Source organism: Nomascus leucogenys, chromosome X, assembly GCF_006542625.1.
Source record: "Nomascus leucogenys isolate Asia chromosome X, Asia_NLE_v1, whole genome shotgun sequence".
NCBI lineage: Eukaryota > Metazoa > Chordata > Mammalia > Primates > Hylobatidae > Nomascus > Nomascus leucogenys.
The window spans coordinates 57,235,805-57,524,162 of NC_044406.1; the positions used below are offsets into that span (position 1 = coordinate 57,235,805).

A 288,358-nucleotide genomic window follows, 5' to 3' on the forward strand; every position below is an offset into this window, starting at 1 on the left:
AAACATACTTCACCTATAAAGACACACGTAGACTGAAAATAAAAGAATGGAAAAGGATATTCTGTGACAGTAAAAAACAAAAAAAAGAAGGAGTCACTATACTTTTTTTTTTTGAGATGCAATCTCACTCTGTCACCCACGCTGGAGTGCAGTGGCAGGATCTCTGCTCACTGCAAGCTCTGCATCTGGGGTTCACACCATTCTCCTGCCTCAGCCTCCCAGGTAGCTGGGACTACAGGCACCTTCCACCACACCCAGCTAATTTTTGGTATTTTTAGTAGAGATGGGGATTCACTGTGTTAGCCAGGATGGACTCGATCTCCTGACCTTGTGATCTGCCCACCTCAGCCTCCCAAAGTGCTGGGATTACAGGCATGAGCCACCACACCTAGCCAGAGTCACTATACTTTTATCAGACAAAATAGATTTCTAGACAAAAACTATAAGAAGAGACAAAGAAAGTCTCTATATAATGATAAAGGGGTCAATTTAGAAAAAGTCTATAACAATTTTAAATATATATGCACCCAACATGGGAGCACCCAGATAAACAAAGCAAATATTATTAGAGGTAAAAAGAGAGATAGGCTTGAATATAATAATAACTGGAGACTTTGTTACCCCACTTTCAGCATAGAACAAATTTTCCAGAGGGAAAATCAACAAAGGGACAGCAGACTTAGTCTGCACTATAGAAAAAATGGATCTAGTAGATATTTGAAGAACATTTACACAACAGCTGCAGAATATATATTATTTTTCTTGCACATGAGCCATTCTGAAAGATTGACCTATGTTAGGTTACAAAGCAAGTATTATAACCTTCAAAAAAATTAAAATAATATCAAGCATCTTCTCTGACAACAATGGAATAAAACTATATATTAATAACAAGACAAATATAGAAAACTATACAAATATATGGAAATTAAACAATATGCCTCTGAATAACCAGTAAGGCAAAGAAGAAATTAAGAAGGAAATTGAAAATTTTCTAGAAACAACATACTAAAACATCAAATTAACAATCTAATGATGCATCTTAAAGAAATAAAAAAGCAAGAGCAAACCAAACCCAAAATTAGTAAAAAAAAAAAGTAAGTAATAAAGAGCAGAACATAAATAAATAAAATTAAAATTAAAATACAAAAAAAATCAATGAAACAGAAGTTTTTTTTTTTTGAAAAAGTAAACAAAATAGACAAGGTTTTATCTAGACTAACCAAGAAAGAGAGAAGACACAAATAAATAAAATCAGAAATGGAGAAGCAGGCATTATAACTGATATTCAGAAATTCAGAGAATCATTAGTGGCTACAATGAGCAACTACATGCCAATAAATTGGAAAATCTAGAAGAACTGAACAAATTCCTAGATACATACAACCCACCAAGATTGAACCTGGAAGAAACCTAAAACCTGAACCGACCAGTAACAAATACAGCAAAGCTATAATAAAAGGTATTTCAGTAACAAATAGCCAAGGAGCTGATGAGTTCACTGCTGAATTCTACTAAACCTTCAAGTAATAACTAATACCAATTCTACTCAAATGATTCCCAAAAATTGAGGAAAAGAGAATACTTCCAAATGCATTCTACAAGGCTAGTATTACCCTAATACCAAAAACAGACAAAGATACATCCAAAAACTAAAACAACAGATGAACATATCTGATGAATATTGATGCAAAAAATCCTCAACAAAATACTACCTAACAGAATTCAACAATACATTAGAAAGATCATTCATCATTACCAAGTGGGATTTATCCTTGGCATGCAAGGATGGTTCAACATACACAAATTAGTCAACACGATACATTATGTCCACCAAATGAAAGCTAAACACCGTATGATGATTTCAATAAATGCTGAAAAAGCATTTAATAAAATTCTACATCGCTTCATGATAAAAACCCTCAACAAACTGGGTAGAGAAGAAACATAACTCAACATAATAAAAACTATATAAGACAGATTACCAGCTAGTTTTATATTGAATGGGGAAAACTAAAAGCCTTTTTTCTTAGATATGGAACAAGACAAGGATGCCTACTCTCACCACTGTTAATCAATATAATACTGGAAGTCCTAGCTAGGGCAATCAGACAAGAGAAAGATATAAAGTGTATTCAAACTGGAAAGGAAGAAGGCAGACTATTTTTATTTGCATATGATATGATCTTATGTTTGGAAAAACCTAAAGATTCCACAAGAAAGCTACGAGAACTGATAAACAAATTCAGTAAAACTGTGGGATACAATATCAGCATACAAAAATCAGTAGCATTTCTATATGCCAATAGTGAACAATGTTAAAAAGAATTCTAAGAGAAATCCCATTTACAATAGCCACACATAAAATTAAATACCTAAATTAACCTAAACTAGTGAAAGATTTCTATAATGAAAACCATAAGACTCAGATGAAGCAAATTGAAGAGAACATCAAAAAGTGGAAAAGGGGAGGAGCCAAGATGGCCAAAGAGGAACAGCTCTGGTCTATAGCTCCCAGCGTGAGCGATGCAGAAGACAGGTGATTTCTGCATTTCCAACTGAGGTACTGGGTTCATCTCACTGGGGAGTGCCAGACAGTAGGTGCAGGACAGTGGGTGCAGCAAATTGTGTGGAGCCAAAGCAGGGCAAGGCATTGCCTCACCCAGGAAGCGCAAGGGGTCAGGGAATTTCCTTTCCTAGTCAAAGAAAGGGGTGACAGACAGCACCTGGAAAATCAGGTCACTCCCACCCTTATACTGTGCTTTTCCAGCTGGCTTAGAAAACAGCACACCAGGAGATTATATCCTGCACCTGGCTCAGAGGGTCCTATGCCCACGGAGTCTCCCTCATTGCTAGCACAGCAGTCCAAGATCAAACTGCAAGGCGGCAGCAAGGCTGGGGGAGGGGCACCCATCATTGCCGAGTTAGTTGTTTGATTAGGTAAACAAAGGGACCTGGAAGCTTGAACTGGGTGGAGCCCACCACAGCTCAAGGAGGCCTGCCTGCCTCTGTAGGTTCCACCTCTGGGGGCAGGGCACAGACAAACAAAAAGACAGCAGTAACCTCTGCAGACTTAAATGTCCCTCTCTGACAGCTTTGAATAGAGTAGTGATTCTCCCAGCATGCAGCTTGAGATCTGAGAACGGGCAGACTACCTCCTCAAGTGGGACCCTGACCCCCGAGTAGCCTAACTGGGAGGCACCCCCCAGTAGGGGCGAACTGACACCTCACACGGCCGGGTACTCCTATGTGACAAAACTTCCAGAGGAATGATCAGGCAGCAGCATTTGTGGTTCACCAAAATCCGCTGTTCTGCAGTCACCACTGCTGATACCCAGGCAAACGGGATCTGGAGTAGACCTCTAGCAAACTCCAACAGACCTGCAGTTGAGGGTCCTGTCTGTTAGAAGGAAAACTAACAAACACAAAGGACATCCACACCAAAACCCTATCTGTATGTCACCATCATCAAAGACCAAAGGTAGATAAAACCACAAAGATGGGAAAAAAACAGAGCAGAAAAACTGGAAACTCTAAAAATCAGAGCGCCTCTCCTCCTCCAAAGGAACGCAGCTCCTCACCAGCAATGGAACAAAGCTGGACGGAGAATGACCTTGATGAGTTGAGAGAAGAAGGCTTCAGATGATCAAACTACTCCAAGCTACAGGAGCAAATTCAAACCAATGGCAAAGAAGTTAAAAGCTTTGAAAAAAAATTAGACAAATGGCTAACTAGAATAACCAATGCAGAGAAGTCCTTAAAGGACCTGAAGGAGCTGAAAACCAAGGCACGAGACCTACATGATGAATGCAGAAGCCTCAGTAGCCATTGTGATCAACTGGAAGAAACGGTGTCAGCCATGGAAGACAAAATGAATGAAATGAAGTGAGAAGAAAAGTTTAGAGAAAAAAGAATAAAAAGAAATGAAAAAAGCCTCCAAGAAACATGGGACTATGTGAAAAGACCAAATCTATGTAAGATTGGTGTACCCGAAAGTGATGAGGAGAATGGAACCAAGTTGGAAAACACTCTGCAGGATATTATCCAGGATAACTTCCCCAATCTAGCAAGGCAGACCAACATTCAAATTCAGGAAATACAGAGAACGCCACAAAGATACTCTCGAGAAGAGCAACTCCAAGACACATGATTGTCAGATTCACCAAAGTTGAAATGAAGGAATGGGCAGGCTGAGAGAAAGGATGGGTTACTCACAAAGGGAAGCCCATTAGATTTACAGCTGATCTCTCAGCAGAAACTCTACAAGCCAGAAGAGAGTGGGGACCAATATTCAACATTCTTAAAGAAAAGAACTTTCAACCCAGAATTTCAAATCCAGCCAAACTAAGCTTCATAAGTGAAGCTTATGAAGCTTACAGACAAGCTTTACAGACATTTGCTTTACAGACAAGCAAATGCTGAGAGATTTTGTCACCACCAGGCCTGCCCTAAAAGAGCTCCTGAAGGAAGCACCAAACATAGAAAGGAACAACCGGTAACAGCCACTGCAAAATCATGCCAAATTGTAAAGACCATCGAGGCTAGGAAGAAACTGCATCAACTAACGAGCAAAATAACCAGCTAACATCATAATGACAGGATCAAATTCACACATAACTATATGAACTTTAAATGTAAAAGGGCTAAATGCTCCAATTAAAAGACACAGACTGGCAAATTGGATAAAGAGTCAAGACCCATCAGTGTGCTGTATTCAGGAAACCAACCTCACATGCAGGGACACACATAGGCTAAAAATAAAGGGATGGAGGAAGATCTACCAAGCAAATGGAAAACAAAAAGGCAGGGATTGCAATCCTAGTCTCTGATAAAACAGACTTTAACCCAACAAAGATCAAAAGAGACAAAGAAGGCCATTACATAATGGTAAAGGGATCAATTCAACAAGATGAGCTAACTATCCTAAATATATATGCACCCAATACAGGAACACCTAGATTCATAAAGCAAGTCCTTAGTGACCTACAAAGAGACTTAGACTCCCACACAATAATAATGGGAGACTTTAACACCCCACTGTCACCATTACACAAATCAACGAGACAGAAAGTTAACAAGCATACCCAGGAATTGAACTCAGCTCTGCACCAAGCAGACCTAATAGACATCTACAGAACTCTCCACCCCAAATCAACAGAATATACATTATTTTCAGCACAACACCACACCTGCTCCAAAACTGACCATATAGTTGGAAGTAAAGCACTCCTCAGTAAATGTAAAAGAACAGAAATTATAACAAACAGTCTCTCAGACCACAGTGCAATCAAACTAGAACTCAGGATTAAGAAACTCACTCAAAACCACTTAACTACCTGGAAACTGAAAAACCTGCTCCTGAATGACTACTGGGTACATAATGAACTGAAGGCAGAAATAAAGATGTTCTTAGAAAACAATGGTAACAAAGACACAACATACCAGAATCTCTGGGACACATTCAAAGCAGTGTGTAGAGGGAGATTTATAGCACTAAATGCCCACAAGAGAAAGCAGGAAAGATCTAAAATTGACACACTAACATCACATTTAAAAGGACTAGGAAAGCAAGAGCAAACACATTCAAAAGCTAGCAGAAGGCAAGAAATAACTAACATCGGAGCAGAAATGAAGGAAATGGAGACACAAAAAAACCTTCAAAAAATTAATGAATCCAGGAGCTGGGTTTTTGAAAAGATCAACAAAATTGATAGACCACTAGGAAGACTAATAAAGAAGAAAAGAGAGAAGAATCAAATAGATGCAATAAAAAATGATAAGGGGGATATCACCACTGATCCCACAGAAATACAAACTACCATCAGAGAACACTATAAACACCTCTACACAAATAAACTAGAAAATCTAGAAGAAATTGATAAATTCCTCGACACATACATCCTCCCAAGACTAAACCAGGGAGAAGTTGAATCTCTGAATGGATCAATAACAGGCTCTGAAATTGAGGCAAAAATCAATAGATCATCAACCAAAAAAAGTCCAGGACCAGATGGATTCACAGCCGAATTCTGCCAGATGTACGAAGAGGAGCTGGTACCATTCCTTCTGAAACTATTCCAATCAATAGAAAAAGAGGCAATCCTCCCTAACTCATTTTATGAGGCCAGCATCATCCTGATACCAAAGCCTGGCAGAGACACAACAAAAAAAAGATAATTTTGACCAATATCCCTGATGAACATTGATGCAAAAATCCTCAATAAAATACTGGCAAACAGAATCCAGCAGCACATCAAAAAGCTTATCCACCATGATCAAGTCGGATTCATCCCTGGGATGCAAGGCTGGTTCAACATACACAAATCAGTAAATGTAATCCAGCATATAAACAGAACCAAAGACAAAAACCACATGATTATCTGAATAGATGCAGAAAAAGGCTTTGACAAAATTCAACAACCCCTCATGCTAAAAACTCTCAATAAATTAGGTTTTGATGGGATGTATCTCAAAATAATAAGAGCTATCTGTGACAAACCCACAGCCAATATCATACTGAATGGGCCCAAACTGGAAGCATTCCCTTTGAAAACGGGCACAAGACAGGGATGCCATCTCTCACCACTCCTATTCAACACAGTGTTGGAAGTTCTGGCTAGGGCAATCAGGCAGGAGAATGAAATAAAGGATATTCAATTAGGAAAAGAGGAAGTCAAATTGTCCTGTTTGCAAATGACATGATTGTATATCTAGAAAACCCCATCGTCTCAGCCAAAAATCTCCTCAAGCTGATAAGCAACTTCAGCAAAGTCTCAGAATACAAAATCAGTGTGCAAAAATCACAAGCATTCTTATACACCAATAACAGACAAACAGAGAGCCAAATCATGAGTGAACTCCCATTCACAATTGCTTCAAAGAGAATAAAATATCTAGGAATCCAACTTACAAGGGATGTGAAGGACTTCTTCAAGGAGAACTACAAACCACTGCTCAATGAAATAAAAGAGGATACAAACAAATGGAAGAACATTCCATGCTCATGGGTAGGAAGAATCAATATTGTGAAAATGGCCATACTGCCCAAGGTAATTTACAGATTCAATGCCATCCCCATCAAGCTACCAATGACTTTCTTCACAGAATTGGAAAAAACTACTTTAAAGTTCATATGGAACCAAAAAAGAGCCCACTTCAAGTCAATCCTAAGGCAAAAGAACAAAGCTGGAGGCATCACACTACCTGACTTCAAACTATAGTGCAAGGCTACAGTAACCAAAACAGCATGGTACTGGTACCAAAACAGAGATATAGACCAATGGAACAGAACAGAGCCCTCAGTAATAATGCTGCATATCTACAACTATCTGATCTTTGACAAACCTGACAAAAACAAGAAATGAGGAAAGGATTCTCTATTTAATAAATGGTGCTGGGAAAACTGGCTAGCCATATGTAGAAAGCTGAAATTGGATCTCATCCTTACACCTTATACAAAAATTAATTCAAGATGGATTAAAGACTTAAATGTCTTTAATTTAATGACCTAAAACCATAAAAACCCTAGAAGACAACCTAGGCAATACCATTCAGGACATAGGCATGGGCAAGGACTTCATGTCTAAAACATCAAAAGCAATGGCAACAAAAGCCAAAATTGACAAATGGGATCTAATTAAACTAAAGAGATTCTGCACAGCAAAAGAAACCACCATCAGAGACACTTCTCAAAAGAAGACATTTATGCAGCCAAAAAACACATGCAAGAATGTTCATCATCACTGGCTATCAGAGAAATGCAAATCAAAACCACAATGAGATACCATCTCACACCAGTTAGAATGGCCATCATTAAAAAGTCAGGAAACAACAGGTGCTGGAGAGGATGTGGAGAAATAGGAACACTTTTACACTGTTGGTGGGACTGTAAACTAGTTCAACCATTGTGGAAATCAGTGTGGCGATTCCTCAGGGATCTTGAACTAGAAATACCATTTGACCCAGGCATCCCATTACTGGGTATATACCCAAAGGATTGTAAATCATGCTGCTATAAAGACACATGCACACGTATGTTTATTGCAACACTATTCACAATAGCAAAGACTTGGAACCAACCCAAATGTCCAACAATGATAGACTGGATTAAGAAAATGTGGCACATATATACCATGAAATACTATGCAGCCATAAAAGATGACGAGTTCATGTCTTTTGTAGGGACATGGATGAAGCTGGAAACCATCATTCTCAGCAAAGTATTTCAAGGACAAAAAACCAAACACTGTATATTCTCACTCATAGGTGGGAATTGAACAGTGAGAACACATGTACACAGGAAGGGGAATATCGCACACCGGGGCCTGTTGTGGGGTGGTGGAAGGGGTGAGGGATAGCATTAGGAGATATACCTAATGTTAAATGACGAGTTAATGGGTGCAGCACAGCAACATGGCACATGTATACATATGTAACAAATCTGCACGTTGTGCACATGTACCCTAAAACTTAAAGTATATAAAAAAAATTATTGGAGACAATTTGCTTTGGAGGTTGCCAAGGTGATCTAGGCAGCAGAGTCACCTGAAGAGTTTTAAAAATTCAGATTCCTGGGCTTCACCTTGGAGCTAATGAGTCAGGATCTCCTGGAGGCAGAGCCTGAGCATCTATATATTTTTAAAAATCCGGATTAATTTTTAATAAACATTTTCAAGCATATACACAAGTGGAAAAATAGTATGATAATTTTTTATGTTCCCATTACCCAGTTTCAACATTTGTCTGCACATGGCCACTGTATTCCCCCTTCACTAATTCACCTTTTCACTAGATTATTTTATAGCAAATCCCAAACATCATCTCATTTCATCCCCAAATATTTCAGTACGTATTTGTTAAAGAAAAGGATTTTTTTTCCCAACATTACCACAGTATTATCACAGATTAAAAAGTTAACAGTAATTTCTTAATATCATCAAATATCCACTTAGTATTCAAATTTCTCTGATTTTCTTATATTTACAGTTGGTTTGTTTGAATTGGGATACAATCCAAAATCCAGAGATAACATTTGGTTGATTTGTATGTTAACTCTCTTTTAACCTGTAAATTACCAGTGGTGGGCAGAGTAATGACCCTCTCTGCAAAGATTCCCACATTCTAATCTCTGAAAGCTGTGAATATGTCAGGTTACATGGCAAAGAGAAATTAAGGTTGTAGACAGAATTAAGGTTCCTAATCAGCTGTTATTAAGGAGATTACCCTGGATTATCTGAGTAGGCACAATGTCATCATAAGACCTCTGAAAACTGGAAAAAGGAAGCAGAAAAGAATGATATCCTGGAATGGTTACCCCAACACTGTCTCCTGCACCCTCTGGTTCAGAGTCCAGGATCATAGCTCTTATGAGAAAAGACACACACACACGTGCGTGCACACATACACACACACCCATATACACACATATAACTGATATAAATAGAATTCATTATAGTTTACAAAAGCACTTTACCATCCATTAAGCCATTCAATCCTCTCTGAAACCCTGGGATGTGTGATGAATAAAGACTATTATCCTCATTTTACATACGAACAACAGAGAGGCTCAGAGAGATAAATTCGCTTAACCCAAGTCACAAAGATGTCAGATCTGTCTGACCCCAGACATTTGCAGTTTGATTGTCCACTCATGTATTTCCTATGCCCCTCATGTGCCCACATACAGGCCCAAGCCCACCCAAGTTCCTGAGCCAATCCCCAATCAGGGCAGTAACTCAGTCAGCAGCTTTTACCCACCAAGAAATCAGACTTGAAATTAATATGTATTGCCAATCAGAGTGCTGCCCAGGGCACTATGGAATAACAGCCACCATTTATTGAGTGCCTACCAAACATTTTTTCTAAGAACTTAGATGGATTTCTTACAACACTACCTTTTATAGTTTACAGAAGGAAATGAGGTTTAAAAGATTATTGACTTGCCCATTGTCACACAGCCAATATGTGGAGGATCCAAGTTTCAAACTCAGATCAGCATAAATGCAAACTGTTCTTCACCTATATCTTCTATGCTGCCTTACCACATGTGATTCTAAGCACCTCATGGCCTCAAAGTGACAACTCTCAGTCCTCTTTACTGAGGGAGCAAGAGAAAAGGTAACTAGCAGCTAACTGGGAAATGCTAGAGGTCCAAATGGGTTTGGGGACCATGAATGCTAATGGGGCCAGGTAACATGGGGCTGGAAAGTGATTCCAGCAGCATTGACTGTCCAGGACAACAGCAGCAGTGATCCTTGACTTGGATTTCTCTGGGCAGCATAGAGGAAGGATGGGGACAAGGAGAGCTGATGGTATTGCCAAGTGAAATGTTGAAGCAATGGACCAGGGGGTCCAAGCTGTGGAAAAATGTCAGGATGGAATGGATGGACCAGGAGAGGGTCCCAGGCCTGAGGCCTCTGTGAGATCCAGGAGAAGGTGAGAAGGAGGGACTGTGGGAGAAAAGAGTAAGACTAGAAAATGTGACAGGGTTCTGTTGGGCAGAGAGGAGACATGAAATCATAAAATTTCAGAGGTAGAGCCCTTTTGGGTGTGGACATATCTGGGTATTAGGGATTGAAATGGAACAGAGATGAAAGTTTAACAGGCTTTTATTTGGAACGGAAGGAACCAATGCCTTCTCTTAAGAGATGGGTTTTGGCCAGTGAAGGCCATCCTGTCCCTGGGAGTGATTCAGTCTCAGGCTTCTTAGATGGCATATGGTGCTGAATCTCTCCCAAAACAGGGTTGACCTGTCCTATAGTGCTGAACTCCTTTATGCCAAACTCTCTACCACAGTTAATTGGCATGTGAGTCCCTTACATGGCATGGAATGCAGCAACAATGGCCAGAGGCTTTGATCATGTTGTGGACAGGGCCATTTCTGGATGTCCCCAGAAAAGTGAGGAGCCAGTAGGTAGATATCTGTCTGTTTAGATGAATCAGTACATAAGTAGCGTCAAAAACTTGGAATAACATGGAATTCAGGAGGAGACCTCAGTTCTAGCCCTGCCTTGGTAATAGACTGATTTGTTACCTTGTGCTAGTCCCTTCTCCTGTCTGGGTTCAATATTCCCATTCATATAAGGATGAGTTGGATGAAATGACTCTAAGTACGTTTCCAGCTCTAAATTCCTATTTTCTAACAGGGTCAGCTGTACAAGAAATGGGTTCTAATGTCCGGCAAGGTATTAAAGAGATTTGAATGGGATCACATAGGGATTATTGAATTTGTTTTTGAAGCTTTAGTGTTTGTTGTAGTTCACTCCTCTGGTTGACAGAGAATAGCTGCTGAGTTTCTTCATATATGTTGATCAAGCTGGTTGAATTACATATTGGAGGCTTCTAAGAACCCTAGGTTTGTTGAACACCCATTGTATTCTCAGGCTTCCAGGAGAAATTGAGACTAGTTTTCCTCCCTTCCTCCATCTTCCAACCCTGAACTTCAGCAAAAGAAAGATGAATGTGTCTAAGCTGGCATTTAGACACTTCATCAATCTTCCAGTAATTACCCTTCAGATAGAATTCCAGCATAGCCTTAGGTCCTCCTATCCCAGTCAATACCTCCCCCATGCTGTGACAGATCATGACTCATCCTGCATAATGCTTCTGGGGAAATTAAAAAAGGAGTTTAGAGGAACTCTAGAGCTGCCTACTGGTGTACAGGAGAAAAAATTATCAAAGGCAGGACCTGGAATTAAGCTGAATGTCTACCAGCTCCTGTCCCCCTGCCAATAACTACTAAAGCATAGAGTCAGAGAAGGGAAGGATTGAGAGACATAGAGATTTTCATCCAGAGCTGTACCACTATTTGGCTGTTGCAGTGATTGGCATGGTGTGGTTGGGAGGTAGGGTAGGGGAAGGAGAAAGGAACTGTCTGATTGCCCCTTCCTTATATGGTAGTGTCAGAGCAGGCCTGGCCAGTCTAGAAAGCCTAGTGACTGAGGTCAACGATGTAATCAGAGAGACTGCAATCAGAACACAAAGCACCAAGGCAGCATGGAAGGGTTAAACACGGGTCCTAGCACTGGCTCAATCACTCTAAACCTTAGGGTCCAAGGAGGACCAGTGGGAGAATGGAGATCAAGATTGCAAAGCCTATAATGTGCATCCCAAAAGGATATAATTTGAGAAAATATAAATCAGGAACAAGGATGGGAGTGCCTTGGGGACATGTCATAAACAGCCTTGAGATATTTTTGAGGCATCAGGTGCCTAGTGTGTGCATCTCTTATTTGGCTTAAATGGCCAGAGCAAAAATGGAGTACTTTCTATCACCAATGTATATATGCTTTTCTCTAGTAGTGAATGGCTCTGGACTTCTTTTGATTTGTTGGATTTCTTGAATCTAATTTGTCCTTGAGTGTTCTTGAGATGAAAGGTGGCATTTCACAAGCTTTCGTATGGCCCCTAATTTTTTATTGCACTAGACATTGGAGCTGTCTATGGTGCTAGTGGAAATCCAAAGTTCTTCCAGTCTGTTCTCCAATTCTCCATCTCAGTTAGCTGGAGCTAAACACAGGGCTAAAAGATGGTCATGCGCCCTAGGTAAACCAGGTAGTGCAGACATCAGTGGCAGGTAAGTTAATCTTCATAGACAATGACAGCTGAGAATGCCATGGGATTTGTTTCAAAAGCTGTTATTTGACTGTAATCTCAGCATTTGGGGAAGCCAAGGTGGGAGGATGACTTGAAGCCAGGAGTTTGGGATGAATCTGAGCACCACAGTAAGATCCCCCATGTTTACAAACAATAAAAAAAAAATTAGCTTGGCATGGTGGCTTGCCTGTAGTCCCCAGTACTCAGGAGGCTGAGGCAGGAAGATCATTTGAACCAGGAGATGAAGGCTGCAGTGAGCCATGATTGTGCTACTGCACTCTAGCCTGGGTGAGAGAGCAAGACCTTGCCTCTAAATAAATAAATAAATAGTCTTTATATTTTGTCTCTGGTCTGTCTTCACCACACCCTGCCCTAAGAGAGTGATACACTTATGTAATCCTAACTCTATGAATATATAGAACTACCATTGTGCCAGCAAGAGTTAACTTAGTCGTCTCTACTGTTATCCTTCAAATGAACTGCTCACAAGGTTGGCACTTGGCTGGCATCTGGGAAGATGAATTTTAGGACAGTTTCCACCATTCTATGGTAAGGATAGCTCATTGTGTCTAACTCCATGCAAATAATATGGTTTATGCTTCACATCGGCTTTCCTTTGGGGAGTGTGGAATTTTGGCACATGCTGGGCAGAGCCCTCAGTTAAAAAAAAGTCAGCACACTGAGTCTCCAGTGACCTTCCTGGTAGACAATATTTTACCGTGTTGTCACAGCTAATTGCTGGTGGAATTAAGTGCATCCTGTGTGATTCCACTAAGAAATGACTCTTGGAAGCCTATACCTGGTTTCCTCTGACTTTACCCCGTCTCCCTTTTATTTGGCTGCTCTTGCTTTGTATCCTTTAACTGTAATATATCATGAACATGGACTGGAATAAATCATGATGCTGAAACCTGTGAGTCCTCCTATAAAATCATCTAACATGGAAGTGGTCTTGAGAACTTCCATCAAAACCACCATCCCAGAAACTTTCCTCATTCCCCTTCCATATTAATCCTAACCCTCCATCCTTCAGAAACTTTGGTCTAATTTCTTTCCCTATAAATTCATTTTGCCTTTTCTAGAACTTCTTATAAATGGAATCATACAGGATTTACCCTTGTGTCTGACTTCTTTCAGCCAGCATAATGTTTTTTTAAGATCCATGTGTTGTCCAATATATCAAGAATTTCTTTACTTGCTAAATAGTATTCTATTATATAAATGTGTCATAATTTGTTTATCCATTTTTAAAATTTCAATAGTTTTTGGGGAACGTGATTTTGACTTTTGGTTACATGGATAAGTTCTTTAATGGTAATTTCTGATATTTTGGTATGCCCATCACCTGAGCAGTGTACACTGTACTCAGTGTAGTCTTTTATCCCTCACCCCACTCCCGCCCTTCCACCTGAGTCCCCAAAGTCCATTATATCATTCTTATGCCTTTGCATCCTCATAAGTTAACTCCCACTTATAAGTGAAAACGTAAGATATTTGGTTTTCCATTCCCGAGTTATGTTACTTAGAATAATGGTCTCCAACTGCATCCAGGTTGCTGTGAATGCCATTATTTTATTCCTTCTTATGACTGAGCAGCAGGAAAAAGAGGGTGTGCAGGGAAACTCCCCTTTATAAAACCATTAGATCTTGTTAGACTTACTATCACAAGAACAGCACGGAAAAGACCTACTCCCATGATTCAATTACCTACCACTGGGTCCCCCCACATGTGGGAATTATGGGAGATACAATTCAAAATGAGATTTGGGTGGGGACACAGACAAACTATATCATTCTGCCCCTGACTTCGAATCTCACGTTCTCACATTTCAAAACGAATCATGCCTTCCCAACAGTCCCCCAAAGTCTTAACTCATTTCAGCATTAACTCAAACATGCACAGTCTAAAGTCTTATCTGAGACAAGGCAAGTCCCTTCTGCCTATGAGCCTGTAAAATCAAAAGCAAGTTAGTTACTTCCCAGATACAATGGAGGCATTGAGTAAATATGCCCATTTCAAATGGGAGAAATTGGCCAAAATGAAGGGGCCACAGACCTCATGCAACTCTGAAATTCAGTGGGGTGGTCAAATCTTAAAGCTCCAAAATGACCTTTGAATCCAGGGCATCCAGGGCATGCTGATGCAAGAGGTGGGCTCCCATGGTCTTGGGCGACTACACCCCTGTGGCATTGCAGAGTACAATCCCCCATCCTGGCTGCTTTTACGAGCTGGCATTGCATGTCTGTGACTTTTCCAGGCACACGGTGCAGGCTGTCGGTGAATCTACCACTCTGGGGTATGAAGGACAGTGGCCCTCTTCTCACAGTTCCACTTCATACTGCCCCGGGGGGACCCTGTGTGGGGGCTCCCACCTCACATTTCCTTTCTGCACTGCCCTAGCAGAGGTTCTGCATGAGGGTTATGCCATTGCATCACACCTCTGCCTAGACATCCAGGCATTTCCACACATCCTCTGACATCTAGGCAGAGGTTCCCAAACCTCAATTTTTGACTTTTGTGCACCTGCAGGTCCAACACCACATGTAAGCTGCCAAGGCTTGAGGCTTGCACCCTCTGAGCAATAGCCTGAGCTCTACATTTGTCCCTATTAGCCACAGCTAGGACACAGAGCACCACATCCTGAGACTACATGAAACAGCAAGGCCCTGGTCCTGGCTCAGTAAACCATTTTTGCCTCTTAGGTCTCCAGGCCTTTGATGGGAGGGGTTGCTTTGAAGGTCTCTGACGTGCCCTGGAGACATTTTTCCCATTGTCTTGGTGATTAACTTTTGGCTCCTCCTTACTTATGCAAGTTTCTGCAGCTGGCTTTCATTCCTCCCCAGAAAAATGAAGCTTCCACTTCCATTGCATTGTCAGGCTGCAAATTTTCCAAACTTTTATGCTGTGCTTTCTCTTGAATGCTCTGCCACTTAGAAATTTGTTCTGCCAGATATCCTAAATCATCTCTCTATTTCAAAGTTCCACAGATCTCTAGGGCTGGGGCTAAGTGCTGTCAGCCTCCTTGCATAGAAGAGTGACCTTTATTCCTGTTCCCAACAAGTTCCTCATCTCCATCTGAAACCACATCAGCCTGGACTTTATTGTATATATCACTATCAGCATTGTGGTCAAAGCCATTCAACAAGTCTCTAGTAAGTTCCAAACTTTCCCACATCTTCCTATCTTCTTCTGAGCCCTTGAAACTGTTTCAATCTCTGCCTGTTACCTAGTTCCAAAGTTTCTTCTACATTTTCTGGTATCTTTACAGCAGCATCCCACTACCCAGTGCCAATTTACTGCATTTTTCTGTTCTCATGCTGCTAAGAAAGATGTACCCGAGACTGGTTAATTTATAAGGGAAAGAGGTTTAATTGACTCACAGTTCCACATGGCTGGGGAGGCCTCAAAATCATGGCAGAAGGTGAATGAGGAACAAAGATATGTCTTACATGGTGGTGGTAGGCATGAGAGAGGGTGTGCAGGGGAACTCCCCTTTATAAAACCATCAGATCTCATGAGACTTATTCACTATCATGAGAACAGCACAGGAAAGACCCACCCCCATGATTCAATTACCTCCCACCAAGTCCCTGTCATGACATGTGGGAATCATGGGAGCTACAATTCAAGACGAGATTTGGATGGGGACACAGCCAAACTGTATCAAATAGTGATGCTATTTTGATGGAAATTCCATTAACTCTGTAGATTGCTTTTGGGAGTATGGTCATTTTCATGATATTGATTCTACTTATCCATGAGCATGGGATGTGTTTCCACTTGTTTGTGGCATCTATGATTTCTTTCAGCAGTGTTTTGTAGTTTTTCTTGTGGAGATATTTCACCTCCTTGGTTAGGTATATTTCTAAGTATTTTATTTTTTGCAACTGTTGTAAAAGGGATTGACTTCTTGATTTGTTTATCAGCTTGGTCGCTGGGGCTGTATAGTAGTGCTGCTGATTTGTGTACATTGGTTTTGTATCCTGAAACTACTGAATTCATTTATCAGGTCTAGGAGCTTTTTAGATGAGTCTTTAGGGTTTTTTAGGTATATGATCATATTATCAGTGAACAGTGAGAATTTGACTTTCTCTTTGCTGATTTGGATGCCCTTCATTTCATTTCTTTTCTTTTTCTTTCTTTTCTTTTCTTTTCTTTTTTTTTTTTTTTTTGAGACAGAGTCTCACTCTGTCATGCAGGCTGGAGTGCAGTGGTGTGATCTTGGCTCACTGCAGCCTCCGTCTCCCAGGTTCAAGCTATTCTCCTACCTCGGCCTCCCAATTAGTTGGGATTACAGGCATGTGTCACCACACCCAGCTAAATTTTTTGTATTCTTAGCAAAGATGGAGTTTCTCCATGTTGGCCAGGCTGGTCTCAAGCTCCTGACCTCAAATGATCCACCTGTCTTGGCCTCCCAAGGTGCTGGGATTAGAGTCGTGAGCCACCATGCCTGACCTGGATGTCCTTTATTTCTTTCTCTTCAATTGCTTTGGCTAGGATCTCCAATACTAGGTGGTGAAAGTGGGGATTCTTGTCTTGTTCCAGTTCTCAGAGGGAATAATTTCAACTTTTCACCATTGAGTATAATGTTGGCTGTGAGTTTGTCATAGATGGCTTTTATTACATTGAGGTATGTCCTTTCTATGCAAATATTGTTGAGAGTTTTCATCATAATGGGATGCTGGATTTTGTCAAATGCTTTGTCTGCATCTATTGAAATAATCATATAATTTTTGTTGATAATTCTCTTTATGTGATGTATCACATTTATTGACTTGCATATGTTAAACCATCACTGCATCACTGGGATAAAACCCACTTGATTGTGATATATTATCTTTTTGATATGCTGTTGAATTTGGTTAGCTAGTATTTTGTTGAGGATTTTTAAATCTATGTTCATCAGGGATATAGCTGTGTAGTTTTCTTTTTTGGTTTAATTCTTTCCTAACTTTTTGATCTAGGCATTTAATACTATGAACTTTCCTCTAAGCATCATTTTTGCTGAATCCCTGAGGTTTTGATAGATTGTGTCACTGTTATTCTGCTCAAATAATTTTTAAATTTCCATTTTGATTTCATTGTACACTCAAAGCTCATTCAAGAGCAGATTGTTTAATTTCCCCCATGTATTTGTATAGTTTCGTGGGTTCCTTTTGTAGTTAATTTACCGTTTTATTTCACTGTGATCAAAGAGGATACTTGATACTTGATATAATTTTCTTAAGCTTATTGAGACTTGTTTTGTGACCTATCATATGGTCTACCTTGGGGAATCTTCCATGTGCTGAAGAAAATACTGTATACTCTGCAGTTGTTGGATAAAATGCTCTGTAAATATCTGTTAAGTCCATTTGTTCCAGGGTATAGTTTAAGTCCATTTTTTCTTTGTTGACTTTCTGTATTGATAATCTGTCTAGTGCTGTCAGTGGCGTGAAGTCCCCACCATTATTTTGTTGCCATCTATCTCATTTCTTGGTCTAATAGTAATTGTTTTATAAATTTGGATCTCCAGTGTCAGGTGCATATATATTTAAGATTGTGATATTTTCCTGTTGGACTAATACTTTTATCATTTATTGCCCTTTTTTTTTTTTTTTTTTTTTTTTTTACTGTTGTTGCATCAAAATCTCCTTTGTCTGATATAAGAATAGCTACTCCTGCTCAGTTTTGTTTTCCATTTGGGTAGAATATCTTTTTCTTCCCCTTTACCTTAAGTTTATGAGTCCTTATGTGTTACATGAGTCTCTTGAGGACAGCAGATACTTTGTTGGTGGATTTTTTTTCCATTCTGCCATTCTGTATCTTTCAAGTGGAGCATTTAGGCAATTTACATTCTATGTAACTATGGAGATGTGAGGGGCTGTTCTATTAATTATGCTAGTTGTTGCCTTAATACTTTGGTTTATTTTGCATTGTGATATTGTTTTGTAGGCCTTGTGAGATTTATGCTTTAAGGAGGTTCTATTTTGGTGTATATCAAGCTTATGTTTCAACATTTAGGACTCCTTCTAGCATTTCTTGTAGTATTGGCTTAGTAATGGTGACTCTCTCAGCCTTTCTTGGTCTGAAAAATACTTTATCTCTTCTTCATGTATGAAGCTCAATTTTGCTGAATACAAAACTTTTGGCTGGCAATTATTTTGTTTCAGGAGGCTAAAAATGGGACCCCAATCTCTTCTGGCTTACAAGGTTTATGCCAAGAAACCTGCTGTTAAACGGATAGGTTTTGCTTTATAGGTTATCTGATACTTTTGTCTGACAGCTCTTAAGATTCTTACCTTTGTCTTGAGTTCAGATAATCTGATGGCTATGCACCTAGGTGATGATCTTTTTGCAATTAATTTCCCAGGAGTTATTTCAATTTCTTGTATTTGATGTCTAGGTCTCTAGCAAGGCCAAATAAGTTTCCTCAGTTATTCCCTCAAATAAGTTTTCAAAATTTTTAGATTTCTCTTCTTCAGGAATATCAATTATTCTTAGGTTTGGCCACTTTACATAATCCCAAATTTCTTGGATACTTTATTCATTTTTTTACTTGTTTTTGTCTGTTTAGGTTAATTCAAAAGCCTCGTCTTTGAGCTCCGAGGGTCTTTCTTCTACTTGTTCTACTTCTTCTAGTCTATTGTTGAAACTTTCACTGCATTTTGTATTTCTCTATGTGTGTCTTTCATTTCCAGACACTCTGATTGTTTTTTCTTTATGATATATATTTATCTGGAAAATTTTTCATACAGATCCTGTTGTTTTTTTTTTAAATTTCTTTAATTTTGTTTTCACCTTTCTCTGGTATCTCCTTGAGTAGTTGAATAATCAACCTTCTGAATTCTTTATCTGGCAATTTAGAGACTTATTTTTGCTTTGGGTCCATTGCTGGGGAGCTTGTGTGATCATTTGGGAGTGTTATAGAACCCTGTTTTGTCATATTAAGAGAATTACTTTTCTGGGTTCCTTCTCATTTGGGTAGACTATTTCAGGGGAGAGGTCTGAAACTCAAGGTCATCGCAGATTCTCTTGTCCTATCGGGTGATCCCTTGATGTGGTGCTCTCCTCCTTCCCCTAGAGATGATCCTTCCTGAGAACCAGACTGCAGTGAACATTATTGCTCTTCTGGGTCTACACACCCAGTGGGGCTGCCAGGCTCCAGGCTGGTGCTGGGGAATGTCTGCAAAGAGTCCTGTGATGTTATCCATCTTCAGATCTCCCAGCCATGGATATCAGCACCTGCACTGGTAGAGCTGGCAGGGAATTGAAGTTAGACTCTGTAAGAGTCCTTGGTTGTAGATATGTTTTTTGTGCTGGCTATCTCCAATGCTGGTTATGCCAGCAGTACAGTTGTCCTCTGGACACACTCAGGACCTCTGGTTTGCCAGGATGTTGCAGGAAGTAGAATAAGGTATTATCTTATCATTCCTAGGATCAGGGTTATCCTGTCATGAGTTGCTGTAACGATCTGAGTTTGTTGGCTTCCAGCCAGGCAATGGCACTTTCAAGAGACCACCAGAGTTTCTTTCCCTTGTGTTTGGCTATCAGGGTGGGCCGAGAAATACCATCAAGTGGGGACAGGGTTAGGTGGGTTTGGGCTCAGACTCTCCTTGGGCAGGGCTTTCCATGGCCACTGTGGGGGATATGAGAGGTGGTTCTCAGGCCCAATGGGGTTATGTTCCAGAGGAGATCTTGGCTGCCTCTGCTGTTTCAAATAGTGTGCCAGGGAAGTGGGAAATAGTAGCAAGAGGCCTCATCCAGCTCCCATGCAGTTGGCAAGGCTGGTCTCACTCCCTCAGTGCCCCACTCAGACCTTGCCCCAGGCCGTAAACTTCCCTGCTGGGAAAGCAAGCCTGGCTTTTGTACCCACCCCCTCCATATCTCCCCCCTCTGTCAGCAGAGGCTCCTGTGCTCTTGCACTCATATCTGCATCAGGTCCCACTCATCTCCCAGACTTCACTCAAGAAAATTTGTGCCCAGTCAAAACCACAACCAATTTTAATTGGAAGCTTTCTTCAGCCCATGACCCTTCCCGAATTCTGCTGGCTGCCTGCCCCAAGGGACCTTGTGAGGTATAGTCAGGGATGGCTTCATTGAACTTGAGCTGGAGACTGGGAATGCCTGCAAGGCACTTCCCACTGCGACTTCTGCTTTCACATTTCATATGACTCTTTAAATGCATTTCAACTCCAGGTAAGGTTAAATCTTTCTCCTATGATCTGGATTTTCAGACTCCCTAGTGGGAATATGTGTTCAGAGGCAGATTTTCCCCCCTCACACTTTGGGAATTCACAATTTTGCAGAATTTGCAGTGCTGTGCTGCTTCTTTCAAAGGATCTTTGAATTATCTCTTTTCCTGGTATGTTGCTGTGGTGGTTATAGCAGCAAAAGATTGTGGTGTGAGTCCCCACATTCTGTTCTGTCCTTCCAAGGGGGAGCTGTACATTAGCCCTGTCTCCTATCTGCCATCTTGTCCCTGAGTGTCTTATCCATTCTTTTATGGATAGGCACCTAAGCTGTATTTAGATTGGAGCTGCTATGGCTAAAACTGCTGTGAACATTCATATATAAGATTTTAATGGACATTTTTAATTTCTCTTAAGTACATGTCTGGTAGTTATATGTACTACTGGGATATAGTGCTGGGTTATAGTGCTTGTGACTATTTCATTTTAAAGGAAACTTCCAGGCCTTTTCCAAAGTGACTGATTTTAAGATTTTACATTCTCTCAGGCAGTGTATGAGAGTATTGGTTGCTCCGCTTCCTCATCAACACTTGATGTCATCAGTCTTTGTGGTGTGAGTGCAGATGTTTTTCTGCATCTCAGCCTTTGGGTTTTGTGGCTCACTTAGCCTAGAAAACCTTTTCTTCTTTGCTTCCACCTGTCCAAATTTTCCCCAGCTTTCACAATGCTTTCTGCATGGATTTATCTTTAATTTCCCAGCCTTTCTTCAAAAGCTGAAAACAATATTGTATTCGCCATTCTAGTGGGTGTGTAGTGGTATGCATGGTCTTGTTTCATTACAGAAGTCAAACATACTTGTTAAAAATAAAACAATTCAGAAGTGTCATGTATAGTAAACATTTCCCAGCTATAATTCTTACTACCAACAACCAACCCCTATCTCACAGCCCATATGGGACCCCAAGGAAGTGTTGGGTTCTCATTCTTCAAAGCTTTTCTCAAAAGGGAAGTCCCTGTCCTAACATCAGGGGGCTACCAGAGTTGTGTAGGGAATAGCTCTCTCTCCATGCCTCAGCCAGGCCTGGATTTCCCTCCCCTATACTGGCCAATATAACCAACTTCTATTTGGGGTGATTTCTAGGGAGAAAAACCCTAGCTCCTAGCAACTGATTATATTGTGGAAGTCACAGTTCCCAATTAGCAAAGTACCTCTTCATAACTACTCATTTGACCCCAGGGAAAAAAAAATAACATCACTCAGGGGCTGGGATTCAGGTCTAGATTCCTGAAGCATTGACAAGCCTGCACTAAACCTCCTAGTCATTAATTTTATCTTCGTCCCTTGCTAAACATGAGGAGGAAGACTCTGGGCCTCAAGTTCTGAATTAAACCTTCTCCCTCAACGTGGCAATCGTTTTTTGTTCTCTTCATTCCCCCAGGAGCCCTTTTTCTCCCTTCTGAATTTTGGCTAAATCTCTTCCTCTCACAAATTCCCTAATGCATTGTCTTAGTTAAGACACTTTTGCCTTTACTATTGCAGTAGCCTCCTAGATGATCTCTCTGCCTTTGTCTCCCCCTCACGTCCACCTTCCATGTTGCTATGTAAAACTATTCTGAAGAAAAGGCCAAACTGTTTTGCCCAGCATGAGAACTGTATGTTTTTCTGCATCTCAGCCTTTGGGTTTTGTTGCTCCCTTAGCCTAGAAAACCTTTTCTTCTTTGGTTCCACCTGTCCAAATTTTCCCCAGCTTTCACAGTGCTTCCTGCATGGATTTATCTTTAATTTTCCAGCCTTTCTGCAAAAGCTGAAAACAAGCTCTCCATGTGAAGAATTCTGTACCATTCTCTTGGGAAATCATGGGGTTATTTCCTACCGAGTAGTAAAGTGGTTAACAACAAAAACTCTGAGGTTGAACAGATTCAAATTTAAATACGAATTCTACCACTTATTAGCTGTTGTATTAGGCAAATTAATTAAGCAATTGAGCCTCACTTTTCTTAATAATTAAAATGGGGAGGACAACAAAAAATTTCTGTCCCTATAAAGCTTTTGTGAAGATTCCATGAGAAAATGCACGTAAAATATTAGGCATGATTTTTGGCACATGGCAAGTGCTCAATAAATGCCCATTGTCATTATTCTCCTATTTGTCTAGAGCTCAGGTGGGAAATCTGCATACAGATATGCGGTTGATTATTATAGAGGGGCTGTTGAAATCAGGAGGTGGATGACATCTCTCAAAGAATTTGTTGTAACATGCAAAAAGAAGAGTGCTGAGGTTGACACCTCAAGGTAGATCAGCTTCCAGAAAGCAGTCAGAGGTACAAGAATCTACAAAGAAGAATACAAAAGAGCGGCCATGGTAGGAGAAAGAACCTGTACAGAGCACTACAAGAAGCCAGAGAGTGTCATCAGTGCAAGAGTTAATCACACAGTAGGCAAAGAAAGGTCAAGTAGGATCAACTCAAGTCCATTGACTTTCACAATGTGAAAGTGATTTGAGATTTCTGAGAGGTTCTTCATGGATTGGAAAACAGAGGTAAACTATAGTGATGGAGATGTGTATAAAGAAGTCGAGACAGTTGGCACAGACTATCTAGAAGTCTATGTAGAAGTTTGAATAAAATACAGAAGGAGAGAGGGTGGGATGTGAGAAACATAAAGTCTTAAGGGGGCGTCTCTTTTTCTTTCCTTTGATTATTTCTTTCTTTCCTTTTTTTCTAAAAGATGAGCACTAATTGAGCTTGTTCATAATCCAGGGTAAAGGTTGGGATTGGGGGAAAGAGGATGGATATGTCATGGAATTAGTAGGGCTTGAGTGAGCAGTAAAAGGTGGGTCCATACAAAGATGGAGGGATTGGCTTTGGCTGGTCCAGAGATGAGAGGGAAGAGTATGTATGGATACAGGAAAATGTGTCTCATATGTCTTTGACTCCCCAAAACTTAGCAATGCAGGGAGTGATATGCACTTGACATGCAGTAGTCCTCTAGGAAATGGCAGAGTGGCAAAGTACTAAGGAAAGCTGTAGAGAGACAAGCTTCCAGAATAGGAACTTTTATTTATCACAAGAATTTCCCAATGCACAGATGATAAAGCCTGATATTGGGGCTGAGGAATGAGGGACATGAGGGGGCAAAAAGCCAGAGGGTGAAGAGAGTTGTGTGTGTAGTATGCATGTGTGTACACGTATCAGAATTAGCAATGCATTGGAATGCCATTTACTATAACCTGGAAAACAGTAATTAAGTTGAATTAGGGTTAGTCCTGCTTTCCTTAAAGGCATCTCTTTCTTGTCATTGCTTAGTACCAAGGCGGCTGGAAGTAAGTCTGAGACTGGACAATTAATGGTGCCCCTTCCTACTGTCCCCTGTCTACTGTCCTCCACAATTGCAATCTAATTTAGGTGAAATCTGCCTGGCAGTGTCCTAGGGGAAGCAGTGGTTGCATGACCTGTGCCACTTCTCATTTTCCTATCTCCAGCTTCAATTAGAGACCCAAACTGAGTGACAGATGAGAAACTATTTTTTAGGAATAAAGGAGCTTGTCTGTAATATGCTCCTGAAAGGCTATGTTCTCAGTCTCAGTATCTCAGTACCTACTGGTAGAGGAGAGTGGTCTAGGCAGTTGGGGATACAGAATCTGTTCTCTGGGAGCTCAGGTTTAGTGGAGAATGAAGGCAGACAAGCAGGGGAATCACTAATATATGTGCCTGTCAAGAGGGCAAATGCTAGCTTGAACACTGGGTAGGGAGAATTAACCTCCAGTGGCTTCTTATTGTAGTGTGTGACTTTGTCTCATCAATTTCCCTCCTCTCCTCATTGACTCTGAGCCAAGACAAGATTCAAGCCTTCAAACTCCAAGTCTAGAGGAAAGGAATGAAATGTTATTGAGGACCTAATTGGTATCAGGTACTCTTCCAGGCACTTTTGGGATACAGTAGGATCAGACACACCCAAATGTAAAGACATTTGACCTCTCCGAATCTCAATATTTTTGTCTCTATGTTGATGACACTGAGTGTTGGTAGGAATATTTGATTTGTTTAGTTATTTATCAAACACTCGAATAATGCTTTTTATGTTCACTTTATAAATATTAACTCATTTGTTCTCCATAACAATCCAATAAAGTAGATTCTACTATTATCTCCATTTTACAGATTGGGGTACTGAGATTTCAGGAAGTTAGTGAGTTCACCAAAGGTCACATAGTTAGCAAATGGAATTTGCTGAGATTTGAATCCAGACTATCTGGCTTTAGTATCCATGCTCTTAGCGATTATACTACGCTGCACCCCATATGTAATTAAGTATGTGAAAGCACTTAGGACAAAATCCACCACATTATGGGTATCCAATGAATGATGATTCTCTCCATCACTCTTAAAAATTTCACTGCAACCCCAACAGCAGGTATTATCTAAATTTTACCAATGAGAAAAATGGGAGATCAGAGAAGTTTAATAACCTGCTCAAGAATGCACTGCTACTAAATAGAAGATGTGGGATTTGAACACAGAAACAATTGGCTCCTGAGTCAGTGTCATTTCCCTGTACTGTGCAATATGGAAATCACTGAAGTGCATGAGATCCTAGACTACTGATGGGGAGTAGTTGTTTAAGGATGGACTTCCCTTCCCAGCCACAAGCAGAACAGAATGTAGTAAAAAAGGGGAATTTTACTTAGTTTTCAGGAAGGGTCTGCATCGTTTACAACCATTACACAGGTTAAATTGATGGTGGCAGGTGAGCCTCAGAGTCTTCTCAATCTTCAGGAAAGGCACCATGACTCCTAGCTGTCTGCTTGCCCATTATGGGAGACCCTATACAAGGACAACCCCTCACCTATTGAACCCTCCAATTTTGCACATTTGGAATTCTGAGTAAGTCATCATCATCATCATCATCATCATCATCCTTGGCTTCTCAGGAAGCTAATCATCATTACTAACATCTTCCTCATAACTACCACTAATTGAATACTTTTCAGGTACTCTTCCAGGCGCTTAACAAGTATTAGCTCACTGAATCTTCATAACAATGCTATAAGAAAAGGACTATTTGAGGCCCAGAGAGGTTAAGTAACTAGCCTAACAGTACATGGAGTTGAGTTAATAGCCTTCCCCATGTTCAGCTTGGGAGATGTTGATCATTGTAAAGATACTGATAGTTGCTTTGGAAAAGCTGAGAGCATAATGATAACAGGAAACTGGACTTCAACAGCAGGATTGTTAAAATCACCTGACCTTTCCCTGTGGAATGAGGTCCTACCTTTAGTGTAAGAGTCAGCCAGCAAAGGCACTGTAGCCAGACTGCCTCTCTAAATTCCTCCTCTCTGGGCAAGGCATCTCTAGAAAAAAAGCAGCAGCCCCAGTCAGGGGCTTATAGATAAAACCCCCATCTCCCTGGGACAGAGCACCTGGGGGGAAGGGGCAGCTGTGTGCGCAGGCTTCAGCAGATTTAAAGGTTCCTGCCTGCTGGCTCTGAAGAAAGCAGCGGTTCTCCCAGCATAGCGCTTGAACTCTACTAAGGGACAGATTCCCTCCTCAAGTGCATCCCTGACTCCTGTGCCTCCTGACAGAGAGACACTTCCCAGCAGGGGTCAACAGACACCTTGTACAGGAGAGCTCCAGCTGGTATGTGGTGGGTGCGCCTCTGGGACAAAGCTTCCAGAAAAAGGAACAGACAGCAATCTTTCCTGTTCAGCAGTCTACGCTGGTGATACCCAGGCAAACAGGGTCTGGAGTGGACTTCCAGAAAACTCCAACGGACCTGAGCAGAAAGGCATGACTCTTTGAAGAAAAACTAACAAACAAACAACAAAAAAAGAGAATCAACATCAACAAAAAGGAGGTCCACGCAGAAACCCCATGGGAAGGTCACCAACATCAAAGTCCAAAGGTAGATAAATCCACGAAAATGGGGAAAACCCAGTGCAAAAAGCTGAAAATTTCAAAAACCAGAACACCTCTTCTCCTCCAAAGGATCACAACTCCTTGCAAACAAGGGAACAAAACTGGATAAAGAATGAGTTAATGAATTGACAGAAATAGGCTTCAGAAGGCGGGTAATAACAAAGTCCTCTGAGATAAAGGAGCATGTTCTAACCAATGCAAGGGAGCTAAGAACCTTGAAAAAAAATTAGAGGATTTGCTAACTAGAATAACCAGTTTAGAGAAGGACATAAATGACCTGATGGAGCTGAAAAACACAGCACAAGAACTTCGTGAAGCATACAGAAGTATCAACAGATGAATTGATCAAGTGGAAGAAAGGATATCAGAGAGTGAAGATCAGCTTAATGAAATAAAGCATGAAGACAAGATTAGTGAAAAAAGAATGAAGAGGAATGAACAAAGCCTCCAAGAATTATGGGACTATGGAAAAAGACCAAACCTACATGTGATCGGTGTACCTGAAAGTGATGGGAGAATGGAACCAGGTTGGAAAACACTCTTCAGGATATTATCCAGGAGAACTTTCCCATGCTAGCAAGACAGGCCAACATTCAAATTCAGGAAACACACAGAACAATTCAAAGATATTCCTCAAGAAGAGCAACCCCAAGACATATAATAGTCAAATTCACCAAGGTTGAAATGAAGAAAAAATGTTAAGGCAGCCAGAAAGAAAGGTTGGGTTAACCACAAAGGGAAACCCATCAGACTAACAGTGGACCTCTCTGCAGAAACCCTACAAGCCAGAAGAGAGTGGGGGCCAATATTCAACAACCTTAAAGAAAAGAATTTTCAACCCAGAATTTCATATCCAGCGAAACTAAGTTTCATAAGAAAAGGAAAAATACAATCCTTTACAGACAAGCAAATGCTGAGAGATTTTGCCACTATCAGGCCTGCCTTAAAAGAGATCCTGAAGGAGCACTAAACATGGAAAGGAACAACTAGTACCAGCCACTGCAAAAGGATACCAAATTGTAAAGACCATCAACACTATGAAGAAAGAGCATCACTAATGGGCAATACCAGCTAGCAACTTAATGACAGAATCAAATTCACACATAACAATATAAACCTTAAGTGTAAATGAGCTAAATGCCCCAATTAAAAGACACAGATGGGCAAATCTGATAAAGAGACAAGACCCATTGGTGTGCTGTATCACCAGACCCATCTCACATGCAAAGACAGACATAGGCCAAAATAAAGGGATGGACGAATATTTACCAACCAAAGGGAGAGAAAAAAAAAACAAAAAAGCAGGGGTTGAAATCCTCGTCTCTGTTAAAACAGACTTGAAACCAACAAAGATCAAAAGAGATAAAGAAGGGCATTACATAATGGTAAAGGGATCAATGCAACAAGAAGAGCTAACTATTCTAAATATATATGCACCCAATACAGGAGCACCAAGATTCATAAAGCAAGTTCTTAGAGACCTGCAATAAAACAGACTCCCACACAATAATAGTGGGAGACTTTAACACCCCACTGTCAATGAGACAGATCAACAAAACAGAGAATTAACAAGGATATTCAGGACTTGTACTCAGCTCTGGACAAAGCGAACCTAATAGACATCTACAGAACTCTCCACCCCAAATCAACAGAATATACATTCTTCTCAGCACCTCATGACACTTATTCTAAAATTGACTATATAGTTTGAAGTAGAACACTCCTCAGCAAATGCAAAAGAATGGAAATCATAAGAAACAGTATTTCAGACCACAGTGCAATCAAATTAGAACTCAGAATTAAGAAACTCACTCAAAACCGCACAACAACATGGAAACTGAACAACCTGCTCCTGAATGACTACTGGGTAAATAACTAAATTAAGGCAGAAGTAAATAATTTCTTTGAAACCAGTGAGAACAAACACACAAAGTACCAGAATCTCTGGGACACAGCTAAAGCATTGTTTAGAGGGAAATTTATAGCACTAAGTGCCCACAAGACAAAGGAGGAAAGATCTAAAATTGATACCCTAACATCACAAATAAAAGGAAACAAATTCAAAAGCTAGCAGAAGACAAGAGTTAACTAAGATCAGAGCAGAAATGAAGAAGATAGGGACACTCAAAAAAATCAAAGAAGTCAGGAGATAGTTTTTTGAAAACATCAACAAAATATATAGATGATGAGCCAGACTAATAAAGAAGAAAAGAGAGAAGAATCAAATAGACGCAATAGAAAATGATAAAGGGGATATCACCACTGATACCACAGAAATACAAACCATCATTGGAGAATACTATAAACACCTCTATGCAAATAAACTAGAAAATCTAGAAGAAATGGATAAATTCCTCAACACATACACCATCCCAACTCTAAACCAACAAGAAGTAGAATCCCTGAATACATCAAAAACAAGATCTGAAATTGAGGCAGTAATTAATAGCCTAGCAAGCAAAAAAAGTCCAGGACCAGAGGGATTCACAGCTGAATTCTACAAGAGGTACAAAGAGAAGTTGGTACCATTACTTCTGAAACTATTCCAAACAATAGAAGAAGAGGGACTCCTCCCTAACTCATTTTATGAGGCCAAAATCATCCTGATACCAAAACTTGGCAGAGACACACATAAAAAAGAAAATTTCAGCCCAATATCCCTGATGAACATCAATGCCAAAATCGTCAATAAAATACTGGCAAACCGAATCCAGCAGCACATCAAGAAGCTTATCCAACACCATCAAGTCAGCTTCATAACTGGGATCCAAGACTGGTTTAACATATCCAAATCAATAAACATAATCAATCACATAAACAGAACCAATGACAAAAACCACAGGATTATCTCAATAGATGCAGAAAAGGCATCTGATAAAATTCAACACCCCTTCATGCTAAAAACTCTCAGTAAACTAGGTATTGATGGAATGTATCTCAAAATAATAAGAGCAATTTATGACAAACCCACAGCCAATATCGTACTAAATGGGTAAAAACTGAAAGCATTCCTTTTGAAAACTGGCACAAGGCAAGGATGCCCTCTCTCACCAATCCTATTCAACATAATATTGGAAGTTCTGCCCAGGGCAATCAGGCAAGAGAAAGAAATAAAGGTATTCAAATAGGAAGAGAGGAATTCAAATTGTATTTGTTTGAAGATTACATGATTGTATATTTAGAAAACTGCATTGTCTCAGCGCAAAATCTCCTTAAGCTGATAAGAAACTTCAGCAAAGTCTCAGGATACAAAATCAATGTGCAAAAATCAGAAGCATCCCTATGCATCAACAATAGACACACAGAGAGCCAAATCATGAATGAACTCCCATTCACAATTGCTACAAAGAGAATAAAGTACCTAGGAATACAACTTACAAGGGATATGAAGAACCTCTTCAAGGAGTACTACAAACCACTGCTAAAGGAAATAAGAGAGGACACAAACAAACGGAAAAACATTCCATGCTCATGGATAGGAAGAATCAGTATCGTGAAAATGGCCATACTGCCCAAAGTAATTCATAGATTCAATGCTATCCCCATCAACTAACATTAACTTTGCTCACAGAATTAGAAAAGAACTACTTTAAATTTTGTATGGAACCAAAAAAGAGCCTGCATAGCCAAGACAATCCCAAAGAAAAAGAACAAAGCTGGAGGCATCATGCTACTTGACTTCAAACTATACTACAAGGCTACAGTAACCAAAACAGCATGGTACTGTTACTAAAACAGATATATAGACCAATGCAACAGAACAGAGGCCTCAGAAATAGCACCACACATCTACAACCATCTGATCTTTGAGAAACCTGATAAAAAGAAGCAATGGGGAATTTAATAAATGTTGTTGGAAAAACTGGCTAGCCATATGTAGAAAGCTGAAACTGGATCCCTTCCTTACACCTTATACAAAAATTAACTCGAGATGGATTAAAGACTTAAACGGAAGACCTAAACCCAAAAAAACTGTAGAAGAAAACCTAGGCAATACCATTCAGGACATAAGCATGGACAAAGACTGCATGACTAAAAGACCAAAAGCAATGGCAAAAAAATAATAATAATAAAATTGACAAATGGGATCTAATTAAACTAAAGAGCTTCTGCACACCAAAATAAACTATCATCGGAGTAAACAGTCAACCCACAGAATGGGAGAATATTTTTGCAATCTATCCATCTCACAAAGGGCTAATATCCAGGATTTACAAAGAAGTTAAATAAATTTACAAGAAAAAAACAACCCCATCAAAAAGTGGGCAAAGGATATGAACAGACACTTCTCAAAAGAAGACATTTATGCAGTCAACAAACATATGAAGAAAAGCTCATCATCACTGGTCATTAGAGAAATGCAAATCAAAACCACAATGAGATGCTATCTCATGCCAGTTAGAATGGTGATCATTAACAAAATCAGGAAACAACAGATGCTGGACAGGATGTGGAGAAACAGGAACGCTTTTACCCTGTTGGTAGTGTAAATTAGTTCAACCACTGTGGAAGACAATGTAGCGATTCTTCAAGGATCTACAACTAGAAATACCTTTTGACCCAGCAATCCCATGACTGGGTATATACCCAAAGGATTATAAATTATTCTACTATGAAGACACACGCACACATATGTTTATTGCAATACTGTTCACAATAGCAAGACTTGGAACCAACCCAAATGCCCATCAATGACAGACTGGATAAAGAAAATGTGGCATATATACACCATGGAATACTACGCAGCCATAAAAAAGGATGAGTTCATGTCCTTTGCAGGGACACGGATGAAGCTGGAAACCATCATTCTCAGCAAACTAAGAGAAGAACAGAAAACCAAACACCGCATGTTCTCACTCATAAGTGGGAGCTGAACAGTGAGAACACATGGACACAGAGAGGGAAACATCACAAACCAGGGCCTGTCAGGGGGTGGGGGGCTAGGGGAGCTATAGCATTAGGAGAAATACCTAATGTAGATGATGGGTTGATGGGTCTAGCAAGCCACCATGGCATGTGTATTCCTATGTAACAAACCTGCATGTTCTGCACATGTGCCCCAGAACTTAAAGTGTATATATATATATATATATACACATATATATATATACACATATATATATATATATACACATATATATATATACACATATATATATATATACACACATATATATATATACACATATATATATACACATACATATATATATGTATGTGTATATATATATAAAGGCAGCCACCTCTGGCACAAAACATGCACATAATTAATCTCTGCTGTGTGCGGCATATAGAGAATGCTACAGCCTAAGTGATTCCCAGATTGGAAGGCCTAAGTTCTAGTTACGGCTTTGCTCATAAGTTGCTATGTAATCCTTATTGGGCAAGTTGGTTCCCTTATCCTCATCTGTAAAATGTGTATGTTAATAATACATTCTTTACCAACAAAACAAGGTGAGCATGAAATGGAAATGTTGAAGAAAGTGCTTTCAATGTAAAGCAAATATAAAGGATACCTTGCCTTACTTCTGTTACTTTTCTTACTCACCCTCCTCTTCCTTCTTCTCGCTCTCTCTCCCAACCCCCTTGTCTTCTTTTTCACTATATTTTTTGTTCCTTTTCTTCCTTTCTTTATTCTCCATTAACCAGGTCTTGGGTTCACCTGCAGCACTGCACTTAAGCAAAGGAAACACAGATTTTTGAGGTTGACAGACTTGAGTCTGACCTGGCTTTGCCCCTTCCTACTTGTTTGTTAAGCAATAACTTTACCTTTTTTGAGCCACAGTTCTATCACCTGTAAAAAGGGATGCATATTACATTGGTATCAAAGTAAATGTGGTGTCTATCATTGAAAGTAGCAGCAAAAACCACAACTTTTGCATCAATCTAATAACACCTTCCTTAAAATACTGTTGCCAGAAAATATGGTAGATTGTAAATATGGCTGGCAACAATTCCTCCCATCTCTGACATGCATGCAGCTCCCCCCCTCAAGACATGGAGTATATTTCCCTTATCCTTTAAACCTGAGCTGGCCCTGTGACTCACTTTGACCAATAGAGTGCAGAGGCAGTATTGCTATATGACTTCTGGTTTTATGCCACAAAAGGCCTTGCTGTTTATATGTGTTATATGTGTCCATTTTTACAGATGATAAAACTGAGGCTCAAAAAGGGTAAAGTAATTGCCCAGCAAGTAGCAAGGGGCAAAGCCAGGTCAGACTCAAGTCTGTCTACCTCAAAAGTCTGTGTTTCTTTTGCCTAAGGGCAGTGTAGCAGGTGAACCCAAGACTTGCTTAAGGGAGAATAAAGAATTAAGAGAAGGAACAAAAATGTAATGAAAAAACTAACATAAGGGGGTTAGGAAAGACAGAGAAGAAGGAAGAGAAGGGTAAGTCAGTCTGCTTTGGTTTTCACCCTCTTGGATGCCAGTTGCCAGGTAAAAAAGTCTGATTATTGAAGTGCAATGCCAAATGGAGAGAGGCCCTGGAGGATAAAAGACTACAAAGGTTGGAGTTGACATCCAGCCCACTCCTGTTCCAGCCACCCCAGGTGAGGTGCCAGATTAGAGTGCAGCCATCTTGGATCTTACAGCCTTAGCCAAACCGTCTGAGGCAAGACCACATAGAACAGAAATTAGCCATTCCCAGCAAGTTCTGCTCAAACTGCAGAGTCATGAGCAAATAAATGATGGTTGTTTTAAGCCATTAAGTGTTTGTGTGGTTTGTTTCACGGCAATAGATAAATGAACCAGAAAGACTACATGAGATAGTAGTGCCCCACCAAGTGGCTGGCAGGTGTAGGTGCTCAACACATGATTATTCTCTTCCCCTTCAAAAGCATCCCTAGGAAATGGCTCGCCTGGCTGTTGGTGCTCAGAGTTCAAAACCTGTTACTGTCACTACAACATAATTGACAGACCTGACCTCCACTGTGTCAAGGATGCAGAGCTATGGCCATGCCTCCTGTACTTTACAGGGACTCACTAAGGCCTATACAGGTTAAGGTGTACTCCAAGTTGCACAGGTGAGTGTCCTCCCTTTGCCCACAGTGAGCCTGAGCCACTTCAAAAGCAGGCCTGTAGCTATACAAAACCCGGGGTGATATCAGGGAAGATGAGTAGTATAATTTTTGACTAGTGTTCCAATCTACCTAAACCCAGAGGCACAGTGGATAAAAGGATGTTAATACTTATGAGTGCTTACTATGTGCCTCACATTGTTCACAATCCCATGAAATAAGTGCTAATATTTTCCCCATTTTCCAGATGAGGACACTGAGGCACAGAGAGGTTTTATTTAGCTGTTGAATTCCCTGACAAGCACAGAGACAGATTAGTGTACAGGATATTACTTAGGGAGCCCTTGGGATTAACACCTGTGGAAGGGAAGGGGAGGTAAAGAAGCAGGATTAGACAGATGGAGATGCTTATCTGTGATGCAGTCTTAATGGCAAACTCAGCTTACTCTAAGGGAGCCCTGAAGCTGGGATATCCATTTAAAGTTGTTCCCTATTGTATCCCTATAGGCAACAAGGCCTTTATATCCCTGAATCAGTCATTTGACACCCAGTTCTTGATTTCAGTCCCAAAGTTATTTCAACCACTCTCATCATCAAGCCATTCCAAAAAGGAGAAAGGTTTTCTTAAAAATGATCATGGAGAAGAAGTAGAAAAAAATGAGCTCTGGAGTTGGACAAAGCTGGCTCCAAATCCTGCAATTTCCTCTTACTACCTGTTTAACTCTGAAAAAGCTTTTAAGTTTTTGGAGGTTCAGTATCCTTTTATTTTTTTAAATGGTGATAAGAATACTTAGCTTGTAAGGTATTTTGGAAGTCAAATACAATCATTTATATTAAGCAAATTGCATGGGGACCTGGCACAGTCTAGGTGCTAAATAAATGGAAATTATTGTGATAATTAGGTAAATTATTATCCTTGGTGCCTGGCTTTCTCATTTGTAAGGTGGAATGAATAAGAGCAAACAAGAGCTACCCAGAAAGGTAAATGACATTACATCTTTTGTATTATCCAATACACAGTAGATACTCAGAATTTACTCCAATGAATGCATGTTAAAAGGATTTGTACAGACACAACACTCTTACTTTCAAAGAGCAGAGGAACATTTTATATTGTGAACACATACACACTGTGGCAATGTAAAACTACTTAAGGAAGGAAAAATATCCCCCTCCCCAGCCAGGTACTGAGATCTGGGGCTAAAATTTTTTGTCAGTCAGCCCCCATCCCCATCCCTTATCTTCGAGTGACCTTACCAGGAAACCTGGCTTTGGTGGAAAGGAGAGCTGTGGGGCTTGGGGAGCCTGATGCCTTTTCTTTTGGGAGGAAAGGCCACCTGCACAATCCACAGGACAGGAGTGGCCAGCAGCTCTCCTGAACTGAGGCTACAGAAGAGTCCAGATCCAAGACAGCAAGGGATGAATGGAAGGAAAGTCCCACCCACCTTCATGTGTAAAGTGATTGGCATTTACTCAAATCTAAATCTTCTCCTCTCCTCCCTGCAATATACCATTGAGCATGTGCCAGAGTAATGGTTCTGAACAAAAGCCAACACAGATGTCAGCCTGGGGGCCCTCTCAGCCTAAGGAAGCCCCTACAGCCGAGCCCTCAGCCCTAATGACTTAGGCAGTAGGTTAGGCAGGAGATGTAGAGTTGGTCTGGCTCACTGATTTCACTGTGGAAATCTTCTACTAGAATTTGCAAAGACTAGATATTGGGGAAAGGTTCACTGATCTTAAGATCTCAAGACACACAGCCTAGTACCTAAGAATTTTAGTATATCTGGGAGACAGGAGTGGAGCAAGCTAAAGAATTACAGCCACGCCTCCCAAATGATTATGAAAAGGAGGGCTTGTCCAAGCTACCTCTGGGCCTTAAGGATGAGATGAGGGTAGGAGCAGGGGGATACATGCACCCAGCCTGTTGGAGAATCCAACGTGAAGACTATTGTCCCTTCAGAACCTAAGGCAAAAGTACAAGGAGGGGAAATACTGGGTCCTTTACCTGAAACAAGATATGGGCCTCCCCTGCCCCTCAGACCCTACAGCTCTTTAGGCTCCAGGCCTCAGGCACAAGAGATAGAGAATCATATCTGAGCGTTTTGCCCTTCCCTTAGCTCCAAACAAGGGCAGAGGGTGAAATGTGAGTGGGAGAGAAGGGATCATCAGACACACTGTTTAGCACCTGAACCACATCTCTTCCTAAACCAGAAATCCCAAGAGCAGAAAGAAATAGGAGCAAAGTGAGAGAGGGGTTGTGCTTCCATCACATTAAATAGGAGACTTCATGGGGTTGGGCAAGGGTTGTTTCACATCAGGACATAAATGACTCTGGTCAAGGTGAGGGGTTATAATTAGCAAAGCTTCATGTGCTCTCCCTTTCCTTATTCATCCTGCTTCCGTTTCGGCTTTTTGGGGTTCCGGGACCGACTCTTGGCCTTGCATAGAGGGCATATAGGTGCATTCCGGTGAATTTGCTGGTGACATGACAAGCAGGCCTGGTGAGGGACACAGGAAAAAGAAAGTTAGTGTTCAGATTCTTCCAGGCAACAGCTTAGACTTCTGATTCCCCAGGGGCCCAGAAAGCAAAGTGACTTCCCATCAGAAGGGAGCAATAATCAGTGAGTAGACTCAAGTATTCTTGGATGCCATAGAAGATGGGAGGGAAGGACATAACTCAGTTCAGAGAAGGGGGTTGAGAAAAAGTATACAAAACTAGAAGGTAAGGCAAAATGAGAACTACACATCTATTCATCATTATAATGAAACATTGTCTAACAGGCCCACTTAAAGACTATTTAATTTTCTAGAATAGTGGTCAACAAACATTTTCTGTAAAGGCTAAGATAGCAAATACTTTAGACTTTTTACATCATATGATCTTTGCTGCAACTACTCAATTCTGTTTTGCATGAAAGAAGTGATAGACAATAGCTTGCATGCATGTTGTTTGCAATAGCTTGCAAACACAGACATGCATGTAGGCCAATAAAACTTTAACAAAAACAGGGAACAGATTAGATTTGACCTGTAGGCTGCAGTTTGATGACCCCTGCTCTAGAAGAATGTCTGTTTGTTTGACTATTTACCAATTGATTAGGACCCAGGCTCTGTGATGTTACATTGATAAGCTGCAAATGGCTTTTGCCCAGTAGAGATGCAAATTACTTCTGTTTGGAAGAAAAAGTAACTATAAAGGTTACAGTTTTATTGTCCTGTGGGATGTAAACCAGTTTTGTATCTAACTTTGCAAATTTGTTTTAGCCTTCCTCTCCTTTCTTGACTATATAGATATTTGTTCCTCAAATGCTCCTGGAACCAGCTTTATAATCCTGTTGGTTCCCTCATTTATGATACATGCTCATTACATATTTGTGTAAGAGTCATTTCTAACTTTTAGAATTGCACTTTAGCAGGGCCTGAAAATCTCCCTGCATTCTAACACCTCTGGGAACATGGGGCAACAAAACCTGTGGGTCCAACACAGCACACCCATGTCACCCCTTCCACTGTGTCACAAGCAAAGGCTATTAAAAGAAGGCCCAGCATAAATAAGGCCAAAGACCCAGAACTAGCCTTCCACGGCCCTTCCATGGGAGGATACTTTGCTTCCTCCACAACCATTACCCAGCTCACTTACCTTCATAGGTGGGGGCTGCTGCCTGAAGGTGGCCGTCTGCCGAGTGTCCTGCTTCCTAGCCACTTGGAGCTGTTGGGCGGCAGCGGCTGCAGCGGCCAGGGACTCAGGGATAGGGGGCTCCTGAGGTTCCGTCTGCCATTCTGCTTTCTGCTTCTCAAAGTAACTTTGGAGATGAGAGACACTGGCTAGATCATTCTGAAAGCAACAAGAACCTCGCTCCTCTTAAAGACTCCATGCCATATAACCAAGGGTTGAGCTGTGGCTCATTCTATAAGGTCCCCACACCTTCCCAAGCACAAGGCTATTGTCCCTGGGTACTAGGCCCAATGTCTGATGAGAAGGATAATCCTCTTGGTCCTTAGCTCTGATAGGCCAAGAAGACCAAGAAATCTTAGGGCTAGCAAGGTCCTTAAAGGGTATTCAGTCCTATCTGCTATCTCATGCTCTTTTGAGTATTCCTATTAAGTGTCCTAAGGCCTCTGGTGATGTATCTCTAAGAATAGGAAGCTCACAAACTCCACAGACACCTTGCTCTACCTTTATGAAATGATTTCCTCTACCAGGTCAAATTCTGTCTCTCTGCAAGGCAAGCCTAGTTTTTAACTCTGAGCCAGGAGATGAAGTCCCAGGCTACTTCCTGAAGACCAGGAAAGCTCAGTCTTTTGTGTTTCTAGAGGTTTCTAGATATCCCCTTCTAGACCCTGACTTGGGAAATGATCTCTTAAGAGTTATAGACATAGTCTTGTATTGTCAATATCACACAAAGAATTTAAAAAGCCACCTAGTAGTTGTTCTAATTCATCTAGTAATTCATCCAGTTTAATAATCCTCCTTCTGTTTTAACAAGCTAGCACAGAGACTTGCCCAAGATCACACAATGAGTCAGCCACTGAAAGGCCTGGGACTAAAACTAGGCACTCTGACTTTCAGGCTAGGCTTTGTGTACGTATACATGCCCGTGTGTGTGTAGGTATGTAGGTATGTATGTGGGTCAGAGGGAGGGTATGTTGTAGGGACTGGGGGCAGGTAGCTTACTCCAAGGAAAGCTTCTCCTCTTCTTCACACAAGTCAGGGAGCCTCTGCAGGCCCAGAGTCATGCGCAGGGCATCCACATGTTCTTTCAGTGGCTTATACTCATCATGTAGCCTCCTTGTAGACTCTAGCAGCTTGTTTAGGTCATTCTCAGATTGTTTGATAGTGTTTTCCATCTGGAACACAGAGTGGAATAGGCACAGAGAAAAGATCCTAAGGTTCTCAGAGAGGCTCTACAGCTGAGTGAATAATAGCACAAGCTCCAGAACTTGTTCAGTCTATAGTCAAGTCCTCGATCTCCCATGCCCTCTCTATGTAACTCTGGTCAAGCCTCAGTTTCTTCATCTGTATAATGGTGATAATCTATTGCTTAACTCATGCAATCTTGGTGAATATGTAATGATAGAATTCATATAAAGCACTCAGTAAAGCGGCTAAATGAATATTTACTGCTAAATAAATGGTATTGTTTAAATATAGTATCTTAGAGCTGGAATGTCCTTCAGAGCTCATTTAGTCCACCTTACTCCCATTTTACAGAAAACTGAGGCTCAAAGAGAAAAAGGGACTTTCCTGGGGAAATACTTCTTAGCATCAAATCCTGCACAAAGACTTAGGGCTTCCGCCTCCCAGGCCAGCAGTCTTTTTCCTAGATTAGTGATTCTCAAAATGTGCCCAAGGGATCAGCAGCATCAGCATCACCTGGGAACTCAGAAATGCATATTCTTAGGCTCCACCTCAGACATACAAAGTCAGAAAATCGGGGGTGGAGTCTAACAATATGTGTCTTAGGCTCTCAAAGTGGCTTTGATGCATGCTCAAGTTTGAGATCCACTGGCTTATAAGCCCTTCTGGCAAATATCTTCCTCATTTAACTGGCCCTGTGTCATTGGTTAGCTGGCAGCCAAACTGTCAATACTTTACGAGATCTAGAATTCTGCGATCTCTAACACAGAAAATCCCAGTTGCTTACTGTCCAAACCTCATTCATATTTCCTTTATGATCCTAGGTCTGACATCATCAGAAAATGAGTATTGCCACAGAAATGAGTTTCCCAGAAATATAAACTTAGTTCCTTTGAAAGTAAATTTAAAAAATATATTCCTCATGGTTATCGGCGATAAGGGTTTGAAAAGACCTTACTGGTCAGGACTGCCAACCTCCTTTGTTGTGAAGGAATCATCAGTACAGCAGCTCATACAAGTGTCCATTAAGATGCTGCTTGAATAACTCCAAAAGAGGGGAGCTTACCACCTTAGCAGACAGTTCATATTCCATGTTCCAAGAGTTTCCAAAGGAGACACCAATGAGGAAGCCCCACTTTGGTAGCAGGCAGAAATGATTCGTTTGGTCTGACTGAAAGCTTGGAGCACTTTAAACTACATTCCAGAGGCAGCTGCCTGCTCTGCTTTTCCCCAAGACTAGCTCTCAACTCCCAGAATCCCAGAAAGACAGCACATCAAATCAGTACATTTAGAGGGTACTGAGTCCCTCTTACAGTGCAGAGAGGGAAAATGAGGCCCAGAGAGAAGGGACTTGTCCAGTGATATATGGTCAGTTAGTGACAGCCAGGGCTGGATCTCAGAACTAATTCTTCAACTCTACCACAGCCTGCACTGATGCCTGCTCCCCGAGCTTGGCCAAAGCCACATCTCAAGGAGAAGCCCTATCATTCACCACTACCTCTTTCTCCAGGGCTTTAGAGATAGGCTCCAGGCAGCCACGTACCACATTGATGTCAGCGTGGATCAGTCGGAGTTCCTCCACATGGGCCATCTTCTCCTGTAGCAGAAGGTCCATCTCCTGCTTGTATTCCTTCAGGTGCCTTTCCTCTGACTCAAGTGCCTCAAACTCAGCCTTCAAACGAGCCTTGATCTTCTCCATCTGCAGGGTCTTGTTCCTGCAATTTGCAAAAAGCAGGAAACAGGCCAGCAAAAGAAGGGAGAAAATAGAAATGGAGCCAGGACTCTTTTTCTAAGCCATCTTTACAAGCTTCCCCCTCGCCAGGCAGAGCCAACCTGAGGCCATCTCACAAAAGAAGGCCAGGTGCAGTGGCTCATGCCAGTAATCTCAGCAATTTGGGAGACAGAGGCAGGAGGAACACTTGAGCCCAGGAGTTTGAAACCAGCGTGGGCAACATAGTGAGACCTTATATCTACAAAAAAACAAAAAAAAAAAACAAAAAAAAAGAAAAAGAAAAAGAAAGAAAGAAAGAAAGAATTAGCCACGCATGGTGGTACATGCCAGTAGTCTCAACTACTCAGGAGGATAAGGCAGGAGGATTGCTTAAGCTATGATTGCACTACTGCACTCCAGCCTAGGTGACAGAGCAAGACCTTGTCTCAAGAAAAAGTTAGGAGATGTTTTTCTCTAAAAGCTCAGTGGGTCTCGAATGGAGTTAATTTTGTTCCCTCATGGGGCATTTGCAAATATGGAGTGTTTTGGCTGTTAGATTGACTCAAGGAAATGTGTTACTGGCATTTAGTGGACATGGGCCAGAGATGCTAAATAGCCTCTAAATGCCCAGGAAAGTCCTGAACACAAAGAACTCCCATGCAAGAAACCAAAAATGATCTCTTGAGAAACTCTAAGGAAGCAGTGTCCAATAAACTTACTACAGTGATGGAAATGTTTTGTATCTGTGCTGTCCAGTATAATAGCTACTATGCACATGTGGCTACTGAGCACTTGTAATGTGGCCAGTGCTACTGAGGAACTGAGTTTTGAATTTTATTTAATCAAACTTAAAATTTAAACAGCCGTGTGTGGCTAATGGTTGTCATATTAGACAGCACAACTCTAGAGGGTGTGTTTATCGGTTCCAGAAAAGGAAGGGGAAAGGATATTGTGGGTAATTTCTTTCTTAGAAGAACAAAAACCTGGTTTTGGTCATTAAATCCCAATTGTATACCCTGTGGCTCAGGAATCCTATACTTGGGAATATATTTTAAGGAGATAATTCAAGGAAGCAAAAAGTTAATATACAGAGATGTACTTTCTGGGCTTTCAGCAAAATTAGGATTTTTGACAGCCACTGAAGACTTGTGACATAGAAAATGTTGAAGATAAGATACTCGCTGAAAAAGTGTACACACTAAGATTACAATTTCAAAACATACATGCATGTGACTAAATAAGAAAAAGATTTGGAAGAAACACAGTTTCAAGGGCCTTTAATAAGATCATTTGAAGCCTGCCTCTGGGAAAGGGCTACAAAGTTTGAAAGGGGTCCCCTCTAAGGCATGTTGTTGTCTTCCCACTGGTTCCCTACCACGCTTCTCAGGATCTGCCTAGCCATTATCCCCTTACTCAGATTTGTAGTCTCCTTTCTTCTCCCTCAGTAGCTGATCTTCCCCTCTGCCCCAGTCTATCCTACGTGTGATCCAACTCCACACACTGGACTCTGGCTTCTGACATCAGCCTGCTTGTCTTCAGTCTCTCTTTTCTCAACATTGCCTGTGCCTCTTGCCTCAAGAGGTAGCCTTCAATGGCACAGAACTACAGAAAGAACTGTTAGGTGGGTAGGATGGTGGGAGAAGTTTCACTTTCTATACTAAGAAAACATCTTTTCATGTTATTGTATTTTTTTTAACCTTAGAAATGGGTTAAAAGCTGGGTGTTATCCCATTTGTAGAGAAGGGAATTGAGTGAGGTTCAGGGTGGTAACTTGCCCAGTACCACAGAGCTAGTAAATTGGATGTTGGGATTTGAACCCAGGGCTCTCTAACACCGAAGCCTACATACCATCCACTACTCTATATTGCCTTTGAACAGGGTTACCAGGCTGAAGGGCATAAAAACATCAAGGGTTCTTGTTATAGCTCATCAACTGTCTTGCAGAGGGAAGATACTGATTTGTATTGGTTAATTACTTATTTGCTTATATCCCCATCTATCTAGACTTCTATTTTCCTCCTTTTCTAGGTTACATGAAGATAAATCTGAACTTTGCCTACTCCCATAACCATTTTACCGATGGGAAAACTAAGATTCAGAGTAGTATAGTGTCTCACCCTAAGTGTCATACAACCAGTTAGGGCAGTGCTGGGCCAAGAACCTATTTCTGCAGACAAAGTCATATCATAAAAGAAGCATGCACTTTAGACTCAGACTTCGATTATAAATCCTGGTTCTGCCTCTGATTAACTATTTGCTTTTGGACAATACTAACAACTGTATTTTAACTATATTTATTGAGCACTTACTATGTATTAATTATAGAGGGTTTCAATATATATTCAGTCAATAATTATTTATTGAATACTTATCATGTGCCAGGCATTGTACTAGGTACTAGGGATAGAGCAGAGAACAAGACAGTATATAGACAACAAGTTTCATCTAATGAAGAAAATCGATCCTGAACACAAGCTTGTATGTAAAATCATAGTGGTAGGGAGGAGACGCAGAACGTGATAGAAGGATACAACGAAGGGACCTAACATAGTGTGAGGGACACTATAGGGTAAAGGGGACAGTCAGAGGAGGCTTCCCTGAGAACTGAGGATGTGAAATCTAAGCTGAGACCTGAAGAATGAATAGGAGTTCACTGGTGAGTGCAGGTGGGCACACAGGAGAACAGTCCAGACAAAAAGAATAGCATGAGTAATGGCCCCACAGAAGAAGAATATGGCACATTAAAGGAACTGAGTAAAGAGCAGTGTGGCTGGAGCACCTACTGCAAGAGGGAGAGGGGCCTAGATAAAACTAGGGAGGTTGACAGGGCCTAAAACACAGCTTGGAGACTGGGACAAGTTGGGACTTTTATCCTTAGTGGAAGGGGGAATTTTATAATTTTAAGCACCAGAAGAGTGACATTATCTGATCATCTCACCTCACTTCCCTCAGCCTTGGCTTCCTCATTAGTAACACAGGAATAATAATAGCATCTACTTTACACATTATGTGGTGAGGATTAAATGAGCTAAGACATGTAAAGTCACCAGAGTATGTGGCACATGGTGGGCAGTCAACAAATGATAGGGTCCTTCTTTCTCCACTCTGCCCAACTCTTCCACCATGGATATCTCCTTCACCATAGTGGTTTCCACTACAGCAAATAGGGTTTGTGTGTGTGCACATGCATGAGTGACCAGGTATATTGCTGGTTACTGAGATTAAAATAATAATCATTAGTGGGAGAATGGGAAGGGAATAAGGGTTGAAAAATTACCTATTGGGTACAATGTTCACTATTTGGGTGATGGGTACACTAGAAGCCCAAACCTCAATATTATGCAATATATTCATATAACAAATGTACACATGTAGCCCCTGAATCTAAAATTAAAAAATATATTAGCTAAAGCCACATAAAAATGTCAATATAAATAACAGCATTTTATGAAGCTGACCGAAGCCTTCCCAATTTGTAATTAATTCGATTAAGATGAAAGTAACTACCACTAACTGAAATCAGGGATAAGAGGGTCTCTCCCATTGCCATTTAATAGAAATCAGCATAGTGCAGCTAGCCTTGCTTGGATGAGTCCCTTTTATCTAATACTCCCTCCTCCCTCCATGCCTACTTCTATTTACAGAAACCCATGTTGTTGGGCAAGAGACATTAATGCCAAAATAAACCAAAGATTTTTCACCTCATGTGTCCAGGGTAACAGTTAAGTGCTGACTTGACATGGAAAATCAAAGGCACAAAGCCTTCCTCAAAGCACCAGTGGCATTTCCTCTCTCTGGGGTGGAGGGCTGCCACCAGCAAGATGGCAGCTTAATCCTTTGGGTTCAAGGTACATAGCCACAATGTCTGCCTCCATCCAAGGTGTTTGGCAGCCTTTGTCTATTGCACCCTGTGGCAAGAAATACCAAGGACCAAGACCCTGACTAAAGGGCAGAAGGGCCAAGACTCCTTGTTAGGAGAGGGAAATATGTTTGCGAAGATAGGTTTCAGAAAGAGCCTCTATTTACTATTTGTAAAGTCAGTTTCTCTGAGGGAAGCCTGGTCCTTGCTTTAGCGGAGGGACAGCAATGTCACTGCCGGCTTTGATGGTGCCACTAATATCTTTCAATAGTGGTGCATCAAGTGCAGGGCAGTAACAACAGTCTACCCTGGGGTGAAGACAATAAGGGGGTATGCTGTGTGTAAAAAATTAAAATATAAAAATAAAACCAACTAAAGTTGGTCTACTCTTTATTACCACCATGCAATGGCAATCTCAAACAATGTCTATTAAAGGACATCTAGACTGATTCTAATTTTTGGTAATTATGAATAAAGCCACTATGAATAGCCATGTACAAGTTTTAGGGTAACCATAAGTTTTCATCCAAGAGTACAATTGCTGGGTTATATGATAATTGCACATTTAGCTTTTCAATAAACTGCCCAACTGTTCCAGAGTGTATCATTTCACATGCCCACCAGCAAAACATGAGCGATCCAGTCCCTCCACCTGGCCAACTACTTTAACTATCATAATAAATATGTAGTGATACTTCAAAGTGATCTTAATTTGCATTTCCCTAATGCCCATTGATGTGGAACACCTTTCCACATACTTATTTGCCATCCATATATCCTTTTCTATGAAATGTCTGCTCATGTCTTTGGTTCATTTTCTAACTGGATTACCATTGACCCTTGAACAACATGGGTTTGAACTGCATAGATTCACTTGTACATGGATTTTTTTCAACAAAATATGGATCAAAAATACAGTATTCGCAGGATGTAATACTTGCATATATGGAGGGTTGACTTTTTGTATACTCAGGGCTGACTGTAAGATTGAGTATGGATATGTGCAAATTTTGGTATAGGTAGAGGCCTAGGACCAATCCTCTATATACACTGAGGGAAACCGTATTTGTTTTCTCACTGTTGAGTTTTAATACTTCTTTATATATTCTAGATTTGAGTACTTTGGCAGACATGTGGCTTGAAAATATTTTCTCCCACTCAGTGGCTTGCCTTTTTGTCACCTTGAAAGGGTCTTTGGAAGAGTATTTAAATTTTTTTTTAAAAGTCCAATTTATCAAATTTTTCTTTCTTTTTTTATTATTATACTTTAAGTTCTGGGATACATGTGCAGAACGTGCAGGTTTGTTACATAGGTATACACATGCCATGGTGGTTCACTGCACCCATCAACCCGTTATCTACATTAGGTATTTCTCCCAATGCTATCCCTACCATAGCCCCCCACCTCGACAGGCCCGTGTGTGATGTTCCCCTCCCTGTGTCCATGTGTTCTTATGAGTGAGAACATGTAATGTTTAGTTTTCTGTTCCTGTGTTAGTTTGCTGACAGTGGTGGTTTCCAGCTTCATCCATGTCCCTGCAAAGGACATAAACTCATCCATTTTAATGGCTGCATAGTATTCCATGGTGTATAAGTGCCACATTTTCTTTATCCAGTCTATCATTGATGGGCATTTGGGTTGGTTCCAAGTCTTTGCTATTGTGAACTGTGTTGCAGTAAACATATGTGTGCATGTGTCTTTATAGTACAATGATTTATAATCCTTTGGGTATATATCCAGTAATGGAATTGCTGGGTCAAACGGTATTTCTGGTTCTAGATCCTTGAGGAATCACCACACTGTCTTCCACAATGGTTGAACTAATTTACACTTCCACCAACAGTGTAAACACATTCCTATTTCTCCACATAATCAGCATCTGTTGTTTACAGACTTTTTAATGATCACCATTCTAACTGGTATGAGATAGTACCTCATTTTGGTTTTGATTTGCATTTCTGTAATGACCAGTGATGATGAGCTTTTTTCATATGTTTGATGGCCACTTAAGTGTCTTCTTTTGAGAAGTGTCTGTTCATATCTTTCACCCACTTTTTGATGGGGTTCTTTGTTTTATTCTTGTAAATTTGTTTAAGTTCCTTGTAGATTCTGGATAATAGACTTTTGTCAGATGGATAGATTGCAAAAATTTTTTCCCATTCTGTAGGTTGCCTGTTCACTATGATGATAGTTTTTTTCGCTCTGCAGAAGCTCTTTAGTTTAATTACATCCCATTTGTCAATTTTGGCTTTTGTTGCCATTTCTTTTGGTGTTTTACTCATGAAGTCTTTGCCCATGCCTATGTCCTGAATGGTATTGCCTAGGTTTTCTTCTAGGAATTTTACGGTTTTACGTCTTACATTTAAGTCTGTAATCCATCTTGAGTTAATTTTTGTATAAGGTGTAAGGAAGGTGTCCCGTTTAATTTTTCTGCATATGGCTAGCCAGTTTTCCCAACACCATTTATTAAATAGGGAATCCTTTCCACATCACTTGTTTTTGTCAGGTTTGTCAAAGATCAGATGGTTGTAGATGTGTGGCATTACATCTGAGGCCTCTGTTCTGTTCCATTGGTCTATATATCTGTTTTGGTACTAATACCATGCTGTTTTGGTTACTGCAGCCTTGTAGTGTAGTATAGTGATGTTAAGCAGGTTTTTCATATGATTATTAGCCATTTCTATATCTTCTTTTGAGAATTTCCTATTCATGTCCTTTGCCTGCTCCTCTTCTTCTTCTTCTTCTTTTTTTTTTTTTTTTTCTGAAGCAGAGTCTCACTCTGTCACCCAGGCTGAAGTACAGTGGCATGATCTCGGCTCACTGCAACCTCCACCTCTCAGGCTCAAGCAATTCTCATGCCTCAGCCTCCCAAATACCTGGGACCACAGGCATAAGCCACCGTGCCCAGCTAATTTTTGTGTTTTCTTTTTAGTAGAGACAGGGTTTTGCCATATTGGCCAGGCTAGTCTCAAAATCCTGGCCTCCAGTAATCTGCCTTCCTTGGACTCCCAAAGTTGTGGGACTACAGGCGTAGTTACCGTGCCTGCCCCTTTGCCCACTTTTTGATGGGATTTTTTTGTTTTGTTTTTGCTTATTTGTTTGAGTTCCTTGTAGATTCTGGGTATTAGTCCTTTGTCAGATGCATAGTTTGCAAATATTTTCCCCCACTCTATAGGCTGTCTGTTTACTCTGCTGATAATTTCACTGTACAGAAGATTTTTAGTTTAATTAGGTCCCATCTGTTTATTTTTGTTTTAGTTGCATTTGCTTTTGGAGTCTTAGTCATGAATTCTTTGCCTAAGCCAATGTCCAGAAAAGTTTCCCAATGCTATCTTCTGGTATTTTTATAGTTTCAGTTCTTAGATTTAAGTCTTTGATCCATTTTGAGTTAATTTTTGTATCAGGTGAGGGGTGAGGATCTAATTTCATTCTTCTACATGTAGCTTACCAGCTTTCCCAGCACCATTTATTGAATAGGGTGTCCTTTCCCCACTTTATGTTTTTTTATGCTTTGTCAATACTTACAGAAGGCTGTAAGTATTTGGCCTTATTTCTGGGTTTTCTATTCTCTTTCATTGGTCTTCATGCCTACTTTTATACCATTACCATGCTGTTTTGGTAGCTTATAGCTTTGTAGTATAATTTGATGTCGGGAAATGTGATGCCTCCAGATTTGTTCCTTTTTCTTAGTCTTGCTTTAGCCATGTGGGCTCTCTTTTGGTTCCATATGAATTTTAGATTGCTTTTTTTCTTGTTCTGTGAAGAATGATGATGGTATTTTGATTACAATTGCATTGAATCTGTGGATTACTTTGGGTAGTATGGTCATTTTCAAATTATTGATTCTACCCCTCCATAAGCATGGAATATGTTGCCATTTGCTTGTGTCATCTATGATCTTTTTTAGGAGTGTTTTGTAGTTTTCCTTGTAGATATCTTTCACCTCCTTGGTTAAGTATATTTCTAAATATTTTACTATTATTATTTTTGCAGCTGTTGTAAAATGGGTTGACTTCTTGATTTGATTCTCAGTTTAGTCATTGTTGGTATATAGCAGTGCTACTGATTTGTGTACATTGATGTTGTATCCTGAGACTTTACTGAATTCGTTTATCAGGTCAAGGAGCTTTTGGATTATTCTTTAGGGTATTCTAGGCATATGATCATATCATTGGCAAACAGTGACATTTTGACTTCCACTTTTCCAATTTGGAGGCTCTTTACTTCTTTCTCTTGTCTGATTACACTGGCTATGACTTCCAGTACTATGTTCAATAGAAGTGGTGAAAATGGGCATCCTTGTCTTGTTCCAGTTCTCAGGGGGAATGTTTTCAATTTTTCCCCATTCAGTATAATGTTGCCTGTGGGTATGTCATAGATGGCTTTTATTATCTTGAGGTATGTCTCTTCTATGCCAGGTTTTTTGAGTGTTTTTATAAAAAAAAAGGGATGCTCAATTTTATCAGATGTTTTTTCTGCATCTATTGAGATAATCATATGATTTTTTATTTTGATTCTGTTTATGTGATGTATCACATTTATTGACTTGTGTATGTTAAACTATACCTGCATCCCTATGATAAAACTGACTTGATCATGGTGTATTATCTTTTTAATATGCTGTTGGATTTGGGTAGCTAGTATTTTGCTGAGGATTTTTGAATCTATGTTCATCAGGGTATTGGTCTGTAGCTTTTTTGGTTGTGTTCTTTCTTGGTTTTGGTATTGGGGTGACACTGGCTTCATAGAATGATTTAATGAGGATTTCTTCTTTTTCTGTCTTTTGGAATGGTTTCAGTAGGATTGGTACCAATTCTTATTTGAATGCCTGATAGAATTCAGCTGTGAATCCATCTGGTTCTGAACTTACTTTGCTGGCAATTTTAAAATTACAGTTTCAATCTTGCTTTTTGTTATTGGTCTGTTCAGGGTTTCTATTTCTTCCTGATTTAATCTAGGAGGCTTGTATATTTCCAGGAACTTGTCCATATCCTCTATACATTCTAGTTTGTGTGTGAAAAGGTGTTCATAGTACACTTCAATAATTTTTCGTATTTCCGTGGTATCAGTTGTAATATCTCCAGTCTCATTTCTGATTGAGTTCATTTGGATCTTTTCTTGGTTAATCTCACTAACAGTCTATCAATTTTGTTTATCTTTTCAGAGAATCAGCTTTTTTGTTTCATTTATCTTTTGTATTGTTTTTGTTTGTTCCAGTTTCATTGAGTTTTGCTCTGATCTTTGTTATTTCTTTTCTTCTGCTGCGTTTGAGTTTAGTTTGTTCTTGTTTCCCTTGTTCCTTGAGGTGTGACATTGGGTTGTCCATTTGTGCTCTTTCAGACTTTTTGATTTAGGCATTTAACACCATGAACTTTTGTCTTAGCACCACTTTTGCTGTATCCCACAGGTTTTTGTAAGCTGCGTAACTATTATCATTCATTTCAAATAATTTTTAAATTTCTATCCTGATTTCATTGTTGACCCAAAGCTCATTCAAGAGCAGATTACTTACTTTCCATGTATTTCTATAGTTTTGAGGGTTCTTTTTGAAGTTGATTTCCAATTTTATTCCCCTGTGATCTGAGAAAATGCTTGATATAATTTTGATTTTCTTAAATTTATAGAAACTTGTTGTGTGACCTATGATATGGTCTATCTTGGAGAATGTTCCATACACTGGAAAAGAGAATGTATATTTTGTAGTTGTTGGAAAGAATGTTTTGTAAATATATGTTAAGTCTATTTGTTCTAGGCTATAGTTTAAGTCCACTGTTTCTTTGTTGACTTTCTGTCTTGATGATCTGTCTAGTGCTGTAAGTATAGTATTGAAGTCCTCCAATATTATCGTGTTGTTGTTTATCTCATTTCTTATGTCTAGTACCAATTGTTTTATAAATTTAGGTGCTCCAGTGTTAGGTGCATATAATTTAGGATGGTGATATTTTCCTGTTGGGCTAATCCTTTTATCATTATATAATGTCCTTGCTTGTCTTTTTTTTAAAACTGCTGTTGCTTTAAAGTCTATTTTGTCTGATATAAGAATAGCTACTCCTGCTTGCTTTTGGTTTCCACTTGTGTGGAATATTTTTTACCACCCCTTTACCTTAAGCTTACATGAGTCCTTATGCATTAGGTGAGTCTCTTGAAAACAACAGATACTTGGTTGGTGGGTTTATTTAATTCATTCTGCCATTATGTATCTTTTAAGTGTAGCACTGAGGCCTATTTACATTCTATGTTAGTATTGAAATGTGAGGTACTGTTGAGGTTATATTTTTGTGTATATCAAGGTTTTCTTTCAACATTTAGAACTCCTTTTAGCATTTATTGTAGTGCTTGTTTGGTGGTGGCAAATTCTGTCAGGATTTGTTTTTGAAGAAGACTTTATCTTCCTTTCATTTATGAAGCTTAGTTTTGCTAGATAGAAAATTTTAGGGTGACCATTATTTTGTTTCAGGAGGCAAAAGTTAAGACTCCAACCCCTTCTGGCTTGTAAAGTTTCTGCTGAGAAATCTGCTGTTAATCTGATAGGTTTTACTTTATAGGTTATCTTTTATCTCACAGCTCTTAAAATTATGTTTTTTTCATCTTGACTTTAGATAACCTGATGACTCTGTGCCTTAATGATGATTGTTTTGTAATGAATTTCCCAGGAGTTCTTTTGACTTCTTCAGTTTGGCTGTCTAGACCTCTAGCAAGGCCAGGGAAGTTTTCCTCAATTATTCCCTCAAATAAATTTTCCAAACTTTTAGATTTCTGTTCTTTCTTAGAATCACCACTTATTCTTAGGTTTGGTCATTTTACATAATCCCATATTCCTTGGAGACTTTGTTCATTTATTTTATTCATTTTTATTTGTATTTGTCTGTTTGGGTTATTTTGAAAGTCTTGTCTTCAAGCTCTGAAATTCTTTCTTCTACTTGTTCTAGCTTATTGTTAAAATTTTCCACTGTATTTTGTATTTCTCTAAGTGTGTCTTTCAATTCCAGTAGCTCTCATTGTTTTTTCCTTTATAATATCTATTCCTCTGAAAAATTTTTAATTATATCCTTATTTTTTAAAATTTAAGTTGTTTTTCACCTTTCTCTGTTGTCTTCTTGCATAGCTTAATAATCAACCTTATGAATTCTTTATCTGGCACTTCAGAGATTTCTTCTTGGTTTGGATCCAATGCTGGGGAGCTAGTAGGATGTTTTCAAGATGATTTAGAACCCTGTCTTGTCATATTACCAGATTTACTTTGCTGGTTCCTTCTCATTTGGGTAGACTAATCAAATTGTTCTTGAATTTATTTTTTATTGGACTGTGGTTTTTTTAAACTTTTTTTCTTTCTTAAGAATCATACTTTAATGTTTATTTTAGCCTAGTTTGATCCTTGGTGATTTTAGGATGAAAACTCTGTATGAGTTCCTTATTTATAGAGAATCTTTTCCAACTGGCTTCCCCAGATGATGGTTTTAGTAGTTAAGTTCTTGTTGTGTGGGCAAGTTCACTGTTTCTTATGGGGTTGGAATGGCAGTGATCTCTTAAAGCTTATTTCCTTCTCTCATGGTGTACACTTTATTTGTTTATTTAATTTTCCCCCATTTTTATATTTGCTGAGTTGATGATTCAGGCTTCAGGTCAAGAGGAAAGGTATCCCTGTATATGCACCAGTTGTAGCTAAGGCAGGTGGGTAGATGTCATACATAATGATAGGCTAAGACCCCCGACTTGATGAGGGTGCTGGAGGAGCTCTCAATTAGATGTGCTGAGGTTTTATAAGGGTGAAGAGTGGAAGCTACCTCAACTCCCCTGCCAGGCAAGCAGGAAAGCTATCCACCTCACAGCCTCACCCTTGTCCCAGTGTTTTGGCTATTTATATCAGATGGACACCTCTGTTCCTATCAGCAGAGAGACCTGGGAGAGAAGACGTGCTATTCAGATTCTTCTGTCCCACAGGGTGTTACCTTGTTGTAGTGCTCTCTCCCTTCCCCTAGGACTGTGGCTTCCTGAGAAACAGATTGCAGTGACTGGAAGATTCTCCTTAAACATTTGGAATATTCTCCAAAATTTTTAACGTTTTTACTCCATTGTAACATCTGGGCCTGAAGATTCAATTTTTGGAAACTGTTAAATTACAAATTCAATTTCCTAAATAGTGACATAGGATTATTCAAATTCTCTAATATATTGTAGGTGAACTGTGGTAGTGTTTGGATGAACTGGTCCATTTCATGCAATTTGTCCAATTTACACGTACACAGTTGTTCATGGCTGTTATTCTTTTGATGCCTATGGGGTCTGCAGCAATATCCTCTATTTCATTCTCGATATCAGAAAATTTGTGTCCTGATTGCTGGCAAGATGGCCAAATAGGAACAGCTCTGTCTGCAGCTCACAGTGAGATCAAAACAGAAGGTGGGTGATTTCTGCATTTCCAACTGAGGTACACAGTTCATCTCACTGGGACTGGTTGGACAGTGGGTGCAGACCAAGAAGGACGAGCCAAAGCAAGGTGGGGCATCGCCTCAACCGGGAAGTGCAAGGGGTCGGGGAACTCCATCTCCCAGCCAAGGGAAGCCATTAGGGACTGCATTGTGCACTATAACTCACATACTGTGCTTTTCCCACAGTCTTCACAACCCCCAGACCAGGAGATCCCCTTTGGTGCCTACACCACCAGGACCCTGGGTTTCCAACACAAAACTGGGCAGCCCTTCGGGCAGACACTGAACTAGCTGCAGGGTTTTCTTTTTTTTCCCCATACCCTAAACGCCAGCAAGAAAAAAACGTTCACTCCCCTGGAAAGCGGCTGAAGCCAGGGAGCCAAGTAGTCTTGCTCAGTGAGTTCCAACCCCACTGAGCCCAGCAAACTAAGATCCACTGGCTTGAAATTCTCTCTGCCAGCACAGCAGCAGTCTAATATCAACTGGGACACTCGAGCTTGGTGGGGGGAGGGGCGTCCACCATTTCTGAGGCTTGAGTAGGCGGTTTTCCCCTCACAGTATAAAAAAGCCTCAGGGAAGTTCGAACTGGGCGAAGCCCATGGCAGCTCAGCAAATTTGCTGTGGCCAGACTGCCAGATTTCTCCTCTCTGGGCGAGGCATCTCTGAAAAAAAAGGCAGGATCCCCAGTCAGGGACTTATAGATAAAACCCCTATCTCCCTGGGATAGAGCACCAGTGGGAAGGGGCGGTGGTGGGCACAGCTTCAGCAGACTTAAAAGTCCCTGTGTGACAGCTCTGAAGAGAGCAGTGGACCTCCCAGCACAGCGTTCAAGCTCTGCTAAAGGACCGACTGCCTCCTCAAGTGAGTCCCTGACCCCCATGTTTCCTGAGTGGGAGATACCTCTCAGTAGGGGCCGACATACAGGAGAGCTCTGGCTGGCATCTGGCAGGTGCCCCATGGGAGAAAATTTCCAGAGGAAAGAACAGGCAGCAATTGTTGCTGTTCTGCAGCCTCTGCTGGTGATACCTAGGCAAACAGGGTCTGGAGTGGACCTCCAACAAATTCCAGCAGACCTGCAGCAGAGGGGCCTGACTGTTAGAAGGAAAACTAACAAACATAGAGGAATAACACATCCACCCAGAGACCCCATTCTAAGGTCACTAACATAAAAACCAAAGGTAAATAAATCTACAAAGATGGGGAGGAACCAGCACAAAAAGGCTGAAAACCAGAATGCCTCTTCTCCTCTAAAGGATCACAACTCCTCATCAGCAAGGGAACAAAACCAGATGGAGAATGAGTTTGATGAACAGACAGAATTAGGCTTTGGAAGGTGGGTAATAACAAACTCTTCTGAGCTAAAGGAGCATGTTCTAACACAATGCAAGGAAGCTAAGGACATTGAAAAAGGTTAGAGGAATTGCTAACTAGAATAACCAGTTTAGAGAAGAACATAAATGACCTGATGGGGATGAAAACCATGGCACAAGAACTTCGTGAAGCATACACAAGAATCAATAGCCAAATTGACCAAGCAGAAGAAAGGATATCAGAGACTGAAGATCAAATTAATGAAATAAAGCATGAAGACAAGATTAGAGAAAAAAGAATAAAGAGGAACGAACAAAGCCTCCAAGAAATATGGGACTATGTGAAAATACCAAACCTACGTTTCATTGGTGTACCTGAAAGTGATGGGTAGAATGGAACCAACAGAGAAAACACTCTTCAGGATATTATCTAGGAGAACTTCACCAACCTAGCAAGACAGGCCAACATTCAAATTCAGGAAATACAGAGAACACCTCAAAGATACTCCTTGAGAAGAGCAACCCCAAGACACATAATCATCAGATTCACCAAGGTTGAAACAAAGGAAAAAATGTTAAGGGCAGCCAGAGAGAAAGGTCGGGTTACCCACAAAGGGAAGCCCATGAGACCAACAGCAGATCTCTCTGCAGAAACCCTAGAAGCCAGAAGAGAGTGGGGGCCAATATTCAATATTTTTAAAGAAAAGAATTTTAAACCCAGAATTTCATATCCACCCAAACTAAGCTTCATAAGTGAAGGAGAAAAAATATCCTTCACAGACAAGCAAATGCTGAGAGATTCTGTCACCACCAGGCCTGCCTTACAAGACCTCCTGAAGGAAGCACTAAACATAGAAAGAAACAACAGGCACAAGCCACTGCAAAAACAACAAATTGTAAAGACACTATGAAGAAACTGCAACAAACGGGCAAAATAACCAGCTAGCATCAAATTGACAGTATCATATTCACACGTAACAATATTAACCTTAAATGTAAATGAGCTAAATGCCCCAATTAAAAGACACAGACTGGCAAAATGGATAAAGAGTCAAGATCCATCAGTGTGCTGTATTCAGGGGATGCATCTCACATGCAAAGACACAAACAGGCTCAAAATAAAGGGACAGAGTAATATTTACCAAGCAAATGGAAAGAAAAAAAAAAGAAGCAAGGGTTGCAATACTAATCTTTGGTAAAGCAGACTTGAAACTAACCTGTTGGTTGTGTTTGTTGGTCAAAAGAGACAAAGAAGGGCATTACATAATGGTAAAGGGATCAATGCAACAAGAGGAGCTAACTATTCTAAATATATATGCACCCAATACAGGAACACCCAGATTCATAAAGCAAGTTGTTAGAGACCTGCAAAGAAACACAGACTCCCACAAAATAATAGTGGGAGACTTTAACACCCCATTGTCAATATTAGACAGATCAACGAAACAGCAAATTAACAAGAGTATTCAGGACTTGAACTCAGCTCTAGACCAAGCTGACCTAATAGATATCTACAGAACTCTCCACTCCAAACCAAAAGAATATATATTCTTCTCAGCACCTCATTGCACTTATTCTAAAATTTACCACATAATTAGAAGTAAAACACTCCTCAGCAAATGCAAAACAATGAAAATCATAGTCTCTCAGACCACAGTGCAATTAAATTAGAACTCAGAATTAAGAAATTCACTCAAAACCACACAACTACATGGAAACTGAACAATCTGCTCCTGAATGACTACTAGGTAAATAATGAAATGAAGGCAGAAATAAAGATGTTGTTTGAAACCAATGAGAAGAGAGACACAACGTACCAGAATCTCTGGGACACAATTAAAGCAGTGTGTAGAGGGGCATTTATAACACTAAATGCCCACAAGAGAAAGCAGAAAAGATCTAAAATCGGCACCCTCATATCACAATGAAAAGAACTAGAGAGGCAAGAGCAAACAAATTCAAAAGCTAGCAGAAGACAAGAATTAACTAAGATCAGAGCAGAACTGAAGGAGCTAGAGACATGAAAAAACCTTCAAAAAAAAATCAAAGAATTCAAGAGCTGGTTTTTGAAAAAAATCATCAAAATAGATAGTCTGCTAGCCAGACTAATAAAGAAGAAAAGACAGAAGAATCAAATAGACACAATAAAAAACGACATAGGGCATATCACTACTGATCCCACAGAAATACAAACTATCATCAGAGAATACTATGAACATCTCTAGGCAAATGAACTAGAAAATCTAGAATAAATGGATAAATTACTGGACAAATACCCCCCCCCAAGTCTAAACCAGGAAAAAGTCGAATCCCTGAATAGACCAATAACAAGTTCTGAAATTGAGGCAGTAATTAATAGACTACCAACCAAAAGAAGTCCAGGACCAGACGGATTCACAGCCGAATTCTACCAGAGGTACAAGGAGGAGCTGGTACCACTCCTTCTGAAACTATTCCAAACAACAGAAAAAGAGGGAATACTCTCTAACTCGTTTTATGAGGCCAGCATCATCTGGGTACCAAAACCTGGCAGAGACAAAACAAAAAAGGGAAATTTCAGGCCAATATCCCTGATGAGCAACGATGTGAAAATTCTCAATAAAGGCCGGGCACGGTGGCTCAAGTCTGTAATCCCAGCACTTTGGGAGGCCAAGGCGGGTGGATCACGAAGTCAGGAGATCGAGACCATCCTAGCTAACATGGTGAAACCCCGTCTCTACTAAAAATACAAAAAAATTAGCCGGGCATGGTGGTGGGCACCTGTAGTCCCAGCTACTCAGGAGGCTGAGGCAGGAGAATGGCGTGAACCTGGGAGGCAGAGCTTGCAGTGAGCCGAGATCACGCCACTGCACTCCAGCCTGGGCGACAGAGTGAGAGACTCTGTCTCAAAACAACAACAACAACAACAACAAAAAAAACGAAAATCCTCAATAAAATACTGGCAAACCGAATCCAGCAGCACATTAAAAAGCTTATCCACCACAATCGAATTGGCTTCATACCTGGGATGCAAAGTTAGTTCAACATATGCAAATCAATAAATGCAATCCATCACATAAACAGAACAAATGACAAAAATCACATGATTATCTCACTAGATGCAGAAAAGGCCTGTGACATAATTCAACACCCCTTTATGCTAAAAACTCTCAATAAACTAGGTATTAATGAAATGTATCTCAAAATAATAAGAGCTATTTATGACAAATCCACAGCAAATATCATACTTAATGGGCAACAGCTGGAAGCATTCGCTTTGAAAACCAGCACAAGACATGGATGCCCTCTCTCACCACTTCTATTCAACATAATATTGGAATTTCTGGCCAGGGCAATCAGGCAAATGAAAGAAATAAAGGGTATTCAAATAGGAAGAGAGGAAGTCAAATTGTCTCTGCTTGCAGATGACATGATCATATATTTAGAAAACCCCATTGTCTCATCTCAAAATCTCCTTAAGCTGATAAGCAATTTTAGCAAAGTCTCAGGATACAAAATCAGTGGGCAAAAATCACAAGCATTCCTATACACCAATAATAGACACACAGAGAGCCAAATCATGAGTGAACTCCCATTCACCATTGCTACTAAGAGAATAAAATACCTAGGAATACAACTTTCAAGGGATGTGAAGGATATCTTCAAGGAGAACTTCACTGCTCAAGGAAATAAGAGAGGACACAAACAAATGGAAAAACATTCCATGCTTATGGACAGGAAGAATCAGTATCGTAAAAATTGCCATACTGCCCAAAGTAATTTATAGATTCAATGCTATCCCCATCAAGCTACCATTGACTTTATTCACAGAATTGGAAAAAAACTACTTTTAACTTCATACGGAACCAAAAAAGAGCCCGCATAGCCAAGACACTCCTAAGCAAAAAGAACAAAGCTGGAGGCATTACACTACCTGGCCTCAAACTATATTACAAGGTTACAGGAACCGAAACAGCATGGTACTGGTACCAAAACAGATATATAGAACAGAACAGAGGCCTTAGAAATAACACCACACATCTACAACCATCTGATCTTTGACCAACCTGACACAAACAAGCAATGAGGAAAGGATTCCCTATTTAATAAATGGTGTTGGCAAAACTGGCTAGCCAGATGCAGAAAACTGAAACTGGGCCCCTTACTTACACCTTATACAAAGATTTACTCAAGATGGAAGAAAGACTTAAACATAACACCTAAAATCATAAAAATCCTAAAAGAAAGCCTAGGCAATACCATTCAGGACATAGTAATGGGCACAGACTTCATGTCCAAAACACCAAAAATAATGGCACCAAAAGCCAAAATTGACAAAAGGGATCTAACTAAACTAAAGAGCTTCTGCACAGGAAAAGAAACTATTATCAGTGGGAACAGGCAACCTAAAGAATGGGAGAAAATTTTTGCAATTATTATAAAAGCTTTCTTATTTCTCCACATTCTCTCCAGCTTCTATTGTTTCCTGACGTTTTAATGATCACCATTCTAACTGCCATGAGATACTATCTCATTTTGGTTTTGACTTGCATTCCTCTAATGACCAGTGATGACGAGCTTTTTTTCATATGTTTGTTGGCCACATAAATGTCTTCTTTTGAGAAGTGTCTGTTCATATCCTTTGCCCACTTTTTAATGGGGTTGGTTTTTTCTAGTAAACTTGTTTAAGATCCTTGTAGAATCTGGATATTAGACCTTTGTCAGATGGATAGATTGCAAAAATTTTCTCCCATTCTGTAGGTTGCCTGTTCACTCTGATGATAGTTTCTTTTGCTGTGCAGAAGCTCTTTAGTTTAATGAGATCCCGTTTGTCAATTTTGCTTTCGTTGCAATTGCTTTTGGTGTTCCAGTCATGAAGTCTTTGCCCATGCCTATATCCTGAATGGTACTGCCTGGGTTTTCTTTTAGGGTTTTCTTTTTGGGTTTTCTTTTTTATGATTTTAGGTCTTACATTTAAGTCTTTAACCCATCCTGAGTTAATTTTTGTATAAGGTGTAAGGAAGGGGTCCAGTTTCAGTTTTCTGCATATGGCTAGCCTGTTTTCCCAACACTATCTATTAAATGGGGAATCCTTTCCCCATTGCTTGTTTTCGTCAGATTGGTGAAAGATCAGATGGTTGTAGATGTGTGGTGTTATTTCTGAGGCCTCTGTTCTGTTCTGTTGGTCTATATATCTGTTTTGGTACCAGTACCATGGTGTTTTGGTTACCATAGCCTTGTAGTATAATTTGAAGTCAGGTAGCCTGATGTCCCCAGCTTTGTTCTTTTTGCTTAGGACTGTCTTGGCTATACGGGCTCTTTTTTGGTTCCACATGAAATTTAAAGTAGTTTTTCCTAATTCTGTGAATAAATTCAATGGTAGCTTGATGGGAATAGCATTGAATCTATGAATTACTTTTCTATCCATAAGCATGGAATGTTTTTACATTTGTTTGTGTCCTCTCTTATTTCCTTGAGCAGTGGTTTGTAGTTATCCTTGAAGCAGTCCTTCACATCCTTTGTAAGTTGTATTCCTAGGTATTTTATTCTCTTAATAGCAATTGTGAATGGGAGTTCACTCATGATTTGGCTCTCTGTGTGTCTATTATTGGTGTATAGGAATGCTTGTGATTTTTGCACATTGATTTTGTATCCTGAGACTTTGGTAAAGTTGCTTATGAGCTTAAGGAGCTTTGGGCTGAGACGATGGGGTTTTCTGAATATACCATAAGGTCATTTGCAAACAGAGACAATTTGACATCCTCTCTTCCTATTTGAATACCATTATTTCCTTCTCTTGCCTGATTGCCCTGGCCAGAACTTCCAATACTATGTTGACTAGGAGTGGTGAGAGAGGTCATTCTTGTCTTTTGCTGAATTTCAAAGGGAATGCTTCCAGCTTTTGCCCATTCAGTATGATATTGGCTATGGGTTTTTCATAAATAGCTCTTATTATTTTGAGATATATTCCATCAATACCTAGTTTATGGAATGTTTTTAGCATGAATTGGTGTTGAATTTTATTGAAGGTCTTTTCTGCATCTATTGAAATAAGCATGAGGTTTTTGTCATTGTTTCTGTTTATGTGATGGATTACGTTTATTGATTTGCATATGTTGAACTAGCCTTGCATCCCAGGGATGAAGCCAACCTGATCGTGGTGAATGAGCTTTTTGATGTGTTGCTGGCTTCGGTTTGCCAGTATTTCTCATTGATGTTAATCAGCAATATTGGCCTGAAATTTTCTTTGTTATTGTTGTTGCTGTTGTGTCTCTGCCAGGATTTGGTATCAGAATAATGCTGGCCTCATAAAATGAGTTAGGGAGGAGTCCCTCTTTTTCTACTGTTTGGAATAATTTCAGAAGAAATTGTACCATCTCCTCTTTTTACCTTTGATAGAATGTGGCTGTGAATCCACCTGGTCCTGGACTTTTTTTTGGTTGGTAGGCTATTAATTATTGCCTCATTTTCAGAAGTTGTTATTGGTGTAATTAGGGATTCAATTTCCTTCTAGTTTAGTCTTGGGAGTGTGTTTGTGTCCAGAAATTTACCCATTTCTTCTAGATTTTTCTAGTTTATTTGCCTAGAGGTGTTTTTAGTATTCTCTGATGGTAGTTTTTATTTCCGTGGGGTCAGTGTTGATATTCCCTTTATCACTATTTATTGTGTCTATTTGATTCTTCTCTTTTCTTGTTTATTAGTCTGGCTAGCCATCTATTTTGTTAATCTTTCCCAAAACCAGCTCCTGGATTCATTGATTTCTTTTATTATACTTTAATTTCTGGGATCCATGTGCAGAATGTGCAGGTTTGTGCCAAGGTGGTTTGCTGCACCCATCAACCTGTCATCTACATTACATATTTCTCCTAATGTTATCCCTCCCCTTGCCCCCCACCCCCCAACAGGTCCCGGTGTGTGATGTTTCCCTTCTTGTGCCCGTATGTTCTCATTGTTCCACTCCCACTTATGAGTGAGAATATGCGGTGTTTGGTTTTCTGTTCCTGTGTTAGTTTGCTGAGAATGATGGTTTTCAGCTTCATCAATGTCCATGCAAGGGACATGAACTCCTTCTTTTTTCTGGTTGCATAGTATTCCATGGTGTATAATGCCACATTTTCATTATCCAGTCTATCATTGATGGGCATTTGCATTGGTTCCAAGTTTTTGCTCTTGCGAATACTGCTGCAATAAGCAAACATGTGCATGTGTCTTTATAGTACAATGATTTAGAATCCTTTGGGTATATACCCAGTAATGGGATTGCTGGGTCAGACGGTATTTCTAGTTAGATCCTTGAAGGATCGCCACACTGTTTTTCACAAGGGTTGAACTAATTTACACTCCCACCAACAGTGTAAAAGCGTTCCTATTTCTCCACATCCTCTACTGCATCTTTTGTTTCCCGACTTTTTAATGATCACCATTCTAACTGGTGTGAGATGGTATCTCATTGTGGTTTTGATTTGCATTTCTCTAATGACCAGTGATGATGAGCTTTTTTTCATGTTTGTTGGCTGCATAAATGTCTTCTTTTGAAGTTGTATGGTTTTGAATGAGTTTTTAAATCCTGAGTTCTAATTTGATTGCACTGTGGTCAGAGAGATTGTTATTATGTCTGTTCTTCTGTATTTGCTGAGTGTTTTACTTGCTTTATGTGGTTGATTTTAGAAAAAGTGCTATGTGGTGCTAAGAAGAATGTATACTCTGTTGATCTGGAGTGGAGAGTTCTGTAGATGTCTATTAGGTCCACTTGGTCTAGAGCTGAGTTCAAGTCCTGAATATCCTTGTATTTTTTTCCATCTCATTGATCTGTCTAATATTGAGAGTGAGGTGTTAAAATTTCCCATTATTATTGTGTGGAAGTCTTAGTCTCTTTGTAGCTCTCTAAGAACTTGCTTTATGAAGCTTAGTGCTCCTGTATTGGGTGCATATATATTTAGGATAGGTAGCTCTTCTTGTTAGATTGATCCCTTTTCCATCATGTAATACCCTTCTTTGTCTTTCTTGATCTTTGTTGTTTAAGGTCTGTTTTATCAGAAACTAGGATTGCACCCCCTGCTTTTTTTTTTTTTTTTTTTTGCTTTCCATTTGCTTGGTAAATATTCATCCATCCCTTTATTTTGAGTGCATGTGTATCTTTGCACATGAGATGGGTCTCCTTAATACAGCATGGCAATGGGTCTTGAGTCTTTTTATCCAATTTACCAGTCTGTGTCTTTTAATTGGGGAATTTGGCCTGTTTACATTTAAGGTTAATATTGTTATGAGTGAATCTGATCCTGTAATCATGATGCTAGCTGGTTATTTTGCACAATAATTGATGCAGTTTCTTCCTAGTGTCATTGGTTTTTATATTTTGGTATGTTTTTGCAGTGGCTGGTACCAGTTTTTCCCTTCCATATTTAGTGCTTCCTTCAGGAGCTCTTGAATGGTAGGCCTGGTGGTGACAAAATCCCTCAGCATTTGCTTGTCTGTGAAGGATTTTATTTCTCCTTTGCTTGTGAAGCTTATTTTAGCTGGATATGAAATTCTGGGGTGAAAATTTTTTCTTTTTTCTTCTTTTTTTCTTTTGAGACAGAGTCTCACTCTGTTGCGCAGGCTGGAGTGCAGTGGCGTGATCTCAGCTCACTGCAAGCGCTGCCTCTCGGGTTCATGCCATTTTCCTGCCTCAGCCTCCCGAGTAGCTGGGACTACAGGCGCCCACCACCACGCCTGGCTAATTTTTTTGTATTTTTTTAGTAGAGACGGGGTTTCACCGTGTTAGCCAGGATGGTCTTGATCTCGAAAAATTTTTTCTTTAAGAATGTTGAATATTGACCCCCACTCTCTTCTTGCTTCTAGGGTTTCTGCAGAGAGATCCACTGTTAGTCTGATGGGCTTCTTTTGTTGGTAACCTGACCTTTTTTCTCTGTCTGCCCTTAACATTTTTTCCTTTGTTACAACCTTGGTAAATCTGACACTTACGTGTCTTAGGGTTGCTCTTCTCGAGGAGTATCTTAGTGGTGTTCTCTGTACTTTCTGAATTTGAATGTTGGCCTGTCTTGCTAAGTTGGGGAAGTTCTCCTGGATAATATCCTGAAGAGTGTTTTCCAACTTGGTTCCATTCTCCCCATCACTTTTAGGTACACCAGTCAATCATAGGTTTGGTCTATTCACATAGTCCCATATTTCTTGGAGGCTTTGTTTGTTCCTTTTCATTTTTTTTTCTCTAATCTTGTCTTCACACTTTATTTCTTTAAGTTGGTCTTCAATCTCTAATATCTTTTCTTCTGCTTGATTGATTTGGCTGATTCTTGTGCATGCTTCATGAAGTTCTCATGCTGTGTTTTCAGCTCCATCAGGTAATTTATGTTTTTCTCTAAACTGGTTATTCTAGTTAGCAGTTCTTGTCACCTTTTATAAAATTTCTTAGCTTCCTTGCATTGGGTTAGAACATGCTCCTTTAGCTCAGAGAAGTTTGTTATTACCCACCTTCTGAAGCCTACTTCTGTCAATTCATCAAACTCTTTCTCCATCCAGTTTCGTGCCCTTGCTGGTGAGGAGTTGTGATCCTTTGTAGGAGAGGTGGCATTGTAGCTTTTGGAATTTTCATCTTTTTTGCACTGGATTCTCCTCATCTTCATGGATTTATTTAACTTTGATCTTTGACTTTAATGACCTTTAAATGGGGTTTTTGCCTGGGCGTGCTGTATGTTGATGTTGATGTTATTGCTTTGTGTTTGTTAGTTTTCCTTCTAACAGTGAGTCCCCTCTTCTGCAGTCTGCTGGAGTTTGCTGGTGGTCCACTCCAGATCCTATTAGCCTGGGTATCACCAGTAGAGGCTGCAGAATGGCAAAGATTGCCACCTGCTCCTTCCTCTGGAAACCTCATCCCAGAGGGGCACCTGCCAGATGCCACCCTGACCTCTCCTGTATGAGGTGTCTGTCAACTCCTGCTGGGAGGTGTCTCCCAGTCAGGAGGCACAGGGGTCAGGGACCCACTTGACAAGGCAGTCCATCCCTTAGCATAGCTTTAGCACTCTGCTGGGAGATCCTCTGCTCTCTTCAGAGCTGGCAGGCAGGAACATTTAAGTCTGCTGAAGCTGCCCCCACAGCCGCCCCTTCTCCCAGGTGTTCTGTCCCAGGAATGGGAGTTTCATCTATGAGCCCCTGACTGGGGCTGCTGCCTTTCTTTCCGAGATGCCCTGCCCATGGAGGAGGAATCTAGAGAGGCAGTCTGACCACAGTTGCTTTGCTATGCTATGATGGTTTCTGCTAAGTCTGAACTTCCTGGTGGCTTTGTTTACACTGTGTGGGGAAAACCACTTACTCAGGTCTTAGTAATGGTGGAAGCCCCTCCCCCCACCAAGCTCGAGCATCCCAGGTCAACTTCAGACTGCTGTGCTGGCAGTGAGAATTTCAAGCTGGTGGATCTTAGCTTGCTGGGCTCTGTGGGGGTGGGACCTGCCAAGTGAGATCACTTGGCTTTCTGGCTTCCGCCTCCTTTCCAGAGGAGTGAACGGTTCTGTCTCACTTGGGTTCCAGGTGCCCCTGGGGTGCAAAAAAAAAAAAAAAACTCCTGCAGCTAGCTCAGTGTCTGCCCAAACAGGCACCCAGTTTTGTGCTTGAATCCCAGGGCCCTGGTGGTACAGGTCCATGAGGGAATCTCCTAGTCTGCAGATTACAAAAACCATAAGAAAAGCATAGTATCTGGGGCAGATACCACAGCCTCACAGCTTCCCTTGGCTACAACAGGGAGGTCCCTGGTCCTTTGCACTTCCTGGGTAAGGTGACACCCCACCCTGATTCTGCTTGCCCTCTGTGGGCTGCACCGTCTAACCAGTCCCAATGAGATGAACCGGGTACCTCAGTTGGAAATGCAGCAGTCACCCACCTCCTGCTTTGGTCTTGCTGGGAATGGCAGATCAGAGCTGTTCCTATTCAGCCATCTTGGAAAAACCCCTTGGTTGTTTTAAATGCATTCACACACACACATACACACACACACGTCTATTTAAATATAAATTTCACTCGGGATAAACCCTGGTTGTTTTATATATATTAAATATATGTTTGGATAGATAAATAGATAGATACATTCTTAAAACAACCAGGGATTCATCTCAGGAGCGGGATTTCACAGCACAGGTAATGTGCATGAAATATGTATATGTTGTTTTAAATATATAAATGTTTCATTCATTTCTTTGTTGTTTTCTAGTCTCAATTTCATTGATTTCTGTTCTTACCTTTATTAGTTTCTGTTTTTTGCTTGCCTTCATCTTATTTTTCTCTTCTTCCTCGAGTTTCTTGAAGTGGGAGCTTAGATTATTGTTTTAAGGCATCTCTTCTGTTATAATGTAAGCATTTAGTGCTGTTAATTTTTTTCATTACTGCTTTTACTGCATCTCACAATTTTTGATATTTTTCAGCTCACTCAGTTTAGTGTATTTTTATTTTTCTTGAGACTCTCTATGAAATACACATCATTCAGATATATGTTGTTTAGTGTCCAAGTGTGTGTAGATTTTTCTGGTATTTTTTTCTGGCTTACTAGTTTTTAGTTTGATTTTATTAATGTCAGACAACACATTTCTGTATTTCTGTTCTTTTAAATTTGTTGGGGATTATTTTATATCCCAGGAAATGGTCTATCTATTTTGGCATATGTTCCATGAGCAATTGCAAAGAATGTGTATCCTGCTGCTGGGTGAAGTGTTCTATAAATGTCAGTGAGATTCTGCTGGTTGATGGTGATGGTTCTATATCCTTGATGATTTCTGGCTTGTTTTATCAAATGTTGATAGAGGTATGTTGAAGACTCCAGCTATAGTTAGACTGTATACTTAGGCTAAACTAAATTTATCTTTAAAAATGTCTTTCTTCCATAATAAATTAAACTTAGGTTATTGTAATGCTTTTACTTTATAAACTTTAAGCTTTTTAAAAACATTTTTACTCTGTTAAAGCAAACTAAATATGGCTGAGAAAGACTCTGCACTTCCATATTTGAGTCCTTGTGGATGAACCATAACCTAATTTAATAGGTAGACAAGACTGAAAACCTAATTTAGGAGTATGTGTCTGTAACAATAGCTGAGCCTTGGCTAATCCCAGAAACCATACTTCAACCACTCATACACTGCTGAGTGTTCAAACTGTGAATAATGCAAACACCGAGCTGAGACCAATCCAGTTGTTTCTGTATCTCACTTCCAATTTGTGTATGTCACTTCTCTTTTTTTTTGTTTATAAATCTTCTTCCATGAAGTGGCTGTGCTGGCCTCCCTGAATCTGCTGTGATTCTGATGGCTGTCTGATTCATGAATTGTTCATTGCTCATTTAAACTCCCTTAAATTTAATTTGGCTGAATTTTTTCTTTTAACAGATGATGTCAGAAGTGGGATCTGAAGTAGAACTTCTAACGACCCCCAGGAGCACTGAGTGAACAAGCAAGGTACCTGCAAGGACCCATTTGTGTCATTTGATCTATCAGAGGAGCTAGAGATCTTGGTTAAGTTCTCTTTGGGGTTTCAGGGCTTCATGGATTTGTGTTTTGAGCTCTTTGAGTTTCTTTGGGTGAATTTCTCCTCCAAACTTGGTTTGTAAGTCACTATAGAAACTGGACTTGGTCCAGGATTGGATTCGTTCCAGTGATTAACTGGCTTGGATCCAGTTAGAGGACTCTTACACCTGACTGGGTCAGAAAAAAACTGGCAGTAAATGGCAATATTGTAGAAATTGAAAAAATTGGCTTCTGGATATTCATGAGGATTTTTACGTTCTACCCCTTTGTTTCACATTTTTTGTGCACACCTAGGTAGGAAAAATCATTGGCTAAGTTCATCAGGGGAACCTGAGAGCAAAGCCAATATTTTAGGTACAAATTGAACTTTTAATTTCTGAAGAACTGAGTTCCTCTGGCTTACACATGCATAAATGTTAATCTGGGAAGCAGCGAAGTCTAACAGAAATGATGAAAGAGTCACACCTTATATGCGCTTCTGTCTGATTTCCTAGGATACAAACCTACTACATAATTAAAATTACCTACTTGCGAGGTTTTTCACCAAAAATAAAAATTCTGGAGAGTTACTATTATAACATGTATTTGAGACTACTGAAAAAACAGTTTTATATGCAAGGCGTGTGAACACAATAAAAAGTATTTTTGGTAAAATATTATAAGAAGGCATGGGAATGCAAATGTTTGCCTAGATTAGAGGACTAAATGATTGTTTTAAATTAGATAAGATAAAGGTAAACGTTTGACCAAGTTGTAAAAGGTTCATAAAAATTAATATTGTAAAACAAATTTTGTGTGTAAACATATTGACTAAATTTGAAGAGGTATTACTATTTGTTTTTTCCATAAACTGAACATTGAAATAAAAGCACAACAGGGTTTTCTTAGAGCACTAATCTGCTCTTCAACAAAAATTTGTAAAGGGTAATAAAAGGTTTATGGGAATCTCACCTTATGGTCCAAATGATTAAGATTGAATCAATTTGTCTATAAGATTTCTTAAGAATTAGGGTTAACATTCGTGGTACACTAATGCCACGGTGAAATTTTGCTTTCTTTCTTGAACAAGATTTTCATGCAATAGTAAAGGATAATAAAAGATTTTTGTTTGCCTTTTGAATAAACTACGAAAAAAGAAGGGAAAGACAAGAGACAGATTGTTTGGAAAGCTAAGGTTTCTGCCTATCAATGAGTAACAGTTTTTGCCTTCTAAAATTTTTTGAATCATCATTTTGGCTAAATGAATGACTTACAGTACCTAGAATTCTATTTCATCATAAAAACTGTTTTAAACCTTTACCATATTTGGTAGCCTTCCCAAAATCAAATTACAGCCTCAAAATTATATTCTGTGACCTCTAACTTTGGAATGCTCCAGAGGGACCCTTAAGCACCCAAAGGAAAGGTAAACAGAATTATTTGACACAGTAAGTTACATGAGAAGCACTGTCAAATAAATTAACTTTCTTCAGGTTATATTTTAGTGAATGATATATATGTTCCTAGTATTCTCTGATGGTAGTTGGTATTTCTGTGGGATTGGTGGTGATATCCCCTTTATCATTTTTTACTGCATCTATTTGATTCTTCTCTCGTTTCTTCTTTATTAGTCTTGCTAGCGGTCTATCAATTTTGTTGATCTTTTCAAAAAACCAGATCCTGGATTCATTGATTTTTTGAAGGGTTTTTTGTGTCTCTATTTCCTTCAGTTCTGCTCTGATCTTAGTTATTTCTTGCCTTCTGCTAGCTTTTGAATGTGTTTGCTCTTGCTTCTCTAGTTCTTTCAATTGTGATGTTAGGGTGTCAATTTTAGATCTTTCCTGCTTTCCCTTGTGGGCATTTAGTGCTATAAATTTCCCTCTACACACTGCTTTAAATGTGTCCCAGAGGTTCTGGTATGTTGTGTCTTTGTTCTCGTTGGTTTCAAAGAACATCTTTATTTCTGCCTTCATTTCATTATGTACCCAGTAGTCATTCAGGAGCAGGTTGTTCAGTTTCCATGTAGTTGAGCGGTTTTGAGTGAGTTTCTTAATCCTGAGTTCCAGTTTCATTGCATTGTGGTCTGAGAGACAGTTTGTTATAATTTCTGTTCTTTTACATTTGCTGAGGAGAGCTTTACTTCCAACTATGTGGTCAATTTTGCAATAAATGTGGTGTGGTGCTGAAAAAATGTATATTCTGTTGATTTGGGGTGGAGAGTTCTGTAGATGTCTATTAGGTCTGCTTGGTGCAGAGCTGAGTTCAATTCTTGGATATCCTTGTTAACTTTCTGTCTCGTTGATCTGTCTAATGTTGACAGTGGGGTGTTAAAGTCTCCCATTATTATCCATTATTATTGTGTGGGAGTCTAAGTCTCTTTGTAGGTCTCTAAGGACTTGCTTTATGAATCTGGGTGCTCCTGTATTGGGTGCATATATATTTAGGATAGTTAGCTCTTCTGGTTGAATTGATCCCTTTACCATCATGTAATGGCCTTCTTTGTCTCTTTTGATCTTTGCTGGTTTAAAGTCTGTTTTATCAGAGACTAGGATTGCAACCCCTGCCTTTTTTTGTTTTCCATTTGCTTGGTAGATCTTCCTCTACCCCTTTATTTTGAGCCTATGTGTATCTCTGTACGTGAGATGGGTTTCCTGAATACAGCACACTGATGGGTCTTGCCTCTTTATCCAATTTGCCAGTCTGTGTCTTTTAATTGGAGCATTTAGCCCATTTACATTTAAGGTTAATATTGTTATGTGTGAATTTGATCATGTCATTATGATGTTAGCTGGTTATTTTGCTCATTAATTGATGCAGTTTCTTCCTAGCCTCGATGGTCTTTACAATTTGGCATGTTTTTGCAGTGGCTGGTACCGGATGTTCCTTTCCATGTTTAGTGCTTCCTTCAGGAGCTCTTTTAAGGCAGGCCTGGTGGTGACAAAATCTCTCAGCATTTGCTTCTCTGTAAAGTATTTTATTTCTCCTTCACTTATGAAGCTTAGCTTGGCTGGATATGAAATTCTGGGTTGAAAATTATTTTCTTTAAGAATGTTGAATATTGGCCACTCTCTTCTGGCTTGTAGAGTTTCTGCTGAGAGATCAGCTGTTAGTCTGATGGGCTTCCCTTTGTGGGTAACCAGACCTTTCTCTCTGGCTGCCCTTAACATTTTTTCCTTCAATTCAACTTTGGTGAATCTGACAATTATGTGTCTTGGAGTTGCTCTTCTTGAGGAGTATCCTTGTGGCTTTCTCTGTATTTCCTGAATTTGAATGTTGGCCTGCCTTGGTAGATTGGGGAAGTTCTCCTGGATAATGTCCTACAGAGTGGTTTTGCAACTTGGTTCCATTCTCCCCGTCACTTTCAGGTACAACAATCAGACGTAGATTTGGTCTTTTCACATAGTCCCATGTTTCTTGGAGGCTTTGTTCGTTTCTTTTTATTCATTTTTCTCTAAACTTCTCTTCTCATTTCATTTCATTCATTTGATCTTCCATCACTGATAACCTTTCTTCCAGTTGACTGAATCGGCTACTGAAGCTTGTGCATTCATCACGTGGTTCTTGTGCCATGGCTTTCAGCTCCATTAGGTCCTTTAAGGACTTCTCTGCATTGGTTATTCTAGTTAGCCATTCATCTAATCTTTGTTCAAGGTTTTTAACTTCTTTGCCAAGAGTTCGAACTTCCTTCTTCAGCTCAGAGAAGTTTGATCATCTGAAGCCTTCTTCTTTCCACTCGTCAGAGTCATTCTCTGTCCAGCTTTGTTCCATTGCTGGTGAGGAGCTGCATTCCTTTGAAGGAGGAGAGGTGCTCTGATGTTTAGAATTTTCAGTTTTTCTGCTCTGTTTTTTCCCCATCTTTGTGGTTTTATCTACCTTTGGTCTTTGATGATGGTGACACACAGATGGGGTTTTGGTGTGGATGTCCTTTCTGTTTGTTAGTTTTCCTTCTAATAGTCAGGACCCTCAGTTGCAGATCTGTTGGAGTTTGCCAGAGGTCAACTCCAGACGTTCTTTGCCTTGGTATCAGCAGCAGAGGCTGCAGAACAGTGAATATTGGTGAACAGCAAATGTTGCTGCCTGATCGTTCCTCTGGAAGTTTTGTCTCAGAGGAGTACCTGGCCATGTAAGGTGTCAGTCTGCGCTTACTGGGGGGTGCCTCCCAGTTAGGCTACTCGGGGGTCAGGGACCCACTTGAGGAGGCAGCCTGTCTGTTCTCAGATCTCAAGCTGTGTGGTGAGAGAACCACTACTGTCTTCCAAGCTGACAGACAGGGACATATAAGTCTGCAGAGGTTTCTGCTGCCTTTTGTTCGGCTATGCCCTGCCCCCAGAAGTGGAGTCTACAGAGGCCAGCAGGCCTCCTTCAGCTGCGGTGGGTGCCACCCAGTTCGAGCTTCCTGGCTGCTTTGTTTACCTACTCAAGCCTCAGCATTGGCGGGTGCCCCTCCCGCAGCCTCGTTGCTCCCTTGCAGTTTGATCTCAGACTGCTGTGTTAGCAATGAGTGAGGCTCCGTGGGCGTAGGATCCTCTAAGCCAGGCACAGGATATAATCTCCTGATGTGTCGTTTGCTAAGACCATTGGAGAAGTGCAGTATTAGGGTGGGAGTGACCCGATTTTCCAGGTGCCATCTGTCACCCCTTTCCTTGGCTAGGAAAGGGAATTCCCTGACCCCTTGCACTTCCTGGGTGAGGTGATGCCTCGCCCGGCTTCAGCTTACACTTGGTGCACTGCACCCACTGTCCTGCACCCACTGTCTGACAATCCCCAGTGACATGAACCCAGTACCTCAGTTGGAAATGCAGAAATCATTCATCTTCTGCATCGCTCACGCTGGGAGCTGTAGACTGGATCTGTTCCTATTCGGCCACCTTGGAAGTTCCTTGACACATACACCCTCTGAAGACTAAACCAGGAAGAAGTTGAATCTTTGAACAGGCCAATAACAGGCTCTGAAATTGAGGCAATAATTAATAGCTTGCCAACCAAAAAAAGTCCAGGACCAGACAGATTCACAGCCGAATTCTATCAGAGGTACAAGGAGAAGCTAGTACTGTTCCTTCTGAAACTATTCCAATCAATAGAAAAAGAGGGAATCCTCCCTAACTCATCTTATGAGGCCAGCATCATCCTGATACCAAAGCCTGGCAGAGACACAACAAAAAAAAGATAATTTTAGACCAATATCCCTGATGAACACCGATGCAAAAATCCTCAATAAAATACTGGCAAACCGAATCCAGCAGCACATCTAAAAGCTTATCCACCATGATCAAGTGGGCTTCATCCCTGGGATGCAAGGCTGGTTCAACATACGCAAAACAATAAACATAATCCAGCATATAAACAGAACAAATGACAAAAATCACATGATTACTCAACAGATTCAGAAAAGGCCTTTGACAAAATTCAACAACTATTCATGCTAAAAACTCTCAATAAATTAGGTATTGATGGGACGTATCTCAAAATACTAAGAGCTATCTATGACAAACCCACAGCCAATATCATACCGAATGGGCAAAAACTGGAAACTTTCCCTTTGAAAACTGGCACAAGACAGGGATTCCCTCTATCACCACTCCCATTCAACATAATGTTGGAAGTTCTGGCCAGGGCAATCAGACAGGAGAAGGAAATAAAGGGTATTCAATTAGGAAAAGAGGAAGTCAAATTGTCCTTATTTGCAGATGATATGATAGTATATCTAGAAAACCCCATCATGCCAGCCCAAAATCTCCTTAAGCTGATAAGCAACTTCAGCAAAGTCTCAGGATACAAAATCAATGTGCAAAAATCACAAGCATTCTTATACACCTATAACAGTCAGAGAGCCAAATCACGAGTGAGCTCTCATTCACAACTGCTTCAAAGAGAATAAAATACCTAGGAATCCAACTTACAAGGGATGTGAAGGACCTCTTCAAGGAGAACTACAAACCACTGCTCAATGAAATAAAAGAGGACACAAACAAATGGAAGACCATTCCATGCTCATGGATAGCAAGAATCAATATCGTGAAAATGGCCATACTGCCTAAGGTAATTTATAGATTCAATGTTATCCCCATCAATCTATCAATGACTTTCTTCACAGAATTGGAAAAAACTACTTTAAAGTTCATATGGTTCCAAAAAAGAGCCCTCATTGCCAAGTCAATCCTAAGCCAAAAGAACAAAGCTGGAGGCATCACGCTACCTGGCTTCAAACTATACTACAAGGCTACAGTAATCAAAACAGCATGGTAGTGGTACCAAAACAGAGATATAGACCAATGGAACAGAACAAAGCCCTCAGAAATAATGCCACATATCTACAACTATCTGATCTTTGACAAACCTGACAAAAACAAGAAATGGGGAAAGGATTCCCTATTTAATAAATGGTGCTGGGAAAACTGGCTAGCCATATGTAGAAAGCTGAAACTGGATCCCTTCCTTACACCTTATACAAAAATTAATTCAAGATAGATTAAGGACCTAAATGTTAGACCTAAAACCTTAAAAACCCTAGAAGAAAACCTAGGCAATACCATTCAGGACATAGGCATGGGCAAGGACGTCATGTCTAAAACACCAAAAGCAATGGCAACAAAAGCCAGAATTGACAAATGGGATCTCATTAACCTAAAGAGCTTCTGCACAGCAAAAGAAACTATCATCAGATTGAACAGGCAACCTACAGAATGGGAGAAAATGTTTGCAATCTTCTCATCTGACAAAGGGCTAATATCCAGAATCTACAAAGAACTCAAACAAATTTACAAGGAAAAAACAAGAACCCCTTCAACAAGTGGGCGAAGGATATGAATAGACACTTCTCAAAAGAAGACATTTATGCAGCCAACAGACACATGAAAAAATGCTCATCATCACTGGCCATCAGAGAAATGCAAATCAAAACCACAATGAGATACCATCTCACACCAGTTAGAATGGCCATCATTAAAAAGCCAGGGAACAACAGGTGCTGGAGAGGATGTGGAGAAATAGGAACACTTTTACACTGTTGGTGGGACTGTAAACCAGTTCAACCATTGTGGAAGTCAGTGTGGCGATTCCTCAGGGATCTAGAACTAGAAATACCATTTGACCCAGCCATCCCATTACTGGGTATATACACAAAGGACTATAAATCATGCTGCTATAAAGACACATGCACACGTATGTTTATTGTGGCACTATTCACAATAGCAAAGAGTTGGAACCAACCCAAATGTCCAACAACGATAGACTGGATTAAGAAAATGTGGCACATATACACCATGGAATACTATGCAGCCATAAAAAAGGATGAGTTCATATCCTTTGTAGGGACAGGGATGAAACTGGAAAATATCATTCTCAGTAAACTATCGCAAGGACAAAAAACCAAACACCGCATGTTCTCACTCATAGGTGGGAATTGAACAATGAGAACTCATGGACACAGGAAGGGGAACATCACACTCCAGGGACTGTTGTGGGGTTGGGGGAGGGGGGAGGGACAGCATTAGGAGATATACCTAATGCTAAATGACGAGTTAATGGGTGCAGGAAATCAACGTGGCACATGGATACATACGTAACAAACCTGCACATTGTGCACATGTACCCTAAAACCTAAAGTATAATAAAAAAAAATAAAAAAAAAGAAAATGTGGCATATATACACCATGGAATACTATGCAGCCATAAAAAATGATGAGGTCATGTCCTTTGTAGGGACATGGATGAAGCTGGAAACCATCATTCTCAGCAAACTATTGCAAGGAGAAAAAACCAAACACCACATATTCTCACTTATAGGTGGGAATTGAATAATGAGAACACATGGACACAGGAAGGGGAACATCACATACTGGGGCCTGTTATGGGGTTGGGGGGAGGGGGGAGGGATAGCATTAGGAGATATACCTAATGCTAAATGACGAGTTAATGGGTGCAGCACACCAACATGGCACATGTATACATATGTAACAAACCTGCACATTGTGCACATGTACCCTAAAACTTAAAGTATAATAAAATTAAAAAACAATATATATATATATATATATATATATGTTGCAAAATTGTATGGGATTTCAAAATTTCTAATATGTTTAAGTGTTTGCTATTAATCATTATTATGGTTATTAAATTATTGTAGACAACAGAAAGAATCAAATTTTCCTTTCAATTGTATTTTTAACTATAACCCTTTGAAGTCATTGCCACAGTTATTTGCTTAATGCTGATGCTGTTTCTGAAAAACTTCACAAGTATGCAAAATCCTAGAATATGGTGTCTTTTAGGAGGTTCATGAAAGGATTGAAAGGTCCCTGAAAATTACTCTTGAATACAGGTTTCTATAAAATCATATCATTTGAACTGGATAAGAATTCCTGAAACTTTAATGAAAAGATGGACTGTTTTATAAAACTACTAACCCAAGTAGAACAAAAAGTAATTGAATAACAAGAAAATACTCTGTGAGATTTGAATGTTGAATCAGCCAATACTGAAATTGTTTAGGTATACAATTTGAATAAACTCCATGGTCTAAGTCAATTTACCTATGATAACCCACCAGTTGTCATTGCTATGTACCTAATTTGGAGAAATAACTGGTATTCAAGAGGACATAAGTCTAATGTTAATTAAGCATGGACTCATGGAGAAGCAGGACAGCCACTTTGTCCTCCCTGAGTCCTTAAAGCTTTTCTTATTAAAGGTTCTGTATTCTATGACTCATCATGGAAAAGACAAAATGATCCAAATTAATTATATATTAATGTGGTGTCTTCTAAATTCCTAAAATAGTTTATGATCAATATTTGGTTTGTCACACCCATATTCCCGGGAAAACAATCAAAGCTTCAGGTGCATTTGGTTAGCTGATGGGCCATTTAAACATTTTATATAGGAATTTCATTCAATTGTCATTTTCAATGCATGTTTTCTGGTTGTATAAAAGTTTTCCCATGTAAGAGGGTTGCTGTTATAACAGTAGATTATTATGCTACAGGGCATTTTCACTAGGTAAAGAAAGTTTTTATGGATCACTGACTGAGGACAATCAACCCCTTCACAATCTAGAACCCAAAAATTGGATCTTCTGAAAACATCAGAGAAAGGCTGCATTTGTCATCCACACTACAGCAAAACTTCAGGACCTTGAATTTTAAGTTCATAATCTCACAACTGAGAAGGGTCCCTCCACATTCTTGGAACTGTACACCCAGTGAAGCCCTTAAAGTAAAGCTAACCTGGGAAGTTTCTCCCCAGAAGAAGATGGCATCCATGATGTGAATAGCTTTTCCAAGATCAAAGATCAAGACTTCTCTAGCATCATGAGATTCTTGTCTAACTATTTTTTTCCTTGCTTATGCCTCTATGAACAATAGAAGTGAAAAGAGGGTCTGTTGTGTGTACTTATGGGATATACCTTTATTTGTGAAGGATTTTGCAGCCAGCCTTATACATGGATAACCTTATACTTTGACAGATAAAAGATGAAGGCTCAAAGTAGATAAGAAGCTTTAACGGTACACACGTTGCCTCATAATCAGTCAGAAAGAGAACATTGGTTCACTCCTCTTAACCCACATCATGGGTTAAAGCGAACATTATGAGGAGGCCTTTACTCTTCTAGAGGACACCATTTGTTAGATCTTTTTTCCTTGTTTTGGAGTAAAAGAAGCAATGATTAAAAATGTATCCCTCATGATAGGCTCTATAGCAGATTTTACTGTAAAGGCTATGGCTACACAACAGACTCTAAATTCTCTTGTGAAAGTTTTATTAAATAATAGCATTGGCTCAATGGAAAAATATCTGTGCAGCTGCTGGCACTTGTCGCCTATGGAGAAATACATCAAATGTAGACTATAAAAATTCAGTTGTAGGGGATTAATGGAAAGCCTGCTTAGTTAAGCGAGTAGACTCTTTAGCCCATTCTTTAATCTATTTAATTTTAGGTGGTTTGATTTATGGGAACCCTGGGTAAGGTGTTATTCTCCCAATAGTCATAATAGTAGTCTCCCTTGTGCGCAGCATTCTCTCAAAAGTTTTAAATGTTTGCATGCAGCCATCTATAGAATATCAAATGGTCTCTCTTCAACTGGGATGACAAGAGCTGAAAAAAAAATGCAACCATGAAGACATGGTAACTTATGAATTACATGCTGAGACCAGAAACCCAAAATGATGGTAACTGAGAGTGGCACTAAGGCCCTAAGTTTTGGTCACACTCTCACCTAAGTGAGAACCTGACCCAAAAAGGAGAATTTTTAAACAAAATTATGGGAGGCCATTGTTTTGGACTGAGCTCTTGCATTAGGTCCTAACAGACCAAACCAAACAAACATGGTTTGTTTAGCTCATGCTAAATGTGACATAATCAAACTAAGACTTTAAGGAAACACATAGATCCTAGAACAGACCAGATTTTATTTTTCTCCTGCAAACAGGATGTTCCAGCATAAGGAGGTACCCTCTACTGTGTCCTTGTTCCCACCTTGTAAAACCCACTGTTCTGTTTTTCAGTGGGTTTCAAGACCAAATAAGTACATTTACAATGGTGATACGACATCAATGACTAAAGTTTTGGTCAACATCTCAAAATTGAGAAAGTAACCAAAAGGGAGGAATTCTTAAAGCAAACTAAACACAGCCTGAGAAGGACTCTACTTCTACATTTGAGTCCTTGAGGACAAAGCATAACCTAACTTAATAGGTAGACAAGATTGAAAACGTAACTTAGGAGTATCTGCCTGTAACAATAGCTGGGTCTTGGCCAGTCCTAGCAGCCATAGTTCAACCACTCATACACTGCTGAGGGTTCAAACTGTGTTCAAATAGTGCAAACACTGAGCTGTAACCAATCCAGTTGTTTCTGTACCTCACTTCCGATTTCTGTATGTCACTTCCCTTTTGTTTATAAATCTTCTTCCACCACATGGCTGTGATGGAGTCTGTCTGCATCTGCTGTAATTCTAAGGGCTGCCCAATTCATGAATCATTCATTGCTCAATTAACCTCCTTTAAATTTAATTTGGCTGAATTTTTTCTTTTAACAACTCTTTTGCAATAATACTTAACTTGACACAAAAATATACTGTACAGCTGTACAAAAATATTTTATTTCTTTATATCCTTATTTCATAAGTGTTTTTTCTATGTTTGTATTTATTTATTTATTTTTACTTTTTGGACTTTTTGGTTAAACATAAAGATACAGGCTGGGCACAGTGGTGAAAGTCTGTAGCCCCAGCATTTTGGGAGGCCAAGGCAGGAAGATCGCTTGAGGCCAGGAGTTTGAGACCAGCCTAGGCAACATAGGAAGACCCCGTCTCTATTAAAAAAAAAAAAATTATAAATTAGCCAGGTGTGGTGGTGCATGCCTGTGGTCCTAGCTACTTGGGAAGCTGAGGTGGAAGGGTTGTTTGAGCCTGGGATGTCAAGGCTTCAATGAGCCATGATCGTGCCCCTGCACTCCAGCCCGGCTGAGAGAGTGAGACCAGGTTTCAAAAATAAATAAAAATAAAAATAAAAACAAAAACACACATATTAGCTTAGGCCTACACAGGGTTAGGATTGTCAATATCACTGTCTCCCAACTCTACATCTTGTCCCACTGGAAAGTCTTCAAGGGCAGTAACAGGCATGGAGCTGTCATCCACTATGAAAACAATGCCTTCTTCTGGAATACCTCCTGAAAGTCCTGCCTGAACCTGTTTTACAGTTTTTTTTTTTTTTAATAAGTAAGAGGAGTACACTCTGAAATAATGATAAAAAGTATAGTATAGTAAATGTATAAACCAATAACATAGTCATTTGTTATCATTTTCAAGTATCATGTACTGTAGATAATTTTATATGCTAGACTTTTATATGACTGGCAGTGCAGTATTATCACAAATGTGAGTAATACATTGCACTATGATGTTACAGTGGGTACGTCACTAGGTGATAGGAGTTTTTCAGCTCCATTGTAATCTTCAGGGACCACACTATGGTATATGTGGTGTATTGTTCACTGAAACATCATTATATGGCACATGCCTGTATGTATGTGTGTGTGTGTGTGTGTGTATTTATGTGTGTGTGTATATATGTACATATATGTGTATATAATAATTGTTATATTGGCCAATTTCCAAAATATGGTTTTCACACAGCAATCTCAAGTTAATATCCAGAATTCCTTGCTTCTATATATGGCTATCAACCACATTTTATCTGTTGACTCTTCCAGGGACAGACTCCCACTTTGCCTCTATCTCCCCACCTCCAAAATAACATTTAAGTGAATAGCCTTGTACCTGTTTCAGTAATTTTTTCTGGTGGTGGTGGGGGGTGATTTATCCCAGGAGTTGGATTTCAGGGGCCCAGGTAATGTGCATTCTTATTTTGACTAAGCAGTGCCAATTTGCTCAGCAGGATGGCTATAACAGTTCACACTCTTACCAGCAGTACATAAGGGCTCTTGTATCTGTGTTTGCATTCAGAAAGCTGGAGAATTAAGAAGGTACTGGGGGTGGCACCCAATTGGAGACCTGTAGCAGAATATACCCTGAGCTGACCTCATTTCTCTCTTAAACAACACAATACTTCCTGTCTCCCCAAATTCATTCTCCCCTCTTTCTATAGTAATAGACCCTCTGATTTTCAGCTGAGCATGAAGATGTCTGAAATAAGGACTATATTACCCCATCCCTTTTGCAGCTATTTGTGACCATATGACAACTTTCTGGCCAATTTTATGGAAGCAGAAATGATGTCTACAACTTCTGGATTGTGACTATAAATGGAAGAACCATTCCCATTGCTATTTTCCTATTGGATAAAATGTGTACACAACAGTGGGCAATCTTGAATCATATAGATGAGGGCGACACCCTGTATACAGTGAAGCAACAATATAAAAATAGCCTAGGTCCCCAATATCAAGCACCACCACAAACCACAAATACCTTGTTCCCAGATCAATAATGTGAGGGAGAATTAAAACTGTCTTGTTTTAAACACTGTTATTTTAGGACTTTCTTAGATTAGCATTATTAACATCCTGGCTAATCAATTATTTTATTTAATTGGATCTAGGATGCCTTTGAATGTAAGGTACACATTATTTTGTACACTACTAAGAAAAAATGCTACCAATTACATTATAACAAATTGTTTTCTTATAATTCAAAATTTACATTTTATACAAATTGAAAGACCAAATGTAGACTTATTTAAGAGATTATTTTTATCAGACTTTTCTGGTCTGAGTTATTCTTCATACAAAATAGCTTTCTATTTTGATGGAGAATCATGGTGAAATCTTTTTGAGGACATTTTAAATGATAATTAACCTAAATACATGGTGGCAACCACGGACAGTACATGTTGGCAACCATGGACATAATTCAGTTTAAGAGAAGACAATATAAATAGTCATGGCAAAGTTCACATGTGCTCAGATATTGACACCAACACCACAACTGCATCCTGGCCAACAGCAGCCACATGTTTAAGCATGATTAAAACACCACTGGATTTTAAGACACACCCTGACTTTACATTTTTGAATGTAAAATATGTGCCTTAAATGATGAAATCTGATCTTTTGAAACCATATTTGAGAAATAACCTTGACTTTCACTTCTAGTCAAGATAGAGTAACAGGGACCAGATTTACCCTCCCAGGCATAACCAAAAACAGAAAAAAACCGACAAAATATATGAAAAAATAGCACTTAAGTCATTGGACTTCAGGCAAGTAACGTCAGTGATCTCTAAAAGATGGAAAGGCTTAGATGAGCCCTAAAATGGCTATATCTTCATGCCTAGATAAATATTCTAGGCTGCAGGGAAGGGAAACTCAGTCAGAGCCTGCTAGTCTCCTTCAATGGAAAAAAAATGGAGCCATGACTCTGGGGAACCCAAGGTATCAAAAATTTTCAGAAAAGAGTTTTGGAGAGTGCAGACCTATGTAGAAAGAGAACTCTATTGCAATAGCACTGTTTTTATTTTATTTTTTAATGAAAAAAAAGATGACTCTCTCAATTTTCAATTTTCAGAGGATCCACACCCACCAATTATTCAGTTAAATATTGATTAGCACATGTGTATAAGAAAACTACATAAGGCCAGGAAAATAACCACCCAAAGGGGACAGTGATCAGAGCCCACATGGACCTAGGAAGAGTGACTATTTCCAATAGCCAAGGTAGAAGAACTTCACAATTCATAAAGCATTAAAGTACAAAGAAGGGTTTTGCATTAGTACTGGGGAAATGACTTCTAGACAAAGCACTACTTTGGTTCTACTTAACTATGCTTAACAGCAAGACTTATAGGAATAAAACTGATACTAAGTACAGGAATACAAATACATGCAGCAACCAACAAGATAAAATTCACTATTTCTGGCATCCATTCACACTTTACTATTACCAGATGTACAAATAAGCAGGAAAAATATAACCCATAAGATGGGTATTTGTGAATTTTCCAGTTTTCCTTCTACTGTTGAATTTCACTGTGGTCAGAAAAGATACTTGGTAGCATTTTGATCTTCTTACATTTGTTAAGATGTGCTCATTGTCCTAATGTGTTCTATCCTGGAGAATGTTCTGTGTACAGTCAGGAAGAGCATCTATTCTGTTGCTCTTGGGTTTAATGTTTTATACGTCTGTAAGGTCCATTTGGACTGTAGTGTTTCTTAAGCCTGCTGTTTTTTATTGATTTTCTGTCTGACTGTTCCATCCATTATTAACAGTGGGGTATTGAAGTCTCTTACTATTATTGTCTTTATGTCTATTTTTACCATCAGTTTGTCAATGTTTCCTTATACATTTCAGTGTTCTGATATTGGGTGTATATATATATTTATAATTGTTACGTATTTCTGGTGAATTGACTGTTTTATCATTATATAATGTTCTTCTTTGTTTTTTAATGACAGTTACCTGTTTTTTTAGCCAAATGAAGTTGTCCCACAATTTGCTGATACTGTTTATTTTTAAAAATCTTTAATCCTATGTATTTTGTTTGGGATGATTTCTATTACTATTTCTGGAAGTTCACTAATCTTTTCTCCCACTTTTCTAAACTAAGAAATTTTTTGATCTTAGACGTAATAGTTTTCATCTATAGACTTTTTATTTGAATCTTTTTTATCTCTGCCATGCCTCTACTTGGTCAGTTTTTCCTCAAGCTTTTTGAACATATGAAATGGATTTATAATAGCTTTTAATGTCATTAGCTAATAATTCTCTTAACCATGTGATTTATTGGTCAGCTTTGAAGGAAATAATGAAGAGAGAGCAGAAATAAGCCAAATAAAGAATCAAATTTTTTAAAATTTTTTTAAATTCAACTAAATTTTTTAAAATTCAACTAAAATTTTGTTTATTGAAAAAATAAACAAAATTGACAAATATTTAGCTAGACTAAGAGAAAATAGAAAAGAATCAACTAATTGAAATCAGAGATGAAAGATGACACACTACAACTGATGCCAAAGAAGTAGAAAGGATCATAAGAGACTACTATGAAGAATCACATATCAACAAATTGGATAATATAAAAAATGGATAAATTCCTATAAGCATACAATCTGGCAAGACTGAGTCCTGTATAAATAGAAAATCTGAATAGACATGTAGTTAGTAAGGAGATTGAAACAGTAATTAAAAACTTCCCAACAAAGAAAAGGCCAGGACCAGCTGGCTTCACTGGTGACTTCTGACAGACACTTAAAGAAGAGTTAATGCCAATCCTTTTCAAGCTTTTCCAAAAAAGTGAAGAGGCGACACTTCCAAACTCATTTTATGAGCCTAGCACTACCCTAATAATAAAGCTAGATGAAGATTCCACAAGAAAAGAAAACTAAAGCACACTATCTCTGATGAATATACATGTAAAAATCCTCAACAAAAGACTAGCAAACTGATTTAACAGCACATTAAAAGTATCATACAACACGGCCAGTGGAATTTATCCCTGTGATGTGAGGATAGATCAGCATGCAAAAATCAATTAATGTACTATATCACATCAACAGAATGAAAGATAACAGTCACATGATCATCTCAATAAATGCAGAAAAGGTCTTTGACAAAATTCAACACTCTTTCCTAATAGAAACTCTCAACAACTAAAAATAGAAGGAAATTACCTCAACACAATAAAAGCCATATATGAAAAGCCCACAGCTAAGTCATACTTAATGGTAAAACACTGAAAGATCAGCAAAAAGACAAGGATGTCCACTCTTGCCATTTCTATTCGACATAGATCCTAGAGACCTAACCAGAGCAAATAGACAAGAAAATGAAATAAAGGCCAGGCGCGGTGGCTCACGCTTGTAATCCCAGCACTTTGGGAGGCCGAGGCGGGCGGATCACGAGGTCAGGAGATCGAGACCACGGTGAAACCCCGTCTCTACTAAAAATACAAAAAATTAGCCGGGCGTGGTGGCGGGCGCCTGTAGTCCCAGCTACTCAGAGAGGCTGAGGCAGGAGAATGGCGGGAACCGGGGAGGCGGAGCTTGCAGTGAGCCGAGATGGCGCCATTGCACTCCAGCCTGGGCGACAGAGCGAGACTCTGTCTCAAAACAAAAAAAAAACAAAAAAAAAAAACAAAAAAAAAGAAAATGAAATAAAAGTCACCAAAATTGAGAACGAAATGGTAAGATTATTGCTTTTTTCAGTTGACATAATCTTATTTGTACAAAACCCAAAAAATTCCAAAATGATTGTTAGAATTAACAAATGAATTCAGTAAAGTTACAAGATGCAAAATCAACATACAAAGTCAGTTGTGTTTCTGTACACTATCAACAAACTATCTGAAAAGGAAATTCAGACACAATCCCACTTATGATAGCACCAAAAAGAACAAAATACTTAGCAATAAATGAAACTATAATGTATTGATGAAATAAATTAAGGTAGACACAAACATATGGGAAGACATCCATGTTCATGGATTGGAAGACTTAACCATACTACTCAAGGCAATCTACAGATTCAATACAATCCTTATAAAAATCCCAATGGCATTTTTTTTACATTCATGTAAACTCCAAGTAGCCAGAACAATCTTATTCTGTGATTTTATAATATATTACAAAGCTGCAGTAATTAAAACAGTATACCGCCATAAAAACAGACATAGAGTCCATGGGAAAAAATAGAGAGCCCAGAAATGAATCCACCCACATACAGTCACTTGATCTTTGACAAAGTTTACAAGAATACACAATGCAAGAAATGATAGTCCTTTCAATAAATGCTATGGGAAAAACTATGTCCACATGCAAACGTATAAAATTGGACCCTTATCTTGTACCATACACAGAAATTAACTACAAATGTATTAAACACGAACATGACTTCTGAAACTACAAAACTCCTAAAAGAAGCCATAAGAGAAAAGCTTCAAGACTTTGCTTGTGGCAATGATTTAATGGATATGACACCAAAAGCACAGGCAACAAAAGCAAAAATGACCAAGCAGGATCACATCAAATTAAAATGTTTCTGCACAGCAAAGGAAACAATAAACAGAGTAAAATGGCAACCTGCATAAAAGATGAAATATTTGCAAATCATATATCTGATAATGGATTAATTTGTGTAAAATATAAGAAAATCCTACAAACCAATAGCACAAAAACTATCAACCTGATTGAACACTGGGCAAAGGAGTTCCATAAACATTATTCCAAAGAACATAAAAATGGCCAACAGGTATAAAAAGAGATGTTCAATGTTGCTTATCATCAGGGAAGTATAAATCAAAACTATAGTGAAATATCACCTTGCACTGGCTAGTATAGGTATTATTTTTTTAAAAAGTATGTTGCCAAAAATGACAAGAAATTGAAGCCTGTGTTCATTGTTGGTGGGAATGCAAAATAGTACAGCCACTATGGAAAATAGTATGAATGTTACTCAAAAAAATAAAATACAACTACTATATGATCCAGCACTCCTACTTCTAGGTATTTGTCCAAAAGAATTGAAATCAGGATCTCAAAGAAATATCTGCACTCCCGTGTTTATCACGGCATTATTTACAATAGCCAAGATATGAAAACAACCTAAATGAATGAATGAACAATGTAGTATATTTATGCAATGGAATATTATTAAGCATTAAAAAAGAAGGAAGTCCTACAATATGAGATAACATGGACATAATCCTAAGTGAAATAAGCCAATCACAGAAGGAGAAATACTGCATGATTCCACTTACATGAGGTATTTAAAATAGTCAAATTCTTAGAAGCAGAGAGTAGAATGGCAGTTGCCAGGAACTGAAGGAGGGGGAAACGTAGAGCTGCTATTCAATATGTATAAAGTTTCAGTTGTGCAAGATGATAACTGCAAGATATTTGCAGTACAACATTATGCTTCTAGTTAACAATACTGTATTGTAAATATAAAAATTTGTTGAGGGTAGGTCTCAAGTTCTGTGACCTTACCACAGTAAAACTAAATTAAATTAAATTAAATCAAAACAAATTAAATTAAAAATACAGGTAACTGAAGACCAAGAAGAAAGAGGAAGATAAAAATATTTGAAGAATAAATGGCCAAAAATCTTCAAATTTGATTAAAGCTATATGCCCACTGATCCAATAGATTCATCAAACTCCAAGCATAAAATCCATAAAGAACATCACACAAAGCTATATCATAATCAAATTGCTCAAAACCAGTAAAGGAGTCAGAAACAAAGGATATGTTACACAAAGAGTATCAAAGAATGTTGGAAGCAAGATGGCAGTGGTTTATCACTTTTAAAGTACTGACGAAATCCACGCCAATATAGAATTATTTAACCAGGGAAAACAACTTTGAAGACAAAGGTAAAATGAGAACTTTTCACACAAGGAAAGGCAAAATGCTATATCATCAGCAAACCTGCACTACCATAAATGTTAAAGGGAGTCCTTCAAGCAAAAGGAAAATGATAGCAGAGGGAAATGTATCAAAACAAAGGAATACAGAGCACTGAAAATGGTAACTACATAGAAAAATATCATGATTATTTTCTTCCTTAATTAGGTTACTTAAAAATATAATCAACAGTTTAAACCAAAAAGTACCAAAATGCAATAGCACAGAGGCCAGAAAGGGAGAAATATAGTGTTGTATGTTTCTTACATTATATGTACAGTATTATGCTCTCAATTGAAGGTAGGTTGTGATAAGTTAAGGATGTATATTATAAACTCTAAAGCAGCCACTGAAATAATAAAACAGCATTATAGCTAATAAGTCATAAAGTAAGTTAAATGGAATCATAAAAATGCAATGTAGTATCTTGGGTTAGATCCTAGAACAGAAATAGGACATTATTTCATTTCGCACTGGTGAAATCTAACAAACTAATCTATAGATCCAACAAAATCCTATTAAAATCCCAGTATGGTTTTTGGTAGAAACTGACAAGGGGAATCTAAAACTCATAGAAATTCAAAGTGCCTAAATAGCCAAAATTATTTCTGAGGAAGAATAATGAAGTTGGAAAACTTACACGACCTGGTTTCCATAATTATTAAAAAGATATAGTAATGAAATCAGCAAACTATTGGCATAAAGACACACAAATAAAGCAATGAAGCAGACAGGTCAGAAATAAACTCACAGATGTAAGGACGAGTCTTTCAAACAAATGATAGTGAAACAACTGAACATCCAAATGCAAAAGAAAATCCTTAACCCATACCTTGCAACATACAAAATATTAAGTGAAAATGGATCATAGACCTAAACGTGAAACCTAAAAATAAAATTTCTGGAAGAAAATATAGGAGAAAATCTTTGTGAATATGACTTAGGCAAAGATTTCTCCTAAATGGCACAATAATTCACAATCCATAAAAAATACTGATAAATTGGATTTCTTCATCAACATTAAAAATTTCTGGCTCAGTGCGGTGTCTCATACCTATAATCACAACGCTTTGGGAAGCCATGGCGGGAGGATCGCTTGAGCCCAGGAGTTCAAGACCAGCCTGGGTAACATAGTGAGACCCTGTCTCTACAAAATATTTAAGAAAAAATAGCGAGGCATGGTGGCACAAGCCTGTAGTCCAGTTATTGGGGAAGCTGAAGTGGGAGAACTTCTGGAGCCCAGGAAGTCAAGGCTTCAGTGAGCCGTGATGGCGCTGCTGAACTCCAGCCTGGGTGGTGGAGTGATATCCTGTTTCAAACAAACAAACCAGAAAAAAAAAAAAAAAAAAAAAGTCTGTAATTCAAAAGACACTGTTAAGACAATGAAAAGATAAGTCCCAGACTGGGAGAACATGCTTGCAAATCAAGTGTCTGGTAAAAATGTGTTTCCAGAAAATGTAAATAACACTCAAAACTCACAATCAGTAAATAAACAGCCCAGTTAAAAAATGAACCAAAGGTTTGAATAAACACTTCACAAAAGAGGATATATGGGTGGCAAATAAACTCATGAAGAGATACTCAGCAAGATTGGTCATTAGGAAAATGCAAGTTAAAACTACAGTGAGTTATCACATCACACCACTAGGATGGCTATAATGTCTTTTTGAGGCAGACACTAACAAGTATTGTTGAAGATGTAGAGAAACTGGGACCCTCATACACTCCCTCTTGGGATGGAAACTAGGACATCCACTTTCAAAAACACTTGTATCTTAAAAAGTTATACATATACTTACAATATGAAACAGAAATTTCATTCTTGAGAATCTAAGCAGTAGAAATGAAAACATTTTTCCACACAAAGACTTGTACACAAATGTGCAGAGCAGCATTATTCATAAGAGCCAAAAAGGTGGAAATAACTGAAATGCTCCTCAACTTGTGAGTGAACACCCAAAATGTGGGATATCCATGCAATGGGATATTATTTGTCAACAAAAAGGAATGAAATACTGTTACATGTTACAATGTGAATGAATCTCAAAAACAATAAGCTAAGTGACTGAAGGCAGACCCAAAAAGCCACATTTGTATAACTATTTACATACAGCATCAAGAAAAAGCCACTCTATTTGGACAGAAAATATATTACAGGTTTCCTGGGGCTGTGGATAAGAACAAAGATCAACTGAAACTGAACAAAGAGCTAATTTTGGAATGATGGAAATTTTCTAAAATATTATGGTGATGATTGTACAACTCTTTAAATTTATTAAAACATGCTGAGTTGTACACTTGAAATGGATGTTTCCTATGGTATATAAAATACAACTCAAATTATCCTGTAATGACTTCTTACTGCACCCAGAATTAAATCTAAACCTACAACTCCCACTAAACATAACTTCTAAGCATGCTCATGTTTTCCCAGAAAAATAAATGACTTGTCAAAAGGCTTACGTAGAGGGAATGGATTTTTTTAAAGTTTGCTGATTAAGGCAGCCAGGAGAAATGAGAAGGAGCTTAATGGCTTAATTAATTAATTAATAAGCCATTTTCACTCTCTCCTGTGGCCATCACTGTTTGGCTTAATTTGCCCATCCACAAGTCCCAGAGGTTCCAGTTGTCCTGTGCCTTGCTCTTGAGTAAGCACTGGTTCTGAGTCAATCCCCAAGCCAGGTAACAGAGGAGCCTACCAAGGCTGCCACACCAATGGCAGAAGGAAAGGAAGAAGGGAGGAAGAGAGGAAGGGAGGAAGGGAGGGAGGATGGGAGGGAGGGATAAATAAATAAATAAATAATTTGTTGCATTTGAGGTAGATTGCCTTTACTATGCTCTTCAGGATTTACATCTAATTCCCAGCCTTCCGTTCTCTGTCCAGCAATTGAGAAGTTTAAGCTAAGAGTAAATCTAAATAAAAGGCCCTTCCTATCTCTAATCTACACGGTGTCATGCCAGTCACTGCTTAGATGTACTCACAATACCAAATTCCCTCTTTACAAACTTCCATCAATCAAGCAGACTTAAAAATTGTATTAAGCAAGCACCATTTATCCAGAAGTGCACTGGTTCTTGTGGATGAATGATAAGATCCCTTCCTTCAAATAAAATAACTGATTGAGATCCAATATAGAAAATGGAACAAATCATAACCCTTATGGTTAAAGTGGAAGTGGGACCCCCAGAGTCATTAATCTGTCCTCAAATTCAACCATCACCTGACTCTATCACAGTGGCCCTTTATAACCCTCCCTAGAATTCCCTGGGCTCATCAGAACATTATTTCAAAGTCACCCATGATATCTATCCTCTTTATTTCAGAGGTGAATAAATAAAGGTCCAGGATGGGAAAGGGATTAGCACAAGGCACATAGTCATGGTCCTCTGGGTCCTCTAAAAAGTACAGATTTATGCATGAAGCAACTTGAAATCAGAGTAATTATATACACGAGAGCTTTCTAGACAGTGGCACTATACCATATTTCTCTCTTTAACCTCCACATCAGCTATCATTCTGCTTTGGCCATAAGCGGGGCTCAATCATTGCATTTGGAATGAAAAACTACTGAATGGTAGGTGATAAATCCAGGGGAGTGATTACAGCATCAGTAGCCTCAGAGAAGAAAAGACATTACCATGGGTGGCAAGGATTTCATTCATTTGGTTCATATTTATTAAGAATCTATCTAAGTGCCAGGAACTGAAAGCGACTGTCTGTTAAGAAAGGCTTTATTTAATAATAGCTTTATTTAATAACAATAGCTATTATATTTGTGGTGCCTACTACGTCCCAGCAACTGTATTAGGCACTTTTTATGCTATCAAAATTTAATCTTCATAAGAACCATACCGGGAGGTATGTTTCACTTCATTTTCACACATGAAGAATTTGAGGCTGAGAGAAGTAAAGTGACTTGCCCAAGAAGACAAATTCAGGAAGTGGAAAATCCAGTGTTGTAAATCTGATCACCTTTCCATCACACCAAGGAACTTTCATCATATGATGGATTTAAAGCCATAAAAACCAGGCCAGTAGGGTGAATTCTTGTCCCAGCTCAGTCATCAATTTTCAGGGTGAAATAGTGTACTTCATGGAATCTCTTGGCACCTTGGAAATTCTACCTGGAAAGTAAGACTCAGTGTAGCCTTGCATGGAATTGTTGGATGATTCAATGAGATGAAATCTGTGGAATGTTTGGCCCTACAAGTGAGGAAGCCATCCAGATCATTAAAGACGCAATTTTATATATAAAATTTCCTAATGAGATTTTTCCAAGAGGCTAAAGCACAGCTAGTATGACTCGTGAACCACAGGGAAACCACAGGGTTTTCAGGGTACTTTAGGGTTTCTACAGTCACCAGGATGACAATCTTAGATAACTTTTGGACCAGTATTCCTGAGCTCCTGTCCTAGTCTGTTTGTGCTTCTGTAACACAATACCACAGACTGGGTAATTTGTAAAGAATAGAAATTTATTTCTCACAGGTCTGAAGGCTAGGAAGTTTAAGATCAATGTGCCAACAGATTTGGTGTCTGGTGAGGGGCTTGCTCTCTCCTTCCAAGATGGAACCTTCTTGCTGCATTTTCAGGAGGGAATGAATGTTGTGTCTTCATATGGTGGAATCACAGAAGTACAAAAAAGGGTCTAAACTCGTTCCAAGTCATTTTCTAAGGCACTAATTCATTCATAATGGCAGAGGCTTCATGACTTAATTACTTCTCGAAAGGTCTCTCCTCTTAATACCATCAAAATAGTAGGATTATGTTTCAACACATGAAATTTGGGGTACATTCAAATCATAGCAGATTGCTAGGCCACAGGTTCTCCAGACAGACTCCTGAGCCAAGACTAAAACATTCAGCTGGATACCTTCTTTTCAATGATTTCTTTCTGGCAAATATGGAAGAGGACAAGTGCAAAGAAGGAGAAGTTCTAGGGCCATGGATCATCCATTGCTGGGACAAACTTGGCAGGCTCATCTGTCACCCAGCTTCAGAGGTGAGTCAGCCCCAATGCGCACTCAAAAAGCAGGGTAGGACAGCTGGGACCTGTAGGCCTTGAAGATGGGAAAATTAAGTGAAAAGATACTGTTTACCGGAGATTGATGGAAAAGTGCTGGTATTTGTTAATAAGTTGAGGGGATGATGAGAAGTGGACAATTCCAGATTATATTGTATAGGTATAACTGGCCAGGTCTTACTAATGCAGTTGTTCTCCACATGTAGTCCCTGCACCACCAGCAGCAGCATTGCCTGGGAACTTGTTAGAAATGTAAATTCTCAGGCCCCACTCCATATCTACTGAATCAGAGACCCTGGAAATAGGGCTCAGCAATCAATGATCTAACAGCCCTTTAGGTGGAGCCTCCTGCATGGTCAAGTATAATAACCACTATGCTAATGGTGTGGATGGAGAGGGTCACATAAAAAGAGGAATAAAGAATGGCTTCCAGATTTCAGCATAGTGAGGCATTTACTGAGATGAGGAAGACTGGGAAAGAAAAATGTTTAGGGGTGAGGCTGGAGTTGAGGGCCTGTTTGAGATGCCAGTGATACATGCAAGGGTGTAAGTTAAATGGGCAGTTAGATATGTGAGTCTGGAACTCAAGGGAGAGATCAGAGCTATTGACTTTGATTAGAAGATACTTCCGATGGGTCTAATTTATCCTAAGTGATTGGCCACCAAAGGATAGCCCAGCCCTGATTATGGCCCAGATTTATGCTCAGTAAATGTCACTGAATGAACACAAAGGAGCTAGCTTTTCCTGCTTACTCCAGTCTGGTGAGAATATTGCCTAAGTACTAAGCATTCTTCCATGTAATATTTATTTGCTCAACTGGAAACAAAGCTACTGTCAGCAAAGTAGGTTTCTTATAACAGTTCATTCTGAAAACTTTCTTACATATCAATACCAAATGCCAACACCTTTTCACTCTCTCCTGTGGCCAGCACTGTTTGGCTTAATTTGCCCATCCACAAGTCCCAGAAGTTCCAGTTGTCCTGTGCCTTGCTCTTGAGTAAGCACTGGTTCTGAGTCAATCCCCAAGCCAGGTAACAGAGGAGCCTACCAAGGCTGCCACACCAATGGCAGAAGGAAAGGAAGAAGGGAGGAAGAGAGGAAGGGAGGAAGGGAGGGAGGATGGGAGGGAGGGAGGGAGGGAGGAAGGGAGGAAGGGAGGGAGGGAGGGAGGAAGAAAGGAGGGAGGATATCAATTCAAAATTCCATCATTAGACGGGATAACTTGAGTGCTATAATAAATCTCCCTGTGGAGTCTGTGGTGGGGGTATTGTAATTCATTTTGACTGGGGAACTCGAGAAGGTTTTGGAGAAGACGAGGCATTTCATATGGGTCTTCCTTGAAAAATGAGTAGGATTTAGATGCTTGGAATGGGAGAGTGGCATTCTAGAACGAGGAATCTGCAGAGGCAAAGGTCTGGTGGAATGGAAATATATAAAACAGTAAGAACTTCTATATGGCTAAAGGATAGGATGAATAAAAAGCAGTAGTAGCAGATAAGGTCAGAATGGTGGGTATGGGACAGATTTCCAGGGAGGCAGCATGAATGCCATGGAAACACCAATAGGCAAACGTGTGTTCAACAGAGACACAGTAAGAAATGATGTTAAGTGAGAAATGAATTTCACTTCATGACACAATACACACATACACATATTTAAAACTAAATAAAACCTTCTCCAAAGTATACCTACTACTTCATATGCAATGTATGTTGATACTTTCCTTTTTATTTTAAAAAAGGTTTTTTAAAAATGCTACTAGTGACCAACTAAATTCTTTTTATGAGCTAATAATGGGACGCAGTCTGTATTTTTCAAAAAGATTGTCATACACAATGAAAAGTTAGTGAAGATGTTTGAGAAATAAAATAACAACCATGCTTTAGGAAGGTAGTTCTCATAGCAATGTGGATGACATTGCAGATAGAGGAGAGACTGTAGACAGGGAAGTAATTCTTCAGATGGAAATGGATACTGCATTACAAATATCCACGCCAGTCATAATGAAGGCCTGAAATGGAGCAGTGAACTGGGAGGTGGAGAGTGGGCCAGGTATTGAGTAAGATATTCAGGATAGAAATAGAATTTGCTAAGTGATTGCAGGTGAGTCATTAAAGAGAAAAGGGAGTCAACATTGACTTTCAGATTGCCATCTGAGGTAACTGTGCAGAGAATGGTGGTATTAAACCAAAGGTTTAAGGGGAGGAGCTTGATTGCTGTTTGAAGAGATGTAGATATAAAGCCGAGATTTATCAGTGAAACTTCCAGGCGGACAAGCCCAGTAGGGTGTCATATGTATGGGCTAAAGCACAAATGTGGGTGGGGTATAGAGGTTGGAGATTTGGAGGATAATATTTGAAGCCATGAAGTACAGGAATTTACTCAAAAGAGTGTGTAGAAAGAAAAAAAGAAAAGAAGGACCCAGTCGAGAAACATTCATTTAAGAGTATCTGCTTAACACAACATCTCCTTCCAAAATAGTTTTTCTTTTTTCAAGCGAGGAAAGCTCTTTGTGTATGGATATGTGTACATCAGGGTGTGAGTGTACGCAATACACATGAATGGATGGCATGTGCATTTTAAGGAAATATTGTTATGTACTTGGGGAGCTGGTGTAGGGCTCTGGTCCATTTAATGGTGCCTGTACTCATTGTCTCTGTTTTATTACTGTTATCCTCTCTTTCCCTGTTTTCTATCTCCCTTCTTCTGTTCCATTCTTGTCTCTCTTCTTCCACTTATCTACATGCTCCTTCATCACCATTTAAAAGTCCAAGGAAGGCCGGGCGCGGTGGCTCACGCTTGTAATCCCAGCACTTTGGGAGGCCGAGGTGGGCGGATCACGAGGTCAGGAGATCGAGACCACGGTGAAACCCCGTCTCTACTAAAAATACAAAAAATTAGCCGGGCGTGGTGGCGGGCGCCTGTAGTCCCAGCTACTCAGAGAGGCTGAGGCAGGAGAATGGCGTGAACCGGGGAGGTGGAGCTTGCAGTGAGCCGAGATTGCGCCACTGCACTCCAGCCTGGGCGACAGAGCGAGACTCCGTCTCAAAAAAAAAAAAAAAAAAAAAAAAGTCCAAGGAAAACATGGGCAAAATAGATTAGTGTAGGATTTGGAGGCTGAGGTTGGGAACATAATGTGGGAGTGTGATTGGGATTGAGAGGAAAGACAGGGGTGGGAGTGTGTTCAGAGTTAGAAGCAGAAAATGGTCTTTGGTGGGAGAATCCGCTTCTGATGTTTTTCCCACTGCAAATTCTGCCATTGGTTTGAGTGCTGAGTATGAATGTGTATATTTCTGGGCTCGTGTCTGGATGTGTGTAAGGCTCTTAGCTTGACTTCAATAGGTCATTAGATGATGCTGCCGTCATCATTCCTGCTTCTGTCCAGCAAACATTATTTCTTTAACAGAAATATGCTGCTATGCTTATACTTCAGGAGATTTAGGATTAGAGCAGTTGAAGAATTGTGAATAATGGTTAATCAGATAATCAGCATTTGTAAGGGCAGTTAATAACATTGAAATGCGCATGCCATGTGAATAGGAGGATATATTATTTTTTCTTTCCTAGCTGTGTAACCATGGGAAAGTTGCCTAATCTATCTGATCCTCAATGTCCTTATCCGTAAAATGGGTGTAATAATTCCGATCCCAGATTTCCTTTGGGAAGACTAAATAGTAAATGAGCCAGGAGCTTTTAAATCAAAAGGTGCTTAACAAATGTTAGTTCCTTTCTTCAGTTTCTTTGACCCTTTGCTCCTTCCTTCTTTCTACCTCTCATACATGTTTATCTGTCCGTATGTGAACATCAAGTATATATTTATAGTACTTTCTCCATTTTAAATTCTTAAACCAAGTGGCTTAACCTTTGTATATTACTGTAAAATTATCAAAAGCAGTTTAATTTAAGTCACTTTTGGAACACACACATTTGGAATTGTTATGTCTTCTTGGTAGATTGACTATTTTTCATTATGTAATATCCATCTCTGTCCCTAGGAATTTTCTTTGCTCTGAAGTCTGTTTTATTTGATATTAAGATGGCCATTCCTACTTTATTTTGATTAATGTTTGCAAGGTATTTAGACCATTTGTTGTGCACATAATTATTGATACATGAAGGTTAAGCCTGCCTTTTTATTTTTTGTTTTCTGTTCATTCTCTGTAATTTTAGTTTCTCCATTTTCTTTGCCCTGCCTTCCTGTGGGTGACTTGAGCATTTTTTAAAAATTCATATTGATTTATTTATAATGTTTTGAGTATATTTCTTTGTACAGCATTTTCAGTGTTTTCTCTCAGTAATATATTATATATACATAATTTATTTAATAGTCTTCTGACATCACCACTTTACATGCTTGAATGAAGTGTAGAAGCATGTCCTTCCCTTTACATCTCTTTACATTCCCCAGTTTACAATATAAATGTGTTAAATATTTCCTCTACATATGCTGAGACCACACTAGATAACATTATAAATTTAGCTTCAATTATCAAACATAAGAAATTTCAAGAGGAAAGAGAAAGTCTACTGTATTAACCATGTTTTTGCTTACTGTTTATTGTTTCTTTCTGTTTTCAGAGCTTACTATCATCTTTTTTTAGGGTATATCTAAATTTCCTTAGTATTTCTTCATTGGAGAATGTCTTGATTACCCATTCAATACTGAAGGATATTATTATTGGACATAGATTTATGGGTTGTCACTTCTTTTCCTTCAGCACTTAAAAAATGCTGGGGCATCATCAGTTTCTGATGATAAATCTGTCATTCTAATATTTTTTTTCCTTTGTTTCTCTTCAGCTGTTTTGAAGAAGTTTCCTTTTTCTTTCATTTTCAGAAGGTTGATTACAATGTGTCTTGGAGTGTGTTTCTTTGTGTTTGCTCCTCTTCTTGAATCTAAATGTTTACGTCTTTTGCACAGTTTGGGAAGTTTTTAGTCATTATTTTTCCCAATACTTTTCCAATCCTGCCCTCTTTCTCCTGGGAATTTGTTGGCATAAATGTTAAAGCTTTTGTTATAGTTCCACAGTGATTTCTATTGTTTTATATTTGTAAGCTATTTTTTCCCCTCTGTCTTCTCCACCTTACTGCTGAACCTATCCATTGAGTTTTTTGGGGTTTTTATGTTACTGTGTTTTTCAGTTCTAAAAATGTCACTTTGTTCTTCTTTATGTTTTATATTCTTTGTTGAGATTTTCTATTTATTTTTTGAGATTTTCTACATTATCATTTGTTTCAAGTGTATTGTAACTGCTCACTGAAATGTTTTTAGGACAGGTGCTTTAAGATCCTTATCAGATAATTCTAACATGGGTGTCATCTCAGTATTGGCATCTGTTTATTTTCTCTTCTCATTCAAGTGGATATCGTAGTATGGAAAGTGATTTTTGATTAAAAGTCGGATACTCTGGATCTTATTTAAATCTTTTGTTTTAGCAGTCCTCCACCATTCTCTTGGATGGAAGAGGGACAGTAGAAGTCCAGTTTCTCCACTGTCTCTTGACATCCAGATTGGGGAGAGGCTGTTTGTTACTGCTGTTTAGAGGTGAAAGTTTGGCCTTCTCTCTGGGCCTATGCTGATTCCATCCTAGCTGGTTGAGGTAGAAACTCCTAGTTACCACTGGTAAGGGTAGCAGTCATGGTTCTCCATATGGTCTTCCCTGGGAGAGGTCTATTTTCACTGGGGATTAAAGTCCTTGCTCACAACTGGTCCTTCTCTGGGCATGGGGTGGTGGTTCCTTTGAAGCTTGGTGAGAGTGGAAGTCTAGGCTCTCCATTTGTAAGCCTAAGCTTCTGACTAGCTGCATCGTTATTATGACAGCTGGCATTCTACTGTACTAAGGTGTCTCACTTTCTAGCTAGCTTCTGATGCTTTTGCAAAAAAAAAAAATGCAACATATTCCCTTCTCCTTTCCAGACTTTGCCTGGGACATAGTGGGAAAAGGAATACCTTTGCAGGCAGACCAACAAAATGTGGCAATTTCAAGCTGTGTGGCTGTGGGAAAATCACTCAAATTCTCTGGGCCTCTATTTCCCCAGCTGTAAAGGAGGAGTAGGAAGCTCACAGGACTCTTGCGGAATGAGCAAAAGTAGGTCAAAGGGCCTGGCACACGGGGGCGGGAAGGGGTTCAATAAATGATAGTTCCCTTCCTTTACCTCTCCTGTAGAAAGAGAGATGCAACCCCTCAAGAAGAAGAAGAAACCAAGGTGCTTTACCTACCACCACTAATCACCATGTGTAGGTCTCATCCAGCACTCTAAGGGTTAAATCTCATGATCAAAGTCTTATTTCTTAAAGAAACACACTTGACATCTTCCACCTTGGGTTCTCAGAAAACAGTCCAGGGAGAGAGCTTGACCCAGGCCACTCTCAGAGTGAGAGCAAAAGCCAAAGCATGGGCTTACGCTGACAAGGGGAGGTGAAGAAAGACCTTGTGCCAGCCCACACAGCCCGCCTGGCGCTATTGTGTTCTGAGCAAGGACAATATCATCGCTTTGCCAAAAGCTGCTCCAGGAGCAACCGGGTAGCGGACTCCACTTCGGCAACTCCCACTTTGCCAGCCCGCCTGTCACCTCCAGCTCCTCAGAGCAGCTGTCGCGATCCCACCATCAGCGCAGCGACCGCGTCCCCAGTCCCCATTGCTCCCATCCCCCTCCCAAGCGCGGGATAGGAAGGAAGAAAGTGGCGAGTGAAAGGAAAACGAGCGCGCGCCATTCTCCCAGCTCCGCCCGCTGAGATTCCTCTGCAACCCCCACTTGGCAGCCCCTGGCAGCAGCCACCAGCCCCGATGCGCTAGACTTAGCTCTCAAAAGCCTTTCCCGAACTCCAGGTTCTGAAGTTGAACAAGAGACTGGAAAAAAATCTCGACTCCTAAAGAGCAAGGAGCCAGACACCTTGGGGCACACAAGTACTTTTAAAAAACGTGTCCATGAATGCAGAGCCCTGACCTCCACCTCGAGAAGAATAAAACTGTCTTGGTACCAACCCCGTGTTTCTTCATCTTTGCTTTCTCAGCCACATCTGGCAAGAGGTATCTCTCTCTCAACTCTCCTCAGCGCCCCTCCCATCCTCACCTCTCCAGCAAGTCTGTGGTGAATGGGCCCCTTTCCAGCTCCTCTAGACAAACAGCCCAACAATAGATAATTAGCCCTCTCCCGCAACGAAGGGTTGGTTGGAGAGGGGCGGGGAAGGGGACAACGTGCCACTTACCTGATCTCTTTAATGCTTTCCAATTTGCACATGATTTCTTGCTCATCTGCCATACTTTTCACTGTCAATTTCACGTCCCGAGAGATGTACAAATACACCAGCCGAGGGATACAATAGACACAATGTAGCCACCTCCTCCGGGCTTGGGGCTATGAGCCTGTGCAGTAGGGGCTTGGAGAGGCCTGGGAGCTGTAGTCCGCAGCTTCAGGGCCAGTCAGGAAGCCCGGGGGCCTGTAGGACTACAACTCCCAGAAGGCCAAGCGAGACAAGCCTGTTTCCCTTCCTGCAGCCGCACTTTAAATCAATTTGTTATAGATAATTATGTCAAAGGTTGTGAAGAGTGCAAAGGAATGGGGATATTTGTCTGGCCCGTGTGTGGGAAAATGGGGAAAAAATTACTCCTGAAGGCAATTGGAGAGATGAGAGACGTACCCGTTCGCTCCCTTCAGGGGCCCTCGCACCTACCCACCCGCAAAAGATTAGCGGTAGTCGCTAATTACGCCTTGGGGTTGGAAAGAAACCCTGCAGGGAAAGTAGCTTTGGAGATGTTGAATGTGCTAGCTGCTGCCTGGGGACCAGTAACTTTGGCATTCAATTTAGGGTGGGGCGGGGGTGGGGAAGAGGAGGATGGAAGGAGGGAGATGCTGCAAAAGATGGGGGAAAGGAGAGTGGGAAGGAGAACCATGTTACTTCCAGCTACTTACCCATTCAACAAACAATTACTTAAGCTCGGACTTTGCCAGTCAATGGAAGAAGTACTTACTGTAGGAGTCACCGGGTGAGGCAGATAAATAAAAGCAAATCCTTGCCTTTGAGGAACAGAAGAGGCTGAAAATTTACCTATTAATTACAATACAGTGTGGTGTCAAAATATAGGAATAGATAAGGTGTAACCTGTGCAGAGAAGATGTAAATAGGTCTCAAGAATGACTAAGAATTTGTCAGACCATAGAGGAGAATGAGCTCTCCAGGTGAGGATACAATAGAGAGAGAAAGGAAAGGATGAGTGGTTCAGAGTGCCTGAAATATAGGGTTCTTATATGAGGTGTAGAGGTGGAAAAAAGAAATGGGAGTTGTAGTATTTAGAAAAGGCAGGTAGGAGCCAGACTATGAAATACGTTAAATATCAGACTAAAGGGTTTGGACTTAATCCTATAGGCAGACATTTATCTAATAAACTTTTAAATTAATTAATTTATTCATTTATGAGACAGTCTCACTCTGTCGCCCAAGCTGGAGTGTAGTGGCACAGATCTCGGCCCACTGCAACCTCCTTCTCCTGGGTTCAAGCAATTCTCCTGCCTCAGCCTCCCGAGTAACTGGGATTACAGGTGCCCACCCACCACGTCCCCCTAATTTTTGTATTTCTTAGTAGAGATGGAGTTTCATCATGTTGGCCAGACTGGTCTTGAACTCCTGAGCTCAAGCAATCCACCCGCCTCAGCCTCCCAAAAGTGCTGGGATTACAGGCATGAGCCACTGCGCCTGGCCCTAATAAACATTTTTAAGTGCTTATTCTGCACCAAGTAATGTTTAATTATTTTATGTTTCAAAGCACGGTAGTGATAAGGATGGAGGAATATTTTAGAGAGGGACTCTGGAAGCAAAGTGGAGAATGATTAGAGGACATGAGACCAGGTAAGAGGCAGTTACTCAGAGTGCACAAACAGGCCTAGAGAGCTGGACGTTGGACAAAAGGAAGATGGTGACTCACTCCCAACTAAAGGTGAGTCAGAACTCTCTCTGAGTTTGTCCTTTCTTTTATTGAGCTTCAGTTTCCTCATCTGAAAAATGTACCTAGTGAGCCCACCTCAAAGGCTTGTTGTGAGGCCTCTATGAGATCATTCCCATGATCACGCTGAATACAGGGCTTGGTATTTTGTAGGAGCTTGAGAAGTTTGTGGAACATGAATCTCATGTCATTCGGGATGTCCACAGTGATTTTAAACATTCTCCAGGGAAGAAATTAAAGCCCTTCTCTTCTTTGGATCCAAGATGTAATAACTTTCTTAACCATAAAATTCTCCCTGGTGTCTACATTTTCCTATCGTCTTGAAGGTTGCTATCTTGTACAGCCATTAGTTGGTATTTAAAGAACATTGAGTTGGTTAGTCACAAAGCCTGTGGATCCAGAGCCAAGAACTGGCCCCAGCTCAATCCCGTAAGGGGAAGAGGTAAGCAACAAGCCTGTGTTAAGTGCCTGGCATGTACTGGCTACTGTGCTGAGTCTGATATGTACAATCTATCATTTCATCCTCACAACCACTATGAAGGGGGCAAGTAGATTCATCCCCTTTTAGAAGGAAGAAAACTGACTCAGATAGGGAAAGTTGTTTTGCCAAGGCCACACAATAAGTTATAAAGCTAGAGCCTGTGACCAATTTGGACCAAGTTACTTGCAGATTAATGAAGAGAGTGTGTCTGGAAAAAAAATATATATATAGCAACCAAAACTACAATGGGGTCTCAAGTGTATGTATCTATGTCAAACATAAAGTGGTTTATAATGCGTTAATGCTGGCTTGGGGAGAAGTGGAGGGTTTGTATGGGATGTGTGGGAAGCAATTTATGAACAGCCTTTGAGATTTTAAACCTAATGTCTCTCTCTTTTTCCACTGTCCCCTTCACCCTAAGAATCCTTACCACTGACTATGTTCACACATCTGGTAAAAGTCTAGATGTGGGTATGTATCTGTTTCAATTAAATATGTTAATGGGTTTAGAGTCTGATTTGGTAATAATTTGGGAACTATCTTGTCTTTCTAGCCTCACTGAAATCCCAGTTTACAGATGAGGAAACTGAGACCAAGAGAGGCAAAGGACTTGTCCGACGTCACCTAACTTGGCTGAAACAGAACCAAGACTCCTGACTCAAGGGCCGGTGCTCTTCCTATGGCCCCATGTGGCCTGTATCAAGCTGCTGCTGCTACCATGGGGCCTGAATGTCTCTGTTACTTTTCAGCCAGAAGGTGCACTCCAATATAGGGTGTCTGCAGAGGGCCAAGCATGTCCCATGCTTCCAACTATGGATATTTAAGGGAGATAGCAGTTAATCTAAGAGAAGAGGCCGTGGGAAAACCTGGAGCTTGGAAGAAGGTTTGTGCTATTTGTAACAATTAAAATGTCCAAATATAGAAAGAGTAATATGCCTCTTAGCTTCTGTTGGTTTGCTTTTGGCTCCTTGACCTCCTTGAGAACAGATGTCTCACCTGTTCCTTGCTGAGTTTTAAGAATCCAGGCTAGCAGTGAGAGGAAGGAAAATGTTGTAGAGAAAGAGTGGGGAAGAGAAGGAAACCATAGCCTTCTGCCCCTTCTTCTGAAGCAGCACTTAAAACAGTATCTGCAAGCCAAGATGGTGGCTTTTCCATAGTAAGTGTTCAGTAGCTCTCAATTGATCAGAAGTTTGCAACGGCTGAAACAATATTTAAGATATGGGCCAGCAGTGAGTTCTAATGCATGATTTTATTAGAAGAACTGATTGATTTGAGGGGGTAGAAATAAAAAACATATTAGTTTTATCAGGGCCAACATTATTCTTATTGCTAAGAAACAGGTAAGTCAGGCAGGGTATGTTGGGGTTAATATCATTAAAATGCAAGAAATTAGCAAAAGGGAAGCCAGTCAGTCTCGATTATACTTTCAGGGAATAGATCAAGACTTTAAAAATGGAGGCCAGAATATTGAATTCACAGACATTTCTTTGTACTTCAACAGTGAACTAAACTAAGAGGAGGCAGAGATGCAACAACAGTCTTGGTTCCAAATTGCCTTTCAAAAAGTAGTGCAAATTACTTATTAAATTTCTCATTATATTTCTTAATCAGCATTTCTAAGAGAAAAATGAGCCAAAAGATTTCAGCCCAAAAATGTTTATTGTGCACCTATGATATGTCAGGAACCATTGAGGTTTTAGTGAAGATTTCATAGCAGATACAACAGACATGGGCCCTGCCCTTACCAAGCTTACCATTTAGTGAGAGAGACCAGCTATTACAAAGATCATGCATACATATATAGCTATACCTAGCAATCAGGGCTTCAAATAAGTCTAGGTTCTGTGAGCACACACATAAGTGGAGAACCAATTTAGTCCTGAGGAGTGAGCAAGGAGTCAGGGAAAAGCTTCCTGAACAAAGCTAGGCAGGATGAGAGAGGAAGGGAGGGAAACAGCAGGAGGCATCGAGGATTAATTCATGCAAACAGCCAACAGATATTTACTGAACACTTACTACATGCCAGGCACTCTCCTAGGTTCCAGGGATATATAGTGCTTTGCATGTATTAAGTTAGTTTAATCCTTGCAAAAACTTCACAGGAAGTATATATTATTATCATCTTTATTTTACAGAAGAGGAAGTTGAGGCACAGAGAAGTTAAGTAACTTGCCCAGAGTAACACAGCTAGTAAGTGGCAGAAGTGAGATTCAAATTTAGAGAGTCTGCCTCCAGAAGCCATGCTCTCATCTACTATATTCTATTAGTTACCCAAGATCCCAGTTCTTAGGAAGTTTACATTCTAGTAGGAGGAGCCAGAAAATAATGACAGAAAAGAAAAAAAAATAAACATAATAATATTAGGGGGAGATAAGCCCATAAGACACTAATTGAGGATAATAGGACAGAATGGTGGCAGGAGGGGGAATGTTTTAGTTAGGATGGTCAGGGAAGGCTGCTGTTCAGCGATGACATTGTAGTGGAGACATAAGGAGTTGGGCATACAATGATCTGGAGGAAGAGTGCTCCAGGCAGAACGAATAGCCAGTGGAATGGTCCTGAGTCAGAAAATGCTTAGCCTATGAAAAAAAAGTAGGTAGGGCTCTGGCTGATTAAGGGGAGCAGAAGTAGACTGAGGAGACAATTTATATCATTAAACTTTTATTCTAAAAACAGGGTCTTGTAAACCATGGTGATGAGTTTGGGTTTCATTCTAATTACAATAGGCAGACATTGAGGGTTTTAAGCAGGGGAGCAACATGATCTAGTTTTTAAACATCACTGACTGCTGTGAGAACAGATTTTATTGGGGCAAAAGTAGAAGTAGGAAAACCAGTGGGAAAACTATTATGGTTTTCCAGGAAAGAAATTATGGTGGCTTGAATTACAGTAGTAACAGTAGATATGAAGAAAAATGGGCTGATTGGAAATATATTATTGGGCACAGAACTGATATGATTAGCTCATGGATAGGATGGAGAGGTACGGAGGGAGAGATAAGGCATCTAAAATGACTCCTGGATTTTTGGCTTCAGTAATAAGGTCAGTGGCATTCACTGAGACAGGAAAGACTGGAAGAGAACCGTACGATGTTAGAGCTGGAAGGCACTCACCTATGGTATATGGAAAAACTGAAGAACAGAAATGGCAATTCACCTCCCTAGGTTAGGGAGTTAGGAGCTGAGATAGGTGATCTCATTCTTCACACTCTCTCAGAAAATTTTCATGTTCTCCATCGCTTCAGCCCTTCAGCTGGGGTGTTGAGGGGTGTGTTTCAAGCCTTAACTTTGAAGATTCCCCTAGGAGATGGGACTTGTGGGTGATTAGCTAGAATTTGTATCTGCTTACATAGACAGTGCTAGGTATTCTCAGGCAATGTTTCAGCTGAGATTCTTGCTGTTTTTGATGGCTTTATGTCATTGAACTTTCACTCCTCTATTCTTTCTCACCTACCCAATGTCACTGACCTAGATCCCCCAAATGCAAATTTCAGGGAACAAAGATCTAGCAGTGGAAGTAGGGGAGTCCCACTTTTCCCCTCTGCAAGTCTGAAAAACCCTAGTGTAAAAAATCCTATTATAAAAGCAGTCTAGTGTACATCTACTGCGTTTTCTTAGTAAACTTTCATCCACACCCTCCCCTCTTCTTCAATTCCCACCTCTTTGAAAGTGACCAAAACTGAATGTCTATCTCCAATGACCTTCCATTTCTAACCGCCTCCTTTATATCACCAGAACTAAGTATGGGATTGAGTTTCCAAAAGGGCTGAGTCTTACCAGGTTCCCTGCACATCTTTCCCAGGCTGGGGTACTTTAGAACTACTCATAGGGCCCTTGTCCCCCTCATAGAGCTGTTTAATGATTAAATGAAAAGAGATAAGGTGTGAGAAAGCACCTAGCACATTGGTTGAATTATAATAGGCATTCATTACAAATATCCCTCATCTTCTCACCACTTGCCCTAATTCTCAGAGTCATTTTGAGAACCCAAATTTGGGGATAATTCAGTGAATAGAAACAGGAGAGAAGCATGAAAAAACTATAAATAAGTTGTCTTGATTTAGGCTTGAGAAGACAATGACAGAGGCTTCATTTAGAAATCTCAAAATGGACAGGGCAGCATTTGATGTGAAGGTTGTAGCCATTATTTCCCCTAAGTCTGGGGCAAAAATGGCTTCAATTATAGTAGAAGCGTTAGAGGGATGATAACTTATAAAGCCACAATGACAGATAAGCAACCCCAAGGAAAAGATGGACAGATTCAACTGTATAAAAATGTACAATGAAAAATGACACTCATAAAATAAAAATGAAACAGACTGGGAAAGTAAAAATAACTCATAAATCTTAGTATTACCCCACCCAGGGGTTGGTTGCATTGTAAACAATAGACCAAACCTTATGCCTATGAATGAAACATCTGGTATCTGCAAGTAAATGGATTGGGAGAGGAGTGGGAAGGCAGATGTCCTCTCCTGGGCCTTCAAAATCCCCTTGCATATATCACATATAATTGCCCAGCTTGACTTCCCAGATACCCCTTCCGTTCCTAGCACAGGTGGCAGTATGCATAGTGGTGAGGCACCCAGACTCTTCAGTCAGGCTGCCTGAGTTCACCTCTGGTCTCTACTATTTTTACCTATCTGACTCAAGGGCAAATAACTTCCCCTCTATGGGTTTTGGTCTCTCATATGGAAAATGGAAATGATAGTCATTGTAAATAACTCTTAGGTTGTAATTAAATTAATAAATAGAACTGGCTAAAACAGCATAATAAATACTATAGAAGTATCTGCTATTATTATTAAGATGGATATTCTTCAATAAACTTTCTTGTTACCTCCTTGTTTTCCATCATTGGCAGCCTAGCTCCCCTACCAGACAGGTTCCTATTATCCTCTAAATCACAAGACTTGAAAAGGATTGTGCTTATCTACTTGGGAATGAAAATGCCAAATAAATGCATCACAGATATGGCCAATCTGTCATAAAATTGAGGATATAACAAATTTAAATATCTGACATTATTTAAAAATAGGAAAATCATGTTCCCAGTCCTATAAAATGACCATAAATTTACTATATACACTGATTACATGATCTACTCTTTCAATTAATAAGATAAGTCATATATAGTGTATGTTAGCACATAAAAATATATCTCAACTTATATCATAAACTAGATAAAAAATAACATGTAGGTCTACGGAATACTATTCAAACATTTAACTTAAAAAAGTTTTGCCTTCTAAAAATTTAGATAAGCTTTTTGGGGAATAATTTGAATGATTTTGGGTTTCTTGAGGGAAAAAGAGTAACTGAAGAAACAAAGGAATTCAAGAAATGTCTTCTTGACCCAACATTTCACTTCAACACGTTTATTAGTACCCTCCTTGTTTTCTTTGTTGAAATTTTAGATTCAGGGGGTACATGTGCTTGTTTGTTACATGGATATTATATGCATAATGGTGGGGGTTGAGCTTCTAGCATACCCATCACCAAAATATTGGACATTGTACCCAGCAGGTAGTTTTTCAACCTGCACCTCCCTCCCATCCTCCATGGTTTTTGAGTCTCCAGAGTCGACTTTCTCCACCTTTATGTCCATGTATACCCTTTGTTTAGCTTCCACTTATAAGTGAGAGCATGTGATACTCTATTTTCTGCTCCTGTGTTAATTCACTTAGGATAATGTAATCACCCAATGGGTTCATCTTGCTCACTGCCCAGAAAAGCCAATGCATTGAGAACGGAAGGTTTTCACAATAGAAAAAGAGTTCGATAAATGCAAAGCCAGCTAAACAAGAGGACAGGAGTTTATTATTACTCAAATCAGCCTCCATAAAAATTTAGAGGCTAGGGATTTTTAAGAACAGCTTGGTGGGCAGAGGGCTAGGGAATGGGGAATGCTGTTTTGTTGGACTGAGGATGAATTCATAGGGAGTCAAGGCTTGTTTTCTTGCACTGAGTCAGTTCCTGGGAGTTGGGGCACAAGACCAGATGAGCCAGTTTACTTGTCTGGGTGGCCCAGCTGGTCCATCAGAATGCAGGGTCTGAAAAATATCTCAGACACCAATCTTAGGTTTTACAACAGTGATGTTATCTATAGGAGCAACTGGGGAGGCTAGCAATCTTGTGACTATTGGCTGCATGAATCCCGAGCCATTATTTCTTATCTTGTGGCTACTTTGTTAGTTTTACAAAAGAGGCCTGATCCCCAAGCAAGAAGGGGATTTGTTTTGGGAAGGGGCTGTTAGCATCTTTGTTTGTTAAACTACAAACTAAATTCCTCCCATAGTTACCTTGGCATATGCACAGGCATGAGCAAGGGCAACTTGGAGGTTAGAAGCAAGATGGAGTTGGCAGTTAGGTCAGATTTCTTTCACTATTAGAGTTTTCATATGTCAGATTTTCCTCACTGTCACAATGTTCACAAAGCTGGTTTCAATAATGGCCTCCAACTCCATCCATGTTGCTGCAAAGAACATGATTTTGTTCTTTTATGGCTACATAGTATTCCATGGTGTATATATACCACATTTTCTTTATCCAATCAACTGTTGGTAGACACTTAGGTTGGTTCCATGACTTTGCTGTTGTAAATAGTGCTGCAATAAACATATGAGTACAGGGATCTTTTTTGTTATAATGACTTATTTTCCTTTGGATAGATACCCAATAGTGGGATTGCTGGGTTGAATGGTAGTTCTGTTTTTAGTTCTTTGAGATATATCCATACTGTTTTCCATAGAGGCTGAACTAATTTACATTCTCATCAACAGTGTATGACCGTTCCCTTTTTTCCAACATCTGTTTTTTGACTTTTTATTAAAAGCCATCTTGACTGGTGTAAGATAGTATCTCAGAGTAGTTTTAATTTGCATTTCTCTGATTATTTCTGATGTTGAAAATTTCTTCATATGCTTGTTTACTGTTTGTATGTCTTCTTTTGAGAAGACATGTCCTTTGCCTGCTGTCCTAGGGGCTGGAGATCCAGAGAAATAAGAACAGTTCCTGCTTTGGGTATGCTCATAGCTTATTTGGAGATGGGCCAGTAAATAAGCAATGACAATACAGTGTGCGCTGTGTTATAATGGAAGAGTGAATAGTAAACTCTGGGATAACATAAGAGGGATTAAGAAACTCTACCAGGGAGAATCTGAAAGGGTTTCCCAGACAGGTGTTTTCAGAACTAGATCTGTTGCAGGCACCGTTAGAAACCTTGAATCAATATTCCTATGGCAAGCAGAGGCATGCTGGTTGCTAGAGCCCACACTCCTCTAAGCCATCACATTTTGAGTAAAGGCTCACTGAACATTTCTTCTCTTGACCCTCTTACTTCCTCAGCTTATTTAACCCTATAAATGTTAGTGGGCATCAAAGCTGGAAAGGCTTCTCAGAAGACAGCTATATCCATGGTTTTCAAACTGGGTTTGGCAGAACTCTAAGATTTTAGAGTGAAGGGAAGCCACCCCTATTCCTTTCTTAACTAGAACTTAATTGGTATTATTTTCATATTTGGGGATTTTGTGGAAGATATTTTTCAATACAGTGATCTGTTGCTTAAAAAATATTTGAAAAACAGTGATTTATTCCAATTTGTCCTTATTTTAAAGACAGAAAAACAGGATCAAAGTAAGCAAGGCTTGGCCAAAGATCAAAGAAATGCAACAAGAAAAAAAGTGCTATTAAGACAAACATGCTTATCCTTTACTTGTCAAAGACAGCTTTTTGGTCTATTAGTCCTCCAGTCCCAAGCTAGATGCTCTGCCTTCCATGTTTCAAGATGTGGCCTGGTATAGCTTTATTAGCAGTGGCAAGCCAGGTCAAGCTGAAAGGGGCCAGAATCTAAGGCCAGGCATTCCCCCCATCTCCCTGCTACTACATGCTGACATTGGAGTTAGTGAGTGAGGAGGGAAGACTCAGGCTCCAGGTATAAAGCTGGACTACGGTATATTAAGTGGCAAGCCACAGTTCAGGGAGCCAGTGGAGTATGACGTAAATTAGTAGGGGCATCCCAAGAGGTAGGAGATGCAGAACAAGGAGGGCTGCAAGGCAGTCCATGTTTTGAAGGTCCCAGTGGGCAGTTGGCTACAAGATGGTGTGTCCATGGAAACAGGGGTTCCAGCTACCAGACTTCAGGTAGTCTCTAAGATGGAAGCAATGGAGGAAGGTAGAAAGATTGTCCAGTGAGAGAAAAGCAGGTCTTCATTTTAGAGGACCTGGTGACCTGGACAGCAAATTGGGGCATAAAGAACAAGGCAGGAGCCTAATGATAAAGACTGGGACAAAATGTCAGTTATCTCCAAGTTGACATACAGGTTTAATGGAAACTGATATCAAAATCCAGAAATATTTTCTGTAGACACAGACAAGATAGTTCTTTTTTTTTTTTTGAGATGGAGTCTCACTCTGTTGCCCAGGCTGCAGTGCAGTGGTGCGATCTAGGCAAACTGCAAGCTCTGCCTCCTGGGTTCACGCCATTCTCTTGCCTCAGCCTCCCGAGTAGCTGGGACTACAGGTGCCCGCCACCATGCCCGGCTAATTTTTTTGTATTTTTGGTAGAGACAGGGTTTCACTGTGTTGGCCAGGATGATCTCGATCTCCTGACCTAGCGACCCGCCCGTCTCGGCTTCCCAAAGTGCTGGGATTACAGGCGTGAGCCACCGTGCCTGGCCGACACAGACAAGATCATTCTAAAATTTATATAGAAAGGCAAGGGAACTGAAATAGCTAAGAACAATTTTGAAAGAGAATAAAGTGGAATAAATCATTCTACCTGATGTCAACATTTATTAGATAGCTACAGTAATCAAGGCTGTGTAGTATTGGTGGTGGAATAGACATATGGATCAATGGAACAGAATACAGGACCCAGACATAGACTCACACATATAAGCCAAACTGGTTTACTGTTTGTTTTTTTTTTCCACAAAGGTGAAAGGATGATCTTTTCAACAAATGATGGTGGAGAAAGTGAGTATCTGTTAGGAAAAAAAGTTTTACTCGAAAGACCTCATATCTTATGCAAAAATTAACTCAGAATGGATGATGGATTTAAATGTAAAATGTAAACCTATAAAACTTTTAGAAAAAAAAAAGGAGAAAACCTTTTGGATCTAGGACTAAGCAAAGGACTTTTTTTTTTGGACTCATCTCAAAATTATCACCTCTGAATTCTTTTTTATTATTATTATTATACTCTAAGTTTTAGGGTACATGTGCACAACATGCAGGTTTGTTGCATATGTGTACATGTGCCATGTTGGTGTGCTGCACCAACATTAACTCGTCATTTAACATTAGGTATGTCTCCTAATGCTATCCCTCCCCCCTCCCCCCACCCAACAACAGGCCCCGGTGTGTGATGTTCCCCTTCCTGTGTCCATGAGTTCTCATTGTTCAATTCCCACCTATGAGTGAGAACATGCAGTGTTTGGTTTTTTGTCTTTGTGATAGTTTGCTTAGAATGATGGTTTCCAGCTTCATCCATGCCCCTGCAAAGGACATGAACTCATCCTTTTTTATGGCTGCATAGTATTCAATGGTGTATATGTACCAAGTTTTCTTAATCCAGTCTATCATTGTTGGATATTTGGGTTGGTTCCAAGTCTTTGCTATTCTGAATAGTACCGCAATAAACATTTGTGTGCATGTGTCTTTATAGCAGCATGATTCATAATCCTTTGGGTATATACCCAGTAATGGGATGGCTGGGTCAAATCGTATTTCTAGTTCTAGATCCCTGAGGAATCACCACACTGACTTCCACAATGGTTGAACTAGTTTACAGTCCCACCAACAGTGTAAAAGTGTTCCTATTTCTCCACATCCTCTCCAGCACCTGTTGTTTCCTGACTTTTTAATGATGGCCATTCTAACTGGTGTGAGATGGTATCTCATTGTGGTTTTGATTTGCATTTCTCTGATGGCCAGTGATGATGAGCATTCTTTCATGTGTCTTTTGGCTGCATAAATGTCTTCTTTTGAGAAGTGTCTGTTCATATCCTTCTCCCACTTGTTGATGGGGTTGGTTGTTTTTTTCTTGTAAATTTGTTTGAGTTCATTGTAGATTCTGGATATTAGCCCTTTGTAAGATGAGTAGGTTGCGAAAATTTTTTCCCATTCTGTTGGTTGCCTGTTCACTCTGATGGTAGTTTCTTTTGCTGTGAAGAAGCTCTTTCGTTTAATGAGATCCCATTTGTCGATTTTGGCTTTTGTTGCCACTGCTTTTGGTGTTTTAGACTTGAAGTCCTTGCCCATGCCTATGTCCTATGGCATGGGCAAGGTTTTGCCTAGGTTTTCTTCTAGGGTTTTTATGGTTTTAGGTCTAACATGTAAGTCTTTAATCCATCTTGAATTAATTTTTGTATAAGGTGTAAGGAAGGGATCCAGTTTCAGCTTTCTACATATGGCTAGCCAGTTTTCCCAGCACCATTTATTAAACAGGGAATCCTTTCTTCGTTTCTTGTTTTTGTCAGGTTTGTCAAAGATCAGGTAGTTGTAGATATGTGGCATTATTTCTGAGGGCTCTGTTCTATTCCATTGGTCTATATCTCTGTTTTGGTACCAGTACCATGCTGTTTTGGTTACTGTAGCCTTGTAGTATAGTTTGAAGTCAGGTAGCGTGATGCCTCCAGCTTTGTTCTTTTGGCTTAGGATTGACTTGGCAATGCAGGCTCTTTTTTGGTTCCATATGAACTTTAAAGTAGTTTTTTCCAATTCTGTGAAGAAAGTCATTGGTAGCTTGATGAGGATGGCATTGAATCTATAAATTACCTTGGGCAGTATGGCCATTTTCACGATATTGATTCTTGCTATCCATGAGCATGGAATGTTCTTCCATTTGTTTGTATCCTCTTTTATTTCATTGAGCAGTGGTTTGTAGTTCTCTTTGAAGAGGTCCTTCACATCCCTTGTAAGTTGGATTCCTAGGCATTTTATTCTCTTTGAAGCAATTGTGAATGGGAGTTAATTTGACACCAAAAGCATAATCCATAAAAGGAAAAGCTGATAAAATGGACTTTATCAAAAGTGAAATTTTTTTCTATGTGAAAGAAGATGAAAAGACAAGGTATACACTAGGAGAAAATATTTGAAAACTACATATTCAACAAAAGACTAGTATCTAAAATATATTAAGAACCCTCAAAGTTCAACAGTAAAAACTCAATACAATTTAAACAATTGTCAAAAGATATGAAGAAACATTTCACTGAAGAGGTTATACAGATGGTAAGTACATGAAAATTCCTTCAACGTCATTAGCCATTTGGGAAATGCAAATTAAGACCACAATGAAATATCGCTATAACCTATCAGAAAGGCTAAAATAAAAATGGTGACAATACCAAATGCTGACAAAGATACAGAGAAACAGAGTCACTCATACATTGCAGGTGACCATGCACAATGGTACAACCATTATGGACAACGGTTTGTCAGTTTTGTATTTTTCAAAAAGAAACACGCAACTACCACATGACCTAGTAATTGCAATCCTGGGCATTTACCCCAGAAAAAAGTGAAAATTTATGTTTAAAACCAACCTATACATATTTACAGTAGTTTTATTTATAATAGCCCAAAACTGAAAACAACCCATATGTTCTTCAACAGGTGAATGTTTAAACAAATTGGTATATCCATACCATGGAATACTCCTCAACAATAAAGAAAACTATTGATACATCTGTGGGTGAATCTCCAGAGAATTATGCTGAGTAAAAAAAATCAATCCCTAAATGTTACATACAATATGATTCTATTCATGTAACATTCTGGGAATGACAAAATCATAGAAATGGGAAACAGATTTGTTACCAGAGGTTACAGAGGGAATGGCAGTGGGAGGGAAGTAGGTGTGGCTATAAAAGGGCAATATGAGGGTTCCTTGTGGTGGTGGAAATGTTCTGTATCTTGATTATATTAACGTCAATATCTTCTCTGTGGTATTGTACTATAGTTCTGCAAGGGGTTACTATTGGGGAAAACAGAGTGAAATTTACATGAGATCTATCTGTATCATTTTTCTGCAACTGCATGTGAATCTATAATAAAAATAACAAGTTAACTAAGAAAAAATATTGTTTATCTTGATTACTGGGATTTTCAACATTCCCTTAAAATTATGCTCAAGGAAACTACCTCCACTCACCTCACTCTAGCTTCAGCCCTGTTCCTTCTCTTTCTGTATCTCCAGGGCCTAGTGTAGACCCAGCCCTCAGTGAATTAATGCTGTACAGATGGGGAGTGAATGGCTTCCCCTCAGATCAATTATTCCCAGTCATACTATGCTCACAGAGAGAAACAATATGCCTTCTCTCCTCCTCCCCAATTTCTTTCTTTCCACTCTGGTCTTAATGATCAACTTTCAACATTTTTGAGGCTGTCTGATTTCAGTTTGGGAGCCCAAATATACCAGCAATCTTCTACCTTTTTCAGAGGCACATAGGGGCAAAGACTACACTGAAAGGATCCTAGACCAGGCATCTAGGAAAATCCTAGGATTCAATGTAGGCTTAACAACTCATTGGATGTGGGACCTTGGACAAGGCACTTTACTTCTTGGAGCCTCAGTTTCCCATCTGCAAAAATGGGAAAATAATAATGCCTTCCTGTGAAGAAAGTATCATTGCCTGGAAAATTCAGTGTAGCTGAAAGATCTGAATATTCATTTTAAATCTCCCTATCTCTGTGAGATGAAGATAAAAGAGGGAAGGTATGGGAAGATGTAATGGTGATTGTGTAAGAGGTTATTTAGGCGTTGTGGTGCTACATTGTCACAGTTATCTCCACTAGACCTTGAAGATCATCCCAGTGGTCAATACTGGTTAAGCATAGGACTTATCAGTGGTTGAGAGGCTCAAATTTATTTCTATTTTTTAAGAATCCTGACATATTACAAAGTGGAGGGGTGCAGTGGTGTGAGCCTGTAAATCCAACTACTCGGGAGGCTGAGGCAGGAGGAGTGCTTGAACCTAGAAGTTCAAGACCAGGCTGAGAAACATAGCGTGACCCTGTCTCAAAATGAAACAAACAAAACTATTCTCACAGCTTGCCAGGAGTGAAAGAAAAAAAGTAGAAACATTGGCAGTTCCTCAACAAGTTAAACATAGAATTACCCATATGACTCATTAATTCTACTCCTAGGTATATACCCAAGAGAAATAAAAACATATATCCACACAAAAACTTGTATGTGAATGTTCATAGCAGCATTAACCTTAAGAGCCTAAAAAGTAGAAATGAACCCAAATACCCATCAGTTGATGAGTGGATAAATAAGGTGTGGTCTGTCTTTACAATGAAACATTATTCATCCATAAAACAAATTGATCACATGCTAAAGCAAATGAACCTTGAAAATATGATGTTAAGTAAAAGTCAGACACAAAGGACTATATGTTTATGATTCCATTCATGTGAAATATACAGTATAGGCAAGTACATAGAGACAGAGAGTAAATTAATGGTTGCCAGGGGCTGTAGGGAGGAAAAAATGGGGAGTGACTTCTTAGTGGGTATGGGGCATGAAAATGTTCAAGAATTAGATAGTCATGATGGTTCCAAAACATTGAAAATGTACTAAATTATACACTTAAAACGTAACTGTATATTTTTATTGGTGAAATTTATGGTTATATCTTCATAAAAATGTCAAACCATGCCTTATTTCAGTGACAATATAAACTCTTCAGTCTCAACTTAAGACCTTTCATAAATGAGACATTCAGAGCAAATGGGCATTCTTGGCCACCTTGCCCTCCTGACTCCAGTCTCTGACAGGCTCAGATTGAACATCCCTCAATCTATGTCATCTACACATCTGCTAAGATTGTAGCTGAATCCACTAATGCCCACATCCAGGCTCAGATATGCTCCAGTTTATAAGCTCATCAGCAAGAGTTATAATAACCTCTGCCCACTGCCTTGTGGGGTTCAGAATTTATTCACATTCTCAAACTTGGGTTTGGGTGATCCTTCACAATAGCTGAATTCCCCAAGCTTCCTTTATCCCAAGCATACCCAGAATTCAGTTATCCCAGGGACCAGACCTAGTCATGTTGGTACGTCATTCCCTAACTCTGACTTGCCTGCTCTGCCTCATGGTGTGCCCAGTCTTCAGGGCTAGATTTCTGCTTTTTTCCCATCTTTTGTGCTGATGGTTTACTGTGGTTGATGCTGCCAAGTTCCATTCCCTCTTTTCCTCCCACACATACCAAGCACTGTCAAGGCTCATCGTTCTCCATCCTGCTTTCACTGTCTGCCAACACCCTTACGTAAGACAGATCTAATCCTTTCACCTCCTGGATGCAGACTGTGTCCTGCAGCAGAATCTTCCAAAATCCCAGGTCCTACTTCCTTGGTGATTCCTGAGTATTTCACAGGAATCTGGATCCTTGGCTACCTGACACACCGACTAGAAAGCTAAACTTGGTGATGTCACATCAGGTATTGGACCCTGGTCCTGGGCTACTTAACTGTGCTCTCATTAGTCAACTTCTGCAAGCAAGGCTGTTGCATCCTCCACCATAGAGTTGCAAGATTTAGCAAATATACAAGATGCTCAGTTAAATTTGAATTTCAGATAAACAACAAATACTTTTTTTGTACAAGTATGTGTCATGCAACATTTCAGACATATTAGGTTTTTTTGTTTATATAAAGTTCAAATTTAACAGGCATCTTGTATTTTATTTGACTACATTCCCCCAGTGGAGATGGCATCAGTTTAGCTACCTCTTCCCTTTAAGCTCCCTGTCTTGGTGTTATCACCCTGCCATTCATGTGTTGTCTGATTTATTGATTTTAGTTCTTAATCTCAGGTTTCCTAGTTGCTATGACCTGAGTCTTTGTATCCCTCTAAAAAAATTATGTTAAAATCCTAACACCCAAGATGATGGCATTAGTAGCTGGGTCCTTTCTGAGGTGATTAGGTCAGCGTTCTTATAAAAGAGGCCAGAGAGAGATTCATTCCCCCTCTGCCATGTAAAGTTACAGTGAGAAGACAGCCATCTATGAGGAAGCAGGCCCTCACTAGACATGGAATCTGCTAGTGCCTTGATCTTGGATTTCTCAGCCTCCAGAACCGCAATAAGCAATTTTCTGCTGTTAATGAGGCACCCAGCTTATGGTATTTTGTTATAACAGTGCAAATGGAGTAAGACTCTACTTATTGCTAAGGGTCTTCCTCTACTCTACTCCCCCAGAGCCTCCCCTCCTCTTCATTTTAAACCTGCCAACTCTTTATTTCAGAATAATAAGAAGAAATGTTTGAGCACTTATGTGCAAACACTCTGCTTGGTGCTTTACCTGCAGTCTTTCATTTCATCCTCAAGGCAGTTATTAGTTCAACTCTCGTTTTATAGATGAGGAAACTCAGATGCAAATAGGTGAAGTAAATTTGCCAAAACCACTTACTAAATGGCAGAATCAAGATCCTACTTAGATGTATTTTCATGTGTCTAAGATAATTATTTCCTATTAAAAAGGTCTATATCAGAATTTTAAAATGTTTGTGTCTCCACTTAAAAAAATGCCTCAAGTATTTTATTTTGCCAGTTATGGAAACACAACTTCACTTTTGCATGATGATTCATCATTAAATAACAAGTAACTTTCATTGAGTGATTAATATAGCCTAGGCACTGTTAACTCTTTACAGGTATTAATTAGTATGATTCTCACAACAACGCTATGAATTAGGCTCTACTATTATTCTCATTTTTAAAGCGGCAGAAACAGAGTCACAGAGAGGTAATGTAACTAGTCAAGGTCACCAAGTTCATAAGTGACACAGCAAGGGTCAAAGCCAGGCAATCTGACTACAGAGCTCATGTGTTGACCACTATGCAATACTTTATATAAACAAGTCAAATAAAACGTTATTATATTTATATTGTTCAAATTAGGATATTAGGGATCCATGAAAAGTTTTGCTTTATATTATTCAAGATTCAGGAACCCTGCACTCTTTTTTTACTTCCAGTTTTTTCCTGTTAACTTTACCATTTCCAGCCTATGAACTTCATGGTTGAAAGTCAGGTTCAGGAATTCATTTCACAATCATGAATTATTATCTGTGATATACATTTTGTGCTCTGCTTGGCTTTTTTATTTACTGAAGCAACATTGTGGTGTTAAAGCAACAGAATTTCAACAAATACTTATGGTAGATTCCTTAACAGTTTAAAGGTGGCACAGTAGTAGGTGAAAATATTAGAATCTTAATCCTAGTCCCTTATTTGTCTCTCACCTTCTTCCACAAAAAGAATTTCATGCAGTTTACAGAGATACACACATTGCAAAACAAACAAACAAACAAAAACAAAGAAAATGAAAGAGTAAAGAGGGACAAATGGGAAATAAAAGCATAAAGTAAGATACATACAGAGGTAGAACTAGAAAACAAAATCTTACATAACTGCTAGTGGTAGCCACAAATCTATCTCAGAGCTTCTTAACAGCCAAAGTCAGAAGGAAATTACAAAATCAGTCATGCTTTTCTAGGATTCATGGGGAAAAAAACAAATCAGTTTCACAGAATCCCCTTGTCATTAAAAAAAAAAAAAAAAGGATTTTCTAGGTAATATCAGGAAAATGGCAGAGTAAACAACTCCATTCCCATCCCTCTACAGGAATATTTAAAAAGAAGCAGAAACTGTCAGAATCAACTTTATCACGCTCTCAAAAAGAGTAGTTTATAGTAGCTGAGAACATGCCAAATCAAAAAAAAGGCAACTTTAAAATGGTAGGATATCTTGTGATGTTTTTACTTGCTTTTGCCCCACTGCCTCTCAAGCTTAGCAGTGGTCTTTTGTTTTGTTTTGTTTTGTTTTGTTGAGATGGGGTCTCACTCTGTCATTCAGGCTGGAGTGCAGTCTATGCCTCACTGCGTCCTATGCCTCCTGGGCTAAAGTGATCCTCCCACCTCAGCTTCCCCAGTAGCTGGGACCACAGGCATGTGTCACCACGCCTGGCTAATTTTTGTATTTTTGGTAGAGACAGGGTTTCGCCATATTGCCCAGGCTGGTCTTGAACTCCTGAGCTCAAGCCATCCACCTGCCTTGGCCTCCCAAAGTGCTGGGATTACAGGCATGAGCCACCACATCAGGCCTTAGGTACACTTAGCTACATCTTGAAGATGGCAGCTACACTCTCAGTGTGGAACACTGGACTCTGGTTCTGGAAGAAGCATAGCAGACCTCACATGCAAACTATTTTCTAACTGTCTGGGGGCTGCCTGAAGGAATGATGCAAAGTGCTCTTTTCTGTTTTACCTACCTTGGAATCCACTCAGGGCAGAAAACTTGTGAGTATTGTTTAAAAATATCGTAAAGCAAGGCAAATAAACAACATGAAGATGCTTGAGGCAAAAGATTAGCAATTAAATATCCAACAGGTCTGGGAGAAAAATCTGGGGAAGCTTGCTTGGGAAATCAGGGCATTCAAAGTATCTGTATATGAAATAATTTAGAGAGCCATACTTATGCCCAGGACAAGATGCATACTCAGAAAAAACCTGATAAGAGCACAGATTTCCACCATGGGCTGATCCCTAGGCTCAGTGTTCAAAGGCTAAGATCAGGCTAAGTGATGAAGGAGCGGCCTAGCATAAAGAAAATTTGTAAAGACAGAAATAGGTGAATTTTTTGTTTGTTTGTTTTAGCTCCTGGAATTCAAGGAAATATGTCAAAACCATAGGTGAACACAAGCTAAGAAACAGAAACTTCAGTAACCACAGACAAGAAATACAGTATCTGCAAAAATAGGAAAAGTAATGAAACAGGCTATTACAGTGTTAAAAAAAAAACCCACCCAACTCTGAGAAAGAGAAATAATCAGATTTCCAGAGTTACCACATTATAATATTCAAATGCCCAGTTTTCAACAAAAAAGCACAAGGCATAAAAAATAAACAGGAAAAGAAGGCTTATTCAAAAAGAAAATAAACAGACAGAAACCATCCCTGAGGAAGCAACAAAGACTTTAACACAACTGTCATAAATATGCTAAAAGAGCTAAAGGAAACCATGAGCAATGAACTAAAGGAAATCAGTAAACAATGTATGAACAAAATTAAAATATTCATATAGGAATATTAATTTTAAAAAGGAACCAAACAGATTTTTAAGCTGAAAAGTACAATAACCGAAATAAAAAAAATTCACTACAGAGGTTCAGTAGCAAATTTGAGCAGGCAGAAGTCAGAATCAGCAAACCTGAAGATAAGACAACTGGAAGTACCCAGTCCTAAGAACCACAAAGAGAAAATAATAGAGAAAACTGAACAGCGCCTAAGGGACCTGTGGTACACCATTAAGTGGACCAACATACAAATTTGGGAATCCCAGAATGAAAAAAGAGAGAGAGAAAAATGGTAGAAATAATATTTCAAGAAATAATGACTGAATACTTCCAAAATTTGATGAAAGTCATGATTCTAAACATCCCATAAGCTCAACAAATTCCAAATATGACAAATTCAAAGTGATACAAACTGACACATACTGTAATCAAATTGTTGAAAGCCAAAGAGATAATCTCAAAAGCAACAAGAGAAAAGCAACTCATTCTGTATATGGGAGCCTCAATAAAATTAACAGCTGATTCTCATCAGAAACCATGGAGGCCAAAAGGCAGTGGGAAAACATATTTAAAGTGCTAAAAGAAAAAATTGTTAATCAAGAATTTTATATTTGACAAAACTATACTTTAAGGATGATGGCACTATCAAGACACACCCAGATGAACAAAAGGTGAGGGAATTCATTAACACTGGACCACCCCTATGAGAAAACATATAGGAAGTCCTTCAGGTTGAAATAAAAGAAAACTAGGCAGTAACTCAAAACTATATGAAGAAATAAAGATTTCTGGTAAAGGTAACCAAACAGGCAAATCTAACAGCCAGTAATATAATATTTTTGGTTTCTAACACTTCTTTTTATTTTCTACATGATTTAAGAGACAAACTTGTAAAAAGAATTGCAAATCTCTTATTGGTCACACAATATACATAGAAGTAATTTGTGACAACATAAAGTGTGGGGCAAAGATATATAGTGGCATTTTTTTTTTTTGAGACAAGGTCTTGACCTATTGCCCAGGATGGAGTGCAGTGGCACAATCACAGCTCATTGCAGCCTCGATCACCTAGGTGCGGGTGTTCTTCCCACCTCAGCCTTCCGAGTAGCTGGGACTACAGGCATTGCAGGACCACACCACCATGCCTGGCTAATATATATATATATTATATAAGTAATATATATTATATATATAATATATTCTTTTTCGGCAGAGATAGGGGTTTCACCATATTGCTCAGGCTGGTCTCAAACTCCAGGGTTCAAGCAATCTGCCTGGCTCAGCCTTCCAAAATGCTGTGACTACAGGTGTGAGCAACCGTGCCTAGCCAAGTAGCATTTTTGTAGGCTATTAAAGTTAAATTAGTATCAGTTCAAACTAAATTGTTATAAATTTAGTTTGATAAATGTAATCTACATGGTAACCATAAAATATCTAAAAGTATAAAGAAGAGGGAATGAGAAGGCAATAGAAACAGTGCATGAAAAAAGTCAACTAAACGCACAGAAAAGGCAGTAATGGAGGAAATGAGGGACAAAAAAGATATGACATACAGAAAGCAAATAGCAAAATGGCAGAAGTAAACACAAAATATAAATAAATTAAACTCTCAATGAAAAGGCAGAGATTGGCAGAAAGTATTTACAAACATGATTCAATTATATGCTATCTACAAGAGAAGTCCTTTAGATCTAAACATGCAACCATACTGAAAACGAAAAGATGGAAAATATATTCCATCCAAGTAATATCCAAAAGAGAGCTGGTGTGGCCATACTAATGTCAGACAAAATAGACAAAAATACTTCTATTATAAAAGAAAAAGTAGGATATTATACATTGAGAAAAAGGTCAGAAATATATTCCAATTATAAACATATCCACACCAAACAATAGAACCTCAAAACATACGAAGCAAACACTGACAGACTGGCTAAATTTGTGGCCTAACATATCATCTATCCTCAAAAATATATGCACTTGAGAAAAATTTGTATGCTTTTGTTGTTGTATAGTGTTCTGCATATGTTAGATCTAGTTTATTGTGTTAAGTCCTCTATATCCTTACTTATCTTCTGTCTGGTTGTTCTATCAATTATTGAGAGTGGGATATTAAAGTCTCCAACTATTTTTATAGAATTATCTATTTTCTTCTTTCAATTTTATCAGTTTTTACTTCATATATTTTGATGATCCATCATTAAGTATATAAATTGTATAATTTTATAATGGCTATATTAAATGCTTTACTAATATATAATATTTTTCTTTGTCTCATAATCATTTTTTAAATTGATTTTGTCTGATATTAGCATAACCAATCCTGATCCCTTTGAGTTACTATTTGCATTTAATATGAATATATTCCATCCTTTCATTTTTTTTATTTGTGTCTTTGGATTGAAAGTGAGTCTCTTGTAGACAGCATACAGTTGGATTATGTGGTTTTCTTTTTTTTTTTTGTTTGTTTGTTTGTTTGTTTGTTTTTGTTTTGTTTTTGTTTTTTTTTTGTTTGTTTGTTTGTTTTTGTTTTGTTTTGTTTTTGTTTTTTTTTTTTTAATCTATTCTGCCAATCTTTGTCCTTCGATTAAAGAGTTGAATCTGTTTGCATTTAAAGTAATTACTGGGGTGGCTGGCAAGATGGCCGAACAGGAACATCTCTGGTCTGCAGATCCCAGTGAGATCAATGCAGAAGGCGGGTGATTTCTGCATTTCCAACTGAGGTACACAGCTCATCTCACTGGGACAGGTTAGACACTGTGTGCAGCCCACCACAGAGGGCAAGCCAAAGCAGGGTGGGGTATTGCCTCACCCAGGAAGCACAAAGGGTTGGGGAACTCACTCTCCTAGCCAAGGGAAGCCCCAAGGGACTGTGCCTTGAAGAACGGTGCATTCCAGCACAGGTACTATGCTTTGCCCATGATCTTCGCAACCTGCAGACCAGGAGATTCCCTCGGGTGCCTATGCCACCAGGGCCCTGGGTTTCAAACACAAAGCTGGGCGGCTGTTTGGGCAGACACTGAGCTAGCTGCAGGAGCTTTCTTTTCATACCCTAGTGGCTCCTGGAATGCCAGCGAGACAGAACCATTCATTCCCCTGGAAAGCGGGCTGAAGCCAGGAAGCCAAGTGGTCTAGCTCAGCAGATCCCACCCCCATGGAGTCCAGCAAGCTAAGATCCACTGGCTTGAAATTCTCACTACCAGCACAGCAGTCTGAAGTCGACCGGGGCTCTTGAGCTTGGTAGGGAGACAGGCATCCACCATTACCGAGGCTTGAGTAGGAAGTTACCCCCTCACAGTGTAAATAAATCCTCCAGCATGTTCAAACTGGGCAGAGCCCACCGCAGCTCGACAAAGCCTCCGTAGCAAGAACTGCCCCTCTAGATTCCTCCTCTCTGGGCTGGGCATTTCAGAAAGAAAGGCAGCAGCCCCAGTCAGGGGCTTATAGATAAAACCCCCATCTCCCTGGGACAGAGCACCTGGGGGAAGAGGTGGTTGTGGGCACAGCTTCAGCAGACTTAAACGTTCATGCCTGCCAGCTCTGAAGAGAGCAGCACATCTCCAAGCACAGCATGTGAGCTCTGCTTAAGGGATAGACTGCTTCCTAAAGTGGGTCCCTAACCTGCATGCCTCCTGATTGGGAGAAACCTCCCGGCAGGGGCCAACAGACACTTCATACAGGAGAGCTCCGGCTGGCATCTTGTGGGTGCCCCTCTAGGAAGAAGCTTCCAGAGGAAGGAAAATGCAGCAATCTTTGCTATTCCACAGCCTCTGCTGGTGACACCCAGGCAAACAGGGTCTGGGGTGGATCTCCAGCAAACTCCAGCAGAGGGGCCTGACTGTTAGAAGGAAAACTAACAAAAGGAAAGGAATAGCATCAACACCAACAAAAAAAGGATGTCCAGACAGAAACCCCATCAGAAGGTCACCAACATCAAAGACCAAAGGTAGATAAATCCATGAAGATGAGGAAACACCAGTGCAAAAAGGCTGAAAATCCCAAAACCCAGGATGACTCTTCTTCTCCAAAGAATCACAACTCCTCTCCAGCAAGGGAACCAAACCAAACAAGAATAAGTCTGATGAACTGAGAGAAGTAGGCTTCAGAAGGTGGGTAATAACAAACTCCTCCAAGCTAAAAGAGCATGTTCTAACCTAATACAAGAGAGCTAAAAACCTTGGAAAAAGGTTAGATGAATTGCTAACTAGAATAACCAGTTTAGAGAAGAACATAAATGACCTGATGGAGATGAAAAACACAGCACGAGAACTTCGTGAAACATACACAGGTATCAATAGCCAAATTGATCAGCAGAATAAAGTATATCAGAGACTGAAGATCAACTTAATGAAATAAAGCATGAAGACAAGATTAGAGAAAAAAGAATGAAAAGGAATAAATAAAGCCTCCAAGAAATATGGGGCTATGTGAAAAGACCAAACTTACATTTGATTGGTGTACCTGAAAGTGATGGGGAAAATGCAGCCAAATTGGTAAACACTCTTCAGGATATTATCTAGGAGAACTTCCCCAACCTAGCAAGACAGGCCAACATTCAACTTCCAGAAAAAAAGAGAACACCACTAAGATATTCCTTAAGAAGAGCAACCAGAAGACACATAATCATCAGATTAACCAAGGTTGAAACAAAGGAAAAAATGTGAAGGGCAGCCAGAGAGAAAGGTCAGGTTACCCACAAAGGGAAGCCCATCAGACTAACAGCAGATCTCTCTGCAGGAACCCTAGAAGCCAGAAGATTGTAGGGTTATTGGGGGCCAATATCCAACATTCTTAAAGAAAAGAATTTTCAACCCAGAATTTCATATCCAGCCAAACTAAGCTTCATAAGCAAAAGGGAGGTAAAATCCTTCACAGACAAGCAATGCTGAGAGATTTTGTCACCACTAGGCCTGCCTTACAAGAGATCCTGAAGGAAGCACTAAACATGGAAAGGAAAAACTGTACCAATCACTGCAAAAACATACCAAATTGTAAAGACCATCAACACTATGAAGAAACTGCATTAACTAATGGGCAAAATAACCAGCTAGCATCATAATGACAGGATCAAATTCACACATAACAATATTAACCTTAAATGTAAATGGGCTAAATGCCCCAATTAAAGGAAACAGAATGGCAAATTGGATAAAAAGTTAAGCTTATTGATGTGCTATATTCAGGAGACCCATCTTATGTGCAAAGACACACATAGGCTCAAAATAAAGGGATGGAGGAATATTTACCAAGCAAATTGAAAGCAAAAAAAAGCAGAGGTTGCAATCCTAGTCTCTGATAAAACAAACTTTAAAACAACAATTTTCAAAAAGACAAATAAGGGTGTTACATAATGGTAAAGTGATCAATAAAACAAGAAGAGCTAACTATCCTAAATATATATGCACCCAATACAGGAGCACCGAGTTTCATAAAGCAAGTTCTTAGAGACCTAAAAAGAGACTTAGACTCCCACACAATAATAGTGGGAGACTTTAACACCCCACTGTCAATATTAGACAGAGCAAAGAGCCAGATAATTAACAAGAATATCCAGGACTTGAACTCAGCTCTAGATCAAGTGGAACTAATAGACATCTATAGAACTCTCCACCCCAATTCAACAGAATATACATTCTTCTCAGCACCACACCACACTTATTCTAAAATTCACCACATAATTGGAAGTAAAACACTCCTGAGCAAATGCAAAAGAATGGAAATCATAACAAACAGTCCCTCAGACTGCAGTGCAATCAAATTAGAACTCAGGATTTAAAAACTCACTCAAAACTGCAAAATTACATGGAAAATGAACAACCTGCTTCTGAATGACTACTGGGTAAATAAGAAATTAAGGCAGAAATAAATAAGTTCTTTGAAACCAACGAGAACAAAGACAACGTACCAGATTCTCTGGGACAAAGCTAAAGCAGTGTTCAGAGGGAAATTTATAGCACTAAATATCCACATCAGACAGTGGGAAAGATCTAAAATCAGACACTAACAACACAATGAAAACAACTAGAAAAGCAAGAGCGAACAAATTCAAAAGCTAGCATAAAACAAGAAATAACTAAGATCAGAGCAGAACTGAAAGAGATAGAGACACGAAAAACCCTTCAAAAAATCAATGAATGAAGAAGCTGTTTTTTTGAAAAATTAACAAAATAGATAGACTGCTAGTGAGACTAATAAAGAAGAAAAAAGAGAAAAATGAAATAGACATGATAAAAATGATAAAGGGGGGCCAGGCGTGGTGGCTCATGCCTGTAATCCCAGCACTTTGGGAGGCCAAAATGGGCGAATTCCGAGGTCAGGAGATTGAGACCATCCTGGCTAACATGGTGAAACCCCATCTCTACTAAAAATACAAGAAATTAGCCGGGCAAGGTGGCGGGCACCAGTAGTCCCAGCTACTTGGGAGGCTGAGGCAGGAGAATGGCATGAACCCTGGAGGCAGAGCTTGCAGTAAGCCAAGATTGCACCACTGCACTCCAGCCTGGTTGACACAGTGAGATTCTGTCTCAAAAAAAAAAAAATTATAAACAGGATATCACCACCAATTCCACAGAAATACAAACTAACACCAGAGAATACTATAAACACCTCTACGCAAATAAATTAGAAAATCTAGAAGAAATGAATAAATTCCTGGACACATACACACTTCCAAGACTAAACAAGGAAGATGTTGAATCCCTGAATAGACCAATAGCAAGTTCTGAAACTGAGGCAGTAATTAATAGCCTACCAACCAAAAAAATCCCAGGATGGATTCACAGCCTAATTCTACCAGAAGTACAAAGAGGAGCTGGTACCATTCTTTCTGAACCTATTCCAAACAGTAGACATAGAGGGACTCCTCCATAACTCATTTTAAGAGGCCAACATCATCCTGATACCAAAACCTGGCACAGACACAAGAATAAAAGAAAACGTCGGGCCAATATCCCTGATGAATATCAATGCAGAAAACCTCAATAAAATACTGACAAACCGAATCCAGAAGCACATCAAAAAGCTTATCCACCACGATCAAGATAACTTCATCCCTGGGATGCAATGACGGTTCAACATACGCAAATCAATAAACGTAATCCATCACATAAACAGAACCAACGACAACAACCAGATAATTAACTCAATAGATGCAGAAAAGGCCTTTGATAAAATTCAACACAACTTCATGCTAAAAACTCCCAATAGTGTAGGTATTGATGGAATATATCTCAGAATAATAAGATCTATTTACGACAAACCCACAGCCAATATTGTACTATACGGGCAAAAGCTGGGAGAATTCCCTTTGAAACCTGGCACAAGACATGAATATCCTCTCTCACCACTCCTATTCAACACAGTATTGGAAGTTCTGGCCAGGGCAATCAGGCAAGAGAAAGAAATAGAGGGTGTTCAAATAGGAAGAGAGGAAGTCAAATTGTCTCTGTTTGCAGATGATATGATTGTATATTTAGAAAACCCCATCATCTCAGCCACAAATCTTCTTAAGCTGATAAGCAACTTCAGCAAAGACTCTGAATAAATAATTAGTGTGCAAAAATCACAAGCATTCCTATACAACAATAATAGACACACAGAGAGCCAAATCATGAGTGAACTCCCATTCACAATTGCTACAAAGAGATTAAAATACCTAGGAATACAACTTCAAAGGGATGTGAAGGACCTCTTCAAAGAGAACTACCAACCACTTCTCAGGGAAATAAGAGAGGATACAAACAAATGGAAAAACATTCTATGCTCATGGATAGGAAGAATCAATATCGTGAAAATGGCCATACTGCCCAAAGTTATTTATAGATTCAGTGCTACCCCCATCAAGCTACCATTGACTTTCTTCAAAGAATTGGAAAAAACTACTTTAAATTTCACATGGAACCAAAAAAGAGCCCTCATACCCAAGACAATCATGGGCAAAAAGAACAAAGCTGGAGGAATCACGCTACCTGACTTCAAACTATACTACAAGGCTACAGTAACCAAAACAGCATGATACTGGTACCAAAACAGATATATAGACCAATGGAACAGAACAGAGGCCTCAAAAATAATGTCACACATCTAGAACCATCTGATTGTTGAAAAACCTGACACAAGCAAGCAATGGGAAAAGGATTCCCTATTTAATAAATGATGTTGGGAAATCTGGCTAGCCATATGCAGAAAACTGAAATTGGACACCTTCCTTACACCTTATACAAAAATTAACTGAAGATGGATTAAAGACTTAAGCATAAGACCTAAAACCATAAAAACCCTAGAAGAAAACTTACACAATGCCATTCAGGACATAGGCACGGGCAAAGACTTCATGACTAAAACACCAAAAGCAATGGTAACAAAAGCCAAAATTGACAAATGGTGTCTAATTACACTAAAGAGCTTCTGAACAGCAAAGGAAACTATCATCAGAGTGAACAGGCAACCTACAGAATGGGAGAGTATTTCTGCAATCTGTCCATCTGACAAAGGGTTAATATACAGAATCTACAAGGAATGTAAACACATTTACAAAAAAAAAAGCAACCCTATTAAAAAGTGGGTGAAGGATATGAACAGAAACTTCTCAAGGGACGACATTCATGCAGCCAACAAACATATGAAAAAAAAGCTCATCATCACTGGTCTTCAGAGAAATGCAAATCAAAACCACAATGAGATACCATCTCATGCCAGTTAGAATGGCGATCATTAAAAAGTCAGGAAACAACAGGTGCTGGAGAGGATGTGGAGAAATAGGAATGCTTTTACAGTGTTGAGGTGAGTGTAAATTAGTTCAACCATTGTGGAAGTCAGTGTGGTGATTCCTCAAGGATCTAGAAGCAGAAATACTGTTTCACCCAGCAATTCCATTACTGGGTATATACCCAAAGCATTATAAATCACTCTACTATAAAGACACATGCACACGTATATTTATTGCAGCACTATTTACAATAGCATAGACTTGGAACCAACCCAAATGCCCATCTATGAAAGACTGGATTAAGAAAATGTGGCACATATACACCATGGAATACTATGCAGCCATAAAAAATGATGAGTTCATGTCCTTTGTAGAGACATGGATGAAGCTGGAAACCATCATTCTCAGCAAACTATTGCAAGGACAAAAAACCAAACACTACATGTTCTCACTCATAGGTGGGAATTGAACAATGAGAACACATGGACACAGGAAGGGGAACATCACACACCAGGGTGTGTCATGGGGTGGTGGGAGTGGGGAGCTATAGCATTAAGAGATATACCTAATGTAAATGACGAGTTAATGGGTGCAGCACACCAACATGGCACATGTATACATATGCAACAAACCTGCACGTTGTGCACATGTACCCTAGAACTTAAAGTATAATAATTAAAAAAAGAATTTTTCAACTTCGTTATAATCTTATGGGGCGACCTTTGCATGTGCAGTTGACCAAAACATCATTATGCAGCATATAATTGTATTTTAAACTGCTTTTCAATTTTAAACAGTAAAAGTAGACATTTTGTGAAAAATTAGTACCTACTAGCTTTGTCTCCTCTCTCCTTAACAATTTTCCAGTTACATGATATTTATTTTATCCAGATTTGAAATATTTGCCTTTTATTCTGTAATCATTATTTCCACAGTTGTTTAGTATTAGTGAAGTTACATATTTAAACCAGCTATACTTTACTAAAATGTAAGTTTCATGCAGGCATGATGAGTTATTTGCTTTGTTCACTGATGTATCTGAAGTGCCTCGAAGAATGTCTGGCACATAGTAGGCACTAATAAATACTTGTTGTTCAAAAAAAAAAAAAGACAACTGTTTTAAAGTCTTTGCCTGATATACCTGCCACCAGATCTTTCTGAGGGACAGTTTCTGTTTATTTATTCGTTTCCTTTAAAAGGGCCATACTTTCCTCTTTCTTTGTATGCCTTGTGATTTATCATTGAAAAGTGGACATTTGAATCTAGTAATGTTGGTAACTCTGAAAAGCAGATTGTCTCCCTTACCTAGGGTTTTCTAGTTTTTGTTACTGTTTTTATTTATTGCTTTGAAGTTTTTATTGTTGTAGACTGTATCTATGCCAAGTATCAGCCTGAAGTGTAAATCTAAAGTCTTCATGGGTAATTTCTGAGCCTTTCCCTGGGCAGGCACAGTCATTTTCTAATTTTCCCCATATATACAGTTGTTTTTGAATGTCCTAGTCTTTAATATCTGGCTCTGAAGAGGGGAAAAAGAGAAAAGTAATGGGAAAATAAAAAGGGTGCCAGCCCTTCAAACCTCTTGGAAGTCACTGCCGCCAGAGGAGAAGGGACTTGTAACAATTGGGGAGGTGCAACAATAATGCCTTCTGGCTTCTTTGTACCTCTGTGATCAGAAGAATCAATCACTCTTCAATAAATGCTGCTGGGAAAATGGGATATCCATATGCAGATGAATGAAACTAGACCCCTATCTCTCACCATATACAAGAATCAAAATCAAATTAAATGGGATTAAATATTCAAATGTAAGAACTGAAACTATGAAAGTATTAGAAGGAAACCCTGGATAAACACTCCAGAACATTGGTTTGGGCAAGCTTTTCTTGAGTAAGGCCCCAAAAGCTCAGGTGACCAAAACAAAAATGGACAAACAGGATCACATCAAGCTAAAAAGCTTCTGCACAGCAATGGAAACAATCAACAAAGTGAAGAGACAACACATAGAATGGGATAAAATATTTGCAAAGTACCTATCTGATAAGGGATTAATAACCAGAATACGTAAGGAGTTCAAAAAACTTAATAGGAAAACAACAACAACAAATAATCTGATTAAAAGATAGGCAAAGTAAGTGAAAACAAAATTTTCAGAAGACACGAACAGCCAACAGATACAAAAAAAATACTCAACATCACTATTTATCAGAGAAATGGAAATCAAAACTACAATGAGATTTTGTCTCACCCCAGTTAAAATGGCTTTTATCTAAAAGATAGGCAATAATGGATGCTGGTGAGGATGTGAAGAAAGGAGAACCCCTGTACACAGTTGGTAGAAATGAAAATTAGTACAGCCACTATGGAGAACAATATGCAAGTTCCTCAAACAACTAAAAATAGAACTACCATATGATTGGGCAATCCCAATGTTAAGTATACATCCAATACAAAGGAAATCCGTATATCAAAGAGATAGCTGCCCTCCCATGTTTACTGGAGCACTATTCACAATAGCCAAGCTATGGAATCAAACTAAGTGTCTATCAACAGATGAATGAAGAAAATGTAGTACATACACACAATGAAATATTATTCAACCATAAAAAAGAATGAAATCATGTTATTTGCAACAACCTGGATGGAACTGGTGGCCATTATGTTAAGTGAGATAAGTCAGGCACAGAATGATAAATATCACATTTTCTCACTAATAAGTGGGAGGTAAAAAAATTGAACTCATGGAGATAGAGTAGAATGATGGTTACCAGAGGCTTGGGACGGTAGTGAGGAGGTTGGGATAAAGATGGGATTGTTAATGAGTACAAAAATACAGTTAAACAGAAGGAATAAGATCTAGTGTTTGGTAGCACAATAGGGTGACTATTGTTAACAATAATTTATTGTATATCTCAATATAACTAAAAGAGTAGAATTAAAATGTTCCTAAAACAGAGAGATGATAAATGTTTGAGGTGATGGACACTGCAATTGCCCTGATTTGGCCATTACACATTTTACGAGAGTATTAAAACATCATATGTACTCCATAAATACGTACGAATATTATGTACCCATAATAATTTACAATATTTTATTTTTTTATAAAGTAATTGGCAATACAAGCAAAATTCTCCAATATTTGGAAGACAAGTCCTTTTTGTGCCCTGCAGACTCCCACAAGCTCTTTGCAAGCTACTTCAGGAACACAGGGCACAGCTGCCTGCCACACGGATGAGTGCAGGGAGAATGGGTAGCTGCTACTGTGCTAAGACCTGAAATTGATCCAAATTAACTGCACTTTACTGTCCAAGCCTTCTCTCAGAAGTTGCAAGCCTTCAATAGACTCCAGAGTTTGAAACTAGTTACTATCAGGCAGACTCTGCCAGTGCAACTTCTGTCTAGGTGGGGAGACAGATTCGTGATGCTTTCCACTCCACCATCGCCCCAGAATCCTCTATCCTGTGCCAACTATCTTTTCAAGGATATCTGTATAGCAAACAACCTTGGAAAACAGAGATAGTGTCTTCATTCAGAGCATAGAAGGTTTGCTTATTCTTCAGTATAATAAAGGTAATGTTTCCCTGCAAAGCAAAAGTCAGGCAGGTTTATTTGCTGTGTATTATGAAAGATTCAGGTTCCCTAAGTTCAGGGTTCTTCAGCATGGCACAAATCCACTGCATGTGCATCCATACACCTGGGCCCTTTTAAATTACTCCTGTGAGACTTGGGTGGCAAGGGTAACTAACATAAATGTGATGTTTATGGTACTTGCTGTGCTGTAAGTAATAAAGTCCTTTGTCTTTGATCCAGGAACGTAATGTCTTCAGTCAGTACCAATGAAACTGTCAGCCTAACTTGTTATCTTGCACATAGGGTAAAATCTCATGCTCTCCAGAGTTCCTGACACTACATAACCTAGGTAGGAATGCCTGGAGCAGTCACATTTAATGCCAGAATTTGTGAAGACAAAGGAACATATTGAGAATTATTGAACTCACATTCTTGAATAAAGACAATATGACTTTTTACTATTAGCCTAAACTAATGTATAATACAACCATAAAAAGGATGCATCAACTTCCAAGTGCCCATCACTCACAAATTAGGATAAACCTTTAGTTTCTCTTTTGGTCTTTTTAAAATTTCTCTTCACTCTGGTTCTGTTGGTCTCCACAATGGATTGTCTGTTTTCTTAATTGAAGACCCTTATTGTTTGTGTTTCTGCTCACATGTGTAATGGACATCTTATTTTCAATCTGCACGCTCAGATGTGCAAACATTGTAACTTTACTTACAGTCAAACTTAGTACTACCTCAAGTCTGCTTCCTGTCCAGTGACAGAAAACTTAGCCTAGTAAAGTCCAGATATATTAAGTCACATTAGGGCTTTTCTCAGTTATACTCAAATAATTCAGGACTTCAAATCTTTTTTTTTTTATTTGGGATTGACTTAAATTCCCATAAGGAATATTTCCAATCTTTCTTGGGATTCCACTCCTATTGAAGCTATCCCATAGCAGGGGAAAGGTGGGATTAGGGGATGAGGTACTTTGTAAAAGAGCCACAAATTAGTTTTTACTCCTCCCCAAATCTCTCCTCTTACTGGAGCTCAGACGAGCTTTATCATTTAGACTGAGTATGTCAGTAAGATTTTTTCCAAAATATTTCTTAAGCCACATAAAATAATTAGGGAAAAGACCACATGTTCCTTTATTGACATATTTTAGAATATGCATTTCTTTAAATATATTCAGTAAAACATAATTTAAAGCCAATATGATGAACTTTTTGTTGATAGGACATGGAGAGATTATTTAATATAAATACAGAATTTATTTTCATAGTTACTATTTTCAAACTGTTATTTCAATTATTGAAAGTAGTATTTGATTATACCTGCATAAACTCAGAGAAATTAAAAAATTTAGATAACCTCTTTGGTGAATTAGTTTTTTCAGCTTAATGCCGAGGCTTTCAGAATAAATGAGATTTCAGTTGGATCTTGAGTTGGTAGCCGAGAAACAGAATAAACAGTCTTTTTCTTCTAAGGTTTAGATAAAAATAAAATAAAATAATAAAAAAATAAATAAAATAAATAAAATAAAACTTCATCGTGCCAAGCGTAAGGCAAAGAGCTTTTCTACAAATGTTGATAGTTTTGTTCCTCACTATAATTCCGTGATAGGTATTATTATCCTTATATTACTGTTGAGGAAGCTGAGGCTCAAAAAGGTGAGTGACTTGTTTCAGGGTCACTTAGCTAAGTGACTGAGGCTAGATTTGAGTCTGTCTGACTCTAACGCCCATATTCTTTCCACTGTGTTACACCATGTTCCCCCTTTGCTCAATTCATTTTCCTGGCTCAATTCTTATGTGATTCTGGTCTGTGAGAGAATTAGCTGGCCCTGGGTGAGGGAGAGGTCTGGAACCCAATTTCAATATTTGTATAAGGTACGGTGGCAGCGAAGTTCTTCTCCCAGGATGCAATTTACAGTCCTTTTTGACAATCAGATTATGGTGGTAAACCAAGAAAATTACAACCCCATAGATCTGGGACACAAATTGAGATGAACATCAACGAATATTTTGTGGAAGTGAACGAGTTCCCTGTTGAGTCAATCTGCAGCGACTGGGGCCAATAATGGTCAGATGCAGGGGATAAAGTATGCCATCTTTTTTTTTTGTATTTTTTTTTGTTGTTGTTAGATGGAGTCTTGCTCTGTTGCCAGGCTGGAGTGCAGTGGTGCAATCTTGGCTCACTGCAACCTCTGCCTCCTGGGTTCAAGCGATTCTCCTGCCTCAGCCTCCTGAGTAGCTGGGACTACAGGCACGTGCCACCACACCCAGCTAATTTTTGTATTTTTAGTAGAGACAGGGTTTCACCACGTTGGCCAGGATGGTCTGGATCTCTTGACCTCGTGATCCGCCTGCCTCAGCCTCCCAAAGTGCTGGGATTACAGGCATGAAGGTATGCCATCTTTGAGTGGCCTACATTAATGTAGTTGTTTGGTAGACTTCAGTCTAGGTAGCTCTACAGCTATGAAGGCCATAAAGAAATCTAGTACATTAGCCTGTAATCCTAGCTACTTGGGAGGCTGAGGCAGGAGAATCGTTTTAACCTGGGAGGCAGAAGTTGCAGTGAGCCGAGATTGTGCCACTGCACTCCAGCCTGGGTGACAGAGGAAGACCCCGTCTCAAAAAAAAAAAAAAAAAAAAAAAAGAAAGAAAGAAAAGAGAAAAAAAGAAAGAAATCTAGTACATTAATTGCAATCTTTAAGTCACATGCTTTAAAAAAATAAGTCAAGTATTCATGCAAGGCATGTTTGGTTGCCAGTTACAGAAATTAGCTCAAGTAATTGAGGGTTATTGTAATGATACAGTAGAGAATCTTGTGTAACACACTTAGAAGAACCCAGTTATGTCTCAGAGAACTGGAAAACCTTTCCATCTCTTGCTCTCATTCACTCTCTCTTGTACTACATAATCTTACTTCTTCCTCTCTCAAAACATCTGCTCAACAATCATATTTTTAAATTTGTCCTCTGTTCACTATCTCAGTGTGCTTAGCTAATCATAGTTGTCCAAAAATGTAAGTCCCAGTTCTCTACATGACTACATCAGATAGGCATGGTTTCAGCAGCAATAAACAATTCCAACTACAGTGGCTTAAACAAGGGTTTTTCTCATTCAATAAGTATAGATGCAGGGGGTTATCAATGTTGATAGATTAGCTCAATGATAGAAGGACCAACATTTCAGTGACCTTCTCCATGTACTTGCAAGGTGGTTACTTCAATTCCGGCCATCATATCCACATTCGTGGCAGGAAAGATAAAGAAAGAGATAGAAATAAATTCTAGCTGTTTTGTCTCTTTTTATTGGGAAAGAAAAGCATTTTAAATGCCCGTCAAATGTTCCCTTACATTTCATTGGCTAGAACTAGTCTTATGGCCACCCCAAGCTGCATGCAAAGGGAGCAGGGGAAGTGAACTAGGCACATGGTGGACCTGAAAAAAATCTCAGGCATGCTAGCAATGAAGAATATGGAAATGGATACCATGTTGGCAGTTACAAGTCTCTGATACAAGGACCTGCCAGCTCAAATCCCTGCAGCAAGTGACATAGTCTCTGTGTGGTCTAACCCAAGTCAGTGTCTAACCTCCAACCCAGGGCAATCAGGAAACAGTGAGAAGGGTTGCCTTGTTGGGGCTTTGCCAGGGATAGCTATTCTAAGGAGTGTGGAAGTATTCATGTAATAGGTAAATTTCTAAAGTGGCCTCCAGTGATCCCTGCCTTCTAGTTTCAATTTCTCTGTGTAATCCCCTCCTATTAGGGGCGGGCTAGATTTAGTGACTTGCTTCTGATGAACAGAATATAGCAAAACTCATGGGATGTCATTTCCTAGATTAGGTTACAAAAGTTTGCAACTTCCCTCTTGCTAGCAGACTCCCTTTATGGATTTTTTTTTTAGCTTGCAGGCCTTGATAAAACATGCTGCCATGTTGAAGAGGCTCTTGTGACAAGGAACTAATGGCAGTCTCTCTTCAACAGCAAGCAAGGAACTGTGGCCCCTCAGTCCAACAATCCACAAATAACTGAATCCTGCCAACCACTATCTGAACTTGAAAGTAGATTATACCAAAGTTGAGTCTCGAGATGACTAGAGCCCAGCCAACACCTTGATAGTTACCTGTGAAAGACCCTGAAGCAGAGGACTCAATCAAGGTATGCTTGGATTCTTGACCCACAGAAACAGTGAGATAATAAATGTCAGCTGTTTTAAGCTGCTAGATTTTAGGGGTAATTTGTTATGCAGCAAAACCATTACAGGAAAGAAATGATGGACATCTCCAGAACATCCATTTAAACATTCTGCCATGGGCTAACAACTCATGATTCAGATATTTTCTCTTCTGCTCTCTCTTCTCACAGCTGTCTGCTTGTGTAGAAAAAAAAAGCTTTATAATAATCAGGTTAGAGCAGTCTAAAATTGGAACTAAATATTTCATAGGTGAATGAGTTCCCAATCTTTGAAGGAATTCAAGCAGAATCTATCTGTTAGAGATTTTTGTGGAAAGGATTCAGGCCTCATGAGTGGATGGACTAGATGGGTGCTTTCTAATTCCTTTTACATGATAGAAAATAATACTTGTATGTATAGCACACTGGAGGTAAACAACAGGGCTGCTTGTGGCTTGAGTGACTAGTTTCCCTAGGTCCTACACAACCATTTTGAGGGCAAAAGGGATTCCTCTGCACACTTATAATTCACACCAGCGTGCCTTGGTCCACTGATTTGGAAACCCAAGATGAGATGACTTAAGGCTTTTATATACTTAGATTCCCTGGAGCTATGGTTCCCATGGTGTCATTCCAAGAACAGCACGGTCAGAATAACCTGGGCACTTTTAGAATGCAAACGCTCAGCCTTTCCCTAAACCTACTAAGTCAGAAACTATGGGAGCAATTCATGGGAGGAACTGTGGGAGCCCAGCAATTCATATTTCACCAAGCTCTACAGAAAAAACTGGGTTTAAGTCTTCATATTTGCACTTTTTGGCTGTAATCTGTGGGAAAGTCACTTTGCCTCTCTGGAACTCAGTTATATAATCCATAAAATTGGGTGAATAAACTATCTCCAAAGATTAAATGATATATTTATAAAGTGTGTAGTGTAGTGCTCAACACATAATAGTTATTCAGTAAATGTTAGTTCTAGTCCCATCAACAAAACTGAACTGAATTTATTTTAAAGAGCATTTATGTACATATTCAGTAGGTTGAAATTGCACAAAATGATACAGAAAGCAAAAATCACCTATAATTTCATATAATTCTCAACATTATGTGTCTATAATTCCAGTCTTGTTTCTGTACCCAGTTATACTTAGAATAAATGAACTGCCTAAACAACTTCTAATTGTCAGTAATGGCTATACACTGCCAATTCTTGATTATCCATTTGGCTAATCATTGGTGGCAAATTAAAATCCCAAACTGGTTTCCCTCTGCCACACAGCATGTGTCTGTGTGGCCTTCCCCTGCCATCAATTAATATTTGCTTGAGAATAAAAATTCATTTTCATATCAGCCTAAGGGAAACAAAATGCCAAGAAATCAGGGCCAGTATTCCAGAGCATGCTAGAAATAGGACTCAGATTACCTGGAACATTATTTCTCTCCATAAAAGCAGGGCTTTGAAAATTGGCCCTTTAAGCACCTACTATGTTTTAGGCATCTCATTTAATAAAACACTGAATCAGACACACTCTTAATGGACAGTCTAATTGACTAAAGGAGTTAAAATAGGCATATTGAGAAATTCAATATAGGTCAGGTCTATTCAATTTAACTCAACAAGTATTTATAGATGATCTACTATGTTCCATGCAATGATGGTTATGATGGTACCTCACTCCTCAAGGGGATCACCACTTGGTAAGGACAAGAAACACATAAAATCCAAATGTTGGCTGGGTTAGCCTTACTCCTCAAAGATCTTGGAATAATTGGTTTAGGCCTCTCTCATTCCATGATATGTGAACTCCTGACTTTCCTCATGATTCTATGATAATCCCTGGGGCTTATACACTCTTTTCTCAGGTTCTTTTCTCTGCCTCCTGCATCTGCACTTCCTATACATATTTCACTTTAATACAATATACATATGGACCTCAACCCTTCACTGGTTTATACAAGAAATCTATTCACAATAATACTTTCATGAGTTCTAGACTTTGTTAAAGATTTGGAGGTAAAGAGAAAGCTCAGAGCAGGAACCATGTGTCTTTACATCATCTTCTTTCTCCTCTTCCCATCTCTTCTCTTAGTCTTCTCCCGCCAGGATTGCTCCCATAGTTTCAAACACATTCCCCTCTATTATGCAGAACACTTTTGTCCTCCCCAATTCCTTCCTACTAGCTTGCTTACCCCAATCCATAAAGATATATAGCCAAAAAAGTTCATTTTTAAAATGAATTACTCTCCTTGCAAGGCAGCTAGGTTTATATTTAGCAAATTTATTTTTGCATTATATCTATAAATAAATACATTAATGTGGCCGACCCTGTTAATTGCCTTCCTAATACCCATTCCCTTTTTATTCTTTGCCAAAAGAGACTTAAATTGGATCTGGGCATCAGTGTGGCCAGCTTCAGGTGAGATACTAACTTTTCCAGCTTCCTTCAAGTCAGGGTGGCCATGCACCCAGTTTTGACCAATGATCTTAAGTGGGAATCACCTGGGGAAGCTTATGGAAAAGCTCTTGCTTTTCTGATAAAAGAGACAGATGCAGCTGATGCTGCTTCTTTACCCTAGGGAAAGTACTGATTGGCCTGCCTGAAATAATGTACTTATCCCCTGGTCCAATCAACTATGTTTAGGGAGTATGATCATGTTGTAATAATATAACAACTCTTGTTGCAACCATGTAGGTTGTAGGATGCACAAAAAAGATGAGAGCAGACTTTTTGGAGAGAGTTTTGGAGTAGATAATCCCATAAGTACCTGCTAGAATAAAGTTAGATGATGAATAGTATTGGGAATGTGAACAGATTTTGTTGGTTTTGGCTAGAATAACCAAGAATGCTCAGATTCTGCCTTACTCTTAATTCTCAATTGTTCCCTGAGAACAGAATAATTAAAAAACTGGGAACAGAGCATCATGTTATTATTAGTTGGACCAGGGCCCAATATGTCTAATACAGAGTTCTGGGAAACCTGATTTGAAGTACATGGCTAGAGTTCTAAGAGAGTCTAGTATTTCCCTAACTAAGGATCAATAAAAATATTACCTTTCTATCAGCTGCATATAGCTAAAAAGAAAGAACTTTGATGATCTCAGCAAAATGGAAGGAGGAGCAGCTGAGACCAAGGCTTTGCCCAGCTGCCTGGTCTGTAGTCCAGTGTTCCCATTCTTTGGCCTACAAGTAAATGTGATCCAGGCATGTCTCACATTCCGATCTGTTGGTTTGATGTTCCCTTCCATTTAGAAAGAGGGAAGAAAATAGTAGGAAAATATGTGGAAACCATCTGCTAGAGTTATTTCTGATGTGAAAAGAGGCATCGGGACTCCTCTCCCCTTAGATTATTCTGCATTTTTTCTCTCACCTCTTTGGACTTAATAGTCAAGACGATGGTCAGCTGTAACCATCCCCCTTGTGAGGGAAGACCCATGGACTATCAGAGTTCTACCCCTCCTTTTCTAACACCATCTCCCTGACACTCATCAATTATTTTGTTTATCCTCCCAGAACCAAAGCTGCACAGCAGTTCAAACATTTACTTGCTATTTTATTTCGCATACGAAATTATGCATATCTACAATTGTCCAACCTGGTTCAATGAGTACTGCATGGTAGCATAGTCTAAATAATGCAACATCAGCACAGCAATATCAGAATATCTACATTTGAACAATATGAAACCACTCTAAGTATTAAGTTTCAGGAAAGTTAAAGTTTCATGCTGAAATCTATGTACTATGTAGAAACTTAATTCCCAAAGAAATTAAAGCCAAAAATAACTTTCTCCCCAATTTATTATTTTGCTGTATCTCAGCCAGAGGAGGTTTCACCCAGATTCCTAGGTGGAGTCTGTTTTCCTTCAGCAGCTGCATGCTTGGCTATATTTCACTAGGGTTGTAACTCCTCCAGCACTTCTGAAGTTGCAATGATACAAATTCAAGTCTCCCTTGGATACCACTTTTCTCAAGTTCCAGTTCCATACTCATAAAATGTAGGATCAAATGCTTACGACAATCTCAAGCAAAAATAACATTATCATATTGCTGTTACCAAGCCTATTGTTCAGATAACAAGGATAGAAGGTGAAACAGAAAAAAATTGGGGTTTTAACTTCATCTGTATGCCTGTCAATTTGTGCTAATTGTGCAGTGTCTATAACCCATTAAATAAAATTCAACTGAGAATTCTACCACTGAACCACCAATGCCAGTACCTAAAGAGCTTCTGCATAGCAAAAGAAAACATCAATAAACACAACTCACAGAATGGGATAAAATATTCACAAACTATGCATCTGACAAGGGTCTAATATCCAGAATCTATAAGGAAGGAACTTAAATCAACAAGCTTTACAACTCCATTAAAAAGTGGGCAAAAGACATGAACAGACACTTCTCAAAAGACAACATACAAGCTGCCAACAAACATGAAAAAATGTTCATTTGTTGCCAGGAAGATGGCTGAATAGGAACAGCTCCGGTCTGCAGCTCCCAGCAAGATTGACACAGAAGGTGGGTGATTTCTGCATTTCTAACTGAGGCACCTGGTTCATCTCATTGTGACTGGTTGGACAGTGGGTGCAGCCCATGGAGGGCAGGACAAAGCAGAGTGGGGCATTGCCTCACCTGGGAAGCACAAAGGGTTGGGGGATTTCCTTCCCCTAGCCAAGGGAAACCGTGAGAGACTGTACTTTGAGGAAAGGTGCACTCTTGCCCAGATACTGTGCTTTTCCCACAGTCTTCACAACCAGCAGACCAAGAGATTCCCTCTGGTGCTTACGTCACCAAGGCCCTGGGTTTCAAGCACAAAACTGGGTGGCCATTTGGGCAGACACTGGGCTAGCTGCAGGAGCTTTTTTTTTTTTTCATGCCCCAGTGGCACCTGGAATGCCAGTGAGAACCATTCACTCCCCTGGAAAGGGGGCTGAAGCCAGGGAGCCAAGTAGTCTGGCTCGGGGGGTCCCATCCCCATGAAGCTGAGCAAGCTAAGATCCACTGGCTTGAAATTCTCACTGCCAGCACAGCAGTCTAAGGTCGACCTGGGACACTCAAGCTTGGTGGGGGGAGGGGCGTCTGCCATTGCTGAGGCTTGAGTAGGCAGTTTTCCCCTCAGAGTATAAACGAAGCTGCCAGGAAGTTTGAACTGGATGGAGCCCACCTCAGCTCAGCAAGGCCACTGCGGCCAGAAGGCCTCTCTAGATTCCTCCTTTCTGGGCAGGGCATCTCTGAAAAAAAGGCAGCAGCCCCAGTCAGGGGCTTACAGATAAAACTCCCATCTCACTGGGACAGAGGACCCAGGTGAGGAGCGGCTGTGGGCACAGCTTCAGCAGACTTAAATGTCCCTGCCTGACAGCTCTGAAGAGAGAAGCAGATCACCCAGGACAGCGTTCAAGGTCTAATAAGGGACAGACTGCCTCCTCAAGTGGGTCCCTGACCCCATGTATCCTGACTGGGAGACACCTCCCAGCAGGGGCCGAAAGACACCTCATACAGGAGAGCTCTGGCTGGCGTCTATCAAGCACCCCTCTGGAACGAAGCTTCGAGAGGAAGGAACAGGCGGCAATCTTTGCTATTCTGCAGCCTCTGCTGGTGATACCCAGGAAAACAAGGTCTGGAGTGGACCTCCAGTAAACTCCAGCAGACCTGCAGCAGAGCGGCCTGACTGTTAGAAGGAAAACTAACAAACCGAAAGGAATAGTATCAACATCAACAAAAAGGATGTCCACTCAGAGACCCAATCCAAAGGTCACCAACATCAAAGACCAAAGGCAGATAAATCCACGAAGGTGGGGAGACCAGTGCAAAAAGGCTAAAAATTCCAAAAATCAGAACACCTCTTCTCCTCCAAAGGAACACAACTCCTCGCCAGCAAGGGAACAAAATTGGACAGACAATGAATTTCACAAATTGACAGAAGCAGGCTTCAGAAGGTGGGTAATAACAATCTCCTCTGAGCTAAAGGAGCATGTTCTAACCCAATGCAAGGAAGCTAAGATCCTTGAAAAAAGGTTAGTTGAATGGCTAACTAGAATAACCAGTTTAGAGAAGAACATAAATGATCCGACGGAGATGAAAAACACAGCACAAGAACTTCGTGAAGCATACACAAGTATCAATAGCTGAATCGATTAAGCGGAAGAAAGGATATCAGAGATCGAGGACCAACTCAATGAAATAAAGCATGAAGACAAGATTAGAGAAAAAAGAGTGAAAAGAAACAAACAAAGCCTCCAAGAAATATGGGACTCTGTGAAAAGACCAAATCTACGTCTGATTGGTGTACCTGAAAGTGACAGGGAGAATGGAACAAAGTTGGAAAACACTCTGCAGGATATTATCCAGGAGAACTTCCCCAACCTAGCAAGGCAGGCCAACATTCAAATTCGGGAAATACAGAGAACACCACAAAGATACTCCTTGAGAAGAGGAACAACAAGATACATAATTGTCAGATTCACCAAGGTTGAAATGAAGGAAAAAATGTTAAGGGCAGCCAGAGAGAGAGGTCGGGTTACCCACAAAGGGAAGCCCATCAGACTACAGCAGATCTCTCGGTGGAAACCCTAGAAGCCAGAATACAGTGGGGGCCAATATTCAGCATTATTAAAGAAAAGAATTTTCTTTTTTTTTAAAATTTATTTTATTTTTTATTTTTTTAATTTTATTATTATACTTTAGGTTTTAGGGTACATGTGCACAATGTGCAGGTTTGTTACATATGTACCCATGTGCCATGTTGGTTTGCTGCACCCATTAACTCGTCATTTAGCATTAGATATATCTCCGAATGCTGTCCCTCCCCCCTCCCCCCACCCCACAACAGTCCCCAGAGTGTGATGTTCCCCTTCCTGTGTCCATGAGTTCTCATTGTTCAGTTCCTACCTATGAGTGAGAACATGTGGTGTTTGGTTTTTTGTCCTTGCGATAGTTTACTGAGAATGATGTTTTCCAGTTTCATCCATGTCCCTACAAAGGACATGAACTCATCATTTTTTATGGCTGCATAGTATTCCATGGTGTATATATGCCACATTTTCTTAATCCAGTCTATCGTTGTTGGACATTTGGGTTGGTTCCAAGTCTTTGCTATTGTGAATAGTGCCGCAATAAACATACGTGTGCATGTATCTTTATAGCAGCATGATTTATAGTCCTTTGGGTATATACCCAGTAATGGGATGGCTGGGTCAAATGGTATTTCTAGTTCTACATCCCTGAGGAATCACCACACTGACTTCCACAATGGTGGAACTAGTTTACAGTCCCACCAACAGTGTAAAAGTGTTCCTATTTCTCCACATCCTCTCCAGCACCTGTTGTTTCCTGACTTTTTAATGATGGCCATTCTAACTGGTGTGAGATGGTATCTCATTGTGGTTTTGATTTGCATTTCTCTGATGGCCAGTGATGATGAGCATTTTTTCATGTGTTTTTTGGCTGCATAAATGTGTTCTTTTGAGAAGTGTCTGTTCATGTCCTTCGCCCACTTTTTGATGGGGTTGTTTGTTTTTTTCTTGTAAATTTGTTTGAGTTCATTGTAGATTCTGGATATTAGCCCTTTGTCAGATGAGTAGGTTGCAAAAATTTTCTCCCATTCTGTAGGTTGCCTGTTCACTCTGATGGTGGTTTCTTTTGCTGTGCAGAAGCTCTTTAGTTTAATGAGATCCCATTTGTCAATTTTAGCTTTTGTTGCCATTGCTTTTGGTGTTTTAGACATGAAGTCCTTGCCCATGCCTATGTCCTGAATGGTATTGCCTAGGTTTTCTTCTAGGGTTTTTATGGTTTTAGGTCTAACATGTAAGTCTTTAATCCATCTTGAATTAATTTTTGTATAAGGTGTATGGAAGGGATCCAGTTTCAGCTTTCTACATATGGCTAGCCAGTTTTCCCAGCACCATTTATTAAATAGGGAATCCTTCCAGAATTTCATATCCAGTCAAACTAAGCTTCATAAGCAAAGGAGAAATAAAATCCTTTACAGACAAGCAAACGCTGAGACATTTTGTCACCACTAGGCCTGCCTAACAAAGGCTCCTGAAGAAAGCAATAAACGTGGAAAGGAACAACCAAAACCAGCCACTGCAAAAACATGCCAAATTGTAAAGACCATTGACGCCCTGAAGAAACTGCATCAACTAATGGGAAAAATAACCAGCTACCATCATAATGACAGGATCAAATTCAAAGATAACAGTATTAACCTTAAAAGTAAACGAGCTAAATGCCCCAATTAAAACACACAGACTGGCAAACTGGATAAAGAGTCAAGTCCCATCGAAGTGCTGTACTCAGGAGCCCCATCTTACATGCAAAGACATACATAGGCTCAAAATAAAGGAATGGAGGAATATTTACCAAGCAAATGGAAAGCAAAAATAAAGCAGGGGTTGCAATCCTAGACTCTAAGAGACTTTAATCCAACAAAGCTCAAAAGAGAAAAGAAGGGCATTACATAATGGTAAGGAATCAATGCAACAAGAAGAGCTAACTATCCTAAATATATATACACCCTATACAGGAGCACCCAGATTCATAAAGCAAGTTCTCAGAGACCTACAAAGAGACTTAGATTCACACACAATAATAGTGGGAGATTTTAACACCCCACTGTCAATATTAGACAGATCAATAAGACAGAAAATTAACAAGGATATCCAGGATTGAAATCAGCTCTGGACCAAGTGGACCTAATAGACATCTACAGAACTCTCCACCCAAAATTGACAGAATATACATTCTTCTTAGCACCACATCGCACTTATTCTAAAACTGACCACTTAATTGGAAGTAAAACATTCCTCAGAAAATGCAAAAGAATGGAAATAATAACAGTTTCCCAATCCACAGTACAATCAAATTAGAACTCAGGATTAAGAAACTCACTCAAAGCCTCACAACTATGTGGAAACTGAACGACCTGCTCCTGAATGACTATTGGGTAAATAACGAAATTAAGGCAGAAATAAAGATGTTCTTTGAAAACAATGAGAACAAAGACACAACATACCAGAATCTCTGGGACACATTTAAAGCAGTGTGTAGAAATTTATAGCACTAATTAAATGCCCACAAGGGAAAGCAGGAAAGATCTAAAATTGACACCCTAACATCACAATGAAAAGAAGTTGAGAAGTGCAAAGAAATTCAAAAGCTAGCAGAAGACAGGAAATAACTAAGATCAGAGCAGAACTGAAGGAGACAGAGACATGAAAAACCCTTAAAAAAATCAATGAATCCAGGAGCTGGTTTTTTGAAAAGATTAACAAAATAGATAGACCACAAGCCAGACTAATAAAGAAGAAAAGAGAGAAGAATCAAATAGCTGCAATAAAAAATGATAAAGGGGATATCACCACCGATCCCACAGAAATACAAACTACCATCAGAGAATACTATAAACACCTCTACGCAAATAAACTAGAAAATCTAGAAGAAATGGATAAATTCCTGGACACATACAGCCTCCCAAGACTAAACCAGGGAGAAGTCGAATCCCTGAATATACTAATAACAAGTCCTGAAATTGAGGCAGGAATTAATAGCCTAGCAACCAAAAAAAGTCCAGGTCCAGACAGATTCACAGCCGAATTCTACCACAGGTACAAAGAGCAGCTGATACCATTCCTTCTGAAACTATTGCAAACAATAGAAAAAGAGGGAATCCTCCCTAATTCATTTTGTGAGGCCAGCATCATCCTGATACCAAAACCTGGCAGAGACACAACAAAAAAAGAAAATTTCAGGCCAATATCCCTGATGAACATCAATGCGAAAATCCTCAATAAAATACTGGCAAACCAAATCCAGGAGCACATCAAAAAGCTTATCCACCACGATCAAGTTGGCTTCATCCCTGGGATGCAAGGCTGGTTGACCATATGCAAATCAATAAATGCAACCCATCATATAAACCGAACCAATGACAAAAACCACATGATTATCTCAGTAGATGCAGAAAAGGCCTTTGACAAAATTCAACACCCCTTCATGCTAAGAACTCTCAATAAACTAGGCATTGATGGAATGCATCTCAAAATAATAAGAATTATTTATGACAAACCCACAGCCAATATCATACTAAATGGGTAAAAACTGAAAGCAAAGTCTTAGGATACAAAATCATTGTGCAAAAATCACAAGCCTTCCTATACACCAATAACAGACAAACAGAAAGCCAAATCATGAGTGAACTCCCATTCACAATTGCTACAAAGAGATTAAAATACCTAGGAATACAACTTAAAAGGGATGTGAAGGACGTCTTCAAGGAGAACTACAAACCACTGCTCAAGGAAATAAGAGAAGACACAAACAAATGGAAAAACATTCTATGCTCATGGATAGGAAGAATCAATATCATGAAAATGGCCAAACTGCCCAAGGTAATTTATAGATTCAATGCCATCCCCATCAAACTACCAATGACTTTCTTCATTGCTTCTTTTTATCAGGTTTATCAAAGACCACATGGTTGTAGATGTGTGGTGCTATTTCTGAGGCTTCTGTTCTGTTCCACTGGTCTATATATCTGTCTTGGTACCAGTACCATCCTGTTTTGGTTACTGTAGCCTTGCAGTATAGTTTGAAGTCAGGTAGCATAATGCCTCCAGCTTTGTTATTTTTGCTTAGGATTGTCTTGGCTATGAGGGCTCTTTTTTGGTTCCATATGAAATTTAAAGTAGTTTTTTCCAATTCTGTGAAGAAAGTCAATGGTAGTCCTGAGACTTTGCTGAAATTGCTTATCACCTTAAGAAGATTTGGGCTGAGATGATGGGGTTTTCTAAATATACAATTATGACATCTGCAAAGAGAGACAATTTGACTTCCTCTTTTCCTAATTGAATATGCTTTATTTCTTTCTACTGCCTGATTGTCCTGGCCAGAACTTCCAATACTATGTTAAATAGGAGTGGTGAGCGAGGGCATCCTTGTCTTGTGCCAGCTTTCAAAGGGAATGCTTTCAGTTTTTCTCAAAAGAAGACATTTATGCAGCCAACAAACATATGAAAGAAAGCTCATCATCACTGGTCTTCAGAGAAATGCAAATCAAAACCACAATGAGGTACCATCTCATGCCAGTTTGAATGGCGATGATTAAAAAGTCATGAAACAAGAGATGCTGGTGAGGATGATGAGAAATAGGAATGCTTTACACTGCTGGTGGTAGTGTAAATTAATTCAACTATTGTGGAAGACAGTATGGTGATTCCTCAAGGATCTAGAACTAGAAATACCATTTGACCCAGTAATCCCATTACTGGGTATATACCCAAAGGATTATAAATCATTCTACTATAAAGACACATGCATACGTATGTTTATTGTGGCACTGTTCACAATAGCAAAGACTTGGAACCAACCCAAATGCCCATCAATGATAGACTGGATAAAGAAAATATGGCACATATACACCATGGAATACTATGCAGCCATAAAAAAGGATGAGTTCCTGTCCTCTGCAGGGACACGGATGAATTTGTAAACCATCATTCTCAGCAAACTAACACAACAACAGGAAACCAAACACCACCTGTTCTTATTCATAAGTGGGAGTTGAACAATGAGAATACATGGACACAGCGAGGGAAACAGTACACACCGGGGCCTATCGGTGGGTGGGGGGGCGCTAGGGGAGGGATCCAATTAGGAGAAATACCTAATGTAGATGACAGGTTGATGGGGGCAGCAAACCACCAGGGCATGTGTATACCTATGTAACAAACCTGCACGTTCTGCACATGTACCCCATAACTTAAAGTATAATAAAAAAAATGTTTATCACCACTAGTCATCAGACAAATGCAAGCCAAAACCACCATGAGATACCATCTCACACCATTCAGAATGGCTATTATTAAAAAGTCAAAAAACAACAGATGCTGTTGAGGCTGCAGAGAAAAGGGAACACTTATACACTGTTGGTTGGAATGTAAATTTGTAAATTATTAATAGTTCAGCCCCTGTGGAAAACAGCTTAAAGATGTTTGAAAGAACTTAAAGCAGAGCTACCATTTGACACAACAATCACATTCCTGGGTATATACCTAAAAGAATATAGATCATTATACAAAAAAAAAAACAAAAAACAAACCACATGCACTTGTATGTTAATCGCCACACTATTCACAATACCGAAGACATGGAATCAACCCAGGTGCTCATTAATGGTAGATAGGATCAATTAAATGTGGTATATATACACCATGGAATACTACACAGCTATGAAAAATGACACCATGTCTTTTGCAGCAACATGGATGGAGCTGGAGGCCATAATCCTAAGTGAATTAATGCAGAAACAGAAAACCAAATACCACATATTCTTACTTGTAAGTTGCCGCTAAACGTTGAGTAGACATGAACATAATTATGAGAATAATATACACGGTGACCTGCTAGAAAGGGGAGAAAACGAGAGGGGCTTGGGTTGAAGAACCACCTATTGAGTATTATGCTCATTACTTCGGCCTAATATATCCATATAACAATCCTACACATGTACTCCCCGTATCTAAAATAAAAGCTGAAAATAAAATAAAATAAAATTCAACTGAAAGAAATTGCCTGTGGAGAGAGCGGTTGAGCTGCCATATTTATTTTCTAAAAGCTTCATGAAATTCCAAATCCATGGTTTTTTTGTTGGTTTGTTTTTTGCTTTTTTTTTTTTTTTTTTGAGTCACGGTCTCGCTCTGTCAAACAAGCTGTAGTGCAGTAGCACAATTACAGCTCACGGCAGCCTCCACCTCCTAGGCGCAAGCCATCCTCCCACCACAGCCTCCCAAGTAGCTGGGACCACAGGCGATCACCATGTCTGGTTAGTTTTTTTAAATATTTGGTAGAGACTAGGTCTCAATATGGTGCCCAGGCTGCAAATCTTTACTAGCTCTATGCTGCTACTATTGGCACTCATCAAACATCCATAATCATATTGCTTTCCTTCAGATTTTGAATTCTCCAGACTTTGGTTATCTAAATGGTAATATAAACATTTCTCCTACCATTTAAATTCCTGCCACAACAAGATGTGATCCCTCTGGAGAAATATACCACTCCTCAGCTCCGAGTGAGAGAGTGGGATTGGGGAAAGCAAGATGCCATCCCTCCAACCAATGCCCCAAAATATGCAAACCAAAATCATTTTTTATCCATAGAGGCCATAACGAGAATTTTGATTTCTCCATGTGGAACTCTGCCTTCTAATCTAGCTTAAGTGTAGCTCTCCTCTTCAGTCTACATCCCCCAAGGATCTCTTACTTCAGGAGAGAATCTCTTTCCCTCTAAATACCAGCTGCAACTCTGATTACTAAACATAGGATGCTGCACAAAATATTTTCTGTGTAGAGCTATGGGAAAATGTGATTAAAAAGTGGCTCACTTGAAGCCTTAATGAGGTTCCCTAATGGCATTCCTGTCCCCAAGCTCAAATCTAAATGTTACTGTCCTCTGACCCAGCCACATAACACATAAATCTGAATTGATGCCAGTCTTCTTAGGTACAGAGAGAGAGAGCACTGCTGAAACTGCCTCAAGGTAGGCCCTGGCCCTCTTACAGTATCCACCCACAGGGATAGAGGAGGAATAGGAATGGAAGGACCACGAATGGGCATGAGACCGATTTGCAAATATCAACCCCACCCTTTATTAAATCTGACCTAATCAGTGTCATGCCATCTGACCTATAATATAAATATTTCCCTTTGGGGAGGAAGGAATGAAGGGCAGAGTAGAAATATAGGTACCTTCTGGATACAGGAAAAGGGCCATTACAAATACAAATTATTCAGGCAAAACGGTTGTGGAAAGAACTACTGTTTTTCAGGCAAAGGGAAAAGAATAAGCAAAGATACAGAAGAGCTAAGCAGTTTAACATGAGAGAGCAGAATGTTTGTACAGCTATTCAATTCAAACTAGCTTGAGCAACAAAAGGAATTTAGCGGCCGGGGGCAGTGGCTCACGCCTGTAATCCCAGCACTTTGGGAGGCCGAGACAGGTGGATCATGAGGTCAGGAGATGGAGACCACTCTGGCTAACACGGTGAAACCCCGTCTCTACTAAAAATACAAAAAATTAGCCAGGCGTGGTGGTGGGTGCCTGTAGTCCCAGCTACTCGGGAGGCTGAGGCAGGAGAATGGTGTGAACCTGGGAGGTGGAATTTGCAGTGAGCCGAGATCGATTGCACCACTGCACTCCAGCCTGGGCAACAGAGCGAGACTCTGTCTCAAAAAAAAAAAAAAAAAAAAAAAAAAAAACGGAATTTAGCACAAGGATAGAGAAGTGTCTTATGGAACCCAAAACAAGAAGGCAGGTGGGCTTCAAGGAATAAGCTGCAGCTAGGAAGTCAACTACTCAACTGCTATCTGGACTCTCTCCCTCTTTCATTGCTGCATCTCTCTCTGTTTCTGCCTCATCTTTTATAGCAGACCAGCATTTTCTTTTCCCCCAAACCATATGGTAGAAAAGTTGCTGCTGCTGCCAACAGCTATGAAGTTTATACTGCTCAGCATAAGCAAGCAACCAGACCAGGATGAAATATCTTAATCTAGACTCCAGACTCCCAAGGAAGGACTATAATAGTTCCAGATTGGTTAACTGTGGCCAACGGGTCACATAACATTAAAAACTTCTACAGTAACATTAGGATGGAAGCAATGGAAAGAGAAGCTCCAAGAAGAGCGATGCCCAGCACAGAATTGCAAGTAGTATTAGATTCCTGAGCATGAAGTAGAATGTAGAGAATGGTAGGGGATATGGCTGGAAAAGAGACAGATTATGAAAAGTAATATGGAGCTTGAAGTGTAATCGATAAGGAATGGGGAATAGATTTGAAACGTTTTTAAGCAGGGAGAGAATTTGGTAAGGTTTGCATTTTTAGATAACTTATTCAAGAGGCAGTGCAGAAGATGGTTTGGAAGAGAGGTAAGAATGAAGGTAAGGAGCCTGATTAGGAAGTTGCTGAAATACTCCTGAAAAAAATTAGGAGGAAATAAATAAATTAAGGGAAAATTGGTGGTGGTGCACGTGTAAAGGAATGATGAATGAATATGAGAGATATTTAGGAGATAGAATCAGCAAGGCTTATTAACTTAATTAGATGTAGGAGGTTAGAAGAGAGAGTCTGAGGTGACCTTTATGTTTTTGGTTTGGGAGACAAGGTAAAATACACCTACCCAGAGAGGGACAATAGGACTGTTGGGGGCTTGCCAAACTTGGAAGTGCATCCACTCTTGGGATTAGATCATACTTTGCTTTGTTTGGTCTCAGTGAGACAGAAATTTCAGCACACCAAGAGACAGAGCTCAGGCAAAGGGTTTCATGTGTCCTTTATTCACTATTGAATATAATGCCAAATGAGGTCCAGATCAACCTTCTGTTTGAAGTGGGCATCTTCAGTTGTCTGAATTGTCTTGATTCCAGAAGATGACATTCCTCATGAGGGAATTGAAGGCATACTACAAAGGAGATTTTCCTAAAGCAGAGATCTGAGCACCTGGAAGAGCTGAAGAACTACCAAATGGCTATTCCAAGAGGCAGATAAAGTGTTTTTATTCCTCTCTGCCTCCTTTTTCTTTACTTTCAATAGGCAGAAATCTGGGTGAAGTGCAGTTATAATTTCCTTTTGTCCTATTTCAGACACAAAAAGATATATACCTCCCTAATCTATGTATATATATTGATATCTATCTATATCTGTCTAGCCAGCTATCTATCTAGCTAGCTGCTACGATCTAGTGGAATTCCCAAAGGGCCTTTAAGAAGAGGATATACAAATTCATCCATTCATTTATTCAACAAAGATTTATTGAGAGCCTACTATGTGGCAGGTACTATTCTAAGCATTAGAGATACAGCAGTGAACCAAGTAGGCAAGAATCCCTGTCTTCATGAAGTTTCAATTCTAGTGATTCAACTTATTCTTCCTTGGTCCATATAGGCAGCTTATTTTTCAGGAAAAGTACAGAAGTCTTGGCTTGACTCACATAAAATGATCATAATCCAGTCATTTCATCTGTTTCTGTGAGAAGGTGAAATCATTATGTGACAATACCAGGGTCTTCCTTTGGGGATTTTTTTTTTTTGAGACAGTCTTGCTCTGTCACCCGGGCTGGAGTGCAGTAGTGCCATCCCGGGTCACTGCAACCTCTGCCTCCTGGGTTCAAGTGATTCTCATGCCTCAGCCTCCTGAATAGTTGGGACCACAGATGTGAGCCACTATGCCTGGCTAATTTTTGTATTTTTAGTAGAGACAGGGTTTCACCATGTTGGTCAGGCTGGTCTCAAACTCTGATCCACCTGCCTTGGCCTCCCAAAGTGCTGAGATTACAGGCATGAGCCACTGTGCCGGGCCTCTCTTTGGGGCAATTTTTTGGGGAATCTACCCCAACAAAGACAAATAACCCATTAGCATGGGAAAGTACATTCAAGCATGGACAGGTTGAATTTGAACTGCTTGGGTGGCATCCAAGTCAGGATGTTGAGTGGACAGTTGGACCTATTTATCTAGATCTCAGGACGGTGGTCTGAGCTAGTAATATGTATTTTAAAGTCATCCATGTGCAGGTAATAGAGCATGGAGAGTAGAACAAAAGAAATAGGCCAAGAGCAGAACTATGGGAGGGGGAAAACTAACGTTTTAGGGGTAGTTTGAAGGAGAAGAGTCCATGAAAGTTACATAAATAAAAAACATAAAGAGGAAGGAAAAGAACAGAGAATGTATATCTGGAATCGAGTGGAGCAGAAACTTTCAAGCAGACCCAAATGATCAATACTATCATACGTAGCAGTGAGGTCCAATAACAAACGTACGGAAAAGTAAGCATCCATTGCATAGGGAAATCTGTCAGTAACTGGTGTTCTTAACAAAATCGGTTTTAGTGGAGAGGTAGAGGTTAAATCCCTATTACAGTGGTTGGAAGGTGAATGGGAAGGGAAGAAATAGAGGCAGTGAATGTAAGATAACCACTTTTGAGACCTCTGGGTGAGAAGGAAACATGATAGGGTAACAGGAGACACTTCTAGGAAACTGAAGGAGGCTTCAGGATCACAGGAGAGTATGCCTTTTAATCACTGAGGATGAAACTGACTTTTGTCTTTTAGAGAAAAAAACTGTACTGCTTGTTCAAGAGGGTTGTGATTAAAATCTTTAAGCATTTGCTCCTGCCAAGGTAGTTTTCTTGCATTTTGCTCTCCATTCAGCATGTGTGTGGGTGTGGATGTTTATAAACAAGACTAAGTCTGACTTCATAAGGGCTTTCTAAAACCATTTCTGTCCAAGAGAAAATGACTTTTTGCTTTGATATTAAAAATTCAATGAGTAAAACAAAAGCTAGTCAAATGTGTTAGCAGCATGCAAAACAAAAACTTTAAACTTTTTCTCTCACTATACAGTATATTGATTGTCATGTGGAAGTGTGGAATGGAAGAAATGTCGATCCTGTTGTAACTGATTGTGAACACTTTTATGAGCTTTAAAATAAAGTTCATCTTATGGTGTCAAAAAAAAAAGAATGAAGAGTCTTGAGTACTTGAGTATGTTTACAGGCTGAGGAGAATAATATAGTTGAGAGGGAGAGTTGTAAGGTACGTGAGATAGAAAAATTGGGTAAGACCTCTGAGGTGCTAGATGAGACAAAGATCAGGAGCTCTAACAGGAGATTTAGTCTGTGTGAGACTGGAGGAATAAGGGTATAATATGGGAGCAGATGCAGATTGTAGGTGAGAAAAATACCTGTTACCTGCAATTTTTTTAAGGAACATAGGTAATCAAGTCACCAGTTGGGTGGCAGATTTGCTGAGTGAAGGATGAGGTCATCTGTCATAGTGGAGAATGGTTAAAGTTTGGAGAAATAGCTGAGGGGAACTGGAGAAGGACTGACCAAGAAAAAGGATTGCCAAGTAGTTCGGAGATGAGAAACTAAATCTGTGGCAACATCAATTTGCATTAAAAGGTCATAGTGATTTTCTTCAGAGGAGCTTGAATGGAAACAGTGAACAAAAGATGAAGATCTATAGCATACAGACACAAAGGGTTCAAGTGTTTGAAATTCTAGGAATTACTTCAATTCTGGAGACTCCTTATTTTTTTATTTTTCTTTTTTATTTTTTGAGACAGGGTCTGGCTCTCTTGCCCAGGATGGAGTGCAGTAGAGCAACTGCAGTTCACTGCAACCTCTGTCTCCTGGGCTTAAGTCATCCTCCCATCTCAGCCTCCCGAGAGCTGGGACTACAGGCACATGCCACCACACCCAGCTAATTTTTGTATTTTTTTCGTATACACAGGGTTTTGCTACATTGCCCAGGCTGGTCTCAAGCTCAAGCAATCCACTGGCCTTGACCTCCTAAAGTGCTGGGATTACAGGAGTGAGCCACTGTGTCTAGCTGACCCTTTATATTATATGTCAGGATGAACTCATCCAAGAAGCTTTCTCAGAAACTTTACTCAAAGTCTATTTCCAATCTTATACCCTCCCCCAGAAATACATCTGTCAATTTATGATTTCATTTATGTAAATTATTTATTAACTTGTCTTCTTGCATCATTAGATTATAAGCTCTTTGGGGCTGGAGCACTAATATTTGTGCTAGACACCTAAATAAGTAATAGTACCTTGCCTTTGACAAAGACTCTCTCCTTGACCAAATTTGAGTCAGGCCCTTGTGAGCCTTCTTCTCAACTAAGCTTGGCTTGCTTAGTTCAGTTTTAGCAAGAATCCTGCTGAGTCAGTTTAGTGGAAATCCCCTACCCTTGGTATCTGATCATTCTGGATATCTGATTAAATATCTCATCTCCCACCCCTGATATCTTATTACCCTGGTCTGCCTTTAGCAAGATTTCCATCATGTTGGTTTAGCAAGAATTCCCCTAGACTTAATGTTTCCTCTTAGTAATTTGCCAATAATTGATGCCTCCACTGTGCTCTTTGTTTATAAATTCCCACTTATAAATGTTACTCCCTCCCTTGTTGGACTCTGAGTTGAGCCTCATCTCTCTCCCCTACTGTAAAACTCCATAACAATAATCCTCCTTGAATTAAGTCTTTCTTACCATCTTTAACAAGTATCATGAAAAAATTTTCTTTAACACCGTATTTAGCCATCAGATACAGACCTTTTCCAAACTTTGGCATGGCATAAAAGGCATTTCATAATCTTTGCTCAACCTACTTCTCTATATTCAACTCCATTACAACTACACATTTCCCAGCCCATAAATACAGATAAAATATGCATAAGTCACACTTTTCTACTTTTGCTGAACACATCATGCACTTTCAAATTTTCTGGGCTTTTGAATATACTTTATCCTTTGCATGGGATATTTTTATCCCCTTTTGGCAAATTCTCACTCATCTGTTGACAACTTCTTCTATGACTTTATTTATTCAAGGAAGACCTACTCTTGATTTACTAGGTGCATCTACTGTGCCAGCACAGAGTTCTGTTTTTGAAGAACTCACTGATTTGTAATTGTAAAGGTAAATGAAGGTGAATAAGGAAAAAAAAGAAATGAAAAGAAGGTGAATAAAGAGAAATATATTATTTTCTCTCCCTTAGCTTCTTAATGTATCTCCTTGGGGGACAGAGTGAAACTTTATCCTTTCTCTAACTTTTGGAATGTAGATAAATCTCTCCAGAGACTACAGAGTCTCAGTCTCCAGTTTTATAATGCACACATATTTCCAAGGTCAAGGTCACATTTCTCTTTGAAATGTAAAGACATGTCTTCAAAGTTAATGTAGGAGCCCATCTCAAGGTGTAACCATTTGTCTTTCAGGAAGACTAGAGGTATCTTTGGGGAGGTAAAAAAAGTTTTATTATTCTGTTGGAAGAATTCAATTAACTAAACAAATAGCTGCCTCAATTCTCAAGTGGACTGTTGCAATATATAAGTTGTGTAGAATTTTATTTTGAATTTGCAGTCTCTTGAAGGCTACTTATATGCATGTACTCTGTTGTGCTTACTCAATAATAAATCAGCTTTCTTTTTTTTCCATATTGATATAGAGAGGTCTGTTTGTTGTAGGAGTTTTTACCTGTCTATCGTAGTAAAGGCAGATGCAGTGATGTGGGCAAAGGAGCTCAGATTTTATCTTCAAACCCCAGGAAAGATACTGAAGGAGTTTAAGTACAGCAGTGACACAGTTCTCTATCTAGAAAGGAACACAGAATAATTAAAGATGACTAGCAGCATTTTATATATGTATTTCTCTATTCACTGTTAAAAAGATATGTGTGATAGAATGTGATTAGTTCAGTAAGTGAACAGAGAATATAGGTTTTACGTGGTAAAATACAGGTTTTAGAAGATATAAGCAAATTTTGTAAAAAGTCTGTCCCTGTGACTTACTGATGGTCATTAGAAAAGGCTGAACACTAGGGAATTGTTTTCCTTTGAACCTGAAAGGCAAGTCTGTTCCATACAGAAGGAAAGGTATGAGCTGTGTGAGAACTCTATCCAAGCTCATTTCCACAGTCATAATTGTAATATATATTCCCTGTGTTATGGTCTTCCACATTGGTTACAGCTTGTTGATGATCTCCAATCTGATACTTCTATTTAATTAGTTCTAGAGTGATTCACTGTTTTTCGCCCTTCCAATTTTTCTTCTCTTTCTTCAGTACTTTTTGGCTGGTCTGTATAAAGTTTCATTTTAGTTTGACAGTCCATTTGAGCTCCCCTCTAATGTTTCTTCTCTCTTTCTTTCTTTCTTTCTTTTTCTCTTTCTTTCTTTCTTGCTCTCTCTCTCTTTCTTTCTTTCTTTCTCTCTCTCTCTTTCTTTCTTTCTTTCTTCTTTCTGTCTGTCTTTCTTGTCTTTCTTTTCTTTCTTTCTTTTTTTTGGGGGATGGAGTCTTGTTGTGTCACCCAGATGGAGTGCAATGGTGCCATCTCGGCTCACTGCAACCTCCACCTCCCAGGTTCAAGTGATTCTACTGCCTCCACCTCCCAAGTAGCTGGGATTACAGGCAAGTGACACCACGCCTGGCTAATGTTTGTATTTTTAGTAGAGGAGGGATTTCGCCATGTTGGCCAGGCTAGTCTTGAACTCCTGACATCAGGTGATCTGCCCACCTCGGCCTCCCAAAGTGTTGGGATTAAGGCGTGAGCCACCATGCCTGGCCCTCCACTAATGTTTCACTGGCACTTATTATAGGGCTTCTTAAAGTTCTTACACATGGCATAGCTATTTTTACACTTTCTAAAATGTTTAAATATTTTATTAAATAAACATCCAGCAGGGCACATTTTGTAAATATGTTTATACATTGCATTAAGTTTAATACAGAACCTCTAAACCTAATTTCAAAAAGATCAAGTAAATAAGCCCCTAGAATATCACACAAGTTTGTACATAGCCATTGCCTACATGTCAATTCTCAGTGTCAATATTTTAAAATTAAAAAGTGTAGTTTTGGAAGAATCACTGGATATTTACATGTTAATTTACTGGAGGGTTTATGCAGATTTCTTACCCAGGTGAACCTTTGGGAAATATGTCTAAGCACTTTATAGATCTAGATGTGTCTCAGAAAAGGTAAAAACTGGTCTGTGGCTGGGTGCCTAAGGGGGCGTGGAAGGAGCTAGGGCTAGAAAAATAGAGGCAAGATCTTAGAGGACTTTGAATGTTAAGCTAGGGAATCTGTATTTTCTCCTTTATTATAGATAATGAATCTATTGAAAAATAACTCCAATTTTTACTAAGTGCTTACTCTGAGCCACAGTCAGTTATGTATGTTAAGTGCTTTACATGCACTTTTCCATTTAATCCTCATAACTACTCTATAGGTATTATAATTATCCCCATTTTACTGATAAGGAAACAGATTTAGACAGGTTAAGAATCTTAGCTCAGGCCAGGCGCGGTGGCTCACGCCTGTAATCCCAGCTCTTTGGGAGGCAGAGGTGGGCGGATCACTTGAGGTCAGGAGTTCAAGACCGGCCTGGCCAACATGGTGAAACCCCGTCTCTACCAAAAATACAAAAATTAGCCAGGCATGGTGGCTTGCACCTGTAGTCCCAGCTACTTGGGAGGCTGAAGCAGGAGAATTGCTTGAACCCAGGAGGAAGAGGTTGCAGTTAGCTGAGATGGCGCCACTGCACTCCAGCCTGGACGACAGAGTGAGACTCTGTCAAAAAAAAAAAAAAAAAAAAAGGTCCTAGCTGAAGGAAACAGAGCTACTTGGTGGTGGAGCAGAAATTCAAATTTGGCTGTAATTTCAAAGCCCATTCTCTAAGCCAGAAGGAAGTGAGATTAGGTTTTCATTTGATCACTGTTAGAAGTATGAGAACAAATTGAAGAAAGACAAGTCTAAAGGCAAAGAAACCAGAGAGTATGCTGTTGCAGTAGTCAAGAATTGTTAGGCCCTATTAAGAGCATAACCACCTGAGTTATGCAGATGAGTGACATAGTCAGAGAAGTTATTTAGAAAATTACCCTGGCAGCCCTTGTGAAGGATGAATTGGAGGAGCCAAGACAAATAAGTAGGCAAATAAAATAACAACAAATAAAAGACAAAAGGCAGTGAGACAAGTAGTGAGATTGTTGGGACTGTCACTCTAAACCGCAGAGGTGCCTGTCGAGGGGCTGGGAGACGGTCGTATCCCAAGTCCTCGGGCCTCTGGAATTGCAGAGCATCCTGGACCTCTCCTCACCCACCCTTACCTTCACGTCGCTCCTTCTAGGCCTTAGGAAGTGGGGTTTTGAGCACTTTCTAGGTCGCAGGCCTGCTGGTCTCAGCTCCGACAGCGGCGCCAGCGGTGGCAGCAGTCGCCGACAGGGGTGGGGCGCATGCGCACAGTTGCTAGGCAACGGCGGTCGGGCGCCGCGGCGATAACCGCGCCGGGCTGTGTGTGTAGGCAGCGGCGCCAGAGGAGGAGAAGCAGGAGGATGCAGCTGCGACCGCGGCCCCAAGAGGGAGCCGCCGCTGCTCTGTGGCCAGGGGGGCCCAGGGACTGGAATCTGGCCTGGGGGTCGCGTCGCTGAGGGGACTGGTAACGGCAGTCCCTCCAGAGGCTCAGGCCTAGTACCCCAGGAGGGTCTGGGCCGCTGGGCGAGCGCCTTCCCCCCATCGCCTCCCCTCGTCCCTCCACGTCGATGGTGGTGAAGTTGGCGGCGCCACGGAGCGCAAGGCACCAAGCTGTCTCCCTTGCACCCAGCTCCTCTCTGGCCCCGGCTGTTGGACACCTGCGCCGCCGCCTTCTCTCGCCCGCCGAGCCCACCCCCGGCGGCGGGCGGGGGAGGGGCTCCCCGCTGCAGGGGCTGCGTCGAGCAGGGCGACGACGGGGACCATAGGAGAGTAGGGGTGAGTAGTGGCACCGCACTCGCTCGGTTCTAGGGCGCCTTTCCGGCCTCCGGGGCCCCGGGAGGGAGCGAATCGCTGCTTTCTCCTGCAGAAGCTTCTGACGCCTCTCCCGCATCTGCTTGCGGCTCTCTGTTCCCTTCGAGGTAGTTTTCCTTCTCGTAGCAACCACTTTTTGGTCTCAACCCTGGCGTCCAGGAATGCGGGGTGGGTACTTAAGGCCTGGCTTTGCTTCTTAGATGCCATAGATGCTGATAATTCTACGTACAGTCACGCAGCCTGGTTCCTGATTCGTGGACAGACTCTCCCAGTACCGTGCTCGCCCCTTTCCCCTCGCTGTGGCTCTGGCTCTCGCTCTCGCTCTCAGGAGGCTCAGCCTGACCGCGGGCTTCTCAGGAGCCCATTCCCCGGGCTGCTGTCGCTCCATGCCTCAAGGCTTGAACACATAGCTGGAGTGGCCCCTTACTTTTCAGTGTTGTTGCTACTCGTGTGCTGAGAGCTCCCGAAAGCCTTGTGCCTGGTTTCTGACTCCTGACATGTACGTTAGGAAGATAGTACTTATATTAAATAATAAAAATAATAAAACAAACACACACTCCACTTGACTTCTAAAGTGCCATCAAACTTGAGAAGTAGGCAGAATGGCTGATTGATAATAGGGGAAACTGGTTTTACAAACTACTTTTCATCCAGAATGGCATACCTCTTTTTTATTATAAATACGATGATGAAACCTAAAATATCCCCAATAAAAGCAAGGGTGGGTTGTGATATATCTGTTCTTTCTGAGGTAGCCTGCAGTTGAAGATAGTCGGTTCCAGAAAACATTGGCATGAGGCACCGGAAGTGATATTCTGGACAAGGTGATTAGATGAGGTTCTAAAGTTGTGAGGTGCTTTTTTGAAAATTAGCAACATTATCTTTGATGAATGAGGTTGTTTTCTTAAAAGTAAATGGTTGAAAAAACTTAGTTCACAGATGACACCTATCAAAGGCATACTGAATTTAGATTAGCAATTTTGATTGTAAGATAGTTCTGTGAGCAGACAATAAAAGATGGGTTCTTTTCCCTCCCTATTGGTTTTTAAGCCATTTCAGGTTTCTTTTATCTGATAAGACGTGGCGAGAGAGAAGCATAATAATGGAAAAGCTAAATTTTCTTTTTTTTATAAATGCTTTTGAGCTAAAGATTTTTTAAAAGGATATATAGATGCCATTTATGATTAAATTTATTGGGTGAATCTGTCAAGACAGCAAACTTTGTTAGTTTGGAGTAAAATGCTTTGCTTTGGGAGCTTTCATGTTGCTTGAGGTTCTTTGGGGGTATAGTTTAAATTAAAGCACGATATAATTCTAGTACCACTGCAAAATAATCTCGGACCTCAGAGAGTATTGTTTGTTTTGTGCGTTAGCAAGCTGACATGCTTCTAGCAAGCTGACATGCTTCTAGTTGCTAGATTCCAAAGGTAATTTTTTTTGTTGTTTTGGAAAAGCTTTTGATGAATTTAAGTCTGAATTATTTGAAATAATAGTGTATCATATGAATACTTGCTCTTCACCTTCACATACTTAGAGAACCTTGCAGTAGTTTGAATCCAATCTAGTATTCCATTGAAATGAGTATGACTATGAAGATGCCGCATACTCTAAGAGCATTTACCTAGGGTGTCATAATCACATTATAAAATAAAATTGATGGCTTATTTTGCAAATGCTATCAAAGCACTTGATCAGTGAACTCCGGAATGAAGTTTTTTTTTTTTTTTTAAAGTGACTTTCAACAAGTTTTTGTTTTCTAGCTTCTAATGAATGCCTACTACTATACCAGGTATTGTGGAGAATAGAACAGAAACAGCAATTTACCAGTTGGGTAAATTGCTTACCCAATGGTAAACTACCGATGGGTAAATTGTTTAACCATTGAAAAAAGGAAAATACATATATGAGACATCATGGTCAACAATTGGAACAGTCATATTGAATAAGGACTAAAAGAGTTAAGAGTAAAGGGATATTAATGTAGGCTGGATTTTTCTGAGAAAGCTTTGTAGAGAAAGTCATACTTGATTTGGCTCTTAATAGAAGTATAAGCTGTCTTAGAAGGTGGAAGAGTTCAGCATAGCATGAGCTAAGGCACTTGATTTTCTAATCCTTTTGCATATTTTCTCCTAGATAAACCTAAAGGAGAAGCGGACTGTCAGTGGCAATTAACTTCTTTGCAGTGGGCATAATTTTCTATGATAAACTACATATTAAATTAACAAATTAAATATAATTTCACAGATATACATGCTATAGAAATCAGGCTTTAAAATAATCATCCTATTTCCTGAGGCAAGTGAGAATGTTTTCTAAGCAGATACGGGTAGAGTGTTAAGTTCACGTTTTTGTAACCTGTAAATTTTTTTTACTGTCTACTAAGAGACAGTTATATTCTAAGTGTTTCATACAACACTGGTCTGATAGTACATTAGATTATTAATATGCTCCAAAGACTATTTCTTGATAAAATAAATTAGGGAAATTTTATAAGCAACATTCATTTTGATTCATTAGTATATGATAACTTAATTTTTAGTACTACATTTAGTACTGCTATTGCTACCATTTTCTGAAAACAAAGGGAGGGGTATGTCAGAGTCCCACAAATTCATATCTGTCAAAGTTCTAATATCATGTTATTAATGTATGTATTAATAATTGACAACTAGCATCAGTGTTTAAACTGCAGTTACAAACCTCTGCAAAGCTTATTTTGGTACATTTCTAACAACCTTCTGCTATATTGAAAATTAGTCAGATGACTAATTGTCTCCTAGGTTTTAGTTAGCCATTGTAAGTTGACATTTACACAGAAAAATAACAAGGTATGGAGTTATTCCATTCATAGAGAGGTATGTCTCCTAACAGAAATTCACATATTAGAATTCCAAATATAAAGAATTCACAGATTTACTCTGAGGAACAATATACTCAAACTTGAAATTTTTGAGGCTTTATACACCTTCTGTACCTTTTTTTTTGGTATCTTTTGCTGCCAGAAGTAGTCTTCTTTGATTAAATTTAACTTTAATTCACAGTAGCTAATAGTTTATAGGCTCAACAAATATAATTGTTATTTTGAACATCCTCTGCTTAGCACATCAGCTATTAAATAAACAAGTTATTAGAGAACAGAATGCCCTATCTGGACACAGTCAGCAAATAGCTATGATTATTGTTGGAAATTAACCAGTTAACAGATAACAAAATATATGCAGAAGGCATTGGAGTAAATCATTTTTGCTAATTAAGTATTGTACATTTCTGGTCTTATGACAGTATCAAAGGGATGATCTTTGGAAAGAGGAGGCAAACTGCCAAGAAAATTAAAATTACCTCGTATGTCAAATTGTAAGTACTGTGGCGATTTAAGGCAGGTACCTATGTTAGTTAGATTGCTAAACCTAAGTGGTGGCAGCATGTAAAATACGGTAAAGAACTGTCAGTTTCTGTTAAGTAACATAGGGTCGTTCTCAATATTTTTACCTAATGACTGAGTCTGGAGGTAGGACAATATTACATTGAGTACCACTGATGCATCTATAAGTTATAATTTTCCTTAAATACGTAGTTTTAAAAGAATTATCATATTCTAAAGTATGATCTTTATTATATCATTGGACTAAAATTTTTTCCCAGCTGAGCACAGATCTCTCAATTGTATTATGGAAGTTTATGAGATAAATGTCTTTTTCCCAGCGATTCTTTTTAAGAGCAAGTTTTCCTGGAACATAACATTTTTTACTAAGTGAAAGATACCTATAGCCAATTCAATGTGGGAAAAAAAAAAGTGGAGACTAGCATTCCTTCTTAAAGTGTGGTATCCACAAAGAAAATAAAACAAACACCTTCATATATAAGTTATAAACTAATATCCACAGAAGCTGTCTCATACACAGTTATCATTCTCTCAATATCATATCTTATGAATTGTTAATCCCTTTTAGACTCTTGGTATCCAAAAGTTCCCTTGTAGTCTGACTCATTCATATTTTCCTATTGACAAGTGCACCACTGGGATTTGACAGGGAGATTAACTTTGTTACTGATAGTATTCTACTGTAATAAGTTTTTTGTAACAATTTTTAAAATGCAGTAAATATTAACTGAAACCTGAAATTGAATTTTGACATGATTAATAATGTGAAAATGGATATATTTCTAAAATAATATTCACTTAAAGCCATTGTACAGTTTTATTATCACTGTAACCTTTCACAGCCTTGAATTACATAGCTCCTCATTATGCTCACTTTCTGTACCTCACTTCTACTTTTCCTAACTACTGTGTATATTGATTTGTTCTCACTGTCACTCTTCAGCTGTTTCTTTGGCCTTTAGTTTCACAAAAGATATCTTTTTATAAAGTTATTTAGGAAAGATTTTCTGTGATTGTCTAAAAAGCCAAACCCATACTGGATAAACTGCATTTAAAACTGGGTGATTTGACTGGAAGTGGTATTGAGAGGAAGAATTGTCCAGGTTCTTTTAAAATACTGTGACTAAATCAGGCAATTTTTGAGTCACTAGGTTTTTATTTCAAAAATAATTTATTTTCTTTACCCTAGGAAGTAAAAAGTCAGAAGGGGTTGAGTCCTTCTGGAATAACAGTAGGGATCCTTTCATTTGGATTGTTTCAGATTTCCTCATTGCGTTTTTACCATCTAAACTTTATGTAGTTATACTTAGGAACTTTTTCATTTTAGAATTAAGAGGAATATCTTCTCTGTTCTTCCAGGCTGTCTTATTACTACTGCTTTGTATTTATATAGCATCTTTCATCGGATGAACTCAAATAGTTATTTTTATATTATGTGACATTTCTTACCATCTTTTTGGAATTAATTTAATTTTTCTTTCAAATTGAATACTAGTTGACATATGGGGGTGTGACATAAGTAATAAGTTTGATTCCACAGGTCATATATAAGCCAGTCTCATTACTTTTAAGTTGCTCCTTGCCCTTTTCAGGGCTGGGTATATATTATATACTAATATATGTAATGGTTCTTGCTGAGTTTAATCTCTAAATGTGCACATAGATCCTTATATTCTGTTTCTCTTCCTGCATACTTTTAGGACTATCATTATTAACTGTTTTTTTTTTTGCTTATTATCAATAGATTTAATCTTGGATTACATAGTTGTTGCTGCCAAATTGGTTCAGATACCTGTGAGTCTGTAGAAACAAGGAAAAAAAATAGGGGTATGAGAAAAATGAGTCTTAGATTTTATATGTTTCAAATTTTTCTTAATTTGCAATAATTTAGGAAAAAGAAGTCTAAAATGGGTGAAGTTTTGAATTTTAGAATTTTTTATGAACTGCAGTTTTTACGGTTTTCTTGTACATATATTAACCAGGATTAGGACAAGATCCCTTAGGGATCTTGATTTAATAAATATATGAGAATGATTTATCGTTAGTGTGTCAATGGATTATATGTAAAGAGATATTTCTAAAGTACTTAAAGTTGCTTGGAAGCATTGTTTAATTTTTTTGTTTTGTTTTGGGAAGGGGGAGTTGAGACAGTGTGTCACTCTGTTCCCCAGGCTAGAGTGCAGTGCCATGATCTCGGCTCACTGCAACTTCCACCTCCCTGGCTCAAGTGATCCTCCCACCTCAGCCTCCTGAGCAGCTGGAACTACAGGTGTGAGCCACCACGCCCAGCTACTTTTTCTGTTTTCAGGTAGAGACTGGGTTTCACCATTTTGCCTAGGCCGGTTTTGAACTCCTGAGCTCAAGTGATCCACCCACCTCGGCCTCCAAAAGTGCTGGGATTACAGGCGTGAGCCATCGTGCCCAGCCACATTTGTTCTTTTAAGTAGTTTTAATATCCTTTCTACTATCTTTTTTTAAATTTGTTCAGCAAACTCTTTATTCAAAAATAACCCTAAAGTCACTTTAATTTCAGCTTCTTTCTGAATTATTACAAATTCTGAATCAGTGGGGTCCAAATTACAGTACAACAAATTTCATTAATTCAGGCCCCACTAACCAAGAACTTGTTATAGGCTAGATATGTATAGTAGTTGTGCTAAAAATGAATTACACTCTACAGGAGAAGCAGCCAGAGTCCTATCAGAGGTTAGGCAGTATTGGAGCTTCTTTACTGGGTATCTGCATATGATACTGAATTAAAATAAGTTATAAGAAGGGAGGAACATCTAGGTTTTGTGTATTTAAAAAATCTTCTAAGTGCTCTATTACTAATCAGAGCCATTAATTGTGTTGGGCTGTTTACAAGAAAAGGGATTTGAACATCACTTAGTGTAAGCAAAATTGAGGCAGGTTATGGTAAACTGCTTTCAGATGTTTTAAAAACTGTAGTAGCAATGTTATCTGCATGTAAATTCTGTGGACTTACAAACTCTTCCTATCAATTAATCAGAGTAAGAAAGTAAAGTGTGCATTAAAAGTTACACTTAGTAGTCTTTGTATGTTGATGGTGTTGCTGCAGCTCTAAAAGTAGTAAAACTTCAGGACTTTCTTCTTCCCCAGTTCTGAAATAATAATCATATAATGAGTGCATGCATATTGGTACTGATTTGTTCTATTTTTGTTATGATGCAAGAAGCACTAAAATCCAGCATTTCTGATGTTCTGTGATGAAATTCTTCTGACAATAAGCTGGAACTTCCGGTCTGGCTAACTTGTTAAAGTTACAAGGTTAACTTGTTAAAGACTTGAACTAGGGTGAAGCTGTCCATAGAGCACAACTACACCTAATACTAGAGTTGCTAGAGGCATGTTATTTACTACTTATGCTCTTTTAAGAGGGGAAAAAAAGCTAGTTCTTTGCTTCATGCCTTTCGCAGTAATGATAATTTGCCTCTATTGTGTAACTCATTGCTCTTTACTTACAGATTTTAGATCTTAAAAGTAAGAGCAAGGGAAGGAATAGTACACAGGTTATTGGATTGACTAGAATAAAAACTTAGCTGTTTGGAAAACTAATTATAATTTTCTCCGTCTCCCATTCCCTTTTCCATTCCTATGACGTGTGAAAAAACTTGGCACTTTGTGTATTTATGGATGAGAGGAAGAGAGACTGAGTATTCATTTAACAGTTTTCTCACAGCTGAACACCTGAACATTGAATGCAGAATAGGAATTAGTGAAATCTATTTGATTCTTAGTAATCTGTGCTAACAGGGGAGTATAAGCTTAGAAAAAAAATAAAAACTTTTGATTTTGAAAGATAATTTTATATTTACATTTGAATACAAATGTTTCTAATCTAGATAGCCATGAAACTCAGTTAACTAAAGGCTATGGAATACAATAACTTGGCTCATGAATTTTCTAATTACTAAGGATTAATTTAAGTATGTAATGAAACTGAGGCAGAAATGCTTTACGTAAGATGTCCAAAATTTTAGGTTGTACTTTACACATAATTTGTTTGTGAACCACTTACCCAGTTGTGTCTTGATTAAGGATTTTTGGTTGTACATAATCAAGGTGTACTTCAAACTAGCTTAAAGAAGAAAAGAGTTTAAGTATAAGAGGAAAAAGAAAGTGCAGAAAGTGTAGTCTAGGTGCATGAGAAACTTCAACTAGGTTGACAAGCTGTCCATAGCTAAGGGAATTTTCCTCCCTCTTTCTCTTCTCCTTCACCACCCCTGGGGCTATAGGGTCTTCTGTTTATCTTTGTTTCTTTCAGTGTATCTACTTCATTATTCTCACTTCCTCAGCACACAGCCAAACCTGGTTTATTCAAGAGATCCCAAGTGTACATATTCTAAATTCAGGCAATCAGAAGAGACTCAGTATCTATGAATTCCAGTTCCCAATTCTGATTGACATAGGTTGGGCTATATGTCCAGCCAGGATCTGATTATCCATGGCTAGAGGGGCAAGATCATGTCATATAAATATAGTTATTAGGCCCCAACCCTAAGTGAGGGGACATACAATTCCCAGAGAAGGGAAGATTGTGGGCTAAACAGAATCTCAAGTAGTGTCTACCATGAAGTATAAACTGTGGTGCATGGAATAAACTATATGAAGACACATGTATGTTTCTTAAAAAAAAAGCAAAATAGAGCACATTTGCCATATGTTTATCTTCATTCATAGAACAATAATGAACATTAGAGATCATATTATCTACCCTCCTCATTTTAAGGAGAAGCAAATTGAGGCCCAGAGATAATTAATAAAAATATGAAAACTTATCTAAGGTTTTTATATATAAATTTCATATATAATTATATAAATTAATACAAAATATTAATAGAAAAGCTGTGACTGTAATCTGAACCTTGTGGTTTCTAGTTTTTCCTAGATACTAGCATCCCATTAACCAGAGTATCTGATAAAATGTTAACACACTTTAAAAGAAGTCTTATAAAACATGCAGCAATGTTTGATAGATATTTTTGTCTAAGCAAAGTAAATAAAGAGGTAAAGCAAAACAATTTCCCCATGTCAATACAGTGAAACCAAAATAATATCAGAAGCCCATAGGTAATATCTCATTTTTTCAAAAATAAAATCTTAAAAGATATAAAAAAACAAAAGATTTGAAGAACAAATAATTAATTTGATTATATAATATAAAGTTGCTACACTTAAAGAAGCAATTATATAAATATGATATCTTGGCTACTGGGAAACCTTGATTGTAATCAAATTAGTTTTTTCCTTTTGATCTATACATTCATTCAACACTTATTGAGCGTTGCTACATGCACAGCCCTGTTTTAGGCACTAGGGATACAGTGGTAAACAGAACAAAGACCCTACACTCATGAAGTTTGCAATCTAGAGGATGATACAGACAGTGAATAAACAAATAATACATAATATATAACATCAGATAATGATAAGAGCTATAAGGCTGATAAAACAAGATAAGGGTATAAGGAGCAATAGATGATACTATTCTAGATACAGTGGTCAAGAAAGGGTATCTGATGGGGTGACATTAAGCAAAGACCTGAATGAAGCAAGGGCGTAGGACATGTGAATATCTGGAGGAAGAACATTTCAGGCAGAAAGAATAGAATATGCAAAGGCCCTGAGGTGGGAGCCTGCTTGGTATGTTCAATGAATAGCAAGGAGGTTAATGTATCCAGAATGTAGAGAGTGACTGAGACAGTGGGAGAAAATAAGGCCAGAGATGTATTCAGAGGCCAAAACATATAGAGTTCTGTAGGACAAAATAGGAATTTGGGATTTTATTCTATATGATGGGAAGGCATTGAAACATTGAGAGAGGGTGATTTGATTTGATTTATATGTAAAGAGAGAATATTAACTTGATTTGATTTATATGTAAAGAGAATATTCTGACTTCCACACAGAAAGAGCAAGAGGATAAGCAGGGAGACCAGTTAAAGCGGATGTTACAGTAACCCAGGTGAGAGAAAATGATTGGATTAGGGTAGTAGTACTGGGGAAAGTGAAAATTAGTCAGATTATGAGGATATAGACACACACACACACACACACACACACACACATACAAATACATATGTACAGTCACACCTCAGATATTGCAGGTTCAGTTTCAGATGACCACAATAAAGTGAATATCACAATAAAGCGAGTCATACACATTTTCGGTTTCCTAGTACATATAAAAGTTATATTTATGGCCAGGAGTGGTGGCTCACACCTGTAATTCCAGCACTTTGGGAAGCTGAGGTGGGAGGATTGCTTGAGCTCAGGAGTTTGATACCAGGGTGGGCAACATAGCAAGACCTCATCCCTACTTTAAAAAAAAAAGTTATGTTTATACTATACATCAGTTTCTGAAGTGTGCAACAGCTCTATGTCTAAAAAATCTTAATTCTTTTAATTAAGAAATACTTTATTACTAAATAAAATGCCAAGAATCACTTCAGCTGACAGTGAGTTGTAATCCTTTTGCTGGTGGAGGATTTTTCCTTGATGTAGATAGCTGCTGACTGATCAGGGTGGTGGTTCTTGAAGGTGGGAGTGGCTACATCATTTTCTTAAAATAAGACAAAAAAAGGAAGTTTGTTGCATCAATAGACTTTTTCTTTCACAAGAAGTTTATCTGTAGCATGTGATGCTGCTTGACAACATTTTACCCACTGTAGAACTTCTTTCAAAATTAGAGTCAGTCCTATCAAATCCTGCTGCTACTTTATCAGCCAAGTTTATGTAATATTCTTAATTTTTTGTAGTTGCTTCCATAGTGTTCCTAGCATTTTCTCCAGCAGTAGATTCCATCTCAAGGAACCACTTTTTTTCCTCATTCATAAGAAGCAACTCCTCATCCATTATCGTTTTATCATGAGATTGAAGCAATTCAATTACACCTTCTGTCTCCCCTTCTGATTCTAGTTCTTTTGCTATTTCTACCAACTCTAGTTACTTATTCTGGTGTAGTCTTGGACCTGTCAGAATAATCCATGGGGACGGGAATCCACTTCTTTCAAATTCCTGTTAATGTTGATATTTTGAACTCCTTCCATGAAGCAAAATGTTCTTAATGGCATCTAGAATGATGTATTTTTTCCAGGTTTTCAAGATCCAGCAGAGGAATCACTGTCTCTGGCAGCCATAGATTTATGAAATGTATTTCTTAAATAGTAAAACTTGAAAATCCAAATTACTCCTTCATTCATGGACTTCAGAAGGGATGTTATGTTATCAAGCATGAAAACAACATTAATCTCTTTGTACACATCCATCAGAGCTCTTGGGCGACTAGGCGTATTTTCAATGAGCAGTAATATGTTGAGAGGAATATTTTCTTGGGAGCAGTAGGTCTCAACAGTGGGCTTAAAATATTCAGTAAACCATGCTATAAACAGATGTGCTGTCCTCCAGGCTTTATTATTCCATTTATAAAGCACAGGCAGAGTAGATTTAACATAATTATTATGGGCCCTAGGATTTTTGGAATGGCAAATGAGCATTAGCTTCAATTTAAAATCACCATCTACATTAGCCCATAACAGGAGATTCAGCCTGTCCTTTGAAGCTTTGAAGCCAGACATTGACTTCTCTCTAACTGTGAAAGTCCTAGATGGCATCTTCTTCCGATAGAAGGCTGTTTTATCTACATTGTAAGTCTATTGTTTAATGTAGCTACTTTCATCCATTATCTTAAGTAGATCTTCTGGATAACTTGCTGCAGCTTCTTCAGCACCACTTGATGCCTCACCTTGCACTTTTATGTTATGGTTGCAGCTTCTTGCCTCAAACCTCATGAATCAATTTCTGCTAGCTTCCAACTTTTTTTCTGCAGCTTCTTCACCTCCCTCAGCCTTCACAGAATTAAAGAGAGTTAGGGCCTTCCTCTGTATTAAGCTTTGGTTCAAGGAAATGTGGATGGTTTGGTTTTTCATCTAGACCACTAAAACTGTCTTCTTAACAGCCATAGGCTGTTTTGCTTTTTTATTGTTCATGTGTTCAGCGAGTAGCACTTTAATTTCCTTTAAGAACTTTTACTTTACATTCACAGTTTGGCTAGCTGTTTGGCACAAGATACCTAGTTTTTGGCCTATCTTGGCTTTTGATATGCCTTCTTCACTAAGCGTAATCATTTCTGGCCTTTGATTTAAAGTGAGGGATGTGCTACTCTTCCTTTCACCTGAACACTTAAAAGGCCATTGTAGGGTTATTAATTATCGTGATTTCAATATTGTTATGTCTCACAGAATAGGGATGCCCGAGGGGAGGGAGAAAGATGGGGGAATGGCCAATCAGTTTAGCAGTCAGAACATGTACATATTTATTGATTATGTTTGCCATCTTCTATGGGCACTTGTTTGTGGTGCCCCCAAACAATTACAGTAGTAACATCAGAGATCACTGATCATAGATCACCATAACAGATATAATTAGAATGAAAAAGTTTGAAATATTGTGAGAGTTAACAAAATGTAAGAGAGACATGAAGTGAGCACATGCTTTTGTAAAAATTGTGCCAATAGATTTGCTCAATGCAGGGTTGCCACAAAACTTCAGTTTGAAAACAAAAAACAAAAAACACAGTATCTGCAAATCATGATAAAAGGAGGTGCCCCTGCATATTATTTTTAAAATGAAGATTCATAGAAAATTGCAATAAATGTACAGGGAGATCCTATTCATAGCTCACCTAGCCCGCTTCAATGTTATGTAGCATAACTACAGTATGATACAGAAACCAGGAAATTAATGTTTATCTTATTCAGTTTTCCTTACTTTTGTAAGCACTCTGTGTATGTGTGTGTGTGTGTGTATAGCTCTACTCATTTTCTCACGTGTATAGTTTCTAACAATTGTCACCACTCCAAAGGCTGTTTCAGGGTAACACTTTATAAAGACACACTCACCTCCTTTTCCTCCTCAAACATCTGATCTCTAATTTGTTCTGTCTTTCTCTGTAATTCTGCTATTTCATGAATATTATATAATGTCCCTCTTTCTTCCTGGTAATTTTCTTTGCTCTGAAGTCTTCTTTATCTGGTATTAGTATATGTACTGGTGTTTTTAAAAAATTCATATCTCAATTATATATATTTTTCCATCCATTTACTTTCAACCTACCCATGTAGGTGTATTTGAAGTGAATTTCTTGTAGACTGCATATAGTTGGGCTAAGATTTTAAAAGAAAAACTACTCTGCCAGTCTTTATCTTTTAATTGGTATATTTAGACTAGTTTATATTAAAATAATTATTCATATGTTGGGGCTAAGTCTTTAATTTTTAAAATTGTGGTAAAAAATAACATGGTATCTACCCTCTTAAGAAAATTTTGAGTGTACAGTACAGTATTATAAATTATATGCACATTAATGTCCAGAAGATATCTAAAACTTTGTATCTTGCATGATTAAAACTCTATACTCATTGAACAGCATCTCCACATTTCCCCGTTTCCCTGGGTTCTATCAATTTTATTACTTTTATGTACCTCCTGTAACTGAAATAATGTAGTATTTGTCCTTCTGTGACTAGTTTATTTCACTCAGCATAAAGTCCTCAGGGTTCTCATGTTGTATGCCTGGATTGTATGACTGGATATGACAGGATTTTCTTCTTTTTAAAAGCTGAATAATATTCTATTATGCACATATGCCACATTTTCTGTATCTATTCATCCATTGATGGACATTTAGGTTGTTTACACACCCTGGCTATTGTGAATAATGCTACAATGAAGAGAGGAGTGCAAATATCTCTTCTAGATACTGTTTTCAATTCTTTTGGGTAAATACTCAGCAGTGGGGTTGCAAGATCATATGGTAGTTATATTTTTAATTTTCTGAGGAACCTCCATACTGTTTTCCAAAGTGGCTACACCATTATATAGTCCCAACAACAGTGCACAAGAGTTCCAATTTTTCAATAACGCTTATTTTCTTTTTAAAGTAAATTTTATTATACATAAGTGAGGTATACATATATAATGATGTTATGAGGTACACATATATAGTAAAAATATTACTATAGTGAAACAAGTCAACATATTGGGTCATCTCATATAGTTACCTGTTTTCTCTCCTGTGGCACAAGCAGCTGTAATCTGTTCATTTGGCAAAAATCATGAATACGGTGCACTACTATTACCTATAGATGTCCTGTTTGTAAGACCTAAGGTACAACACTAGTTATTTTCTGGTTTTTGTTTTGTTTTGTTTTAATCATGGCCATTTTAATAGGCATGAGGTGATCACTCATTTTGGTTTTGATTTGCATTTCTCTGGTGATTAGTGATGTTGAGCATCTTTTCATATACTTGTTAGCCATTTTTATGTTTTCTTTGGAGAAATATCTATTCAAGTCCTTTTCTCATAATCAGTTCATTTTTTCTATTGAGTTGTATGAGTTCCTTTTATAGTTTGGATATTAACTCCTTATCAGTTGTGTAGGTTTTCAAATATTTTCTCCCATTCTGTGGGTTTCCTTTAACTCTATTGATGTGTTCCTTTGCTATGCAGAAGGTTTTTAGTTTGATTTGGTCTCACTTGTCTATTTTTCCTTTTGTTGCCTGTGCTTTTGGTGTCTTATCCAAAAAATCATTCCCAAGACTGATGTGATGAAGCTATTTCCTTATGTTTTCTTCTAGGAGTTTTATAGTTTCAGGTATTACAGTTAAGTCTTTAATCCATATTGAGTTGATTTTTGTATATTGTATAAGATAAGGGTCCAGTTTCATTCTTTTGCATGTAGATATCCAGTTTTTCCGGCACCATCTGTTAAAGAGATTATCATTTTCCTATTATGTAGTCTTGGCACCATTGTTGAATATCATTTGACTGCATGTGTGTGTGTTTGTTTTCAAGCTCACTATTCTTTTTGAAATTGGTCTATATGTTTGCCTTTATGTCAGTTTCATACTGTTTTGATTACTGTAGCTTTGTAATATGTTTTAAAATCTTGGAGTGTGAGGTCTCCAGCTTTGTTACTCTTTCTCAATATTGTTTTGGCTATTGGGAGTCCTTTGTGGATCTATGTGAATTTTAGGATTGTTTTCTATTTTTGTAAAAAATGCCATTGGGATTTTGATGGGGATCACATTGAATCTGTAGATAGCTTTGGATAGTATGGACATTTTAACATTATTAAGTCTTCTAATCCATTAATACAGATGTATTCCAACTTACTTGTGTCTTCTTTAGTTTCTTCCAACAATGTTTTGTAGTTTTGTAGATGTAAACTTAGGTTGTTAATTGAGATCTCTCTTTCTTTCTTTCTTTTAATGTATGTTTTTATCTCTATAAAATTCCCTATTAGTACTGCTTTTGCTGCATCTCATAAGTTTGGGTATGTTGTGTTTTCATTTTTATTGGTCTGAAGATATTTTGAAATTTTTATTAAGATTTCCTGTTTGACCTATTGGTTATTCAAAAGTGTGTTTTTTAATGTACATATTTTGAATTTTCCAACTTTCTTTAAGCTATTATAAAAGTTCTTTGTCACCTTGGTTAAGTTTATTTCTAAGTATTACATTCTTTTGATGCCATTGAAAATACAATTGTCCTAATTTTTTTGTATTGTTAATTGCTAGTCTATGGAAGTGTAACTGCTTTTTATTTGTGATTTTGTGTTCTTCAACTTTATTGAATTTGTTTATTAATTCTAACAGGTATTTTTGTGGAGTCTTTAGGATTTTTTATATATGAGATCACTTCATCTGCTAAAAGAGATAATTTTTCTACTTTCTTTCCTATTGGATGTTTTCATTTTTTTTTTCTTAGCTAATTGCTCTGGAGAGGATTTCCAATGCTATGTTGAATAGAAGTGGTGACAACAGGTATCCTTGCCTTGTTCCTGATCTTAAAGGAAAAGCTTTCAGGTTTTTATCATGAAGTATGATGTTAGGTGTGGACTTTTCATATACGATTTTGTTGACCATATATGGTTTTGTTGAAAATTGTTGAGGCAATTTTCTTCTCTTCTTAGTTTGTTGAGAGTTTGTCACAAAAGGGTGTTGAATTTTGTCAAACAATATTTCTGTGTCTATTGAGATGACCATGGAATTTTTATTCTTCACTTTCTTAATGTGATGTATCATATTAAGTGATTTTTTATATGGTTAGCCATCCTGGATTCACAAGGATAAATCTCACTTGGCCATGAATTATAATCCTTTTTAATATGCTGTTGAATTTGACTTGCTAGTATTTTGTTGAAGATTTTTGCATCTATGCTTATCAAATATATTGGCTTATTGATTTCTTGTTGTGTCTTTTTCTGGATTTGTTAATAGGGTAATGCTGTCTTCATAAAAGGAGTTTAGAAGTATGCCTTCCCCTTCAATTTTTTTGGAAGACTTTAAGAATGATTGTTTGTAGGGGGGTTATTAACTGATTTAATTTTCTTACTAGTTATAAGTATGTTCAGATTTTCTCTTTCTTCATGATTCAGCGTTGGTAGGTTATAGATTTCTAGGAATTTATCCATTTCTTTCAGGTTATTGAATTTATGGACAAATAGTTGATTATATTGGTTTCTTTTAATCTTGTTAATTTCTGTGGCATCAGTTTTTATGTTTCCTCTTTCATTTCTGATTCTTTTGAGTCTTCTCTTTTCTTATTCTAGCTAAAGATTTGTCAATATTTTTTATCTTTTCAAAAAAGCAGCTTTTAATTTTATTGATCTTTTCTATGTTTTTTTCTTCTCTATTTATTTCTGCTCTGATTTTTATCATTCCTTTCCTTCTGCTCACTTTAGTCTTAGTTTGCTCTTCTTTTTCTAGTGCCTTCAGATGTAAAGTTAAGTTGTTAATTGAGATCTTTCTTTCTTTTTTAGGTGGAAGAAATATGGATATGCTGTATTCTGTTTGAAAGGATTCATCATGAACCAGAAAAAAATCAATGAAAAGGGACATTTCACCTAGATTAAATTTTGCAATTTTTAAAAAGCATATGAGCAAAGAAACTATCCTCCAAACATCCAAATAAGGAAGAATGCATTACCTAACAATAGGAACAAATTAAAAATAAATTGATTCAGCCTAAGAGTTTGTTTTTCAGCAAAGAAGTAGTTTAATAATTGCAGGGCCAGCCAAGTAAGGAGAAAGGGAAAAAACTTCTCAAACCCATCTCTCTGAGAATTTGGAGGCTAGGTTTTTTAAGGACACTTTGGCAGGCAGGGGATAGGAAACTTTTAAAAAATGATTGACTGGGGATGAAATCACAGGGGTACCTAAAACTGTCTTGGCTTAGCTAAGTCAGTTCCTGGGAGGGGGCTGTCTCAGGACTAGGTGGTATCTCTTGGTCAGCTCTTGGTCTGCTGCTAAATCTGAAAAATATCTCAAAGACCAGTTTTTTTAAGTTTCATAATAGTGATGTTATCTATAGGAGTAGTTGGAGAAGTGTAAAACTTGTGACCCCCAGTTACATGACTCGGCTGCTGTAAGCAACTTATAGAAAAACACATAAAGCAATGGCAGGTAATTGTTTAACTATGTCTATCGTTTAGCAAAGTTCAAGGCCCCACCGTAATTCTTTTTCTAATTATTATTTTTTAAAATGTTTGTGGGTACATAGTAGATATTTATATATTTGGGATACATGATATGTTTTGATACGGACATCCAATGTGAAAAAGCACATCATGGAGAATAGGGTATATATCCACTCAAGAATTTATTCCTTGAGTTATAAGCAATACAATTCCACTCTTTAAGCTATCTTAAAATGTACAATTAAGTTATTATTGGTTATAGTCACCCTATTGTGCTATCAAATAGTAGGTCTTCTTTGTTCTTTTTATTTTTTTGTGCCCATTAAACATACCCACCTCCCCCTAGAACCCTACTTCCCAGCCTCCATTGTTTTGATTATCAGATCCCACAAATAAGTGAGAAAATGTGATGTTTGTCTTTCTGTGCCTGGCTTATTTACCTTAACATAACGATCTCCAGTTCCATCTATGTCGTTGCAGATGACTGAATTTCATTCTTTTTTATGGTTGAATACTACTCCATTGTGTATATATGCCACATTTTCTTTATCCATTCATCTGTTGATGGACAAATAGGTTGCTCTCAAATCTTGGCTATTGTTAACAGTGCTGCAACCACCATAGAAGTGCAGATATCTCTTTGACATACCGATTTCATTTCTTTTGTGTATATACTCAACAATAGAATCGCTGTTGTATTTGCTATAGCAATTTTTAGTTTTTTGAGGAACTTCCAAATTGTTCTCCATAGTAGTTGTCAATTTACTCTTTTATCAACAGTATATAAGGGTTCACTTTTCTCTACATCCTCACCAGCATTTGTTACTGCCTGTCTTTTGAATATAAGCCATTTTAACCGGAGTAAGATAATTTTTACTTATAGATTTGATTTGCATTTCTCTGATGATCAATGTCATTGAGCCCCTTTTCACAGTTTAGAAGTATTTCCTCCTGCTCTATTGTTCACGTGCCTGTTTGCCATTTGTGTGTCTTTTTTTTATTATACTTTTTTAGGGTACATGTGCACAATGTGCAGGTTTGTTACATATGTATACATGTGCCATGTTGGTTTGCTGCACCCATTAACTTGTCATTTACATTAGGTATATCTCCTAATGCTATCCCTCCCATCTCCCCCCACCCCACAACAGGCCCCGGGGTGTGATGTTCCCCTTCCTGTCTCCAAGTGTTCTCATTGTTCAATTCCCACCTATGAGTGAGAATATGCGGTGTTTGTTTTTTTGTCCTTGTGATAGTTTGCTGGGAATGATGGTTTCCAGTTTCATCCATGTCCCTACAAAGGACATGAACTCATCCGTTTTTATGGCTGCATAGTATTCCATGGTGTATATGTGCCACATTTTCTTAATCCAGTCTATCATTGTTGGATATTTGGGTTAGTTCCAAGTTTTTGCTATTGTGAATAGTGCCACAATAAATATATGTGTGCATGTGTCTTTATAGCAGCATGATTTATACTCCTTTGGGTATATACCCAGTAATGGGATGGCTGGGTCAAATGGTATTTCTAGTTCACAATCCCTGAGGAATAGCCACACTGACTTCCACAATGGTTGAACTAGTTTACAGTCCCACCAACAGTGTAAAAGTGTTCCTATTTCTCCACATCCCCTCCAGCACCTGTTGTTCCCTGACTTTTTAATGATCACCCTTCTAACTGGTGTGAGATGGCATCTCATTGTGGTTTTGATATGCATTTCCCTGATGGCCAGTGATGATGAGCATTTTTTCATGTGTCTTTTGGCTGCATAAATGTCTTCTTTTGAGAAGTGTCCGTTCATATCCTTTGCCCACTTTTTGATGGGGTTGTTTGTTTTTTTCTTGTAAATTTGTTTGAGTTCATTGTAGATTCTGGATATTAGCCCTTGAGTAGATTGCAAAAATTTTCTCCCATTCTGTAGGTTTCCTGTTCACTCTGGTGGTGGTTTCTTTTGCTGTGCAGAAGCTCTTTAGTTTAATGAGATCCCGTTTGTCAATGTTGGCTTTTGTTGCCATTGCTTTTGGTGTTTTAGACATGAAGTCCTTGCCTATACCTATGTCCTGAATGGTGTTGCCTAGGTTTTCTTCTAGGGTTTTTATCGTTTTAGGTCTAACATTTAAGTCTTGAATCCGTCTTCGATTAATTTTTCTATAAGTTGTAAGGAAGAGGTCCAGTTTCAGCTTTCTACATATGGCTAGCCAGTTTTGCCAGCACCATTTATTAAATAGGGAATCCTTTCCCCATTGCTTGTTTTTGTCAGGTTTGTCAAAGATCAGATAGTTGTAGATATGTGGCATTATTTCTGAGGGCTCTGTTCTGTTCCATTGGTTTATATCTCTGTTTTGGTACCAGTACCATGCTGTTTTGATTACTGTAGCCTTGTAGTATAGTTTGAAGTTAGGTAGCATGATGCCCCCAGCTTTGTTCGTTTGGCTTATGATTGTCTTGGCAATGCGGGCTCTTTTTTGGTTGCATATGAACTTTAAAGTAGTTTTTTCCAATTCTGTGAAGAAAGTCATTGGTAGCTTGATGGTGATGACATTGAATCTATAAATTACCTTGGGCCCTATGGCCATTTTTACGATATTGATTCTTGCTATCCATGAGCATGGAATGTTCTTCCATTTGTTTGTATCCTCTTTTATTTCATTGAGCAGTGGTTTGTAGTTTTCCTTGAAGAGGTCCTTCACATCCCTTGTAAGTTGGATTCCTAGGTATTTTATTCTCTTTGAAGCAATTGTGAAAGTGAGTTCACTCATGAGTTGGCTCTCTCTTTATCTTTTATTGGTGTATAAGAATGCTTGTGATTTTTGCACATTGATTTTGTATCCTGAGACTTTGCTGAAGTTGCTTATCAGCTTAAGGAGATTTTGGACTGAGATGATGGGGTTTTCTAGATAAACAATCATGTCATCTGCAAACAGGGACAATTTGACTTCCTCTTTTCTAAATGAATACCCTTTTTTTCCTTCTCCTGCCTGATTGCCCTGGCCAGAACTTCCAGCACTATGTTGAATAGGAGTGGTGAGAGAGGGCATCCCTATCTTGTGCCCATTTTCAAAGGGAATGCTTCCAGTTTTTGCCCATTCAGTATGATACTGGCTATGGGTTTGTCCTAAATAGCTCTTATTATTTTGAGATACATCCCATCAATACCTAATTTATTGAGAGTTTTTAGCATGAAGGGTTGTTGAATTTTGTCAAAGGCCTTTTCTGCATCTGTTGAGATAATCATGTGGTTTTTGTCTTTGGTTCTGTTTATATGCTGGATTACATTTATTGATTTGCATATGTTGAACCAGCCTTGCATCCCAGGGATGAAGCCCACTTGATGATGGTGGATAAGTTTTTGATGTGTTGCTGGATTCGGTTTGCCAGTATTTTATTGAGGATTTTTGCATCGATGTTCATCAGGGACATTGGGTCTAAAATTCTCTTTTTTTGTTGTGTCTCTGCCAGGCTTTGGTATCAGGATGATTCTCGCCTCATGAAATGAGTTAGGGAGGATTCCCTCTTTATCTATCGATTGGAATAGTTTCAGAAGGAATGGTAGCAGTTCCTCCTTGTACCTCTGGTAGAATTCATCTGTGAATCCGTCTGGTCCTGGACTTTTTTTGGTTGGTAAGCTATTGATTATTTCCTCAATTTCAGAGCCTGTTATTGGTCTATTCAGAGATTCAACTTCTTCCTGGTTTAGTCTTGGGAGAGTGTATGTGTCCAGGAATTCATCCATTTCTGCTAGATTTTCTAGTTTATTTGCATAGAGGTGTTTATAGTATTCTCTGATGGTAGTTTACATGTCTGTGGGATCGGTGGTGATATCCCCTTTATCATTTTTTATTGCGTCTATTAGATTCTTCTCTCTTTTCTTCTTTACTATTCTTGCTAGCGGTCTATCAATTTTGTTGATCTTTTCAAAAAACCAGCTCCTGGATTCATTGATTTTTTGAAGGGTTTTTTGCATCTCTATCTCCTTCTGTTCTGCTCTGATCTTATTTCTTGCCCTCTGCTAGCTTTTGAATGTGTTTGCTCTTGCTTCTATAGTTCTTTTCATTGTGATGTTAGGATGTCAATTTTAGATCTTTCCTGCTTTCTCTTGTGGGCATTTAGTGGTATAAGTTTCCCTCTACGCACTGTTTTAAATGTGTCCCAGAGATTCTGGTATGTTGTATCTTTTTTCTTGCTGGTTTCAAAGAACATCTTTATTTCTGCCTTCATTTCTTTATGTACCCAATAGTCATTCAGGAGCAGGTTGTTCAATTTCCATGTAGTTGAGCGGTTTTGAGTGAGTTTCTTAATCCTGAGTTCCAGTTTGATTGCACTGTGGTCTGAGAGAGTTTGTTATAATTTCTGTTCTTTTACATTTGCTGAGGAGTGCTTTACTTCCAACTTTGTGGTCAATTTTGGAATAAGTGCAGTGTGGTGCTGAGAAGAATGTATATTCTGTTGATTTTGGGTGGAGAGTTCTGTAGATGTCTATTAGGTCCCCTTGGTGCAGAGCTGAGTTCATTTCCTGGCTATCCTTGTTAACTTTCTGTCTCGTTGATCTGTCTAATATTGACAGTGGGGTGTTAAAGTCTCCCATTATTATTGTGTGGGAGTCTAAGTCTCTTTCTAGGTCTCTAAGGACTTGCTTTATGAATCTGGGTGCTCCTGTATTGGGTGCATATATATTTAGGATCGTTATCTCTTCTGGTTGAATTGATCCCTTTACCATTATGTAATGGCCTTCTTTGTCTCTTTTGATCTTTGTTGGTTTAAAGTCTGTTTTATCAGAGACTAGGATTGCAACCCCTGCCTTTTTTGTTTTCTATTTGTGTGGTAGATCTTCCTCCGTCCCTTTATTTTGAGCCTATGTGTGTCTTTGCACGTGAGATGGGTTTCCTGAATAGAGCACACTGATGGTTCTTGACTCTTTATCCAATTTGCCAGTCTGTGTCTTTTAATTGGAGCATTTAGCCCATTTACATTTAAGGTTAACATTGTTATGTGTGAATTTGATCCTGTCACGATGTTAGCTGGTTGTTTTGCTCGTTAGTTGATGCACTTTCTTCCTAGCCTCGATGGTCTTTACAATTTGGCATGTTTTTGCAGTGGCTGGTACTGGTTGTTCCTTTCCATGTTTAGTGCTTTCTCCAGGAGCTCTTTTAGGGCAGGCCTGGTGGTGACAAAATCTCTCAGCATTTGCTTGTCTGTAAAATATTTTATTTCTCCTTCACTTATGAAGCTTAGTTTGGGTGGATATGAAATTCTGGGTTGAAAATTATTTTCTTTAAGAATGTTGAATATTGGCCCTCACTCTCTTCTGGCTTGTAGAGTTTCTGCCGAGAGATCCGCTGTTATTCTGATGGGCTTCCCTTTGTGGGTAACCCGACCTTTCTCTCTGGCTGCCCTTAACATTTTTTCCTTCATTTAAACTTTGGTGAATCTGACAATTATGTGTTTTGGAGTTGCTCTTCTCGAGGAGTATCTTTGTGGCATTCTCTGTATTTCCTGAATTTGAATGTTGGCCTGCCTTGCTAGATTGCGGAAATTCTCCTGGATAATATCCTGCAGAGTGTTTTCCAGCTTGGTTCTATTCTCCCCGTCACTTTCAGGTACACCAATCAGATGTAGATTTGGTCTTTTCACATAGTCCCATATTTCTTGGAGGCTTTGTTCGTTTCTTTTTATTCTTTTTTCTCTAAACTTCTCACTTCATTTCATTCATTTGATCTTCCATCACTGATACCCTTTTTTCCAGTTGACTGAATCGGCTACTGAAGCTTGTGTGTTCATTACATAGTTCTCGTGCCATGGTTTTCAGCTCCATCAGGTCATTTAATGACTTCTCTCCACTGGTTTTTCTAGGTAGCCATTTGTCCAATATTTTTTCAATGTTTTTAGCTTCTTTGCGATGGATTCGAACTTCCTCCTTTAGCTCAGATGTTTGATCGTCTGAAGCTTTCTTCTCTCAACTCCTCAAAGTCATTCTCCGTCCAGTTTTTTCCATTGCTGGTGAGGAGCTGCATTCCTTTGGAGGGGGAAAGGTGCTCTGATTTTTAGAATTTTCAGCTTTTCTGCTCTGTTTTTTCGCCATCTTTGTGGTTTTATCTACTGTTGGTCTTTGATGATGGTGACGTACAGATGGGGTTTTGGTGTGGATGTCCTTTCTGTTTGTTAGTTTTCCTTCTTACAGTCAGGACCCTCTGCTGCAGGTGTGTTAGAGTGCTGGAGATCCACTCCAGACTCTGTTTGCATGGGTATCAGCAGCAGAGGCTACAGAACAGCAAATATTGCTGAACAGCAAATGTTTCTGCCTGATAGTTCCTCTGGAAGTTTTGTCTCAGAGGGATACCCAGCCATGTGAGGTGTCAGTCTGCCCGTACTTAGGGGTGCCTCCCAGTTAGGCTACTCGGGGGTCAGGGACCCACTTGAGGAGGCAGTCTGTCTGTTCTCAGATCTCAAACTCCGTGCTGGGAGAAGCACTACTGTCTTCCAAGCTGTCAGACAGGGACATTAAGTCTGCAGTGGTTTCTGCTGCATTTTGTTCAGCTATGCCCTGCCTGCAGAGGTGGAGTCTACAGAGACAGGCAGACCTCCTTCAGCTGTGGTGGGCTCCACCCGGTTCACGCTTCCTGGCCGCTTTGCTTACCTACTCAAGACTCAGCAATGGCAGCTGCCCCTCCCCCAGCCTCGCTGCCACCTTGCAGTTGGATCTCAGACTGCTGTGCTAGCAATGAGCTAGGCTTCGTGGGCATGTGACCCTCCGAGCCAGGTGCAGGATATTATCTTCTGGTGTGCCATTGCTAAGACCATTGGAAAAGCGCAGTATTAGGGTTGGAGTCACCCGATTTTCCAGGTGCTGTCTGTCATTGCTTTTCTTGGCCAGGAAAGGGAATTCCCTGACCCCTTGCATTTCCCGGGTGAGGTGATGCCTCACGCTGCTTTGGCTCATGCTTGGTGCACTGCACCCACTGTCCTGCACCCACTGTCTGACAAGCCCCAGTGAGATGAACCCAGTACCTCAGTTTGCAATGCAGAAATCACCTGTCTTCTGCGTCGCTCACTCTGGGAGCTGTAGACTGGAGCTGTTCCTATTTGGCCATCTTGGAACCCCCGCCCCCCCGCATTTGTTCATTTTTGCTTTGGCTGCCTGTGCTTGTGGGGTATTGCTCAAAAAATCTTTGCCCAAACCAGTGTCCTGGAGATTTTCCCCAATGTTTTCTTGTAGTAGTTTTAAATTTCAAGGTCTTAGATTTAAGTCTTTCATCAATTTCAATTTTATTTTTGTATATGGGAAGAGTAGAAGTCTAGTTTTGTTTTTCTGCATATGGCTATCCAGTTTTCCCAGCACAGTTTATGGAAGAGACTGTCTTACCCAGTGTATGTTCTTAGCATCTTTGTTGAAAATGAGTTTAGTATAGGATTGGGGATTTGATTCTGGGTTCTCTATTCTGTTCCTTTGGTGTCTGTTTTTATGCCAGTACCATGGTGTTTTGGTTACTATGGATGGCTCTGTAGTATTATATAATTTGAGGTCAGGTAATGTGATTCCTCTAGTTTTCTGATTTTTACATAGAATAGCTTTGCGTATTCTGGTTCTTTTATCATGCCATATAAACGTTAGGATTGATTTTTCTATTTATGTGAAGAATGTCATTGGTATTTTGATAGGGATTGCATTGAATATGTAGACTACTGTTAGTATGGGCATTTTAACAATATTGATTCTTCTAATCTATAAGTATGGAATATTTTTCCATTTTTTGGTGTCCTCTTCAATTTCTTTCATCAGTGTTTTATAGTTTTCATTACAGCAATCTTTCACTTCTTTGGTTAATTCTAGGCATTTAATTTTATGCATGGCTATTGTAAATGGATTACTTTTTCAATTTCTTTTTCAGATTGTTCACTGTTGCCATATACACATGCTACTTAGTGTTGTTATGTTGATTTTGTATCCTGCAACTTTACTGTATTTATCATTTCTAGTAGTTTTCTTATGGAATTTTAAGGATTTTCAAAATATAAGATCATATCATCTGCAAACAAGGATGATTTAACTTCTTCCATTCTAATTTGGATGCACTATATATATTTCTCCTGTCTCATTGTTCCAGCTAGGAATTTCAGTATTGTGTTGAATAACAGTGATGGCAGTGTGCATCCCTGTTGTGTTCCAGATCTTAGAGGAAAGGCTTTCAGTGTGAAACTAGCTATAGGTCTGCTGTTTTTGCCTTTAATTATGTTGAGGTTATACGTTCCTTCTATCCCCCATTTTTTTAGGGTTTTCAACATGAAATAATGTTGAATTTTATCACATGCTTTTTCCGTATCAATTGAAATGGTCATATGATTTTTATGTTTCATTCTGTTGATATGATGTATTGCATTGATTGGTTTGCATATGTTGAACCACCCTTGCATCACAGGGATAAGTCCCACTTGCTCATGATGAATGATCTTTCTAATGTATTGTTGATTTCAGTTTGCTAGTATTTTGTTGAGGATTTTTGCATCAATATTCATCAGATATATTCACCTGTAGTTTTCTTTTTTTGATCTATCTTTGTCTGTCTTTGGCATCAGGGCAATACTGGCCTCATAAAGAAGATATTCTCAAAAGAAGACATTTATGCAGCCAACAAACATATGAAGAAAAGCTCATCATCACTGGTTTGGAAGTCTTTGCTTCTCCTCTACTTTTTGGAATAGCTTGTGTAGGATTGGTTATTTATTCTTCTTTCAATGTTTGGTAGAAATCAACAGTGAAGCCATCAGGTCCCAGACATTTCTTTACTTGTAGACTTGTTACTATATCTTCATTTTCATTACTTGTAGTTGGTCTGTTCAGGTTTTGGATGTCTTCCTGTGTCAATCTTGGTAGGTTGTATATATCTAGGAATTTGTCCATTTACTATAGATTTTCCAATTATTTGGCATATAGTTGCTCTTTGTAGCCACTAATGATCCTTTGAATTTTTGCAATATCAGTTGTAATGTATCCTTTTTCTTTTCTGTTTTTTTAATTTTTATTCTTATTTTTATTTTTTTTATTAAACTTTAAGTTCAGGGATACGTGTGCAGAATGTGCAGGTTTGTTACATAGGTATACATGTGCCATGGTGGTTTGCGGCACCCATCAATTCGTCATCTAGGTTTTAAACTCCACATGCATTAGATATTTCTCCTAATGCTATCCCTCCTTTTGTCCGACATCCCCCAACAGGCACCAGTGGGTGATGTTCCCCTCCCTTTGTTCATGTGTTCTCATTGTTCAACTCAAATTTATGAGTAAGAACATGTGGTGTATGGTTTTCTGTTCCTGTGTCAGTTTGCTGAGAATGATGGTTTCCAGTTTCATCCATGTTTCTGCAAAGGACATGAGCTCATTCTTTTTTATGACTGCATAGTATTCCATGGTGTATATGTGCCACATTTTCTTTATCCAGTCTATCATTGATGGGCATTTGGGTTGATTCCAAGTCTATGCTATTGTGAATAGTGCTGCAATAAACATACGTGTGCATGTGTCTTTATAGTAGAATGATTTGTAATCCTTTGAGTATATACCCAGTAATGGGATTGCTGGATCAAGTGATAGTTCTCGTTCTAGATCCCTGAGGAATCGCCACACTATCTTCCACAATGGGTGAACTAATTTACATTCTCACCAACAGTGTAAAAGCGTTCTTATTTCTCCACATCATTTCCAGAATCTGTTGTTTCCTGACTCTTTAATGATCACCATTCTAACTGGCATGAGATGGTATCTCATTGTGGTTTTGATTTGCATTTCTTTAATGACCAGTGATGATGAACTTTTCTTCATATGTTTGTTGGCTGCATAAATGTCTTCTTTTGAGAAGTGTCTGTTCATATCCTTTGTCCACTTTTTGATGGGGTTGTTTTTTCTTGTAAATTTGTTTAAGTTCCTTGTAGATTCTGGATACTAGACTGTTGTCAGATGGATAGATTGCAAAATTTTTCTCCCAATCTGCAGATTGCCTGTTCACTCTGATGATAGTTTCTTTGCTTAGCAGAAGCTCTTTAGTTTAATTAGATCCCATTTGTCAATTTTGGCTTTTGTTGCCATTGCTTTTGGTGTTTTATCCATGAAGCCTTTGCCCATGGCTATGACCTCAATAGTATTGCCTAGGTTTTCTTCTAGGGTTTTATGGTTTTAGTTCTTATGTTTAAGTCTTTAATCCATCTTGAGGTAATTTTTCTTTAAGGTGTAAGGAAAGGTTCCAGTTTCAGTTTTCTGCATGTGGCTAGCTAGTTTTCCCAGCACCATTTATTAAATAGGGAATCTTTTCACCTTTGCTTGTTTTTGTCAGGTTGGTCAAAGATCAGATGGTTGTAGATGTGTGATGTTATTTCTGAGGCCTCTGTTCTGTACCATTTGTCTATATATATGTTTTGGTACCAGTACCATGCTGTTTTTGTTACTGTAGCCTTGTAGTATAGTTTGAAGTCAAGTAGTATGATACCTCCAGCTTTGTTCTTTTTGCTCGGGATTGTCTTGGCTATACGAGCTCTTTTTTGGATCCATATGAAATTTAAAGCAGTTTTTGTAATTCTGTGAACAAAGTCAATTGTGACTTGATGGGAATAACATTGAATCTGTAAATTACTTTGGACAGTGTGGCCATTTTCACGATATTGATTCTTCCTATCCATGAGCATGGAATGTTTTTCCTTTTGTTTGCATCCTCTCTTATTTCCTTGAGCAGTAGTTTGTAGTTCTCCTTGAAGAAGTCCTTCATGTCCCTTCTAGGTTGTATTCCTAGGTATTTTATTCTCTTTGTAGCAATTCTGAATGGGAATTCACTTCTGATTTGGCTCTCCATTATTGGTTTATAGAAATGCTTGTGATTTTTGCACATTGATTTTGTATCCTGAGATTTTGCTGAAGTTGCTTATCAGCTTAAGGTGTTGTTGGACTGAGACCAAGGGGTTTTCTAAATATACAATCGTGTCATCTTCAAACAGACACAATTTGACTTTTTTCTTTGTATTTGAATACCTTTTATTTCTTTCTCTTGCCTGATTGCCCTGGTCGGAACTTCCAATAATATGTTGAATAGGAGTGGTAAGAGAGGGCATCCTTGTCTTGTGCCAGTTTTCAAAGGGAGTGCTTCCAGCTTTTGCCCATTCAGTATAATATTGGCTGTGGGTTTGTCATAAATAGCTCTTATTATTTTGAGATACGTTCCATCAATGCCTAGTTTATTGAGTATTTTTAGCATGAAGGCCTGTTGAATTTTATTGAAGGCTGTTTGTGCATCTATTGAGATAATCATGAGGTTTTGTCATTTGTTCTGTTTATGTGATGGATTATGTTTACTGATCTGCATATATTGAACCAGCCTTGCATCCTAGGGATGAAGCCAACTTGATCGTGGTGGATAAGCTTTTTGATGTGCTCCTGGATTCAGTTTGTCAGTGTTTTAGTGAGGATTTTCACATCGATGTTCATCAAGGATATTGGCCTGAAATTTTCTTTTTTTGTTTCTCTGCCAAGTTTTGGTGTCAGGATGATGTTGGCCTCATACAATGAGTTAGGGAGGAGTCCCTCTTTTTCTATTGTTTTGAGAAGTTTCAGAAGGAATGGCACCAGCTCTTCTTTGTATCTCTGGTAGAAATTGGCTGTGAATCCCTCTGGAGCTGGGCTTTTTTTGGTTGATAAGCTATTAGTTACTGCCTCAATTTCAGAACTTGTTATTGCTCTACTCAGGGATTCGACTTCTTCCTGGTTTAGTCTTGGTAGGATGTATGTGTCCAGGAATTTATCCATTTATTCTAGATTTTCTAGTTTATTTGCATAGAGGTGTTTATAGTATTCTCTGATGGTAGTTTGTATGTCTGTAGGATCTTTGGTGATATCCCTTTTATCATTTTTTATTATGTCTATTTGATTATTCTCTCTTTTCTTCTTTATTAGTCTGGCTAGTGGTCTGTCTATTTTGTTAATCTTTTCAAAAAACCAGCTTCTGGATTTATCGAGTTTTTGAAGGGTTTTTCATGTCTCTAACTCCTTCAGTTCTGCTCTGATCTTAGTTATTTCTTGTCTTCTGCTAGCTTTTGAATTTGTTGCTCTTGCTTCTCTAGTTCTTTTAATTGTGATGTTAGGGTGTTGATTTTAGATCTTTCCCAGTTTCTGATGTGGGTATTTAATGCTATAAGTTTCCCTCTAGACACTTCTTTAGCTGTGTCCCAGAGATTCTGGTATGTTGTGTCTTTGTTCTCATTGTTTTCAAAGTACTTTCTTATTTCTGCCTTAATTTCGTTATTTACCCAGTAGTCATTCAGAAGCAGGTTGTTCAGTTTCCATGTAGTTGTGTGGTCTTGAGTGAGTTTCTTAATCTTGAGTTATAAATTGATTGCACTATGGTCTGAGAGACTTTGTCTTATGTTTTCCATTCTTTTGCATTGCTGAGGAGTGTTTTACTTCCAATCATGTGGTCAATTTTTGAATAAGTGCTATGAGAAAAATGTATATTCTGTTGAATTGGGGTGGAGAGTCTGTAGATGTCTATTAGGTCCACTTGGTCCAGACCTCAGTTCAAGTCCGAAGTCTCCTTGTTAATTTTGTGTCTCATTGATCTGTCTAATATTGACAGTGCGGTGTTAAAGTCTCCCAGTATTATTGTTTGGGAGTCTAAGTCTCTTTTTCATTCTCTTAGAACTTGCTTTATGAATCTTGGTGCTCCTTTATTGGGTGCATATATATTTAGGATAGTTAGCTCTTCTTCTTGTATTGATCCCTTTACCATTACGTATTGCCTTTCTTTGTCTTTTTTCATCTTTGTTGGTTTAAAGTCTGTTTTATGTAGACTAGGATTGCAACTCCTGCTTTTTTTTTCTTTCCATCTTCTTGGTAAATATTTCTCCATCCCTTTATTTTCAGCCTATGTGTGTCTTTGCACATGAGATGGATCTCCTGAATACTGCACACTGATGGGTTTTGACTCTTTATCCAGTTTGCCAGTCTGTATCTTTTAATTGGAGCATTTAGCCCATTTACTTTTAAGGTCAATATTGTTATGTTTGAATTGGATCCTGTCATTATGATGGTAGCTAGTTATTTTACCCATTAATTGATGCAGTTTCTTCATAGTGTTGATAGTCTTTACAATTTGGTATATTTTTGCAGTGACTGGTACCAGTTTTTCCTTTCCATAGTTAGTGCTTCCTTCAGGAGCTCTTGTAAGTCAGGCCTGGTTGTCACAAAATCTCTCAGCATTTGCTTGTCTGGAAAGGATTTTATTTCTCTATTGCCTATGAAGGTTAGTTTGGCTGAATATGAAATTCTGGGTTGAAAATTCTTTTCTTCTAGAATGTTGAATATTGGCCCCCACTCTCTTCTGGCTTGTAGGGTTTCTGCAGAAAGATCCACTGTTAGTCTGATGGGCTTCCCTTTGTAGGTAACCTAACTTATCTCTCTCTCTGCCCTTAACAATTTTTCCTTTGTTTCAACCTTGGTAAATCTGACAATTGTGTGTCTTGTGGTTTCTCTTCTCGAGGAGTGTCTTAGTGATGTTCTCTGTATTTCCTGAATTGAATGTTCGCCTGTCTTGCCAGGTTAGGGCAGTTCTCCTGGATAATATCTTGAAGTGTATTTTTCAACTTGGTTATATTCTCTTTGTCAATTTTAGGTATACCAATCAGTCGTAGGTTTGGTCTTTTTACATAGTTTCATATTTCCTGGAGGCTTTGTTAGTTCTTTTTTATTCTTTTTTCTCTAATCTTGTCTTCACTCTTTATTTCATTAAGTTCATCTTCAATCTCTGATATCCTTTCTTCCGCTTGATCAGTTTGGCTATTGATACTTGTGCATGCTTCACAAAGTCCTCATGCTGTGTTTTTTCAGCTCCATCAGGTCATTTATGTTCTCTAAACTGGTTATTCTAGTTAGCAGCTCCTATAACCTTTTTTCAAGGTTCTTAGCTTCCTTGCATTGAGTTGAAACATGCTCCTCGCCTTGGAGGAGTTTGTTATTACCCACCTTCTCAATCCTACTTCTGTCAGTTCATCAAACTAATTCTCTGTCCAGTTTTGTTCTCTTGCTGGCAAGGAGTTGTGACCCTTTGGAGGAGAAGAGGCATTCTGGTTTTTGGAATGTTTGGCATTTTTGCACTAGTTTTTCCTCATCTTCGTGGATTCATCTACCTTTGATCTTTGATGCTGATGACCTTTGGATGGGTTTTTTGTGGGTGTTCTTTTTATTGATGTTGATGTTATTCCTTTCTATTTGTTAGTTTTCCTTCTAACAGCAGGCTCCTCTTCTGCAGGTCTGCTGAAGTTTGCTGGAGGTCCACTCCAGACCCTGTTTCCCTGGGTATCACCATCGAGGCTGTAGAACAGCAAAGATTGCTTCCTATTCTTTCCTCTGGAAGCTTCCTCCCAGAGGTACACCCACCAGATACCAACCTGAGCTCTTCTGTATGAGGCATCTGTCGACCCCTGCTGGGAGGTATCTCCTAGTCAGGAGGCATGGGGGTCAGTGATCCACTTGAGGTGGCAGTCCATCCCTTAGCAGAGCTCGAGTGCTGTGCTGGGAGATCACTACTCTTTTTAGAGCTGGCAGGCAGGAACATTTAAGTCTGCTGAAGCTGTACCCAGTTGCCCCTTCCCTCATGTGCTCTGTCCCAGGGTGATGGGAGTTTTATCTATAAGCCCCTGACTGGGGCTGCTGCCTTTCTTTCAGAGATGACCTGCCCCGTGTGTAGGAATCTAGAGAGGCAGTCTGGCTACAGCTGCTTTGCTGCCCTGCGGTGGGCTCCACCCAGTCCGAACTTCCTGGTGGCTCTGTTTACACTGTGAGGGGAAAACCACCTACTCCATCCTCAGTAATGGCAGATGCCCCTCCCCCAACCAAGCTCGATTGTTCCAGGTTGACTTCAGACTGCTATGCTGGCAGTGAGAATTTCAAGCCAGTGGATCATAACTTGCTTCGCTCTGTGGGGGTGCAACTTGCTGAGCAAGACCACTTGGCTCCCTGGCTTCAGCCCCCTTTCCAGAGGAGTGAATTGTTCTGTCTTGCTGGGGTTCCAGGGGCCACTGTGTTAAAAAAGAAACTCCTGCAGCTAACTCAGTGTCTGCCCCATTTTGTGCTTGAAACCCAGGTTTCTGGTGGTGTAGGCACCCAAAGGAATCTCCTGGTCTGCAGGTTGCAAAAACCATGGGAAAAGTGTAGTATCTGGGCTGGATAGCCCCATTCCTCACAGCACAGTCTCTCACAGCTTCCGTTTCCTAGGGGAGAGAGTTCACTGGCACCTTGAGCCTCCTGGGTGAGATGAGGCCCTACCCTACTTCTGCTCGCCCTCTGTGGGCCGCACCCACTGTCTAACCAGTCCCAATGAGATGAACCGTGTACCTCAGTTGGAAATGAAGAAATCACCCTCCTTCTGTGTTGGTCTCGCTGGGAGCTGCAGACCTCAGCTGTTCCTATTCAGCCGTCTTGCCAGATCCCATTTCTGATTTTATTTATTTGTATTTTCACTCTTTTTCTTAGTCTGGCTAAAGGTTTTTAAATTTTGTTTAATTTTTCAAAAAATCAACTTTTTGTTTCATTGATCTTTTTTTATTTCAGTTGCATTCATTTCTGCTCTGATCTTCATTATTTCTTTTCTTCTACTAATTTACATTTGGTTTGAGCTTGCTTTTGTAGTTCTTTATGATGCATAATTGGAATGTTCATTTGAATTTTAGTCTCTTTTTTGATGTAGGCATTTGAACTATGAACTTCTCTCTTGGTATTGCTTTTGCTGTATCCCTTGAGTTTTGGTATGTTATGTTCCATTATCACATTTTTCAATTTTTTTTTCCTAATTTCTTCATTGACTACTGGTCATTCAGTGGCCTTGTTTAATTTTCATCTATTTGTGTAATTTCCAAAATTACTCTTGTTATTGATTTCTAGTTTTCCATTGTGGTCAGAGAAGATACTTGATATTACTTTTTTTTTAGTGTTTTAAAACTTGTTTTGTGAACAGATCAGTGTGTCTTGCTTTTTTTTTTTAATTCATTCAGCTAGGTTATTTCTTTTCATTGGAGAGTTTTGTCCCTTTACATTCAGTGTTATTACTGATAAGTAAGAACTCCTGCCATTTTGTTGTTTTCTGGTCTTCTCTTGCTTCTTTGCTTCCTGTCTTCATTTAGTGAAGGTTCTTTTCTCTGGTGATATGATTTACTTTGTTGCTTTTAATTTTTTGTGTATCCTTTGTGTGATTTTTGGTTTGAGGTTACAATGAGGCTTGGAAATATTATCTTATAATTCATTATTTTAACCTTGTAACTTCTTAACACTCTGCATAAAAAAACAAACAAGCAAAAAGGAAACTAACAAAAACTCTATGCCTTAACTTTGTCCCTCTGCTTTTTAACTTTATGCTGCTTCTATTGATATCTTATTGTACTGTCTGTGTCTTAAAAGTTGTTGGAGTTATTTTCGATTGGTTCATTGTTCATTCTTTCTACTTAATATAGGAGTAGTTTACACACCACAGTGACAGTGTTATAATATTCTGTGTTTTTCTGTGTACTTAATATTACCAGCAAATTTTGTACCTTCAGTTGATTATTTATTGCTAATTAGCATCTTTTTCTTTCTGGTTGAAGTATGCCCTTCAACATTTCTTGGAGAATGTCTTGTATTGATGAAAACTCTCATCTTTTGTTTTTCTGGGAAAGTCTTTTATTCTCCTTTATGCTTGAAGGATATTTTGGCCAGATATACTATTCTAGGTTAAAAGTTTTTTTTTTTTTTTCTTAAGCATTTTAAATATATCATGCCACTCTCTCCTGGCCTGTAAGGTTTCTCCTGAGAAGTCTGCTGTCAGATGTATTGGAGCTCCATTGTATATTGTTTGTTTCTTTTCCCTTGTGCTTTTAGGAATTTTTCTTTATCTTTGATCTTTGGGAGTTTGATTATTAAATGCCTTGAGGTAGTCTTCTTTGGGTTCAATCTGCTTGGTGTTGTATAAACTTGTATTTAGATAACAATATCTTTTTTTAGGGTTGGGAAGTTCTCTGTTATTATCCCTATGAATCAACTTTCTTCCACTGTCTTTTTTTCTACCTCCTCTTTAAGGCCAATAACTGTTAGATTTACCCCTTTGAGGATATTTTCTAGATCTTGTAGGCGTGCTTCATCATTTTTTATTCTTATTTCTTTTGTATCCTCTCAATATGTATTTTAAAATAACCTGTGTCCAAGCTTACACATTCTTTCTTCTAATCACTAATCCTTCAGTTCTGCTACTGAAGGACTTTGATGCATTCTTCAGTATGCCAATTGCATTTTACAGCTCCAGAATTTCCATTTGATTATCCTTAATTATTTCAATCTCTGTTAAATGTATCTGATAGAATTCTGAATTCCTTCTCTGTGTTACCTTTATTTTCTTTGAGTTTCCTCATGGCCCTGGGGCTCTGAAGTCAACAGGTGGCAAAGCAAGCCAGGCCTGTGTCCTCCTACTTTATTGAGGGTTTTTAACATGAAGCAATGTTGAATTTTATTGAAAGCCTTTTCTTCATCTATTCAGATAATCATGTGATGCTTGTCCTTAGTTCTTTGTATGTGATGAATTGCACGAATTGATTTGCATGTGTTGAACCAACCTTGCATCCCAGGGATGAAGCCTACTTGATCATGATGGATTCGCCTTTTGATATGCTGCTGGATTCAGTTTGCCTGTATTTTGTTGAAGATTTTTGCATCTATGTTCATCAAGGATATTGGCCTGAAGTTTTATTTTTTGTGTCTCTGCCAGGCTTTGGCATCAAAATGATGCTGACTTCATATAAATAGTTGGGGATGAGTCTCACGTTCTTAATTTTTGGAACAGCTTTTGTGGGAGTGGTACAGATTTTCTTTTTTTTTTGTACATCTCATAGAACTCAGCTGTGAATCATGGCTTTTTGTTTGTTTGTTTGTTTGTAGGCTATTTATTACTAATTAAATTTCAGAGCTCGTTATTGGTCTTTCAGGGATTCAATGTCTTTTTTATTTTCAGTCTTGTGAGGTTGTATGTGTTCAGTAATTTATCAGTTTCTTCTAGAGTGTCTAGTTTATGTGCATAGAGTTGTTCATGGTAGCTCCTGATGGTTATTTTTATTTCTGTGAGGTCAGTGGTAATGTTCCCTTTGTCATTTCTGATTGTATTTATTTGGATCTTCTTTCTTTTTTTCTTTATTAATGTAGCTACTGGTCGGTCTAGTTTTTTCAACTTTTGGGATCACTGATGTTTTGTATGGTTTTTTTTTTTTTGTATCTCAATCTCCTTTATTTCATCTCTGATTTTGGTTATTTCTTGTCTTCTGCTAGCTTTGAAACTGGTTTTCTCTTGCTTCTGTAGTTCTTGTAATTGTGATGTTAGGTTGTTAATTTGAGATCTTTTTAACTTTTTGATGTGGTGTTTAGTGCTATAAATTTCCCTTTTAACACTGCCTTAGCTGTGTCCCAGAGATTCTGGTTTGTTGTGTCTTTGTTTTCATCAGTTTCAAAGAACTTCTTGATGTCTGCTTTAATTTGATTATTTACCCAAGAGTGGTTCAGGAGCTGCTTGTCTAAGTTCTATATAATTGTATGATTTTGAGCAATTTCCTTAGCCTTGATTTCTATTTTTATTGCGTTGTGGTCCAAGAGTGTGGTTGGTATGATTTCTGTTTTTTTTTTTTTTTTTTTTTTTTTTTTTGAGTTTGCTGAGGGTTGTCTTATGTCCAATTGCATGGTTGATTTTAGAGTATGTATCATGTGGCAATGAAAATAATGTATACTCTGTTGTCTTTTGGTAGAGAGTTCTGTATATGTGTTTTAGGTCCATTTGGTCAAGTGTTGAGTTCAGGTCCTGAATTTTTTTGTTATTTTTTTTAACCTCAATGATTTTTTTTTTCATATTGGCAGTGGGGTGTTGAAGTGTTGCACTATTATTGTGTGTGAAACAAAGTCTCTTCATAGGTCTTAAGGAACTTGCTTTATGAATGTGAATGCACCTGTGTTAGGTGCATATAGATTTAGGATAGTTAGATCTTGTTAAATTGGACCCTTTACCATGATATAATGCCTTTCTTTGTTCTTTTTGATCTTTGTTGGTTTGAAATCTGTTTTCTCTGAAATTAGGATTGCAACCTCTGCTTTTTTTCTTTTTTTTTTTTTTAATTTTCTTAGTAGATTTTTCTCCATCCTTTATTTTGAGCCTATTGGTGTCATTGTATGGAAGATGGGTCTCTTGAAAACAGCATACCATTGGGTCTTGCTTCTTTATCCAGCCTGCCTGTGCCTTTTAATTGGGGAATTTAGCCCATTTCCATTCAAGGTTGATATTGATATGTGTGGATTTTCTCCTGTCATTATGTTAGCTAGTTATTTTACAGACTTGCTTTTGTGGTTGCTTTTTATTGTCACTGGTCTATGTACTTAAACGTGTTCTTGAAGTGGCTTGTAATGATCTTTCTTTTTGATATATAGTGTTTCCTTCAGGAGCTCTTGTAAGGCAGATCTGGTGGTAATGAATTCTCTAAGCATTTGCTTTTCTGGAAAGGATCTTATTTCTTGTTTGCATATGAAGCTTAGTTTTGCTGGATATGAAAATTTTGATTGGCATTTCTTTTCTTTAAGAATGTTGAATATTGGCTCCCAATTTCTTCTGGCTTGTAGGGTTCCTGCTGAGACGTCCACTGTTAGTCTGATGGGCTTCTATTTGTATGTGGCCTGACCTTTCTCTCTAGCTGCCTTTAACATTTTTTCTTTCATTTTGACCTTGGAGAATCTCATGGTTATGTGTCTTGATGATGATCTTGTGAATTATCTTGTGTGAGTTCTCTGCATTTCTTGAATTTGAATATTGACCTCCCTAGCTAAGTTGGGAAAGTTCTCATGAATGATATATTGAAATATAATTTCCAAGTTGCTTCCATTCTCTTCATCTCAGAGACACCAGTGGGTTATGGATTTGGTCTCTTCACATAATCTCATATTTCTCAGAGGTTTTGTTCATTGCTTTTCATTCTTTTTTCATTATTCTTTTCTGACTGTCTTATTTCAGAAAGGCAGTCTTCAAGCTCTCGGATTCTTTCTTCCTCTTGGTCCATTCTGCTATTAATACTTGTGATTGCATTATGAAATTCTTGTAGCATGTGTTTTCAGCTGTATCAGGTTAGTTATATTCTTTTCTATACTGGCTATTTTGCCTATCAGTTTCTGTAACATTCCAGTCCACATTTCTAATGTTGTTTCTGTAATTTTAACCATCTCAGCCTGGTTCAGAACCCTTGCTACAAGGCTAGTGTGATAATTTGCAGCAAAGAAAGCACTCTGGGTTTTTGAGCTGTCAGGTTTCTTGTGCTGGTTCTTTCTCATCTTTATGGGCTGATGTTCATTTAGTGTTTGAGGTTGCTGTCCTATAGATGAGTTTTTTTTTCTTTTATCCTATTTGATGACCTTGATAGTTTGTGGTATTTGGTGGGTACAGTCAACTTGCTTTGTTTCTGAAGATATTGGGGGGCAGGGCTCACTCTGATGGGTGGTGGCAGCCAGAGAATTTCACAGGGCTGTGGCAGTGAGATCTGTTCTTGTTCACATGTCCTAGCAGCAGTGGCAGCAGCAACATGGTGGAGTGCATGCTTGTTGGCTACCACAGGGCATTAGCAGGTGCCAGGGTGCAGGCCTCCATATGGATGTTTGCAGAAGCAGAGGAGGTAGCATGCCTTGGGCACTGGGGAGACCCCTACTTGTTACTGTGCACCTGGTCATGCCAGTGTTGGTGTCAGGACAGAGGTGGGGTGTTGGCAGAAGCAGTACTGTGTGTGCCCCCTGTGCACATTCACACAGGTGGAGGTGGCCTCTCAGGGTGGCAGAGTGTCCTCTGTTTTCTGAGCCTAGTTTCACTCCAGTGGCAGTGTTAGCCCAGAGGCAAGATGCTGATATGAGTGGTGCTGACAGGCTCTGTGCCTGCAAAGACTCTTACTGCAATGGCAGTATGGTTGGGGTACGGGAGGAAGAATGCAATCGCACTGGCAGCAGTGGCAGTGCAAGGTGTACATATACAAACACACACACACACACACACACACACGCATGCACACACACACATACACTGGTGGGACAGAGAAGGCGAAGTCTGTCCATGCACATGCATAGTGGCAAAGCAATGTGGGGGTGGCCATGCTCTCGTAGGAAGCTGCAGTGGAATGTGGGAGGAGACAGGCTGTTATGTGTCTGTGGGGACCACTCTGCTGGAACTCTTTTCTGGTCAGGCATGGTTCACCAGTGCAAGAGCTACAATGTAGGCCCCCAGGGCAACTGAAGCCACACTGCAAGCAAGTGCAGCCAGGCTGGGGCCCTGGGAGAGGCCAGCAGACCAAGGGGTGTTCAGATTGGACTGGTTTTGTGTAATGGGCAAGAAAATTCTGTAGAGTTCAGGTATAACAGTTCCCCTAGAGCTAAAGTTTCCTATGGAGGCAAGTTGAGCCTAGGAAGATGGCCATCCCTGGCTGCACTTCACTATAGACATTCCCGCATCAAACCTTCTGGGCTCTACACCAACTGGAGTGCTGCCCCTACCACTTCTCTAATGGCTTTCCCTGCCAACTCAAGTGTCCGTGGTGGGAGAGGGGTCTCATCCTACCAGAATTCCAGAAGCCCATTGTAGAGCATGTTGCTTCTTGCCAGTTCAACTCACTCATTCTCCCAGAGTTATTGGAGGCCAAGAACAAGTCCTGGCGCACTGTAACCCTGTGCAGGGTTCCCAGCTTCCTCCTCCTTCAGCCAAGCTTCTGGTCTTTCCTCCATCCACTCTTAGCACCATACCTCTGAAGATCTGCTAGGAGTGCACCAGTTGTCCCAGTCCCTCAGTGGCAGCTGGTTCGCCTGGATGCATCTAGTCAGCCATCTTGCCCAGCTTCTCCAGTATTACAATATTTTGTTTTGTCTATATGTTTACTTTTAGCAGTGGAGGTTTTGTTTTCATTTGTCTTTGTGCTGTTTTCTATTATCTTTTCATATCAATTTCAAAGGACTCATTTTAGCATTTTTTCATAAGGCGCATCTAGTTGTGATGAACTCTCTCTGCTTTTGTTTATATGGGAAATCATTTCTCCTATTTAGAAAGACAGTTTTTCTGGATATAATGTTATTAGTTAACAGGTTTTTTTTATTACTTCAAATCTATCATATCATTCCTTTCTGACCTGCAAGGTTTCTGCTGATAAATCTACTGATAGTTTTATGAGACTCTCTTGTATGTCATGAGCCACTTCTTCTTTAAAAATTTTCTCTTCGTTTTTGACATTTGACAATTTAGTCATAATGTAGTCAGTTCGAAGTCCTTTGGTTTCCTGTTAGTTGGGTTCTGTTGGGCCTCTTGAGTCTGGATGTCCATATTCTTTCCCAGATTTGGGATATTTAGGCCATTATTTCTTTAAATAAATGTTTGTCCCTTTATGTCTCTTCTTTTACTTTTAATATCATAATGCATATATTGATTCACTTGATTGTGTCCCATAAGTCCTTTTACACTTTCTGCACTTCTTTTTTATTATTTTTGTTTCTCTGACTAATAATTTCAAATTACCTGTATTTGAGTTTACAGCTTCTTTCTTCTGGTTGATCAAGTGTGATATTGAAACTGTCTAGTGAATTTTTCAGTTCACTTATTGTATTCTTTAGCTCAAAATTTTCTATTTGGGTCTTTTTATGTTTTCAGTTGATTTGTTACTTTCATTTTATTTATGTATCATATTGTTCTGAGCTTGTTGAGCATCTTTATGATGGATATTTGAATTGTTTGTCAGATAATTCATATATCTCCTTTAGGGTCAGTTCCTGGAGACTTATTTTGTTGTTCTGGCTTTGTGCCATGTTTCCTTGTTTCTTTGTTTGCTTTGTACCTTTATGTTGGATCCATGCATTTAAGAAAATGACCACCTTGCCAAATCTTTATAGATTGGCTTTGTGCAAGGAAAGACCTTCACAAATCAGCCTAATTAGAGATTTTGAGGTCTCTGAGACATTTTATGTGTATATTTCTTCTCTGGACTTGTATATGCAAATTTTCAATTAAAGAGATTTATTAGTTCACATCTCTCTTTAGTTCTTAGTTTTCCCCCAAGCTTCTAGAGTGTACTGAACCATATCAGTGCTTTTAATCTAGTAAAATAGATTAAAGCTTGTTTTAAAGTAAAAGTAGTTTCTTGGTCAGACCCCAAAAAGCTATAATGTTGAACATACACTTTACTCTTCTGTCTCCCCTCCCTAAGCAAGAAGCCTTTGAGCTGTGTTAACATCTGTCTTCTCTACTGCATGTCCTGTGGAATAGCAGCAAATCACTTACATCTCTTTTGTTTTCAGCATCCCCCAGACATCTAGACTATGCCAGCCCTGTCCACCTTCTGAGAGAGATGAGACAGAAACCCATTTCTCAAGCAGTCCCCCCAAAAAGACAGAATGTGGGACACATGCCACAACTTTTTCCCTTCCTAGAGAGAAGCTGAGAATTGGGAGTTTTCACCCTCTTGTTCTATGTCGAGCTGGGAGGAGGGAGTATGGTGAGTGAGTGCTTTTTGCCTAAACTTTTGCCCTTGTTCTCAGTAGCCTTCAACCTAGCACACTTTTTCACGAGTCTCCAGATACAGGGAAGACAGAAATTATTTCCTCAGCCTTCCCCCTAAAAAGTCTTCTTTTTCTCTCTAGGAAGAAGCCAAGAATTGGGAGTTTTCTGCTGATCATGCTATGCTAAGCTGGGCACAGAGACCATGGCGAGTGAGTACCATGAATTTTCCTACCAGCTTCAGTATGGCTGGTTTTAGCTTGTCTGTGATGCAGGAGCCTTTTAACTAGTTTCTGGATTTCTCTTGAAGGGAATTGATCTGTGTATTTTTGCTTGTTGACTTGGTGTCTCCTTGGGGGAAGAAGTTTTCTGACTTTCTATTCTGCCGTCTTCCTGACATCACCAGTCTCTATTTTATTATTTGTTTTCTTTTTGTTTCTTCTTCTCTTCTTTCTTTCTTTTTCTTTCTCCAGGGTCTTGCTCTATCACCTAGGCTGCTGGAGTGCAGTGGTGCGATCAGAGCTAACTGTAGCCTTGAACTCCTGGGCTCAAGTGACCCTGTAGCTAAGACTACAGGCATGTGCCACCATGACTGGCTGATTTTTGTTTCATTTTTGTAGAGATCGGGTCTCACCATGTTGCCCAGGCTGGTCTCAAACTCCTGGCCTCAAGCAATTCTTCCACCTCAATCTTCCAAAGCACTGGGATTACAGGAATGAGCCACCATGCCTGGCTTGTTACCCCTGTTTCTTGTTATTATTTAAATACTATTTCAGCCCCACATTCTTTCTCATCTCCTACTGGGATTCTGATGATAACAGACAGTTGTCCTGTCTTTTGTTATTGTTCCACAGATCCCTGAGGCTTTCTTCTTTTTGTTTCTTTTTCATGCTATTTTCTCTTTGTTTGGATTGAATAAGTTTTGTTGATATGTCTTTAACTTCACTGATTCTGTTCCTCACCTCTAATCTAGTATTGAGTCCATCTGGTGAGTTTTAAATTTTATTTTGGCTGTTGTATTTTTTTAATTTTATAATTTACATTTGGTTCTTTTTTAAAAATAAACAATTCCTATATCTTTGTTGAGATACTCTGTTTGCATTTGTTTAAAGATATTTTTAATAACTTGTTGAAGCACTTTTATGAAAGTTAACTTTCTTATCAGTTGTAACTTATCAGATGACTCCAACTTCAGAATAATCTTGGTATTAGTATCAGTTAATTATCTTTTCTCAGTCAAATTGTAGTTTTCCTAGTTCATTGCATAAGGAATGATTTTCCATTTTATCATGAATATTTTGGTTACTATTTTAGGAATCTCTTGATTCTTAAATCTATTTTAGCAAGCAATGATCCTGTTCAGGTTTAGAATATAGGTTCTAGCCTATTTTTTTGTGGGTCTTAGGTCTAATGACAGTTTAGTTTTCAGAGCCATTCTGATGTGTTTTGTCTTTCTGATGGTGCTGCAGCTCCCATTTATTCCCTACTAGTGCCATCTGCCATGGCACAAAGCACTCTGCTGGGCCACCTGGTGTCATTGAGTCACCTTATCCTTCAGGGGCTGAGGCAGAAGCTACTGGCACTGAGTCTTCTTGTGCCAATTAATAGAAGACTAGGAGATGGTGGTGCCCTGGGTTTGAATGGAAATTGGGTGGACCAGCCCTTCTCTGCTTCCACTGCAGGTAGACCAGCCTGCAAGCACTACAGGTGTTGAGCCAGGGTTGGGTTGGACTGCTAGAGCTTCACTGCTACTCCTGTGAGCTGTCAGTGTCCTAGCTGCAGATCAGGAGTTAAGATGGCCCATCAGGGTTCTGAAGCTGCTCATGTGGGCAGATCAGCTCACCTGCTGATGACCTCGTTGTGGGTGGAAGCTGGATTTTCCAGGAGCTTTGCAGCTGCCTGTCTGTGCAAATCAGTGTGTTCTCGGGTACCTTGATTGTAGAATAGGAGTTGGGGCTCTCCACTAGGTCTCTGTTGGGCTTTTTACTAGAACATAGGCCAGAGAAAGCAAGGTTAAATTTGTTTTTGTTTTTGTTGTTGTTGTTTATGCCTGTTGGCAGTTCTGGATTGCAGGTCTCCCCAGTGCCTAGTCTGGGATATTTAGGAGGTAAAAAGAAAACTCAGGGAACTCATAGCATTTTTGTTCCTCAAACCTTTAGATTGCTAACTCATATAGTTTCTTACCATATTTCAGAGTCCTTTTATTTTTTCTGTTCAGTAATTTACAGAGTATTTAGTTGAATTTAGAGGATGGTAGCATGGAAGAGTAAGTTTACAACATCTTGTTCCAGAGATTCTGGATATATATTAATGGTGAAACTAACAAGATTTGGTGATGGATTGCATTTGAATGTGAGAGAGATTCAAGGGTTGTTCCAAGGATTTTATCCTAAGCACCAAAGTTAGTGGTGGCAGCATCTACCAAGAAGGGAGACAGTGGAGAAAGACCAGGTTTGGTAGGACTAGGGCTGGGAATTAATGTTAAGTTTGAGATATGTGAGTGATAATGTCTATTACAGTTGGATTTACAAATATGTATTTCAAGGATGGAGATATAAATTTAGAAGTCATCATATTATAAATTGTAAATACAGCTGTGAGACTCAGTACAATGACTTAGTGAATAAGTATAGATAGAGAATGAGTCCAAGGATCAGCTCTGGCACATTCCAACATTTCAAGTTCAGGAAGTAAAAGAATCGAGTGAAGGAGATGAGAATGAGTAGCTAGTAAGGTAGGAGGAACATAAGAAGAAATAATTGTCATGAAATCCAAGTGAAGTAAGTATTTCTAGAATGAGGGCATAATCAATTGTCACAAATGTTGCTGAGCGATCAAGCTAGATGTGATTTGAGGATTGACTATAGGATTTGACAATATGGAGATTATCAGTGACCTTAGTGAGAGATATCTCAGTGGAGACTTGAAATCAACGATTGATTGAAGTGTGACAAGAGAGTGACAATACATGGTATGGAGACGCGGAGAATACACAACTCTTTGGAGGAATTTTCTTTTGTTTTAATTTTTAATTTTTGTGGGTACATAGTAGGTGTGTATAGTAATGGGGTACATGAGATATTTTGATATAGGCATGTAACACATAATAGTCACATCATGGAAAATAGGTCATCCATACCCTCAAGCATTTATCCTTTGTATTAAAACAATCTAATTATACTTTTTTAGTTAATTAAAAATGTACAATTAAATTATTATTCATTATAGTCACCATTTTTTGCTATCAAATATTAGGGTACACTCATTCTTTATTTCTAATTTTTGTACCCATTAATCATCCCCAATTTCCCCAAAACCCCTACTACCCTTCTCAGCCTCTGATAACCATCCTTCTACTCTCTATCTCTACAAGTTCAATTGTTTTGATTTTTAGATACCACAAAGAAGTGAAAACATGTGATGTTTCTCTTTCTGTGCCTGGCTTATTTCACTTTACATAATGACTGTGTCGTATGGTTTGAATGCCAACTCAGTAGCAGTACAAGAGAAGACTAGATAGACGTCTAAGGTTTTTTACTTCAGTCTCTGACACCAGGATGGCACTTCTGGACCCACCTGGGACCCGAGGGACCTCACTACCCTGAAGGGAAGGATGCAGGCCTGGCCTGGCTTGCTTTGCCACCTTCTGATTAAAGAGCTGCAGGGCCTGGAGTGAACATAGGCAGTAACCAAGGAGTGGTTACATCAGGCCTTGGGCGAGACCTAGTACTATACTGGATTCAGGTCTGACCCAGCATAGTCATAGTGATCGTGGCCACAGGGGTGCTTGTGTCACTCTACCCCCACCTATAAGTGGCTCAGAGTGCAGGAAGAGACTCTGTGTGGGAGAAAGAAAGGGAAAAGAACAAGTATTTGCCTAGTAATCCAAATAATTTTTCTGGATCTTGTCCAAGACCATCAAGGCAGTACCTCTATAAGTCTGCAAGAACGACTGTGTTACCGGGCTTCGGTTGCCCACAAAAGCAGATACAGATTAGAACACAACACATAAGTACTTTCAAATATCTGGAAAGCCTTCCCAAGAAGGAAAAGAACAAACAAGCTCGGACAGTGAAGACTACATTAAATCCTTAACTCTTCAATACCCAGACACCAAAGAACATATACTAGCATCAACACTACCCAGGAAAACATGACCTCACCAAGTGAACTAAATAAACCGCCAGGGGCTAATCCCAATAAACAGGAATATATGATCTTTCAGACAAAGAATTCAAAATAGCTGTGTTGAGGAAACTTAGAGAAATTGAAGATAACACAGAGTTGGAATTCAGATTTATCTCAGATATATTTAATGAAGCGATTAAAATAATTTTAAAAAATTAAGCAGAAATTCTGGCACTGAAAAATTCAGCTGACAAACTAAAGAATGCATCAGAGTCTCACAACAGCACAATTGACCAAGCAGAAGAAAGAGTAATGAGCTTGAAGACAGGCTATTTGAAAGTACACAGTTAGAGAAGACAAAAGAAAAAAAACAATGAAGCACAACTATGGGATCTATAAAATATCCTCAGAGGGGCAAATCTAGTAGTTATTGACCTTAATGAAGAGGTAGAGAAAGAAAGAGATAGGGGTAGAAAGTTCATTCAAAAAGATAGTAACAGAGAAGTCTCAAACCTAGAAAAAGATATTAATATCCAAGTACAAGAAGTTTATAGAACACCAAGAAGATTTAACTGAAAGAAGACTACCTCAAGGTGTTTAATAAACTCCCAAAGGTCAAGGATAAAGAAAAAATCCTAAAAGCAGCAAGAGAAAAGAAACAATTAACATACAATGGAATGTCAAAATATCTGGCAGCAGACATTTCAGTGGAAACCTTACAGGCCAGGAGAGAGGGCATGATATATTAAAAGTACAGAAGGAAAAAAACTCTCACCCTGGAATAGTGTTATCTGGTGAAAATATCCTTCAAACCTGGAGAAACAAAGGCTTTGCCAGACAAATAAAAGCTAAGGGATTTAATCCAATAACAGACCTATCCTACAAGAAATGCTAAAGGGAGTAATTCAACTAGAAAGAAAAAGATGTTAATAAGCAACAAGTAATCACCTGAAGGTACAAAACTCACTGGTAATAGTAAGTACACAATAAAACACAGAATATTATAACATGTCACTGTGGTGTGTAAACTACTCATATCTTAAGTAGAAAGACTAAATGATGAATCAATCATAAATAATAACTAAGACAACTTTTTAAGTCATAAGACAGTATAATAAGGTATCAATAAAACAGTAAAAAGTTAAAAAGCAGGGGGACAAAGTTAAGTAATAGAGTTTCTATTAATTTTCTTTTTGCTTTTTTTTAATGCAAAGACCATTAAGTAGTTATCAGGTTAGAATAATGGATTACAAGATAGTTTTGCAATCCTAATGGTAAACCTCAAACTAAAAAACATATGGATACACAAAAAATGAAAATAAAATAAAATAAGTTATATCACCAGAGAAAGTCACCTTCAGTAAAGAAAGACAGCAAGAAAAGGAAGAAGAAAGGGAAGATCACAGAACAACTGGAAAACAAATATCAAACTGACATGAGTAAGTTCTTATTTATCAATAATAACATCAAATGTAAATGGACTAAACTCCTGAATCAAAAGATGTAGAGAGGCTGATTGGATGAAAAAAGAAGATCCATTGATTGGTTGCCTACATGAAACACACATTACCTATAAAGACACACATAGTCTGAAAATGAAGGGATGAAAAAAGATATTCAATGCCAATGGAAACCAAAAAAGAGCAAGAATAGCTATACTTACATCAGACAAAATAGATTTCAAGACAAAAACTATAAGAAGAAACATAGATCACTATAAAATGATAAAGGGGTCAATTCAACAAGATGATGTAACAATTTAAAGTATGTATGCACCCAACACTGGGGCATCCAGGTATATAAAGCAAATATTATTAGTGCTAAAGAGAGAGATAGACCTCAATACAATAATAGCTAGAGACTTCAACACCCCACTTCCAGCATTGGACAGATTTTCCAGACAGAAAACCAACAAAAATAATCAGACTTAATCTAAACTGTAGACCAAATGGATCTAATAGATATTTATAGAACATGGCATCCAATAGCTGCAGAATACACATTCTTTTTCTCAACACATGGATCATTCTCAAGGATAGACCATAAGTTAGGTCACGAAACAAGTCTCAAAAAATTGAAATAATATCAAACATCTTCTGTGACCACAATGGAGTAAAACTAGTAATCAATAACAAGAGGAATTTTGGAAACTACACAAATAACATGGAAATTAAACAGTGTGCTCGTGAATGACCAGTGGTCAATGAAGAAATTAAGAAGGAAATTGAAAAATGTCTTAAAACAAATGAAAATGGAAACACAACATACCAAAACCTATGTGATACAGCAAAAGCAGTCCTAATGAGGAGTATATATCTATAAGTGTCTACATCGAAAGGAGGAAACCTTTGAAATAAATAATCTAGTGATTCATCTTAAAGGACCAGAAAAACAAGTACAACCCAAACCCAAAATTAGTAGAATAAAATTGATAATAAAGATCAGAGTAGAAATGAATAAAATTGAAATGAAGAAAACAATGCAAATAACCTAGGAAACAAAAAGTTACTTTTTTGAAAAGTTAAGCAAAATTTACAAACGTTTAGCCAAACTAAGAAAAAGGAGAGAAGATACTAATAAAATTAGAAATGAAAAAGGATACATTACAACTGATACTGCAGAAATTCAGAGGATCATTAGTGGCTATGATGAGCAACTATGTCAGTAAAATGGAAAATTTAGGAGAAATGGACAGTTTCCTAGACACATACAACTTACCCAGTTTGAACCAGAAAGAAATCCAAAACCTGAACAGATCAATAACAAGTAATGAGATCAAAGCTGTAATAACAAGTCTACCAATAAAGAAAAGCCTGGGACCTGATGGTTTCACTGATGAATTCTACCCAACCTTTAAAGAACGAAAAGCAATCCTACTCGAACTATTCCCAAAATTAGAGGAAGTGGAGAGACTTCCACAATCATTCTATGAGGTCAGTATTACCCTACCAAAACCAGACAAAGACATATCAAAAAAATAAAACCAGAGGTCAATATTGTTGATGAACGTTGGTGCAAAAATCCTCAACAAACTCTAGCAAACTGACTTCAACAATATATTAGAAAGATCATTCACCACGGCCAAATCGGATTTATCTCTGGGATGCAAGAGTAGTTCAAAATACACATATCAATCAATGATGTACATCATATCAACAGAATGCAGGATAAAAAACATATGGTCATTTCAATTGATGTGGAAAAAGCATGTGATAAAATTCAACATCACTTCATGATGGGAACGTGCAAAAGAACAGGGGATAGAATGAACTTTCCTCAAGATAATAAAAGCCATATATGACAGACCCACAGCTGGTTTCATATTAAATGGGGAAAAACTGAAAGCTTTTCCTCTAGACTCTGGAACGCAACAAGGATGCCCACTGCCACCACTGTTATTCAACACATTACTGAAATTCCTAGCTGGAGCAATGAGACAAGAGAAAGATATAAAGGGCATCTACATTGGAATGGGAGAAATCAAATTATCCTTGTTTGCAGATGATATGATCTTATATTTAGAAAAACCTTTAAATTCCACAAGAAATCTACTAGAAGTGATGAAAAATTCAGTAAAGTTGCAGGATACAAGATCGACATAACAACATTCAGTAGCATTTCTATATGCCAGCAATGAACAATCTGAAAAAGAAATTGAAAGAGTAATCCCATTTACAATAGCCACACATAAAATTAAACACCTCAAATTAACCAAAGAAGTGAAAGACTGATGTAATGAAAACTATAAAACTCTGATGAAAGAAATTGAAGAGGACACCAAAATATGGAAAAAATATTCCATGCTCATGGATTGGAAGAATCAATATTGTTAAAATGTCCATACTACTCCCAGTACTCTACAGATTCAATGCAATCCCTTTCAAAATACCAATGACATTCTTTATATAAATAGAAAATACAATCCTAAACTTTATGTGGCATGACAAAAGACCCAGAATATGCAAAGCTATTCTAAGCAAAAAGCAGAAAACTAGAGGAATCACATTACTTGACTTCAAATTACATTAGACTACAGAACCATAGTAACCAAAACACCATGGTACTGGAATAAGAACAGACACACAGACCGATGGAACAGAATAGAGAACGCAGAATTAAATCCGCAATCTTAGACTGAACTCATTTTCAACAAAGATGCTAAGAACATACACTGGAGAAAAGACAGTCTCTTCCATTAGTGGTGCTGGGGAAACTGGATATCCATATGCAGAAGAATGAAACTAGACCCCTACTCTTGCCGTATACAAAAATCAAATTGAAATGGATGAAAGACTTAAATCTAACACCTCAAAATATGAAATTATTACAAGAAAACATTGGAGAAAATCTGCAGGACATTGGTCTGGGCAAAGATTTTTTGAGCAGTACTCCACAAGCACAGGCAGCCAAAGTGAAAATAAACAAATGGGATCACATCAAATTAAAAAGCTTCTGCACTGCAAAGGGTACAACCAACAAAGTGAAGAGACAATCCACAGGATGGGAGAAAATATTTGCAAAGTATGAATCTGACAAGAGATTAATAAGCAGAATATATAAGGAGCTCAAACAACTCTATAGAAAAAAAATCTAATAATCTGATCAACAATGGGCAAAATATTTTAATAGGCATTTCTTAAAAGAAGACATACAAATGGCAAACAGGCATATGAGGTGCTCAACGTCATTGATCGTCAGAGAAATACAAATAAAAACTACAATGAGATACCATCTCACTCCAGTTGAAATGGCTTATATTTAAATGACAGAGAATAACTAATGGTCGTGAGGGTGTGAAGAAAAGGGAACCCTTGCACACTGTTGGTGGGAACGTAAGTTATTACAAGCACTATGCAGAATAGTTTGGAGGCTCCTCAGAAAACTGAAAATTGAGGTACTATATGATCCAGCAGCCGCATTGCTGGGTATATACCCAAAGAATGGAAATCTGTATATTTAAGTGATAGTTCCACTCTCGTGTTTCTTGCAGCATTTTTCACAATAACTAAGAGTTGGAAGCAACCTAAGTGTCCATCAATAGATGAAGGGATAAAGAAAACATGGTACTTATATACAATGGAGTACTATTCAGCCATAAAAAGAGTGAGATCTTCTTATTTGCAACAAGGTAGATGGAACTAGAGATCATTATGTTAAATGAAATAAGCTAGGCACAGAACGACAAACATCACATGTTCTCACTTGTTCGTGGGATCTAAAAATTGAATCAGTTGAACTCATGGACATAGTTGAGGGATGGTTACCAGAAATTGAGAGGGGTAGTGAGGAGATGGGAGTGGGAAGGTAGAGATGAGTGATGGATACAAAAAATAGTTAGAAAGAATGAATAAGACCTACTATTTGCTAGCACAACAGGGTGATTGTAGTGAATAATAACAAGTGTACATTTAAAAATAACTAAAAGAGAGTAATTGGACTGTTTGTAACACAAAGAATAAATACTTGAGGAGATGGATGCCCTATTCTCTTTGATGTGAATACTTGACATTGCATGCCTGTTTCAAAATATCTCATTTATCCCATAAACATATATACCTACTATGTACTCACAAAAATTAAAAATAAAAAAAAATTCAAAAATGTGAAACCAAATCACCATGGTTTTGTGGTATTTTGTTTTTATTCTTAAGATTTAGAGGCTGGGTGTAATGGCTCACACCTATATTACCCCAGTTTGTGTGGCCGAGGCTGAAGGATTACTTGAGGCCAGGGGTTGAAGACCAGCCTGGGCAACAAGGTGAGACCCCATCTCTACAAAAAATAAAAAATTAGCCAGGCTTGGTTTGAAGCACTGGTAATCTCAGCTACTCGGAAGTATAAGATGGCAGGATCGCTAGAGCCCAGGTGTTCGAGGTTACAGTGAGCTATGATTGTGCCATTTCACTTCAGTATGGGCTATGCTCTGTCTCAAAAAAATAAAAAGATTTTGAAAGAATCACATATTTAGGGATACGTTGGACGTCTAGTACAAAGAACTTTTTAAAACTACCATTTGAGAGTCAGTTGCTGACCTGATTCATTATCACCCTTGAATATTTTAATACATATTTCCCACAAACAAGGACATTCTCCTACATGATCACAGAGCATACAGCCAAGTAACAATGATATCAGATATTAGATATTAGATAGCAATCTAATCCTCAGATTTAATTCACATTCTACCAATTGTGCTAATAATGTCTTTTTTTTGGAACACGGATCACTTCAAAATCATGTGTTACATTTATCTGTCATGTCTTTTTAGTATCCTTCAGCTGGGACAGTTTCCTACTCTTTCTTTGCCTTCTATGACCTTGGCATTGAAGATTACACGCACAGTATTTACATCTATGTTTATTTTTATCTATAAATATTAAAAACCATGAATTCTAAAGCCAGTCCTATATCACAGGGTTTGTTCTTGTTTTCTCTTTTTCTTTGTAACAATAAGAAACCTAACTTCTATTTACCTTAATATATTTACTTGTTTGAGAAATTTCCTTGTAACCAATCTTCCATTTCCACCAGGATGCAGATAATCACCTAATCTTGTTCAGGAATTGACCTCTCATTCCAGCACACCTTCTCCACACAGTTACCATTTTCATTGCTGTGGTCTGAATGTTTGTGCCCCCCACCGAAATCCATATGTTGAAACCTAATTACTGTTGTGAGGCTGTTAGGAGTTGGGGCCTTTAGGAGGTTATTAGGTTATAAGCACAGAGTTTTCACAAATGTTATTAGTTATTGCCATTATAAAAGATCTGAGATAACTTCTTTGCTCCTTCTGCTATATGAGGTTACCGAGAAAAGAAGGTTGTCTGTGAGCCAGGAAGTGGCCATCATCAGGCACTGAATTTGTGGGTGCCTTGATCTTGGACTTTCCTGTCTCCAGAACTGTGAGAAATAAATTTATGTTGTTTATAAGCTACCCAATTTATGGTATTTTGTTATAGCAGCCCAAACAGACTAAGATATTCCTCATTCTTTGACTCTGACAACTCATATCAGGCTTTGCCTCCACAAGGATAGGGTCCTAAGCTTGGTTCAGCTCTGATACCCAATGCTGGGCTGGCCTCCAACATGGATACCCACCTTACTCTGCTTGGGCTCTAATATCCCGTGCCAGAGCACCCTGAGCATGGATACCTCCCTTATCCTACTTGGGTTCTGATGCTCTGGCTGGCCCTCTCTAACACACCCAGTCTTCTCTTTAGGTCTGCTCTCTGAGTCAAATGGATGACCTCATCATTACATTTAGCTCCGATACCCACAGCAGGTGCGTTTCCCTCATCATCGATGCCCTTCTCACCTCCTTTGGGCTCTGGCATGCCAGGATGCCCTCTAGGTGAATGCCCTCCTTATCCTGTCAGGGCACTGACACCCTATGCTAAGCCAACACAGGCACACCCCCTACTGTGGACATCTTTCTTGCTTTTGCTTTATTCCACCTAATGGCTTTAGTACTGAATTGTTTCAAAAAGGAGAAAGGTTAATTGAATTTAACTAAAGTTGGCAGTTTCCCAAGGCAATAATGGCAAAGCCAGAGACTGACACGGGAGTTGAAGATACATACAAGGGATAATTAAGGTGATGGACTTTAGAATCTAAACTGAATAAAGACATGAGAGGACACAGGGGCGATTGAGAGTCAAAGGTGGCAAGGTGAACGGACTAGATGTGCAATCAAAGAATTTTAGGAGTGCTCGTATTCTAGAGAGCCAGTAAAGATAAGGGTGATAGAAAGTAGTATGCATGAAAATGAGACTTTGGAAGTGATCCATTACAGATAAAGGTCTAGGATCTGACATAGGACAGGGTAGCTAAGCTAAGATGCAGGAAGATTAGGTGAAGGTCAATAAAGGAACTGAGAGTACAGAAAACTGTTGTTTGTGTAAGTAGAAAACTTCAGAAATACTTGGGAAGCAACAGGTAAATACTACTCTTAGCTCAAAATACTTCATACTGTGAGTTGAAACCCATTGGTTGGAGTCATGAAATCAATTTCATGTGTTATGGTCAGTAATTTTTAAAAGTTGAAATAGGAATAGAAAATATCAGAGTGCATTGGGACATAGTAAGGAGAAGTACTATTTAGAAAACACTTTTGCACTTAGTAATGATGTAAAATGTATTGGCTATTATGAGTCATATTTAAAAATATTTGGAAACCATTGCCTTAATATAGTCTGTGGCCTCCAGACATATCGTTGGGATGGTGACAGAGATAGTGTTTACATTAGCCTGTGTAAGATTCCCAGCCTGCTGGATAAAATTAACATTCATAAAATCTTTCAAGTTACTGCTGAATCTTATAATCTCTCTTTAAAAATCATCTATGATAGTACTCTCAAAAGGGAGATAAGACTGCCCTTTTGGGTGGTAGTAAAAGAGTTCCTCAAGGGGGGGCTTTTGCAAACTACCCAGACCTACTTTCCACCATGGTTGCAATAGTGGGGTTTTCTTTAGTGCTAGCAGTGATTTGTAGTCAGAACTCCATCTACATACTAGAACCTTTTCAGCAGTGGATGGATGCCCTTACATTCACTTGCCACTCACTCATTGACCCACCCAGAGCAACTTCTAGTCCTGCAAGCTCCATGGATGGTAAAAAATACCGTATAAAAGGTTAAAAATGGTACTTTTCTATAGGATGCTTACCATGTGTTCTTTTTCAGCTTCTGCTTAATCTTTTCTATTAATGGGAAATACATAACCTCACAAAGCAGATTCAGAATGACCTATTGAACTCCTTCAAATTGGTAATTTTCAGCCCTTAGTCTTGGTCTTGCTTTCCATAATGACACAGACTAATTCTAATTCCTCTTCTACCTGATAATCCTTCAGTTATTCAAGGATTTTTTTTTTGCCTTCTGAAATTGCTCTTCCATTTCCTGGTATGTTAGTAAAGCAATATAGCTAAGTTGTGGGCTCCAGAGCTGGATTGCCTGGGTTTGAATCTGCCCTTGAGGTTTACTATTGTATGTGATTCTGAGCAAGTTACTTAATTTGTGCCTTGGTTCTTCTGGAAAATGGGGACAATTAACACATAGTATCTACATCACAGAGTTATTGAAATAATTAAATTAGCTAATATAAGTAATATATTTAGAACAGTGCCTGGCATATTTACCATAAATATTAGTTATTTTTTATGGAACAAGCTTTTTAGTTCTTTCATGATCATAGTTATTTCCCCTTAGAAATGCATCAGTTTTTCATTGTTTCTTTTTAAACTGTGGTAACAAACTACTGTCTTGTGTTAATGTTGGGAATATATTCTGAGAAATGCATTATTAGGCAATTTTGTCATTGTGTGAGCATCATAGAATGTACTTACACAAACCTAGATGGTACAGCCTACTACACACCTAGACTATATGGTATAGCCTGTTGCTCCTAGGCTACAAACCTGTACAGCATGTTACTGTTCTGAATACTATAGGCAATTGTAACACAATGGTATTTGTGTATCTAAACATAGAAAAGGGACAATAAAAGTATAGTATAAAACATTAAAAATGGTACTTCTCTATAGGATACCTACCATGAATGGAGCTTGCAGAACTAGACGTGGCTCTAGGTGAGTCAACGAGTGAGTGGTGAATGAATGTGAAGGCCTGCGACATTACTGTACACTACTGTAAGGTTTATAAAGCACTTAAGCTGTACTAAATTTGTTAAAAATATTTTTCTTCAATAAGAATTAATCTTAGCTTAGTATAACATTTTTACTTTATAAACTTTTAATTTTCTTAAACTTTTGGACTCTTTTGTAATAACACTTAGCTTGAAATAAAAACACATGTACAGCTGTACAAAATATTTCCTTTTTATATTCTTATTGTATAAGCTTTTAAAAATTATTTATATTTTACTTTTTAAACTTTTTTTAAAAGCTAAGACACAAACACATACATTAGACTAGGCCTATTCAGGATCAAGATAATCAGTTTCACTGCCTTCCCCCTCAACATCTTTTCCCACTAGAAGGTCTTCAGGGACAACAACACACATGGAGCTGTCATCTCCTAGGATAACAATGCCTTCTTCTGGAATGCCATCTGAAAGACCTCCCTGAGGCTGTTTTACAGTTAACTTTTAAAAATAAGTAGATGGGGTACACTATAAATCAATGATAAAAAGTATAATATAATAAATACATAAACTAATAACAGTCATTTATTATTATCAAGTATTATGTACTATATGTAATTCTATGTGCTATATACTTTTATATGCGTGGCAGTACAGTAGGTTTGTTTCCACCAGCATCACCACAAACATGTGAGTAATGCCTTGTGCTACAATGTTGCAGTGGCTATGATGTCACAAGGGGATAGGAGTTTTTCAGTTCCATTATAATTTTATGGGACCACCTTTGTGTATGTGGTCCATCATTGACTGAAACATTGTTGTGTGGTACATGGCTGTATAATATTCTAAGTGTGATATAGCTAGGCCTCTTGTCTCATATTCTGCACCCTCTACTTCTTTTGATAAACAGATGTAGGATTCTTTTTTTGTAACCAAGTCACACTGATGATCACATTGATTGCATCTACTAATCTTGTTTTTAAATAATCTGCTGTTTATCTAGGTTTCTTCCCTACTCTGAACTTGAAGCAGTTGTTTTTTTTTTTAAACAGTTTATTTTTTAACCTAGATGGTGACCTTACATTTATACCTTGTGGTTGGCTCCAGAAGATACCCAGCCCTACTCCCTGGAACCTGTGAATGTTACCTTATATAGTAGAAGGGACTCCGCAGGTGTCCCTTTTAAATCAAGGATCTTGAGATGGGGAGATTATCCTTAGACAATCTGAGTGGGCCCTGTTACAATTTGGATATGTAGTCCTACCTATATCGCATACTGAACTGTAATCCCCAGTATTGGAGGTGGGGCCTGGTGGAAGTGATTGGATTATGGGGGCAGATTTCTTATGAATGTTTTAGCACTATCCCTTTGTTGCTGTCCTTTCGTTAGTGAGTTTTCATGAGATCTGGTTGTTTAAAAAGTGTGTGGCATCTCCCTGCGTCTCTCTCTTGCTCCTGATTTTGCCATGTGATGTGGCTTCTCCCATTTCATACCATGATTATAAGCTTTCTGAGGCTTTCCCAGAATCAGATGCCTCTCTGCTTCCTGTACAACCTGCACAACTGTGAGCCGATGAAACCTATTTTCTTTATAAATTATCCACTCTCAGGTATTTCTTTATAACAATGCGAGAATGGACTAATACAGCTCTATTGGTGTCATACATGTCCTTGTAAGAGGGAGACAGAAGGAGATGTGTGATCAAATACGAAGGCAATGTGGTGACTAAAACAAGATATGATACTGATGGCTTTGAAGATGGAGGAAGGGGAAAAGGAATGCAAGGAATGCAGCTCTAGAAGCCAGAAAAGTCAAGAGTCTCTGGAAAGAGTGTGGCCCTATTGACACATTAATTTTGGCGAAGTGAAACTGATTTTTAATTTCTGACTTCCAGAACAGTAGGAGAATAAGTGTTTGTTGTTTAATGCCACAAAGTTTATGGTAATTTGTTTCAGCAGCCATAGAAAACTAATACATACCTATTATGCTTCATTTTGTTATTTTTAGCCTATTATTCTAGCCTGTCAAGTTTATTTGGTTGCTTTTAAAATAAACCTTTTATATTTTTAGATGTTGAGTACTAGCTATGGACAAGGTGTGATGTAACATGTTACTCAGAGTATCTCTACTACTCTTGATGATATTTTATGTGAATATGATTAACTTCCTTTTTTAGATGAGAAAACTGAGGTTCAGATTAAGGGGTTTGTCCAAGATCATACAAAAAAAGTCTTAGCAGTGTTCAAATACCGGTTTGTAGTTAGGAAGATTGTGCATATGTGGATGCAAGGGTTTATGGGAATTATCTGTATGTTCTGTTCAATTTTGCTGTGAGCCTAAAACTGCTCAACAATTAAAGTTTATTAATTAAAATAAAACAGGGTGATATGGTTTGGATCTGTGTCCCCACCCAAATCTAATGTTCAAATGTAATCCCCAGTGTTGGAAGTGGGGCCTGGCGGGACGTGATTAGATCCTGGGGGTGAATCCTTTATAATTGGTTCAGCACCATCCCTTTGGTGCCATTATAATGATAGAGCTTTCATGAGATCTTGTTTAAAAGTGTGTAGCACCTCCTTTCTCACTATCTCTTCATCCTGTTCTGGTCTTGTGAGGTGCCAGCTCCCCCTTTGCCTTCCATCATGATTTTAAGTTTCTTGAGGTTTCCTGAGAAGTGAGCAGATGCCAGCATTATGCTTCCTGGACAGCCTGTGGAACCATGAGCTAATTAAATATCTTTTCTTTATAAATTACCCAGTGTCAGGCATTTCTTTATACCAATGAGATAATGGACTAATACAGAAAATTGGCACAGAGAAGTGGTGCATTGTTATAGAGATACCAGAAAATGTGGAAGCAATTTTGGAACCTGGTAATGGGCAAAGGTTGGAAGCATGTGGAGGGCTCAGAAGAAGACAGAAAGATGAGGGAACATTTGGAGATCGCTAAAGATTGGTTAAATGGTTGTATTCACAATGCTGACAGTGAAGGCCAGGCTCAGGAGGTCATACACGGAAATGAGGAACTTACTGGAAACCGAAGCAAAGATCACTTTTGTCATGTATTAGCAAAGAGGAAGGCTGCATCATGCATAGATCTAGGGATCTGTGGAAATTTGAGCTTGGGAATGGTGATTTAGGGTATCTGGCAGAAGGAATTTCTTTTTTTTTCTTTTTTATTATTATTATTATACTTTAAGTTTTAGGGTACATGTGCACAGTGTGCAGGATTGTTACATATGTATCCATGTGCCATGTTGGTGTGCTGCACCCATTAACTCGTCATTTAGCATTAGGTATACCTCCTAATGCTGTCCCTCCCCCTCCTCCTACCCCACAACAGTCCCCGGAGTGTGATGTTCCCCTTCCTGTGTCCATGAGTTCTCATTGTTCAATTCCCACCTATGAGTGAGAACATGCGGTGTTTGGTTTTTTGTCCTTGCAATAGTTTACTGAGAATGATGTTTTCCAGTTTCATCCATGTCCCTACAAAGGACATGAACTCATGATTTTTGATGGCTGCATAGTATTCCATGGTGTATATGTGCCACATTTTCTTAATCCAATCTATTGTTGTTGGACATTTGGGTTGATTCCAAGTCTTTGCTATTGTGAATAGTGCCGCAATAAACATACGTGTGCATGTGTCTTTATAGCAGCATGATTTATAGTCCTTTGGGTATATACCCAGTAATGGGATGGCTGGGTCAAATGGTATTTCTAGTTCTACATCCCTGAGGAATCACCACACTGACTTCCACAATGGTTGAACTAGTTTACAGTCCCACCAACAGTGTAAAAGTGTTCCTATTTCTCCACATCCTCTCCAGCACCTGTTGTTTCCTGACTTTTTAATGATGGCCATTCTAACTGGTGTGAGATGGTATCTCATTGTGCTTTTGATTTGCATGTCTCTGATGGCCAGTGATGATGAGCATTTTTTCATGTGTTTTTTGGCTGTGTAAATGTCTTCTTTTGAGAAGTGTCTGTTCATGTCCTTCGCCCACTTTTTGATGGGGTTGTTTGTTTTTTTCTTGTAAATTTGTTTGAGTTCATTGTAGATTCTGGATATTAGCCCTTTGTCAGATGAGTAGGTTGCGAAAATTTTCTCCCATTTTGTAGGTTGCCTGTTCACTCTGATGGTGGTTTCTTTTGCTGTGCAGAAGCTCTTTAGTTTAATGAGATCCCGTTTGTCAATGTTGGCTTTTGTTGCCATTGCTTTTGGTGTTTTAGACATGAAGTCCTTGCCCATGCCTATGTCCTGAATGGTATTGCCTAGGTTTTCTTCTAGGGTTTTTATGGTTTTAGGTCTAACATGTAAGTCTTTAATCCATCTTGAATTAATTTTAGTATAAGGTGTAAGGAAGGGATCCAGTTTCAGCTTTCTACATATGGCTAGCCAGTTTTCCCAGCACCATTTATTAAATAGGGAATCCTTTCCCCATTGCTTGTTTTTGTCAAGTTTGTCAAAGATCACATAGTTGCAGATGTGTGGCATTATTTCTGAGGGCTCTGTTCTGATCCATTGATCTATGTCTCTGTTGTGGTACCAGTACCATGCTGTTTTGGTTACTGTAGCCTTGTAGTATAGTTTGAAGTCAGGTAGCGTGATGCCTCCAGCTTTTTTCTTTTGGCTTAGGATTGACTTTGCAATGCGGGCTTTTTTTTGTTTCCATATGAACTTTAAAGTAGTTTTTTCCAATTCTTTGAAGAAGGTCATTGGTAGTTTGATGGGGATGGCATTGAATCTATAAATTACCTTGGGCAGTATGGCCATTTTCACGATATTGATTCTTCCAACCCATGAGCATGGAAGTTTCTTCCATTTGTTTGTATCCTCTTTTATTTCATTGAGCAGTGGTTTGTAGTTCTCCTTGAAGAGGTCCTTCACATCCCTTGTAAGTTGGATTCCTAGGTATTTTATTCTCTTTGAAGCAATTGTGAATGGGAGTTCACTCATGATTTGGCTGTTTGTCTCTGATTGTTGTACAAGAATGCTTGTGATTTTTGTACATTGATTTTGTATCCTGAGACTTTGCTGAAGTTGCTTATCAGCTTAAGGAGATTTTGGGCTGAGACAGTGGGGTTTTCTAGATATACAATCATATCATCTGCAAACAGGGACAATTTGACTTCCTCTTTTCCTAATTGAATATGCTTTATTTCCTTCTCCTCTGGCAGAAGGAATTTCTAAGCAGCAAGACATTTAAGATGTTGACAGGCTGCTTCTAACAGCCTATGCTCATATGTGTGAGCAAACAAATGACATAAAAATGGAACTTATATTTAAAAGGGAAGCAGAGTGTAAAAGTTTGGAAAATGTGCAGCCTGACCATGTGATAAAAAAGGAAAACACATTTTCTGGGGAGAAGTTCATGGCAGCTGCAGAAATTTGCATAAGTGAAAATGAGGCAATTGCTGATAACCAAGACAATGGGAAAAAGACCTCCAAGGCTTCAGGGACCTTCGTGGCAGCCCCTTCCTTCATAGGCCCAGAGACCTAGGAGGGAAGAATGGTTTCATGAGCCAGGCCCAGTGCCCTTCTGCCCTGAGCAGCCTTGGGACACTGCTCTCTACATCCCAGAAACTCTAGCTCCAGCTGTGTCTCAAAAGGGCCCAGGTACATCTTGGGTCACTGCTCATGAGCGTGTAAGCTGTTAATTGTTGGTGGCTTTCATGTGATGTTAAACCTGTGGGTGCACAGAATCCAAGAGTTGAGGCTTGGAAGCCCCCACCTAGATTTTAGAAGATGTGTGGAAAAGCTTGGATGTCTAGGTGGAAGTCTGATGCAGGAACAAAGCCCTCATGGAGGACTTCTGCTAGGGCAGTGTATAGAGGAAATGTGGGGTTGGAGCACCTATACAGAGTTCCCACTGGGTCACTGCCTAGTGAAGCTGTGAGAAGAGGGCCACTGTCCTCCAGACTCCAGAATGGTAGATCCACCAATGAGTTGCACCTTGTGCCTGGAAAAGCTGCAAACACTCAACACCAACCCTTGAGAGCCACTGTGTGGACTGAACCCTGCAAAACCACAGGGGCAGGGCTGTGCAAGGCCTTGAGAGCCCACCCCTTATATCAGCATGCCCTGGATGTGAGACATGGATTCAAAGTAGATTATTTTGGAGCTTTAAAATTTAATGACTGCCCTGCTGGGTTTTGGACTTGCATGTGGCTGTAGCCCCACTTGTTTTTGGCTGATTTATTTCTTTTGGAATAGGAATATATTTACCCAATGCTTATACCCCCATAGTATCTTTGAAGTAACTAATTTGCTTTTGATTTTACAGACTCATAGGTGGAAGGGACTAGACTTTTGTCTCAGATGAGACTTTGGATTTTGGACTTTTGAGTTAATGCTTGAATGAGTTAATACTTTGTTGACTGTTGATAAGGGATGATTGTATTTTGCAATGTGAGCACAGGTGCTTTGGGAGGGGCCTGGGGTGGAATGGTATGGTTTGGACCTGTATCCCCACCCAAATATCATGTTGAATTTTAATCCCCAATGTTGGAGGTGGGGCCTGGTGAGAGGCGATTAGATCATGGGAGTGGATTGTTAGCAGCATTCCTTTGGTGCTGTTCTCATGACAGAGTTCTCATGAGATCTGGTTGTTTGTTTAAAAATATGTGGCACCTCCCCTCTTAGTCTTTCTCCTGCTCCAGCCGTGAGAGGTGCCCACTCCCCCTTTGCCTTCCGTCATGATTGTAACTTTCCTGAGGCCTCCCAAAAAGCTGAGCAGATGTCAGCATTATACTTCCTGTGCGGCCTGTGGAACCACGAGCTAATTAAGCCTTTTTTATTTAAATAAATTACCAAGTTTCGGGCATTTCTTTATAGCAATTTGAGTACTGACTAATACATTGGGGATGAAGATAATGAAAAATGAAACAAGTTTGTACAATTGGAAAGCCTATAGAGGAAGCAGTGGTTAACTCCAAGTTTGATTACAAACCCATTATTCTTCTCAGTGTACAAATGGCTCTCAGAGTGTGGTCCAAGGACCCCCAGGAGTTCATGAGACTTCCAGGGTCCCCATGAGATCAAAACTATTTTGAATATAGGGCCTACTAAGTTATGATTTGGATTTTTAAAAAATGTTTTGATATTTCCACTCTTGGGGAAAAAACAACCATATCTGAGCACAAATTATGGCAGTGGTACTAAACTGTACTAGTAGTTACTGTATTCTTCAATACCACACACTCACAGTAAAATTAAAAAGTCAGTTTCCATCAAAAATGTCCTTGATGAAACAATTAAAATTGTTGTAATTGTATTATATTTTGACCTGGAGTACATAGTCATTTAATATTCTTTGTGAGAAAATGGGAAGTACACATAAAGCATGTCTGCAACATGAAGACATATGGTGGTTGCCTTGAGGAAAAAACACTTGTGTGTTTGAGTTGCAAGCCAATGTAGCCATTTTACTTATGGAATTGAACCTAAAGGAACAATTAACAGATAAACTAGTTATTCAGACTTAGGCATTTTGCAGACATTTTTTCTCAAAAATGAATGAAGTGAGCTTGTCATGTCAAGACACTGAGAATATTTATTACCAGTGATAAAATTTGAGCTTTTGAATGAAAATTACAATTTTGGGAAACTTCTATCTACCACTATGAGCTTGACAGCTTCCAAATACTTAAAAGCTGTTCCGATGAAATCACTGGTGATGTTAAGTCAAATGTTTTTATTTTGTTAGATTACAAAATGGATCAGTATTAGGAAAATCTGCATAGCTCAGTGGATCAATACAGATGACCAAACCATGATGTTACAGAATCATGAGTTTAAAAGATGCATTCAAAGTGTAAGACAGAGACTTCTGATTTATGGCCTGGCATGTAAAGACCTTGGAAGTTGTAATTCGATCCTGACAACAGATAAAAAGCTGAACAGACTGAAAAACAACAACTCTTCATAGATCTGTCAGATAATTGAGGTCTTGAGGCAAATTACTGGCCCCAAATTGGAGAGAGAGAGAGGCAAATTCAGAGGATCATGTGTTACTGGTACAGAAACCCACAAGGATAACCTCTGTAGGAACCAGTACTGGGTGAGGAAAACCTGAACAAAGAACTCTGCTTGGTTCTTACAATAAAGATCAAAGAGAAATACCTGTGCACTTCTAGCAGTGGGAGGAGAAAAGTAGGTAGCCCTTCGGAAATATGTCAGAGCATTCTGTTATTCTTAACAAATGTTCTGAAGAGCAACTATTTTACCAGAGCCTAACCTATTGGGGTTTTATGAGTCTAACTGGAGGGAAGGATGTTACGCAATTCCAGTGCCTTCTAGCCATCCTGTTTCACCTAAGGGGAGGATAAAATTGTGCAGCATTTGCAAAGTTCACAGTGCAGGGGGCCGTGCTCATTGAAAGACTGAGCTCTAAATCATAGGACTGTAGAATTCTTCCCCTTCCCCTACAACTTACAACCACATCACTAAAGGCCTATTTACTGCAGTTTCTTTTAAACTGTGCATTATGTCCACCTTTCAACAAAAGATTACAAGGCATATTAAAAGACAAAAAAAATACAGTTTGAAGAGACAAAGCAAGCATCAGCACCGTAGTTAGATATGGCAGAAATATTATAATTATCAGACCAGCAATTAAAAATAACTATGATTGTGAATAGTGTTGCAATAAACATACACGTGCATGTATCTTTGTGATAGAATTATTTATATTACTTGGGCACAGGGAGGGAAACACACACTGGGGCCTGTCGGGGGGTGGGGTGGGGGGAGGGAGAGCATTAGAAAAATAGCTAATGCATGCTGGGCTTAATACTTAGGTCATGGGTTAATAGATACAGCTAACCACTATATCACACATTTACCTATGTAACAAACCTGCACATCCTGCGCATGTACCCCAGAACTAAAAATAAAAACAAATTAAAAAACTATGATTAATATGCTAAGGGTTCTAATGGAAAAATAGACAACATGTAAAAATAGATTAGTAATGTAAGCAGAGACATGGAAATTCTAAGAATCAAAAAAGGCTGGATAGAAATGAAGAATGCTTTTAATGGGCCTATTAATAGACTGGGTATGGTTGAGAAGAGACATTCTGAGCTTGAGGATATATCAGTAGAAAACTGCAAAACTGAAAAGCAAAAAGAAGAAACCCTGAAGAAAATGGAGAATCATTTTTTGGCCTTTTGGCTAAGAAAGATCAAGTGAAAATGGAGTAGAACATCCAAGAATTTTGCCACAACTACACAAGTGAGACATTGAAGAGATTTGTAAAAGTATAAAACAGTACCACTTTTCTCACTAATTTTTTTTTGTAAAAAATAATCTTTTTTATATTAACATGTAAAGGGCTTACTGTTATTGAAAATATATTAATAACTAAAAATTGATCCATTATAATATGGTTACTATTGGTAGAATTCACATAAACAAAAGTTCTGTGGAGTCCTGTAAACTTTTCAAGAGTGTAAAGGGATCCTGAGACCAAGAAGATTGAGAACTATTATACTATACCATGTTGCCTTATGCATCCTACTAGCCATCCAACCCAGATTTGGCAATCATGCCTTCTTTGTCCATAAGTTGTTAACATTTTTTAGAAGAAAAGGACAAAAGTGGAGCCTTTACTGGTTTGTTCCTAGATACGTTTCTCCAAGCTGACATGAATTCATTAATCTTATCCTTTCTTTGTAACCTACTAATTACAAATTCAGCTAACTTTGGGGCATCTTGAAAAATATGTCAAATCTTTAACTGAACAAGATAGAGCATATCTCTGGTGTGTGGTAGCTCTTTCAGTCTAATCACCCAAAAGAGGTTAATTTGGCATTACTAGTTTTATTGGGTTCATGCTGGCTACTACCAATTTTCTTTCCAGGTTATTCATGAATCGTCTATAATAGTAATTTATTCTAGAATTTTTCTGGGCTTTTATGTTACTTTTGACATTCTATAGTTTATACAGTTGTTGGTTTTTCCCTTTCCTCCATTTTAGAAAAGCCAGAAAATGTTATATACAGTGTTCAGGTATCTCTTCTACTTTCAAAGTCCTATCAGCCATTTTATGTTCCAAGTTTATAATGTGTCTGGTCCTGGAAATTATATTATTTTAGAATAGCTGAATATTCCTTTACTCTGTCCTCATATATCATAATGTACTTCAATTCTCTCATAACCATATTTATTCACACTTTCTAGTTTGATAATCATTTTTGTAGCAAAAATGAAACAAATAGAGGTTGAATAGTCCTGCTTTTTTCACCTGATAACATGATAGTGTATTTTAAAAAGAGTGAGCCCATTACTTACATGGGACCTTTTGGTCTGATTCTACTTTTAATAAGTCATTTTGTATTGTTATTAGCATCTTTGTAACTCTTATGTCACTCTGGGCTTTAGTCTTAATACAATTCTTAGAGTTACTGCACTGTGACTTTTGTGTTCTCATCCTTTGTCAAATGTCCCTTCTTCCATTTTTATATATCTTTCTTTTAAATATGACTTCATTAAAGAGCTGCTTAAGGGCTGTTTGATAGGTCATATGTCTTGTTAAAACACCATTTTGTTTTTTATCAGGATCCTTTAAGATTATTTTGGGAAAATTTTGCTTCTGAAAAATGCCTTTTTTAAACTAGCTCTTAGAATGTGTGTGCATCTCATTTATTAATTACCTGATATGAATGAGGGAGAAATTTCAAACTTTTAAATTGGGACCCATAGTTATAAATGCATTTTACAGTCATGTCTTAGTACACACACACACACACACACACACACACACACACACACACCTGGAACAGAAGTTTAGAAAATATTTTTATTGTGTGAAAGAACAATCAAGAGATATTAATAGAAACCACAAAGTAATTTGAACACAGAAAGTTATTATAAGGAATTAACAACTATAACAAAAGACCGGAGTAGTGGGAGACTGACTGATAGGGGATAAAGAGAATTCCAAAGAATACAGGAATAGGGGGATCTGGCAAGGTGGTGGAACAGGAACTGTCCAGTCTGCAGCTCCCAGTGAAATCAATGCAGGAGGCAGGTAATTTCTGCATTTCCAACTGACATACCCTGTTCATCTCATTTGGACTGGTTAGGCAGTGGATGCAGCCCACGGAGGGCAAGCAGAAGCAGGGTGGGGTGTCACCTCACCTGGGAAATGCAAGGGGCCAGGGACCTCCCTTCTTTAGCCAAGGGAAGCCATGAGGGACTGTGCTATCTGACCCAGATAATACACTTCTCCCACAGTTTTTGCAATCCGCAGACCAGGAGATTCCCTCATGTGCCTACACCACTAGGGGCCTGGGTTTCAAGCACAAAATGGGGCAGCTTTTTGGGCAGGCACAGAGCTAGCTGCAGTTTTTTTTTCCTACCCCAGTGGTGCCTGGAACCCCAGCAAGACAGAATTTTTCACTCCTCTGAAAAGGGGGCTGAAGCCAGGGAGCTACGTGGTCTCACTCAGCGGGTCCCACTCCCACAGAGCCCAGCAAGCTAAGAACCACTGGCTTGAAATTCTCACTGTCAGCAGAGCAGTCTGAAGTCCACCTGGGATGATTGAGCATGGTGGGGGAGGGGTGTCCACCATTACTAAGACTTGAGTAGGTGGCTTTGCTGTGACCCTGCTAAGGACTGGGCGGAACTAAACACAGTGAGGCAAAGTGACTGTGGCCAGACTGCCTCATTAGATTCCTCTTGACTGGGCAGGACATCTCTGAAAGAAAGGCAGCAACCCCAGTCAGGGGCTTATAAATAACACTCTCATCTTGCTGGTACAGAGCACCTGGGGGAAGGGGTGGCTGTGAGTGCAGCTTCAGTGGACTTAAATGTTCCTGCCTGCCAGCTCTGAAGAGAGCAGCGGATCCTGACAAGGGGAGTTCTCCAACCACAGTGCTCAAGCTCTGCTAAAGGACAGACTGCATTCTCAAGTGGTTCCCTGACCACCGTGCCTCCTGACTGAGAGAAACCTCCCAGTGGGTTGACAGATGCCTCATACAGGAGAGCTCTGGCTGGCACCAGGCCAGAGCCACTCTGGGACAAAGCTTCCAGAGGAAGGAGCAGGCAGCAGTCTTTGATGTTCTGCAGCCTCTGCTGGTGATACCAGGCAAATACGGTCTGGTGTGGCCCTCCAGCATACTGCAGCAGACCTGCAGAAGAGATTCCTGACTGTTGGAAGAAAAACTAACCAACAGAAAACAATAATTTCAACATCAACAAAAAGGACCCCCCCACACACACAGAAACCCCATCCAAAGGTCATCAGCCTCAAAGATAAAAGGTAGATAAATCCATGAAGATGAGGAAAAACCAGCTCAAAAATGCTGAAAATTCCAAAAACAAGAAAGCCTCATCTCCTCCAAATGATTGCAACTCATCTCCAGCAAGGGTGTAAACTAGACAGAGAATGAGTTTGACAAATTGACAGAAGTAGGCTTCAGAAAGTGGGTAATAACAAACTCCTCTGAGCAAAAGGAGGATGTTATAGTCCAATGCAAGGAAGCTAAGAACCTTCACGAAAGGTTACAGGAACTGTTAACTAGAGTAACTAGTTTAGAGAAGAACATAAATGACCTGATGGAGCTGGAAAACACAGTACGAGAACTTCGTGAAGGATACAGAAGTATCAATAGCCGAATTGATCAAGGGGAAGAAAGGATATCAAGAGATTGAAGTCAGCTTAATGAACTAAAGTGTGAAGACAAGATTAGAGAAAAAAATTAAAAGGAACGAACAAAGCCTCCAAGAAATATGGGAATATGTGAAAAGACCAAACCTACGATTGATTGGGGTCACTGAACATGATGGGGAGAATGGAACCAAGTTGTTAAACACACTTCAGTATATTATTTGGGAGAACTTCCACAACCTAGCAAGACAGGCCAACATTCAAATTCAGGAAATACAGAGGACACCACTAAGATACTCCCCAAGAAGAGCTGATTGCCCCAATTAAAAGACACAGAGTGGCAAGTTGGATAAAGAGTCAAGACCCATCAGTGTGCTGTATTCAGGAGACCCATTTCACATGCAAAGACATACATAGGCTCGAAATAAAGGGATGGAGGAATATTTACCAAGAAAAGGTAAAGCAAAAAAAAAAAAAAAAAAAAGCAGGGGTTGCAATCCTAGTCTCTGATAAAACAGACTAAACCAACGAAGATCAAAAAGACAAGAACATTACATGATGGTAAAGGGATCAATGCAACAAGAAGAGCTAACTATCCTAAATATATATGTACCCAATACAGGAGCACCCAGATTCATAAAACAAGTTCATAGAGACCTACAAAGAGACTTAGACTCCCACACAATAATAATGGAAGACTATAACACCCCACTGGCAACATTAGATCAACAAGACAAAATTAACAAGGCTATTCAGGACTTGAACTCAGCTCTGGACCAAGCAGACCTAGTAGACATCTACAGAACTCTCTACCCCAAATCAACAGAATATACATTCTTCTCAGAACCACATAGCACTTACTCTAAAATCGACCTCATAGTTGGAAGTAAAACACTCCTTAGCAAATTCAAAAGAATGGAAATTGTAACAGTCTCTCAGACCACAGAGCAACCAAATTAGGACTCAGGATTAAGAAACTCACTCAAAACGGCACATCTACATGGAAACTGAATGACCTGCTTCTGAATGACTACTGGGTACATAATGAAATTAAGGCAGAATTAAAGATGTTATTTGAAACCAATGAGAACAAAGAGACAATGTACCAAAATCTCTGGAATACAGCTAAAGCAGTATTTAGAGGGAAATTCATAGCACTAAATGCCCACATCAGAAAGCGGGAAAAATCTAAACTCGACACCCTAACATCACATTAAAATAACTAGAGAAGCAAGAGCAAACAAATTCAAAAGCTAGCAGAAGACAATAAATAAGATCAGAGCAAAACTGAAGGAGATAGAGACAAGAAAAACCGTTCAAAAAAATCAATGAATCCAGGAGCTGTTTTTTTGAAAAGATTAACAAAATAGATAAACCACTAGCTAGACTAATAAAGAAGAAAAGAGATAAGAATCAAATAGACACAATAAAAATGTTAAAGGGGACATCACCACTGATCTCACAGAAATACAAACTACCATCAGAGAATACTATAAACACCTCTACACAAATAAGTTAGAAAATCTAGAAGAAACTGATGAATTCCTGGACACATACACCCTCCCAAGACTAAACCAAAAAGAAGTCGAATCCCTGAATAGACCAATAACAAGTTCTGAAATTGAGGCAGTAATTAACAACCTACCAACCAAAAAAGCCAGGACCAGATGGATGCACAGCCTAATTCTTCCAGTAGTAATAGGAGCCATTCCTTCTGATACTATTCCAATCAATAGAAAAAGAGGGACTTCTCCCTAACTCATTTTATGAGGCCAGCATCATCCTGATTCCAAAACCTGGCAGAGACACAACAAGAAAAGAAAAGTTTTAGGCCAATATCCCTAATGAACATTGAGGCGAATATCTTCAATAAAATACTGGCAAACTGACACAGCAGCACATCAAAAAGCTCACTCACTACGATCGAGTTGGCTTCATCCCTGGGATGCAAGGCTGGTTCAGCCTATGCAAATCAATAAATGTAATCCATCACATAAACAGAACCAATGAGAAAAACCACATGATTAGCTCAATAGGTGAAGAAAAGGCCTTTGATAAAATTCAACACACCTTCATGCTAAAAACTCTCCATAAACTAGGTATTGATGGTACATATCTCAAAATAATAAGAGCTATTTATGACAAACCCATAGCCAATATCATACCAAATGGGCAAAATCTGGAAGCATTACCTTTGAAAACTGGCACAAGACGAGGATACCCTCTCTCCCCACTCCTATTCCTCACAGTATTGGAAGTTCTGGCCAGAGCAATCAGACAAGAGAAAGAAATAAAGGGTATTCAAATAGGAGGAGAGGAAGTCAAATTGTCTCTGTTTGCAGATGACATGATTGTATATTTAAAAAAGCCAATCATCTCAGCCCAAATACTCCTTAAGCTGATAAGCAACGTCAGCAAAGTCTCAGGATACAGAAATCAATGTGCAAAAATTACAAGCATTTCTATACACCAATAATAGACAAACAGAGAGCTAAATCATGAGTGAACTCCCATTCACAATTGCTACAAAGAGAGTAAAATACCTAGGAATACAACTTACAAGGCACGTGTAGGACCTCTTCAAGGAGAACAAAAACCACTTCTCAAGTATCGGGGGAACCCGTCCCTGATAATTCAACGTAAAAATAAATGGAAAGAGTACAAAAGAGAGAAATTTTAAAGCTGGGTGTCCGGGGGAGACATCACATGTTGGCAGGTTCCATGATGCCCCCTGAGCCGCAAAACCAGCAAGTTTTTATTATGGATTTCAAAAGGGGTGGGGTGTACGAATAGGGTGTGGGTCACAGAGATCACATGCTTCAAGGGCAATAAAATATCACAAGGCAAATGGGGCAGAGCAAGATCACAGGACTGGGGTGAAATTAGAATTGCTAATGAAGTTTCAGGCATGCATTGTCATTGATAACATCTTATCAGGAGACAGAGTTTGAGAGTAGAAAACTGATCTGGCTGAAATTTACTAGGCGGGAATTTCCTCATCCTAATAGCCCTGGGAGCGCTATGGGAGACTGAGGCTTATTTCATCCCTTATCTTCAACTGTATAAGACAGACATTCCCAGAGCGGCCATTTCAGAGACCTCCCCCTAGGAATGCATTCTCTTTCTCAGGGCTGTTCCTTGCTGAGAAAAGGAATTCATCAATATTTCTCCTATTTGCTTTTCTAAGAAGAGAAATATGGCTCTGTTCCACCCGGCTCTCAGGCAGTCAGACCTGATGGTTATCTCCCTTGTTCCCTAAACATTACTGTTATCCTATTCTTTTTTCAAGGTGCTCAGATTTCATATTGTTTAAACACACATGCTTTACAAACAATTTGTGCAGTTAATGCAATCATCACATGGTCCTGAGGCGACATACATCCTCAGCTTATGAAGATGACAGGATTAAGAGATTAAAGTAAAGATAGGCCTAGGAAATCACAAGAGTATTGATTATGTAAGTGATAAATGTCCATGAAATCTTCACAACTTATGTTCAGAGATTGCAGTAAAGACAGGCGTAAGAAATTATAAAAGTGGGGAACTAATAAATGTCCATGAAATCTTCAAAATTTATGTTCTTCTGCCATGACTTCAGCCAGTCCCTCCTTTCGGGGTCCCTGACTTCCCACAACACTCAGTGAAATAAGAGAGGACACAATCAAATGCAAAAACATTCCGTTTTCATGGATAGGAAGAATCAGTATCATGAAAATGGCCATACTACCCAAAGTATTTGTAGATTCAATACTATTACCATCAAGCTACCATTGACTTTCTTCACAGAATTAGAAAAAACTACTTTGAATTTCATATGGAACCAAAAAAGAGCCTGCATAGCCAAGACAATCCTAAGCAAAAAGAACAAAGCTGGAGGTATCATGCTACCTGACTTCAAAGTATACTACAAGGCTACAGTAACCAAAACAGCATGATACTGGTACCAAAACAGAGATATAGACCAATGGAACAGAACAGAGGCCTCAGAAATAACACCACACATCTACAACCATCTGATTTTTTACAAACCTAACAAAAACAAGAAATGGGGAACTGATTTTCTATTTAATAAATGGTGCTGGGAAAACTGACTAGCCATATGCCGAAAACAGAAACTGGACCCCTTCCTTACACCTTATGCAAAAATTAATGCAAGATGGATTATAGACTTAAAACCTAAAACCATTAAAACCCTAGAAGAAAATCTAGGCAATACCATTCAGGACATAGGCATGGGCAAAGACTTCATGACTAAAACACCAAAAGCAATGGCAACAAAGGCCAAAATTGACAAATGGGATCTAACTAAATGAAAGAGCTTCTGCTCAGCAAAAGAAACTATCATCAGAGTGAACAGACAACCTACAGAATGGGAGAAACTTTTTGCAATCTAACCATCTGCAAAGGTTTGATATCCAAAATCTACAAGGAACTCAAACAAATTTACAAGAAAAAAATCAAACCCATCAAACAGTGGGTGAAGGATATGAACAAACACTTCTCAAAAGAAGACATTTATGTGGCCAACAAACATATGAAGAAAAGCTCATTATCACTGGTCATTAGAGATGAAAATCAAACTAAAAGGAGATACCATCTCACACCATTTAGAATGGTGATCGTTAAAAGTCTGGAAACAACAGATGCTGGGGGGGATGTAGAGAAATAGGAATGATTGTACACTATTGGTGAGAGTGTAAATTAGTTCAACCATTGTGGAAAACAGTGTGGTGAGTCCTCGGGGATCTAGAACCAGAAATATCATTTGACACAGCAATCCCATTACTGTGTATATACCCAAAGGATTATAAATCATTCTACTATAAAGACACATGCACACGTATATTTATTGTAGCACTTTTTACAATAGGAAAGACTTGGAGCCAACCCAAATGCCCATCAGTGATAGACTGGATAAAGAAAATGTGGCACATATACACCATGGAATACTATGCAGCCATAAAAAAGAATGAGTTCCTGTCCTTTGCAGGGATATGGATGAAGCTGGAAACTGTCATCCTCAGCAAACTAACACTGGAACAGAAAACCAGACACCACAAATTTTTACTCATAGTGGGAGTTAAACAATGAGAACACATGGACACTGGGAGGGGAACATCACACACTGGGGCCTGTCAGGGGGTGGGGGACAAGAAGAGGGAGGGCATTAGGACAAATATCTATTGCATGTGGGGCTTAAAACCTAAATGACTATTTGACAGGTGCAGCAAACCACCATGGCACATGTAAATCTGTGTAACCAATCTGCACATTCAGCAGATGTATCCCAGAACTTAAAGTAAAATTTAAAAAAAGAATATAGGAATAGCGGACATAGGGAGCAGCTACTACTCTTAGTGCTGGGATAGAGTGCCCAGGGAAGGAATAAAACTAGAAGACCATCTTTCCCTTGGCCCAGGACTGAAATCTAGACCTTGCTGGAAAGGGCATGGTCATGACTCACTGGTTAGTAGAGAAATTAGCTGAGATGCTACACTGAAATGACTCACGGAGAATCTGGGGAAATTTGTTTTCTGGAATCCTATGGGGAATTATTCATGAAGAGGTACCCTGCCTTGGAGCCTACTTCAAAGCTGCCTGAGGAGGTAGTAGGGGTAGCCATTCATGTGGTGTCATGCGAGCAGCATTTTTTGGGAAACTGCTTGGGTGGTGATAGGGAAGCATTTTATGGGAAGAAGCCACAGTGATGGCACTCTATGCCTAAAGGGGTGCCAGAGAGAAGCTTCCCATGGGGTGATGCTGCACACTGCTGTTCACCATTTACTGGATGAGTCTGCTGAGAAGGACTCTTGGAACTGAAGTCAATAAATTGATAACTGGCACTTTATTCTTATTATGTGCAGTGCTCTCTGATATCCTTCATTCTGTTTTATTTTTTAAAACAATGCTAGTGTGACACACTTAATTGATTTAATTGGTTGTGGCCTGTAGTTTAGAAAATAATGAGGTTAAACATATAGAGAGATGTAAGCAATTGTCCTTGACTTTGGGGAGCATTAAAACCCAATATTTCAAGAGAGTATTTTCATAAAGAAATGAAATGTAATATAGATCAAGGGTTGCACAAATGCTATGGTCTCATGGGCATCCACTAATCATTAATAGCATTGAAAGGTATAAATTAGATAAGTAGATAAATTGGTAGATATAGTAATGAATTAAATAAGTAGAGAGGAGTGTGGAGGGCATTGTGCTTGGACTTAAGCAAGTATATGGATTGCCATTACAGAATTGTAAATATGGACATGGCTTGGTCAGACTTGCATTTCATTTATTTGTTTTAATTTACCTTTTATGTACATTGCTCTGTGGGTAGTTTAGAGGATGGATTTGAAGAAGACAAGATCAGAGGAAGGGAGATTGTGTAGGAGGTATTATAGTTCTTAAAGGAGATGAATGCCTAAAATCGAGTATAGGTAATAGTGATAGAGAGAGAAAAAAGACTAAGGATAATATGGGTAAAACCATTTCATATGGGTTCTTGATTTAATAAGAAGAAAAGGAAGGAGGTAGTTAAGAGTCCCAAGTTTTGGGTTGCAGAACTTGGAGAGATAACGAGGCAAGAACACATGGGAAGGACCAAGTAAGACAGGAAGATGATACATTCAGTTTGGTGAATAATGGTAATTATAATTTAAGCTAACATGAACTGAGCACTTACCACACTGCAGTCAGTGTCTTAAGCAATTTACATGTATTAATTAATTTAATTCTCATAACAATCCTATAAGGTAGGTACAATTATTAGTATTCCAATTTTCATATAAGATTATGTAACTTTTCCAGGGTCACACAGCACAAGTTGAAGCCGAGATTCAAACTCAGTCTGGTTCCAGAGCCTGTGAAGTGCCTATGGAAGACAGTCACGTGGAGATGGATACTCACATGAATGTAGGTTGAGATTGGAGATCTAGATTTGGAAGCCATTAGTAACTTAGTTGATAGTTTAAAAAAGAAGAGGTGAATGAGATCACCTGGGGAGTATGTTAAAGAGTGCAAAAAGTTAGGAGGTGGTCGGATTAGGAAGGACCTTGAATGACAAACTTTGTTGGTTTAGCTCGTGAGAGTGGAGTGCTACTAGAACTTTTTAACTCAAAAGGAGATGAGGCAGGGATGTGCAAATATGGCTGTAAATGTAGGCAAAAGCTTTGTGTGGCAGAGAATAACAGGAAAAAGACCAATTAGTAGATTTTGGTCATCAGTTATGAGACAATAAAGACCTAGGTCAGTGTTAACAAAGAGGCTGCTGAAAAAAGGGGTCTCTAGTCATCAGGTGGGCACCATTTGAGTACAGTCATTTATCACTTAACTGTAGGGATTCTTTCGGAGAAACAGATTGTTAGGCAATTTTGTCATTATGTGAGTATCATAGAGTATACTTACACAAACCTAGATGGTATACCTTGATATGGTTTAGCTCTGTGTCCCCACCTAAATCTCACGTTGAATTGTAGTTCCCATATCCCCGTGTGTCATGGGATGGGCCCGGTGGGAGGTAATTTAATCATGGGAGCAGTTACCTTCATGCTATTCTCGTGATACTGAGTGAGTTCTCACAAGATCTGATGGTTTTATAAGGGACTTTCCCCCTACTGCTCGGCACTTTTCCCTTTTGCTGCCATGTGAAGGACATGTTTGCCTCCCCTTCCACCATGATTGTAAGTTTCCTGAGGTCTCCCGAGCCCTGCAAAACTGTGAGTCAAACCTCTTTCCTAGTCTCGGGCAGTTCTTTATAGCAGCATTAGAATGGACTAATACAAGTCTATTACACAACTAGACTATATGGTATAGCTTTGTGCTCCTAGGCTGCAAACTTCTCCAGCTGTTACTATAGTAAATACTGCAGGCAGTTGTAACCCAAAGACAAGTGTTTGTGTCTCTAAACATAGAAAATGGACAGTAAAAATATGGTATAAAAGATTAAAAATGGTACACCTATATTTGACACTTACGGTGAATGGAGCTTGCAGAACTGGAAGTTGCTCTGGGTATGTCAGTGAGTGAGTGGCGATTGAATGTGAAAACCTAGGACATTGCTATACATACTGTAGACTTTATAAACACTGTATGCTTAGACTACAGAAAATTTATTTTTAAATTTTTATTTAATAATAAATTAACCTTCGCTTACTATAACTTTTAATTTCGTGAATTTTAAAAACGTTTTAACTTTTTAATTTATTTATAGTAACACTTAGCTTAAAATGCAAACACATTTTATAGCTATACAATTTATGTTCTTTATATCCTTAGTCTATAAGCTTTTCTATTTTAATTTCATTTCTTTTTTTTAACTTTTAAAACGTTTTGTCAAAGCGAAGACACACACACATTAGCGTAGGCCAACGCAGGGCCAGGATCATCAGTATCACTCTCTTCTACTTCCACATCTTGTGCCACTAGAAGATCTTCAGGGGTGATAACATGTATGAAGCTGTCACCTACTATGATAACAATGCCTTCTGGAATACCTCCTGGAGGACTTGCCTGAGGCTGTTTTACAGTTAACTTAAAAAAAGAAACTAAGTAGAAAGTGTACACTCTAAAATAACAATAAAAACTATAGTGAAGTAAATACGGAAACCAGTAACAGTTATTATCATTGTCAAGTATTATTTACTGTATATAATTGCATATGCTCTACATTTGTATGACTGGTAGCATAGTGTGTTTGTTTACACCAGCATCACCACGAACATATGAGTAATGTCGTTTGCTACAATGTTATAATGGTTGCAGAGTCACTAGGTGATGGGAATTTTTCAGCTCTATCATAATCTTATGGGACCACCGTCATATATGTGATCCACTGTTGACCAAAACATGATTATGTGATGCTGACTATACATATCTTCAAGGTTTTCTGGGTTTGCCCCAGCTTTTGTCTGAAACATCCAGTTTCACCATGGTGCCAGTACTTCAGGGTTAATTCAGGTACTAGTACAATTCAACATAAGCAACCTCCTTCAGTATATTCCTAGAGTACATAATGACTAAAATACTCTTATTAGCCACCAGATTATTGTTGCCTTCATCATTGTATTTTACTTTGGGGACACCTTTACTGAGGTATAATTTATACATCATACAATACACCTGCTTAAAGTGTACAATTTGATGGCTTTTGATATTTTCAAAGTTATGATTCCATTACAATTCATGTTAGAACATTTTCATTACCCCCAAAATAAATCCTGCATCTCTTAGCCATCATCCCCTAATCGACGCATTTCCTTCAGCCCAAGGCAACCACTAATCTTTCTGTTTTAACAGATTTGTCTATTCTGAGCATTTCATCTAAATGTAATCATAACATTTGTGGTCTTTTGTGACTAGTTTCTTCCACTTTGTATGTTTTCTAGGTCTATGCATGTGGTAGCCTGTATCAGTACTTCATTCATTTTAATGCCCAAACAATATTCCATTTATAGATATACTACATGTAGTTTATCCATTCACTAGTTAATGAACACTTGGGTTGTTTCTGTCTTTTGGTTGTTATGAATAATGCTGTTATGAACATTTTTGTACAAGTCTTTTTGTTGACACATTGTTTCAGTTCTCATGAGTGTACACCCAGGGAGTGGAATTGCCGGGTCATGTGCTAACTTTGTTTAATTTACTGAGAAACTGTCAGACTGTCTTGCAAAGTAGATGTACCATTTTATATTCTCTCCAACAAATGTATAAGGGTTCTAATTTATCCACATCTTCATCAACACTTGTTATTATCATTTTGTTAATAGCCATCCTAGTGGGCATGAGGTGTATCTCATGGTTTTGTTTTGCATTTCCCTAATGAGTAATGATGCTGAGCATCTTTTCCTGTGCTTATTGGACTACTTTGTATTTTAGCCCATCTGAGAGGTGTGCAGTGATATCTCATTTGTGTTTTTAATTTGCATTTCCTTAGTGGCTACTGATGTTCATCATCTTTTTATGTGCGTATTTGCCATCTGTATATCCTCTTTGCTAAAATGTATTTTCATGCCTTTTACTTACTTTCTAATTTGATTTATTTTTACTCTTGAATTTTGAGACTACATTCTAGATTCTGCTCCTTTATTGGATATGCAGTTAAATATTTTATCCTAGCTTGTAGTTTGTCTTTCATCTTCTTAACAGGGTATTTTGCAGAACAAAAATTTTATATTTGATAAAATTCAGTCTATCGATTTTTCTTTTATGGATTGTGCTTTTGGTGTTAAGTCTAAAAATTCTGCCTAGCCCTAGATCCTATGTATTTTCTTCTGCTTTTTTTTTTGGCTAAAAGTTTTATAGTTTGTTGTATTACATTTAAGTCTTTGAACCATTTTGAGTAACTTTGGTATAAGACATAAGAATCAGATAGAGGTTTATTACCTATGGATGCACAATTGCTCTAGCATTCCATTTTTGAAAAGGCAACTTGAATTTGCACCTCTGTCAAAAATTAGGCATATTTATGTGGGTCTATTTCTGTTCCACTAGCCTGTCTATTCCAGCATTAATTCCACACAATCTTGATTACTGTTCGAATCAGGCAGAATGTTTCTTTCCACTTTGTTGTTTTCAAAATTGTTTTAACTGTTTTAGTTTCTTTATCTTTCCATATACATTTTAGAATAATCTTGTCTATATCTACCAAATATCTTTCTAGGGTTTTTGTAGGAATTATGTTAAGTCTGTGTATTTATTTAGGGAAAATTGACATATTTCTAAGTATTCCAATCCATGAATTCATATCTCTGCATCTATTTAAATCTCCTCTAATACTTTTTCATCATCATTGTGTAGTTTTCAGCATACAGATCCTCTCTATATTTTGTTAAATTTATACCTAAGTATTTCAGCCTTTTGGCCAAATGTAAATTATAAATGGTATTGTATTTTTTAATTTTGTTGTTCACATGGTCATTGCTAATATTTAGAGATACATTTGATTTTATGTTGATCTTGTATCCTGAGACCTTGCTGAATTCACTTATTAGTTCTGGGAGTGTTTTGTGGGTGTCTTGGGATTTTCTACATAGACAGTATGTCATCTGCTAATAGGGATACTATTATTTCTTCCTTTCCAATTTGTATACTATTACATCCTGATCTTGCCTTATTGCAGTGTTTGGAATGACTAGAACTATATCGATTAGGAGTAGTAAGAGCATACATCCTTGCCTTGTTCCCAATTGTAGGGAGAAAACATTCAGCTTTTCACCATCAAGTATAATGCTAGCTGTAGGCATTTTGTAGATGTTCTTTATCAAGTTGAGGACATTCCCATGTATTCCTGGTTTTCGGAGAGTCTTTATCATGTACATGTGTTGAATTTTAGCAAATGCTTTTTCTGCACTGAAGGATATATATACTTTGTCTTATTGTGCTTCACTTTATTGCAATTTGCAAGTATTGCAATTTTTTTTTTTTTTTTTTGCAAATTGAAGGGTTTTGGCAACTCTATGTCAAGCAAGTCTATGGGTGCCATTTTTCCAAAAGTATGTGTCACATTTTGATAATGATAATTCTCACAATATTTCAACCTTTTTCATTGTCATTATATCTATTATGGTGATTTGTGATCAGTTATCTTTGATGCTATATTCTAATTGTTTTGAGGTGCCACAAACCATGCCCATATAAGATGACAAAGTAAATCAATAAATGTGTGTGTTCTGATTACGCCATGGACTGGCCATTAACCCCCTTCCCCTCCCATTTCCTGTCTCTTTCCCTCTCGTCTTGTCGCCCTATTTCCTGAGACACAATGGCCTCTAAATGTTCAAGTGAAAAGAAGAGTAGCATATTTCTCACTTTAGATCAAAGGCCAGAAATGATTACACTTAGTGAAGAGGGCATTTTGAAAGCCAAGATAGTCTGAAAACAGGTTGCTTGCACCAAACAGCCAAGTTGTGTAAAGTAAAAGTTCTTAAGAGAAATTAAAAGTGCTACTCCAGTAAACACATAAATGACATGAAAGTAAAACTGTCTTATTGGTGGTAGGAAGAAACTTCTAATGGTCTGGATAGAAGATCAAATAAGCCACAAAATTCCCTTAAGCCATAGCCTAATTCAGAGCAAGGCCCTAACTGTCTTCAATTATATGAGGGCTGAGAGAGGTGAAGAAGCTGCAGAATAAAAATTGGAAGCTACCAGAAGTTGGTTCATGAGGTTTAAGGAAAGAAGCTGTCTTCATAACATAAAAATACAAGGTGAAGCAGCAAGTGCTGATGGAAAAGCTGCAGCAAGTACTCCACAAGAACTAGCTAAGATAGTTGAGGAAGGTGGTTACAATAGACAGCAGATTTTGAATGTTGATAAAACACCCTTCTATTGGAAGGAGCTGCCATCTAGGAGAAGTCAACGTCTGGCCTGAAAGCACAGGCTGACTCTCTTGTTAGGGGCTAATGCAGATGGTGACTTTAAGTTGAAGCCAATGCTCATTTACCATTCTAAAATCCTAGGACCATTAAAAATTATGCTAAATCGACTCAGTCTAAGCTCTATAGATGGAACTGTAAAGCCTGGATGACAGCATACCTGTTTACAGCATGGTTTACTGAATGTTTTAAGCCCACTGTTGAGACCTACTGCTCAGAAGGACTCCTGTTAAAATATTACTGCTTATTGACAGTGCATCTAGTCACCCAAGAGCTCTGATGGAGATGTACAAAGAGATTAACGTTGTTTTCATGCTTGATAACGGAATATCCCTTCTACAGCCTGTGGATCAACGAGTAATTCTGACTTTCAAGTCTTACTTAAGAAATACATTTCATAAGGCTCTAGCTGCCAGAGATAATGATTCCTCTGATGGATCTTGGAAAAATAAATTGAAAACCTTCTGGAAATGATTCAGTGTTATAGATGCCATTAAGGACATTTTTACTTCAGGGGAGGAAGTCAAAATATCAACATTAACAGGAATTTGGAATGTGTTGATTCCAACCCTTATGGATGACATTGAGGGGTTAAAGACTTCTGTGGAGAAAGCCACTGTTGATGTGATGGAGATAGCAAGACAAGTAGAATTAGAAGTGGAGACTGAATATGTGACAGAATTGCTGCAATTTCGTGATACAACTATAACGGATGAAGAGTTGCTTCTTATGGCTGAGCAAAAAAGTGGTTTGTTGAGAGGAATCTACTCCTGGTGAAGATGCTATGAACATTGTTGAAATGACAACAAAAGATTTAGAATATTACATAAACCTAGTTGATTAAGCAGTGGCAGGATTTGAGAGGATTACTCCAGTTTTGAGAGAAGTTCTACTGTGGGTAAAATGCAATCAGGCAAGGTGTGTGGGCTCATGCCTGTAATCCCAGTGATTTGGGAGATCAAGGTGGGAGGATCACTTGAGGCCAGGAGTTTGAGGTTGCAGTGGGCCATGATTACACCACTGCACTCCAACCTGGGTGAGAGAATGAGACCTTGTTTTTTAAAAAAAATGCCATCAAACAGCATTGCATGCTAGAGAGAAATCTTGCATGAGAATCCATTGATGTTGCAAACTTCATTGTTGTCTTATTTTAAGAAAATGGCACAGCACTCCAACCTTCAGGAACCACCACCCTGATCAGTCAGCAGCTGTCAACATCGAGGAAAGACCCTCCACTAGCAAAACATTCCAACTCAATGAAGGCTCAGATAGCATTTTTAACAATGAAGTATTTTTAAATTAAGGTATGTACATTTCTAGACATAATGCTATTGCATACTTAAGAGACTGCAGTGTAGTATAAACATAACTTTTATATGCACTGAGAAACCGAAAAATTTATGTGACTCACTTTATTGAGATACTTGCTCTAGGCATTTGTGTGGAATTGAAACCACAATATCTGAGATATGCTTGTATATATATTGTAAATATACACATATACATATATATATTCATCTTTAGCTTGTTAATATGGTGAAGTACATTGATTTCTGTATGTTTGAATATTGAGCAAGTCTTATACCACTGGAATGAAGCCCAGTTGTCATGATACCTATTAAAATTTTCTGCTGAATTTTATTTGCCAGTAGTCTGCTAAATATTTTTGTATTTTGTTCATGAGGGATATTGGTCTGCAGTTTTCTTGTACCGTTTTTTTTTCCTAAATTTGATATCAGTGAAATAGTAGCTTCATAAAATGAATTGGAAAGAGTTCTTTACATTCTGGAAAAGATTATAAACAATTGGTTGTAATTCTTTTAATATTTGGTAGACTTAATTGGTGAAACCATCTGTGATTGGAGATTTCTTTTTGGGAATTTGAAAATTATGAATTCAATTTTCTCTAGAGTTCTAGAGCTATTCTAATAATATATTTCATATTGAATTTCTTGTGAGAGTTTCTATTTTATAATAAACAGTTTATTTTACCTAAGTTGTCAGATGTCTGTGTGAAGAGCTCATCATGGTATTACCATATTATTCTTTTCATGTCTGCAGGTTTTATACTCACATCCCCTGTTTCATTCTTGATACTAATAAATTGTGTTTTTTACTTTTTTCTTTGTCCATCTTGATTGAGATTTACTAATTTTATTGATATTTTCAGAGAACCAGATATTTGTTTAATTGATTTTTCTCTAATATTCAAATAATTTATTCAAGTTCATTGATTTATCTGATTTTATTTAATATTTACTTTCTTTCACTTGTTTTGGGATTATGTTCTGTTTCTAGGTTCTTGAGGTGGGAGCTCAGATTATGAACTTGAGACTTTTATTCTCTTTTGACTTGTTCAATTAGTGCTATTAATTTTGCTTTCAGCACTGCATTAGTTGTGTCTCAGGATTTTTTTTTTTTTTTTTTTTTTACTTTCCACAAATGTTTACAATGTATTTTTTACGTTAAAAAGTTTTTAAATTTTTGTGGGTACATAATAGGTTTATATATTTGGGGGGTACATGAAATTTTTAATTTTTTTATTTTTCTGTTTCCATAGGTTTCATGGAACAGGTGGTCTGTGATTACATGAATAAGTTCTTTAGTAGTGATTTCTGAGATTTTGGTGCACCCATCATCCGAGCCGGGTAAACTGTACCCAATGTGTAGACTTTTATCCCTCGCCACCCCCCACCCTTTTCCCCAAGTCCTCAAAGTCCAATGTATTATTCTTATGCCTTTGCATCCTCATAGCTTAGCTCCCACATATGAGTGAAAACATAATGATATTTGGTTTTCCCTTCCTGAGTTACTTCACTTAAAATAATAGTCTGCACTTCCATGCAGGTTGCTGTGAATGCCATTATTTCATTCATTTTTATTGCTGAGTACTATTCAATGGTATATATTTACAACATTTTCTTTATCCACTCATTGATTGTTGGGCATTTGGGCTGGTTCCATGTTTTTGCAATTGCAAATTGTACTGCTATAAACGTGCATGTGCAAGTATCTTTTTCATATAATGCCTTGTTTTCCTCTGGGTAGATACCTAGTAGTGGGATTGCTGAATCAAACAGTAGACCTACTTTTAGTTCTTTAAGGAATCTCCCCCACTGTTTTCAATAGTGGTTTGTACCAGTTTACATTCCCACCTACAGTATAAAAGTCTTCCCTTTTCACTACATTGATGCCAACATGTACTTTTTAAATTTTTTCATAATGACCATTCCTGAAAGAGTGAGATGATATCACATTGTGATTTCGATTTGCATTTCCCTGATCAGTGATGTTGAGCATTTTTCCATATGCTTTTTGGCCATTTGTATATCTTCTTTTGAGAATTGTCTCTTCATGTCCTTTCCCTACTTTTTTGATGGGATTGTTTTTTTCTTGTTCATTTGAGTTCCTTTTAGATTCTTGATATTAGTCCTTTGTCAGATTGTGAAGATTTTCTCCCAGTCTGTGGGTTGTGTGTTAACTCTGCTGATTATTTCCTTTACTGTGCCGAAGCTTTTTAGTTTAAGTCCCATCTATTTATCTTTGTTTCTGTTGCATTTGCTTTTGGGTTCTTGGTCGTGAAGTCATTGCCTAAGCCAATTTCCAGAAGGGTTTTTCTGATGTTATTTTCTAGAATCTTTACAGTTTCAGGTCTTAGATTTAAGTCTTTGAGCAATCTTGAGTTGATTTTTGTATAAGGTAAGAGATGAGATCCAGTTTGATTGTTCAACATATAGCTTGCCAATTATCCGTTGCCAATTTGTTGAATAAGGTGTCCTTTCTTCACTTCAGGTTTTTGTTTGCTTTGTCTAAGATCAGCTGGATGTAAGTATTTGGGTTTATTTATGGGTTCTCTATTCTGTTCCATTGGTCTATGTGCCTATTTTTATACCAATACCATGCTGTTTTGGTGACTATGGACTTACAGTATAATTTGAAGTCAGATAATGTGTTGCCTCCAGATTTCTTCTTTTTGCTAAATCTTGCTTTGGGTATGCAGGCCCTTTTCTGGTTCCACTTCAATTTTAGGATTTTTTTTCTTTTTTTATTATACTTTAAGTTCTAGGGTACATGTGTACAACGTGCAGGTGTGTTACATATGTATACGTGTGCCATGTTGGTGTGCTGCACCTATTAGCTCGTCATCATTTACATTAGGTATATCTCCTAATGCTATCCCTCCCTCCTCCCCCCTCCCCCCAACCCACAACAGGCCTCAGTGTGTGATGTTCCCCACCCTGTGTCCAAGTGTTCTTGTTGTTCAATTCCCACCTATGAGTGAGAACATGCAGTGTTTGGTTTTCTGTTCTTGTGATAGTTTGCTCATAATGATGGTTTCCAGCTTCATCCATGTCTCTGCAAAGGACATACTCATCCTTTTTTATGACTGCATAGTATTCCATGGTGTATATGTGCCACATTTTCTTAATCCAGTCTAACATTGTTGGACATTTGGGTTGGTTCCAAGTCTTTGCTTGGATGAGTTAGGGAGAGTTAGTGTGGGAGCAGCTTCTAGGGCCATTTTTACAGAATGGAAAGAGGAGTGGCAAAAAGAGTTAGGATCTATGGGGTCAGCTAGGTTTGCTTTTGTGAGTTTATACAACGGTTTAGTCAGGATGGTAAAACTAGATATCCAAAGGCAGAAGTACCTAACCATGCGTAGGAAGGAAAGGAATTTTTGTTTTGTAGAAGGGGTTGGGGTTTGGGAGATTAGCCGGACATGATTAGCAGGGAGAGCACGTGTGCTTTCATGAAGAATTATGCCAAGGTAGGTAATGGATGGAGAAGAAATATGAGCTTTGGAGGAGGATACCCGATATCCCTTGGAGAATAAATGTTGAAGGAGCAGGAGGGTGTCTTGTTGAGAAGATTCAAAGGAGGGGCTACAAAGTAGAAGGTCATCGATATATTGAATAAGGCGAGAAGCAGAGGGGTGGAAAGAAAGTAAATCATGAGAAAGAGCCTGGGTGAAGTAATGAGGGCTGTCCCTGAAGTCTTGTGGCAGTACAACCCAGGTAAGCTGCTGGGACTGATGGGTGTCAGGGTCAGTCCAGGTAAAAGCAAAGAGAGGCTGGGATGAGGGGTGTAGGGGAATAGTGAAAAAAGCATCTTTAAGATCAAGAGTGGAATAGTGAGTTGTGGAGGAAGGTATTGAGAACAAAAGAGTGTACGGTTTGGGCACCACAGGGTAGATAGGCAAAACAATTTGGTTGATAAGGCGCAGAACTAATCTGTAAGACTTGTCCAGTTTTTGGACAGGTAAAATGGGGGAATTGTAAGGAGAGTTTATAGGTTTTAGAAGCCCATGCTGTAGCAGGTGAGTGATAACAGGCTTTAATCCCCTTAAAGCCTGTTATGAGATGGGATGCTGGCATTGAGCGGAGTAAGGGTGATTAGGTTTTAATAGTATAGTAAGGGGTGCATGGTCGGCACTAAGGAGGGAGTAGAGGTGTCCCATACTTGTGGATTGAGGTGGGGAGATACAAGGGGAGGATGCGAAGGAGGCTTTGAACTAGGGAAGAAAGGCAGCAATTAGGTGTGACTGTAGCCTAGGAATAGTCAGGGAAGCAGATAATTTAGTTAAAATGTCTCAACCTAATAAGGGAGCTGGACAGGTGGGGATAACTAAAAAGTGCATAAAAGAATGTTGTCCAAGTTGGCATCAGAGTTGGGGAGGTTTAGAAGCCTGGCTGTCAATACCCACAACAGTTATAGAGGCAAGGGAAACACGCCCTTGAAAAGAAGGTAACGTGGAGTGGATAGCCTCCATATTGATTAAGAAGGGGACGGACTTACCCTCCACTGTAAGAGTTACCCAAAATATCTGTGATGGTCTAGGATGCTTCCAAGGTGATTGGGCAGCATCAGTCTTCAGCCGCTAAGCCGAGAAGATCTGGGAAGGAGTCAGAGAGCCTTGAGCCAGAGTTCCAGGGGCTCTGGGAGTGGCTGCTGGGTGAGTTGGACAGTCCGATTTCCAGTGGGGTCCTGCACAGATGGGACATGGCTTAGGAGGAATTCCAAGCTGCAGGCATTCCTTGTCCCAGTGGCCAGTTTTCTGGCACTTGAAGCAAGATCCTTGGGCAGGCAGTCCTAGAGGAATGCCTGGACACTGTGATTCAGACGTTTGGAAGTTCTTGTGTGCTGGAGATGTGGCTGGGGTTTGTCTCACAGTGGAGACAAGGAATTGCAACTCAGAAATACATTGCTACTTGGCTGCCCCTACTCTATTATTGTACACCTTGAAGGTGAGGCTAATTAAGTCCTGTTGTGGAGTTTGAGGGCTGGAATTTAATTTTTGGAGCTTTTTCTAATGTCAGGAGTGGATTGGATAATAAAATGCATATTGAGAATAAGCTGGCCTTCTGGCCCTTCTGGGTCTAGGGCGGTAAAGCATCTAAGGGTTGTTGCCAAACGGGCCATGAACTGGGTTGAGTTTTTATATTTGATGAAAAAGAGCCTAAATGCTATCTGATTAGGGAGAGTTTGGATAAAGAAAAAGGAACATCAACCTTGGCTATGCCTTCAGTTCCAGCCACATCTTTAAAAGGAAATTGTTGGGTAGGTGGGGGACAGCTAGTTGTGGAAAGAAACTAAGCTGGACCGGGTGTGAGGAGGGGAGGTGATAAAACGATTATAGGGTGGGAGAGCGGAGGCTGAGGAAGAATTGGGACATAGCTTGGCCTAATGAGGAGCAGCCTGGGTAGGAGGGGAGAGGTCAGATTGGTCTGTGGAAAAGGAGGATTCAAAGGACTCAGAGCTTGGGGTGGAGACTGAAGGAACAGACAGGAGAGAAACAAGAAAGATTTGGGATGAGTCACACTGGGAGTAGAGATGAGGGAGGAACCAATGTGTAAAATAATGCCTGGACGTCAGGCACCTCAGACCCATTTGCCCATTTTTTCCAAAAAAATCATCCAGGTCTTGTAAAATGGAGAAATCAAAAGTGCCGTTTTCTGGCTATTTAGAACCATTATCGAGTTTGTATTGGTGCCAAGCGGCGTTGCAGAAGAAAATAAGATGCTTAGGTTTTAGGTCAGGCAAGAGTTGAAGAAGTTTTATTTTTTATTTATTTATTTATTTTTTATTATTATTATACTTTAGGTTTTAGGGTACATGTGCACAATGTGCAGGTTTGTTACATATGTATCCATGTGCCATGTTGTTTTGCTGCACCCATTAACTCGTCATTTAGCATTAGGTATATCTCCTAATGCTGTCCCTCCCCCCTCCCCCCACCCCACAACAGTCCCCAGAGTGTGATGTTCCCCTTCCTGTGTCCATGAGTTCTCATTGTTCAATTCCCACCTATGAGTGAGAACATGCGGTGTTTGGTTTTTTGTCCTTGTGATAGTTTACTGAGAATGATGTTTTCCAGTTTCATCCATGTCCCTACAAAGGACATGAACTCATCATTTTTGATGGCTGCATAGTATTCCATGGTGTATATGTGCCACATTTTCTTAATCCAGTCTATCGTTGTTGGACATTTGGGTTGGTTCCAAGTCTTTGCTATTGTGAATAGTGCCACAATAAACATACGTGTGCATGTGTCTTTATAGCAGTATGATTTACAGTCCTTTGGGTATATACCCAGTAATGGGATGGCTGGGTCAAATGGTATTTCTAGTTCTACATCCCTGAGGAATCGCCACACTGACTTCCACAATGGTGGAACTAGTTTACAGTCCCACCAACAGTGTAAAAGTGTTCCCATTTCTCCACATCCTCTCCAGCACCTGTTGTTTCCTGACTTTTTAATGATGGCCATTCTAACTGGTGTGAGATGGTATCTCATTGTGGTTTTGATTTGCATTTCTCTGATGGCCAGTGATGATGAGCATTTTTTCATGTGTTTTTTGGCTGCATAAATGTGTTCTTTTGAGAAGTGTCTGTTCATGTCCTTCGCCCACTTTTTGATGGGGTTGTTTGTTTTTTTCTTGTAAATTTGTTTGAGTTCATTGTAGATTCTGGATATTAGCCCTTTGTCAGATGAGTAGGTTGCCAAAATTTTCTCCCATTCTGTAGGTTGCCTCTTCACTCTGATGGTAGTTTCTTTTGCTGTGCAGAAGCTCTTTAGTTTAGTTAGATCCCATTTGTCAATTTTAGCTTTTGTTGCCATTGCTTTTCGTGTTTTAGACATGAAGTCCTTGCCCGGGTTTTAAGTTTTGGAGAACATAGGCTAAGGGAGAAGAAGGGGGAATGGAGGGTAGAAGGTTGCCCATAGTGAAGGAGGCAAGCCCAGAGAAAAGAGAGGGTAGAGACACAGAGAAGGGAGGTGGTGAGCAGCCCTGGGCTGCAATGTGGGTGAGCAGCCAAAGCAAGCATCCCTGCAATTGACTTGCCACCAAGGGGATGTGGGTAAATGACCAAGGCAGGTATCCCCTCAGTGATCAGACACCAATGGAATGTGGGTGAAGAATCAGGCGTCCCTGCAGTGATTAAACACCAACAGAAGACTGTCTTCCTGAGTCCATGACCAGCGCCAGAGTTTTGGGTCCATGGATAAAATGTGTCTCCTTTGTCTCTACTAGAGAGGAAAAAGAACTGGAATTGGAAGGACAGGGAGATTGAAGGGTAGCGAAAGAGGGAGATTGAAGGGTAGCAAGAGAGGCTGGAGAAGAGAGTGAAAAGACCACTTACCCAATTTGAAATTCATGAGATGTTCCTTGGGCTGGTTGGTCTGAGGACCCAAGTTCATAGGTGCATCTCCTCACAGAGTGAGGGTGAGGACAGAGGACCAGTCTCCCAAAGGAGTCCTCCTGTCCCGAGTCTTCGGCACCAAATGTCACGTGCGTCCATGTGAAGAGACCACCAAACAAGCTTTGTGTGAGCAACAAGGCTGTTTATTTCACCTGGGTGCAGACGGGCTGAGTCTGAAAAAAGAGTCAGCAAAGGGAGTTAGGGGTGGGGCAGTTTTATAGGATTTGTGTAGGTAATGGAAAATTACAGTCAAAGGGGTTGTTCTCTGGCGGGCAGGGGCGGGGATCACAAGGTGCTCAGTGGGGGAGCTTCTGAGCCAGGAGAAGAAATTTCACAAGGTTAAGGCAGAAACCAGCCATTTTTACTTCTTTTGTGATTCTTTACTTGCTTCAGCCACATGGTCTGCGCAGGTCACAGGGTATATGATGGCTTAGCTTGGGCTCAGAAGCCTCACAATATATATAACGAAGTATATATACACATACATATGCAAAAACAGTCTACCAGTGTTTTAATTGTTTTCCTAGTGAAGTGTATAAAGCCTACCAACTTTTATGTTACTTAACTTTCCCACATTTATAGTTTTCTTCCCTCTATGTAAATTTAGAAGCACATCACACAGTGTTGTAATTTTTGCTTAAACTCTCAAACGTAATTTGGAAAACTCAAGAGGAGAAGGGAAACCTATTTACTCATTTTTTTGTTACTAGGTTGTTTTTTTTTTTTTCCTGAAAATCCAAATTTTATTTTTTTAAATTTCTTTTCTGTGTAGAGACTTCCTTCATCCATTCTTTTGGACTTACCTTAAATAAGATGTTCTTTTTCTTTGGTTGCTTTCAGGATTTTTTGTCTTAATTTTCACATGTTTAATTATAATATATATTATAATGGATATATTTGAGCTTATTTTTTTGGGGTTTTCCTCACCTTCTTGAGTCTGTAATTTTGTAATGCTGGCTAAATTTGGGATGTTCACAGCCAGTTATTTCTTGTAGTACTTTTTCAGACCCAGCCTTTTTCTTCTGTCCTTTTGGGACTTCAATGATACAAGTGTTGGTTAGATATATTTTTTTTTTAGACACACATGTCTCTGATGCTCTATTTGTTTGTTTTCTTTTTTTTTTTTTTTTTGAGACGGAGTCTTGCTCTGTCCCCCAGGCTGGAGTGCAGTGGCGCGATCTCAGCTCACTCTTTTTTTTTTTTGAGTAATTTTCTCTGCCTTCCAGTTTACTGATTTTTTTATTTCATCATCCTCTTCATTCTGTTGAGCACATCCATTGGCCTTATTTCAGTTATTTTTCAGTTCTAAAATCTCCATTTGATTCTTTTTTAAATTTTATTTTATTAATTTTTTTGCACACAAAATAAACATTTTCTAAAAATACATACAAACAAAAATATGCATATCAAACATATTAGGAAGGTTGCACATGGGAAGATGGGGAATAGAAATGGGCGTTGGGAATTAAAGAAAATAAATGAGAGAGGGACTTTGTATGGATCAATGATAATAACTCAATCCTCTATTTGACAAAGAAGAAGAAGGAAGAGGAAGAAAAAGAAAGTGGGATAAAGGATCAGAAAGGGAGGAAAATAGAAAAAATTAGAGTATGACTCCAGGGTAGACCTGTTTTGTTGTTGCTGGGTTGGTTGGTTGGTTTGTCTGTTGTATTTTTCATACGTTTTGCCATGTTGGCCAGGCTGGTCTCGAACTCCTAGCCTCAAGTGATCAACCCGCCTCAGCCTCCCAGAGACCTGGGACTACAGGCGTGAGCCACCACGTCCAGCCCCCACATTGCGTCTGGCCTCCGTGGTAGACCTCCCAGACAGGGTGGCTGGGCAGAGGCGCTCCCCACATCCCAGACGGGGCAGCCAGGCAGAGGCGCTCCTCACTTCCCAGACAGGGCGGCCGGGAAGAGGCGCTCCTCACTTCCCAGACGGGGTGGCCGGGCAGAGGCGCTCCTCACTTCCCAGACGGGGCGGCCGGGCAGAGGCGCTCCTCACTTCCCAGACGGGGCGGCCGGGCAGAGGCGCTCCTCACTTCCCAGACGGGGCGGCCGGGCAGAGGCTCTCCTCACTTCCCAGACGGGGCGGCCGGGCAGAGGCACTCCTCACTTCCCAGATGGGGCGGTCGGGCAGAGGCGCTCCTCACATCCCAGACAATGGGCGGCTGGGCAGAGGCGCTCCTCACTTCCCAGATGATGGGCGGCCGGGCAGAGGTGCTCCTCACTTCCCAGATGGGGCGGCTGAGCAGAGGCACTCCTCACTTCTTCCCAGATGGGGTGGCCGGGCAGAGGCACTCCTCACTTCCCAGACGGGGCGGCCGGGCAGAGGCCCTCCTCACTTCCCAGACGGGGCGGCTGGGCAGAGGCGCTCCTCACCTCCCAGACGGGGCGGCCGGGCAGAGGAGCTCCTCACCTCCCAGACGATGGGTGGCCGGGCATAGGTGCTCCTCACTTCCCAGACAGGGCGGCCAAGCAGAGACGCTCCTCACTTCTTCCCAGACGGGGTGGCCGAGCAGAGGCACTCCTCACTTCTTCCCAGACGGGGCGGCAGAGCAGAGGCACTCCTCGCTTCTTCCCAGAAGGGGCGGCCGGGCAGAGGCGCTCCTCACTTCCCATACAGGGTGGCCGGGCAGAGGCGCTCCTCGCTTCCCAGATGGAGCAGCGACTGGGCAGAGGTGCTCCTCACTTCCCAGATGGGGTGTCCGGGCAGAGACGCTCCTCACTTCCCAGACAGGGTGGCGGATGGGCAGAGGTGCGCCTCACTTCCCAGATAGGGTGGTGGCCTGGCAGAGGTGCTCCTCCCTTCCCAGACGGGGTGGCGGCTGGGCAGAGGCGCTCCTCACTTCCCAGATGGGGTGGCGGCCTGGCAGAGGTGCTCCTCACTTCCCAGATGGGGCGGCCGGGCAGAGGCGCTCCTCACTTCCCAGCAGGAGCGGCTGGGCAGAGGCGCTCCTCACTTCCCAGATGGGGTGGCTGGGCAGAGACACTCCTCACTTCCCAGACGGGGCAATGGCCAGGCAGAGGTGCTCCTCACTTCTCAGATGGGGCAGCCGCGCAGAGGCGCTCCTCACTTTCCAGCAGGGGCGGCCAGGCAGAGGCACTCTCACTTCCTAGACGGGGTGGTGGCCGGGCAGAGGCGCTCCTCACATCCCAGACGGGGCGGCCGGGCAGAGGCGCTCCTCAGATCCCAGACGGGGCGGCGGGGCAGAGGCGCACCTCACTTCGCAGATGATGGGCACCTGGGCAGAGGCGCTCCTCACATCCCAGATGGGGCGGCCGGGCAGAGGCGCTCCTCACTTCCCAGGTGGGGCGGCCTGGCAGAGGCGCCTCTCACTTCCCAGACGGGGCAGCCAGGCAGAGACGCCCCTCACTTCCTAGACGGGGTGGCGGCCGGGCAGAGGTGCTCCTCACTTCCCAGATGGGGCGGCCGGGCAGAGGCGCTCCTCACATCCCAGAAAATGGGCAGCCAGGCAGAGACGCTCCTCACTTCCTAGACGGGGCGGCGGCCGGGCAGAGGTGCTCCTCACCTCCCAGACGGGGTGGCCAGGCAGAGGCGCTCCTCACATCCCAGATGATGGGCGGCCGGGCAGAGGCACTTGTCACATCCCAGACGATGGGCGGCCAGGCAGAGACGCTCCCCACCTCCCAGACGGGGCAGCGGCCCGGCAGAGGCTGCGATCCTAGCACCCTGGGAGGCCGAGGCAGGTGTCTGGGAGGTGGAGGCTGCAGCGAGCCAAGACGACACCACCGCACTCCAGCCCGGGCAACACGGAGCACCGAGTGAGCGAGAATCCGTCTGCAGTCCCAGCACTTCAGGAGGCCGAGGCGGGCAGACCATTCGAGGTCAGGAGCTGGAAAGCAGTCTGGCCAACATGGCGAAACCCCGCCTCCAGCCAATGGACAAAAACCAGGCAGGGGTGGTGGCGCGCGGCCGCAATCCCTGGCAGCCTGCAGGCGGAGGCAGGAGAACACGGCAGCCGGAGGCAGGGAGTGCACAGCGAGCCAACGACACTCCAGTCTGGGCAACAGAGGGAAGAAAAGAGAGAAAAGAAAGGAAGGAGGGAAGGGAGGAAGGAAGGAAGGAAGAAGGAAGGAAGGCAGGCAGGCAGGCAGGCAGGCTTGATTATTCTTTATATCTTCTGTTTCTTTGCTGAAGTTCTCTATTTTCATTTGTTTCAAGTGTTTTCATATTTGTTTACTGAAGCATTTCTATTATATCAGCTTTCAAACATTTGTCAGATTATTGCAATTTCTCTATTTTCTGAGTGTTGTCATCTATTAGTTGTCTTTTAAAATTCTGGTTGAGACCTTTCTGGTCTTAATATGATGAATGATTTTCAATTGAAACCTCAGAATTTTTGCTTTATGTGATGAGACTTTGGGCCTTGGTTAAGTGTTCTGTTTTTAAACTGGCCTTCACTGATACTACAACAGCTAATGGGAGAACTACCTCATTACTTCTAGGTGGAGGTAATAGTCCAGGTTTCTCACTGAGCCTCTGTTGACAGATGACCAATAGGGAGGGCCATTCATGACTCTTGTGTAGGGGTGAGAGTTTTGTATCCCCATATGGCCTTTACTGACACTGTGTGTGTTTGGTGGGAGAGGTTTATTACTGGCTGATGAGATGAAAGTCTTGGCTTCCTACTTGGCCTTCTGAGACACTGTCTTGGTAGGAGTGTTGAGGCTACTTGTTATAGCCTTACAATAGTGGCTATCTAGGCCCCCCATTCAATTTTCGCTTGTGTGGTTTGGGGTAATCTCACAGTTTTTTCTGTGGTGTTTTGCTAAAAGATTTTTGTCCTGGTAGACTGCCCCTTTTATGGTCCTTTGGCTAGCGAGAGCAGGCTTTTGTTGAGACTTTTATTGTCTGTCCCAATGGCATTTCTGGAATTCTGGCTTCTTCATTTCCAAGTCTGGGATATAACAGACAAAATGAGAACCCAGGGGAACTCATTGCTGTGTTGTCCCTCAACTCGTGAAGTCCCTAGCTAGGCTGCCTTCTTTTCTTTACTTTTCAGTCTTCTTATTTTTGTTTTATATATAATGTTCAAGAGTTTCGTTTGTACTTAGCAGGAGAAATAGGGAAAAGAATGTCTATTTCGTCTTCCTGAAAGCAGAAAGTGGACCATGTGATTTAAAGATTCATTATCTCTCTAAAGTTCTACATTAGAAAATCTAAAGTGCATGTGATTGTCTTTATAGCCTCACAGCTGATATTTTATAAGTTCATCTGGAAAAAATGCTACTTAAAAACTCACTTTAAGGACATATAATTTAATAAAACAACTTTACATTATTTACCATTTAGATTATTTCCACTAAAAGACTATTTCAAATTTAGCAAACTTTTATTTAATTATACCTTCTACTAATATAAATTCAAAGTACTTTAGAAGCCTTTATAAAGTAAAAAAACATCCGTTTTTATATAAGATTTTCAAATTTAAAATTTTAGCATATCTGTTTAAGAAAGACACAAATAATTTATTTTGTTTTTAAATTTAGAGATGCCAATATTCACTTCTGTGTCAAAGCAATATTTAAGCTTTGTGAAAACAGTTTGGATTATGAGTAAAGGAAAAAATTAATAATATTTCACTGTTGCTTGTTTGAGAGAACACTTTCTAATGTTTAAATTTGCTATCTCTGACCTTGATATTGTTTTGAATAGTTCGTTATGATGAAATTCTATTTTTGAGGCTGAGAATATAGAAGCAAGTAACCTAGAATAAAATATAACTCTGTTTAATGCAATTTAAGCCACTCATAAGTAAACTGTAGATAATTTTATATGACATCAGGAAAAATTATAAAAACAATGGGTCAAGATCTGAATTATCTTTTTTATTTCCAAATGTAAAATTTTGTTTGAACTAGATTTGTGTCATTTTTCAGTGTTATATTTATTTTTAAATTAAAAGTGGATTCTGACATTTAAATATTTTGGGGTTAGTTTTTAATTTAACAAAAAAATATATGAAATAATTTTAAGTATCTGAAACTTCAAAACAGTAAGATTTATTTTTTCTACTTAATATTTATTGACCATAGTCACATAATTTTTTTTCTTTTGAGATGGAGTCTCGCTCTATTGCCCAGGCTGTAGGACAGTGGCATGATCTCAGCTCACTGAAACCTTCACCTCGTGGGTTCAAGTGATTGTCCTGCCTCAGCCCCCCGAGTAGCTGGGATTGCAAGCATGCACCACCACGCCCAGCTAGTTTTTGTATTTTTAGTAGAGATGGGGTTTTACCATGTTGGCCGTGCTGTTCTTGAACTCCTGACCTCAGGCGATCGTCCCGCCTCTGCCTCCCAAAGTCCTAGGACTACTGGCATGAGCCACCACACTTGGCCCATAGTCACATAATTCTTAGGGGAGTTTTATATATGGGTTCCAGCATACTTTGGATAATCCCTAGATCACATTCTTGGGAAAATAGTAAATATTTTTTACTTCAATAGAACATGCTGAAAAAGGATTGTGAAAGATAATGAATTTACTGAAAAGGTGAATTAGAGTTTCTTTGGTCCACAGGACTGGAATAATTTTAAATGTACTTAGTGTTTGGTGTCCTCTTTTCAGAGTTCTTTTTTTCTTTTTGAAAACAAAGATTAATTTATTATTTCATTTATCTTTTAAATTTTTAACATTTTTGTTTTAAATTTTATTTTAACAAATATACACATTTATTTTATGAAGCATAATGTTTTGAAGTATATATACATTTTTGAATAGCTTAATCAAGGTAGTTGACATATGCTTTACCTCCATGCTTATTTTTTTTGTTGTGAGAACATGTAAAATCTACTCTCAGCAATTTTTAAGAATACAACACATTGCTGCTAACTATAGTCACCAAGTTGTATAATAGATCTCTTGAACATATTTCTATCTAACTGAAATTTGATATCCTTTGACTACATCTCTTCACTCCCTTTCCCCTCTACCCCTAACCCTTTCCAACCACCATTTTACACTCTAATTTTATGAGTTCAACTTTTTTAGATTCCACCTGTGAGATTGTGTGGAATTTGTCTTTTTTGCCTGGCTTATTTTATTTAACATTGTGTCCTCCAGGTTCATTCATATTGCCACAAATGGCAGGATTTTCTACTTTTAAAAGGCTGAATACAATTTTATTGTGTATATATACCACATTTTCTTATTGCACTCATCCATTGATGAACACTTGTGTTTATTTCATATTTTGACTATTTTGAATAATACTGCATGAACATGGGAGTGTAGAACCTCTTTGAGATACTGATTTTATTTATTTTTATTTTTTGCACATATACCCAGCAGTAGGATTGCTAAATTATATGGTCATTTTATTTTTAATTTTTTGAAGAACCTCCATACAGTTTTTCATGATGGCTGCATTAATTTGTTTCCCTCCAACAGTGCACAAAGGTTTCCTTTTTTTTCTACGTACTTTCTAACATTTGATATCTTTAATCTTTTTGATAATAGTCATTGTAACAGGTGTGAGATGGTATCTCATTATGGTTTTAATTTGCCTTTCCTGACAATTAGCGATGTAGATCACCTCTTCACGTACCTGTTGGCCATCTGAATGTCTTCCTTTGAGAAATGTCTACTGAGATGCTTTGCCCATTTTTAAATTGGATTGTTTGTTTGTTTTACCATTGAGTAGTTTGAGTTTCTTATATATTTTGGATATTATCCTCTCATCAGGTCTATGGTTTGCAAATGTTTTATCCCATTTGATAGGTTATCTTTTCACTGTGTTGATTGTTTACTTAGCTGTACAGAAGTTTTTTAGTTTGACATACTTTCATTTGTCTACTTTGTTTTTGTTGGCTGTGCTTTTGGTATTACATGCAAGTAATCATTCCCAACACCAATGTCAAGAAACTAGTCTTCTATGTTATATTCCATTACTTTTAGAGTCTCCTGTCTTATCTTTAAATCTTTAATCCATTCGAGTTGATTTCTTCATATTGTGTGAAATAAGAGTGTAGTTTTATCCTTCTGCATGTGCATATGCAATTTTGCCCACACCGTTTATGGAGGAGACTTTCCTTTTTCCGTTATGCATTCCTGGTACCTTTATGGGAAATTATTTGACTATAAATGTGTGGATTTGTTTCTAGACTATTTTTCTGTATTGGCCTATATGTGTGTTTTAATGCCAGTAGCATGCTCTTTTGGTTGCTGTAGCTTTGTGGTATACTTTGAAGTCAGGTATTGTGATGTCTTCAGCTTTGTGATTTTTGCTTAAGATTCGTTTGGGTGTTTGGCACCTTTTGTGGTCCCTTATGGGTTTTAAGATTCCTTTTAATATTTCTGTGAAAAAATGTCATTGGAATTTTCATAGGGATTACACTGAATATATAGATTGCTTTGAGTAGGGTGGACATTTTAACAATATTAATGGTTTCAATCTATGAATACAAGATAGCTTTTCATTTATTCATTTGTATCATTCTCAGTTTGTTATCAATGTTTTATAGTTATTAGTATGGAGGTATTTGACCTTCTTGGTTACATTTATTCCTAAGCATTTTACTTTTTGTGTAGCTATTATAAATTTGAATGTTTTCTAGATTTATTTTTCCCGATAGTTTGTTGTTAGTATATAGGAATACAATTAACAATTGATTTTGTATCCTGCAAATTTACTGAATGCTTATAGTAGTTCTAAAAGTTTTTTTTAGAATTAGAATGTTTTCTAGATTTATTTTTCCCGATAGTTTGTTGTTAGTATATAGGAATGCAATTAACCATTGATTTTGTATCCTGCAAATTTACTGAATCCTTATATTAGTTCTAAAAGTTTTTTTTGTTGGAATCTTTAGGTTCCTCTCTCTGTAAGACCATGTTGTCTATAAACAGGGACAGTTTAGCTTCTTTCTTTCCAATTTGGATGCTTTTTATTTATTTTTCTTGCTTAATTGCTCTGACAAGGACTTCCAGTACTATGTTGAATAAAAGTGTTGACAGTAGGCATTCTTGTCTTGTTTTTGATCTTAGAAGAAAAGCTTTCATCTTTTTACTGTTGAGTAGAGTATGATGTTAGCTGTAGGTTTTTCATATATGGCCTTTATTGTCTTGTGGTACCTCCCTTCTATACCTAAATTGATGAGAGTTTTTATTACGAAGGGATGTTGAATTTTGTGCTTTTTCTGCATCTATTTAGATGATCATCTGGTTTTTGTCTTTTTGTCTGTCAATGTGGCATATCACATTTATAAATTTGTATATATTGAACTATCCTTGCAGTTCTGTGATAAATCACACTTGATCTTGATGAATAAACCTTCTAATGGGCTGCTGGATTCATTTTGCTAGTATTTCATGGAGGACTTTTTACATCTATATTCATCAGAGATTTTGGCCATAATTTTCTTTTCTATTCTTTTCTTGTGTCCACTGTAGTGTCCACTGGCTTTGGTATTACGTCTTCAATTTTTTGGAAAAGTTTGAGAAGGATTAATATTAGTTTCTCTCTAAATATCTGGTAGAATTCAGCAGTAAAGCCATCAGTTCTTGGGCTTTCCTTTGATTGGATAATTTTTATTAGTGATTTAATCTCCTTGTTATTGATCTGTTCAGATTTTATGTTTCTTCCTTATTCAGACTTGTTAGGTTGTATGCATCTAGGAATTTACCTATGTTTCTAGGTTGTCTAATTTGTTGATACATAGTTGTTCTTAGTGGTCACTTATGATCCTTTGCAGTTTTATCATAGTTTGTAATGTCTTTTCTTCCATTTCTGATTTTGAGGCTTCTCTTTGTTTATTTGTTAGTTTAACTAAAAGTTGTTGATTCTGTTTTATGTTTTCAAAAACCCAAGTCTTCATTACATTGATTTTTTCTTTTACTGTTTTCTAATCTCTTTTTCATTTGTTTCTTTTCTAATCTTTATTATTTATCTCTTTCTACAACAGGTTTGTTTTTTTTAATCTTCTAGCTCCTTGAGGTGTAAAGTTATGTTGTTTATTTAAGATCTTTCTTCCTTTTAATGTAGGCATTAATTACTAAAACTTTTCTCTTAGAACCATTTTTGCTGAATTTCGTTACTTTTGGTATGTTGCATGTCAATTTTCATTTGTCTCAAGATTTAAAAAAAAATCCCTTTTAATTTCTTCTTTGATCCATTTTTGTTCAGGAGCATGTTGTTTACTTTTTAAATTTAATTTATAATAATTTATTAATATAAATCACAATAGCATTTTGAAGGCATACTACACATACATGGGCTCTTTAATTTACCCTCATAATAGTGTTATTATAATAAGGGTTCTATGTATTTCCCTTCAGTAGCTACATATGCCCTCTTTGTTTTTTTTCTATTACTATTATTATTATTTAAATTTTTTATTTGCATAGGTTATTGGGGAACAAGTGGTGTTTGGTTTCATGAGTAAGTTCTTTAGTGATGATTTGTGAGATTTTGGTGCACCCATCACCTGAACAGTATACACTGCACCCTATTTGTAGTCTTTTATCCCCCTTCCCACTCTTTCCTTAAGTCCCCAAAATCCATTGTGTCATTCTTATGCCTTTACATCCTCACAGCTTAACTCCCACATATGAATGAGAACATACGATGTTTGGTTTTCCATTCCTGAGTTACTTCACTTAGAATAATAGTCCCCAATCTCATCCAGGTCGCTGTGAATGCCATTAATTTATTCATTTTCATGGCCGAGTAGTAGTCCACTGTATATATACACCACAGTTTCTTTATCCACTTGATTGATGGGCATTTGGGTTGCATTCACATTTTTGCAATTGTGAATTGTGCTGCTATAAACATGCATGTGCAACCAACTTTTATTGTATAATGACTTCTTTTCCTCTGGGCAGTAGTGGGATTGCTGAATCAAGTGGTAGTTCTACTTTTAGTTTTTTAAGGAATCTCTACAATTTTCCATAGTGGTTGTACTAGTTTACATTCCCACTAGCAGTGTAGAAGTATTCCCTGTTCACCACATCCATGCCAAAATCTACTATTTTTTGCTTATAGCCATTCTTGCAGGAGTAAGGTGGTATCACATGCTGGTTTTGATTTGCATTTCCATGATCATTAGTGATGTTAAACATTTTTAAAATATGCTTGGTGGCTATTTGTGCATCTTCTTTTGAGAATTGTCTATTCATGTCCTTAGCCCACTTTTTGATGGGATTGTTTGTTTGTTTTTCTTGTTAATTTGTTTGAGTTCATGGTAGATTCTGGATATCATTTCTTTGTCAGATGTATGGATTGTTAAAGAATTTTTCCCACTCTATGAGTTGTCTGTTTACTCTGCTGACTGCTCCTTTTTCTGTACAAAAGTTCTTTAACTGATTCCCAACAATTTATCTTTGTTTTTATTACATTTCCTTTTGGGTTCTTGGTCATGAAATTCTTGCCTAAACCAGTGTTTTGAAGGGTTTTTCCAATGCTATCTTCCAGAATTTTTACACTTTCAGGTCTTAGATTTAAGTCCTTAATCCATCTTGAGTTGATTTATGTACAAGGTGAGAGATGAGGATCCAGTTTCATTCTCTTACATGTGGTTAGCCAATTATCCCAGCAACATTTGTTGAAAAGGGTGTTTCTTTCCCACTTTGGGTGTTTGTTCACTTTGTCAAAGATCTGTTGGCTGTAACTATTTGGCCTTATTTCTGGGTTCTATATTCTGTTTCATTGGTCTATGTGCCTATTTTTATACCAGTACCATACTGTTTTGGTGACTATGGCCATATAGTATAGTTTGAAATCAGGTAGTGTGATGCCTCCAAGTTTGTTCTTTTTTACTTAGTCTTGCTTTGGCTACACCGGCTCTTTTTTTGTTCCATAAAAATTTTAGATTTTTTTTTCTAATTCTGTGAAGAATAACGGTGGTATTTTGATGTGAATTGTGTTGAATTTGTAGCTTGCTTTTGGCAGTATAGATATTTTCACAATATTGATTCTACCTTCCCATGAGCATGGGATGTGTTTCTATTTGTTTGTGTCATCTGTGATTTCTTTCAGTAATGTTTTGTAGCTTTCCTTGTAGAGCTCTTTCACGTTCTTGGTTAGTTATATTCCTAAGGTTTTTTGTTTGTTTGTTTTTGCAGCTATTATAAAGGGGGTTGAATTCTTTATTTGATTCTCCACTTGGTCGCTGTTGGTGTACAGCAGAGCTACTGATTCGTGTACATTAATTTTGTATGCAGAAACTTTGCTGAAATTTTTTTATCAGTTCTAGGAGTTTTCTGGAGTAGTCTTTAGGGTTTTCTAGGTAAACAATCGTATCATCAGCCAACAGTGACAGTTTGGCTTCCCCTTTAATAATTCAGATATTCTTTGTTTCTTTCTCCTGTCTGATTTCTCTGGCTAGAACTTCCAGTACTATGTTGAAGATAAGTGGTGAGAGTGGGCATCCTTGTTTTGTTCCAGTTCTCAGAGGGAATGCTTTCAACTTTTCCCCATTCAGTATGATCTTGGCTGTGGATTTGTCATAGACGCTTTTATTATATTGAGGTATGTTCCTTGCATGCCGATATTGTTGAGTTTTAATCATAAAGGTATGCTAGATTTTGTCAAACACTTTTTCTGCCTTTATTGAGATGATCAATTGATTTTTTTAATATTGTTTATGTGGTGTATCACATTTATTGACTTGTGTATGTTAAACCATCCCTGCATCTCTGGTATGAAACCCACTTGATCATGGTGAATTATCTTTTTTTTTTTTTTATGGAAATGGAGTCTCCCTCTGTCGCCCAGGTTGGAGTGCACTGGTGCGATCATGGCTCACTGCAACTTCCACCTCCCAGGTTCAAGTGATTCTTCTGCCTCACCCTCCTGAATAGCTGGGACTAGAGGTGAGCACCACCATGCCCAGCTAATTTTTTTTTTAATTTTTAGTAGTGATGGGGTTTTGCCATGTTGTCTATGCTGGTCTGGAACTCCTGACTATGGGTAATCTGCATGTCTTGGCCTCCCAAAGTGCTGGGATTACAGACGTGAGCCACTGCACCTTCCTGATTTAAGCTAGGAGGGTTGTATCTTTCCAAGAATTTATCCATCTCTTCTAGGTTTTCTAGTTTATTGACATAAAGGTGTTCATAGTAGCCTTCTTTTGTATTTCCATGGTGTCACATGTAATATCTCCTGTTTCATTGCTTATTGAGCTTATTTCGATTTTCTCTCTTCTTTTCGTGGTTAATCTTGCTAATGGTCTACCAATGTTATTTATCTTTTCAAAGAACCAGCTTTTTGTTTTATTTATCTTTTGTATTTTTTTTGTTTCAATTTTATTTATTTCACTCTGATCTTGGTTATTTCCTTTCTTCTGCTGGTTTTGGGTTTGGTGTATTCTTGTTTCTCTAGTTCCTTGAGGTGTGACCTTAGATTGTCTGTGCTCTTCCAGACTTTTGGATGTAGGTGTTCTGGGCTATGAACTTTTCTCTTAGCACTGCCTTTGCTGTGCCCCAGAGGTTTTGATAGGTTGTGTCACTATGGTCATTCAGTTGAAGAATTTTTTTTAATTTCCATCTTGATTTCATTTTTGACCCAGTGATAATTCAGGAGCAGGTTATTTAATTTCCATGTATTTATATGGTTTTGGAGGTTCCCTTTGGAGTTTCCAGTTTTATTCCACTGTGGTCTGAGAGAGTGCTTGATATAATTTTGATTTTTTTAAATGTATTGAGGTTTGTTTTGTGGTCTATGATTTAGTCTATCTTGGAGAAAATTCCATGCGCTGTTGAATAGAATGTATATTCTGCAGTTGTTGAATAGAATGTTCTGTATTTGTCAGTAAAGTCCATTTGTTCCAGGGTGTAGTTTAAATCCGTTGTTTCTTTGTTGACTTTCTGTCTTGATGACCTCTCTAGTGCTGTCAGTGGAGTATTGATGTCCCTCACTATTATTATGTTGCTAATTTCTTAGGTCTACTATTAATCGTTTTATAAATGTGGGAGCACCAGTGTTAGGTGCATATATAGTTAGGATTAGGATTGTGGTATTTTCCTGTTGGACAAGGCCTTTTATCATTATATAATGTCCCTCTTCATTTTCTTTTTTTTTAACTGCTGTTGCTTTGAAGTTTGTTGTGTCTGATATAAGAATAGCTACTCCTGCTCACTTTTGATGTCCACTTGAATGATGTCTTTTTCCACCCCTTTACCTTAAGTTTGTGTGAGTCTGTATGTGTTAGATGAGTCTCTTGAAGGCAGCGTATAATTGGTTGGTGAATTCTTATCCATTCTGCAATTCTGTATCTTTTAATTTGAGCATTTAGGCCATTTACATTGCATATTAGCATTGAGATGTGAAGTACCATTTTATTCTTTGTGCTATTTGTTGCCTGTATACCTTCTTTTTTGTTTTTTGTTTTTGTTTTTTAAATTGTATTTTTGTTTTGTAGGTCCTGTGAGATTTATGCTTTAAAGAGGTTCTGTTTTGATGTGTTTCCAGGATTGACTTCAAGATTTAAAGCAGTTCTTGTAGTGCTGGTTTGGTAGTGCTGAATTCTCTTAGCATTTATTTTTCTGAAAAAGACTGCATCTTTCCTTCATTTATGAAGCTTATTTTTGCTGGATACAAAATCCTTTGCTGATAATTGTTTTGCTTGAGGAGGCTGGAGAGAGGGTCCCAATGCCTCTTAGCTTGTAAGGTTTCTGCTGAGAAATCTGATGTTAATCACATAGGTTTTCCTTTATAGGTTACCTCGTGCTTTTATCCCATAGCTCTTAGGATTCTTTCCTTCATCTTAACTTTCGATAACCTGATGACAATGCCTAGGTGATTATCTTCTTGCAATGAATTTCCCAGATGTTCTTTGTGCTTCTTGTATTTTGATGTCTAGGTCTCTAGCAAGTCCAGGGAAGTTTTCCTCGATTATTCCCCCAAATATGTTTTCCAAACTAGCTACTCAGCAAGTCTGCCAGGCTCCAGGCTGGTATTGGGGATTTTCTTCAGAGTCCTGTGATGTGAACCATCTGTGAATCTGTCAGCCATAGATACAAGCACAGTATTTCGGACGTCTCCCAGGTCCTGTAGGAGCAATTTGCTTCCTTCATCAAGGGTCTGTGGGTCCTCTCAGGTTTTCTGATTTATTCTTGCAGCTGTTCTGGAGCAAAAGTTCATGATGCAAGCCTCCACATGCTGCTCTGTCCATCTGAGTTAAAGCTGAAATCTAGTCCTGTCTCTCATCCGCAATGATCCCTCCTTTCACATGTTTACTTTTTATGTATTTGTAAACTTTCCAATATTCCTCCTGTTATGGAATTTGAGTTTTATACTATCATGGTTGGAAAAGATGATATGATCTGCACATTTGAAGAAGTGGCGTCTTATTCCAGTTTTTACATACTGACTTTGGGAAAGCCCTTCACCAGTCAGCTTATCCAGAGATCCTGGGCATGTTGTCTGGTGTAGTCTGCTGGCAGGCTTGCTGCTGCAGTCATCAGGAAGGCTGATCTGGTACCTTGGTCAGAAGTTGGATGGGCCCAGTGCCTGAGTATGTAGAATTGGATCTTGAGCCTGAATCTATTAGGATGTACCTGTTGATTGGGTGTGTGGGGTTGGGCTCAGAGCTTGGGTCTATGATGGTGGGCCTGGAGCCTGTGTCCTTAGGAGCCAGCCTGAAGCCTGGGTCTATAGGGGCTGACCTGGTTCTTTGATGGTCCTTGAGCATGAGTCTGCAAAAATAAGGTAGGTCTTGGGATTGACCTAGCACCTGGGTCCACTGGGACAGGCCTGGAGCTTCAATCCATGTTTGTTGGCCTGGTTCTAGGGTGGGTCTAAATCCTGAGTCCATGGAGGCAGTGCTGAGTTTTGTGTCTATGGGAATTGGCCTAGAGCCTGAGTCATCAGGGATGATCATGGACCCTGGATCTACTGGAGTATCCCTGAACCCAAGGTCTACTGGAGTCTGGGGCAATGGAGATCATCCTGGAGCCTGGAGCTTGCCTGGTGCTGGGGAAAGCATGGAGCCTGGGTCTATGGGGGCTTATCTGGAGCCTGGGTTCATTGGCTGTCCTTGAGCATGGGGCTATGGGGACTGGCCTGGAGCCTGAGTTTCCTGGTGGGAGCTTGCAGGCTGGGTATGTGAGTACTTGCCTGGAGGCTAGGTTTTCAAGGCCTTGGTAATGAATTCCATATAGGCTGGCCTGGAACCTGGGTCTCTGGAGGCTGGTCAAGCACTGGAGTCTAATGGGATGAGCCTGGACCCTAAGTCTGTTGGAGCATGGGGCTACAGGGGCCAGCCTAGAGGATAGGGCCACAGGGACTGGCCTGGCATTGGGCAGTCCAGGGACTTATATCCACAGGTGCCAGCCTGGTTCCTGAGGCCAGGAGTGCCAATCTGATGCTAAGGTGGGCCTAAAGTGTGAGGTTATGTCGGCTAACCTGGCTCTGGGCTGATCTGAAATGTTGGACGGGCCTGGAGCCTGGGACTGTGAGGGATGGCATAATGCTCCGTGGGCCTGGAGACTATATTTGCAGAGCTAGCTTGGAGGCTGGGTTCATGGAGGCTGGCCTGAAGCCTGGGGCTGTGGGATCAGCCTAGTACTGCTGGTGGTCCAGAGCCCAAAGCTGCTGTGGCCAGTCTGGTCCTGGGGCATGCCTAGACCCTGAGTCTTTGGAGGCAAGCCTAGTGGTGGTATGCATCTGGAGACCAGGTTAGGCTTGGAGGCTCAGTATATGGGTACCAGTCTGGAGTCTGAATAGTCTAGCCTGCACAGCACCGGGCTTTGTTAGGGCAGACCCAGTGCTGGGGTCCAAGGCAAAGTCTAGTGCTTATTTCCCTCTTCTTCTCCCAAGCAGAGGGTATCTCTCCCTGTGCACTATGCTGCCTGGGGTTTGGGGAGGGGTTACATGGATAATGCATAACTGTCTTTACTACCCTTTTATTGCATCTTTTCTTATTTCTGTGCTACACCCAGATGTTGTAATGTCTCATCTGGTTTCTTTAGTTCTTGTGAAGATGTTTTCGTGTATGGATTGTTATCCAAATTGATGTTACTGTGTGAGGATAAGCACTGGAAAATATTATTCCACCATCTTGCTGATGTCTGGACCTGTCAGTGCTCTTTTTCTTCTTCTTATGTCTCCTCTCTCTCTCTCTTTTTTTTATTTTGTCTCCTTTTGTGTTCCCACAAATCCATACTAGTGTTAACTGGTTAATAGAAGTTTTAGTTGTTTGGGTTTACAGTGTGTTTCTCTGTGTTTTTTTGGTTACGACTTGTGAAGGAGAGACTACCTGGCCCCTTTGCTCTCATTTCCCACGCTATCCATCCTGTCTCAGGCCCCCAAGGTATCTAAAATCTCAGAGGCATTAAGCTTGGAGGAAAGATGCATCAAGTGTTCCCTATGAGACATCTACCTGTGCTTTACCAAGCCCACATAATCTCCAGTCCTGTGAGAAAGCATCTGCTTTTCTGAGCACCAGCTGGGATGCATCCTCACCTGGTCTCTGCCTCTAAAGAATGTGTGAACTTGAGTTATTTTATTTTTCTGTGTGCAGGTTTGTCAGTTATATAAAAATGTGTATAACACTTTTCTAGCTATTGAGGTTGTTATTAGGTTAAAATTACATAGCAGATAGTTATTTAACATTCCTTTAGGATAAAAGCACTTTTTTTTTTTTTTTTCAGCTTTCATTTTCTCATCATTTAAGATTTGGTAATCACAAACAGAACCCTAAGAAATTGCCTATATTACTCCATACAGAGAAGATAGCAAACCTATGTTTAACTGAGAAATTCATTGCCTTAGTTAACGTACAAAATTCTGGTATTTCTACTATTTGTAACATTATTTATGCTTTAATTGTGAGTGTGTCTTAAATAAAAATGTTATGGTTAGAATGTCATATAAGACAGATTCAGTTAATAGAGGACTATCATTGGATAATCTTAGACAAATTATTGTATTGTGTCTTTTAATACAAATCTATAAAAGGTCAATATGATTGTTTTAAAGTACCTTCTCTAAAACTAAAACATGAATTATAAATATATAGGTAGAAATCAGCCATCTTAAAGCCAGGCAGATTGCACTCCAGGATCAGTTGCTGAAACTGCAGTCAGCTGCTCAGTCAGTACCTTCAGGAGCTGGTGTACCAGCAACCACTGCATCGTCTTCATTCGCTTATGGGATTAGTCACTTTTAAAAGTAAAGTATTATGTGCCGGGTGCAGTGACTCATGCCTGTAAACCCAGCACTTTGGGAGGCCAAGACGGGCGGATCACGAGGTCAGATCAAGACCATCCTGGCTAACACAGTGAAACCCCGTCTCCACTAAAAATACAAAAAAAATTAGCCGGGCATGGTGGTGTGCACCTGTAGTCCCAGCTACTCAGGAGGCTGAGGCAGGAGAATGGCGTCAACCCGGGAGGCGGAGCTTGCAGTGAGCCGAGATCGCGCCTCTGCACTGCAGCCTGGGCTACAGAGTGAGACTTCATCTCAAATAATAGTAATAATAATAATAAATAAAAAGTAAAGTATTATGGTCATCTGCAGTAACTACCCTTGTATAATGCTACTTGTAGTAATGTTTAGATCTTACTAATGAAACGACTTAACAATATACCACACATTGTCCAAGTAAAAATGAACAGAAAGCCAGTAAACTGAGTTCTTTAAGTACCTGACTTTATTAAAGACTATTACCATAACAATTTAAATATCTATGAGCAGATTCTTTCATTTGAAACCCCAATGTCGTGTTTTATTTTTATTTTGCTCCACTACATCTGATTAGTTGAGAAGTCCTTTGAATTTTAACTTTGTCTTATCTCTTTTCCCTTTCCTTTCCTATTGCTACAGTTCTACTATATGTTATTATTACTTCTTTTTTTGCACTATGGCTACTGAACATAAAGATGGCAGGAATCTTCAAGGAGAGTTCATAATGAAGCAATATGAACATTACTCATTTATTGATATAAATAAATATTTTTTCAGCGCCTACATCAAATGAACCCACTCCTTCTGGACCTTCATATTTGCTGAGACAAAGACTGAATATTTCAGTTTTTTTTTTTTAATTCTACTTTAAGTTCTGGGATACATATACAGAACATTCAAGTTTGTTACATATTCGTGTGCCATGGTGATTTGCTGCACCTATTGATGCATCCTCTAAGTTCCTTCCCTGCCCCCAACCCCCCAACAGGCCCTGGTGTGTGTTGTTTCCCTCCTTGTGTCCATGTATTCTCATTGTTCAACTCCCACTTATGAGTGAGAACATGCAGTGTTTGGTTTTCTGTTCTTGTGTTAGTTTGTTGAGGATGATGACTTCCAGTTTCATCCATGTCCCTGCAAAGGACATGATCTCATTCCTTTTTATGGCTGCATAGTCTGAATATTTTAGTTTTGTAAAACCACACAGGTTTTCTATTTTTTATATCCAGTGCCATTGGCTTACCTTCCTGCTTCCCCTTTCTTCTTTGCAGATGAGATTTTGCTTGCTTACTTTTACTAATGAAACCTATCACTACTCTTTCTGTCTTTTGGCATTCTAGTCTCCATAAATCTGGCTGCAAAGTGGCTATGTACTCTCCCCTGCCTCCCCTTCTTAGTTGTTTCCAGTGATAAGCACACAATCCCATTTTATTATGGGGTTTTATTCTGATCACTCTGGAGGACAGAGAATTGAAAAATAGCATGTATAATATGTGTAATAATTCATTTATGCAAGCATTTGTTATTGAATGTTTTTTGACATCAAAATTTAGTCCTTTATAATTTTGTTTTTATACCTGTGAAGAAATTTAAATTATGCAGTTAATTTTTGTTTAAGATTTCTATGTCTTGTAAAAACAACATCAGTAAAAAATATAACATACTTCTTTTTCAGTAGAATATTGTAGAATAATAATAAATACTGTTATTATTTCAAAACGAGGGTTACATTTCTTCCTACAAATACAATCACAAACCAAGAAACAAATTTTTCCATTCAAAATCTCAATGCAATTTAAAAAATGATAAAAGTACAAATAAAGGCTTAAAACATTGTTCAACTGAAAATATCTGTCACTCAAAAATGTGGAGACTTCCTTGTTAATAAGGTATTTGGAATAAACCAAGTTTAGAGAAAAAATTGACCACATGTAGGGTATGTTCATCCTGTCAAAATTAACTGTATGTGACAGCATCAAATTGTGTTATACCTACTAATAGCAAGAAATAAGTTTGTTTAATGGAAATGAAGCTATCCCTATAAATTTTAAATTTTTAATTACTCAGATTACCAAGGAATCTAGCAATTCCCCTGATCTTTAAAGGTGTGACTTCGGATATAAACTCCTAAAAGATATAACTTTGCAGTTTTTTTTCTTCAGTTCATCAACAATGAATACCAAGGGCACACTGGCTTCTTCCACAAAGCTTCTCTGCTTGGAAACCTGAGTAGTAGATGCAGAATAATATCCTAGTCTCAACTGGGTTTTTTCCCCGAGAATAATATCCTAGTCTGAAATGGGTATTTTCCCCAACTCTAAGATCCTTTGGATGGGTTGATATCCATCTCTTGAGACCTCTACCCTTCCCAAGATTGCTACCTTCTGAATGTTTCCTCACATTATGTTATTTTCTCAAGCATCAAAAATATTTAATAAATTACGACCCAATATACTGCAGATTTGGTTCTTTTACCATTTTGAGAATTATTTCTCTTCCCCTGAAAACCTAAATAGTCCACTATTATAACTTGAATATTGCATCATATAAATACTGCATTTGAAGCTATAATTATGTAAGTGAGTCATATAAAATTTGATGTAATTAGAACATTTGCTTCTAAGAAATTTATGGTGTAAGTCAGGACAAAGTATTTATCTTTACTCCTGGTATTCTGCAGGTAGTTAAACTGAATCCCAGTAACCTGACAAATAGAAAGGATTCATGGGAAGCTTCTGTTAAAGGCCCCCACCCAAATTGGAAAGTTAATATTCTGAAACTAAATATAATTAATTAAAAATAGCTATTTATAAAAAAAAGTATGAAAGGAGAGATGATGTTTTATATAAACGACCTATGGGAAATATATTTTATTTTTATGTTTGAGCATCATATTACTGTATTACTTTACAAAAAGTATTTTTTTGTTAAAAAAATTCCCAGAATGCATTTCCTTCTTTGTAGTGCTTCCTCAATGATATTAAAATTAATTATTTATTTGGTTTACCAATGTTTAATTTTTAAAAGCCTAACCTATTATATTTTAATAAATATTACATTTTAATATGTATCCATGAGGTTATAAAATACCTAAAGAATTTCATTGCATAGCATAATGCCTCTATTTCTTATAAACATAGGTATAAAACTATTATTTACAAGAAATGCCATACCTTGATTGTATTCTTATTGTTACAGTTTTCATTCCTGTTTCTTCACTTTTAGAAAAGGATGGAGAAATTGTCTAGTCAACCTTCCCAACCAAACTATTAATGTAAGATAAAAGATTAACAGGAGAGGAAGAACAGTTCTCACTGAACTCCGAATACTATCCCACCTAGTCTTCCTTCTCATACCTCGTTGAATTTGGGGGAAATGCCCAGAATTTACCATTTAACCATAAATATCACCAACTAATATATAGTGAATTTCCTTGTTTTTTTTTTTTCTTTTTTTTTCTCTTTCCTAGCTTTTCACCACTGATATAAATCGATGGGTTTCTTTTATCAGATTCAGGGGAAGTAGGAAGTGATACACTGATTTAAGAAAAGCATACAGAGAAAATAAAATATCTTTTATTATGTAGGCAGATTTTTAATGTAAGCAAATATTTTATTTCATTTGAATATTAAATGTATCCTGCCTTGTTAAAAACTACCTATTGTTATAGCCTGATGATTTCTCTTTGCTCACTGCCCAGAAAAACCAATACACTGAGAACCACAGGTGTTGCAACAAAGAAATAGTTTAATAATTGCAAGTAGCCAAGTGAGAGGATGGGAGATATTTCTCAAATCCACTTCTCCAAGAAGTTGGAGGCTAGGGTTTTTCAAGGACATTTTGGTGGCCAGGGACTAGGGAATATAGAATACTGATTGGTTGGGTTGGGAATGAAATCACAGGGGGTCAAAGATGTCTTTTTGCATTGAGTCAGTTACTGGGTGTGGGTTACAGAACCGGTTGAATCAGTTTTTTGGTGTGGTTACTGGGCTGGGTGGTATCAGCTGATCCATCAGAATGCAAGATCTGAAAAACACCTCAAACACCACTCAGGTTTTATAATAATGAAAATATCCATGGGAGCAATTAGGGAGGATATAACTCTTGTGACCCCTGGCTACATGTCTCCTGAAGCATGATTCTAACTTTTTTGCCAATTTGTTCACTTTACAAAGGTGGTTTCAGTCCCTGAGAAAGGAAGGAGGTTAGTTTTGGGAAGAGATTAATATCTTTGTTTCAAAATTGAACAAATTAAATGCCTCTTATAGTTAGCTTGGTTTTGTCCAAGAATGAGCAAGGACAGCTTATAAGGTTAGAAGCAAGGTGGAGTCAGCTATGTTAGATTTCTTTTACTGTCATAATTTTTGAAAAGACATTTTCATCAACATCTATCATCAAGAGTTTTCAGATTGTTGGTCTGGCTTATGTTCTCTGAAAAAAGAGGTACTGGCACTTTCCCCTCAAAAGTAGCCCTGTGTGAAGGCTGATGTGCCCATAGTATGTTTAAAGAATGTTAGAGCACAGGATTAGTAAGCTTTCTTGAAAATATTAACAAGAGTCTCATAGCAAAGTTTCTCACATAAATCAGGAAATAAAATCAATCATACTATTTCTCCTCAGGCATTATGCAGTTTGGTCGGGGAGGGAGATGAGAAAACTTACAAGAAAAACTTAGAGAACATAGAGGAAATGAAGTGCTTTAAACGAAGTTATATTTCGATGTTATAAAAGTAGATATTTGTTGTAGAAATTTTCAAACAAACAAAAAGAAGAAAATCAATAAATCATTAGTAACTCCTCCCCAACTCCTGAAATAAATACTGTTATTATTTCAGTGAATTTACTTCCTTCTTTTATATTGCTCCACATTAATTGAGATTATATTGCTAAAAATTTTATTCTCCAGTTTTCCTTTTTAAATTTATTTCATTTATTTTACTTTAAGTCCTCAGATACATGTACAGAACGTACAGGTTTGTTACATAGGTATACATGTGCCATGGTGGTTGGCTGCACCTATCAGCCTGTCATCTAGGTTTTAAGCCCTGCATGCATTAGGTATTTGTCCTAATGCTCGCACTTCATTTGCCCCACACCGCCAAAAGGCCCCGGTGTGGGATGTTCCCCTCTCTGTGCCCATGTGTTCTCATTGTTCAACTCCCAATTATGAGTGAGAATATGCAGTGCTTCGTTTTCTCTTCCTGTGTTAGTTTGTTGAGAATGATGGTTTCCAGCTTCATCCATTTCCCTGCAGATGACACGAACTCATTCATTTTCATGGCTGCATAGTAGTCTATGGCGTATATGTGCCAAATTTTCTTTATCCAGTCTATCATTGATCGACATTTGAGTTGGTTCCAAGTCTTTGTTGTTGAAAATAGTGCTGCAATAAACACAAATGTGCATGTGTCTTTATAGTAGAATGATTTATAATCCTTTGGGTATATACCCAATAATGGGATTGCTGGATCAAATGGTATTTCTGGTTCTAGATCCTTCAGGAATGGCCACACTGTCCTCCAAAAAGGTTGATCTAATTTACACTTTCACCAACATTGTAAAAGTGTTTCTATTTCTCCACATTCTTACCAGCATCTGCTGTTTCCTGACTTTCTAATAATCGCTATTCTAACTGGCATGAGATGGTATCTCATTGTGGTTTTGATTTGCATTTCTTTTTTTTTCTTTCTTTTTTATTATACTTTAAGTTCTAGAGTACATGTGTACAACGCGCAGGTTTGTTACATAGGTTTACATGTGCCATGTTGGTGTGCTACACCCGTTAACTCGTCATTTACATTAGGTATATCTACTAATGTTATCCCTCCCCGCTCTCCCCACCCCACGACAGGCCCCCGTGTGTGATGTTCCCCACCCTGTGACCAAGTGTACTCATTGGTCAATTCCCACCTATGAGTGAGAACATGCAGTGTTTGGTTTTCTATCCTTGTGACCGTTTCCTCAGAATGATGGTTTCCAGCTTCATCCATGTCCCTACAAAGGACATGAACTCATCATTTTTGATGGCTGCATAGTATTCCATGGTGTATATGTGCCACATTTTCTTAATCCAGTCTATCATTGATGGACATTTGGGTTGGTTCCAAGTCTTTGCTATTGTGAATAGTGCTGCAATAAACATTCGTTTGCATGTGTCTTTATAGCAGCATGATTTATAATCCTTTCGGTATATATGCAGTAATGGGATGGCTGGGTCAAATGGTATTTCTAGTTCTAGATCCTTGAGGAATCACCACACTGTCTTCCACAATGGTTGAACTAGTTTACAGTCCCACCAACAATGTAAAAGTGTTCCTGTTTCTCCACATCCTCTCCTGCACCTGTTGTTTCCTGATTTTTAATGATCTCCATTTTAACTGGTGTGAGATGGTATCTCATTGTGGTTTTGATTTGCATTTCTCTGATTGTCAGTGATGAGCACTTTTTCATGTGTCTGTTGCCTGCATAAAGGTCTTCTTTTGAGAAGTGTCTGTTCATATGCTTCACCCACTTTTTGATGGGGTTATTTGATTTTTTTCTTGTAAATTTGTTTAAGTTCTTTGTAGATTCTGGATATTAGCCCTTTGTCAGATGGGTACATTGCAAAAATTTTCTCCGATTGTATAGGTTGCCTGTTCACTCTGATGGTAGTTTCTTTTGCTGCGCAGAAGCTCTTTATTTTAATTAGATCTCATTTGTCACTTTTGGCTTCTGTTGCCATTGTTTTTGGTGTTTTAGTCATGAAGTACTTGCCCATGCCTATGTCCTGAATGGTATTGCCTAGGTTTTCTTCTAGGGTTTTTATGGTTTTAGGTCTAACATTTAAGTGTTTAATCCATCTTGAATTAATTTTTGTATAAGGTGTAAGGAAGGGATCCAGTTTCAGCTTTCTACATATCCCTAGCCAGTTTTGCCAACACCATTTATTTAATAGGGAATCCTTTCCCCATTTCTTGTTTTTGTCAGGTTTGTCAAAGATCAGATGGTTGTAGATGTGTGGTATTATTTCTGAGGGCTCTGTTCTGTTCTATTGGTCTATATCTCTGATTTGGTACCAGTACCGTGCTGTTTTGGTTACTGTAGCCTTGTAGTATAGTTTGAAGTCAGGTAGCGTGATGCCTCCAGCTTTGTTCTTTTGGCTTAGGATTGTCTTGGCAATGCAGGCTCTTTTTGGTTCCATATTAACTTTAAAGTAGTTTTATTCCAATTCTGTGAAGAAAGTCATTGGTAGCTTGATGGGGATGGCATTGAATCTATAAATTACCTTGGGCAGTATGGCCATTTCCATGATATTCGTTCTTCCTATCCATGAGCATGGGATGTTCTTCCACGTGTTTGTGTCCTCTTTCATGTGGTTGAGCAGGGGTTTGTAGTTCTCCTTGAAGACGTCCTTCACATCCCTTGTAAGTTGGATTCCTAGGTATTTTATTCTCTTTGAAGCAATTGTGAATGGGAGTCCGGTCATGATTTGGCTCTGTTTGTCTGTTATTAGTGTATATGAATGCTTGTGATTTTTGCACATTGATTTTGTATCCTGAGACTTTGCTGAAGTTGCTTATCAGCTTAAGGACATTTTGGGCTGAGATGATGGGGTTTTCTAAATATACAATCATGTCATCTGCAACAAGGGACAATTTGACTTCCTCTTTTCCTAATTGAATACCCTTTATTTCTTTCTCCTGCCTGATTGCCCTTGCCGGAACTTCCAACACTATGTTGAATAGGAGTAGTGAGAGAGGACATCCCTGTCTTGTGCCAGTTTTCAAAGGGAATGCTTCCAGTTTTTGCCCATTTAGTATGATATTAGCTGTGGGTCTGTCATAAATAGCTGTCATTATTTTGAGATACTTCCCATCCATACCGAATTTATTGAGAGTTTGTAGCATGAAGGGCTGTTGAATTTTGTCCATGGCCTTTTCTGCATCTATTGAGATAATCATATGGTTTTTATCTTTATTTCTGTTTATATGCTGGATTATGTTTATTGATTTGCATATGGTGAACAAGCCTGCATCCCAGGGATGAAGCCCACTTGATCATGGTGGATAAGCTTTTTGAAGTGCTGCTGGACTTGGTTTGCCAGTATTTTATTGAGGATTTTTATATCTATGTTCATCAGGGATATTGGTCTAAAATTCTCTTTTTTTTGTTGTTATGTCTCTGCCAGGCTTTGGTATCAGAATGATGTGGGCCTAGTAAAATGAGTTAGGGAAGATTCCCTCTTTTTCTGTTGTTTGGAATAGTTTCAGAAGGAATGGTACCAGCTCCTCCTTGTACCTCTGGTAGAATTCGGCTGTGAATCCATCTGGTCCTTTACTTTTTTTGGTTGGTAGGCTATTAATTATTGCTTCAATTTCAGAGCCTGTTACTGGTCTATTCAGTGATTCAACTTCTTCCTGGTTTAGTATTTGGAGGGTGTGTGTGTCCAGGAATTTATCCATTTCTTCTAGATTTTCTAATTTATTGTTGTAGAGGTGTTTATACTATTCTCTGATGGTAGTTTGTATTTCTGTGGAATCAGTGGTGATATCCCCTTTATCATTTTTATTACATCTATTTGATTCTTCTCTCTTTTCTTCTTTATTAGTCTTGCTAGTGGTCTGTCAATTTTGTTGATCTTTTCAAAAAACCAACTCCTGGATTCATTGATTTTTTTGAAGGGTTTTTGGTGTCTCTATCCCCTTCAGTTCTGCTCTGATCTTAGTTATTTCTTGCCTTCTGCTAGCTTTTGAATGTGTTTGCACTTGCTTCTCTGGTTCTTTTAATTGTGATGTTAGGGTGTCAATTTTAGATCTTTCCTGCTTTCTCTTGTGGGCATTTAGTGCTATAAATTTTCTTCTACACACTGCTTTAAATGTGTCCCAGATATTCTGGTATGTTGCATCTTTGTTCTCATTGGTTTCAAAGTATATCTTTATCTCTGCCTTCATTTCATTATGTACCCAGTAGTCATTCAGGAGCAGGTTGTTCAGTTTCCATGTAGTTGAGCGGTTTTGAGTGAGTTTCTTAATCCTGAGTTCTAGTTTGATTGCACTGTGGTCTGAGAGACAGATTGTTATAATTTCTGTTCTTTTACATTTGCTGAGGAGTTCTTTACTTCCAACTATGTGGTCAATTTTGGAATAAGTGCAATGTAGTGCTCAGAAAAATGTATATTCTGTTGATTTGGGGTAGAGAGTTCTGTGGATGTTTATTAAGTCTGCTTGGTGCACAGCTGAGTTCAATTCCTGGCTATCCTTGTTAACTTTCTGTCCTATTGATCGGTCTAATGTTGACAGTGGGGTGTTAAAGTCTCCCATTTTTATTGTGTGAGAGTCTAAGTCTCTTTGTAAGTCTATATGGACTTGCTTTGTGAATCTGGCTGTTCCTGTATTGGGTGCATATATATTTAGGATAGTTAGCTCTTCTTGTTGAATGAATTCCTTTACCATTATGTAATGGCCTTCTTTGTCTCCTTTGATCTTTGTTGGTTTAAAGTCTGTTTCATCAGAGACTAGGATTGCAACCTCTGCTTTTTTTGTTTTCCATTTGCTTGGCAGATCTTCCTCCATCCCTTTATTTTGATCCTGTGTTTGTCTCTGCACGTGAGACGGGTCTCCTGAATACAGCACACTGATGAGTCTTGACTCTTTATCCAATTTGCCAGTCTGTGTCTTTTAATTGGAGCATTTAGCCCATTTACGTTTAAGGTTAATATTGTTATGTGTGAATTTGATCCTGTCATTATGATGTTAGCTGGTTATTTTGCTCATTAGTTGCTGCAGTTTCTTCCTAGCATTGATGGTCTTTACAATTTGGCATGTTTTTGCAGTGGCTGGTACCAATTGTTTCTTTCCATGGTTAGTGCTTTTTTCATGAGCTCTTGTAAGGCAGGCCTGGTGGTGACAAAATCTCTCAGCATTTGTTTGTCTGTAAAGGATTTTATTTCTCCTTCACTTATGAAGCTTAATTTGGCTGGATATGAAATTCTGGGTTGAAAATTCTTTTCTTTAAGATTGTTGTATATTGGCCCCCACTGTCTTCTGGCTTTTAGAGTTTCTGCCAAGAGATCTGCTGTTAGTCTGATGGGATTCCCTTTGTAGATAACCCGACCTTTCTCTCTGGCTGCCCTTAACATTTTTTCCTTCTTTTCAACTTTGTGGAATCTGACAATTATGTGTCTTGGAATTGCTCTTCTCGAGGAGTATCTTTGTGGTATTCTCTGTATTTGCTGAATTTGAATGTTGTCCTGTCTTGCTAGGTTGGGAAAGTTCTCCTGGATAATATCTTGCAGAGTGTTTTCCATCTTAGTTCCATTCTCCCTGTCACTTTGAGGTACACCAATTAGACGTAGATTTGGTCTTTTTGCATAATCCCATATTTCTTGGAGGCTTTGTTTGTTTCTTTTCACTCTTTTTTCTCTAAACTTCTCACTTCATTTCATTCATTTACTTTTCAATCACTGATATTCTTTCTTCCTGTTGATCAAATCAGCTACTGAAGCTTGTGCATGCATCACCTAGTTCTCATACCATGGTTTTCAGCTCCATCAGGTCATTTAAGGTCTTTTCTTTACTGTTTATTCTAGTTAGCCATTCTTCTAATATTTTTTTAAGGTTTTTAACTTATTTGCAATGGGTTTGAACATCCTCCTTTAGCTCGGAGAAGTTTGTTATTACCGATTGTCTGAAGCCTTCTTCTCTCAATTTGTCAAAGTCATTCTCCGTCCAGCTTTGTTCCATTGCTAGAGAGGAGCTGTGTTTTTTTGGAGGAGAAGAGGCACTCTGATTTTTAGAATTTTCAGCTTTTCTGCTCTGGTTTCTCCTCATCTTTGTGGTTTTATCTGCCTTTTGTCTTTGTTGATGGTGAACTACAGGTTGGGTTTTGGTGCGGATTTCCTTTCTGTTTGTTAGTTTTTCTTCTAACAGTCAGGACCTTCAGCTGAAGGTCTGTTGGAGTTTGCTGCAGGTCCACTCCAGACCCTGTTTTCCTGGGTATCACCAGCAGAGGCTGCAGAATAGCAAATATTGCAGAACGGCAAATAGTGCTGCCTGATCCTTCCTCTGGAAGCTTCATCTCAGAGGGGCACCCGACTGTATGAGGTGTCAGTCGGCCCCTGTTGGTAGGTGTCTATAAGTTAGGCTACTTGGGGGTCCGAGACCCACTTGAGGAGGCAGTCTGACCATTCTCAGATCTCAAACTCCATGCTGGGAGAAGCACTACTCTCTTCAAAGCTGTCAGACAGGGACGTTTAAGTCTGCAGAAGTTTCTGCTGCCTTTTGTTCAGCTATGCTGTGCCCCCAGAGGTGGAGTCTACAGAGGTAGGCAGGCCTCCTTGAGCTGTGGTGGGCTCCACAGAGTTGGAGCTTCCCAGCTGCTTTGTTTACCTACTCAAGCCTCAGCAATGGCGGACGCCCCTCCCCCAGCCTTGCTTCCACCTTGCAGTTCAATCTCAGACTGCTGTGCTAGCAATGAGTGAGGCTCTATGGGCGTGGGACCCTCCAAGACAGGCATGGGATATTATCTCCTGGTGTGCCGTTTGCTAAGACCATTGGAAATGCGCACTATTAGGGTGGGAATGTCCCGATTTTTGAGGTACCATCTGTCATGGCTTCCTTTGGCTAGGAAAGGGAATTCCCCGACACCTTCCACTTCCCGGGTGAGGCAATACCCCACCTTGCTCTGTGGGCTTCACCCACTGTCCGGCAAGCCCCAGTGAGATGAACCCGGTACCTCAGTTGGAAATGCAGAAATCACTCATCTTCTGTGTCACTCACACTGGGAGCTGTGGACTGGAGCTGTTCCTATTTGGCCATCTTGGAACCTCTTGATTTGCATTTCTGTAATGACCAGTGATGAACTTTTTTTCATATGTTTATTGGCCACATAAATGTTTTCTTTTAAGAAGTGTCTGTTCATATCCTTTGCCTACTTTTTGATGGGGTTGTTTGTTTTTTCCTTGTAAATTTGTTTAAGTTCCTTGTAGATTCTAGATATTAGACCTTTTTCTGGTGGGTGAAAAATTTTTCCATTCTATATGTTGCCTGTTCACTCTGATGATAGTTTCCTTTGCTGAGCAGAAGCACTTTAGTTTAATTAGGTCCCATTTGTCAATTTTGGCATTTGTTGCAACTGCTTTTGGTGTTTTTGTCATGAGGACTTTGTCCATACCTATGTCCTGTATGGTATTAAGTTTTCTTCTAGGATTTTTATGGTTTTGGGTTTTACACTTAAGTTTTTACTCCATCTTGAGTTAATTTTTCTATAAGGTGTAAAGAAGTGGTCCGGTTTCTGTTTTCTGCATGTGGCTAGCCAGTTTTTCCCGCACCATTTATTACATAGGGAATCCTTTCTACATTGTTTGTTTCTGTCAGGTTTGTCACATTTCAGATGGTTCTATATGTGTGGCATTATATCTGAGTCCTCTGTTCTGTTCCATTGTTCTATATATTTGTTTTGGTACCAGTACCATGCTGTTTTCATTACTGTAGCCTTGTAGTATTCTTTAAAATCAGGTAGTGTGATGCCTCCAGCTTTGTTCTTTTTGCTTAGGATTGTCTTGGCTATATGGGCTCATTTTTTATTCCATTTAAAATTTAAAGTAGTTTTTTCTAATTCTGCCTATGAAGTCAATGGTAGTTTGATGGTAATAGCATTGAATCTATAAATTACTTTGGGCAGTATGGCCAATTTCACGTTATTGATTCTTCCTATCCATGAGCATAGAATGTTTCTCCATCTGTTTGTGTCCACTCTTATTTCCTTGAGCAGAGGTTTGTAGTTCTCTTTGAAGAGGTCCTTCATGTGCCTTGTAAGTTGTATTCCTAGGTATTTGATTCTTTTTGTAGCAATTCTGAATGGGAGTTCACTCAGGATTTGTCTGTCTGCTTATCTATTGTTGATGTATAGGAATGCTTGTGGGTTTTGCACTTTGATTTTGTATCCTGACACTTTGCTGAAGTTGCTTATCAGCTTAAGGAGTTTTGGGGCTGAGATGATGGGGTTTTCTAAATATAACATCATGTTGTCTGCAAACAAAGACAATTTGTCTTTCTCTCTTACTGTTTGAATACGCTTTATTTTTTTCTCTTGCCTGATTGTGCTAGTCAGAACTTTCAATACTATGTTGAATAGGAGTGGTTAGAGAGGGCGTCCTTGTCTTGTGCCAGTTTTCAAAATGAATGCTTCCAACTTTTGCCCATTCAGTATGATATTGGCTATGGGTTTGTCATAAACAGCTTTTATTATTTTGAGATATGTTCCATCAATACGTAGTTTATTGAGAGTTAATAGCATGAAGGGATGTTGAATTTTATCAAAGGCCTTTTCTGCATCTATTGAGATAATCATATGATTTTTGTCATTTGTTTTGTTTATGTGATTGATTACATTTATTGATTTTTGTATGTTGAACCAGCCTTACATCCCAGGGATGAAGCCAGCTTGATTGTGGTGGATAAGCTTTTTGATGTGCTGCTGTATTTTATTGAGGATTTTTGCATTGATATTCATCAGGGATATTGGCCTGAAGTTTTTCTTTTTTGTTATGTCTCTGATTTTTGAGGCTGATGACCTTTGGATGGGGTTTTTATGTGGGAGTCCTTTTCTTTGATGTTGATGTTACTGCCTTCTGTTTGTTAGTTTTTCTTCTAGCAGTCAGGCCTCTCCTGCATGTCTGCTGCAGTTTGCTGGAGGTTCACTCCAGAAACCGTTTGCCTGGGTAACACCAGCGGAGGCTGCAGAATAGCAAAGATTGCTGCCTGCTCCGTCCTCTGGAATCTTCATCCCAGAGTGGCACCAGCATAATGCCAACCAGAGCTCTCCTGTATGAGGTGTCTGTTGACCCCTGCTGGGAAGTGTCTCCCAGTCAGGGGGCACAGGATCAGGGATGCACTTGAACAGGCAGTCTGTCCCTTAGCAGAGCTCAAGTACTGTGTTGGAAGAATACTCCTTCTTTTTCAAAAGTGACATTGTGTAAAAATGGACTTTTTTCCATCCAAGGATTGAAACATTTTTCTCAATTTCCACTTCCTTTTGGCAGAATAACAGTAGCTGCTCTGAAGATCTGCCAAGATCTGCTTCTCTCTTCAGAGCCGGCAAGCAGGAATGTTTAAGTCCACTGAAGCTGCACCCACATCTGCCCCTTCCCCAGGTGCTCTGTCCCAGGGAGATGGGAGTTTTATCTATAATTCCCTGTCAGGGGCTGCTGCCTTTCTTTCAGAGATGCCCTGCCAGTGAGGAGGAATCTAGAGAGGCACTGTGGTCACAGCCGCTTTGCTGCACTGTGGTGAGTTCTGCCCAATCTGAAATTCCTGGCCTTCTTAGCACTGTCAGGGGAAAACCGCCTACTCAAACCTCAGTAATAGTGGACACTTCTCTTCCCACCAAGCTCAATTGTTCCAAGTTGACTTCAGACTGCTGTGCTCACAGTGAGAATTTCAAGCCAGGGGTTCTTAGTTGCTGGGCTCTGTGAAAGTGGGACCTGCTGAGTGAGACCACTTGGCTCCCTGCCTTCAGCCACATTTCCAGGGGAGTTTACAGTTCTGTATTGTGGGGGTTCCAGGTGCCAGTGGAGGGAAAAAAATAAATAACTCCTGCAGCTAGCTCGCTTTCTGCCCAAAAAACCACCCAGGTTTGTGCTTGAAACCCAGACCCCTTCAGTGTAGGCACATGAGGGAATCTTCTGGTCTTGGGTTTGCAAAAACTGTGGTAAAAGCACAGTATCTGGGCCAGATAGCACAGTTCCTCATGGCTTCCCTTGGATGGGGGACAGAGGTCCCTGGCTCCTTGCACTTCCCAGGTGAGGTGACACCCCACCCTGCTTCTGCTCACCCTCCGTGGGCTGCACCCACTGCCTAACCAGTCCCAGTGAGATGAACTGTGTACCTCATTTGGAGATGTAGAAATTACCTGCCTCTGCATTGGTCTTTCTGGTAGCTGCAGAGCAGAGCTGTTCCTTTGGCCTTCTTGCCAGATCTCTCTCCATTTTGCATGTAACTTTTTTTTACTTAAAAATTTTCCCCATGTCATGGAATTTATTTGTAAACATTTTTGATGGCTACATAAGAACCAATGTAATGACTATCCAGCTCAAGAATTGCTAATCTGAAAATATAAAGATTGAAATGTTCCAAAATCAAAAACTTTTTTGAGCAAGTGAAATATTCCATACCTGAACTCATGTGATGTGTTACAGTCAAAATGCAGTCAAACTGGTAGCTGGCAAGATGGCCGAATAGGAACAGCTCTGGTCTGCAGCTCTCAGTGAGATCAATGCAGAAGGTGGGTGATTTTTGCATTTTGAAGTGAGGTACCTGGGTCATCTCATTGGGACTGGTTGCACAGTGAGTGCAGCTCACAAAGGATGAGCCGAAAACTCATGAAGCACGGTGGAGCATTGCCTCACCTGGGAAGCTCAAGGGGTTGGGAAACTCCCTCTCCTAGCCAAGGGAAGCTGTGAAAAACTGTGCCATGAGAGACACTGCATTCCAGCACAGATACTACGCTTTACCCACAGTCTTTGTAACCACAGATCAGGAGATTCCCACAGGTGCCTACACCACCGGGGCCCTGGGTTTCAAGCACAAAAGTGGGCAGCCATTTGGGCAGACACTGAACTAGCTGCAGGTATTTTTTTCGTGCCTCAGTGGTGCCTGGAACACCAGTGAGACAGAACCGTTCACTACCCTGGAAAGGAGGCTGAAGCCAGGGAGCCAAGTGATCTAGCTCAGCAGATCCCACACCCACGGAGCCCAGCAAGCTAAGATCCACTGACTTGAAATTCTTGCTGCCAGGACAGCAGTCTGAAGTCAACCTGGAATGCTCCAGCTTGTTGGGGGGAGGGGCTTCCACCATTACTGAGGCTTGAGTAGGCGGTTTTCTCCTCACAGTGTAAACAAAGCCACCGGGAAGTTCGAACTGGGTGGAGCCCACCACAGCTCCAGAAGGCCTCTATAGCCAGACTGCCTCTCTAGATTCCTCCTCTCTGGGCAGGGCATCTCTGAAAGAAAGGCGGGAGACCAAGTCAGGGGCTTATAGATAAAACTAACATCTCCCTAGAACAGAGCACCTGGGTGAATGGGCAGTTGTGGGTGCAACTTCTGCAGACTTAAGTGTTCCTGCCTGCCAGCTCTGAAGAGAGCAGCAGATCTCCCAGCACAGCACTCGAGCTCTGCTAAGGGACAGACTGCTTTCATAAGTGGGTCCCTGACATAATAAAAAGTGATGGAGGAGATAACACCACTGATCCCACAGAAATACCAACTGCTATCAGAGAATACCTTTATGCACACAAACTAGAAAATCTAAAAGAAATGGATAAATTTCTGGACACATGCGCCTTCCCAAGACTAAACCAGGAAGAGGTCAAATCCCTGAATAGACCAATAACAAGTTCTGAAATTGAGGCGGGAACTAATAGCCTACAACCAAATAAAGCCCAGGATGAGATGGATTCACAGTCAAATTCTACCAGAGGCACAAAGAGGAGCTGGTACCATTTCTTCTGAAACTACTCCAAACAGTAGAAAAGGAGGGACTCCTCCATAACTCATTGTATGAGGCCAGCGTCATCCTGATACCAAAATCTGGCAAAGAAACAACAACAACAAAATATTTCAGGCCAATATCCCTGATCAACATTTATGTGAAAATCCTCAATAAAATACAGGCAAACCAAATCCAGCAGCACATCGAAAAGCTTATCCACCATGATCAAGTCGGCTTTATTGCTGGGACACAAGGATAGTTCAACATACACAAATCATTAAACATAACCCATCACATAAACAGAACCAATGACAAAAACTTCATGATTATCTCAATAGATGCAGGAAAGGCCTTCGATAATATTGAGCACCTCTTTATGCTAACAGCTCTCCAGAAACTAGTTATTGATGGTACATATCTCAAAATAATAAGTGCTATTTATGCAAACCCACAGCCAGTATCATACTGAATGGGCAAAAGCTGGAAGCATTCCCTTTGAAAACAGGCAAAAGACAAGTGTGCCATCTCTCACAACTCCTATTCAACATAGTATTGGAAGTTCTGGCCAGGGCAATCAGGCAAGTGAAAGAAAGAAAAGGGTATTCAAGTAGGAAGAGAAGAAGTTAAATTGTCTCTGTTTGCAGATGACATGATTGTATTTTTAGAAAACCCCATCGTCTCAGCCCAAAAACCCCTTAAGCTGATAAGCAACTACAGCAAAGTCTCAGGATACAAAATCAATGTGCAAAAATCACCAGCATTCCTATACACCAATAATAGACAAACAGCCAAATCATGAGTGGATGCCAATTGCAATTGTGACAAACTGAATAAAATACCTAGGAATACAACTTAAAAGAGATATGAAGGGCCGCTTCAAGGAGAACTACAAACCACTGCTCAAGGAAATAAGAGAGGACACAAACAAATGGAAAAACATTCCATGCTTGTGGATAGGAAGAATCAATATCATGAAAATGGCCATAGTGCCAAAAGTAATTTATAGATTCATTGCTGTCCCCATCAAACAACCATTGACTTTCTTCACAGAAAAAACTAAGTTTCATATGGAAGCAAAAAATAGCCTGTATACCCAAGACTATCCTAAGCAAAAAGAACAAAGCTGGGGACATCATGCTACCCGACTTCAAACTATACTACAAGGCTACAGTAACCAAAACAGCATGGTACTGGTACCAAAGCAGATACATAGACAAATGAAACAGAACAGAAGCCTCAGAAATAATGCCACACATCTACAACCATCTGATCTTTGACAAACACAAGCAATGGGGAAAGTATTCCCTACTTAATAAACAGTGTTGGAAAAACTGGCTAGCCATATGCAGCAAACTGAAACTGGATGCCTTCCTTATACCTTATACAAAGATTAACTCAAGATGGATTAAAGACCTAAATGTAAGATGTAAAACCATTAAAACTCTAGGGGAAATCCCAGACAATACCATTCAGGACATAGATATGGGCAAAGACTTCGTGACAAAAACACCAAAAGCAATGACAGCAAAAGCCAAAATTGACAAATGGGATCTAATTAAACTAAAGAGCTTCTGCACAGCAAAACAAACTATCATCAGATTGAACAGGCAACCTACAGAATGGGAGAATATAATTGCAATCTATCCATCTGACAAAGGGCTAATATCCAGAATCTACAAGGAACTTAAACAAATTTAGAGGAAAAAAACAACCTTATCAAAAAAGTGGGCAAAGGATGTGAACAGACACTTCTCAAAATAAGACATTTATGCGGCCAAGAAACATATGAAGAAAAGCTCATCAACACTGGTCATTAGAGAATTGCAAATCAAAACTGCAATGAGATACCATCTCATTCCAGTTAGAATGGCGATCATTAAAAAGTCAGGAAACAACAGATGCTGGAGAGGATGTGGAGAAATAGGAATACTTTTACACTGTTGGTGGGAGTGTAAATTAGTTCAACTATTGTGGAAGACAGTTTGCGATTCCTCAAGGATCTAGAACCAGAAATACCTTTTGACCAGCAATCCCATTACTGGGTATATACCCAAAGGATTGTAAATTATTCTGCCATAAAGACACATGCACATGTACGTTTATTGCAGCACTATTTTCAATAGCAAAAACTTGGAACCAATGCAAATGCCCATCAATGATAGACTGGATAAAGAAAATGTGGTACATATACACCCTGGAATACTATGCAGCCATAAAAAAGATGAGTTCCTGCCCTTTGAATGGACATTGATGAAGCTGGAAACCATCATTCTCAGCAGACTAACACAGCAACAAAAAACCAAACACCACACGTTCTCACTCATAAGTGGGAGTTGAACAATGAGAACACATGGACACAGGGAGGGGAACATCACAGAGTGGGGCCTGTCAGGGTGTTGGGGGTAAGGGGAGGGATAGCATTAGAAGAGATACATAATGTAGATGACGGGTTGATGGTTGCAGCACACCACCATGGCATGTGTATACCTATGTAACAAACCTGCATGTTCTGCACATATATCTCATAACTTAAAGTTATTATAAAAAAAAGATCTAAAAAAAAGGGCTAGAGAAGCAAGTGCAAACAAATTCAAAAGCTAGCAGAAGACATGAAAAACTAAAGTCAGAGCTGAACTGAAGGAGGTAGAGACACAAAAAACCCTTCAAAAAATGAACGAATCTAGGAGCTGGTTTTTTGAAAAGACTAACAAAATAGATAGACCACCAGCTAGACTAATAAAGAAGAAAATGGAGAAGAGTGAAATGGACACAATAAAAAATGATAGGATATCACCACTGATCCCACAGAAATACAAACTATCATCTGAGAATACTATAAAAAACCTCTATGCAAATAAACTATGCAAATTGCTACAAAGAAAATCTAGGAGAAATGGATAAATATCTGGACATATACTCACTCTCAAGACTAAACTAAGGAAGAAGTCAATTCTCTGAATAGACCAATAACAATTTCTGAAATTGAGAAATTAATTGCCTATCTACCAGAAAAAGCCCAGGACCAGACAACTTCACAGGCGTATTCTTCAAGAGGTATAAAGAGGATCTGGTACCATTCATTCTGAGACTATTTTAAACAATAGAAAAAGAGGGACTTCTCCCTAACTTATTTTATGAGGCCAGCATTATCCTGATACCAAAACCTGGCAGAGACACAACAAAAAAGGAAAATTTCAGGCCAATATCCCTGATTAACTTTGATGCAAAAATCCTCAATAAAATACTGGCAAACCAAATCTAGCAGCACATCAAAAAGCTTATCTACCATGATTAAGTTGGCTTCATCTCTGGGATGCAATGCTGGTTCAACTTATGCAAATAAATAAACATAATCTGTCTCATAAGCAGAACCAATGACAAAAACCACATAATTATCTCAATAGATGTAGAAAAAGCTTTTGATAAATTTCAACATCTCTTTATGCTAAAAACTCTCAATAAACTAGGTATTGATGGAACATATCTCAAAATAATAAGAGGTATTTATGTCAAATCCATAGTCGATATCATACTGAATGGACAAAACCTGGAAGGATTCCTTTTGAAAACTGGCACAAGACAATATGAAGAGAGGAATTCAAATTGTCTCTGTTTGAAGATGACATGATTGTATATTTAGAAAACCCCATCGTCTCAACCGAAAATCTCCTTAAGCTGATAAGAAACTTCAGCAAAGTCTCAGGATACAGAATCAATGTGCAAAAATCACAAGCATTTCTATGCAGCAATAATAGACAAACAGAGAGCCAAATCATGAGTAAACTCCCATTCAGAATTGCTACAAAGAGCATAAAATACTAGGAATACAACTTAGAAGTTCTGTGTAGGACCTCTTCAAGCAGAACTACAAAACACTGCTCAAGGAAATAAGAGAGGACCCAAAGAAGTTGAAAAAAAAATTTAAGGAAGAATCAATATCGTGAAAATGGAAATAGTGATCAAAGTAGTTTATAGATTCAATGCTGTTTCCATCAAGCTACCATTGACTTTCTTTGCAGAATTACCAGAAACTACTTCAAATTTCATATGGAACCAAAAAAAAAAGTCCATGGAGCCAAGACAATCTCAAGCTAAAAGAACAAAACTGGAGGCACCACGCTACCTGACTTCAAACTATACTACAAACCTACAGTAACCAAAACAGCATGGTACCGGTACCAAAACAGACACATGAGCCAATGGAACATAACAGAGGCCTCAGAAATAACACCACACATCTACAATGATTTGGTCTTCGAGAAACCTGACAAAAACAAGCAATGAGAAAAGGATTTTCTATTTAATAAATGGTACTGGGAAAACTGGCTAGCTATATGCAGAAAACTGAAACTGGACCCCCTTTTTATACCTTATGCAAAAAATTAACTCACGATGATTTAAATAGTTAAATATAAATCCTAAAATTATAAAATCCCTAGAAGAAAACCTAGGCAATACCACTCAGGACATAAGAATGTGCAAAGACTTCATGACTAAAACACCAAAAGCAATTGCAACAAAAGCCAAAATTGACAAATGGGATCTAATTAAACTAAAGAGCTTCTGCACAGCAAAACAAACTATCATCAGAGTGAACAGGTAACCTACAGAATGGGAGAAATTTTTTGCAATCTATCCATCTGAAAAAGGTCTAATATCCAGTATCTAAAATAAAAGTAAACAAATTTACAAGAAAAAAATAACCTCATAAAAAAGTGGGCAAAGGATATGAGCAGACACTTCTCAAAGGAAGACATTTATGCTGCCAACAAACATGAAAAAAAGCTCACCATCACTGGTCATTAGAGAAATGCAAATCAAAACCACAATGAGATACCATCTCAGACCAGTTAGAATGGTGATCATTCAAAAGTTAGGAAATAACAGATGCTGGAGAGGATGTGAAGAAATACTAACGCTTTTACACTGTTGGTGGGAGTGTAAATTACTTCAACCATTGTGGAAGACAGTGTGGCGATTCCTCAAGGATCTAGAACCAGAAATAGTGTGTGACCCAGCAGTCTCATTACTGTGTATATACCCAAAGGATTATAAATCATTCTACTATAATGAAATATGTGCACGTATGTCTATTGCAGCACTGTGTACAATAGCAAAGACTTGGAACCAACCCAAATGCCCATCTATGATAGACTGGATAAAGAAAATGTGGCACACATATACTGTGGAATACTGTGCAACCATCAAAAAGAATGAGTTCATGTCTTTTGCCTGGACATGGATGAAGCTGGAAGTCATTATTCTCAACAAAGCAAAACAGGAACAGAAAGCCAAACACTGCTCAGTCTCACTCATAAGTGGGAGTTGAACAATGAGAATACATGGACACAGGGAAGGGAACATCACACACTGGTGCCTGTTGGGAGGTGGGGGCAAGGGGATGGAGAACATTAGGACAAATACCTAATGCATGTGTGGCTTAAAACCTAGATGATGGGTTGATAGGTGTAGCAAGCCACCATGGCACATGTTTACCTATGTAACGAACCTGCACGTTCTGTGCATGTATCCCAGAACTTAAAGTGAATTAATTAAAAAATAAATAAATAAATAAATAAATAAATAAATAAATAAATAAAAATAAAATGGCGGTGCTTGTCCAAGATCATGATGCTCCTGCTCTGTCAGTACCATTCTGTACATAGGCCATGGCAAAGATTTCATGATGAAGACACCAAAAGCAATTGTAACAAAAACAAAAATTGAGAAATATGATCCAATTAAACTAAAGAGCTTCTGCACAGCAAAGAAGCTATCAATAGATAGACAACCTACAGAATTGAAGAAAATATTTGCAATGTGTGCATTCACAAGGGTCTAATATCCAGAATCTTTAAGGAACTTTATCAGTTTCACAAACAAAAAAAACCAAAAAAATCCTATTTAAAAGTTTGCAAATGACATGGACAGGCATATTTTAAAAGGAAACATAAATGCAGCCAAGAAGCATATGAAAAATTGCTCAATATCACTAATTATTAGAGAAATGGAAATCAAAAGCACAATGATATATCATCTCATACCAGCCAGAATGGCTATTATTAAGAAGTCAAAATGAACAGTTGCTGGCTAGGTTGTGAAGAAGAGAGAACACTTATACACTGCTGATGGGAGTTTACATTAGTTGAGCCATTGTGGCATGCAGTTTGGCAATTTCTCAAAGAACTTAAAACAGAATTGCCATTTGCCCCAGAGATTCCATTACTGTGTTTGTACCTGAAGGACTGTAAATCAGTCTACTCTAAAAACACATGCACACATATGTTCATCACAGTACTATTCACAATAGCAAAGACATATAATCAATCTAGATGCCCATCAATGGTGGACTGAATAAAGAAATTAAAGAAAATGGAATTCTATGCAGCCATAAAAAAAAAATGAGATCATGTCTTTTTCACCAACATGGATGGAGTTGGGTACTATTATTCTAAGCAAACTAACACAAGAACAGAAAAGCAAATACCACGTGTTCTAACTTATATGTGGAAACTAAACATTGAGCATATATGGACACAAAGAAGAGAACAACAGACACTGGGGTCTATTTGAGGTTGGAGGGTGGGAGGGGGTGAGGATCGAAAAACTACTTAATTGGGTACTATACTCATCATCTGAGTACACCAAACCCCAGTTACACGAAATTTACCTACATAACAAACCTACACATGTACCTTTGACCCTGAAATAAAAGTTAAGAAAATTATACATATATGAAGAAAACAGTCTTATGGTTGTGGAATCAACGTTACACTTGGAGAAGTTATTTTTATTGGTGAGATGCTTATCTTTTCCTAATGGAAATAAAGGTAGTAAAGATGAATATATTTTTATAGTTACAGGTTTGGTTATTTATTATCTGTCTTACCAAATAGAATATGTAAGGTACTTATCCCTATTGTTCATTGTTGAATCTTTGGTGTCTGGATCATACCTAATATATAGTAAATGCATTCAAGTAAATGGTTCAAGGAATATTTATAGATAAGTTGGAAATTAGAAAGGAAATAATTTGGGGAAGTTTTTACCTGATGCCCTTTATTATGTTGGCAAAGTAGAAAAGAGGCATTCTGTGGGTAAATGAGGGTGGTGTGTGGGATAATTTTAAAGTCAACTCTGAGAAGAATTGAAATAGGAAGTAAATGGACTGCCCAGCATATTTGGAATTCCAGGTGAGGTTGAACTTGTTCAGTTTTGAACTCCTGTTGATATTATGTATGTAAAGCACACAACACATTAACATATAGTAAGTATCAGATAAATGTTAGTTGCCTTCCTCTTCCTTTTCCTGATGCCATGAGGCATTTTAGAATTTAACTTGTTTGAGGTATGTTATCTTGATATTTCTACATTGTTTATATCTTGATAGCAGAGACCATGTCTTATATATTTTTTTGTTTTCTCAACCCCCTTTCCCCTTTTGACAGAATAATGATGACAATGGCAATATTAGCAAACTCATATATAGTATATCATGTTGTATTTTACAGAGTCCTTTTGCGCAGATCATCTCATTTGATCTTTAGAGCAACATTGCTGTGGGTTTCACAGCAAGCAGATGGATGAGCAGAACTCCACATCCTGCTAGATAGTAGATCTCAATACATACCAACTGACTGAATCTGTGAGATATTGCAGAAGGTGGATTTTGTGATGGATGGAATTTGTAAACTAGTAAAAAGGGCAGTCAGAGATTGGTGGATACTAGGACCTTTTAAACAGTAATGTATAAATTGAGAATAGAAACCTTTGGGAAAGGGATTAGAGAGGGGTTATTAAAGGTATGTATAGTTTGGAACTGTTGAAGTGTACTTGAGTTGTAAAAAGTGCTGCACTACAAATCACATCTAAAAAGAGATCTTACTAGAGAAACATGGTATACATGTATACAACATGGTATACAGCAAACTACTTCATTAGTAATATGTAAAACTGAAAGTCTAAGGAGTATAATCCTGAACTGTAGCCCATCAGCAATAGATTTTGACATAATATTCATTTTTATGTTTTACTTTGTTTTTAATTGACACCTAATAATTGTACATATTTATGAGGTACTGAGTGATGTTTTGATACATATATACATTGTGTATATTATTTTCTTCATTTATACAGAAAATGTCTCAATTAAGCTTAATGAAATCTACATAGACTTTTTCTCAGGTTTTGAAGAGCTTCAATTTTGTCCAGATCTCCACGCTCTTCACTGTACTAAGATTTTTTTTCCAGTTTCAGCTAGCTTCTCAACAGCTGTAAAGCATAACTAGGACAATCACAATATATTTTAAACTTCAAAGGTTTTTTAGTGGTTCCATCATGCCACAATGGATATGGATGGTATACAATCGGTTCACCTGTTTCTTCAC

The 288,358-nt window shown here is 39.0% G+C and overlaps 1 protein-coding gene across 3 annotated transcripts; it reads right to left on the reverse strand.

The window, feature by feature from the left end:
• Positions 1–34,683: 34,683 nt before the first annotated feature.
• ZC4H2 (zinc finger C4H2-type containing) lies at positions 34,684–156,958 on the reverse strand. 3 transcript variants are annotated; one of them, XM_003272650.3, is made up of 5 exons: positions 156,843–156,958; positions 40,103–40,274; positions 38,377–38,549; positions 37,342–37,504; positions 34,684–36,199 (listed from the first exon to the last, which is right to left on the reverse strand). In XM_003272650.3, the coding sequence occupies exons 2-5, from the start codon at positions 40,256–40,258 to the stop codon at positions 36,086–36,088; spliced, it is 606 nt and encodes a 201-aa protein (XP_003272698.1). In that variant the 5' UTR covers positions 40,259–40,274; positions 156,843–156,958; the 3' UTR covers positions 34,684–36,085. The 3 variants fall into 3 exon arrangements, with proteins under 3 accessions (XP_003272698.1, XP_003272697.1, XP_003272701.1); XM_003272649.4 differs by lacking the exon at positions 156,843–156,958 and adding an exon at positions 97,432–97,611; XM_003272653.4 differs by lacking the exons at positions 37,342–37,504; positions 156,843–156,958 and adding an exon at positions 97,432–97,611.
• Between the last annotated feature and the right edge of the window lie 131,400 nt (positions 156,959–288,358).

What these genes read in the sequence shown, in the direction of transcription:
- ZC4H2 (XM_003272649.4), bottom strand. Translation starts at nt 97,484, where the DNA reads ATGGCAGATGAGCAAGAAATCATGTGCAAATTGGAAAGCATTAAAGAG. An exon ending in GAGGAGAAGCTTTCCTTGGA is followed by an intron (nt 37,505 to 38,376) that starts GTAAGCTACCTG and finishes TCATCTCCAAAG; the next exon opens with TTACTTTGAGAAGCAGAAAG. An exon ending in AGCAGCCCCCACCTATGAAG is followed by an intron (nt 36,200 to 37,341) that starts GTAAGTGAGCTG and finishes GTCCCTCACCAG; the next exon opens with GCCTGCTTGTCATGTCACCA.